The 258,943-nt window shown below is 37.8% G+C and overlaps 18 protein-coding genes and 1 long non-coding RNA gene across 39 annotated transcripts; 8 read left to right on the forward strand and 11 right to left on the reverse strand.

Moving 5' to 3' along the window:
- Positions 1–3,834: 3,834 nt before the first annotated feature.
- slc43a1b (solute carrier family 43 member 1b) lies at positions 3,835–20,714 on the forward strand. 2 transcript variants are annotated; one of them, XM_079616607.1, is made up of 15 exons: positions 3,835–4,180; positions 11,172–11,329; positions 11,424–11,610; positions 11,831–11,886; positions 12,140–12,216; positions 14,904–14,996; positions 15,119–15,252; positions 16,341–16,471; positions 16,556–16,702; positions 16,941–16,976; positions 17,672–17,804; positions 17,896–18,025; positions 18,208–18,281; positions 19,076–19,199; positions 19,287–20,685. In XM_079616607.1, the coding sequence occupies exons 2-15, from the start codon at positions 11,176–11,178 to the stop codon at positions 19,467–19,469; spliced, it is 1,659 nt and encodes a 552-aa protein (XP_079472733.1). In that variant the 5' UTR covers positions 3,835–4,180; positions 11,172–11,175; the 3' UTR covers positions 19,470–20,685. The 2 variants fall into 2 exon arrangements, with proteins under 2 accessions (XP_079472733.1, XP_079472732.1); XM_079616606.1 differs by having other exon boundaries at positions 3,844–4,180; positions 16,553–16,702; positions 19,287–20,714.
- Positions 20,655–26,231, reverse strand: med19b (mediator complex subunit 19b). Its single transcript, XM_079616632.1, has 6 exons — positions 25,658–26,231; positions 22,888–23,010; positions 22,574–22,707; positions 22,282–22,378; positions 22,104–22,198; positions 20,655–21,479 (listed from the first exon to the last, which is right to left on the reverse strand). Exons 1-6 carry the CDS (start codon positions 25,863–25,865, stop codon positions 21,414–21,416), a joined length of 723 nt encoding a protein of 240 aa, XP_079472758.1. The 5' UTR covers positions 25,866–26,231; the 3' UTR covers positions 20,655–21,413.
- Positions 26,232–26,243: 12 nt separating this feature from the next.
- On the forward strand, positions 26,244–33,392 carry tmx2b (thioredoxin-related transmembrane protein 2b). The gene is made up of 8 exons (XM_079616627.1): positions 26,244–26,665; positions 27,367–27,427; positions 27,800–27,913; positions 28,057–28,133; positions 30,223–30,329; positions 31,702–31,767; positions 31,857–31,986; positions 32,125–33,392. The coding sequence occupies exons 1-8, from the start codon at positions 26,477–26,479 to the stop codon at positions 32,305–32,307; spliced, it is 927 nt and encodes a 308-aa protein (XP_079472753.1). The 5' UTR covers positions 26,244–26,476; the 3' UTR covers positions 32,308–33,392.
- zdhhc5a (zDHHC palmitoyltransferase 5a) lies at positions 33,290–60,661 on the reverse strand. 2 transcript variants are annotated; one of them, XM_079616597.1, is made up of 13 exons: positions 60,270–60,661; positions 53,224–53,878; positions 52,075–52,316; positions 48,701–48,822; positions 47,125–47,282; positions 46,075–46,247; positions 45,833–45,935; positions 45,358–45,449; positions 45,154–45,280; positions 42,069–42,186; positions 41,594–41,706; positions 38,870–39,792; positions 33,290–35,504 (listed from the first exon to the last, which is right to left on the reverse strand). In XM_079616597.1, exons 3-13 carry the CDS (start codon positions 52,227–52,229, stop codon positions 35,291–35,293), a joined length of 2,298 nt encoding a protein of 765 aa, XP_079472723.1. In that variant the 5' UTR covers positions 52,230–52,316; positions 53,224–53,878; positions 60,270–60,661; the 3' UTR covers positions 33,290–35,290. The 2 variants fall into 2 exon arrangements, 1 of the variants encoding a protein (XP_079472723.1); XR_013798080.1 differs by lacking the exons at positions 53,224–53,878; positions 60,270–60,661 and having other exon boundaries at positions 33,917–35,504; positions 38,784–39,792; positions 52,075–52,365.
- Positions 60,662–60,706: 45 nt separating this feature from the next.
- On the forward strand, positions 60,707–98,832 carry LOC307000795. The gene is made up of 4 exons (XR_013798090.1): positions 60,707–60,829; positions 65,392–65,425; positions 81,240–81,276; positions 98,285–98,832. It is a non-coding gene; the product is annotated as an uncharacterized lncRNA (long non-coding RNA).
- Positions 74,728–79,350, reverse strand: rtn4rl2a (reticulon 4 receptor-like 2 a). Its single transcript, XM_079616617.1, has 3 exons — positions 79,101–79,350; positions 78,143–78,369; positions 74,728–77,942 (listed from the first exon to the last, which is right to left on the reverse strand). Exons 1-3 carry the CDS (start codon positions 79,153–79,155, stop codon positions 76,842–76,844), a joined length of 1,383 nt encoding a protein of 460 aa, XP_079472743.1. The 5' UTR covers positions 79,156–79,350; the 3' UTR covers positions 74,728–76,841.
- Positions 98,706–102,131, reverse strand: crybb1l2 (crystallin, beta B1, like 2). The gene is made up of 6 exons (XM_079616636.1): positions 102,057–102,131; positions 101,092–101,195; positions 100,754–100,872; positions 100,522–100,654; positions 99,750–99,892; positions 98,706–99,052 (listed from the first exon to the last, which is right to left on the reverse strand). The coding sequence occupies exons 2-6, from the start codon at positions 101,188–101,190 to the stop codon at positions 98,881–98,883; spliced, it is 666 nt and encodes a 221-aa protein (XP_079472762.1). The 5' UTR covers positions 101,191–101,195; positions 102,057–102,131; the 3' UTR covers positions 98,706–98,880.
- A 1,969-nt stretch (positions 102,132–104,100) lies between these two features.
- Positions 104,101–109,088, forward strand: cryba1l2 (crystallin, beta A1, like 2). The gene is made up of 6 exons (XM_079616639.1): positions 104,101–104,296; positions 105,092–105,171; positions 105,516–105,634; positions 106,224–106,365; positions 106,760–106,902; positions 108,545–109,088. Exons 2-6 carry the CDS (start codon positions 105,100–105,102, stop codon positions 108,690–108,692), a joined length of 624 nt encoding a protein of 207 aa, XP_079472765.1. The 5' UTR covers positions 104,101–104,296; positions 105,092–105,099; the 3' UTR covers positions 108,693–109,088.
- A 477-nt stretch (positions 109,089–109,565) lies between these two features.
- On the reverse strand, positions 109,566–123,550 carry unc93b1 (unc-93 homolog B1, TLR signaling regulator). Its single transcript, XM_079616599.1, has 13 exons — positions 123,115–123,550; positions 122,630–122,768; positions 121,321–121,462; positions 120,754–120,907; positions 120,300–120,461; positions 117,711–117,840; positions 117,360–117,453; positions 115,767–115,891; positions 114,145–114,327; positions 112,985–113,258; positions 112,741–112,859; positions 111,662–111,784; positions 109,566–110,964 (listed from the first exon to the last, which is right to left on the reverse strand). The coding sequence occupies exons 2-13, from the start codon at positions 122,747–122,749 to the stop codon at positions 110,716–110,718; spliced, it is 1,875 nt and encodes a 624-aa protein (XP_079472725.1). The 5' UTR covers positions 122,750–122,768; positions 123,115–123,550; the 3' UTR covers positions 109,566–110,715.
- A 2,373-nt stretch (positions 123,551–125,923) lies between these two features.
- Positions 125,924–129,243, reverse strand: timm10 (translocase of inner mitochondrial membrane 10 homolog (yeast)). Its single transcript, XM_079616643.1, has 2 exons — positions 128,960–129,243; positions 125,924–126,802 (listed from the first exon to the last, which is right to left on the reverse strand). The coding sequence occupies exons 1-2, from the start codon at positions 129,028–129,030 to the stop codon at positions 126,607–126,609; spliced, it is 267 nt and encodes an 88-aa protein (XP_079472769.1). The 5' UTR covers positions 129,031–129,243; the 3' UTR covers positions 125,924–126,606.
- Positions 129,244–130,305: 1,062 nt separating this feature from the next.
- LOC307000758 (uncharacterized protein) lies at positions 130,306–136,664 on the reverse strand. The gene is made up of 6 exons (XM_079616579.1): positions 136,639–136,664; positions 136,053–136,173; positions 134,403–135,310; positions 133,184–133,634; positions 130,929–133,097; positions 130,306–130,853 (listed from the first exon to the last, which is right to left on the reverse strand). Exons 2-6 carry the CDS (start codon positions 136,153–136,155, stop codon positions 130,534–130,536), a joined length of 3,951 nt encoding a protein of 1,316 aa, XP_079472705.1. The 5' UTR covers positions 136,156–136,173; positions 136,639–136,664; the 3' UTR covers positions 130,306–130,533.
- Positions 136,665–140,144: 3,480 nt separating this feature from the next.
- Positions 140,145–170,953, reverse strand: ctnnd1 (catenin (cadherin-associated protein), delta 1). 13 transcript variants are annotated; one of them, XM_079616585.1, is made up of 21 exons: positions 170,659–170,711; positions 170,374–170,591; positions 155,466–155,617; positions 153,398–153,469; positions 152,184–152,306; positions 151,793–152,076; positions 151,071–151,346; positions 150,711–150,966; positions 150,323–150,545; positions 149,691–149,883; positions 148,295–148,412; positions 147,689–147,842; positions 147,294–147,311; positions 146,286–146,351; positions 145,978–146,105; positions 144,708–144,858; positions 144,364–144,559; positions 144,012–144,205; positions 143,855–143,902; positions 143,453–143,535; positions 143,077–143,175 (listed from the first exon to the last, which is right to left on the reverse strand). In XM_079616585.1, exons 3-21 carry the CDS (start codon positions 155,610–155,612, stop codon positions 143,116–143,118), a joined length of 2,790 nt encoding a protein of 929 aa, XP_079472711.1. In that variant the 5' UTR covers positions 155,613–155,617; positions 170,374–170,591; positions 170,659–170,711; the 3' UTR covers positions 143,077–143,115. The 13 variants fall into 13 exon arrangements, with proteins under 13 accessions (XP_079472707.1, XP_079472714.1, XP_079472708.1 ...); XM_079616581.1 differs by lacking the exons at positions 143,077–143,175; positions 155,466–155,617 and adding an exon at positions 140,145–142,173 and having other exon boundaries at positions 170,659–170,953; XM_079616588.1 differs by lacking the exon at positions 143,077–143,175 and adding an exon at positions 140,145–142,173 and having other exon boundaries at positions 170,374–170,747.
- A 3,625-nt stretch (positions 170,954–174,578) lies between these two features.
- On the forward strand, positions 174,579–183,722 carry slc43a3a (solute carrier family 43 member 3a; the record flags this gene model as incomplete). Of its 2 annotated transcripts, XM_079616613.1 has the most annotated exons (14): positions 174,596–174,687; positions 176,878–176,911; positions 177,274–177,469; positions 177,574–177,703; positions 178,775–178,821; positions 178,912–178,988; positions 179,069–179,161; positions 179,271–179,410; positions 180,335–180,474; positions 180,563–180,703; positions 181,454–181,561; positions 181,649–181,835; positions 181,912–182,032; positions 183,579–183,722. In XM_079616613.1, the coding sequence occupies exons 3-14, from the start codon at positions 177,277–177,279 to the stop codon at positions 183,720–183,722; spliced, it is 1,521 nt and encodes a 506-aa protein (XP_079472739.1). In that variant the 5' UTR covers positions 174,596–174,687; positions 176,878–176,911; positions 177,274–177,276. The 2 variants fall into 2 exon arrangements, with proteins under 2 accessions (XP_079472740.1, XP_079472739.1); XM_079616614.1 differs by lacking the exon at positions 181,912–182,032 and having other exon boundaries at positions 174,579–174,687; positions 183,579–183,707.
- A 732-nt stretch (positions 183,723–184,454) lies between these two features.
- cabp2a (calcium binding protein 2a) lies at positions 184,455–205,237 on the reverse strand. 2 transcript variants are annotated; one of them, XM_079616634.1, is made up of 7 exons: positions 204,936–205,237; positions 204,030–204,218; positions 188,783–188,813; positions 187,958–188,092; positions 187,743–187,852; positions 185,190–185,337; positions 184,455–184,713 (listed from the first exon to the last, which is right to left on the reverse strand). In XM_079616634.1, exons 1-7 carry the CDS (start codon positions 204,996–204,998, stop codon positions 184,688–184,690), a joined length of 702 nt encoding a protein of 233 aa, XP_079472760.1. In that variant the 5' UTR covers positions 204,999–205,237; the 3' UTR covers positions 184,455–184,687. The 2 variants fall into 2 exon arrangements, with proteins under 2 accessions (XP_079472760.1, XP_079472759.1); XM_079616633.1 differs by lacking the exons at positions 204,030–204,218; positions 204,936–205,237 and adding exons at positions 191,542–191,760; positions 193,137–193,613.
- Positions 205,238–213,385: 8,148 nt separating this feature from the next.
- Positions 213,386–228,305, reverse strand: LOC307000777 (prostaglandin D2 receptor 2). Of its 4 annotated transcripts, none has more exons than XM_079616621.1 (5): positions 228,235–228,305; positions 227,944–228,026; positions 226,701–226,963; positions 218,063–218,199; positions 213,386–215,984 (listed from the first exon to the last, which is right to left on the reverse strand). In XM_079616621.1, exon 5 carries the CDS (start codon positions 215,980–215,982, stop codon positions 214,708–214,710), a length of 1,275 nt encoding a protein of 424 aa, XP_079472747.1. In that variant the 5' UTR covers positions 215,983–215,984; positions 218,063–218,199; positions 226,701–226,963; positions 227,944–228,026; positions 228,235–228,305; the 3' UTR covers positions 213,386–214,707. The 4 variants fall into 4 exon arrangements, with proteins under 4 accessions (XP_079472747.1, XP_079472749.1, XP_079472748.1 ...); XM_079616623.1 differs by having other exon boundaries at positions 227,944–228,070; XM_079616622.1 differs by lacking the exon at positions 226,701–226,963.
- On the forward strand, positions 225,233–238,312 carry vwa11 (von Willebrand factor A domain containing 11). Its single transcript, XM_079616594.1, has 17 exons — positions 225,233–225,288; positions 225,568–225,753; positions 226,691–226,969; positions 227,490–227,583; positions 227,904–228,032; positions 229,089–229,275; positions 229,730–229,899; positions 232,406–232,518; positions 232,789–232,905; positions 233,008–233,181; positions 233,285–233,417; positions 234,116–234,265; positions 234,425–234,517; positions 234,607–234,875; positions 235,621–235,754; positions 235,871–236,030; positions 236,769–238,312. The coding sequence occupies exons 2-17, from the start codon at positions 225,568–225,570 to the stop codon at positions 237,144–237,146; spliced, it is 2,766 nt and encodes a 921-aa protein (XP_079472720.1). The 5' UTR covers positions 225,233–225,288; the 3' UTR covers positions 237,147–238,312.
- Positions 238,313–238,344: 32 nt separating this feature from the next.
- Positions 238,345–244,049, reverse strand: LOC307000762 (uncharacterized protein). 2 transcript variants are annotated; one of them, XM_079616595.1, is made up of 4 exons: positions 243,585–244,049; positions 243,111–243,262; positions 242,711–242,822; positions 238,345–241,263 (listed from the first exon to the last, which is right to left on the reverse strand). In XM_079616595.1, the coding sequence occupies exons 1-4, from the start codon at positions 243,853–243,855 to the stop codon at positions 239,129–239,131; spliced, it is 2,670 nt and encodes an 889-aa protein (XP_079472721.1). In that variant the 5' UTR covers positions 243,856–244,049; the 3' UTR covers positions 238,345–239,128. The 2 variants fall into 2 exon arrangements, with proteins under 2 accessions (XP_079472721.1, XP_079472722.1); XM_079616596.1 differs by lacking the exons at positions 243,111–243,262; positions 243,585–244,049 and adding an exon at positions 242,950–243,085 and having other exon boundaries at positions 238,351–241,263.
- Positions 244,050–245,176: 1,127 nt separating this feature from the next.
- On the forward strand, positions 245,177–250,368 carry LOC307000771 (uncharacterized protein). Its single transcript, XM_079616612.1, has 4 exons — positions 245,177–245,828; positions 246,714–246,841; positions 247,276–247,387; positions 248,189–250,368. Exons 1-4 carry the CDS (start codon positions 245,555–245,557, stop codon positions 249,259–249,261), a joined length of 1,587 nt encoding a protein of 528 aa, XP_079472738.1. The 5' UTR covers positions 245,177–245,554; the 3' UTR covers positions 249,262–250,368.
- Positions 250,369–251,422: 1,054 nt separating this feature from the next.
- LOC307000773 (uncharacterized protein) lies at positions 251,423–257,134 on the forward strand. The gene is made up of 3 exons (XM_079616615.1): positions 251,423–252,215; positions 253,180–253,295; positions 254,237–257,134. The coding sequence occupies exons 1-3, from the start codon at positions 251,933–251,935 to the stop codon at positions 255,344–255,346; spliced, it is 1,509 nt and encodes a 502-aa protein (XP_079472741.1). The 5' UTR covers positions 251,423–251,932; the 3' UTR covers positions 255,347–257,134.
- Positions 257,135–258,943: the final 1,809 nt, after the last annotated feature.

Here is a 258,943-nt window from a genome sequence, read left to right on the forward strand (position 1 = left end):
CTCAATGTAACAAACACTTCTTCTCCATTCATCATAATGACTTAGGCCTTTTTTTGTTCAGTGTTACACTTATACAGACAGTACATACATACGTGTGTTGTCAAATATTTGAGAATATTGTTTCTATACTCAGAACACCCAATACACGGTAACAAATATATTTAATTTTTCCCACAAAAACAATGTCCACAGTGTACATCCCAACCAACACAAAGTTGCACATACAGTGGTTCTACATACAATACAACAGAAGAATTTACTGTATACAGTTAGAGTAAAAAAAAAAAAATCCAATGTTGGCATCCATTGCTCCTGTCACAGTCTTCGTCTGCACCTGTCTGTCTTAGTCTGCACTACACTTCCCAGAATCCCTTGTGTCTTCACACCTGAACTCACTTCCTCATTACCCACCTGTTTATTGTCCTGTTCATCCAGTATGCGTCATGCCCAGGGCAAAGCCCTCGTCACCGCTGGTCCTGCCCAGCTCAGAGCCCTCTTCACCGCTGGTCCCGTCCAGCCCAGAGCCTCCTTCGCCACTCGTCCCGTCCAGCCCAGAGCTTCCTTCGCCGCTGGTCCCGTCCAGCCCAGAGCCTCCTTCGCTACTGGTCCCGTCCAGCCCAGAGCCTCCTTCGCCGCTGGTCCCGTCCAGCCCAGAGCTTCCTTCGCCGCTGGTCCCGTCCAGCCCAGAGCTTCCTTCGCCGCTGGTCCCGTCCAGCCCAGAGCCTCCTTCGCTACTGGTCCCGTCCAGCCCAGAGCCTCCTTCGCCGCTGGTCCCGTCCAGCCCAGAGCCTCCTTCGCCGCTGGTCCCGTCCAGCCCAGAGCTTTCTTCGCCGCTGGTCCCGTCCAGCCCAGAGCTTCCTTCGCCGCTGGTCCCGTCCAGCCCAAAGCTTCCTTCGCCGCTGGTCCCGTCCAGCCCAGAGCTTCCTTCGCCGCTGGTCCCGTCCAGCCCAGAGCTTCCTTCGCCGCTGGTCCCGTCCAGCCCAGAGCTTCCTTCGCCGCTGGTCCCGTCCAGCCCAGAGCTTCCTTCGCCGCTGGTCCCGTCCAGCACAGAGACTGTTCATGCCATGTATGCGCCGCCTGAGCCCTCAGTGACCGTGACACTGGCCATTATGGCCACAGCCATGTGGTGTGTGTGGGCTGCGCAAACACTGGAGCTGGTGTGGGTTCCTGAGCCGGTGTCTGTTCCTGAGCCGGTTCCGAATCCTGTCACTCTCCCCAAGTATTTTTTTGGGTGGGGCTATAGGCTTCCGCCTGGACCACCCGAAGGAAGGTCTTCGCCGTGGCCGCCCGAAGGGTCCTCACCGCCGTGGCCGCCCGAAGGGTCCACACCGCCATGGCCGCCTGCCCGTCCTGCTCCGCCCTGGCCACCTGCACGTCCTGCTCCGCCCTGGCCACCTGCACGTCCTGCTCCGCCCTGGCCACCTGGACGTCCTGCTCCGCCCTGGCCACCAGCACGTCCTGCTCCGCCCTGGCCGCCTGCACGTCCTGCTCCGCCCTGGCCACCTGCACGTCTTGCTCCGCCCTGGCCGCCTGCACGTCCTGCTCCGCCCTGGCCACCAGCATGGTTCTGATTCCCAGAATCCCTTGTGTCTTCACACCTGAACTCACTTCCTCATTACCCACCTGTTTATCGTCTTGTTCATCCGTGTCACCTGTGCTCACCTCATTCTCTGTGATTTGTGTCTGTATTTAGTTTGCTCTGTTCAGTCTGTCCTTGTCAGCTGTTAATTGTATTTAGTTGTATGTGGAGGTTATATCTGCCTGTTTATACCTTTTTGGATTATCGTTTGGAATTAAACTCTTGCATTGAAGCCCTCTGCTGTCCTCCTCTTCTTCCGCCGGCATACACCCCTTACAGCTCCATTCAGCAGCTCACCTGTTGCCCTTTTATGCTAAAGCTCTGATTGGTAAATGTAAAACTGTGTGACGTGTGTTTGCCCATGTGATGAGTCAGTGTGCATATTTGAATGGCAGTGTGTTCCTTGTGAAAACAAGAGATTTTCTGCATGAAAATTGTGCCAAATGCAGAGAATTGTGAGTAGTGTTTTGAAAAGGTGTGTTTTAGAACTGCAAATTGAGCGTAAAGCAGGAATTGTGCTTGTATTTTAGCAGAATTGGTTCAGGGGGTTGGTGCATGAGTTACATGTTGTGGTCATTGTGTCTCAAGTACCACTATTTGTGTGTAAACAATTGAGAACAATTGAGTAATATTACTGTAAAATACCGTTAAATTTATAGTTTTTGAAAGTGAAAAAGAACAGCTCGTATAATTTACAGTGAAAAAACGTAAATTGACATTCCCACAAATCCTTGCGTGACACTTCACATTTGATGTATTTTTGTTGAAATAACTATGCTACATAGGAAGTACGTAGAAGGGCGGAGCCAGGCTATATTACAATGGTACAAAACAGATATTTCAATAGGTCGGTAAATGAACACTATATCAGATAATGAAATACGGTTTATTACTGTACATTTTAGGTAAAGTCTGTAAAACCTAAAATGTTGCTACCGTATTTTATAGGGTACATTTCTGGCAACCACAGCTGCCAGTATTTTACCGTAAATTTAACCGAATTTTTTTTTTTTTTTTTACAGTGGACAACTGGACTCAGCATGAAGACATGATGTTGAAGCAGAATAAAATCTCACTGACTTTGATTTTGCAGTTGCACAACTCATCTGACAGTACTTTACTGTCACATGCTTTTCATTTAGAGTTTTTTTTTTTACTGTAACCGTTTTGGCTTTTGCAGTTGGGTCACTGTATTTTCACAGTATGCAAGTGGTGAATATGACATTCGATAGGCCTACTATTCAATATTCAGTACAATACTATACTTTCAGTGCATACAGTAGGCTATACAATTAATTTATTTAGTCGTCATTAACCTACTATACTTTTTTTACGTAGCCTATTTGCTAAATTTGTTTACCGGTTCCGAATCCTGTCACTCTCCCCAAGTATTTTTTTGGGTGGGGCTATAGGCTTCCGCCTGGACCACCCGAAGGAAGGTCTTCGCCGTGGCCGCCCGAAGGGTCCTCACCGCCGTGGCCGCCCGAAGGGTCCACACTGCCATGGCCGCCCGAAGGGTCCACACCGCCATGGCCGCCTGCCCGTCCTGCTCCGCCCTGGCCACCTGCACGTCCTGCTCCGCCCTGGCCACCTGCACGTCCTGCTCCGCCCTGGCCGCCTGCACGTCCTGCTCCGCCCTGGCCACCTGCACGTCTTGCTCCGCCCTGGCCGCCTGCACGTCCTGCTCCGCCCTGGCCGCCTGCACGTCCTGCTCCGCCCTGGCCACCAGCATGGTTCTGATTCCCAGAATCCCTTGTGTCTTCACACCTGAACTCACTTCCTCATTACCCACCTGTTTATCTGACATTATATATGACATCGAATATGACATTCGATAGGCCTACTATTCAATATTCAGTACAATACTATACTTTCAGTGCATACAGTAGGCTATACAATTAATTTATTTAGTCGTCATTAACCTACTATACTTTTTTTACGTAGCCTATTTGCTAAATTTGTTTACTTTGCTACAATGTACTTTTTTCTGTCTGCATGCTCAGGATTCTGTGTTCTTCATTTTGTTATGTAGTGTCTGTCTAATGAATGATCTGTAGTGTTTATAATTGAATCGCTGTGCTGTGTGTAGGCCTATGATCTGAGAGCATTTGATTTTGAGCACGGATAAAATGGTTTTGAGGCAATTGTTTTGGCAGAAGAGTCAGATGTTGTGTGAATGTGGTTTAAAAATTTGGTTTTGTGTTTAAGGTTTTGAGAAAGTGAGTGATGGTTTCAAGAAATGTGCAAGGCCACACGAGGGCGCCGCTGACACTGCGAATGATCAGGCTTCTACACGAACACTAACAATCAGTCTTGTGTGCTCTCTCGGAAACATCCATAAATTGAGTTTTCGTTTGGAAAGGTTGGGAGGAGGGTCAATGCCGGGAGCCATTTATAGACAAAAAGAGCAGGGAGAGAGAAACGGCATAAGAAACTTGACATAGACCTATCCTTTTTAGTTTGTACAAACTTGCAAGTCTACAACCTGGAGTGCACGAACAGAAAAACGCAAAATTATAGCACCACGGTTTGGAAAGGATACCAACACTGAGGAAAACCAGACACGTGCCATTGCTATAAATAACAGTACATAACACAGTGGTAAGTTCACTCTCTCCATGCTTCCAAGATTTTGGAAACTTGTTTTAAGAGTCAAGTTGATAAATCAATGCTCAGTTTTTGCAAAACATAAAAAACAGAGATTTGTTGGCTAAATAGCCTGCATGACTGACAACAGTTTATTTTCTCGTTATCAGTTCATTTTATAAGGTGCGTTTTTTGGCATACGAAAAGTTTGCATAAAAAACTAAATTGACTGCTTTATAGCTCATTGTTTTTTTATTATCTTGAATTGTAGGCTACATTTTAAATTATATATTTTAGTAATCAGATTGTGTTGAGGGTCGTGCGTATTCTCATTTCATGACATTTATTTAAAATAGCATATCAAATTACACAGTCCAATGCAATAATGAACATTACAATAGGCTATAGTTTATTAATTATGACCTTTTACAACTGAGGCAATCTGAAGTGCGCGCAGTGTTTTTTCCTTTAGGAAACTGAAGTGCGCACGCGGCACTTCTTCCAGTGAGCACGCGGTAGAAACTGCAGCCAGTGTGAAGGAAACAGCTGTTTGCTTGTGTGTGTGTGTGTGTGTGTGTGTGTGTGTGTGTGGTCCTGTCTTGGTAAGCCCCCTACGTTATGGACAAAATGTCCCCACAAGGATGGTAATACCAGAAATCTTTGATCTTGTGTTTGTGTGTGTGTGTGTGTGTGTGTGTGTGTGTGTGTGTGTGTGTGTGTAAGAGAAAAAGAGTGAGCGTCATTACTTTGGAAGGCTGCTTTTGACCTTTTGAGACTCAGTTCATCTTGTCTTCTTGAGTGGAAGCATTTCTTCATAAATCGCTCCAGCTAACAAAAGTAATGTTTTTCTGTGTTCGTGTATTAAACTATGAAAACAATATTTCTGAACGTTCTTTGAAAGAGAACCTTGACACAACGTTAAGTTCGATCCCTGTTAACTGGGGTTGCACATGTTAAACTTTTTAATTGTTAATTAGGAAAAAACGTTTGTAAGGAGCCCCTAAAGGTAGCCTTGCTCCGCCCTCCTACGTACTTCCGCTCAATTTTCATTTTCCTTCAGTACTACGTCTAGGATTGTGGTAAATTCTTGGGTTTTCTCCGAGGGGGTAATCCATCCGCCGGAAACTAAGCCTCCCCGGGGGCCGCCATTGTAGCAGAACATCACCTGCTGTCAGTGTTGTGTTTAACGCTTTACAAAGTAACGCGTTACAGTAACGTAACTACTTTTTTGGGTAAAAAGTAGTGTAACGCGCTACTACTGAAAATTTGGTCACGAAACATAGTTACTTTTTCAATTCGCCACAACGTTACTTTTCCAAGGGACATATTTGACAGCGACACTATCTTCTCGGCTGCGCGCTTGCTATAGTCACAAGCTCTGCACGGTACGTGAGAGAGGCTGGTAGGCGTAGCAGAGCAGTCAATTCTAATTCTAACCCGGCGCAAACCAAAAGTAATACTACCCACCGGATGAAAAAGGGTTGGCATTTAAAACACCAAATATTAAGCAAAATCAAGAAATTTCATTTTGCATGTCAAGCTAAATAATATTCGATGATTGTTCGAAAATCGTACCTCTCCCCCCACATGCTCACCGGTAAGACGGCGTTCACTCAAATCCCGCTCCGACATAAAATTTATCCGTACTGTAGGCCTTGTTGTTACCTAGTCATTAAAGAAAACGATTAATTAAATAATTTTTTTTTAATTTCATCTATGTTGATTATATGAAAAGTAAGATAAGATGCGCAATCGGGAGACAAATGGAGTGGGCAGACATGATTTTGACCACTTCATTAAGTTTGTTTTTGTAGAAAGCCTTTCTTTAAAGTGAATTTCGTTTTGTATTAATTGTATCTTAATTTTAATCAATGTTTCATCAACCAATTGCCTGGATTTAATAAATAAGAAGTAAATATAGCAGGCAATATAATTAGGACTTCTCGTGAACTTGAGCTCGCCTCATAAATAAACCCAAACTCAGCGTAAAAGCTACTTGCCTCAAATACCTGAGAAATATATAGAAAGCTTGAAATGTGTACTTTTAAACAAAACTATTCAAAACGAAAGAAAACAGACTCTCTGCTCATGTAATCCGTATGAAATGTGCATTTCTCTCTGGCGCGTTCACTACTACGAAGATCGAGAGTCAGCATCGTCAACTTCATCTTCGCAGCCGACACTGACAGAAAACACTTGTTTATTAATAAACAATCAAAAATGTTTTTTCTATTTAAAATTTTTTTCTAGTTTTTTCTTCTTCTAGTTTTTCAATAGGTAGAGTTCATAGTATAACTTTATGTAGGCCTACGCATTTAGGAACAGATATTGGGTTCTGCCAATAAAAGTAACGTAAAAGTAACGAGTAATGTAAAATGTTACTTTCCAAAAGGGGTAACTTAGTAAAGTAACGGATGACTTTTTTAAGAAGTAACGAGTAACGAGCAAACACAACATTTTTTAAAAGGTAACTTCCCCAACACTGCCTGCTGTTAGCATTCCATTGACTCCCATTCATTTTGGCGTCACTTTGACAGCGAATAGCTTTACATCTGAGGCGTCTAAAGACTCCGTTTGTCCATTATTTATTTCTAAAGAAACATAGCAATGTATAAAAGGCTCCATTACTTTGTATCTTACGTTATGGCCCTGTAGAAGCGTTTTTGTAAAAATAGGCTAACGATTGTGCTATAACAACGCGACTCTCTGTCGCACTGTAGAGAAATTACCGTATAGACTGGCGGAGAAGCTCGCAAACAATCGGGGGGACGTGGAGGCATAAAGTCCAATAAAGTCAAGGGAGAAGCCCATAGAGAGTGATAAAGTTGCTCCTGCTGCTAGCTCATGGACAGCTAATACTCACGCTCTCTGCGAGATTCGAAAGGGAATGATTCAGATTTTTCTCGGCACAGCTACTAGAAGACTACAACTGTCAGACAGATTGCTCACGTCACATCTACGTCATCAAGCTCAGTTTGAGCCTGCGCAGTACGCCTGGCGATCAGGAAGTGAGTGCATCAAATGGGCTTCACTTTTCTCCGTTGAAATCTATGGGGTCGCTGTGTCCATCTTATATACTGTCTATGGTTTTCTCCGATCAATTTTTTACCGGTCCAATCAGCGAACATAGGGAGTGGCTGAGAACGATGACGTTAAGGTTGTGCACTTGTCGTCATACGTCACAACCAAACGTTAGCGGTTGGTTATGGCAGATCAGATTGGCTCTGGGCAGATCCAATAGTTTTAAACTTCAACAGAGTACCTGCCTTCAAGGAAGTTAACGCTTGTCAATGGAGAGAGGCCAGACTCTCTGTACAAATGAAATGTACGAGAGTCTGGTAGAACCAGGCTACCCTAAAGGGACATTGTGATGGAAAAAATATGAGATGGAAAAAAAAAGAAAAATGAATTCAATTCAATTTAGTAATCCCAGAGCAAGCATGGAAAATCTGAGAAACCCTTTTACAGTGTGCCCCAGGGAAATAAAATATTTGTATTCAAGGTCAAGACTATAAATTACAACAAGAATACAAGTTGTGCTTCTCATCAACAGTAAGCGAGTCATATTTTGATTCAGTTGATAGATTCGGTGTGTTCATTCAGCAAAGGATTCGTCAGACTGATTCAACCCGGTAACTCCTGAGTTTGTACACTTGCAATGCGGTTCCAAATTCAGCAACTGACTTATCCTAATGGTTTGAATCAGACTAAACAGGTCTCACTTTATGTAAAGCGGAGCTGGAATCACTGCATGGTTCTGCAACATATTTGTGGTGTTTCATGTCAAAAATATATGTAAATAAATACAAGTTACGGCATCAATGAACTTGTTCAGAATTTACTTGACTCATCATTTCTTTTTACTAAAACAATTGAAAATGCAACTTTTTGTCTGTAGATGTGCTGTATATCAGTAAAATGTGCATCCTTAAGTTATTTTAAAAGGCATTAACTCTTAACAGGGAACACATGCTTTTTCTGTTTGAATGGAGCAATGGAGGATATATTTTAGTACGCTGAATATACATGTATACAGAAACAGTTCATCATTTAATAATTCTTCTTCTTTTCTTCAATAAATATATTTTTGTTGTTGTTTACATTTAGACTTGGAGATTATCACAAAAAAAAAGTTATAAGATTTTTTTTTTTCTGACAAAATACTGCTCATGCTAATGGTAATGATCTGGTTTGGATATTCTGTACAACAGGATCCAAGTTCATATGAGTGTTATAGTAATGATTATTCTATGTGTTGGTGAAATCAGATAAGATGCTCATGGTGTGCCATGAAGGTCTGTGACTATTTCTGGTGTCAACAGGTCAGGGGGGTGTGTTGACATGTGCTCGATGGATAATAAAAATACTTCAGCCTCTTGTATCCATGATGAGGACAAGTATAAAAAGCTGAGTTCAGATTCAGTACATAAACAGAAATAAATCACATGTAAACTCGCAGTTTGCAATGATTTGGGAGACAGACACTTGAACTTCGTCCTAAATCGCAGTCTCCCATTTCATTTAGCAAGATAGGCGTGTGCTGTTCAAGAATGTGCTGAACAAAGAGGACAAGTACTGACATAAACTTGTAACAGTTCTGTTTCTCATGCCCCCCCTGAATTCTTCTAATTTCTGCTGTTCACATACAAGTAATAGTGAATGAAATGGTCTTGTGACCAGTTTTCTCATTTAGTCAATGAGTGCTGGTTCTTGGTGCGAAAGGTGTCTATTCATACTTGCTTAAATTCACATTTGTGGTCTTCTGTTCACATTCTGGCATGAATGAGTCTAAGATACAGGCTGTTTATTTTAATGAATGTTTTGTGTAAAACTTTAGGCAAATAGGGTATAAAAGGGTAGATCACTAAAGACTTGGAGAAAGTGTAAAATTGGGTGTAACTCATACAGGTACACTCAATCCTTTTTTGTTGTCGTTTAAATAAACTTGTTCTCATCTTGTACAGTATGTTTGGTCTAATTAATTTTGTTATGCCTACTCAATACTAAAAAAATAAAAGGATTAATATGGATTTGAACTGTTGTTGGCCTTTTACTAAACATTTGCTTATTGATTTTTCTGGAATAAAATATAAAAAAGGAATTACGTTTACTTTAATTAAGCATTAAGCAGAGTAGTAAATAAACTACACGTGGATGATGTTATATTAAAACATCTCTTTGTCTGATTGGATCTAGATTTATTCATCCACTTACAGAACAGGAAATGAAAATGATTCATGTACTTAAGCAGATGCAAATTAAGTAAATTTTACAAATTTAAACTTATGGTATATGCAGCCCCTTTTTCCAGAAAAGTTGGGAGATTTAGTAAAATCCTGTAAAATCAAGAATCTGTGATTTGTTCATTCTCTTGAACCTTTTATTTTACTGACAAAAGTACAAAGAAAAGATCTCCAAAGTTCTCACAGACCAACTTTGTAATAAACAAATTTTGATTTTGATGGCTGCAACACACTCCAAAAATGTTGGGACAGAGGCAAGTGAAAAAATGAATCCATCCAAGTTAAACTGTTTTGAAACGGTCCACAAGTAGCAGGTGAATAATAGGTGAAGGTATCGTGATTGGCTATAAAATAATCTTCTCTGTCTTTGCAAGCGAGGTTCATGGCTCATCACTTTGTTCCAAATATGAGAGAGAATTGTCAAACAATCGAAAAAATGTTTCACCTTCTACCAGACTTAATATTGTGAAAAGATTCTGGGAATCCAGAGAAATCTCAGTACATGTAGGGCAAGTCAGTAAACCTTTGTTGAATGTGTTTGAGCCCTCAGATGGCACTGCATGAGAAACCGTCATGCTACTGTGTTAAATACAGCCACATGTGCCATTGTCCATTGTCACTTAACAGTCTGCATCAAGGAATGCCACTTGAATCCCTGTTACGCACGGAGATAGCTATACATCAGTTCTTTGCAGAGATGCTGCCGAGTTCTCTGATGGTCTAAAACACAGTGGAAATGTGTTCTGTGGTCAGATGAGTCTATGCTTCAGCTTGTTTTGGGGAAAAAACGATATTGAGTTCTCAGTCCCAAAGATAAAAGGGACCATCCAGACTTTCATCAGCAACAGGTACAAAAGAAAACATCTGACATGGTATGGAAGTGCATCAGTGCAAATGTCATGGGTGACTTGCATGTGTGTGAAGGTACAACTGTTGTGGAGGCATAGGATTGTACAGAGACATAAACTGCCTTCAGGGTGACATCTATCCTGGGAAGCAAGACAATGCCAGGCCTCATTCTGCACATGCTAAAATAGAGTGATTTCTAGACACTCTGTACACTGTAGAGTGGATGTGATTGGCTGCCCGTCTGCAGTCCAGATTTCTTATTGAAAATCTATGGCCCATCATAAAAAGGAGAATCAGACAACACGAACACAGACTGTTGAGCAGCTGACTTGTATCAGGCGATATTGGGCAAAAAAAAAAAAGATTTAAAAGTGTAATTAAAATGAAAGGTGATGTGACACATGGTAAACATGCCTCTGTCCCAACATTTTTGGAGTGTGTTTGTTTATACACTGTAAAAGCAAAAGTTGCTGCCTTCAATTTTTAAGTACAATCAACTTTTGTCATTTCAACTTAAATTACATTAAACACTTTAAAAAACTAATTGAATCTTGTATAACTTATAAAAAAGCTTAACTTATTTTGATGAGTTAAAGCAATGTAAAAACATATTTTGTCATAACTTATTGATCATATAATTTTGTACAATGCATTTGCAAAATACAGTTAAGCTGTCCAGTGAAAACATTGAAATCTTTTCTTTGTATTATCAGTTAAACAAAGGTTAAAGAGAATGAGAGAATGATTTTATTGCATTTTACAAAATGAAACTTTTCTGGAAATGGGGTTGTAGTGAAAGTGTTCAAATGTCGAACACTTAAGGACAGTCCTGTTCTCAATGTGCAGTATTGAATTGTCGTATTAAAATGAATCATGTGAACTTGTGGGATCATGTGGTTTGTTTGATTCTCCAGTGCAATGGCTCCGTCACTCTCGCAGGCCTACAGGAGGCGCTGGTGGATGGCCGTCACGTCAATCATTGAAAACCTGCTCTTCTCTGCCGTATTGTTGGGTTGGGGTTCCCTTCTTATCATGCTGAAGAACGAGGGCTTCTACTCACACCTGTGTTCAGGTACATAATTAGACTATACTAGCAGGTATAGGAGACAGCAACATGCAGAGCTTTAAAGTGTTTGACTGTCTATGTCTTCCTCTGATACTATTAGAGAATGTCACAGAGAGTCACGCTAACGCGAGTTTGACGGAGCGGCCGGTCTGGCTGAGCTGTATTGAACAGGAGGAGATTCTGAATCTGGGCTTTACGATTGGCTCGTTCATCATCAGCGCAGCCACTCTGCCACTAGGTATCCTGATGGACAAGTTTGGGCCACGTCCTATCAGATTGTTTGGGAGGTGAGAGACACACAGATATCAGTGTAAAACTTGAAAAGTTCCTCAAAACTAATGCTGAATGTTGGCTTGACTTTAAGTTTAAAGGCGTTCATCTGCAGCGCGTCTGCATCATGTGAACATGAAATTATATATATGAATATCCATCACTATTTATCACTATTGCCCTGTAACCCACATCATGGTCACTTCCTCCAATTCTCTGTTTTTATGACTCTTGTAGTTCATGTTTTGCATTGTCCATGGCTTTGATTGCAGTCGCATCGTATGATCCAAAAGGTCAGTATGTAGTAATGTTTATTTATGCTTATTTTATTGTTAAATGAACATTCAGAACCAACGTATAATGCACATAAAACATATACCATAGAAATAATAATAATAATGTATATATATATATATATATATATATACATATATATGTCTTATGTCTAATGTCTTTATTGCTAAATAATTTCACAGGTCTATAATGGTGATTCTGTATTTTTTTTATGTTTTAAGTAATATAGCATTGTCTCTGTTTTCCCCTCAGTGTTATCAGCTCTCATATTTCTTGCTGTCTCCATGAATGGGTTTGGAGGAATCTGTCTAACCTTCACTTCACTAACAGTAAGACACATTCACACATGTTCATAGATATAGACATAGATTACACACAATCTATTCTGTGGAGAAAAAAATACACAATTGACTGACTAAATAGATACAATTTAGACTGACTTATAGCAATCTTACATCAATTCAGTTCTTACACTGTATAAACCCAAGATAACTATCGTAATGATAACTATGCAAAGTTGCCATTCGAGCTGTTCTATATTCTGAGGCCGAGTTTGAATGTGTTTGTGTACATGATTATATCATGAACTCTGTTAGTGGGTGGAGATCATGTTGACACTTGATGCTGTATTGGTGTTTAAATGTGTATATGTGTGTACACAACTGGTCAAAAGTTTAGAATAATTAAGACTTTTTAATGATCTTGAAAGAGGTATGGTATGCTCACCATGGCTGCATTTAAAAACAAAACAAAACAAAAAACAGGAATATTGTGAAATACTGTATTATTACAAGTTAAAATAACTTTTTCTATTTCAATATATTAATGTATTCAGCAAATCTCAATTTTCAGCATCATTACTCCAGTCTTCAGTGTCCCACGATCCTTCAGATCTAATATTCTGATCTGGTCTTTAAACACATATGAAAACTGCTCCTCATAACACACTATCAAACCACGTGTTTGTTGTATTTTTTGATGTGCATGTCACTTCAGTGCTGCACATGTTTTCCATCCCCTCACTCTACATTTCATCATGCTGATCAGCCAATCACAGCACAGATCCGACTTCACGCCCTCAACTCCGCCAAGCCCACCTTCTCCCAACACAGCACACATTAACAACCACTGCCCTTGCTTTCTCTCACGCGCTTGTGTCCCCCTTGTTTGAACCATACCAAGAATAACTGTGTAAAACAAACCTTCCGGAACCTACCATATATAAATGGACCATACAGGAGAAATAATCTTATATTTCGTAATTCACTTCATGCATGTGGGTATTTTTTCTCATTTTACTTCCATAATACAAAGTAGTTCTGAGTACAACAGCATATTCAACAAGCAAAAATGTATGACGGGAATTGATTTAATTCATCTGGGTTAGATTTGAGGGGGAAAAGAGTTTGTTTCTTGGTAGCTTTGTAAAACTGTGTGTGACTTGTATATGTGCCAGATTATTTGCCAATTAGATCATTTGGTCTTATAGACATGCAAACATTGCCACAATGTTCCCTTCTAGCTTATCAACGTCACTGAACTCTTCCACCCAGCTCTCTCTGTCCCATATCCTCTCTCTGTGATCTTTGTGAATTTACTGCTGGCATGTCCTGGCTGTGAAATTTCATAGTTTCATACTGGCACACGCACACGCGCACGCACACACACACACACACACACGCACACACACACACACACACACACACACACACACACACACACACACAAACACACACACACACACACACACACACACACACACACACACACACACACACACACACACACACACACACACACACACACACACACACAAACACAAACACACACACCAAACCCTATTTAAACTGAGACAAACACAAACAAGTGGCATGGCAAGAGGCTGTCAATGAGAAACAGTTCATTACCAGCTCTTAAAAATAACCCCACTATTTTAGCGTATAAATAGTCAGTAATTAAATACTTTCAGGAAGCTGACATGTCCTTCAGTGTGGCATGCTACTGTATACTCTATCTGAAACTTTTTAAGCAGCACTTTGCTACTTTTATATTATACATTCAGATTTTATGGCCCGTATTAATTGAACATGATTCAGGTCTTTATCTAAGTTCAATTCAGGACGTGTGTGTGTGTGTGTGTGTGTGTGTGTGTGTGTGTGTGTGTGTGTGTGTGTGTGTGTGTGTGTGTGTGTGTGTGTGTGTGTGTGTGTGTGTGTGTGTGTGTGTGTTTATCTGATTGTTAAACAATCAGTGTTAGAGCATTGTTGGCACAGTAGCACAGGAATAATACTTAGGTCAGCATTTTATTATGGCTGTTGATACCTGTGCTTCATAATACCCACAAACGTATTATGATATACTAAGTGAATCAAATAAATCAGGGAACTTTTGATTTAAAATTAGAAAGGAAAATGGACAGAATGGTTGATAAATAACAAATGACTGCAACACATTTGAAAACATTTATGCCATATATTTTATTAAATCACTCTTGTAATTGTGTACACATTTATTTATTTATTTTGTACATATTAAATAATTACAATAATAATAAATACATAAATACAATAATATGATAAAATACAATATAATTGGGTTTTATAATATATAATTATATGTACCAATTATATAGAACTATTAAATAAATAAAATGTATTTATTTATTTAATGTACCACACATAATTATATATTAAATATAATTATATATAATATTTATATAATTTAAATAATAATAAATAAATTGCATAGCTTATCATTTTTTATTTTTGTTATGTACAAATCATCATCAAACTTTTACTCTACTTGTATCTTGTGTCTACTTGTATAAGCAGTAGCAAACACCCACATAAACAGTGTAAATCTTGAGATGGTACAGAGAGCTGCTGTTAGTCTTCACATGTTGTGAGGCTATTTCAAATGTCTAGCTCATGATGCTCTCTAGTGGCAACAGACAAACACTACAGTTTGAATACATCACATTCATTCATGATTCTCTCTTCTTGATGGATTTTCTCAGTTGCCGAATATGTTTGGAAATGTGCGCTCTACGATTCTTTCTCTCATGATTGGCTCCTATGCCTCCTCTGCGGTCACCTTCCCAGGAGTCAAGGTAATGTACAAACAACGCTTGAACAACACAAAACACAAAGTATTTAGACATTATGCTCAAAGACTTTTCTCCCGCAACACAGCATTTAAACCAACATGTCCTCTCTCTGTCTTGGCCTTTAGCTGATCTATGATGTGGGCGTATCATTTTCTGTGATCTTCTGGATGTGGGCCGGGTTCGCCTGCTTCGTCTTCCTCAACTGCTTTATTAATTGGCCGGGAGAATCTTTTCCTGCCCCTGAGGACATCAGATACAAGTCAGTACTTGTCAAATAGATACACTATATGCCTAATGCCCCAAAATATTCAGACATCTAAACATCACACCTATGTATAACAGTTTACACTTTATTTTACAGTACTTATGTGTACTTACAGTGTAGTTACCCAATAAAGTACTTGTAATGTAAGGTAACTACATGGGTTAAGGTTAGTTTTAGGGGTAGGGTCAGTGTTAGTACCTAGTTATTACCCAGTTATTGTAATTGCTCTAAGTACATAGTATGTACATGGGGAACAGTAATGTAAATAAAATACCATTTCATTTCATTTCAAAATGTGTGTATATATTACCATTCAAAGTTTGGAGTCAGTTAGATTTGTTTTAAAGGAATTGATACTTTTATTCAGCAAGGATGTATTAAATTGATCAACAGTGACAGTAAAGACTTTTATAATGTTACAAAAGGTTTCTATTTCAAATAAATGCTGTTCTCTTAAACTTTCTGTTTATCAAAGAATCCTGAGAAGACCGAATCAGTGTATTAGAAGGAGAACAGAAGAATGTCAAACCAACATTTATTCAGACACCTTCAACATGTCTCACATTATCACAGTTTATTCACTATAGTTTAGAAAATGGTAATAAAATATGACAAGAACTGGTTGATATTTCACTGGTGTTGGCCATCATTCTGTTAGACTGTCTCACAAAATGAATTAGGTTGAATAGCTGTCAGTTGTCAGCTGTTAAATATAAGTACACAATTATATAATAGCAATTCAGCTCAACCAATTATCAAGCAATGCTTAATTTTGTTCAGTCTGTGGTGTAAAAAGTTTGCATTAGCAATTAAAGAATAAACACTTCAGCAAGCCATGGCCAGGTCAAAGTGTCTGAATAATTTTTGGCCCCAAATTTTTATAAATTTTACTGGTAGTCCACTGTATGAAGAATTTTTGGGAATAATATGTCAGCGTTTACTTTTGCTATCCTCACTTAAATAAATAAATGAACTATAGTGTCCTGCACCCACTATTTTTTTATTTGACTGTATATATTAGCTACACAAGATATACACAAATAATTGTGTCTATTAATGTCAAATTTATTTTTATTTCATAGTACAATGGTGAGAGGTAAGGTAGTGGACGATGAGATGACTGACACTGATGTGAGTCTTAAAGAGCAAGAGGTGACTAAAAAACAAGCTACTGATGAAGCACTCAGCGATGGAACAGTTGCAGAGAACCAGGGTACGTCTCACAAACACACTGTCTGCAAAAATGACAAAGAATTAGGACATCGATAATAAAATGATCTTGTTTGTGGGACAGCAGGAGCGCCTCCCTTCCGTCGCTCTGTGTGCTCACCGATCTTCCTGTGGAGTATCATCACGATGGCGATGACCCAGCTCCGTGTCATTTTTTTCATGGGTGCCATGAATAAGATGTTGGAGTTCCTGGTTACCCATGGTGACCCTAACCGTGAGCATCAGCTAAATGTTTGAGTCATTTGTTTTAATGAAATTGAAAAATGTGAAATTAAAAGATTTGCTCTTTTAATGTGTTTATGTAACTTTGCTCGAGAGCAGATGGGTAAATGTAATTATCAAATTATGCTATAGTTTTGCAGAAGCATGTGTTAGTGGGTGGGTGTTTGTAAGTGGGTAGTAAACAGTTTTATATTTCACTATTTTTCACCGCCTGTTTGTGTCTGTTTTAGCCTCAGAGGAGTTGGAGAAGGTGACAGAGGAACAAGGTAAGAAAAATCCTGTTATTTTCACCTAAACAAGATACGTTTCTTTTGGTTTAGGAACAAACAGTGGCCCTACAAAGAATTTGGACACTTACGACACGCTTAATGTATGAATGATATTGCACTAGTAGATTATAAAATATCAAACCAGATAGTCATTATTTTTGAAGGACACTTTTCAAGTGAGACATTTCACTCACAAAAAAAGTTTGTTGACCTTGATACCAGCTGATAAAAGTTTAAAAATGTCTCAGAAAAGTTAAATTATTTCCGAGAAAAGGTCTAGTATCATTTATTTGGTTTAATACATTGATGACTAATGCAATGTGTCAGTAAAAGTATCAGCGAGTATAATATCAGTATTTTATGGAGACCTTATTCTGAGATTCAAAGAGCTTATGTGTGTGTGTGTGTGTGTGTCTGTGTGTGTGTTGTTTGTGACAGAATGTCACAATGACATTCAATGACAGAATGACAGGACATTTTTTGGTCGACATGAAGAAAACAGCTTATAAATCATACTAAGTTTTAAAAGTTTTTTGGGAAAAAATGCAGACAGTTTTCTGTGATGGGTAGGTTTAGAGGTAGGTTTAGAGGTAGGGGATAGAGTATACAGTTTGTACAGTATAAAAATCATTACGTCTTTGGAAAGTCCCCACAAAACATGGAAACCAAACATGTGTGTGTGTGTGTTACAGTGAGTCTCTACTCGTCCATCTTTGGCACTCTTCAGCTGCTCTGCCTGATGTCCTGTCCTCTGATTGGCTACATCATGGACTGGAGAATGAAGGAGTGTGAGGACGTGGTGAATTCAGCTGAGGGAGAAAAAAGGTGAAGGTGGAGAAAAAGAAGGAGTGAAATGTTGAATTATTTGTATGTGTCAGTTATATGGTTAAATTTTCCCTGTCATTGTTTTCTTCAGTCCATCTGGGCCTCCAAAGAGGGACAGAAAGATCCAAAAACTCACTAACGCCATCAGAGCTTTCATCTTTACTAATACACTGCTAGTCATCTTCGGCATCATCTCCCTCATAGACAATCTACCCATACAGGTTAGACACAGATTTGTCACAAATGAGCTTATTTGTTTAGAAATATTATTGAATTTATATTAATTTTATTTATACTTTGTTTAATTATTTTATACATGCTATTTAATTATTTTATATAATTTATATAACCTGAAGAATGTTATTTAATTACAGATTTGATATATTGTTATATATTGTTACAGGTGGTGTCTTTTATTCTTCACACTGCAGTTCGAGGTTTTATTCACTCCTGCTGTGGTGGGCTTTATTCTGCTGTGTGAGTTTTATTTATCAAAATCCACTTGATTTTTGAGCCGCAAACAACAATATGCTCGCATGAAGATTAGGCTAAAAAGCAGGATATATATGGGACCACAAACTGGTTTTGTGGACTGGACCACAAAACCAGTCACATGAGTCAATTTTTTTGAACTTGAGATTTATACATAATCTGAAAGCTGAATATATAAGATTTCCATCTGTGTATATTTGACCGAGATACAACTATTTGAAAATCTGGAATCTGAGGGTGCAAAAAAAATTAACCATTGAGAAAATCGCCTTTAAAGTTGTCCATTTATGTTCACGATTGTGCTGCATTCACTCACAAAAATAAATGTATAAAGTATAGAGTTTAATATAAATAAATAAAAAATATATAAATTAAAAAATATATATATAAATTAAAAAAAGAAAAATAAATTAAGTTTTTTTAAATATAAAAAAAAAAAAAAAGTTTATAAATTTACAGTAGGAAATGCAGCAACATTAAATTGACTTAATATCCTAATGATTTTTGGCATAAAATAAAAATCGATAATTTTGACATACACTATATTGTTGGTTATTGCCACAAATATACCCGTGCGACTTATGACTGGTTTTGTGATCCAGGGTCACACACACACACACACACACACACACACACACACACACACACACACACACACACACACACACACATATATATAGTTTTTGTTAAGTTTTAGGTTGTATTTTTAAACTTACTGTCAAAATATGAACAATATTTGCTATTTGTTTTATCTTCAAGCTGTTTATTTGTGTATCTAGCTACCCAACCAATCACTTTGGCACTCTGACGGGCTTGCAGTCCATGGTTAGTGCTGTGTTTGCACTCCTGCAACAACCACTCTTCATGTGGATGGTGGGACCATTGAAGGGCGATCCTTACTGGGTGAGACACCATTCAAGTGTGTGACAAATATGTACAGTATATATATACATACCAAAGTACCAAACATGACACTTTTTGAATTAACAGATCAACTTGGGCCTGCTTCTGTTCTCATTGGTTGGATTCTTGCTGCCAGGATACCTCTTCTACCATCGGAGACAACTTATGAAGGAGAAGGCAGCGCGCGATAGTCTATCACTGGCGCAGGAGAGCGTCAGCCTCAACCAAACAACTGAGTCTTCAAAATACCAAACCAACGGGAACGTCTGAGCTGGAAAACATTTATTAGAGAGATGTATTTGAATTATAGACCTAAATTATGACAGTTATTGCTCCATTGCTTTTCAGAAACTGCATTATTAGGCTTCCTGTTCAGTCAATGTAGTGACCTGACAAATATCAAACTGAAAAAAATCAAGTGAAAGTGCAATTTAAAGTATCAGCCAAGGCTTTGACTGTGTGACTGTGCAGGATGCATTTTCAAGGCTTTTATTATCACCCGCTCTACGTTGTTGACTTGTAGTGGAAATTAACAGACAAAATGAAAGGATGAAACACTTAGCATTTTGTTGGTGAGACTTTTAAGTCTTTTAAGGTTAACTATCACAGTATTTTGTGGTTGCACCAAACATAAAAAAAAACATTATGCTAGCGCCTAAAATATGTCGTTTGGCTGCGTAAACACTGTTTTCTATCATTATTATTACATTGACACTTTAAAATGTCCAGGAAAATGGTAGTAAAACAACAAGGAGGGGTTGAATGTCGACATTATGAAATCAAAATCTACTTGTTCGCAGTGTTATTGTGCATAATTTATCAGTGAATGTTATACCAAAGACAATCATTTTGTGTTTAACAATCTTTTCAGAAAAACTTGATGCAACTTGCTGAGATACTTTCAGAAGGAAACTTGACCTTCATGTCTCAGTCAGACTGTAAACTCGTATTCCACCATGATATAATCATCAGTATGTATGTGCAGGTCACAGACATATTCAAATTCACTAGTATGAAGTCACAATTTTTTAAATAATGTTTGTCATTTAGTGGAATTTTGCTATACGGGTAAAACTAATCTCCCATCAAGACTCAGGGCAGTAAATGAGGCAGGGTTTCATGTAACGCTCACTTTACCTTGACATGGATCATTTTCATTTTAAACCTGTGGTCTTGAGAAGATCTTTTCATTGTAGGTTCTCAATAGCATTTTATCCCACCCTGCTCTCACTAAACTTGATGGACATTCAGCGTTATGTGACAACTGGTAAATACAAAGGAGTGTTTTTATTGCAGATGCCGGTATTGCACTATATTATTTGTTTCAAAAGTACTGTTCTGTATGTTACAGAGCTGTGATCATGTGCTCAAAAGTTTCAATGATTCTAGTGCTTGCATTGTGCTCGTGACTGTAAATATGCCTGAAGGACGGGAAAAATATAATAAATACAAAGATTTTGTCACAAAAATCAGCCCATTCTCGGCTGATCGTGTTTTATTAGTAAAAAAGGTTTTAAAAAAATTGAAAGAAAAATGTTCCATTATTCATCAATCTCATAAATAGATACAGAGGCACTTAGACACTTACAAATGCAACAGATATGATGCTTTATCAGGTAAATTATGTAACAATATACTCTGACACATATATAAACACAAATCTGACTCTCACTGGAACTGGCCCATTAAAGGTTGTGTAGGTAAGAATTGTCTAAAGAACTTTTTTTCAAATTGGCTTAAACTGTTATATACCAATACATAATTAAAATGTAAGTACTTTGAAAAAGAGAGTATAAAAATTGAGTGACTATAGTGTATTTAATCTTCAAAAAACACAGCTCATTAATTCCATTCGGGACGAAACGAGTGATTGGCTTGCGCGACTGTCACTCTCCGTCGCCATGACTACCGCCGCTATTACTGGCTCTGCCCACGTGCGCGCAGTCGCGCACCCGTTTTTAGGTGGGACTGAATGGAATTAATGAGCTGTGTTTATTGAAGATTAAATACACTAGAGTCACTCAGTTTTTTATACTCTCTATTTCAGAGTACTTGCATTTTAATTATGTATTGGTATATAAAGACAGTTTAAACAAATTTGAATAAAAGTTTTTTAGACAATTCTGACCTACCCTATCTTTAAGGCACAATTTTCCAGCTTGTGCATGACTTTAAGTCCTTTAGTTCCTGGTTTTTCTGCCATCAAGGAAGTTCTTATCTCAAACTGCTGCCGCTGGGCTGAGCTCCAGTCATGCCTGGGTGATCAGGACTATGGCGATTCTGAAAACAGGCAAATAATACAATAATAATAGAAATAAAATTGTGTTTTTTTATATTTATTGGAAGATATCTGTATTGTTAATCACAATTTAATTATTAATGTATGAACAAATCAAAAACTTACACTACAGTTCAAAAGTTGAGGCTTAGTAAGTTTTTTATAAAGACTTGTTAAATTGTTCAAAAGTGACAGTAAAGACATTTATGTTACTAAAAATGCCATTCTGGTGAACTTTGTATTCATTAAAGAATCCTAAACAAAATGTATCGCGCTTTCCACAAATAAAAACTGTTTTCAACATTGATAATAATGTTTCTTGAGCAGCAAATCAGCATATTAGACTGATTTCTGTAGGATCATGTGACACTGAAGACTGGAGTAATGATGCTGAAAATTCAGCTTTACCATCACAGGAATAAATTACATTCTAATATATATTTAAGTATAGAAAATTATTTAAAATGGTTATAATATTTCACTATATTACCTTTTTTACTGTATTTTTGATCAAATAAATGTAACCTTGACTCTTTTTTAACTCAACTTTTGAATGTAGAAAACTATAAAATAAGTCCATTTGTAACATGTATTTTCATGCAAAGTGTGTAACAACTCCAATTAACCTTCTTTTTCTTTTTATCTTTCTTCTTTTTCTTTCTGTCCGGATCATCGTCCTTCTTTTTCTTCTTCTTCTTATGGTCTGAATCTGATGGAGTTTCTGTGGTAAAGAAGTACGGCTAACAGTCAATACGTAAGAAAGCACATGGTCATCTCTTTGTGTGTTTTGTGTGTGACGGTGACCTGGTGGTAAAGGATCCTGAGGCCGATGATGTTTATGTTTGTGTTTGTTCTTCTTCTTCGGCGGTTGAATGTGCATCAGTCTGTATTGCTCTGGCAACTTTGGCAGGAGAAAGAGACACATAAAACATGCATGTAAAAAACAGCAATATATGATTGACCCACGGGTATGATTGACCATTCGCAACCAACAATCCTCAGAGTAACATCAGTTACACAAGCCTCCCTAAATTCAAAGTCCTTCTTTTGTCTCTCTCACACACACACACACGCACACACACACACAGACACTTACAGGGCCAGTGTGTAGCCTGAAGCCGGTGAGCATGACCCCAGTGAGAGGACTGAAAGAGTTGTTGCACACTGGCGGCTTCTCAATGAGAGAGCGCAGAGAGCTGTTGTCCTGAATGCCTGGGCTGTCAATCATACCTGGAGTCCAGAAGGATGCAAAAACAATGTAGTTTCAACACAGGCACTAGCTTAACCCAGGCCGGGTGTGGTTATATGTGAAGTCAAGTGTATACTACTGTGTTCCTTTTTTCCCTACTGGAATATTTTTCGAGAACTGCTCTAGAATCGTGAAAGTATGGTGAAAATATGCACACGCACCAGGAAGCTCTGGAAGAAAATTGCTGAGTTTCTCCTTCACCTTCTTTCCGCAGAACTTGTTATAAGCGTGCTCCAGGTTGTAGTGTGTGATGAGATTAGTGTGTCCCGTCAGCTCATTCTCCACTGTCAAGAAGATATAACAGGTTCACAGAGCACTGACAAATAATTTCCCTCCCATCTCATGTTTGTTTTCCTTCACCATGTCCCTTTAGGAGCTTTGTAGGGATCTAACTCTTTTTAACCAATGAATTTACATGACTTTTCCAGTCGTTTGAGATTTACCGGATAAGGAAAAGGATTTAAAACTTCTTTTTTTTTTACCTACAATTTCTACCCGATAAAATATTTTAGACTTTGTAACTAGAGAAATGATACATAGTGTATATTCATTATAAAAATTACATTATAGATTATATTAATTTACATGACTTTAACAGGTCTAGAAATCAAACCTTTAAAATAAGGCTTCCTCATATATCAAGGTTTCTCACGACCGTGATAATCCTGATTCTTCATAGAAAGAAAAAAAAACAGTTGTTGAAGGCTTAATTATAATTATAAATATATTGATTACTTGTTGTTTTAGCTTATTTTAACGTTTTCTGTCTTATTTTAAGTCATCTTGAGACCCCCTTGGTTAGCTGAGGCCCTCTAGTGGACCTTGGACCCCTGGATTAGAACAATTGATCTATATACAGTGCCTATTGTTACTACAACAAAACCATAACAAAATTATATGCAATAGGCTTTAATTTAATTATCTCAGCTGCTAACTATTGTTACCAGGCTCGTTTATATTAAGGGTCTTATATGAAATTACATATATTTCATACACAAGTACTCATACCATCATTGTGCATGTGTGTTGATGATGGTATTAATAAAGGTATTATTAGCAGAACCACGGCATAGCTCACTATGCTATAATAATTAACGTTACCATGGAACAGTAAGTACAGTAGCCTACCTAAACGTACCAATGTAAGCCAATGCTATGTGGACTTGGTACCCCGGTATTCTTACCATACAATCATTGTACAACGGCATTGACACTAGCCGCGTTTCCATTACCCTTCAAATTGCGCAAATTGAAATTGCGAATTGAAAATACGCTCAATGGAAACACGTCAATTTCGCAAAAACTCTCGTTTATCGCAAAAAAGTTTTTACGCTCGCATGAGGAGGTTTTTCAGCCAATTCGAAAAAGGAATATTTCGCAAAACTGCAATGGAAACAGTTTTTGCGCATTTACAGTCACCTGACTTAGAAGACGCGGTGTGTTTGGGGTCCATGTACGCAAATAATAATAATTATCATCATTATTATAACATTTACTAGGCTACATATTTAGATGACGCTTTTATCCAAAAAAGGAACAAAGCAATTCGTCAAATGTCATTCATAATACGGGTTAGACAATAATAATACAGAGCTGAGATTATCACAAATAAACACAATATTTTGACGCATATCTAAGGGTATGTGTGGAGTGTGGAGCGCGCACTACATGGCACGGAGGCGCGGGCGTGAACATTTTCCTATTAACAGTGAAACAACTTAATATAGCCTACTCTATAATTTCTGGTCATACAGAAAATAATAATACATTATTTGTAACTACTTTTATTTGTGTAAACAATAACAAGAAAATGTTGTGCTTTTGTAAAATAAAATAAAACAATCAGGCGCGTTTTCATGATCTCCGTGAACTGGAGCGCGAGAACTGAAACAAAATATAGCCTATGTAGGCTAAAGCTTGAAATGTCCACTTTAAAACGAACAAATTCGAATCGAAAGCTAATACATTTTGTTCTGATTAAGTAATCCGTATGAAAGGTGCATTTCTCTCTAAAAGAGCATCTGCTTAACAGCGGAGATGGAGATGTTTTTAGCCGAGTTAGAAAACAATAGTTTAATAATATTAATGGCTCTTCAGCACTGCGGGAAAATGTCAATTCCAGGTTCTAATTTGGCCTTAGAAAACCAGTAAAATCGACAAGTTTTCCATATTAATTTGTGAATATTTTACATGTTTAATAAAGTGGAAAAAAGTCATTAAACAAACATCTGAAAATTCGTCGATATTTACTTTTTTGCGCAGCAGTTGGTGTAGCCAGTTCAAATTAAAATTGTGGTGTTCAACTTTGCGTTTTAAAAAGACAACCGTTTATTTTTCGTTTTCAAATTACGGGTTTAAAAAGGAAAAAACGAATGGACACAAAAGTAGCCTACATGGATCGTTTGGAATAGGAGACAGAGTTCTTTATTAAATTCATAAAAGAAACAATAATTAGCCTATAGGAATACTGGATTCTAAACTTCAAAGAAATGCCACAATCAAAACCTCAGCGCAGAAATGAGGGTGAAACACCCAGAAACTCCTTATATTTCGTTTGGAATATAAGGGTCTTTCCCTGCCATTAATGCTTGGATAACACGTACGTCTCCCTCCATTAATAATAATAATGTCTAATGCGGTGGCTGTGAGATTATATAAACCAACGTCCGCTGCCGTGATTTTTAGAATGACATTATCGCGAGAGAAAAAAGGACGTTTTAGTCGCATAACATCGGTTAATGGAAACGCCGTCATTTCGCAATAGTTTTGTATCGATATTTAGATAAAAGCGCAAAACATTTGCGCAAATCTGTAATGGAAACGCGGCTACTGACACTGACACTGCTTTATTACATATACGTTTAATTACTACGAAATCAATAACTTACTAACAGTTATACCGAAAATTAAAAACACAAAAGAGGTGCTCACTGGGCAGTTCTCGCAGCAGGTAGAAGGGCTCGTTCATCGCGGAGGGTTTTCTGATCGGACCCCCTTCATCCACCATCTGATGCGGGAAACACATCGGGCCCATGTTTTGGGGTACCTGAGGTTTCCCAGATCCAAAGCCCAGCGCAGATGGTCCTGATGGACCCTGGGAATCAGGCTGACCATACAGAGAGGAGAAGATCTCTGTCATGTTGACAAAACTACACTACGATGTTGTTATGATTGTGTGGACGTTAGTATGGGGTTTACTACGAGTGAACGTCCCTCCCTAACGTTCTGTTGACAATTGCTTCCGGTTGTTCTTTGTACATCGGGGAAATTTACCGTAATTTATCAAGTACATACATGATCGTATTGTGTCCAGTTCCTACGTCTGACTAAAATATACTCTCATAATGCGTCCTAAAATGCATTATATAGTTTATTACTGCAGTTTAATTGCATAAATAATTGTAAACGAGGAGATAAACAATTAATGTTTGTGTCAGTGACGCATGTTAAAATCGTCGCTCGTTGTTTATGTATTACGGTAAACGCGACATACTTCCGCTTGTCCTTCCCTTTATGTGACATCATGACCAATAAGCGACGTCGTTTCAGTAAAGTGACCAATCAACAGGGCTGCTTTAAAGAGGCGGGGCGATTTTTTCCCTTCGTCCGCAGTGACCTCTGTCCCTTTAAATCGTTTAATTCATTTGCCGACGAATATTGTCTCCCATTGATAGCGGTATTGATGCGGACTCTGTCGTCTCGGATCTCCGCAGCAATCGTTTTCTGAAAAAAAAGAAAAGAAAAAGAAAAATGGCATTGTTAACACCTCTGTTAGCATTTCTGTATCATTTGCCGCAGGTTTACAAATGGCTACTAAAACCATACTACATAGCCTCGTTATTTATGTCTGGCGCATTCCTGCTTATCCGCAAAACGCCTGGGATCTGTGAACATCTTTCGACGCAGCGCGAGGATGGCAATTCATGCGATTTTGATTGGGTATGTATGAAGCAGACCTTTGGGGTTTCATGCTGAATGATAACGCATATAACCTGCTTCGTAACAAGGAGACTGGGCAGTGGCCATCAGACGATGGTCTTTAGAATTTGGGGGGTCGCTATTCAGCTGGCACGGGAACAAGTCTAAATGCATGGTAAAAGAGTTTGGAATACCATGCACATATAAATGATGCATGTGGAAAAAACTTGGCAACCACTCCCACGTGTGGTGCATGTGTATCACAGAATGATAAGACTGTTGTGTTGCTTCGACTTAATTTTATTATTATATTATACTTATTATAGGGAACCTGGAAACACACACACACACACACACACACACACACACACACACACACACACATATATATATATATATATATATATATATATATATATATATATATATATATATATATATATATAAAGCACTATTTTAAGATGACCTTTTTGACATTGACCACCTTTGTACGAAGTGTCAAATTTTCTTGCTTCCGTTAACACTCACAGTCACAAGATGCTCTTTGGGGATCTGTTATCATTCGGCATAGGCTATCACTCAAACTGTTACGCTAATAGTATAATTTATAATTATGTATTTTAGCTTTATTATATATTATATTGGACCCATTAATATTAAGTGTACTATGCATGTACATTTAAAATAATTTCAGCCATTTTTCTGTTCATTTTGTCTTTCAGAGAGAGGTGGAGATACTGATGTTCCTGAGTGCTATAGTCATGATGAAAAACAGAAGAGCAAGTAAGAGTTTCTCCCCCTTAAAATGCTCTTTTTTTCTTTTCTTTTTTTTACTTTGTGGAAAAAAAGTATTTTCTATACAGCTTTGTTTATTGACATTCAAATTTCAGAAAATAATCTCTAACCACACCGAATCTGATGTCAATAGCCTGAGGTTGAATGTTATAAGGTTTTGTTTATACACTAAACGCTCAGACACCTGTGTTCTCAGTGACGGTTGTCCTTGTGTTTGTTGTTAAATCAAATGTCCTTTGTCATTCAATGTTTCTGTTATTCTCTTCCCCTCCTCCGCTGTTCAACTCGCCCCCTTTCACTATTCATTTTTGTATGACGAAACAGTGCAATATAACAATATGTTTTCGTTTAATCTTTCAGTTACCGTTGAGCAGCATGTGGGCAACATCATCCTCTTTAGTAAAGTAGCCAATGTGATCCTGTTCTTCAGATTGGACATACGTTTGGGGCTTCTCTACTTGACCTTGTGTATTGGTCAGTATCTAAAAAAAAGATATATTTTACTGTCAGTCAGTGGAAACGTTCCAATGTTTAAAGACTAAACCAAATATTAGATAAATGTAGTATGGCTGTCAACCATTTCTATGCATACTGATGTTCTTTTATCACTGATGCAGTTTTCCTGATGATCTGCAAACCTCCTCTGTACATGGGCCCTGAATACATCAAGTATTTCAATGATAAAACCATTGATGTGAGTATGATTCCACACCATACTATGTTTTCAGTCACTCTTCATGGGCTTCTGGTTCTCAAAACAAATTTGCACAGAATGGGAAAAAGAAGAACAAAATATTCAAAGCCGGGGGACTTTAAGTTATAAGATATTTCTGGGGTTTCTGCTGTAGTTATGACAAAGCAGCTTGTTCTCAAGGTGTATTAACAGAAACTAGTAACCTGGTTGACATGACACCAGACCCTTCTCAGTTGTAACTGAGGCTACGTTTACACGTGGCCGGTTATTTTCATAAACGGACATTTCAGCCCTCTCCGTTTTCAGAAAAGTGTTCGTTTACAGAAACCCGTACAAGCTGTCAAGAGCATGCCAAACCTATAGGTGGCAGTGTAACGAGAAGCTCAAGCCCACGTTAGCCAATCAGAATCCCGAAAATATAGGTCGCACTCTGACGCAGTGCAAGTTCTGTCGCATACTGTGACGTCGACTGCCTAAAACTCTGTTTTTCTCAGTTTACATGCAAACGTGAAAACAGAGTTTTCCAAAATCTCCACTCTGGCCGGAGTTTTTAGAAAGAATCGTTTTTAAGAGGAGAATTCTCCGTTTGCGTGTAAACGAGGGGCACAACCAAAGGGAAATGTCTCCGTTTTTCAAAATAACCATGTACGTGTAAACGGGGCCTGAGAGTGGGTCTGGGGAAGGTTCATTCACAGCTCATTTCCAAAGGGGCGTCACCAACGGGCGTCGCTCAAATGCCTCTGGGCGAAATTGGATGGACCTAAAACCAATCAGAGCGATCGTCATCGTGTAAAGCCCGCCTCAACGTTTGTGATTGGTGCCTCGATTTGAAAATTGGAAATGGGCTTGAATGGGCTCTTGGCCAGGCTCTTGGCATTAACTCTTTCCCTGCCATTGGAGGAATTTTCCACTTTCCGCGTTTTCACCGTTACACTGCATCTTCTGAAAGAGTCCTGAATCTCCAGATCAAACATAGGGGAAAAAGCAGCAGAAACAACAAGCGATCTCATATGTATCAGATGCACATGAAAAATAATGCGATCATCAACATTAAACGGCATATAAATCAAAACTGCCGAATGTTAAGGAATGAAATATTGACCTAGGGCTACAGGACTTTGCAAGCATTAGGTGTGTTGATGGACTTGACTTGCTCCATCTATGTTTTGATCATCGTTCTGAATCCGATTCCAGACATAGTCTTTGACAAAAATGTGATTTTCTTAGCCTTTTGCTCAAAATGCTGCTTTTTTTTAATGAAACACCTACGTTCAGGTGGTGATAAAAAAAAAAAAATGCATGAAGCTAGAATAAGATATTCATACAACTTAATATTCTGAGGGCCATGAAAATTTTGTGAAAATGATCAAAAATGCTGGCGGTGGATGGCAGCTTAAAAAAAAAAAAAAAAATCTGTGGCGGGGAAAGAGTTAAACAAATTAACCACGATTCGTTTTGTGCTTCAAGAAGTTCAAGAACTGCACATTCTTTAATAAAAACAGTAGTTATTGAGGGGTAAAAGGCATTAAGTTTGCGTCTTACGTTTATGTTTAGCATTTTTGTATTAAGAGTATTTAGAGATTATTTTAATAATCAATAATAATGTATTCATTTAAATACTTTTAAATCTTCCTGCAAACCCCTTGGAAATTTGCTGATGCCCCCCTGTGGGCCCTGGCTCCTGGTTGAGAACCACTCATTCATTTGTATGATATTTATTCTTTATGTATTTTATTGTTTCTTCATCTTTAGTTTGCGCTTCCCAATGCTTTGGTCATAGTGTCTCTCACAAGTGTCCACACTGTACACTGCGACTTCTCATTACATACTAGTTGCCCACTTAAAACATTAAAGGGAACAAGAGGAATTCAAAGCCCATAAACGTTACCACTGCAGCCCAATAGCCTTTGCAAATAAGCCATTGAGTGTTTAAAAACAAAAAAGTTTTTACCCAATGTTAATGATCTATACTCTCAAGTTTCAGCCACATTCATAGTTGAACTTTAACTTCAGTGGCCTGAGGGATATAATGTGCAAACACAGGTTGTTTGAAACTGAGTATAGATGTTCACCTTTCTTTCGTGTTTAGGAGGAGTTGGAGAAGGACCACCGAGTGACCTGGATCGTGGAGTTTTTTGCTAACTGGTCACCGGAATGTCAGTCTTTCGCCTCCGTCTATGCTGATCTGTCCTTGAAGTAAGAACATTGCTCTTGATACACTGCTATTCAAAAGTATGAGGTTTGTACTTTAAACAAAAGAAAGAAATTATTATCAAGGATGCAATAAAGGGCTGGTATAATGCACTTTTCACAAGATGTAAAATCAGTCTTTGATGTCCCCAGAGTGTGTATGTGAAGTTTTAGCACAAATACCCCACAGATATTTTTTATAAAGCATGTTAAAGTTGTCACTTCTTGAGGGTGAGCAAAAACGCAACGTTTTTGTGTCTGTCCCTTTAAATGCAAATGAGCTGCTGCTCCCAGCACAGGGGGCGGAGCTTCAACAACTCACAATCATGCACTGAAAATTTCAAAAGCTTTTAGCCTTTTATGTTTAAACTGGAATCAGACAATGATGGAGAGACTCAAGAAGAAGTGACGACATGTATACAACATTTCTGAATGGTTAGTTTATGATTTTAGATATCTTATGTGTAGTTATCTTCTAGTCACTGATTAGCATATTCTGTCTTGATAATCTATAAACCATGTTCCGGGGGCGGGGTTTATGTAAATCTTAGGGTTGGTGATGTCACTAACCCGGGAGGAATGTCGTGTAGTCCCTACCAGCCGTTTGTTGTAGTCCTTAAAAAGCAATTTCTTTAAAAGAACATATTTCTCTTTGCTCTGAACTTTGAGCTTTGTAACTTTGCAGATGTTGTTTATGCTCAAACAGCAACATTACACACTAACTAAAGTTAGAAAAGTGAAATCATAATCAAACAACCCTTTAAATTTATCAAAAGTGACAGTAAAGACATTTATAATGCAACAAAAGATTTCCATTTCAAATAAATGCTGTTCTTTTGAACTTCCTATTCATCAAATAATCCTGAAAAAAAATGGATCATGGTTTCCACAAAAATATTAAGAAGCACATTTTCAACACCATAATAATAATGTTTCTTGAGCAGCAAATCCGCATATTAGACAGATTTTTAAAGAATTGTGACACTGAAGACTTGAGTAATGATGCTGAAAAATCAGCTTTGCATCACAGGAATAAATTACATTTTACTTCATATTCACTCAAAACAAACATTCACATAGAAAAGTTACGGTACTTTAAATTGTAATAATGTTTCAAAATTGTTCTGTTGTACTGTATATATATATATATATATATATATATATATAAAAAAAAAATCTAATTCAGTTATATTATGCTAAAATTATACTAATAATTTTATAAAATTCAGTCTTTATGGGCATGAGACTTTTCAAAAATATTTATAAAAAAAATCGTACCCCAAACTTTTGAAGCGTAGTGTACGTCCTGCTGCTCATCAGTTACTGTGAATTTAAATATTATGAATGGAGACGATTAACCTCTCTCTGTCTCTCTCAGGTACAACTGTGCAGGGCTGAAATTTGGCAAAGTGGACATTGGTCGTTACAGTGAAGTATCCAAGAAGTAAGTTGCCCTGTTGTGTCTCACTGTTTCTCGTCATACTCTGATACACAGACTGTGACAATATCCTGTGTTTCTCCCCCCCTCCCCAGGTACAGGGTCAGCACCTCTCCTCTGTCAAAGCAGCTGCCCTCTCTAGTGCTCTTCCAGGGGGGAAAGGAAGTTATGAGGCGCCCCCAGGTGGACAAGAAGGGACGCGCAGTGTCTTGGACGTTCACAGAGGTGAGGCTTTAAGTCCGCATGAAACGAAACCTGCGATTGTCTTTCCTGGCGTATATCTGAGTGAAACCGCTTCAGAAATCTCAAAAGCCTGTATGTTTTCTATACAACACAGTTTTGTTTTGTTTGTTTTTCCCCTAGGAAAATATCATCCGAGAGTTTAACCTCAACGAGTTGTATCAGAAGTTTAAGAAGCTCGGTAAGACCAAAGGAGAGAAATCCGAGAGGCCAAATGAATCTGTATTTTCCCCCGTGCCTGAAGAGGAGGAACCGGAGACCGAGACCATCAGTGCGATGGACACAGAGAGCAAGAAGGACAAATAGAAAGTGCACATTGCTGAAGAGCACTGTCAATCACTATGGGACTGGACCAGATTGTGCTAATGTTCAGTATGCAGAGAGAGAGAGAGTTTGTATGTAGTTCTAAGCAGAATGATTGTTTATTTCTTTTTGTATAACGTATTAGTTAATTGCAAAATCAGTCCAATAATATAGTAAATCCTAATTCCTAATACATTATTAAACTTCATAATCATCGATATACTGGATACAGTATATACAGGTGTCCAAACGTCATTTGGGACATGATATTCAATCGTGGTCAGCTGTTATTTTAATCGAGTTAAACGTAATTAAACATTGGACTTCTACCTCTAATATGGTTGATAATTGTGAAGTGATCATTAGTAAGGGGTTATTTTGTGTTGCATATGCATCACATATTGGGGAACAAACTTTATCAGTTTTTTTTTACTGTATTGGTAATCCTTCCATACCTTTGACACTCCTAGTATTCTTATTTTCTGTTTTTTTTTTACTACTTTTCTGAGACGTAGCTTGTTTGTATTGTACTGACTACTAGACTGCATCTAAAAAGGGAGGGTCTTTTATGAAAACAGTTCATGTCATTTTACAAATTAAAAAAACTAGGAGATATCAAGATAATATTCTGCTAAATGTGGTTACCTTTGACATTGAGACCCAGTTACACATTTATTTTCAGACTGAATTCCGATGTTAATGTCTTAAGTTATTTAAGTTTATATTAATTTTCTTTGTGCAGAATGATTGAAACTTTTAACATTTTTATTATTACTTTAAACACTGAAGAAAGCTGCAGGCAGACTTCATGTTTTAACCCTTTCCAGTCATTACTGTTATTTTCAGTGTATGTAGAATTTTGCCATCAATATCCTCACAAAAAGGAGGAATATTGTTTTAGTGCACTATTGAATAAACAATTGTTGATTTTAACTAATCTTTAATGATTTGATGATTGAAAGATGACCAAGTGCTTTGAGTGGTTGTGGATGGAAAGTTTTTTTTTTGCCATTCCAATAAAACATTTTGTTCTTCATGCCCTGTTTTGTGTAGCTTGTATATTTTATCCAGTTGCTTAAAATTTAGACTCAACAGAACAACCAGGGAGATTTCGGACCATTTGCCCAAAAGCTGAACCAAGCACATCTAAATCACTGAATTTGAGATGGAATTTAAACATTGCAAGGCATCCTCCTCCATGGCGACTTCCACAATGTGCAGTGGCTACCAAAAATATACATTCAAGTTGCATCTGCAAACAAATAACGCTAGACAATCTTTCAGAACTCATTTCTTAGAGTAACCACAGGTGACAGAGTAACCCAACTTGAAAGTGTCCAAATACCTCATCCTAATTTTGAACAGTTAATGTATTTTTGAGGCCTCTGTATATATTTAGTATGGAATATATTTTTCATTACACAAATAAGAGCACATCCACTAACACTTTCAGTTTTTCTTTGTAGACCATTTTTCTAATGTCTACATTGACAACAACAGGCTTTCACAGATTTGAGACTGGACAGAAAAAAAACATTCATGGACATAAATGGTGTATACATTTCCAAAGTTTATGCATTACAAAAAGAAGCAATGCACAAAAGGCACAACTGATTTATAAAGAGTTTATTACCAATGCTCACACACACGCACGCACGCACGCACACCCATACACATATTCACAACCATGCTCACTCACACTGAACTATACAGTACACGTTCTTTTCTTTCCCTCAGTCCATCTTTTTGATCCAAAATATTCCTACAAGTGTATTCATTGGCTTTTGTATCAGCTAGCAAATGACTTCTGTCCCCTGATTGGTCAGCCCTGATCTAAATGTTGATCAATTCACCCGACAAGACAGACGATGATTGAAATGAGTCCTGCAAAATGTCACAATCTTTTCGAATGTACTAGGTAATAATTAAATAATTAAAAATAAAAGGCTTTCACTGATTCATAATGACAGCTAACTTCCTCTGACTGGCTCAACTGCCGTCCAATCAGAGGGCACGGATATGGTTACCCAGTGTTCAGTGGCACTGTGAGAAGAAAGCTTTAAATCCTACATGGCTGGCTAGTTAAGGCCACCAGTGAGATTTGCCTCTCATGTATTAATAAAACAATAAAAAAATCATACCTAAGAGGCAGACAATCAATGTTTACAGGATAAAATTTGACAAATGTCCCACAGATCACAATGTCAAATGCATTTTTATGCTACGAGCAACCCTCTGACTGATCTTGAGTGCCACCAGCTCTTCATCCCTCTATAAGATTAAAGTTCAAAGAGAACAAATATCAGTCTTTGTAGAAACAAAAAAACATTTTGATCTTATCAATAACCATTTATAAAGTCATATAAAATAACACTTTGAAAATTAAATAAAAACATATTTCTTCCTTAAATTTCCAAGGCCATTACTCTGAAAACACTAATTTGAAAAGGCTGCTGTCATTTAAATAATGCATTAGTCCATTTCTTTATATTTTCTACCGTTTTGCTTCCCTGGTGCTGATTGGATACATTATCGCATGCCAATCACAGTGGTCTGAAATGGCTACTGAATGCCACAGGTCCCCTTTCATAAAAAAAAATCTAATTCCACTCTGTGAGAAAAAAAAGAAAAAAAAAAGTGACCATTTTTTCTCTATACAGAACAATTTACACATTTATGTCAGATAAAAATCTTTTTTTTTCTTCTGAAACATTTTAAAGGCAATCTGGTCCTTTGCCATCACACTAGTTATTACAGCTCCTTACTGATGAGGAGTCTTGAAGTCCTATTATGTCATGGCTTGAAAGACCCCCCATGATCCTCCTCCTCCTCCTACATGTCATATCCAACCAAAACCTGCTGGTCAGCATTGATTTCCATTGTAAAAAAAGAAAAAATCCATATCCAGTCTGCCACACGTGATTTTCTCCGCTATGTTGGTGAAGAAAAAAAAAAAAGTCCAACACCAGTAAACACAGCCGCTCTCTCACACCGATATCTCGTAAGTGGTCCCTCCGACGCCCGTCACCTTCTTCACCCCACCTCCAGGCTTGTGAGCGGGGCTCTGAGAAGAGCCAGCACTGGAATATGCCTGACCTGGGCGAGTCGACACGCTGACAGGATGAGAGGGGGACGAGGGGGTGAAAGGTGGTTTCGGCTGCCCGTTTGTCCGGCTATATGACTTCATCTGAATCTCGTCCCTAAAACAAAGAAACCGAGAGAAACTGGGAAATTAGACAAGGATTTACTTAGTATAGTAAATACACTACTGTTCAAAAGTTTGGGATCATAAAGTAAAAAAAAAAATTATTTTATTAAGCAAGGATGCATTACATTGATCAAAAGTGGCAGTAAAGATGCATAATAATACAAAAGATATCCATTTCAAATCAATACCTTGATCAAAGAAGCCCAAAATGAATCACAGTTTCACAAAAAACATTAATAAATCATAATAAATGTTCAAATAAAGAATCTTGATGTGAAATGTGATGTCATTTGCAAGTGTCACTGCCACATAAAAAAAAAAAAACAGATTAAAGCATTACAATACAATTACAATCAAGAGTAACTCACAAAACATAAGAAAGAACTGCAATGATAAATCGACAAAGAAATGCATCACAGAATGCCTGATGCCAGTTATTTCATATTCCTGTGGCTATGACAAGAAAATTATAATACAGACGTCAGTTAAAAAGCCTCCCAGAATAGGTATGAGTTCAGGAAACAGAAAAAAGTGCAAAACGGCGGTAAAAATAGTTTAGCTGAAATGGCAAATGCCTGCCAGTGAATTTACATTTCTCTGCCGCACAATTCGGAAAGGAAAGCGTTCCCTCAGGCACTGAAGCACTGCAGGTTTATTATAACCATCAGCTCTGCTGTCAGGACGCCACTGAAATGTCTGTTAATGATGAGGGCTCATTGTCTGGCCCTTGGTTTGTTTCCAAATAACAATGCATACATGTCAACTTGGAATATGGTTAATTTGGTTCTCTCCTTCATTCTGAGAAACAATGTTTTACCGTAAAGAAGATTCATTCTCTACTTCTTAATGGAGACCAGGTCAATTTTGTTGCCTTTAAAATGGTGACTAATGACTAAGCAAAGCAGGCTTTCCAGACGTCTGTAATGAGCAGAGTGATGAAGCTTTCCGTCTGGCTTGGATCTATCCATTTAGTCGTTTTGCCAGTGAAGAAATTGGGTCTGATTATTCTAGTGTAGACAATATCCAGTTTATCTTCATAAGCAGCAGCATAATGTCAGGAGACTTCTAGTTTTCTATCTGCTCGTTCCACACAGATGTGCTTTATTTGTTTCTGCTCATGTTTACAATGACATCTAGCCAAGGCACTGAACCTAAGGTATACGAGACAACCGAGGCATTACTGTATTTTATACATTCATACATTAGTCTGAACCGGCTCAATCATTCATGACGTTAGTCACATTCTGACAGTCCAAATCCGATTATTTGTGTATCCGATTGGAATCTGATCTAAATTGTTGACATTCCACACTGACTACGCTTACATGCTACCAAATAATCGTCCCAATCGGACTGAAAAGCCTTCATTTATACACCTTAATTGATCCGATTGAGTTCGATCCGAATGAAATTTCGATTGGATTGGAAGGGGTGGTGTAGACTTTTTATAATCTGATCAAAAGGACATGTAAACACTTGATCAGATTGAAAACCGAATCTAGAAATTACTGCGCATGTGTAATGACGTAGAAATGGCGTAAATGACGTATGGAACGAGCTGTTGTTGTTTTGAATGAAATGTCATAAATGATCGTCGTGTCATTCTAAAAACTCTCCTACCACTCATTGTCTGTGAAGTGCTGCAGGACAGTGTTGTCCCATCAGTCCTCACTTCACACTCTCATCCACAGATGGTTTGTTTTGGGCGCGGGAAGAGGCGTTTTTACTGCTTGATAAATATAACAGCACGTGTGTTCGTTGTCTCCTAATCAGGACCCGAAACAGACGAATATTAAATCAGCTCTTTAAAACAAAAGAAAAGAAGCAATGTAGGAGAATAGAATAGTATGCGCAAACCGATGGAAACTTTAGTGAGCGCATGACAAAAAAATCTATTCTGATTTGAAGCTTGTGACATAAACGTGGATATCAATCCAATCACTTTATTTAGCGTTCATGTAAACGCTACGTTTAGATTGATAATTTCCCGGAATATCTGCATTAGTTTCTATGGCAATGAAGTTGCGTTAATAGGCATAAGCCAAAAAACAGCAGCAGCAGCAACATGGAGGTGTTTGCAATACAGATGTTGTCTTATTTACAACATGACAACGTATAGTGGCGCTCTGAACTACCTTGCTTCTGCATTAACTTTCAACAGGTTTCCTATAACAACGTCTGACACGTTTACGGTTTACGTGGCGTGAGAGAGTCACAAACCACGCAAAATCAAACCGGTCAGACTGAAACAGATTTCCAAAAATTGGATTTGGACTGAAATTCTGACCAAGGCTATAATGTCCTGAATGGCAAAAAAACCCCACTGAAATTCGACCTGATTGTTTTCAATGTTAGTTTAATTACATTCTTTTTACCATTCAAACTACAAGCTATTTTGCGTCATAAACGTACGCCTTTGTTATTGTAAGAAGTTAGCGACCCCTAGCGGTGAAAAAATTACATATTGTAGCATTAAGGTTTTGCCAATGTTATAAATAAAAAATAAAAAGTACAATACAATAATTTTATAATACATTTAAAAAGTCCCTTAACCATTTAAAGGAGAACTCCAGCGCAAAATGAACCTTTGGTCTAATTACACATTGTTACCTAGTCAACTGTTATCTGAGATTTGTTTTCATGATTATCGAATGTAAATAGTTTTATCTCTAAAAACAGTTTAGCCTATAACGCTAGTATAACGCTAGTATATGGGGCATGGAGTAATGACAAATAAAAATCGCTTGTTAATACCACTAACAAGGCTCAAAATAGCCCCACACTAACACGGTAGCATAATGAGGGTCCCAACATGCAAACCGAAGCATTGAGAACTTTGACAGTGTCCAGACAGTTTAATAAGAAGATATTTTATACATACAGTCAACTTCACGTATATAAGCAGAATCCATCTTTGAAAAACAGACTCTATCAATCGATCTACGAACCACCGATCCAAATGCGCTGGACCATATGAGATTCTACACAGTTCAGCGCATTTGGATCGGTGGTTCGATCCAAATTAGACCAATTAGACCAAAGGTTCATTTTGCACCGGAGTTCTCCTTTAATTACCAATTAACTATTAATTAAAGACAATAGATTTTTATGCTGTTTTAATGGTATTACCATTTTGATTAACTTTCATTCAACACAAAGAAACCATAATGCAGAAAGCAACAGATGATCACTGAAGGGCTTCCTAGACAGAACGAGTTTAGACTAGTGGGAAAAAGACGAAGGAAGAAAGAAGTGAAAGAGATACACTCACAGGAGTCTGGGAGGAGGAGGAGGAAGAGTAGGAGGAAGGAGGCAGTGCTGCGCAGAGCGTCGTAAGGTTGTGGGGGAGTTACTCACTTTGGCGCCTGTATGCCCCCTCCCCCGACCGAGGCCGAGGCTTTGCGGACCAGGCGGTACTGCATCTCTGCAGCGGCAGCGCTAGAGTAAGACAGGGACTTCCCCAGTGGCGGGGGGTGTGGCGAGCGTGGAGGGTGGGTGTTGGGCGGCAGGGGCGTGTCAGTGGAGCGAGTGCGGTATGGATACGAGGGCTGAGTGGGGCCCGAGTCAGATAGCAGAGGAGGTCGAGAGAAGCGAGGCGGCCGATGGTGATGGTGGTGGTGGTGGTGGTGATGGTGGTGCGGTTGCGAGTCGTGCAGCAGGCGTTCTCGCTCGCGTTCAGGTGGAGCAGGAGGGGACGCAATGGAGCCACGTAGATAGACGGCATGCTGCGGGGAGGCGAGGAGGACGGCGCTGGAGGCAGATGGCTGGTGGAGTTCAGCCTCCCGTTGCTGGGCGATCTGTGCTGACAGGTAGGGCGAACTGTATCCGACACCTGGCGCGCGTGGTCGCCCTGGCGGCATCTCTGGTGCCGCTGATTCAAATTCTGGGCTTTCGGAAGGCGTGAGCAGACTATCGTACGAAAGACTGCCGTTCCGAGGACCCGGTGGTGGCGTCTGATTGGCTAAGCTTTTGTAGCTGGTGGAGGTGGTAGCCTCAGATGGTGGGGCATTGTGGGAAGAGCGAACACTGGAGGACCGAGAGGCCCCTCCGGTGAGCACCGTAGGATCAGAGAAGGAGGGGTACGAGCGCCCTCCTAGGGAGTATCCTGGGATCCCTGAGGCTGGAGGTCCTCCAGGGCCCCCACCTGTTCGCTCGGCCCCACTTCGCTCCGCTCCGCCCACCTCACACCCATCCAGACTGGGCTCGGAGCGATAGCCTGGCTGCTGACTGGACTGGAGGAGAGAGGAAGAGGACTCTTTAAGACTGTCCCCACGACTCATCTACAGAGAGAGCGAGAGAGAGACAGGAAGCAGAAGAGTTTATAAAGTTACAAGAGAGATCTGAAAGCCAAATTCAATGGGAGGTAAAGGACAAACTCCATGGTAAGGATCATGTGGTCCACTGGGGACAGATGATTTGGTAAAGTGTTTTCTATAGCTATAATAAAGAGCCAGCATTACAGGATATGACAGACAGAGAGGCTAAGCTTGGAAAGGCAGGGAACACTGAAGTATTGGCAACAAACTTGGAAGCACTAAGGGCAGAGCACTGTGCATGTCATTTTTGCCTTTTGTTTCAACAAGGCACACCACATGAGCAACCATAAAAAGTCAAAAGACCACAACATCTACCGGCAGGGGAATAAGTCCTGAGGCCTCATGTATAAAAGGTAAGACACAGGCAAGTTTGACATTTACAGTTGTTGTTTTTTTATTGTAGACCTGAGTGACTGGATATTTTTTATCCATTTAACTCGCAGGTATATAATATTTCACTGAACAAAATGTAGTTCTGCACATGAATATCTAGTTTGTTTTGCTACTAAATGCTCAACCAAAATGGAACCTTGGAATTGTGATATTTCTTCCCAGCAGAATGATAAAAGTCTAAGTGGTCAATTAATTGCACTCGATATTCAAATGTAAGGAGGCAGAGAGTTTGTAAACATACAAAAGCGTACAAAATTATTTACTGTTAATCGGCAGTTTCTGTGTCCATCATCCTGTCTTTTTTTACATAATTTAAAAAATCCCAACATTTTCCTTAATTGCGGGTGTCTCGCTGCTATATCGGAGAGTCTACCAGTTACTGGCACTGGATTATTTACGATAATATCATACGTGTAGTCTTAACACAATATACATAATCAATTTTTATATGCATCACTGTTATCATTAGTTCCGGTATACCGCTACTCACCGAATTACAGCTCATGAATTGAAAGGAAGCCAACAGCATAAATACTATTTGAATCAAACTTTTAGAACGGAAGCACACAGTTACTTTTTTTATCCATGAGGCCTCTGGTCTTTCAAAATCAATTAAATTCACATCACATAGTGTGTTTCTTATCTAATCTATCTTAATCCAGCACCACAGAGCCAAACCTGACACACCCTCAGAGCTAAAACCAGCAAAAACATTTTGCACAGCCACTCTGTGAGGACAGATGGTTTGTTTGTGTTGGCTTTATTAACACTACTTGAGTTTAATCACACAAATGGGACAGATTACATTTATACTTTTGTTTCAGAAAGGCAATATTTGTCCATGCCAAATGTTTTGTATATGCTGTGGGCTTTTGAGAAAGTAGTATGGTCTTTTTGTAAAGACAACATCTTTATATAATATAACCCTAGAGATATGAAATCCCTACTATGATGATAAACTGAACAGTTGGAGAATCAAAATACAATAATTAAATAGAAAATTAGCAACATTAACAAGATTAATTGATATGTACAAAAAGACAAGTATTAGAGAAAGAAGAGGAACATTAACAATAACACACACAAGGACACACAAACAATGAAGTACAGTGTAAACTTACTGATACTGTTCAACTGAAAGCCACTGAGTCAACCAAATTGAAGGGGAAAAAACAATATAATGGATTGAATAAAATGTTAGAGGAAAAAGAAAGGCAAAAAAATATGCGGTATAATGGAAATAATAACGGTCATGCAAAAGAATGTGAATGACGTCGCATCAACAAATTAAATGCAGTGAATCACCACCACCACAGACTGTGAATAAATACACTTTGGATAAACAATACATACATCAACACGGAAAAGTTACCTGGTTGGCATATGCATGTGTAAGAGCAGTGTGGTTCTTGCCCGGGCTGCTGTAGGTGGGTCTGTACTTGAACATGGTGGGGGTGGGCGGAGCTTTATTCAACAGACTGCTCTCTGCAAACAAAAAAAGTAAAAAAAAAAAGTCCATGAGAAAACAGATTCAGAGTTTTAAACACATTTTAGGAACACATTAAGTGGATTAAACCAGCAAGGTAATTGCAATCTTGTTATTATCCAAATATGAATTCTTTATTCCTAAATGGCTAAATATAAATCACAATTCAGCATGAAAATACAATTATGACATCATTGCTGTTACATTTTGAAACCTTGAATAAACACTATTGAATAGAATAGTAATCTGAAGTTTAAAATATTAGCTAAAAGAATTGAACAAATAAGGCAGAAAAGATCAATGTTTGAAGGTTAAATCAATCAGAATGATATTATAGTTTGTCATGCTGGTTGGCTCTAACCCTCAGGGTGTCCGGCAGGTCCTCGTGACATCCCAGGGTATCTGAGCTCTGGTTTAGGTGGAGGCGGAGGCTCGGCGTCAGCAGATTGACTCTCCATCATCTCCAAACTGCTCTTAGACTGAAATATCGCAAGAGAAAGAACAAAGCACCGGTGGTTAATTAAATAAAAGAAACAGACACAACAGCAGACAACACACTAAATGTAGAAGCAATGACTCAGATTCAGGATCCCAACATTTATTAGAAGCACAACTCCTTCCTTAATTCCATTTAGGAATAGGATATTGAGGTTATATCTAAATCTACGGTAATATAAAACAAATGGAAATGTAGCCAATGTAGTCTGCAATGCTTTTCATCATGCTGAAGAAAAAGGTTCAAGATTAGGGGGGTTTTAGAGTACGAAGTCTTCTATGAACCACGTCACTTTTAAGGTTGAGGCCATTGATTTGGCACTAGGGTCAGATTGATACAGAATTTTTGGGACGATATCACCTTAGAGTACTTCACTACTGCTAATAACAATTTTTAAAAAATCAAATCATGTTCTAATTATTGTTTGCGTAATGCAATTATTCATCATACTAGTTTTTCTAACATATTCAGTGAATCCCAAACATGTATGCTTCAAAGTTGCATTGCCTGAACTGCCAAACTGTGCACTGTACTGGTAGGTAACGAAATTTGATAAATGATATATTGTAAAAATTTTGGTACTAAGGTTCTTGCTTTGCATTGGTATACCATGCAACCCTACTTGGTATAGTTCATCGTGTTCTTGGGTGTGAAAACATGAACACACTTTAGTCTCTGGATCATTTGTCGTGCCAACTTTCCATGAGTTACTAGTTGCAGCAGACACACCTCCAAAATATTCAGCAACCTTATCAGAGATATAAGACCAGGACTTCTGAAAAGAGAATGCAAATCTCTTTTAATTGGTTCCTTCCGTTTCTGCACAGTGGAGCAAATTTATCAAGCAGCTCTCTCTGCCACACTGTACCCTTGTCCTCCCACTTGCTATCAGTGCTTACAACTCAACAAGCTACAAGTTGAGCCTCTCATTTCAGAAATCATTAATGCAGAAATCCACGTATTGCCAAAAAGCGAACACATTTTCCTCATGACTCCAGGTTACAAGGTAAAAAAAAAAATGTCAAAACCCAGTAATAAAGTGCTCCAAACAGATAGAAAGTGCCTGTAGTTCTTCAAGAACATAAATCAAGTGACATTTCAGAACACAACCTTTCATTATGGAACAAGAAAGTATTTTTGACAGTTTAAAAGCCGGTCTACATTTCAGCCATATTAATGCAAGCCTGTCTGTGTCAGCCGTCCTCAATCACATGGTAAATGGCACAAACAGATATTTTTTAGCTTCATCTGCCAGAGAGCGGGAAATGGAGCCAGTTGCTTGCAAAATAGTCTAGTGCACTCTCTGACCTAGGGATTTGGGAGGCGACAGGAACATCTGCATCTAAAAGGCAGAGGTAACGCTTATGGCCTCAGCTCGCACAAGGTTTTAAAAACATTTCCATGGCCTATCCAGTTACTGGATAAGGATTTAAAAAAAGTAAAAAATGTATTCAAATATTCCTAATGAGTCATTTAGAACAATATGTGATTCTGTTTGACCAATTTAATAAAAAGAACAACTTTGGACAAAATTGGCCATCATTATAGCTTGCGAGCAGCTTTTTGCCCTATACAAGAGTATGATTTCATTAGTTTCCATGGCTTTTTCAGACCTGAAAACTAAAACCCCAAAAAACCTGATGCCAAGGCAGCTCTGGCTTAATGTCAATAACACTTCTGTAAATGACTTACAGGTTCTTTACAGTTATTGAGATAAACATGCCTAAAGTACCGGAAAAAAAGTTACCGTTGGGTACCGGCACTGAATTTCATGTAGCGGTACTGGTACCGGTTAAAATGTAAATGGTACCCAACCCTAGAGTATGGGTTGCGATCTCCATGAAATGCCATGAAGCGTAAGCTCTTGTTTTGGTTCAGGAGGAACTGTAAATGGTGCCTGCTGTTTGTTAGCTGTGCTCTGTGATGGTTTGTCTACAGCTCTGCATATCCTCATGGAATGCGCTGATGTTGTGTGATGTCTGCACAAGCAGGGCGTGTGGAGATATGGAAATTAAGGATGCACTGAAATTTCGGCTACCGAAAATTATCGGACGAAAATGGCATTTTCATTTTTTAGCCAGAAGAGGAAAAATATATGCAGAAATGGTTCGCATTAGCCCTATTGTTTTGTAATATGGTGTGTATAGCCATACTGGTAAAATGACGCTATCCTCGTTCACTGGTCCTCTCCCTGCCATCTGCTCACATGCTGACAAACGCTGATCATTTGTCAATGGGAAGCCCCGTTTCGACTGACCGGCACGCGATTGGTCCAGCCATCCTCCTGTCAGACTCGCAGCGCTATTTCTTAGGCTAGCATTATTTGTTCTCGGTTTCCTTGTCTCTCTGCCTCTCTCTCTCTCTCTCTCTCTCTCTCTCTCTCTCTCTCACACACACACACACACACACACACACACACTCTCTAGCAAAAATGTAGCACCTCTGTTCAATCTTTTTTAGTATAGTTTTTAGTATAGAATAGATTTTAGTACATTTTTGTAAAAAGTGCCTTTTAAATTATTTATTCAAATAAAAACTTTAAAATAATTTGAGCTTCAGCCTGGTTTAATAGCATTTATATATATTAATATCTTTGGTCAAATTAAGCTGTAAAATAAATAGTTTATCTCTTTAAATGCAATGGATTTTAAAAGATATCAACAAAAAACGATATTCTCAGGTTTTCAATTGGAAAAAGAGGGCAGACGACCACAATTCAAATGTGTATATCTTTACAACCATTCAAGGTATGACTTAGACAATGATATCAAGCTTATGGTCTCCTCTTTCCATTAATACCAAAATCTCAATTTTGAAATTTGGGTCACTGTGGCTCATTTTGCTGGATCAGGTCACATGTTGACAGGCAGGAAGGACAACCTTTCATTGGACGAAAAAAACGCCTTGAGGCTTTTTGAGGATTCAAAAAAATATATATTTATTTCCTCACCCGGTGTAGGTCTCCATGGATTCCATTGTCGAGCACCTTGGCTGCCAGTTGAGCCTCTGTAAGTTGCGGCCGGAGGAAAGGAGGCTGAACAGACACTGTCTGAGCCTTCTTCTTTCTACCCAGATACCTGAATACAACACTGAGTTAGAACCTCGATCAGAAAAAACAGCACAGCTCAAAGTTAAGAAAGTAGTTGAAGAATACCTGGGTGCCTGTGAGCTGCACAGAACGTGCGAGACGTTCCTGAAGCAGCCGTTTGTGAAGGGGTTCACCCCTCCCCTGAACTTCCCCGTCACCTACAAACAAGGATTTGACCATTAAACAATAACCTTAAAACGTTACTTTATCAGTTATTTGTCAGTTGAAATTTGGCTTTAGTTTTAAAAATAAAAAGGGATTAAAAAGAGAAAAACAGTGAGACAATAAGATACAAAAGCGTGCACATGTGGTCCACACAAAGAGGAGGAGAGGTGGGCAGAAAGAAAGCAGCAAAATGATTTGGGAAGAGGATTATGATGAGATTACAATCTAAAAGGAGGGCTGGGAGAAGGTCCTATTTTGTAGGATTATAAAACTGCTTAATATGGATTTTAATCCCAGTTCACCACCACCAACATGATTATTGACAGGAAAACAAAAACAAACACGGCAGCATAAGATTATGATTGCACGTCACAACCTGCTCATTGGTGGTCCTGCCTCTTGCCACCAGAACGACATGGAAACCAGTAAGGCCTGCTACTGGGATGAAGAAAAGTCCGGCGACACACATGACAGCCATACTGATATAAAGTCAAGGAGGGAAAAGTAAGGCACAATATAAATTGTATTAAGTAAAGCTCTCAATCTAAAGACACTGCACAGAGTGAGCACATAAAAAAAAAACAAAAAAAAAATATTTTAGTGGGTTTACAAGGATACGTGACAGCCGAATGCACTCTGTCCAGCTGCTGGGTGTGGTAGAGAATGAAGAGCAGGCCGAAGCCAAACACGCCCATTATGTGAGCCGTCAAAGAGATCAGGAACAGGAAAAAGTAACGGTAGTTCCTCCGGCCGATACAGTTGTTAACCCACGGACAGTGATGATCAAAATCCTGTAGGGAGAGAGGGGGGGCAAATTGTATTATAATGAAGAAAGAAAGAAAGAAAGAAAGAAAGAAAGAAAGAAAGAAAGAAAGAAAGAAAGAAAGAAAGAAAGAAAGAGAAAGAAAGAAAAAAGAGAGAAAGAAAAAGAAAGAAAGAAAAAAGAGAGAAAGAAAAAAGAGAGAAAGAAAGAAAGAAAAAGAAAGAAAGAAAGAAAAAAGAGAGAAAGAAAAAAGAGAGAAAGAAAGAAAAGAGAAAGAAAGAAAAAAGAGAAAGAAAGAAAAGAGAGAAAGAAAGAAAGAAAAAAGAGAGAAAGAAAGAAAGAAAGAGAGAAAGAAAGAAAGAAAGAAAGAAGAGAGAAAGAAGAGAAAAAAAAGAAGAGAGAAAGAAAGAAAGAAAGATAGAAAAAAAGAAAGAAAGAAAGAAAGAAAGAAAGAAAGAAAGAAAGAAAGAGAAAAAAAGAAATAAAGAAAGAGCGAGAGAGAGAGAAAGAAAGAAAGAAAGAAAGAAAGAGAAAAAGAAAGAAAGAAAGAAAGAAAGAAAGAAAGAAAGAAAGAAAGAAAGAAAGAAAGAGAGAAAAAGAAAGAGAGAAAAAGAAAGAGAGTAAAGCTTAAGGCTGTCCAAAGCACACACACACACACACTTCTCTACTTAATTAACACAAATCGATAGATTTAGTCTGCAAAGCATTAATCAGATCAAGAGTGGATAGACAGATTAATGACAAAGATTGACCCTTAGAGACAGTCAAAATAAATGCAAAGATGTCACATTTATATGTAAATGGAATTGCTATGTATTGTAATGTCATGTTTATTCAATGCACATATTGGGGTCACAGCTGAACAGTCACTAGAATAAGGTGTGTGTGTGTGTGTGTGTGTGTACCTCGACACAGTTGTCACACACGGAGCAGTGTGAGCAACGTGGGGGTCTGTAGAAACGGCAGGTGGAGCACCACTTCATCCGCACTTGAATGCCTCGAATCTCCACAGTCTTATAGAGAGGAGCCCGGAAATCATCCTCTTTATCTTCATCCTCCTCAGCTACAACACACAGACAGACACACACACACAGAGTTTAACATCCCTTCCTCAGTGGATAAAATTAAAGCAGGAACTTTATGACATTACTGTTTTCCTTACACGTTGTGTACTGTGCACTGTTTTTCAGTGCATGTTACTTCAAAGGATTTTTTTTATTTTATAAAACGTAATGAAATGGAACAACTTTTTTTCAGAGAGACATCACATAGGCAAAGAAAATAACCAATAGCCAAATTAACTGCAGGTTTACTTTTTTTCCATTGTTTCACGAAGGCCCTGTTTACACCCGGAATTAAGATGCGTTTTGGTCAATGAGATCACAAGAAGATGTGGTAGACGCGTCGCACACCCGTTTACACATGGTGTTTTAATCCATCTCTTTTGTCTACTTTCTACCACTTCTGTCCTGATTTCTTCAAGGGAAAGGTCTATGGACGGGTAAATGTATGTTTTGTTTTTTATAGATCTAGCGCAATTTACATATGAACACGATTGGAGACGACGGAAAAACATACGGAGAGCAGCAGCTTTTGTTTATGCTCTGACCGCTGCAAGACCACGCCAAACGCTGTGAGTGTGTTCAAAATCAGGAATGGTGAGAGAATATTGTGCTTGGTACATTTTTGTCTTCAAACCAAACTTTTCCTCCCTTTCTATCCCGTCTGGCTAGCGAACTTCCCATAATGTTTACGTGTTAGTTCAGTAGGGCGGTCTTTTGCAGCTACTCGAATGCATTCGAGCACATGAGCATTTACACTACGAAAGCAAACCGCTCGAATGAGTTTTCGACTACCTCTGGAAGTGATCGAAAGTGGACAAGCTCAAAGCGTTTTAGACCCCGTTTACACCGGTTTATAACATCATCCACTTGTGATCCGATCTGAATATCTAGTGTAAACAGGGCCTAAGAAACATTAGGATAGTAAAATGGACTGGGTATGTTTTAACATCAACTTTATGGCAGTTTTATTTTAATGTCCTTATATACTATATCAGTATTCATTAATATTTAAAATTAGCTTTTAGTTTTGTGTTTATTTAGAATTAATTTATTTTTATTGCAGTTTTAGTGTTTTACTTCAAATCATTTTATTTCAGTTAGTTTCCAAGGCAACATAATTTTTCATCTAATGTTTAAATTTCATTTTAAGTTAAACTATAGTTTTAGTAACTAACACTGCTTTAAGGTTGCTTTAGCTGAAGTTAAGTACACCAAAGTCAGTTAATAAAAAATAAAAAAAAGAATAAAAAAGAGCGGGGGGGGGGGGGGGATACTCCCAATTCAGCTAAATTCATGAATTTTCTGCTCTCATACAGTCTGGTTTGTTTTTCCAATAAGGCAGACACTAAGCCCACATTGTACTACAGCTGTAATACTTAAACACACAGACACATCATATCAAAGCTTGTTTAACTACCTCTGGGGAAGATGCCAGGATCCATAAAGGTGGCCATACAGAAGTTGGCCAGAACAAACAGAAACATAATGCCATTGTATATAGGCACAGCAACAGAAAACTGCTCTGAAAGCCAAGGGCACCTAAAAGAAAGAAAGAAAGAAAGAAAGGTATTAATGGGACACAGGATGAGACAAATCACACACATCATGTTTGCTTCTATGAAGGCACGTACGAATCAAGGATCAACTACGATCCCTATTATGCTTGACATCGCACGTCCTGCAATGTGACTCTCATAGATGCGCCCATCGCATTATTAATGCTTATATGATAATATCGTACAGGCCTATTGTCAACCTCATAATTCTGCTCATTCTCAGGCTATAGAAAATCGTTACAGTGACAATGACAGGATTTTCGCGAGAAGTCTGTAAACAGTGTTTCATGAGCTAGTGTAAATTACAAAAAAGGCATTACCGGTACCTACATTAAAGAACAGCTTTTTAGAGCTCGTTTAGCTCTTTACTATTAACCTTTTCCCTGACATTAAAGTGAAATATAGGAGCCTGATACAAATGCTAATTTAAAATAAAAAATGTCAGACAGACTTAGGTTTTTGCATCTGAAGTCTTCATATTGTAAATTCTCTTAATTTAAGGACTTTAAGTAGCATGTTTTACTACTATACAAACAATATAGACAAATGCAGATAACACAATTTCACAAGGTTACCACCACAAAACCTGCAATCTAGGAAGACAAAAAATGGAGAAGAGAGAAATGAAAGAAAAAAAATAGAGGAAGGTGGTACTTCATGACAGATCTTGGCCTATTTTGATTGCCTTTCAATGTTTAATCTGAGGGGTTGGTGAGAAAAGAGGGATCAGAAAGGGCAAATGACAAGAATGAACAGAAGTGACAGCATCTGACTTAAGCCCCCCATATTTACTCTTGTGTGCCAACTGGAAGGACTGTTTTTTGGCATGATGACTGACTATGTCTCTGTTGTATTCACAGGTCACGACTTACAAAATCCAGTGCACAAGAAGTCAAAAGGAAGTTAATGTGATTTCTCAACTTCAACAATAGAAAACAGCTCTGACTGTGCTTTAAACATACGGACCTTATTCGTTTGTGCGCACAAGCAATTCTGTGCAACATTAAGGAGCTTATCATGCGAGATTTACATAAACATCAAACTCATGTCCATTTCAGTGTCATAGGTCAATCTATTAACTCCTAGCAGAAGACTTTGGAGAGGGTTTTGCTGTAAATAAAAACTACATAGGTCTTATGCATGCCTGCTCTGGTATTTTCTTGTAACTTTGTATACTAAATTGTAAGTCACGTTGGTAGAAACGTGACCCCTAAAACCAGAAATGCTGTATTAGATTTGTTAACTTAGATTTGTAGAAAAAATCTTTGATGTTGCCTCATCTAAGACCTAGGAAGTTAAAACTCCTAAAATATAGCTAGATAATATGGATTATTAAGCAAAAAAGCCTTTTAACATAGTACAGCCGAGGTAAAATGTGATATTCTAGGCTGTATGAAAAATCCTTCTGACATTCAAGACAGCTCGCTGTATTAAACATTAACATACTCTGAGAACTAAGGATATTATTAGAAGCGCATTCCTTAGAATCAAGCCGTCAACAATAAAAAAAGACTAAATGAGCCACATCTGAGAATGAAATCAGTATTAAAATAACTGGAGTAATGCTAAAAAGTGACAGCAGTGACATTCACTATACTGCTACTACACTTCCACCTTGCAACTCCATTGTCATCATCAGACAAGATTTTGCCATTTTCTAAATGTAAATTTATTGAACTTGTTTTTTTTTTTTTTAACAGAAACTAACCCGTATAGCTTATTTTGCTGTTGGTTATAGCAGTGATAAAAGACACCCATAAAGGAATATACATTGTATTTAGTATGGTATCAAAAGAAACATAACTCTAACATCACAATATCTTTTATAAAACAATTTATTCTCTCAGTTCGTCCGTTGTTCCTCATTTGACCACTTCTGGGACAGGCGTAATAGTTAGTATAGAACCATCTTTGCGATGACGAATGCAATTCCATTCATCAACATAGCGCCATTTGCACTCGGTTCTTATCAAAAGGATATTAAATACTTTAAACAACATTGTCAATATTGATGTTTTCCCTCTATTTCGCCAATGAAAATAGTTCTGAAAAAAAGCAGAACTGTTGCACTTCTCTGAGCATGCAAATTTGGTTCATTTCGTACTAGATTTGAGTTATGAATTAATACAATACTGCTTGGCATCATGATACTACTTTGTATCATGATAAATCAGCTGGTAGTACCTTAAGATGCGTTTATGGTATCATGTCGAGCCTAGTTCCCACAAAACACTTGTGAACTAGAAAAGATTACTTCCACTGCGCTATTTTTCCATTGTGTTTTTGTAAAGATGTGCTAGACAGACGTATTTAACCGCTGCGTTAGCATCTTTTTCGGCTCAAAGAACACCTACATTTGTTCAAGCTTAATGTTACCTCATTTAAGTTTTGATTCGGGTCACGTCAGACATACTCATATAGTAACGCATAGGCCTATGCAAACTCACAATACCAAGCATTTACAAAACATACAAGAATTTGCAGATTGCACATAGCCTATTATTTATTTCACTCTCAAAAGGTTGTACGACCCCTGAAATGAATAATGTAAAAAACATTCGACTATTTCTACCACAATATGGTTACAGTTAGCATTACTACATTAAATTCATGGTGAATGTTGGTGATTTGAGGACTGGAAAGCCTTCTATAACTCCTGGTTTTGTTTATGTTAATGTTCAATCAGCGCTGCTTGATCTGATCTGGTTTAACAGTTCAGTGAAGAACTCACAGCGATGTTATTATTTCGGTAGCTAATTTAAATGCTTTCTCACTGGATCTCCCAGCGTTGTGTAGTAACTTTGTCCGGTGATCAAAGATCGACTATTATTGCTCCCAGCTGATAAATGGTCCGTGCTGCGCAGCTCAAACGAGAGAGCGCAGTTTTGATTCTGCTTTTGTTTTCTTTCCCGATTAAGGTTTCTCATATGCAACAGAAATAGCAGCTCTTATCAGTTATGCAAAATTTAGCTACACCGACTGGAAAAAAGGTCACAAAATGCAACCATTTGGTCACAGTCAGGAGCCCTGAGAATGTAAGAATATCTTAGTTAACTGCTCCAGTGAAAATCAGTCAAGGTAAAAAAAAAATTGGTACTTCTCAGCGGGTTCTAGGCAAACACATGTCATTATTCACTCCATTGTGCAGCAACACACTGTTATTCACCAGTACGCGTTGACTCATCCATCATAAATGATTACAGCAATCAATGTTAGTAAATGTGTGTGTACTCACGTGAAGCAGAAGAAGAGTGAGGTTGATCCAACCAAGAAGGCCGTTGCCGCAGAGACCGGCACGTAGCGACTAGGCCGGAGAGGCCTGGAAGGAACGGTGGGCTGGGGTGGGGAAGTGGGTCCAGACACGCCCCCACTCATGCTGCCGCTCGGCATCACCCAGGGGGCAGGATGGCAGCACGCCCCGGAAAGTTATCCGTTTGGGAGTGTGTTTGTGTTGTTGAGCACAAATGCAAAGAAAGACTAAGGGAGAAGTTGTTGTCCTTTTAGCATTATAAAAAAAGGCCACAAGATGAGCATTGTTTTAACAGTACAAAAAAAAAATCCTTGAAAGAGAGAATTTGGAAAAAGTTTAAAATAATAAAAATATATATATTTTAAAAAGTTGTAAACTGAAGAAATTTTGGGTTTCAGCTAATTCTTGAATTCAAGTTTCTGATGTTTGGACGCTTATAAATTATTAAATGTATAAAGCCAATTACTGAACAAATTTTGCTCAAAACTTCTATATTTTGTCAAGTCTAAATATTACTATTTTGGTCATGTAAAATAATTATTGAAAAAGCAAACTTAAAAGGCTTAGGAAAAAAATCTATAAAATGGCAAGAAAAATGACGAATATGGAAATTGCTCTTTTTTTTTTTAACTCCTCAAATGTCTAACCACTTCCACAGTCTAAATCTTCAGTGATGCTTAAAAATGTAACCAACAATTTGAAAATGGTTTACCTTATGAGAAAGATTTGGTGGTACAGTATGAAATAAGAGGTAGAGGAGAGTAATGTTTATGAACTTTTCTTTTTTTGATGCTAACAAATATTTTAAATATATATTATTTGAGTTTGATGTTTTGATAAGCAGCCCTGTGGTCAGTTTAAGGATTTCAAAAGTTGCCAAATTGTTTTCTTCTGCTGTGAATGGGAGTTGAATAGATCACCAAAATATACATAAAAAAGTGAAAAGACGAGAGACAAAGAAAGGTCCAGGAGGATTTCTCTCAGTTTTGGGGTAGTTCAGTTTTGAAGGGAGCAACGACAATGAAGGAATCAGACGGCAGTCACGACCGTTAACAGTTTCCCCCCACCGTCCACACTATCAGAAAATATAAAAATGTCTCTCCTTCATTTCAACCAACGTGTGCTACACTGCACCTTAAGAAATGGAGCCTCGTGTGTGTCTCTCCTGAGTCGAAGCATTGCTGATCCACCGGGTAGTAATAAAGAACAGGCCAGTATCTTCACAAGTAAACAGGCTCACACCTGCATGGCTGATTAGATCAAATTCTCGCTCTTTGAAGAATGATCCGGCAAAAACACCTCTCTTGATGGAGCTTGCACAGAGACAGGTGAGAAGAGCAGCACTTTGCTCGCACACACCTCAAATCTCCAGGGAATTGATCCAGGTCAGTAGAGCAACTCTGAAATGAAAACGTTGGAGCGCGGAGGAATCCCAGGATGTACAGGAGCTTATATGGGAATTGAGGGAGGAGGGGTTCAAAGAGAAAACAATGGACAAGAGTTCAACTTCTCTCTTGGGACAGTTCAGGGACTTCCTTGTGTGTGTTTGTGTGTGTATCAGGCCCAGCTGATGTCTATTAGCAGATGAGGAGGCATTACATAAGAATCTCAGGGGGGCGCGGCCTCAAGGGAGTGCCTTGAGCCATGCCGACACTTCCTTTTCTGACTCTGTGGAGTTATCTCCTCTTTCAGCGGACCATATGCACACTCACAAACAGAGTTAGCACGCACTCATTAAATGATGAACTTCCAGAGGGTGTGTGCTGGAGAGAATGGAAATAAACTCCACCTGAAAAGAACAAAAGAGAATTTTTTATTTATTTATTCTGAGCCAAAAAAAGACTTGAGCAGCAAATTATAAATAGGGTTGACATGAACAACAAATTTGGAAAATAATGCGTCTTAAGATTTATTTACACAATGAGAACATTTCAGTTTATATAATTTGTTCTATAAGTTGTGTGTGAAAATTACATGATAGATAGGTCACAAATAAAGTGGAAATTAAATAAGACTTAGAGAAAGCAGAAAACGTTTAAATTAACTTGGATCATAATTATGAATATAAATAATTAGAGATGCTCCGATCAGCATTTTTGGGGCCGATCACCGATCACCAAAATCATGATCTGCCGATTGCCGATCACAGAGGAATGGGAATCTTTTATCTATAATCTAGCAGAGTTTGCACCATTTGTAGAAATGAAACTACCGGTAACTATGAGGTGGCAAGAACATTTTTTTTTCTGGAACAACCAATTATGCAAAACACCCCAAAACCAGTAGGTTGTTTATCAGACAAAAATTCATGAAAGATCTTTTGTAAGTAAAATTTAAGACCGTTTTAAGACATTTTAAGATAATAAAGATTGAAATTTAAGACCTACACGACGCATTAACCAGCAAATAACAAATAAAATTAGCATCAATATGCACTTTTTGTTTACATAAGCATTAAATAAATAACAAATTATGGCTAGATTTTAAAAGAGTGTCTTGCAACATGTTATCAATAAAGTGCAAATAAAGTTGACAAAAAAGGTTTTATAAAAAGATAAACCTCATATTTCAGCCTTTAAATATTTTTTTTTTATAAAAAGGAGTCAAAAAAAGTTAAATTACTGACATTTACAATGCACATTAGCTTATCTTTAATTATTAATAGTAAAATTCGGTCTGATTTTCCCGTGGCGTCTGTCGTTGGAAACGCCCCTGATCTGTGAGGTAATCCTCAACCAGTTTCTGTTTGTTAACCAAACAGAAATTTGTTGTTGAGATGACATCACATACGCTTTCACTATCAAATGTTATGTTAACAAAGGTGATGTCTGGATGTTTTGCAAAGCCTCAAGGTTTTCTGTCTTTGTGTGTTCAGTCTGTGCACACACTAGAGCTGGGTATTGCAAACTACATCATGAAACAACAAAACAAACAAGCATGTACAGTGATACTATCATAACTGAACTGTGAACATTATAATGTCAAGTAAATCCTTTGATTTCATGGGGTCTCGATTATCCGTGAAACATAACTTAGTCGGTCTGACAATGACATTGTTCATTTTTAACTACACAATCACAATAGAGATGTGACACTGCAAATGAAGACGGGTGAAAAAAAGGAGGAGAATGTTAAAAGTAACAGCAGTTAGGTGGTGGTTGACAGATGTCCTCATTAATTAATGAATATAGGGGTGAAGGTGCAATTCAGCAATTCAATACAGTAAGTAACTAACTCTTCCAGGAAGAGACTCATGTTACTGTGTCTTATCTTAAAAGGGCAGCTTTAAAAATATATATAGGATATATCATGTGATGATTTTTATTTTTAGTGTGAACTATTCTTTTAAAATGCCATATTAATCATAATCATATTATTTGTTCTCACAACACAATTTAAGAAACCAAACCTGATTTACAGTTCTCTCAGGTCTTAAAGCAGTGGTTCTCAAACTTTTTTCGTCGCGCCCTACAATCTGCCGCTATGGTCTAGGCTTACAGCGCGCGCGTGTTGGAAATTAACGGCCTATTACCATATCTGAATTTCAGCTCCAGAGGTTTCCTTAGCACTTAATACAGAAGAGTTAATTTCGTTAACGAAATCTATGACGAAAAATGTTCGTTGACGAAATTTTTTCCCATGACTAAGACGATAAGATGGACACACCAACGTCATTAAACGATAACTGTGACTATATCAACGTGTTATTGTAGACGAAAAAGACGAGACAATTTTTGTTAAAAAATAAAAACGACCTAAATCACTATTTGTTTTTGTCAAATAAAAGGAGAGACAAAATATTACAATGTTTTTAACAAGCCACTACGAGCTTTCATGCTTACAGTTGCCAGAGTTCAAGAATTTAAATCCCCCAATCAGAGCTTTTCTGTTAAAAGAGTGATGACCTGAAAACCGACAAACAAGTAGCCTTAGCTGCAGTTTAACAATCTCGATTTGAGTTCTGCCACGAATCACTTGCGCTATATTTGAGATTGTAGTTGCTGAATAAATGCACTTAGGCCTACTTATGCACACCTGTGTGACAATACAAATACTTTTTTTGCTGTTGGTTTAATAGAAAAACATGAATGTAATTTGCAATTATTGGATTTCTAGGAATTTCACTGTTTTCATTTTTGAGAGTTTCTTGTATAGGAAGTAAGTCCAATTCCTAAAAAAAAAAATGAGGTCGCGGCATAATGACCATGGGAAACTGTGGCCAAACCAGTTGAGAACCACTGATGTAGACGTCGTTTACAGACAGGCAATGAAGACCAAAGGCTGATATTATGCAATTTTTTATTTATTTTTTTACAACTGCACAAGTCTAGTGCGGTCTATGGACAGTTTTGGGACACCTTTTCTTCAAGATCTGCAGAAGTAAACCTGCTCAGCCAAGCAATTCAAACCAATTTCAGACAGCCTTGTTATCAGTTTAGCTATGCCTGACATTTGGTAACCTGACCCGGGGTTTGGTCTAAAATTGCCATAGCTGTGTAACCCTGCATAAGGTCTCAGGGACAACACTCCAAAGTATTTCAGTGTGGAGCTGCATATCTGAACAGCTTTGGTTTGAAGACACTGAGACACAACATAAGATCACAGGCTTGGAAAAGTCAGATCCTAGATCGGCATCGAATGAAGCAGTGCATCCTACAGCAATTACCTTTGTGAGAGCCTGTATGAACTACTGGATGAGGTAGTTGAGTCGGCAACAGACAGGAAACAGTCTGGCTGATATTTTGACCAGTATTTAGGAAAGGCTTGGGTATGGACTCAGTGTGTATATTAAGAGAAAGAGAAAAACAAGGAATCCACAAGACAAGAACACCATGGATGAATCATTAACCAGTCTATTGGTTTTACTTTCATTATTGTGCTGTCATATTGATGTAACTTATAAAATGTAATGCACCCATTAATGGACAGGGAAACATTTTCACAGCCAAATTGCCTAATACTAGTCTATTTGGAAATAAGAAAAATATATATATTGCCGATTCGAAATGCGCACAACTGCACGCACATTCAATTATCGGCATGGAGCAGAGCGAGCGATTTCAATTTATTCCTTTGGAAGTTGAGAAATAGGCATCGTCTTGTCAGTCAGCGCCTCACTTTCGTGCTACTCAGTAATGCGACTCTCGTTCGGCTCACGCGGCATTGAGCAGACACATTCTGTATTTAATTTAAGTGTCTTTTCTCTAACTTAACTAAATTATTTGTATTACTATTAAAGAAAATATAAACGATGGTGAGCGAAGTAGGCAAGTGATGTAAACCGTTGTTGTGGCTGAACACGCGTAACAGCGACTATCGCAGCAAGCCTAATACATATGTGCCTTATTTCAATGCTATGGCCTTTGGGTTAATGTTTAAAGACGGACATCTGTGAGCAACACTGAATAGATTTATATGAAATTGTAACACTTTACAATAAGTTTCCACTTGTAACATTAACTAAGGTTAATAAAAGTATGGTTCATTGTTAGTTTACTAATCGATTTTTACATTTTAAAGTTGCATCTCTTAACAATTGTTAATGCACACTATGAACTAACATAAATAATGATCAAAGTAGAATTTATATATATTTTATATTCAAAAAGTAGGCTACAGTACATTTTCATGGCTCAGTACTGTTTTGAATTTTTTTAAATAAAGTTCAGCACTATATTATGTGTTATGTTTGTTTTCAATTAGTAGGCCTATCCATTTTAAAGACTACGGCCCGTGTGTTCCAACCTAGTTATTGTTATCAGTAAAATCCATTATCAGTCAACGTAGCATGTTTATATTATATAAATCATTATCACTGAGTGAACTGACATCCACAAACTTACATTGATTATGCTTAAGTTTAACCCAAGTCACGTATAAGGCCTTAAACCTGAAAAGCACCGTTTATTTTATTGCCATCTTTTCTCTACTGTATTTATTTGTGCTATCGTTATAGTGTGATTATTTGACAAAAGTACTTTTTTCCCCCCTGAACAGCACATACCGAAACAGTGAACCTAAAACCAAACCAAACAGTGAGTAATTTGAACCATTACACCCCTTTAAACTTATTAAAGCAATAAGCCCCGTGAAGCCGTGTTTTACAGTGGATTTAGAACAGCTAAAGGGTGGATTTAGATCCGCTTCGCGTCGGGGTCCCGATCAGCCTGTCGGGGTTGTATTCGCTATAACAACCGCCTCGTTATACATTATCCCTTACTTAACATGTATTCCTCCGCCAAGCAATGTAGTTCCAAAGAGGTTGCTAAGCAACACATGCAGCAACAAAAAATCACAAACAGCGGTTGCGCAGTAATACTAATGTAATGTGGTCACAGGTGTATGTTTGTTGAGTAAATTACAACGGCTTTGAACGCGGCTCAACCAATCAGAATCAAGGACTGGAACTATCCGTTTTCTAAAAAATATTTGATGACAGCTCAGTGACAATTTGACATTTTATAACAAGTCAAACAAGTCTTTCACTAGGCTATACCTTTACATGTATACAATATGTATTTTTTTGTAATGGGTTGCATGCATCAATTCAGCATATTGTTGTTAGTCATTTGATTAATGTACCAATCTATTTTAATTTATTGTTACAAATGTGTCGCATTTGGTTAGGACAGTGTTACAGACAATCTGCCAGTTATTCAATGTATGCATATCTGACAACATTTGTGACATCAAAATTACAATAATTATGATATAATTATTTCATATAAATGTGGTTTTGTTGCAGTGCCATTTTTAGAATGAGAATGAGCTGATTTTTGTAAACATGTTTATGAATGAGAATGAATTTAGATTAGCTCCAAATAGATTATAGTTTTCTGAAGGATTAGAACATCCCAATGTCAGTGACACTCATGAAACTTTTTATTTTTTACAAAACCTAAGGATTAGGTTAAATACGGCATTGCAGTCTGACACGTTTCGAAATGCAACAGCACAAAATCATGCTTGCATAGGTATAGGAATGTGCAATTATGTATTTGTGTAGAGTATGTTTCAGGTAAGTCACACACACAGTGTACGGATTCCTCCACTTCATTAATCTCTTTTTATGTGAAGTCCCTCTCTTCTACTCCTCACTGTCCACTAACACAACAGAATGACTGAAACCTAAAGCCATGTGGCATTACACTTCCTGCCAACTGAGGCAACCTGCATTTCTCACAATCCAATAAATGCCTGCCAATTTCACATGGTGAGAGTGAAGCAAAGCCTCTCTTTGATTCAATAAGGAGAGAGAGAGAGGGAGAGGGAGAGGGAGAGGGAGAGGGAGAGAGAGACATCTGTCACCCTTTTGAACTTTTTCATTTTCCAGTCTTCCCTGTCACACCCCTCTGCAATCCAAATGGAAATAAAGATAAACACCAGACCTAAGCTGGTACACCTAGTTATGCGTAATACAAAAAAAAAAAAAAAAAAACACTGGACTACAGCCAGAAAGCATTTGATTTTCACGTGCACAACTCAAATTCAGCACGTTTTCATTCATACGTGAGTCACTGATTGTATGTAACCTGGTTTGTGCACGGTTTTGTTAACTGAAATTACAAAAGGTGATCTGATGGAAAATCTATGACTCCCGTATGACTAAAATACAAAACGTGCAGAACTGATAAACATGATCTCATTATGCTAAGGTGGCACAATGAAATAGCTAAAAGGAATCCAAAAGCAGTGAGGAGGTGAGTGTATCTTTTGGGTGTGTTTCGCTGCAGCTGCACTGTTTAGGCCCTGACATGCATCCGCGCGACGCCGATACCGAGCGCGCGGTCTAGGCTTTGGCGTCGCGCGAAGCACAACGGGGCCTCGATCGATTACCTCAGTAAAACCGAATCGAAAATGCCATTTAAAACACACATTCCGGGCTTTTACCTGAACTCTGCAGCGAGTACATGTCAATGTAAAGTCAGTCTGTAGTCACACCCTTGACAACACGACTTATTCTGCTACACGAGGAATGACAGCAAATACATGCACATAATAAATCACTCGCGTTTAAGGAAATCAATAAATTGTTAACATGGAAGCGTCAGATTGACATAATTATCATAACTAGTTGTAGCACAGCTGGGCAGGACTATTAGCATGACAGCTAGCAATATATAGCCTCTTTTTCAAAACAGTGTTTACGTTGATATAATATAACACCACTGGCGACCTACCTGTCAGTTCATTGGCGTCGCTGCTTTAGAGGATTGGTGTGTGTGACATTGGTTATCCTCTTTAATAGATTAGATGATGACTTTAATCTCCGTTTCAATCTTTGGGTGGTGGGGTCTTGCCGACGGCTCACTTAAGTTAGCCAGTTAGCCTGCGTCCAAACTATGAATCTTTTGCCTTTTTTTTTTACACACTCGAGTTTATCAAATCTGGGCGCTCTCGATAAGCGTTTAAATCTATATTCTGTCGCGTATGACTTGATAAAGCTCGCGTAGCTTAAAGCTAACGACAGGTTTTACGTATTTTCACCCAGCTCAGCTCAGCGCAGCGGCACGAGCTCCAGTCCACATCCACGAGCCTCCCAGAACAGTCTGACGTCCCCGCCCTCCTGTGAGCTGATTGGCCGAGAGCTTCTGTCGATCCATCTGGAGCAACCAATGAGAAGACGCAAGGAAGCGTTTGACGGGACTTGTCAAACTCACTCTCAGGTGTTTGTGAAAGAGAGCGTAATGGACACCTGAACGAACGCTGGTGTACAGGAACGTGAGAAGAACGAGCAGTGGTAGGACTTCCATACGGTGTATATGTTAATAATTTTTAGCCTGTAATGAACTGACAGACATAAACAGCTTAATGAAGGATAAAAAGTGACACAGTGACATATTAAATACGCGTGTCTGAGAGGGAGGCAGACAGACAAGACGCTTGTGTTGCTCTGAGGATTAAAGGGACAGCAGGAGTTTTACAGATAAGCGTCTCCCCCACCCTCTCTAATATCCCCACAAATCTGACCAACATCTGTCACACCACCTCTTTTAGACCAAATAACACAAATCTAATGCTCAGTGTACAAAACACATAAAACAAGAGCACCCTGACAGATGCCCGGGTTAGTCTGTAATTTACTGGGAAATATACAGGAAAACATAAACTCTCTGACATGCCTAGATATGGCCAAAATGACAAAAAAAGTGTAAAAATAAAGTAGCCAACTAATACAATATCATGGCAATGGGGTATGCACACTATATCCTATATGATGTGTGATCTTTCAAACAAGTTCATCATAACAAATGCTAATCTTTCAGTAGACGCTCATGTATTCAAATCTGAATTTGGGCGTTCACTCAATTTTATTTCATGATTCCTAAGTTGAACAACAGGGAACCTCGAATCAGAAATGTTGACTCATTCTGGACTCAAAGATAAAAAACATTTAAATTCATTATTACTTTCAAAACCAACAAGGGAATTGAATTCCATTGTCATGCGATGAGATATTTACATGCATATGGTAAGCCTGAGCTATTGTAATGCTAAGGTGAGCACAAGGGACTAGAGATGAATACTAAAGACAGACTGAATGTAGAATTCAAGTATGATATATTTTAATAATTGCAAATCCAGGATAATCAAAATGTTATGACAGATCGAAATGCAGATGACTAATGTTGATCACAGAATATAAAAAAATAGCAAATAAAGGGACACAATTTCACATTGACAAAGAACCACATGAGTTTTAAACAAGACACGAGACACAAACAAATAGGAAACAGATTAAAGTAAAGTAACAACAAATTGGGGTGCAAATCATCTAGTGCAGCATTAAATGTCTATGTTCATAGTGCTCAGTATAACTCTTTTGTGTCTCTCATTATATGTATAAATATGTACAAAAAATCATGGTGCTTATTAATGTGAGATGCACATGTTTCAATAGCACAATCTTCACTTAAAATGGGATAAAATATTATGTTACTCTGTTGGTTCATTTTATATTTAAAAGGGGGGTTTTCTTCTCTGCTCCTCTGTTTCTGTGTAGGCTTTTTGTGTCCATGTATACATTATAAATGTCATATGAATGCTTAAATTGAAAATCTTCCCAAAAATGTTTGATATGTTTAAATGAAGGCTCCGAAAAGTACAAAATCACCACAAAAGTGATCACTAGTGCGCCCATATTCCAAGTGTCATTTTGCATTTTATTTAACCCCCATTGCAAATCAGGTTTATTGGCAACATAAACCAGACTTTCAGCTGTTTACAATGAACAAATCAAACTAAAGTAGCCTAATTGAAATAGCTTAATACAACAAATGTTTCAAGTGGTTTCCCCAAATTCAACTGAAAATGCAACTTTTAATGACTTCTGCAGTCTCAAAGTCATTCAACCCCCTGAACAGAATCCCTCACATTAGCACAAATCTGCAAAACAGTTTTTGTCTCAAGAACACTTGATGCAACTAATCAAGGGCATCATTAGTTGCATCAGGTGTGCTTGAGCTACAACACATGCCATATCTGAACTGCTAGATTTGATGAGTGTCACGTTTGACTGCATGTTAGAACTACGGCTCATAAATATGGCTCAAGTCAAAAGAATGGGCCAAAAAGTTAAGATAAAATATCACCGCCCTTCACAAACAAGGAACAGGATACAAAAAGATATTTGGGGTGTTTATTTTTTTATTTATATATATATATATATATATGGGCTGCGCAAGTTAACACGTTATTATCGCATTAACACATTGATTAATTAACGCAGACAATTATTTTATCTCGCATTAACGCAGTTTTTATTATTATTATTATTGAAAGTCCGTTGCTAACTGGCTCTGAATACACATACAGAGAAACCATGGGTCACAGGAGGGGTAGGATGTTGATCACTACACTAATGTGACCCCACCTCTTTAACGGAACTTAAAATACATGTGCATGTTCAATTATTTATGATAAATCTGAATATTATAATGAAATGGACACTTAATACAATACATTATTAACAGAAACATGAAACATTGTACACACATCTAAAAAATTTTTTTTGCTGTGGAACTACTTGGATTATTTGGGCACCTCGCAATACCTGTCTCTCGTTGACTGACTGGCTTGTGTTGTTCCTTGTGTGTCCTGTCCTGTCCAACTATGCGTTATGATGGGTCGTTCGCAATTCATGAACGTTAGTGATGATGGGTCGTTCGCGAATGAGCGTAGTAGATGGGCATTCGGCTCTTTTGACTCAGCTCACTGAAAAGAGCCGGCTCTTTTGGCTCACAAACGGCTCTTTAAATGACTTTGACTATAATATTTCAATTTTTATTACATAATTATTTAATTTCTATAGGCTAAATTTGTAAAAATAGAGTTGGCTCTTCAGATATGCGAGCCAGCTCCCTAAAAGAGCCGGCTCTTAGAGTCGGCTCATTCGCGAATCGCGAACGACCCATCAAAAGCTCATTCGCGAACGAGTCGATCCATCATCACTATATGCGTGCTTTCGAACACCCGCCCAACTCTACCTCTGATTGGCTTACAATGAAATTTTACTCTACCTCAGCCAATCGTCAGCATTTATGCGCTTGTCTCGTGCTCTGCCCACTAACCAAGGAAGAACAGTAAAAAAAAGTATTTGCCTCTCGCTCAGAGATCTAGTTGGTCTGATGAAAAAAATAACAGCTTCATCAGTTATAGTAATGCGCCGCATTTTTTGGCAGTAACGGTAACGGCGTTATTAAGATGAGAAGAGTAATAGATTACTCGTTACTGGAAAAAGTAATGCCGTTAGTAACGGCGTTATTTATAACTCCGTTATTCCCATCACTGCTCATAATAGGTCAAATCTGCAAAACAGGCATTATCTCAAGCACACCCGATGCAGCGAATCAAGGGATTCATTAGTTGCACCAGGTGTGCTTGAGCTAGAACACATGAAATATTTGAACTGGCCAGGTTTGTTGAGTCATGTTTGACTGCATGTTAGAAATATGGCTAAGTCAAACGAATGGTTAAGAGAAGATATCATTGCCCTTCACAAACAAAGAACAGGTTACAAAAATTGAGCTAAGGCACTAAATGTTCCTAGAGACACCATTGGAAGCATAGTTTGCATGTTCAAAGTTAAAGGAACAGTGGTTACACTACCTGGAAGGGGCAGAAAATGGACGCTATCAACGGCCATATTTCTGACAAGGCAGGTTCAGAAAATCCATTGAGTGACTGCAAAAAACTTGCAGCAAGACTTGACAACAGGCACTGAGGTTTCAGCTTGCACAGTAAGGCGTGTACTAAATGCAGAACTCCAAGATATACACCACTACTGATCCAGAAGCACAAGAAAAGTCAGCTCCAATTTGCTCAACATCATACAAATAAGCCACAGAAGTTTTGGGATTCGGTTCTGTAGAGCGATGAGACAAAACTTTTCGGATCAGCGGTTTGTCTGGAGGAAGAAGAATGAAGCATATGCTGAAAAGAACACTCTGCCTAGTTAAGCATGGCGGTGCTCGGTGATGCTCTGGGGCTGCTTTGCATCCTCTGTCACTGGCAACCTCCAGCATGTGGAAGGCAAGAGGGATTCATTTTTGCATATCAAGAAATCCTAGGAGAAAACGTCATGCCATCTGTGATGAAGCTGAGGCTTGGGTGTCATTGGACCTTCCAACAGGAATAGGATCCCAAGCATACCTCAAATTCCTCCAAGGCTTGGTTGCAGAAGGAGTCCTGGAAGATTTTACAGTGGACATCACAGTCACCTGACTTGAACCCCATTGAAAATCTCTGGTGGGATTTGAAGAAGGTGGTTGCAGCACAAACCCAATAATATTACTGAACTGGAGGCCAAGCTGGTGCCATCTCGTTTGCAGCAGGTCAAAACAGCAAAAGGGTGTTCAATAAAGTCTTAAATATGCTTGCCATGAAGGGGTTGAATAATTTTGAGACCGCAGAAGTAATAAAAAGTTGCATTAGCTGTATTTGGGGAAACCACTTGAAACATTTGTTGTGCTGCTGAACTATTGATTTGTTCATTGCAAACGGCTGAAAGTCTGTACATAAACCTAATTTGCAATGGGGTTTGAATAATTTTGATCACAACTGTATATGAAGTTATATTATACTTGATAATACACTTAAAATCTCACTCTTTGTTGCCAGTATTTGCAGAATGAAGAATAAAATTATAGAGCTGTGGAGGAGATATAAATGATTTGAAGTGAACTTTTGGTCTGTTTTTCATGCAAAGCTATTTGACATCAGATGACTTTAAATATGATTTACCACATTTATGGTGTTTTTGTTCCTTTTTGAAGCAAAAATTTATCCCTTTGTGTTCCACAGACAAAATCACTTACTGGGAAGGAACCACACAAGGGTGAGTAATGATAACATTTGAATTAAACTATTAGTATATATATATAAAAAAAAGTAGTATGTCAGAACACTCATATTTTGTTTCCCGCAAAAAAATAGGCTGTTGTAGAATCATACAGCACTTTGAATTTGCATTAGTGTATTTATCCAAAACAACTTACAGCTTACACTACATTTAGGGCACACAGTTGATCAGTTCATGGATTCCCTGGTACACAAAGCCATGACTTTGTCACAATATTACAGAAGTGAAATTTAAGCAGTTACATCTGAATAATACTTTTTAATTTTTTATTTGTGTGCATTGCTTCTTGCATAACAAGCCATGTATCCGTGCTCAATGCATTAATCAATGCAGCTAAAACCATGCAGTTACACAGTTTTAAAAATGATAAATTCTGTTATTTATGTTTAACCTACAAGATCAGCTGATTAATTCAGACATATATTTCTTACCATATGCTTTGTTTAAATATAATTATTTCGTATTCACTTAAAAAAAATGGTTTACTTTACACTGTGTTCAAATGCAGTATAAATACGTTGATGATATTTGAACAATGCTGCCCTCTGGTGTCCAGAATTTGTATCACATTTTGTGGGAAGGTGTATCACAGATTTGTGGGCAGAAGAAAGCAGACCAGTATTTCAAGATGTCCTCGCTGTAGCCTGTATTGCGTACACTGTTTGTTTCTTGTACCTTTACGGGTACAACAGCTTGTCACTGGGGCAGTACCCTTAAAAGGGCATATTTGTTTTTACCTTATTTAGCCCTAAACGGTATATTGCTACTCAGGTACTAATATTTAGGGATAAAAAGGTACAAAGCCCCCTTAAGGTACAATTATTACACATCTTTTCTGAGATACTGCATTAATTCCAATATGGATTAGATGTGTTTTTTCCCCCAAACCAGTCTTAAGTTAGGGTAGGGTATTAGGGCTTAGTGTCTCTTGTAGCATTATGTAAGCAATCAGCACTGTGATTGAATGGAGTAATGACATTTTAGAATAGACTGTTTGGGGAATAAAAAAACATGCGTCCACTACGTATTGGATTTAATGCAGTACGTCATCACAGTACCAGTAATAAAAAAAAGCAATTTATTAATCCGAAACATAAAAAAAATATGCTTTTATTGATAAAACCATCACTGACACTGATGATCTGTACAAATAGGAGTTTATACACATCAGCTAAAACTTTTAAATGGCATCAACATTTGAGTATTTTTATTTAGTTATTATTGTTGTTTTAAATCACTTTAGTGATTTTATAACTTCTCAGTTATTAAATGAAACAGGCTGCTTATAAACAGACAAAGCATTCCCATACACCTAATCAACAGATTAGTTATTATTAATAAAAAAAAAAAACATACTGAGCAGCAGAGGCAAATCTGGGTCATTGGATAACTCTGTTGCAAACTTTTACCTCTTGAGGGCATCAGAAGCCCACGAAAACTACAAATGGTCAGGATCAGATGCTGAAGCAAAAGGATTTAAAGTCCTTAAAGTAAAATGCAGTGGTGTCTCCATCTCCTGCCTCAAACAATTGGGTGTTAATATAATATTTTCTGGTTAAATGTATATGCTACAAAAACCATCACATGATGGCCCCACCGACATTATCTATCTTATCTTATCTTATCTTATCTTATCTTATCTTATCTATCCTATCTATCCTATCTATCTATCTATCTATCTATCTATCTATCTATCTATCTATCTATCTATCTATCTATCTATCTATCTATCTATCTATCTATCTATCTATCTATCTGTCTGTCTGTCTGTCTGTCTGTCTGTCTGTCTGTCTGTCTGTCTATCTGTCTATCTATCTATCTATCTATCTATCTATCTATCTATCTATCTATCTATCTATCTATCTATCTATCTATCTATCTATCTATCTATCTATCTATCTATCTATCTATCTTGTCCGTCTGTGCAGGAAGAAGATAGTTTTTCTTTATGATTGCAAAAAGTCTGGCAGGCAGATGATTAGAGAGGCAGCGGATGACTCATTATCGTCGGCCATCTTGAGAGGGATGATAGGGGATCCGCAAGTGTCCCAGGGCACAACTCTACATCTGTCCTGGTTTATTTTTGACTCACTGAGATCCTTCTACGCACTGCCGAGACAAGCAGGAGCAAAAATAGGCTGAGGCGGGAATTGGAACAAAGAGCGAAGGAGTTTGAAGGGGAGACATGAGAAAGGGTGTAGAAGGAGAAGAGGCAGGAATTTAAACAAAAGAGAATAGAATGACGAAAACAGCAGCAGGGAGGACGTAGACAAGATGATGCAGAGAGCGACAGTGTGCGTGCAGTGAAAGATGAGGGACGGGAAATTTAAAAGACTTGATAATGAATGCAGGAAGGAAGACATAAATATGGGCATATGATTATTAAAAAGCTCTTTTAATACAAATTTGATTAATTATGTAAATCCTGACATATTCTTTTTTTTTTTTAAATGGAAAACTTTATTTTATTTATTGAACCTTTAATCAAAATCTTTAAAAAAAAAAAGTTTTGTGTGTTTAGTATCATATTTGACACAAGCATTTTTATGGTGTATATGCTATATGATATATAGGAGAACATGGAGGTCATAAGCTAAAAATATGCAATTAAGGGCAGTTGCTAATATTTATATGGCCAAAATTAAGAAGAAATTCTGATAACTTATGTAATATAAAACAATAAGACCTTTATTACAGCAGACTACTTGCATAAAATCAGTTGTCACTCTATCTCCCAATAATATGTAGTAAGATGATATTTACATTTTTAGTTTCATGAAAAAAGCTCTGTAGTTTTTATTGTGGGGGTGGGGGTGGGGTTGGGGGGGGGGGGGGGGGGGGGCAAAATATATAATGCAATACAATACAGTGATGGTTGGGAGATGTACAAATAAACATTCCTCAAAAGTATGATGTATCATATTTCATGCTCACATTTTAACATGACTTTTCTAAAAAATGATGTATGGATAATCAACTTAGCCTAATTATTCTAATAGCCTAATAGATTTTTTTCTAAAAATAGAACAAATCTTGAAATATTACTAACAATATAAAGATGTAAAGATTTCACAGCAAAAACTACTATAGCACAACCTGTAAATTATAATTAATGGCCTTTTACTCAGTAAAAAAGTATAAACGATCAACCAGATGACAGAAGGCAGATATAGAAGATTGTGTACAACAGCTTTTTCATCAATATGGTGATCATGTTGATAATTTAGAGGCCCTAAATATTTTCTGTATAAAATATGATACAGCAGTGTTTATAGGGTTATGGGCAGTGGTAGGTTACACAACAGTGCTAGCTTTAATAAAGAACACTGCGCAAATTCGATACAGATTTTTGGACACTTGCAACAACTGATTCATGTTAGCAAATCTATTGGATTGTCACATAAAACGTAGACATAATGCGAAACATTACAAAGCAGTACAAATCACTTTCATTTAAAACTACCTTAAATATTCTAATAATTGTAAGGATGCGAGCAGTATTATTACAGAAATTCAAATAAAGAGGGATAGTGATATTTTTATTATGTCAAGTGCAGCAGACAAACATCTAGCTTCTGTCTTTATTGACTGTGACGTGAGTCATTGATGTTAGTTACTGCAGATGACATTGAACATTGAAATGTCTCAAACTTTGGATATCACACAAAATGAGTGAGTGTGTGACTATATTCATCACAAAAAGCTCTGCGTATTCAAAGCACAATAAGAAAGAAAATAATCTGGGCGGATGTTCATGTTGTTCATATGAGTGTATAAGTGGGGGCCGGGGTCTGACTGATTATGACTCTGGATGCGGAATCAAAGGATTGCCAGGGAAAAAAATGGATGACGCTTAATTTGTTCATATGTTTCGTCATCAACTGTCTGGCGAAAATGTATTAATAGTGTAGTGTGGGTCGATGGGAAGCAAAACTAAAACTCTCCTCACACTACTTTTCTTCTCACCTGATAGTGCGAAAGAAATATGCCGCTATTAAGAAGAACAACACTGTTGAAGAATAAATAGGAATTTGAGAAGTAACATGGGCATTCACCTCTTTTTCTTTTTTTCCCCATTAAGATTTTAGGTGGTTTACAATTTATATGTATAACAGAATACGTTTTTTAGGTGCTGTCAGTGAGTAGTCAGGATCTCAGGATATTTACCTTTTTTTAGTGTCTTCTGCCATGTCATAAGATGTCATGTCAAGTGAAAAATAGTTCAGCTTTTAAAAATGTCTGGAGACTGTCTCTGTGTTCTGCTGTTTTGAATGCAAGAGCACATCCTGCATGAACGGCCCCTTATGAAGTGTGCATCTCATCTTCACTGTTCCATCTTGAATCCTGATTTGGTAGTTAATACAAACAAGTGTGCTTGATCTAGCTTTGCAGAAATACGTGTGTATTCACCTTTTGTGGCAGCTGGCTAAATGCATCACCTTTGCGTTCATTTTAGCCTGTATTTCACATCATATTTCAAGCATGATAAGACCTCCCTACTTGACACGTCATGTCAACTACCCAAAAACTGCATAAAACCAAATGAGTCAAACATTCCAGATGATGGAGTTGTGTAATGGAGGCCAGCTAGTAAGAGCTGTGCGAGTAAACCTCACTCCCCTGCGCACTAGCGACTGATGCTAGAGGTTGCGGTCTTTAGTGCCCTTGTTAGTGTGCCCGCCTCCCATGCTGGTTCGAATCCCGCTTGGAGCGAAGCGCGTAGGTTGTCAATGCCATTGCAACCGCTTTTCTCACTCTTAATCTATCTTCAGTGCACGCACAAAAAAGACACACACTCACATACACACCTTGTGTCCAAATATGCATATCCCTGATAAATAATGTGCAAAAAGAAGTGTACTTTTTTATGGAGAGGTCACACTGGAACAATGGCAAAGAACTGTAAATTCTGAGTGGGCGTTTCTTCAACTTTGGTTTCTATAATTTTGCTACCAATAAAGTTTTTTTTTTTTTAGTTAGTGTACCTGGTTGCCAAGGAGACAACAGTGTCAGTGTAGAGAGCATGCTTGGGGGAAAAAAATGTCAAGGTAAATAGAGAATATTTTATTGTAGGTCATTTTCAATTTAGCTGTAATGTGTAATCTGTAATGCAATTAAGTGTTATGTAAATATTCTGTATTTAGGATACATAAGATGTTTGTTAGGAAATTAGCCCAGGCAAAACAAAGTAATCTGGCATTTTATTCCAAAAATGTTAAAAGTGTAATTTCCACTATTGTCATTTCCACAACAGAAATCAATTAAACACAATACATCATTTGGGATGTGGTGGAAACTACATCATTTATTTTGATGGATTCATTTTCAATGTTGGATGTTGTTATTTTGACTAATTAAACGAACTATTACTAGTGTGAAAAGTGTTAAGTTTATGTTTTAAATGTCCTCAGAGCCAAAAGTTATAGTTGAAGAATCACCCAAGTCCTAAGTATACCAAGAAAGTTGTTCATCGTGGTTAAATTGTACTTCAGTGGAGTAAATAATTTTTGCATGTCGAGCCATATGTCAAAAAACACATTATCACAATGGCGGATGTAGTTTGAGGAATTTTTTTTTGAAAATAACAAATTTCTTGGTCCCAAAAGTCCTAAAGTCCCCTCTTACATGTACCCTAACCTTAACCATATTGATTGCTGATTGGCTTGCTTTTGCACCGACCAATAAGGCAGAGTTTTTGTAGTACATATTAACATGCCCAGTGTTGTAACTTGAGTTATTTAATCAGATTATTTTTTTCAATTAACTAGTAAAGTAATACATTACTTTTAAATTTACAACAAAATATCTGAGTTACTTTTTCAAATAATCTTTTTCAAATACTTTCAAATACAATACTTGACTGGCAGCTCTCCTGTCCCCATGTTGGGATAAATCGTAAGTAAGTGCAGAGGTGTTGTGTGTGCTGTGTGTAAACATGATGGTTATTGTAGTTCTAGACTAAATGTGAACAGGCATTTACTCATCTCACTTGCGGAAAAAACCAGATTGAGTATTACTCAAAATTAATAAAAACAGTGAAATGCAAACTCAGAATATTACAGAAACCTGCAATAATGAAATATATTAAATTACACAAATATACTTTATTTATTCATCTTTTTTTTTTTTTTTTTGCTGCTGACCTTCGATGATCCACTTCAACCTTACTAATAAGCAAACATGACTTTAGGTTTTTATGACTAAAATTGCGGGTTTTTTTAACTGCACCCTCTACTGTACAGGTGTGAATTTGCATTTCTTTCAGCCTGAGGCTTATTCATTTCAATTTTGGTGTGAAAGGGCCTTTACATTTGCCAAAAATAGAACTTTTTTTTGTTGTTAGTAAAATAACGAACAAGCCCAGCCCAGGTGAGAAAAAGTAACGCAAAAGTAATGTAACACATTACTTTCCATAAAAAAGTAACTAAGTTACGCAATTAGTTACTTTTTAGGGAGTAATGCATTACTTTTAAAAGTAATTTTTCTCCAACACTGAACATTCCTCCCTATACCATCCTACATTTCATGTCCGTGAATTTATTTATATTACACAACTACACTTCTGTATGATGCACTTCAGTGGAGAAGCAAGTTCTATATTGAATACTATATGAAAAGTATGCATAGCAATATGCTAACACCCAAGTCGTCTCATGTGTTGAACACTTTTTGTGTATTATGGATAGTTGCTGCCTATGCAAAGCATTCTAAGTAGGTCACTAATGAATCGTAACTATTTTATGCTTTGGTGAATTGATGGCTAATTTGTATGAATTAATACAATCTCATTTGTACGATCTACTTATGCCCAAGAGACAGTTATGTTTAGGGATGGTTGCCAAGTACACATAAAGGCCTTTCTTAAGTGAAAGCTTTAATCAGATTTAAATGGATGCAGTGAATGTGAGTGTTTACGTTTAAGGTCAAGTTTCACATGAAAGTAGTATCGTCAGACAGTTAAGTTGCAGGTATGTGTGTGAGATTGATATGCAGGCAGTGTATGCACGTGAACCTCCACGGTCCAGCGATGAGAGCGATGACGCACTCCATTTGAAAACCGTCTGCCTCACTGCAGGGAGAGTGCAGCGCTCTGCGAAAGTGTGATTAGAGCTAAATGATTGTGTATGTGTGCACCCGCGCAAGTCTGCGACTTTGCATACGCAATTCATAAACTCTCCAAATGTCTGTGGCGCCGGAATCTGCCAAGAATGTGACTCAAATATCTCACATCTCCTCTCACTCCTCCCTGCATTTTATTCACCGCTTCACACACTATTTCAGCCCTGCTGATGTCTTTCTCTCTCTTTCTCTCTCCTTTTGGTACCCTTTCAAGTTTTATCGTCATCCACTGTCTCTTTCGACCATTTACGCAGAGGAATATGAGTTAAACGGTGCTCATACTTTGAAGGCACATGGAAACATACAAGATGAAAACCTGTCAATGTGTTTAAGGGATAAATGGGAGTTGACGCACCCTCTCCACTCTTTATTTTCATCATTTAACAGATCTCACTGGTAATGAGAACATCATTAAATGCTAGGCATCAATTACAAATCCATACGAGTAAATTATTTAACAAAGCACCTATCTCTGGACACCTGTCATTAAACCTAAAAGACGGAGAAAAAAGGGGAGTGTCAAGGGAGATGGGTGATGTGAAGATAAAGGTGACATGCTCTTGTCAAGGAGGAAGCAGAGGGAGTGAATTGGAAAATGTTGGCGAGGGATGGGTGAGAGAGGAGCTGATGATGACATACAGAGCGGAAAGACCGAAAGAAGAAAGAGTGTGAAAAAACAGAATGTGTAATAAAGAAAGAGAGCTTTGAGCTGTGCTGAACTTCATGCTAGACAGAGATGTGGGAATGTATTAAAATTATTGGTAATTTATACTGAATGAAATCCCAGCAGCAGCTAGAAATGAGAAATGTGTGAGAAGCTCTGCAAGCACCTCTCTGCATAAATGAACTGAACAACACACTAAAGGTTTGTCTGTTTTTGTAAATGTCGATATGTACCAGGAACTTTATTTATTTGACATTTCTTTCTCGTGGGGGCGATTATCAACACTTCCAAACACTCACTGTGATTAGCAATTTCCGGTAAACTCACTTGCGCACAAACACGTACAAACACAAAGTAAGTCGTTGCCCCTCCCATTTCTGTCTTCCTCACACATATCCCCCATCCATGCGATGCGATGACTCATTCTTGAACTAATATTCAGTGATATGACGTGGTCGCCACCCCTCCATTGCTAGCCAACTCATTGTGTCTCATTGTTAAGTAGCGTGGCCGACAGCCAATGTGAATGCAGATGGTGGGTGGGAGGGTGAAGGGACAATTTGCGCAACTGTACTCCGTCCAATGGGGCATCGAGATTCAGATGTCTTGCATTCAAAGGCCAGATTCAAAAAATAGCCTCATGCATCATAATTGGCCATAAACAGTTTACTCAATTGATGGCTGATTGACTAGTTGAATATAGTAATCGTAGTCTGGCGGAGTCTACAAAAGCATAATTCATATGACACTGGCATATTTAATCTGCAATCGGTGCTAGATGTAACGCAAACAGCCTGAAGATTAAGCATTGGATGGAAAATGAACAGCCTGCTGGCAGTAGTTTTCATGGACATTTATGTGGAATTGAGAGAAAAAGCACTTGAGCCTCTCACCGGGATTGTGTGTGTGTGTGTGTGTGTGTGTGTGTGTGTGTTCACGTTTGTGTTAAGCACAGCCTGCCTTTGCACATGGTGGGAGACTGAAGCAAGCTTTCTGCATCTTGCTGCTCTTTCAGCAAGACCCATCTGCTAAATACAGTAAAGCTTTAGAAAGAAAGAAAAAGAAAGGCTTTCTGAATTTTAATTGACAAAAAAAACAATTCAATAGCACAGCTGGAGTGCTTTGTGAATACCTTTTCCAATAACATCATTCTTTTGCATCTTTTTGTCTGCCTAAGGAGTGCGTTTACTTGCATAGGCCAGTGTGCACTCGTCTTGCATACTCTGCAACTCTGAAATGAATTGAAGCTCTGAATGGTGTCCAGTGCGTTGCATGGTAACTGCATGTTATAGTGAATGATGTTGCCTTCAAAGAACTTTACAAGCAGCGAGGAGTAGATGTGTGTGCTCCAGTGTGTCTGTCTATTTGTCTGTCTGTCTGTATGTGTCAAGGGAGGTCAGACTGAAAGATGCGAGGGAGAGAAGGCGGCACATGTGAGATAGTCGTAGCCGTTGGCCGAAGATGTAAAGAAAGTACGCCCACACCAAAGATGTTTCGTATCCACAGATAAGCATTTATTCATTTGTCATGCTTTCTGTCCGTCAATTTGTGTTCTAGTGAAAAGATTCAGCAGCTCATTTTTTTCCACATTCTTACATTCAAATGCATACATTCTGGGTAAAAAGGTATAACTAATGCTTTGGTCATCTATGAGCGACCTCACAAACATGGTCGCTCGAGAGCACCTCAAGGCAGTTTGACCTTACCCGTCCAGATGAGATATACATTCACACGTCATAAAAACAATTATAAGACATACATTTGTCATGGAAACATGAGTGGGACAAGAAGAGCAGTATTATCTGCTTCTCTACTGTCTCAGGGTAAACACAAAACAGGATATTGCTAGAATTAACAGTTGATCAAAAAATAAATAAAAAAATCTTTCCAATCTTGACCTATTTATTAACTTTAGATTGCATCTATCCTTCTTTATCAGCATGTCCATCCTTTTTTCATCCATCTCTTCGCCTCTACCGCCCACATCCACCCCTGCTCTCTATGCTTTTTCTTTTTCTCTCCTTTTCCTTTTCCTTTTCTCTCTCCTCTTGTCCTTGCTCCCTCTGTTTGTTTTCCCTTAAGCCTTTCGATTATTTATTGCAGTTCGCAAGAGGAAGAAAAGGGAATAGGCAAGGACCAGCAAAGAAAGCCACGGTCTTCAGCATGCCCACAAAGAGCAGCCCAAACAGTCTGTATTTGCACCTGCTCTCATCACAACAGTGACCAATGGTAGACATAATTCTGGATGTCGACCAATCTGTCAGTAAGCTCATTTGACTGATATTCCAATTGGCTTTGCGCAAGTAGTCAATTCCCATCAAGAAACACGTCTTTCCACAGTGTTATTCTAAATATATTGCATTGCCTTGGATTCAGTCTTAGTTTTAGCATTTTGCCTATTCTTTTTTGACTAGCTGCAAGCTGTTGATTGACTGGTTTGATTTTAAATCAATACTTTAAATGAGAAAGGATGGAATTTGCTGTTATCCAGATAAAATCAGTTAAACTTGAATTTGAACAGAAGAATAAAAGAACAAAAGTCTTGGAACAATTTAGGTTGTGTATTTTACAGTAGTAACATAACATGTTAACAGTATTTTGACAAAAATAAAAAACAAAAAACAACATTCGCACACTCTTGTGCCATTGATCTTTCCATGCACTGACCATTGCAATAATATCACAGACATTACTCACAGTGGCATTCTTGGCCATTCAGAACAGTGACAAACATAAGGCCTTTCATAGCGCTATTTACAGCTCCCTCTGCCAAGATGGCATATTTACACAAGTGATAATTGCTGTCATAGCTAGTTGGTGATGTAATGAAATCTTTCGCCTTCTCTTGTGCGTACTCTCTGTCTCTCTTTCTCCTGCGCGTGCTTTCTCTCTCTCTCATTGTGTGTCTTATCTTGGTTTAGCTGTATTGTAACACTTTCAAACTCCTCACTCCAGTATGCTTTGTCTATCTTGCTTCGTGGCTGCACGCCGTTCCTTTGTGCTTTTCGAGCCCTGAATGGGTTTGAGACCCTTCTGTTATAATAGAGGAAATATTAGATTCGATCACTCCCAAGGGGAATACAAATATTTGCTCATTATGCTATTGTTACCAGTAACTACTGAATTTTTTTTAGCTATAGCATTGTTGGAAAGAGGGTGTCATAGTGACATCACAAGCTATAATTACAACTATCATAGAAGCACTTAGAGTGGCTGAAAAGTCTAAAAGCATACAAATATTGTACGTAAACATAAGATGGAAATTTCTATCCTCTGTCTGCACTGACTGTGACAGAAATGGCTTAGAATACACTTGTCCTCAAAAAAGAAGGACCGAGTATCTGCTTAACTAGCCAAGCCCTGTGAACAGCTTTCATTACTTTCCATATTCATGTACTGCCCAACGTTCCCTGCTTACCCACTGTATCCTAAATCAGTGTAGTGCCCTCTAGATACCAGGAACTAGAGGCTCAAACTGAACAGAACAAAGATACAGGTCTTTTACATGGTAAACAGGAATCAAGGCATTGAAGTTAAATCGAGCAAACAGGGTTTTCCCTCCTCCAGAGAGGAGAAAAAATTAAGGGGAAGAGGGTCCTTCTGACATATTCAGCCAAACAGAAGATGGATGCAGACAGTCAAGACAGACATGGAGAGTAGCAAGAGAACAGAAGATGAGGAGCGAGAAGAAGATGAAGATGGTGGCAGAGAGTCAAATTCGGGAGGGCACTCAAGCTCGAAACAGCGCAGGGAGGTGATACCCGCATCTTCATTACCGTAGTTGGCCCAATACTCTTCTGGGTCAAGCTTGGGAAGCAGAGCCTCTTCCTCCCCAAGCTCATACTTTGTGGATGTAGATGTGATAGAGGGATGTTGGGATTTTCCTCCATTTAAGGGGTACGCCCTGGTCTCTGAGCTTTTCTCATAGATACCCTTGGAAGTGCTGACGGGCTTGTTCTTGGAGAACCACCAGCGAGTCTTGGTGCTGAAGGTAGTGGTGGTGGAGCCAGCGAGGGAGCCGGGGTCGGGGAGTGGGCACAGAGCGAAGTCCATCTCCCTCAGGAAGCGCAGGTCCTGTCCACGACGAGGAGCTGGGGAAGCGCACAGAACCTCTGAGCTGGACAGACGGGCACTTCTGAAGAACTCCCACAGGGGACGAGCCTCGCAGCCGCATGCCCAGGGGTTGTTGTTCAGCCGCAAGAACTCAATTGAGGAGATGTCACGCATGGCCTGACCGGGCAGCTCTGCCAGGGAGTTGTTGAAGAGAAAGAGCATGGTCAGCCGGCCCAGGTCGCGGAAAGCGCGGCGATTGACCTGACGGACTCTGTTGTCATGCAGCAGCAGGCGATCGAGGTTGACCAGGCCATGGAACACATTCTCGGACAGAGTGCGGATGCGGTTGCCGTGCAGGAAGAGCTGGCTGAGGTTGATCAAGTCGGCGAAGAGATCGTCCTGGATGAAGTGGAGCTGGTTTTCCTGCAGGTAGAGGAACTGCAGGCTGTAGAGCTTGTGGAAGATGTCATGGGGAAGGGCGGCTAGCCGGCAGCGGTGCATGTGGAGGCTCTGAAGCTTCTCCAGGCCACGGAAAGCTCCACCCTCAAGGCGGTGCAGGTGAGGGTTGTCGCCCAGATCGAGCTCCTCCAGATCGCGCAGCTCGCTGAATGCACCAGCCTCAATCCATGTGATGTTGTTGGAGAAGAGCCACAAAACCTGTGATGTGATGAATTGATGGACAGAAAGGAAAGGAAAAGGGTAGAGGGAGGAAAAGGTAATGAGGTGAAGATGTTGAGAAGGAATACAAAATTAGTAAATTACACAACCAAAAGGACTGATACCTTTCAAATGTATATTTACAAATGTAAATATTAAATGTTCTGTTATGTCCCATATATCTATATACACTTCCTTACCTGTGTGCCAAAAGCAAAAGACCCCACTCTCAGTTCAGTGATGCGGTTGTTCTGCAGAAAAACGCGCTGGGATTCGAAGGGCATGCCGTGGGGCACAATGGTGAAGTTCTGCGCCTGGCAGCTCACAGTCATGGGGGTCGGGTAACACACACACCGGTGAGGGCAGTTCTGAGCAGACACGGGTTTTACCACGACCAGCCAGACAACCAGCCACAGCGAGAGCGCGCCTGATGGAAAGAGAGGAGCGTGTCACATCACAAAGTCTTATTAGCGCATTGCATGTTTCCTGCTTAAGCTCTCCTGGTCCGTAAGTCTCATTTTATATACATGAAAATAAAATACAAAAGATAACAATGACTACTGATTTTTGAAAAATGTTCAAAATTTATGAATCTCAAAACGAATTTTCTACAGATAAACTGAAACGTTTTCTTCATTATAACAACGTATTTGTTTCAATCCATGTAAGTTGTGAATATAATTTCTCTCATTACTACACGATATTATAAGTTTAAACTCCTATACATTTAAAGTTAATTTTCACGTTTTCATTTTAAATTAGAATTCATCACTGCAGATTGTCATTTACAAATTTAACGCAACAATTTTTTTTTTTTTTTTACATCCAATCACTCCGAACATTATTCTCTCCATCTAAATGTGTTTCCAAGTTCCGAAAACATTAAACTTTTAAATACACGCGTACACTTAGTACAAATAAAATATTAATATAAAGCACTAAAACATTAATGCAAACATCGTAGCACTAAAGAAAAAGTATATTCCAACACAACTGTCCCTGCGTAAAACCTAGCACATTTTCAACAGCCAATTTGGTAATATTCTAAATTCTTGAATTGTTTTAAATGCATTCATTTCCGTTAGAACAGATAAGAAAGTTAAGCATCTAAAAAGCATATTCAGACTAAAGATGAAAATTGAAGAAGCAGAAACTCACTCTTAAAGTTGTGCGCAAAGGAGCGTTGGCTCCGCGTAAAAGTTGATGTTTCCATTCCGAACCAAAGCCGAGAGCGAGTTAGCCTGAGGAGTTTAGCCACTGATTCCCTGCTATCTCCGCTGATGCTCTGGTTCCCGAGTCGGAGCGACTGAGAGAGTGTCGAATGATGGGTCCTGGGCCCGTTTTATACCCGAGCACAGCGCGCGCCTACGGCTGTGGGCACCACGGAATCTCTCCTACGTCACTAGTCGGGTCAAGCCCAAGCGAGGGTGGCAAACGGAAAAGGCGGGACGGAGAGAGGAGGGGAGGGCTCTCGCGCACCAGTTTGGACCGAGGGAAGTTCGACGTCTTAGCTCAGAGTTACGATTGTGGAGACGTAGTTTGGAAAGGGCGGGGGAGCGCAGGCACGGCGCCCGGTAATGACTGAACGAAGAGCATGCGAGGAGGAGCGCACGAGGCACATGAAAGAGGCACACATCTCGTTTCTTGGCTTTGCATCTCTCTTTGGATTATGTTGTCCTCCGCATTATTAATGAAACAAATGCATTGTTTATGCTCTAGAGACATAAGAGTCATGACTTCAAATATAGAAAATGAAGCTTTAACACTGAGATAATCGTTAAGGGATTTAATAATGGGAGACAAAGTAATTACTGGCATTTACTGCTGAAAGGAAAGAAAAAACGATACCAAATTTGGTCAAAATATGGCCAGCTTCCTGGAGTCTTAAGCCTATGGAACGTCATTTACTCCAAAGCTTTTTGCAATGTATGATTAGGCCTGTGCTATAGCACTGTCTGGCCCATATCCAATATATATTAGATTCATTAAAACTATATACAGTATGTGAAAAGTGCTTCTTATGCTCTTGCATTCATATTCCTGTCCTGATGATAATCTAAGGCCAGATGTTCATTACTCCAAAATAAACCCAGACAAGGTAGGACCCTGGCGCAAAATAAACAAATAGATGGACAAGAAATATTGATTTGAGTTGAAATTATTATATGTGAAAATTAAGTGTGTCCAGGAAAACTGAACTCAAATCAGTATTGATCAACCTGTCCGTTTTTAAGTCATATTGCTTCTTAGGTTTCTTGTGGAGAACATGAAGAGAGCAAACACGAGCACATCTAGGCCATGTAGTAGGTAACAGGAGTGGTCAGGTATACAGTACTGCCCTGGACATTAACCATTATTCAGAGGTAATTCAGAATACCATGACTGACCAATCAGAATCAGAGAGCCTGTTAATAAACAGACAGACAAACCGAAAGACGGCAGACCCGAGGATGTCCATGTTGTTGTTTAGCGCCTCCTCCATTAGCTCATGTTCTGGACACATCTTTCTTTTCCTCCCTCCCCCTCCACCTCCACAAAAACTCAAGATGACTGGACGAACAGGCTTTCCCCGCTCCACCTACACCTACCAGCTGGACGTGTGAGTGTGCGTGAAGGTTTTCATGTCTCATGTATATTACCCTATCGCCAACAGTAAGCCAAGTGAATGCCATGACTGACAGCATCTGGGTCGTGGGACAGTCGTCTAAGAAAATGAATGAAAAAGCAACAACAAAAAGACAGTGGCGGGGGAAGAATAGGATAAGGAGGAAGTACAGAGTGTGGTTGGAAAGGAGGAGTTTATGGAATTAAAAACATGGGAGAAAAGCGACACATGACTCATAGTGGAACAAGAGTGAAATGGGACAGCACTTAGAGGGATGTTGCGCATAAGGCTTGATTAGTGTGCGGGCCAGCAGCCTAATGCATGAAAGCTGTATCCCCTGTAGTGTTCCAAGAGTGGCTTTGTAGTGCCCTAAGGGAGTGCTCTACAGTGGCAGCCCACATACAATGACAGATTTTGCTTTGCCCTGTTGCACAGATATAGCAGAATAAAACCAGCACTGATAACTTTAGAGACCTGCGTCATGACCCTCGTTGGTTTTCTGCGTGTCATTGAAGCAAATTTGGGGCGAAGGGGTGGTTTGGAGGAGTCTGATCCCCAAATTAAGGGGACATTTTCCCCTAAAATAAAAATTCTGCAATTATTTAGTAACTTTCATTTTCTCCATACAATAAATGGGGTTGAATGTTGTTTGGGTTCTCTAAAAAATATTTTTTTGTGTTTGTGTTCTGCAGAAGATGTAAAGTCGTACAGGTTTGGAACAACAGAAGGGTGAGTAAACATTTGTGCGTTAACATACTCTTTTAAGAATAATTGGAATCAATAGAGGTTTACATTTACTAGACAATGTAAGTGAATTTAATTTTATATCTAATCTAAATATTTTGGTCACACTCAGGGTCCAATTATCACTATTACCTATGACTTTGGAGGGCGGGTGGGGCGGGGCGGGGGTGGGGGTGATTATCTATAAAAAAATCATTTTTAAAACATATTTTTTGCGCACTGGAAAATGGAAATATATAGGAATGAGGACAAAGTAAAAGAATTTTAATTTCAGCCAATTAAAGATATGAAAGTTCCTGTTGTCTATCTAGTAAATGGAGGCGCAGTGAGGGATGTTGCATGTACGTACGTACTATATTATCGGCATGATTTAATATACTGAGGCCATCACTGTTCTGTTCCAGTGTACAGTAACTCCCTCAGTATGGGTATAAGAATAGCCACAACAAAGCCAATAGCACTGTAATCTGACTTCAGGAGAATCTAATGATGCACAACCACAATCAAATGTTAAACCTGGGGTACCTTTACTCTCTCTCTTTCTCTTGATCTCTTTTCCCTCGCTTGCTCATTATTTCCTCCTTCCTGAACTCTTTAAGTCTTGCTGCTTCTAGTTCTCACCAGTGCCAGTGTGTTTCAATCTTCATCCTCCTGTGCGCATACTTTGTGGTTATATCTTTATTATCAATGTTTAACCATTGTTTATTTTTTATTTTTTTTGTGTTTAAAATTCTGATGCGGTAGTATCAAGAGCCTTACATGCTAATGTAAACTGTCATCACACCTACACTCATCAATTAATTCCATGAATATGTATGCACATATGCAGTCTATAGGTGTAAATAACTTCTAAATGTGTTATCTGTGTGTTTTAGAATGTCTATGGCAGATAAAAATGTGGATTATGATATGACTTTATTAGATTGGCTTATATGAGTATAGGCCCTCTGAAAATGTTCTTTGATTGCTCTGATTAGATGAAATCCATTTTAGACACTTTTGCTGGGCAATTCAAAACAAAGTGTCCACTAGAGATTCGGCAGAAAATTGATGCTGCTCTTGTCTAAAGCTTTGAGGTTTGCTCAAGTGGATCATCTTGAAGTCTGTAAAATAAATGAAAATGCTGCCAAGAAACAAGAAGTTATTGGGCTTTACAACAATCCCAGTTAGATCATGAGCCAAAATAATGTGAGACACTTGTTCAGTAGAGTCACAGAAAGACCCGAACCTTAAATTCAAGCGATTGGGCACCTTTGGCCTAAAATGAAACACATTTACAACACTTTTAAAACACACTAGTTTGTTTTTTCTACTATCAATGTCCAGTGATCCAGTGAACCACATGTACATTTTCTCGTATTTGAGGCGTGGTTTACGAATGCCAGGCGCCGTTTATTGGGTGCTAAGAATGTCTATTAAATGCGCCTGTACGTAGCTCATAGCCAATCGTTTCCATTATACCAGATGACGTATGTAGAGCGACAGAAATTAGACAAGGAAGAAGATATTTTTGTGTAAACAATGACGTTCAGCGACTATTGCCGTTTGTGCAAGATAAACATGAGGGTCGAAGGTATATATGGACACTCCACAGACATGTTTTTATAAAAAAAAAACACAGAATTAGAACCAACATAGATGTCGTCATCGTCTTGCTGCTCCCTCCCCGTTCTGTGATTGGTTCCCTAAATGAGGCGAAAATCTGGTCCATGGTATCCAGACTACCTTTCAGCGTGAATAAAATCGCGCTGCGCAAAGGCAGTATGGGGAAACCCAGGCTACATTAAATGCACAATTAAATACTATATTTTTAATACCTTTTTTTTATTTAACAAGGCTACAGCTTTATTTGATATGACTCACAGTGAAAATATTCTGTTCGCAAGTGATATTTCCCTTGAGTTGTCCACTTCTTCACAGATCACATATTTTTCTTCAAGTCTCATATTTAATCATATTCTTGCTCTTTACCAGCACTGTTGTGTCCTTGGTAAACAAGGTCACTTGAAACCTTTATTAGTAGCAAAAATTATGGTTATGGTAACTGAGAGACAGGCATAATCTGTGTAATGATAAAAAATTAATTTCACACAATAAATGCTATAATGATTTTACGTATATTATAATGATTCTACATATGCAATCATTAATATTTTTAGGAAGATCACATTGAAACAAGATTTTTTATTTATTATTAAAACAAGACTGTTTAATGTGAACTAACAAGTTTTTTAAAAGTTGGATTTAGTAGGCCCATAGTCAAAGAAACACCCATTTGCATCTGGAATGTTTTTCAGCCTTTTACATCACTGCCTGCTATGACAACACAAGATTATAATTAGTTATAGACGTCAAGTCACGCTTCAGACAAAAAGAGAACGACAAGCTGTCAGACTTTTCCTGTCTGTCTTGACAGAAGCATTGTATTTAGTTAATCGTCGTCTTTCTTTCTCCTCTGCCTACTTACAGAGCCACTTCCTCTCCGTGTTTCTCATATTTGTTCACACTCTCTCGTTAAAACAGCTGTCATGCACTCTGCACTGGCCATGATTTACTGATTTCATCAATTTCTGTTACAATACAGAAATCGATCAAACTAAAGCTAGTGTTAAGTATTTGGACACTTATGTGACACTTAGAAATGTATGGATTTAAAACAACATCAACATAAGGAAAGAAAGACACTTTTTTTAAACAAACAAAAAAATCATAAAAAGAAGTGTAGGTTTAGTTACGATTTATCCACACGTAATGGAACATGTACATAGTAATTATGAAGAACCACATCTGAAGTGTAAAAAAATAATCATAATTTTAACGGTAAACGACTGTTCAAATGAGACCGTAAAAACTTGTTAATTGGTTAATGGTGAATTTCTGTAAAAATACTGTTAAAGGGTAACTAAACACTAAACCAACTTTTTTTAGTTAATGATCTGTAAGAATGGAGCTTCATAAATGCTGTTCATTGATTCGAGTACTTTTTTTAACATTTGAGTATAAAGTGTTTTAATTTTCAAATATATGGTGTAAAAACGTCTGAGTGCTGCCCTCTTCAGGTTAAACGGAATCTCCTGAAGTAGGGGTACTCTCTGACGTAGGGTACTCTGTGACGCTACTCTGCCACGCCCCTGGCAGCCGCTGGTATAAAAGCATCTGCTTCCGTCAACACCACTGTAGCGAGTCAGGAGTTGGAAATTGAGTTCGAGTATTGAAAACGATCAAGAAGATAGCGTATTTTAGCATCTAGTTAGCATAGCATTTATATAGTTATTTAGATTATTTCGTGTAGCCTAGGTAGTTATTTAGCATAGTTGTTAGTGTTGTTAGAAGCATAGTTTAGTTAGTAGCATAGTATTGCATCAGTTAGTATAGTGTAGATTTTTAGCATCAGCTTTATCTGTGCTTAGTACAGTGGTTAGGATGGTAACGTTACGTAGGTGTAGCGTTGCCGGTTGCAACAGCACTGCTGGACTGTATAACTTTCCACCAGACTTGGAAATTAGCGCCAGTGTTTACATGCACTTGTGTGCCAAACGCTGCTCTTCCTGCACGGACTCCTCAACCGCCGGCGCCATTTGCTGGATATTTCTTTTCACATAGCGGCAAAATATGCTTAACGTAGGTCAATAGTAATAATAATCCACTCAGATACTGGACCCATTCTCTCTTGCGCGGCTGCTTCGCTAGCATCGTCGGATGCCGATCGCGATGCGGGAGTTAATGCGATGCGACACCGCAGTTTGAGCTCGAGCTCGCGGCTCGAATTGATATGGTTTTAGCTCTGTGTCCACAGACAATTCCTCCACTTCAGGGGAAGGTGGGGGAGAAAAGTCCTCGACTTTAAATGACCGCTCTGTTGCAAAGCTACTTGCGTCACTCTCCATTTTAGCGAGTCTGACAGCAGCTGTCAATCACTGCGTCACTGCGGGTCTGTCAATCACCCGCTCAGCCCCGCCCTCGGTTCGTCCGTTGGGCTCTGCCCACTTTTCCAGCATTTTTCAAATATTGCCAGTGGCTGGAGTCAGGCTCTGACCAGGGGTTTAGTTACCCTTTAAATACAGATTTTAAAGTGATAATGAGCAAGTCATCTTATAATTTACTAAAATTAATTTACTGTAAACTAAATGGGTTAATTTAAGGTTTAGGGGTTGGATCAGGGTTAGTGCCTAGCCTTAGACATACATCATCGTATGTTCATGCGAAACAGGACTGTAAAATAAAGTGCTACCGAATTCTTTGGCTTTCTTTTTAGCGCCTGATGTGTTGTATAAAGGGGCGAAACAGATTTAAGTACTTTAGTAGGTTGGTATTTTAACATAATATTGCTAACATTCTTTTCCAGGTTAAGTTCTTGCAAACACTGTTGCTTTTTTTTTTACCATAAAAAACAAAACAATTTTAATTAATAGTATGTGGTTATTCTGCTCTGACATCCTCTTGGAAACAAAAAATATTTTTTGTTACCTAATGCACTTCTATTCAAATGTTTTTAAGTATACTTATGTGTTTTGGCGGCCAGAGTAAAACAAACGGTAAAATACAAGATTAAATACAGTAAGCTGACTGTACACATAATACACTGAATGTGTCACAATACTAAAATCAACACTAGACTCCTTTCTTTCAGTGTATGTGATGACATCAACCAAGCAAAAAAAAAAAACATAAAGCAGCCTAGTTGCGCATTCAGACGCTTTGTTTTCAAATGCCTGATGCCTGTGACTTTGAATTCACTTGAAAAGCTTTTTTCCCCACGTATAGCGTACTGTGGTTTGTCTCACCGTCGTACAGCATGCTGAGAATACTACAAGCATAAAAAGACCTCCATGCGATTCAGTGTGAATAAAAGGCTATAAAATGTTCATCTGACACTCTCAGATCTTTGTACAGGGTGAGTCGGTTTTTTAATTATGTATTGCAAAGTGCAAAATGCTACTCTATTACACTAAGGAGCTGAATGTCACTGATATTTTTTATGAAGTATATCTCGTTAAAGGCTGTCACTGCGCGGTGGTTTTCATCTTCAGTATCTCATCATGGTATAACACAATTATTTATATACTCTAGCTGTTCTATCTAAAATGCTAAACTGCAGCTTTAAAGGTCCCATGACATGGGTTTATTATATTATTTTATAATGTGTCCTGGGTTGCCCTTATAATGTTAGTATGTTTTTTAGATAGAAAATAGTCATAATTTAGAAACAAAAGGCATTTTTCCTAGCCCAGTTTTAGCCTCTGATTTGAACGCTCTGTTTGAAGGGGCGTGTCTGTGTGAGACTTCAGTGTAACCGGCCACTGCTGTGATTGGCTGACATGCTTGCATATGAAATAGCTACTTATTACATGTGAAACTCTCTCGAATACTTTTACTACAGTTATTATACGTTTTTACTATTACAGCTATCGAGATTAACAAATCGTCAGAAGTTTTTTAAGTATTTAGATCTATTCCCATCACATAAAATGTTGCCGTGATGAGCATTGCGCAAGCAGATGACAGTCTGTTGTTGATCGCGAGAATGAAGATCTTATCATTGCAACGCAGTTTCTGCACTCTCTCTGCTTTCACCAATGCAAACACGATGATGTAAATACAGTAAGAGCTTCATATGCAGTGTAACACCGTCATTGATTTCATAACGAGTTTGGCAAGTGTCAGATAAACTCGATCGCGCTGTGTCCATGAGAAAATGAGCTAGGAAGTAGGAACGCGTGGGCGCGATTCCTACAAAGATTGTTCTTTGATAGCTTTCTGTATATAATTTATTCACAATTTAAATACGATTATTTTCATCCTACTAAAAGAAACGATGTGAAGTTGATATTTTAGTCACTGGCTTGACTTACTGAGGCATAAACAGCAGTATTGAACGATTTGAGAGAAAGATTACCTGTCTGAACTTGAACAATTAATTACACATCAGAAATTGTTGCTCGGCTCGATCGATTTATTTTCAGACGTTCGTCGAGGCCAGCTCTGTAGTGATCCAAGTTGAGGAAACAGTCATCGGTGAAATGTGTGCCGCAAAAAACTTTGGGGAGTTGTGTTGGCGCATTTCCAGAGGAAATGAAATGAATCCACTGGTTCTTCTGGGGCTTGGATGAAGGAACTAAAAAAAGGCCTCGGTGTTCATTTGTACATCCAATTATTGAGCAATTATTATGCTTCGCTCGCTCAAAAGCCATGATATCTCCGTGGACAAACTAAAGTCGCGCGCACGCGTTCCTACTTCCTAGCTAATTTTCTCATGGACGGGAAATATTCTCTGGGCGGGCAAAGCAGAGAAAGGGGAGGTAACATTTCCTCCGTATGACGTCATACGGAGGAGAATCAAGATCAGCCCGATTGAGCTTCCACTTTTTCAAAGGCAGAGAAAGATAGCAAAAGCTCGATTTACACCGATTGAAATTTCTAGAAACTCGGGGACCATATACAGGCTAGGGGTACTCATATTAATGTTAAAAAACCTCAAAAAGTGAAAATTTCATGTCATGGGACCTTTAAGTCATTACTACTGTTGTCTTTATATATTTTTACTGCAGTTTAATGATATACTCAATTATCATATGTGACAACTGATGATATGATGCTTTAGATATGCTCAGATGCGTCAACAGATGCATACATATATCTACATTTCATTAGTTGTATGGATCTATCTATATTAACATCTAGGCATCTGTCTAAGCACATATCTACAGTAAATTTATATCTACAATTAACTCAAAAACAAAGGAGAGCTGGATCCATATGCAAAAAAGAGATTAATAACAAAACCACAACAGAGACCAGGGGAACAGAATGAGCAGCACAAAATATATATCTGTTTCGGACAGGACTTGACAAAGAACACAAGAAACACTGGGGTTTAAATACACAAAGGGTAATAAGCAAACAAGACACACCTGGGAATAATCTCCGAACTAATCAACTAGAAAAACTACAAAGGACTACAAAAATGTTAGCCTGACAAGCCAGACCCACATCAAGATGTTGGGTCTGGGAACACACCATTGGCAGGGCTCAATCCGAGGGGCGGGATAAACGGTTCTCTTCCAAATTCTCTCTGCACGCAATAGTATAGTGCTAAAACCAACCAGAGCAACGAAGAAGGTGACTCAGTCAGAGCGACGGGACACATCTTCCTTTTTTAAGAAGGATTTCAGTGCCGTTCTTTGTTCTTTTCTCAAAGAAAAGCTTAACTCCAAGTCTTCCAGAGTCGCGGCCAAAGCCGATTCGAAAGGCCGCTATTCGCCAGCAGCAGCAATCGTCTTCTTTATTTTCAAGTAAATTCACGTGGAACCGTCGCAACTCTGCCGTCATTATGTTAAGCCCGCCCACCGACTCTATACACAATGTGATTGTTTGTTTTTTCCAGCTCGCAAGCCAACGGAGAGTTGCTAGACGACACTGGCTGCAAAATAAAATTTGCTGCCGCCAGGGTCCGTCTAGATATAGGCTACAAAAATGGCACACAGGACAGGAAACAGGAACAGGGTAAAATACTAACTAAAAGTCCAATAAACAAAACACTCAAAGCCAGAGAATACGTAACGTTATCTTTCAGTATCTATATATTTATCTTCACTCTTAAAAATAAACGTTCTTTGTCATCTGTGGTTCCACGAAGAACCTTTAACATCCATGGAACCATTGCATTCCACAAAAGGTTCTTTACTGTAGAAAATGGTTCTTTAGATTTTCAAAATGTCCTTGTAAATCTATAGGCTTCTCTCTTTATCCATAGGCTCTCACAGTATCTATATCTTTATATCAGTAGTTACCAATGGAGTACCCTGAACATGGCACATTTTTGATGCCTTCCCTATCCAAGGGATAACCCTTGAGGTCTAATGAGGAGTCTAATGAGTTGAATCAGGTTTGTTTAGGGAGACATCTATAATGGGCAGTGTTGTCTATAGGCACATATCTGTAGTTGCATATATATCTACACCTACATCTATGCGTAACAAACTCTTCCCTTCCTTAGTTCTTTTTGCAGTTGTTGCATAACCCTGACCCACATCCTTCAGTCCATTTCTGTTATGTTCTCACTCATCTGTTTCCTCTGCCATTGATGGTCCGCAGTCACTGCTGAGTGTCTGCCTTCATTTTCTCCCGAATAAAACCCTCAATGCACAGTAGTCTCCAAAAGCAGGCTCTCTCACTCTCTCTCTCTGCAATTCCCTCTTTCAGCTTTTCTTTCAGGCACATTTCTTCTCTTTAGCTCTTTCTGACACATCCCTTTTGTGATTCTTCCTAACTCTCTTCCATGCCTCATTCTTTCTCACTTTTTTTCTGTTTTGCTTTTTCGTCTTCTGGTGACATCTTCGCTGTCCTCCTCTACCGTGCTGTTTTCCTCTCTCACTCTTTCTTTTCTTCTTCACCTTCTTTTCTGCACTGACTCTTTGTCAGATTCAAAGAGAGGGATGCAAGTGTTAGTTTGCTCACTGCCTTCTGTGTGTGATCTGTGTGTGGGCAAAGTGTGTGATGTCTTTGTGTACAGACACAGCTAGAACTATACGACCCTGTATGTGTGTGAGAACAGCTAGCATTGCACTAGCACTCAGCTTGAACCACTACATTGTGTTTATGTGTCTCTGTGAATGTGACAATGTGATCATAGCTTTGTCATTTCCTGTTTTTTTATACAACAATCAGTCTCAGCCCTCTAATTTGATTGGTCGAGTCACGAGTGGTATCAGAGACCTGAGGTGGAGACAGACCACACATAGAAAAATGATTGGAGGAATCTTAACGCTCAATACCCTTTTTCAGAGTGTCCTTTCAAATCCGATTTTTGTGCCTATCTATTTGGAAACACGTTAGACGTCGTTGCAGGACTTGCATGTCCTGATGGGCAAGAAAAGGTTGATGTGTGGATCAGGGTGAGTAGCAGTGACTGGTGTACTTGGTTGGTACACCCAACTTAGATGAAGGGATGTGGCTGTCAAACTTCAGAATGGACACATTCACAATGATTTGTAAAAAGAAAAGAAAAATAGTTGAATGCTACACATAATGATGTAAGACAACATCTGTTTTGCAAACCCCATGTTGCTGTTGTTGTTTTTTGGCATATGGCTACCTGTCATGATTCCTGTCCTGTGTTCCCCTTGTCTTGTGTGGACTTTTGTTTGTTATTTTATATTGTTAGTTCTGTGCCATGTTTTGTAGTCCTTTGTAGTTTTTCTTGTTGATTAGTTAGTTCCTTTTTTTGGAAGATTGTTCTTGTTTGCCAATCTGCCCTTGAGTGTATATACACCTCAGTGTTTCTCATGGTCTTTGTCCTTAGTGGATGTATAGTGTGAGTTGGTGCAGTTTCTGGATTTTCCTGTGTTTGGATTATTTTGTTCTTTGCCTGGTTTCTTGTTATGCTCCGCCTGGATTTACTTTCTGATTGTTTTGTTAATAATAAATGTCAAACTGCACCTGGATCCAATGCACTGTCTTTACTGGGACAGCCTACGTTACAGCTATAATGCAACATCATTGCCATCAGGCACGTGTACAGATAGACCCTAAGTGCTGCTCAAGCACCTGAGCTTTTGGCCTCTGACTAACTTTTTTACTAAGACTTTTTGTATCTTAAAGTTTTTTGTTTAAAATTGGCCCGTTGCATCAATTCTCAATTAAGCATGTGTCCGACAACTTATTCTTAATAATTCTGCGAGACTGTACAAGTCCCTCTCACTCTCAGACGTCCTTTGCCACAGTCACCACAGTGCAGCTTCCACATCTTATTGGCCAGGTTACGATTGTGTTTTCCCAAAACTTCTGCACTGTTTGTCACCGCTGTGAAATGAAACAACTATTAAAACATCTCAATACAGCCAGCCTAACTTAAGCAATAGTCCTCTATTAGGCTTAACAACAATCAAGGTAGTTTCGCATTGACATAAAATAGCGTCATGCAAGGTAATGCCACCGAAATGAATGAAGATGCCCCCAAAATTCAAGATATGAATTACTCTGTATGTGGCTGTCATACTCTGTATGAGTTATTTTATTTTGTGTTTATAACATAATATAGTTGAGCAATATTACACAAGCAAGTAATAATCATTCAAACAATTTTCTTGAATATCAGCTTGATTACAAATATGATATTCATTTTATACAACAGTTCAATAAACACGTTGATTTATATGAATTGACAATTTTTAGACACAACGTTGTCAATTTTGGCTGTTTTTGCTCTATAGAAACCAATGCAGATATTTTGGAAAATGAAATAGCGCCACAAGACACACAAATCGAATTTAAACAGTTGTGATGCACAGTGTGGACAGTCAATGATTTAGATCAGATTCCAATCAGATAAACAAATATTCGGATTTGGACTGGGAATGTAGCCACTACGGAGGCTATAGGAATGGAAGTCCCACATTTTAGTTCATAACTATGGGACTTCTGTCACACTTTATTAATAATGATAATAAATAGTTAGTAAGGTGTAAAGTATAGGTATTGGTTAGGATATAGATTATGGTCATGCAGAATAAGGCAGTAATATGTGCTTAATACATAAAAACAGCCAATATCCTAGTAATATTCATACTAATAAGCAACTAGATTATAGTTAGAGTTGGACCATAAACTAAAGTGTTACCGGGACTTCTATTGTTACTCTAGAACAGGGTTTCATAAAGGGAATGTGCTCTCATAATCTTTAATCTTTAATGAGATTCCCCTCCCATTAAAATCAAGTCCCACTCTACATTTGATCTTGTTCAAGAAGCCGCTTCACTCGCATGTACATCACAATAGGAAGGAAGAAAAGACTATCGCAACTTCTGTTTCATGCCGACTTTACATGATTGAATTATTAACTCAAAATCTCACAGGGTACTTTAAGTAAATGTTTTAGGGGTTTGGTTGACAAATAATTTTGTTATTCCAACATAAACTTAGCCTATAGCTTTTCCCTGTCCATTCAAGTAACGGAGCTGTCCAGAGGTGCTACCAAAATAGCCATGAAACTAACTTGTTGTAAAGGGACTTTTATGACATTCAGTTAAAGGACAAGTTCGGTATTTTACACTTAAAGCCCTGTTTACAGATCGTATCTGATGAAATAGAACGGTTAAGATAAAAATTTGGACACATGCTCCTGTCCTGAGAATTTTAGGTTTATTTCGCTTTTGTGGACCTATTTTGCCAAACGCGTCACACCCGTGATTCTTCCATTGAGAGCTTGAATAATAGACACTCCAGCCCAGTTGGTGGCGATAATGCACCTTTGCCAATTGCAAGCAAACCTCTGGCATATATACAGAAGAAGCAGAAGATCGCTGTCTTCATTGAAAGCATTAGAAACAGACAGCTAATAATGGGGCGAATTTGTGCAATTCCGAATTGCGGGAAGATTCTTGGCAAAGCAAGTTGTCACAGACACTTTCGACAGGAACACCACCAAGTGCCTGTAAGCCTTGAGACAGCAGCAGCTTCGGCAACAGGCGTAACACTGGACTCCGTTGTCAACTGCCGTTCAAACTCTGTCTTTCTTTGCAGAAATTCCTTCTCTGAATATTCAGGTTCAAACCTGTAACCCTGTCCATCAAAATCGATCTCAAAACCGTCATCCTCCCATAAAAAATGTCTCGGAATCCATTTCTAAGTTGACACCGATAGCTTCGATCTTGTAAAATTTTTTAGATAGCTTAGCCTATACGATACCGCGACTGCATAAGACTACAAAAAGCATACAAACAACCCCATTTCTGTTTCCCGCGGCGGAGTAATAGGCCTACCGTACCTCACACAGCGAATCCAATAAGCGAAATAAACCTAAAATTCTCGGGACAGGAGCATGTGTCCAAATTTTTATCTTAACCGTTCTATTTCACCAGATACGATCTGTAAACAGGGCTTTAAGTATAAAATACCGAACTTACCCTTTAAACAACTCATATCACTGTTTGTAACCTATCACTGTCGTCATTTTGCTTGAAGATTTTTTTGCTTGAAGATTTTTTCCGACCCGAGGTTCGGAAAACCCAGAGTGGAGTTACTCTGTATATCGCTTGAAAACATGGAAAGCTTGCCACTTTGGCTTATTTTGGAAGTATGTTGGCGGAGAAAAACAACAACATATTATTGGCCAACAAAATGTACTCAATGTAACTTTTATTGAAACGTTATATTGAAAAGTGAAGTTCCCAAACTTAATAGTAGTCCCAATAGGGGGTATATCTAGCTACGCTTAACCTTAATATCTTAAATATTATATAAGCAAACAAACGCGTGAATTAAACTGTTGTAGCCTATAAGGCTGTCTCTGAAAGATGAGAAATTGTCACATCCAAATCCAATGAACATATCACATCCTGTCTTAGATACCTTGTCTGGTCGATTTCTGAAGGGAGCATGTATATCCTTCACTGTTTATGATGTCCATTATCCTGTGCATGTGATTCCGTGACTTCAGCGTAAGGAAAACAACAATGGCGTCTGGAAGATGTGGCTGGAATTTTGTGCATTATGTAGTTTTTTGTCACATTGTTCATTCTCCAGTCCCTCCTGGGTGTCTGTGAGGTCTACTGTCTGGTGGTAGTTGGCCCCGATCCAAAACAATGATTTCAGGGTCTCTTCGTCAAAAGGCGCGATGACAGAACTGTTCAATGTAACTAAAAAAAATCAAGTCCCTTCTGGGAAATCACAGCAAATTTCGCTGCATAATCCATTACTTTGGTCAGTCATTCTGTCACAAAGATGAAGAAGATGAAGATGAAAGTCCACAGTTTCCAATATGAAATGTCTTTAATAATAAAGTCAACTCAGGTAAATACATCAGGTGGTGTGTGCGTAAAACAAACATCAAACACAAAAAACGACTGACAACTGACTGAACAGGGAGAAACTTAAATGCATCGAGGAATTAAACTAAATGACAAGCAGCTGTGAGAATAATCAGTGTCCATAGAAACTGAGTTGCTCGAAACAAATTAAGGCAAAGAAACACATGTGACTAATGAATACAAACTAAAAGTCCATGAAAATGAAACTAAGAACAAACACAACTGAATATGTGAAACAATATATATCAATTAGAAAGATCAATTGATATAATCAAGATTCAACAATTTTTTTTAAACTCAGTTTAATGTAATTTGAGGTGAAATTAATTAAACAATTTTTAAGTTGATTGCACTTAAAAATTCAAGGCAGCAACTTTTTTTCACACTGGAGCCATATAGACACATTAAAAAGTAATAAAAACAAAAACACACAAAAAAAATCTACATCTACCAGTCATCCTCTTGGCAAAGTTTTTATTCCCAACAGATTAAAACTTCACATAGATTTTTTTTTCCAAATAGAGGTTATGAATATCATATATCTTCCTGTTTGCACTGTTATACTCTTATCTAACACTAACTCATTTTCTCCTGCTAAAAATACCCTCTATTCACATATGGCTCTTCCCCCAGATTCCTCAGACTTGCCCCAGCATCCCAACGCAGTTTCTGGCCTCTCAGCCTCATGCACTCACTCACACACACACACACTCTCACCCCTCTCTGCTCTTTATTTTTAACCCAGTCAATCAGACACTGCTCACGGATGACGCAGATCCACATGCAGCTCTGACACCATCAGCCAGAGAGAGAGAAAGAGAGAAGGAGGCTGGCAAAACGGGGACAAGCTGTGGCAAAGAGAGGAGACGGAGGGAGAACAAAGTGCTTGATAATGATCAAAGATAAAAATCATCAAAAATGCATCAGATACGTGACAAGTTGTCAAAGAGTGTACTGTTAAAATATTTAACATCCAAACTTACTAGTTTTATTCAAAATATGACCTAATTACCTAATATATTCGGAAGACACCATTACAAGTCTTTCTTTAAGAGTCAGATCAGGTAGAAACAGATCTTTCAGGTAAACATTTTTCACCTTTTTTTTATTACATTTTTTACAGTGTATCAATGATAAATAGGCAGCTTTGTAGGTGTCCTCACTCTTTGCCTATTCTCCACTATCTCTCTGTCACTTTCTCTCTAACTCTCTCTATCTCACTGATAGGTCCACACCCACTCGTTTGTTAAACATTGAGACAAATAGCTTACATCACTCTCGGCGGAAAGACTTTTTAGGAAGTTCCATAAAAAGAACCGCTTCTCCCCCGGCTAACTCACAACACAGCCGTGACGCAAGAAAGAGACCTGCCGTGGCGCACACACACACACAAACACACATACACACATACAGCTCTTGCAGGCTCTCCGTATGCATGTGGTTCAGAAGGAGAGAGATGAAACGACAAAGGACATGTCTGTAGATTTTCTCTGTGTGTGTGTGTGTTTAAATGGAATACAGAAAACCCATTAGTCAAAGAGGATATTGCACTATAAAAGGGTTTTGTTAGGAAAACTAATGTGCTAATCTCATTTAACTGATGATAAATATGATTTTAAATTACTGAAGAATTTGTAAAAGTCAGATCAGGTAGAAATTGTCTCTTAAGGTAACATGCACATCTGCACTGTGTGTGTGTGTGTGTGTGTGTGTGTGTAGATGTGAAGCCATGGTGGTGTTGACGTCATCTTGACGTATTTCCCCACTGTTGCCAGTAGCAAGCTACTACAATTATGTTTGCGTGGAAAAGTACAGAAAAATGTGTGAAACAAGCAAAAGTGGACTGACAAAGCTTAAGCTTCTTTGATGATCTAATTGTTAGTACCTTCTTGTGGTGTCCGTGTAGTACTACAAGAGTGAGATTCAATTAACTTAGCATCCCACTGAGCCGTGTGATAACTAGCTTCCCTCCGTCTACATCATTCCAGCCTCTGTTCCCAAATCATCCTCTATCTGCTCTTCATTACCTCTCAGAGTGTGAGGAGGGAAAATGTGTGAGAGACAGACTGATCACACACTTAGGATATGGAGTTATTTCCCATGGTGCCTGGTGTGTGTGTGTGTGTGTGTGTGTGTGTGTGTGTGTGTGTGTGTGTGTGTGTGTGCGTGTGCGTGTGTGTGTTTGTAGATGTTTACGTAAGTAAGACTTTGGGGCGACTGACGTCAATGAAAGGGCTGGATTTTGTGTGGAGCTGAGGTGAATCTTAATTTGTGTATTTGTTTCGGCCTTGTGGGAAAGATGATGTCAATTTCAAATCAATTATTAATTCATTCAGGAAGGTTTAGAATTACATACTCATGTATGTGCATAGAGAAATCGGTCAGATGTTGTATAAACCCACAATCATTCTGTTCATGATGACAGAAGCCTATATTGGTCTTATTTTTGTCTGATTTTTAGATGCTATTAAATTTCATTCCAATCCAAAGAACAAACAGACAAAACAAAACAAAAATATCCCAGTGCACACACAGCACATGCTCCAAAAATGTTGATAATAATCAGCTTGTGTAATTATCTTAGATTAATTGACTTGACAGCTGACTCAGAATCTTCATTTTAAACGAGCAATCTATTGCTGCATTTGAACCATTTAAAGGGTCATATCATATATGTTCTTTTAATATTTGTATGTTTTCATTCCATTTATGGTATAATGTGCACAATGTTTTGTATTAAAAGTGCCATAATGCAGTTTTTATGACCATATTCTCGAATTTAAATTAAATGTATTTTTGCTGTAACTCTCTTTGTAACCTTTCTCTTGAAAAAAAGATTAATCTGAAAGGTAAGAGCCCTGACATATAGGTTACATTCGAATATGCACTTCACTATTTTACAGCAGATGGAAAAGAGTATGTGAAATCAATAAAAGAATGTCTGAATTCACAGTACTCATAAAAACAGTAGATGAAAAGTTTTTTCTAGTATTTTCCATGAGATTTTGAAGTGCACATTCAATGGACACTTTACTATCCCGTGAATTCATGGAAGAGGATCTGTGGATGGCGACGCAATTGACACTGAAGGTCACATGACAACATGAAAAATGTAGTATGTCCAGATTGCATTCATACTACATATATTTCATACTATGTGAAATGTACTTTTTTAACAGTCCACATATAGTAGGACTATGGGAATTCCCATTCCTTGATGGGAATTCTTAGATTCCCATCTTGGAATCTAAGTACTTCAAAGAAAGATGCAACTTCGTATGGAGTCGGAGTTTCCTGTACTGGTAGCGCTCCATCATCATGAATCTACAGCATTACTGTGGTCTGTTTCCCCTTATGAATCTGTTCTTTTTAATAAGCCAAACACATGCAGCTTTCTGGTTACTGGTTGTTCATGTGGCAACATTAGATATTCATTATGCGGTTTGTCAGTAGCCTATATACATTTTTGTTTGTTTGGTTAATGGATTGCATACATACTGTAAAAAGTAGGGATGCACGATATATCAGCCACCATATATTATTGTTATCGACCGATAACTGTTCATTTTCAATGTTATCGTTATCGGTCCGATTCGAAAATTTGGCCAAAATATATTAAAGCCGATACATAATAGATAATTTCCTTCAGCTGAGACACTTCAGATGCACACTGTTCGCCATGATGCTTTTGAACGACTTGAAATGTGATTGAAATCACTTCAAAAAGGAAAATACAGTTGTGCAACATGTGCAGCTCAAGTCTGTCATATAGGCTACATTAAATTATGAGAACATTATAATGTGTGTGTGGGACTTGGCTTTTAATGGTGAGAACTTTTGTTTTTGTAATCAGGCTCTTAAAAATTATATAAAAATCTGGATTTAGATTTATCGGCGAATATATCGGTTATCGGCTTTCAAATATGAAGAATTATCGGTTATTGGTATCAGATACAAGTAAAAATGTATTAATTTATAAAATTATTCAAAATTGCAATCCTACCCCACTGCGAGGAACAACATTTTGGCGAAATTTCAGACCATTTACTATTATCTTTAGATCCACGCCAACTTGAATAATAGTAGAAACTGAACACTAAATCATTGTTAAATCGGTGTTATTATAATGTGCTCCGTTCTGTTAATGTGTTCTGACTTGAGACATATTTTTTGTTTTGTTATTTTAGGCAGAGGGGAAATGTGATCTGATGTATCGATGGTAAAGGGTGAATGCCTGCATGGACAGAGACAATCAGCAGTGATATCAGGGAACAACAGTCACAGGTGTCACTTTTATTACCGTTCCAAAAAGGATGTGGAGGTTTTTACATGGCCTATAGGCCAAAACATCCCCCCCCCCCCCCCCTAACACCCACCGCCCCGCCCCGCCCCCAACCCACCCATGTCAATCATCATCCCTGACCCACACGAGTCAGGCATCAGTTAAGGCTCGTTGTGATGGACTGATTTCCTCCGGGGAAAAGTGAATGGAGGATGAGGAAGAGGAGGAAGAGGGGAGAACGAAGAAGATAGGAGAAGAGGTGAAGAGTGGAGAGAGAATAAAGAGGGCTCGGAAAGATCATCTGATATCAGTTCCACAGTTCCTAGTCACTTTTTTTTTCTTGCAGAAGCCCTCTCTCCTTCTTTCCCTTCCCAGGATGACTCATACGGGTGGTGCGCTCCTCCTCTCCTTCCTGGCCCTCCCCCCTCCACCTCCTTCATCTTCTCCTCCTCCTCTCTTTCTCTCTCCCCTGTTCCCTCTCTTTCTCGTCCTCCCTAGCCCTCACTTGGTGGCCATAGTGTAGCAGCCGTCTGGGTGCCACTGCATGTCACGGATGCGCCTGACGGACTGCATTTGGGGATGACGAGCGCCAAACTCATTAAAGTGACGGTATTCGGCCTTCTCCAGCAGGTACTGGCTGCCACGGTAACCAGGATACTGGTAACCCACCCAACTGAAACAAGAGGTGAGAGGAAAGACAAACAGACACCACAAACATAAAAGTGAAGAACAGAATTCAGAATAGAGAAGAGCCTCTTATCAATTACTTATATATTGTAAAAACGATCACACTGGAAATGATTTTATTCATATTTTTATGTTTGAAATATTAGAAGTATTAATACTGTTAGTTTATCTAGGTGGCGTAACTATAAAGCTGATTTGTGTAATGCAAGGCCAAAGTAATGACTGTTTTCAAACAGGTTTCCGGAAAGCATGCGACAGATATTCCCGCCAAAACAATCTTATGGCAGTTCTTAAGTATATATATTTTTTTGGGGTAAACTTATGGTTAATACGTATGATCTGCTTACGCCAGTGTAAATGTTTAGTGGTGGGCTTTTAAAATCACACGGTTTCATACGAAATCGCCACCTCGTAAAATAGTTTTCCTGTGATGTTGGGTTGGTCCCGCCAAAAAAATGTTTTGATAGCGCCACATTTTAACACTTTTTAAGGGCTAGGAGAAAGTGTTTTTAACATAAATAGCCTAAATAAAAAACTACAAACTTCTGCTTTAAACTCAAGGGATTTGGGAAGTGAGTGTATGAAGATCACAGACTTCAAATTTCTCTTATCAGATCTATTTTTTATGTTCAGATATCACAGTCTACACAGCACTCAGATTTCTTTAATGCGAGACCACTTACGTGCCACAGCTGACCATGATGCTGCCAACGCGGTCGGTAAAGCCGAAGGTGTACATACTGGGCACATCGTCATCGATAATCTCCATTTTACGGCCCTTGAACTCACCAACTTCAAACAGACAGATCTTATGCTTTTCTGGGTCCTGTGAGGAGCACAAACAAGGAGATCAAGGTATAATATTTATTAATAAATTAATTCGGATTCAAAAATTATACATTTTTAGTTAAATTTGTATGAATATAGTGAGTGATATAGGACATGAAGAGTGGGAAGAGATTAGGAAATGTTGGGAGCCTGATTCAAACTTGCGTTCCCTGCAAAAGCATGCGCCATTGCTCAGTGTGTCAGTGAATACATCAATGAATATGGATTTAAATATTTTTGCCAGTTTTGCCACTTTTATGGATTCAGTGTGTGTGAGATAGGACAGGAAATGATAGGAGAAGAGTGTGATGGAATTAGGAAATGTTGGGAGCCAGATTCGAGATTCAAATTTGCATTGCCTGCAAAAGCACCATGACTCAGTGTGGCAGCGAATACATCCATGAATATGGATTTAAAAAATCTTTTTTTGTTGTTTTTCAGTTTACCTTTAGCCTTTTTGCAACTTTTTTGAACAGGAACAGAATAGGAATGGGATTCAAATTTGCATTGCCCAAATTAGCACAATGGCTCAATGAAACGAACTGAATAATGTTTTGACGATTTTGCAAACAATGAACCAAATGAAAACATTCATACACATGTATAATGAATATAAGGGATGAATACCATTTTGACAGGTCTGAAGGACAGCAGGTAGTCATTCCTGTGGCAGTTGCTCCAGCAGTCCCAACGGGGGTACTCACCCTTCTCCAAGATGTACATCTCTCCGCAGAAGTTCATCTGTTCCCAACCCACCCAACTAAAGAAGAGAAAGAAGGACAGAGAGAATGGAGGGAGTGTTGAAATACAGAACAATCGGTAAGTCACTCTCACTCATATGTATCACAAAAAGACTCACGGGCCACACTCCACGCGGAGGGAACGCACTCTATCCATGCCCATTTCACACACGTTCATGCACTCGTTGGAGATCTCGATCATGCGGCCCTGGAAGTTCTCCTGATCAAACACGTACATCTGAACGAGAAGAAAGAGAGGAGACAACCAGGTCATTTTTGCTTGTTATGCAACTATAAATTAAAGTTGATAGTTTTAGTTTAGCTTAGCTTAAAATACTACATACATACAACACCCACATCTATTTCTATGGAAACTGAATTTTGCTCAGCTGTTTGCCATCATTCGCATTAGCAATTTCATCAGTCTTCATGCAACCTTTATGGTACCGGTACATACCTTGTAGTTTCCCACACCCATCTCGGTTCTCTTTGGAATCGGAGCAGCCTTCCCATCAGGCTGGGAGGCGGGCTTGGACTTCTCTCCACCAGTGGACATGATGACTACGATAAGAGAGCATATGTACGAGGGGAGAAATGTGAATAATTTGCAGCCTCCTTGCTGGAAATATCTATTGTTGGACATATAGTGATGTCAAGTGCTAAATATTGCTCAAAGCAATTAACGAATCCCATTGGAGTACATTTATAGCCCCTGGATCAATTCTTCACCCACTCACTTTGAAACACTTTCACAAAAGTGTCATAGATGTGCAATGCCATTAATATGAATGAGATTACAAATTTAGAAATATATAACAAAATAATGCAGATTATTAAAACTGAAACATGGAATAAGACTTCTAAAGTATCTGATGAAATACTGATGAAATATTGACTGATATAATTCTTGCCTTTCCTACTAAATATTTGAGTAAGATATTAAATTAGCATGGCCCCAGATTTTCACAAGGCTTTACATAAACCTGTTTAATTCAACCAACAGCCACAAGTAATTAACGGCAATTTAAAATGAGTATTCAGTGTTAAAAATTATAAATTATAAATATATAAAACTCATCACTTGGTACTGCTTTTAAAAAAATATATAAACTACTTTTTAATTTAATTTCTCCTGATCTATCTCTCTCTCACTCTCTTCATATTCACAACATAGACACAGCTTTTTTTCTTTTCTATATCAATTATTCTGTTATGACTAAAAGGTTACAGTTAACCCTAACAATGTATAAAGTTCAATGCTCAAAAAACGATTACATTTTAATTGCTTTCTACCTGTGATTAATGTGTCAAAGCTGTTCGAGATATTCAAGCTGGAGTTTCTTTGCTGTAGACTTCAACCAAATGAAATGTGGGACTGCCTTTCTCTAAGTTTGTTTTTGCTCACAGACCCCAGTCTCTTACCTGTGTGTAAGTCAGTAGCCGCTGTCTGTCTCAATCAGTGTGTCAGTGTGTGTATTGAAAGCAAACATGTGTCCCTTTTATAGGCTGGCGCCTAGCATGGGGGGATTAGGCCCACAAAAACAAACTCGCTGAGCTCACCAACCCACACACAGAAAAGAATCACCCCATCATCAAACAGAGAGAGACAGAGAGAGACAGAGAGAGAGACAGAGAGAGAGACAGAGAGAGAGACAGAGAGAGAGACAGAGACAGACAGAAAGAGGAGAGAGGAGTATACTTCTTTCTCAAACTCAAGGTGAGCTTCGACAGTTATAAAAAAAAAATACTTCTTGTGTCGGTGTGTGTCCAGTTCTGAAACTTTACAAGGTGACTACAACATTAAGCTGGACACCTTCACATGACAAATTCCAGACTGTAAAATGACGTACATAAAACCTGATGAAAGTAAACCAAAGAGAAAAAAATCATATTTGATTGTGATGAAGACCATAGCCAAACTCTCACATACCAAATTGAAGGCTTAGATTGGCATATATTCCACTCTTTTACGTTGGATAATGCTATAAAAAAATTAATAAAAGACTAATTTAATTGGTGGCAGAAGTTCATTATGGTTTTGTCTCATTTGCAAACTGCATTAGCCTTCAGCCACAGTACACTTACAGTATCCTGTGTTAAAACTGACAGAACAAAATTGCATTTGTCAATGTAATGGAACACCAGAGCCAAACCTTCAGGCACCAAATTGAAGACTTGGCGAATTTCCAAACATACACTGAATTTATTTTTCATATCTTCAGATATTTTTGATGCCAATTAAAGTTTTTGTCTCAAGTACATTAACCTGCTTATGCAGTCCATATATTGTGTTAAAGCTCCGGCAACCGTGCTGCAAACTGTGATTTTTTTGTTGTTGAGTAATATGCAGCAAAACTGCACCAATTAAAATAGAAGTTTCATGGTTGAGTGATACTGTTACCCTAATAATTGCAGCTTAAAAGCATGTCACAAAAATCCAATGTGGAATACATACTTTTATACACAGCCACAAAATGTCAATATCTGCCTTTCCAAGATGATAACTTGCTGAATTATGCAACACTGTGTGAGGTCCATAATGCCTGCTGTTTCACTTACTATGTTTTTTTTTTAAGTAACTAACTTTGCATTATATAAACTGCATATATTCAGTAAATAAGCTAATATTTACTGAACCACATATCACCTTAACACTTCTGTGGGTCATAAGGTGTGGACAGTCTTGAGCAGGCATAATGTGACACTTGTTACCGACACTAGGCTACATCCATCCTACAGTCTGTATAAATACATTCTGACGAATTTAGACTAGTAAACTTGATTATAAAGAGAAAAGAACTGTCTGAATTACAGAAACTTAATTTTTACTTAAGATTTGGAAAAAGGTCAATTTCCTAAGTGAAATTACTACTAAATTAGACTACTTAGGCTACTATTATTAGTAAATACATTGAATAGGATGATGTCTTATACAGTCAGATTATATAGAAAAATAAAGAAAAACAATTCCAAAACTTAATAAAAAACTTGCATGAATCAGTATTTTGGGTATGACTATTCCCAAATATAGTTACATCTGTTAAATTAAGAATTTGTCAATTCTTCAAAAACTGAGCTTTCGGAAGATTAAGTTGTCGTGACTTTAAGACAGAAGCCAAACAGATATGTTTCTGGGCGGTTTGAAAGAGAGGACATTCTCCCATGCAGTTGATGAAATCCCTGTATTCTCCACCTATAGGCCGCTCATTGTGTACCATACGATGCACAGTGCTGACCGATAGGAATACAGCCGCTTGAGCTCCATTGTGCGGTTCAATGTGTCTGCATTCACACGCACCACGCGCGCGCGCTCACTCCCTCGCGGCTTCATCAAATCCAATGCGCTGACGGCGCGAAATGCTCCACTACTCTGGACTCACAATAAAGAGAATGATCTCATAAACACACACACACACACACACACACACACACACACACACACACACACACACACACACACACACACACACACACACACACACACACACACACACACACACACACACACTTACTGGTCCTTCCATCAGTTTCAGAGTCGCGACGTGCACCCAGCTGTGATGGTCGCTATAAAATAGTAGAAAAGAAAAGAAAGAAAATCATAAAACTCCTCGCCAAACGGGACTGACGAGCATCACTGTAAAGTAGGACAGGTGGAGATTCAGGTAAGATAAAGCTAGATTAATAGATTGAATCGCCTAAATTAAAAGGAAAAATTAGCTATTAAACTAATAGCTAGAGCTATTTTTGTCAAGTCAAACTTGGTTAGCTTGAATGTTGTGTTTGGGATATTGCCTAAAATTAAATAGCCTATATTGCCAACATCAAATTAATTATCATTTTAAGTTCTACACATTTAGGCCTAAAGTTCCGCTAAGAAAAATAGTGCACAATGCAGAAAACTATCATCCAAGCAAATAATGCTGGAACATACTGTAGCAATATTAAATAAATGCAATATTATTTAAGTGACAGGCTTAATTACTCTGCAATCCATGTAATGTTTTCGATGGACAGGTTCACTAACATATCGTGCTATTATGTAACATGTCTTCTCTCTCACAGAACTCAAATTTGTGTTTCTCAGTGGTTATTCTTCTGAATGATTACCTTCCCTTTTCTTTCCTGGGAACTGCTGAGCATATATCAATATATTACCAAATGTTCACTGCAAAAAGTTTGCACAAAAGTGATACAAAAGAGATGAAATCCTTATCAGAATCAAGTAGTCTGGAGAGATGTGTAATAGAAATTCATCAATGTAAAATTCAACATAAATATTATACAAATTATAAATACTTGGAATCAATAGTGATCCATTAGCAGTCCTTATATGAATTATCTAAAATGCCCAAATACATGTCATTCAAACAGTATGTCAGTAACAACTGTGCATGTCCCAAAGTTTGTTTTATAGTAAAATACATTTGAAGACACTTTCAGTCTTCCCTCTTGTACAGGAAAGAAGATGAACAAAGTATCTATCCAAAAAATCCCATCAACCACATTTGGGATAGACATCACGGCTCCTTGCTTTAAGGTAAAAACCTTTCCACATTTTCTCTAATGTAAGAAGCACAATGAAAGAAGGAGTAAGAAACTATTGATTCTTTGTCTGAGAGTGAGAAACAAGGCGCCAAACCATCAATGATTCAACAAAGGCGGCTTCTGCTTAGGTATTGATTTTGAGACTGCATAGATGAATGCTTTGTGAATGGTTGCTACTACCACTTCTTCTTGTCCAAGATGTGCAGAATTCTGTATTGTTCAACAGAGAGAGGATTTTAATGAAAGGAGTGGAGGCCTGTGGTTTTGTGTATAGGACTAGGAGAGAGAGTTTTTCCAAATGAGATAATGGAACTGTGGCATGTGTGTGTTTGTCAGGTGACCGTGTTCGAGCAGGAGCATTTCCAAGGCAAGTGTCAGGAACTCACCTCAGAGTGCCGAAACATCCAGGAGCGTGGGTTTGACAACATCCGCTCTATCCGTGTGGAGAGCGGCGCGTGAGTCGCCCACTCTGTGTTAATGATTGCAAAATCTTGCCAGTTAGTAAGGAAATTACGCTTTTAGATGTGTTTGAAAGCTTTTAAGTGTTTCACCCGGAGATGATTTGTGAAATGTGAAGATGATTTGGGAAATAATAAATTACGAGAATGACCGAGCTGCCGTAACTCAAGATTACTTGTGTAGTTTCAGGCTTGTCTTTGTCATGCTTCCTTTAGGAGAAGAATTTACTTAACTTAATACAAGTTAGTTATTCAAAAACTATTTTCAACATTGTCAATAATAGTAATGTTTCTTGAGCAGCAAATCACCATATTAGAATGATTTCTGAAGGATCATGTGACACTGAAGACTGGGGTAATGATTAATGAAAAAATCACAGGAATAAATGACATTTTAAAATACATAAAAATACTAAACACTTCTTTTAAATAGTAATAATATTTTACTATATTACAGTTTTACTGTGTTTTTAATCAAATAAAAGCAGCCTTGGTGAGCAGAAGAGGCAACATTAAAACATATCTTAATTATTCCAAACTTTTGACCAGTGATGTAAATGTTTTAATTCTCTTTAATTCTGTGCAGCTGGGTGGGATACGAGCACCACGACTTCCAGGGGCAGCAGTTTGTCCTGGAAAAAGGAGAATATCCTCATTGGGATGCCTACAGCGGCAGTCTGGGCTACCATGTGGAAAGGATGATGTCCCTGCGCCCCATCTGCAGCGCTGTGAGTGTGTGTGAGCGCATACTGATGCCTTCAACTTTTATTCTCAAACTTTCTAAGCAATTTGAATGAATTTTGCCTGACTGACAATACAACGAAAAGAGAAAATCTCACAGGCTCACAATGAAAGACAGAGCTGAGCCATATCCAGGGACTATTAGGACTTTCTTGGATAACCACGTAGCAACAGGCAAAAACACCTTAGCAACTGCAAATCAAAATCAGAACACGTTAGAAACCGTATATGAACTCTGCAGGACTGAGCTTTGTTGGACACCCCGGTTTTAGATGGTTTTGAAGTGCTCGATTTCATTCAAACTAACATGTCTTTCATCAAAACCATCTCTTTAAAGCTCCCCCTCCCCCATTTCCTTCCAATCTCTCTCTCCATTTGTAGGCCCACCAGAGCAGTCGCATGGTCATCTATGAGAAGGACAACTTCCTGGGCCGCAGTGTAGAGCTGTGTGACGATTACCCGTCTCTGCAGGCCATGGGCTGGTGCGAGAAGCAAGTGGGCTCCATGCATGTGCAGTGTGGCGCGTGAGTAACGCTCAACAAAACACCATTAGTGCCAAACTACTGTTCTCCTGAACATTTCTCATGCTCAACAGATGCGCTGACAATACACATGACACAACACAGATGAGACCAGCGTCATTAGCTCACATTCCATACTATCCAGTGCTTGTACTTGTGAAGTGTTAATGATTTTGCTTTCACAAAACAGTCCAGTGCAACATACCGTCAGATAAGAGATCACAGAGATCATGCATCACAACATTACCTGTGACCACCTCATCTGTTGTGTAATGACGTTACGTCAACCTTTCAGGGCACATCATCACAGAAACTGATCATTTAACACAGTGATCATTTTCGATTCATTTTTACATGGCAAATTTCCAAGAAAAAATCTAATTCTGATTATTTTGAATCATTATAGGGCTGGGTGAAGAATATTGATTTCTCAAATTGAATCTATTCTCATTTTGAAGAACCGATATCGATTCTTAAATCCTTTTCAGTCTAAGCTGCTTTCAGTTGATGAATGAACCAAACTTTGTAGCGCGCCTCCCATCTAATAAATCACAATAAGCTTTAAGCTTTGTTACTTCTGATATGAAACATCTCAGCTTTCAGGTTCTGTCAATTTTCTTACATAATTCAAACAAGAAATACTTTTTTCTCCGTCTTTCATGTGGCGCGACAGATCGTATAGCGCCTTCAGTTCAAGCGAAGCTGCATATGAACCGATCATCTCTTCGGCTTTACTATTAGTTACAGCATGAAATAAACATGAATGAACATCAGAAGAAATGTTGAAAGATACAGTCCAAATAAATCTGTATTTTGTCTAATGTTTTCGCTCAATCAGCATTTCAACCGCGGAGAGACGTCAATAAAACAGCTTGTAAACAATGTCACGTAATGCTACATTTACCTCAGAAAAGCCATTCAATGACCTAAAACTTGTTCTAGTCTGCTAGAAAAAAAGGAACTTTTTTGATAAATATATGCACTATGTTGCATATTCATTGTAATTCAACTTAAAGGGATAGTTCACCCAAAAAGTATCCCATGATTTACATACCCTCAAGCCATCAGGTGTACATGAGTTTTTTCTTTCAGTTAAACACAATCAGAGTTATATTTAAAAATATCCTGGCTCTTCCAAGCTTTATAATGGGAGTCAATAGTAACTGAGATTTTGAAGCCCAAAAAAGCGCATACATCCATCATAAAAGTAATCCATACGGCTAGGGGGTTAATAAAGGCCTTCTGAAGCGTAAGAAAACTTTTTGTAAGAAAAATATCAATATGTATAAACTTTATCAACTGTAATCAATGGCTGCCGGTAACGGCCGTATACAAGTCTAGTTCCGAGGGAAGAGTGACCTCTGACCCGATGCAGGACGTATTGACGAACGTGGAAGTGCAGAGGGTAGAGCAAACCAAAACACAGATCACGAATTAGAAGTTTAAAATAAGAATGTCGGAGGAGCTTGAGTTTGTTGCCCAGCGAGAGATGTTGAATTGCGAGAGGTGTCTATTCTCACCTAAGCTTACGCTTACACTGGAAACTAGACTCTCTCGCGCGGTCGGACGTAACCGGAAGCCAGTGATAATAGCTTCATTTTTTTTTGACCTCTCCATCTGTCTCACATCCTCTGTTTCCCTGCAGCTTTGTGTGTTGCGAGTACCCTGGCTATCGAGGACAGCAGTACGTTATGGAGTGTGACAAGAACAGCGGAGACTACCCGCACTGGAAGGACTGGGGCTCCCACTGCCAGACCTCTCAGATCCAGTCCATCCGCAGAATCCAACATTAATACCCGATGGGAAAAACGGAAGGAAATGGAAAGTGTGCAGAGTGAGGAAGTAGAGGAGTCGCGTCAATAATTCTAGCAGCAGTCACTTTATGAGGTGCAGTGTGGCAAATTGTAAAACCTACACTGGTTGCATGTAGTTTCCACTTGCGGTGCTCTAGTACTACACAACAATAACAAAAAAAATTCTCATGACACCCATATACAGACACACATCAATGCTCTTTTATGAACTCATATTGGTAAGTGCACAAAGCACAGTGGTGGAGACCGGCGAGTCAAGATCAGTAAATCAGGGCAAAATGTACATCTTTATATGCCAACATGTCAGATGGGAGTGTGTGTTAGACCGTTCGGGGGATGACGGTTGACTAATAAATACATACTCACCTCAAACTAGCATATTTGTCTTTTTGTCTGTTTGCGTGTAAACTGATGGCATGTAAGTGGCCACTAACCAACTGTACATTATTGTAACTGTCCTCAGTACAATAAAAAAATCTGTATCTGTAAAAATCTGTTTATATTCTATTATATAGGCATATTATAAAATGGATACAATGAATGCTAACAATATCGTAACAACTGACACGAAACACCTGCAATGATGTTGTTTCAATATTTTCAATTATTTTATAATATTCCATAAGAAGGATATTATTCCATGTATAATATATAGTAAATGCTTTAGAAACATAACAAAGCTTATGCTGGGGCGAATATTACATGCAAATATAAATGCAGATTCAGCTTTACTGGAATCATGTGGAAATTTCTTTTTTTTATGATTTATATATATTTAATAACTGTTTCGAAAAGAAAGAAGATATGTACTTTTGTAACATTTTAAATTCTAATTTAGTCTTGACAAACTAATGAATTCATAAAAAGAGAAATAAAAATAAAACAATCCTCCAGTCCAGATCTGCAGGTTTAATATTATTGATGAATATATGATGAAATGATGAAATATAATTTTCAGTTTGTATGTCAGCACGCATCAATAAAACATTCATATGCGTGGTTTAATATACGAAAACATTCATGTTCAGTCATGCAATCTGTTGTGTGCTTTAAAAACAATGCCCACTAGTACAAAGTTAGCACATTTAGAGAATTATTGGTGTATTTTGTTTATGTTTACTTAAGCTTTCTTAGGTAAACTATATTTGCTTTAGTTTCATTAGTAAATCACCCGTTTGGGAAAATCATTTCAGCTGTGTGTTAGTTTTCCCCCAAAATGTTTAATTTGGTCATCATGTATCACCCTCATGTTGTTCCAAACCAGTATGATTTATCTCCTGCTGAACACAAAATAAGATTTATATAGAGTATGGGGGAAAAAACATGATTTCTTTGAACAGCCCCTAAGAATATAACTGCAAAAGCACCTACATCCAATGCAAATGAAAGAGAAACATACTGAAATACTGTACACTAAATTTAATTACCGTATTATATCATTTTGAATCATATTCATATTATAGCACATAATAGCCTGCTTAAAAACATTCTAAAAGCAGCATTTTAAATCTTAAAGAATATCTCTGTCATCTTTATTACAATATTTCAAATTGGTTTTATAACATCAGATGTGAAAATGAAATGTAACACTTTTTAATGGAGAGCTATTTGTTACAATGAGGAAAACAGCCATGAAGTGGATGAAGAATTACTGCACACAAATAAAAAGGAATTAGAATGAAATGCATAACTCGAGCGCATCACCTTGACCAAGTTCAAAATTGAGAATATCCATTTCTATGGCAACAAACCACCTAACCTTACAAGGTATCAGCTGTTTCCTCTTTTCACTTCCCATTTCAATGAAACGCTTGTATCACTTCTACTTTTTACTTTATGACCTTCATTTTTTCATCGGTGGCCCACACTTTTTTCTTTCCAAAGAAAAAAAAAAATCGGATTTAATAAAAAAAGTCAGTAAACGTTTCCAATACCATTGCTTCTCTTTCAATCTGGCTATTCAGTATTTAACAAGTTCCTCTCATCTTTCACCTCTGCTTTTCTAGTCCCTCGTGTGTTGGACATAGTTCTCTCTCTCTCCGGCCTGCTCGTAGGCAGCGTTGTCTTGTCTCCTGCGGTCCCTAACCCCGCTCCTCTCTGGTCCCGGTGAACCCTGGGAATCGCCGTCTGTATTGTTGTCCTCCCTAACCAACATTCTCTCATCCTCTTCTTTCTCATCATCGTCAGCGTCACTCAGGTCCGTGTCTGATTCATCAGAATTTTCTTCCTCGATGTATCGGTAACCTTTGACCTTTGAGGAACGGGATAGTAATGCAAGACATTAGCAATGAGAGCGATATGGAAGTATAATAATGATAAAAGCAGAAGACACTTACAATTTCTAATAAACATTTGTGCTTCATCAAAAATACAACATAGTAAGTGAAATTTTTTTTTTGGCTTACAAATTGAGGATAGAGTTTACAGAACAAATTAATTCAACTTCTAACAATAATGTGTACAATATATATTTTTCTTTTAATACGTAAACTCCATAAATCTCCCACAGACTCATTAAGGTCACCATGAAATCAAAACGGGCAATTCTTATTGTTTACAGAATGTTGCAGTGTTTATTATAAATGATTTATCCATGCACATCATTATTTATTTATTTTAATGAATGTGCACCTGTAATCTTTAATCAAAAACTTTACCCTCCCCTTCCCCTCGAAACAGCATCTGTTCTCTTCATTTTGTGCGTGACTAATATCCTCCACATCTGACTGTAAACTTGCATTCTGATCTGACTCGCATTTAGTTAGCAACACCCAACTTCATATGAAGCAATCAATTTCCAAGGTTCCCGCATATTTAAAAATGTATGCTTATTATAAAAAAGCTTTTTTTTTTCATTCCAGAAGCCATTTCACTCGAATATATGTCATAATCGGAAAGACAATACTATCATAACTTCCGTTTCGTCCCGCCTTCAATAGCTGAATTACCTTGTGTCGTGGGCGTGGAATCCGTGGCAACCTAAACGGGATTTTCTTCGCCAGGCGACGCTCCATCTGCACGTAGCATAAAGATGCCACTATGAGAGCAAACAACAGGAGTCCGAGCTTGGCCTTGGAAAGGGACCAGAGAAAACGAGCAGCTGAATTAATTTATCTTTATCCTAAACATTGATTTTGAATTCTGTCTTAATATCTAAACAAAAAATCTTCACATATTAAGGTGCAGTAACATAAATTTTGTGGAATTCCCCACGCAGATTTCGCTCATGTTCAAGTTGGTCATGTGAATGTTGGTTTGAAAGTAGCATTATTTTTGAGCTGTGCTTCATACATCTTTAATATACTTTTTTTTTGCCCATTAAATTTAGCTAAAATATCGCAAATGTGACCGCACAGATAGGACTCCAGACTGCGACTAAAATGACCACCAAAATGCAACAAAAAGTGTGACAATAGTTTAATGCGGTTTCATCAAATATCATCTTAGTGCAGTGCATGCCAGTCGTGTGTATGCAATAACACAGCAATAATTCACAAACTAAAAATCTATTATCTATTGTCAATGGTGTTGAGATGTATGAAGCACAACACAGAAATCACTTTCAAACAAAGCAGCTTTCTGTTGTTCGGCGTTGTGAATTCGCATGACTGACTGAACCTGAGTTTACAACATCACTTAACCACTAAGTTACTTTCATCAATCTCATTCGAAATGAACGGGGAACTGTAATGCACACTATGTACATACTGGCTCGTTCTCATGTGACAATGTGTAATTAAGGGTAAGTGATCAACTTATAATTTATTTTTATTTTTTTGGCACAAAAAATGTATATGGCACAAAAACAACCAGGATCTCAAAAGTAACAACATTAATTTGGAACTAATGTATATCAAATACACTGAAATACAACTAAATCAGTTCTGGACAGCCACCTTTATCAGGCGATTCTGTCATTTGTGAATTAAACAAGTCACTTTTGCACCCTATTTTTTTTGTTTGACTGGCATCCTGTAACAGTAAATGCAAAGTATGCAATCAAAACCTAAATAAATAAAGGCCTTACTCGCATGGGCAATGCAGACCAAAGGTAGACGATGAAGATGGCAATGGCCTGCCACCAGTGGTAGATGGTGTACACAAAGTCTAGTCGCTCCTTGTCTTCATACAGCATACCCAGCAAAACTACACACAACAATGTTATGTTAAATGTCACATCATTGATGTGATTGCAATCTAACCTCTCCCAGAATCAGTCTAGATAGCTATTTCCTGTATGTTTTGAATGTATAAATGCCATTAGTACTCACTGCTCAGTCCTGTCTTGTTGAAAGCAGTGCCCAGACCCCAGAGGGCAGCGATCACCAACAGATACGGAAGATAGCTAGGTGTTCTGGGTTGGGGCGACCAGCACATAAGGGTTATGATTAGCACAAAGTGCACGAAAGCTCCCGACAGAAGAATAACCGGCCTGGGAAAGCGCAGCAGCATCAGGGCCAGGCCCGAACAGATTGAGGATGACAAACCATACACCATAACCAACAACCACAGCTTCTCCATCCCGACCGAACACACTCCATATGACTGAGACAGAGAGGAAAGAGGAGAAAATCTGGTTTAGGTTATGAGTGATTGTGCGCTGTTACTTTAATAGCTAAATACCAGGCAAATTGGTTTACTCGCTTTTCATAGTTGCTTAAATGGATAGTTCACCGAAAAAAGTAAATTCTTTCAATATTTACTCACCCTCGTGTTGTCACAAATTAAGATATTTTTTTAATGAAACCTGAGAGATTTCTGTCCATCCATTGATAACCAAAACTTAAAAGATTCAAAAAGGTCATCGTGGCGTCATAAAACAAATCCATATGAATCAAGTAGTTTAATTCAAGTCTTGTGAAGAGATACGATCACTTTATATGACAAACAGATTTAATTTAGGCTTTTATTTACATCTAAACAGTTAGATCGACAGTTACATATGGTAAACGTGGAAGTTGAACCAATGAGGTTTGTTCTAGCATGCGACGCATCACACAAACTTCCACGTTTACCGTATGTGATTTGCTCTTTGTGTGTAGAAAGCCTAAATTAAATCTGTTCATTCTATAAAGCGATCGTATCTCTTCAAGACTTTGATTAAGTAGCGCTATTCATTAGGGTTCATGTTATGATGCTTTTATGACCTTTTTGAATATTTTACCTGGACTTTCAATGGAGGGAAAGAAACCTCCCAGGGTTTTTTAACAAAATTATCTTGATTTGTGTTTTTAAGATTAAACAAAGTCTTATGGGTTTGGAACAACACGAGTGTGAGTTTTTTGTGTGAAATAAATAACCCTTTAATATTGTAGAATGGCAGTGCTGAGAAAATATTCAGTGCTGAGAGCTGACACTGTGTGACTTTTGGTATTCAGATTTGAACTGTGTATTTGATTAACGTCCAGACACACAGTCTATTTTCTCTCACCAGTATGAGTCCCTGCACGGCGAACAGCACTTCAAAGCCAGAGTAGATGAAGAACGGACAGAGCAGACGGATACGGTAGTCACGTAAGTGCTTGAAGGGCAGCTGGAAGATGTTCCCCCAGCCGATGCTGCGAAGGTCAATTTCCTCTGTGGGCCGATATGCAGCTCCACACAACACCAGGAACTATTTGGGGAACATTGGAAGCACACTGTTAAAAGCGTTCACTCAAAAAATGAAAAATCTTTAACGTGGAACACTCATGCAAGTTTTCTGAAACCATATGATAACTGTGTGAGGAACATAGCAAAATATATTTTGCGGGCAAGATTTTTAGTTTAAACTAAAACCATTAACCGAACAACATTTTTGTTGCTTAAAATAAAATAAACTTCAGCTGAAATAAAATAAGTTTTTTATATTTTATGTTATTTCAGCTAGTTCCCAAAGCAAATTTTCCTAATTAAAATTCTTAAAACCTATAAGAAAAAAAAAGAATAAAAATTACAAAAACACACAAAAAAAAGAAAAAGAAAAAAAAAGTAACATATACAAATAAAAACTAATTTAATACATTAATAAAAAAAATACAATAAGCTTCCAATGATTCTAAGATTAAAACAGACTTAATTTCAATTATGTCAAAAGTTATGAATTCAAAACCAAACATAATTGATGTCAAGCCTGATTTGATGCATCTAGTGCTGCTACAGTGTAGTTGATTTGAAAGCTACAGCTTTTAAAAGGTACACTATGTAACTTTGGGCCCTCTAGCGGTTAAGAAGCAAAACAGCATGTATTTTGCTGAAGAACATTGTTTTGGTTGTGTTTCGGCTCTGTGTGACTGTGCGGATGAATATGGTTATCCTACTGCTCATAAAACATTTAATACTAAAATATATCCAGTTTAGATGGAAAGCATCTCAAGCTGGCTTACCGTAGCTTTACCCATCAATAGACACGGCACTTATTTGACAATAAATTCCAAGCACAGCGCTACAACAACTATAATGAAACGACCCTTCACAATATATAATACTTAACAATAAACTCAGTTCAGTAAAATACCTTACTCGCCTGTTGAGTAATAAAAGCTCCATTTCTGCGTCGCTTTTACAACATATCAAATCCCTCGGTTCTCGCCATCACCAAAAAGCCAAACTAATGTTGATTCTGGTTTTATCACAAGCTCTGTCACGTTCTCTTTGTGCCAGCAGACTCGCCTCTGTACTGCGTTTAAAAAAAAAATTTAAACTGGTGATTCTCCGGAGGTTGGAGATTTAGCTGCTCCATGTCAACCTTTTTCTCGCTCATTGTGACAACTAACCTATGAAGCCGAAGCAACTTTTCTCCATTTACGGGTGTGACGAGACGTACACGAACGAGTGATGCAAGTACACAATTCCGCATGAAAAACATCCCGCTTGGTCTAAAATATAAATACTTATAATAGCACTTCAATAGTGAATCAGGGTGATGGTGTATTGAATCATTATTTAAATTGTGTAAAAAAAAGAAAAAAATCTAGTGTTTTACTGATTTAATCCTAATTTTGTGGGGTATTTAAGATGATGCAGAGGATAGAGACATCAAAATGGTGATAATAATGAAAATGATAGTCTTACAATAAGCATGGCAAGGAACGCTGCTCCCATGAGCACACTCTCCACCTCGATGAGCAGCAGAGAGCGAGGCAAACTGCGCAAAACTGTCTTGTTGAAATTCTCTATCACGCCTTTCCCACTAGCTCCTGAGAGAGAGAGAGAGAGAGAGAGAGAGAGAGAGAGAGAGAGAGAGGATAAGATTTAGCTAACAAGACTGCAAATGTTTTAAACTAAAGTTTGGTCTGGATGCATAAAGTTTAATAGACTTCAGGCTGCTTCTTTCAGGTCTTTCACTATACAATATGGCAAGTGGGTGACTTTCCACATTTAGCAGTGCTGCTGGTGATTTAGCGTGATTGGCTATTTTGCCATTTCAAATACTGGTTTAAAAAAAAGCCTTATCGTCATCTCTGCTGAGAGCCAGACACTGCAGAACATTGAAGAGCAGATGTGCTGACGCCCTTGGTTTGCAGCAAGTCAGAAGTGTGAAGTTTATAATTGCCAAATGACTGATTTTTTCCCATCAGATCCAACTGACTGTAAATATTCTTGACACATTCGATTTTATTCTGCGAGATATGTTCTCATTATCAACACATGGACCTAACACATATTCAAGATGGTTTTAATAAGATTTAAAAACATTTTTTCTTTGGTGTTAATTGGACTTGACTGAAGTGAATTTCAGGAATGTAAATAATGGGCAGTTCACTCACTTTATATATAGTATTTGGACACTTTTAGGCCATATTTAACATAATATATTTATTTAATTGATGAACAATGCTGAATTTTTTTTACCATTTTTCCACAAAAATATTAAGAAGCACCATATCAGCATAATAAAATGATTTCTGAAGGATCATGTAACACTGAATACTGTATAAATAAAGTAATAATGCTGAACATTCAGCTTTCCCATAACAGGAATAAATTCCATTTTAAAACTGATTCAAATAAAAAATATTTCACAATATTACAGTTTTTTGATCAAATAAATGCAGCCTTGGTGAGCATAAAAGGTTCTGTAAAAACCATTCCATAATCGTGCTGACAAACTTTTGAATGGCAGTGTATAAATAATAGCATTTGGTATGATAATTTGTTATGTAATTCATACATTTATAAGAATTGCTTATGTGTCAATTCTTTTTGGGGCCACCGCACATGGAGATGGATCTTTTTCTGTCACTGAGTTACTCGTTTTCAAGTCTTGTCGAGCTGGTGTTTAAACAACAGCTGTTGAGGTGAGATATTGTTTTTCCACAGTGTCAAAGTTTTTCTTGTTATTAAGTTTTGTTGCTTCCTTATAAATATATCTATACCTTATGCTTGGTGTAGTTTCATCGATTTTTTTTTTTATAGTTATAACTTCCAGAATTATCCAACAAAAGAACACCTTTTTAAAATTCTCAAAGTTTTGAAAATCTTGAGCATTTTATAAAGTTATTTTCTGGCTGTTCTAGTTCTACATTACATATTCTACATGAATCAAGCATGTCAAAAATCCACAAAAGGACATGAGAACTAATGCTATGCAGATGTCATAGCGAGCACCAAAAATGTCAGCGTGTAAAGGTAAAAAGAGGACATCATTGAGAGAGAGGATTTTACCACACTTTGTGACTTTGAAGAGAGTGTGATTGTAATCATTCAGATAGTTATTGAGGAACAGCACCATGGGGAACTCGGCAAACACGAAACTCAGCTGCAGGGAGAGAAGAGAGACAGAGAGTGAACTCTATAAATAACTGCATGTTAATGCACAAACCCACATATGCAGCCGGCATCTGACACATACACACATACACACACACACACACACACGCGCGCAGCTGTGAATACACACAAATACTTTAGTTATGATGGCAAAGGGGAGAACACAACTAATCACAGGCTAACTATTACTGCTTACAGCCTTTCACACATTTTAAGAGTGCTTTGAAACTGCTTTTCTTAACTCACATGGAAAAAAATGTAGAAGACGGACTGGAAAATGATGATGTAAGGATGGAAGGCTCCTTTGGGGGGCTTCTTCTGCTCCTGGACATGTTCGTCCTTATAGTTCACATACTCATAGTACTGCTGGGCCATTCTGATAAGCACACACGTGGGAAGTTAGATACATACATGTATAAATGAGTAGCTTTTGCTTATACAATGTGAGGCGCTGAGAACTGCTAGCTAAATAATCAGAAAAATAATGACCAATCAGGTTTCCTAAATACTTCCAGCCTACCAACTCACGGATTTGATGGGCTGAGTTGATGTTGCACTATATTAGAAATTAACCTACAAATGGCTTACAGTAACTGCTAAAACTAGGATCATTTTTTGTTTTGAAAATATTACACACAGCTAAGGATTCACCAGTTTTATAATTCTGCCCGATACCAATAAAAAAATACCAGTAATTATTTTAATGTTTTGGCCAGTTACTGCAAAATATATATACACACAATATCAACTTGAAGAGATACATTTAAAACATTTCTAATATTTGCCAATAATCCATTATGGTAACATCACAGCTGCACCTTTAGTTTTTGCTTTATTTTGCAATATTATGCTAAATGAATGAGTGCAAAAATAAGTAGTAAAATAAAGTACTATGCCTAAAAACATACTCAAAATGATTGTCACGTACAATACCGTTAAAAATTTTGAGTTTGCTAAGGTTGTTTTATGTTTTCTCTTTTGCTCACTACATTTGTTAGATCAAAAATACAATAAAAATGGTAATATTGAGAAATATTATTACAATTTAAAACAACTGTTTTCTATTTTAAAATGTAATTTATTCCTGTGATGGCAAAGCTGAATTTTCAGCATCATTATTCCAGTCTTCAGTGTCACATGATCCTTCATGAATCATTCTAATATGCTGATTTGGAGCTTACGAAACATTCCTTAATATTATTATCAATGTTGACATTGTTCTGTTTAATATAGAATTTTCTTTCAGGATTCTTTGATTAATAAAAAGTTCAAAAGAACAGCATTTATTTGAAATAGAAATCTTTTTTTTTTTTTACTGTCACTTTTGATCAATTTAAAGCATCCTTGCTGAATAAAAGTATTAAAGGGCCCCTATTATGAGATTTAAAAGTTTCCTAATGTTGTTTTTGAGTTTTCTACAACAGGTTTACATGCATCAAAGATAAAAAAAACTGTTTAATTTTCTCATAATATACATTTCCACATCACCACATTTTCAATGATTCTCAAACGACTCGCTAAATGAATCAATCTCTCTAAATCCCTCCTTTCCGCGAGCTACTCTGCTCTGATTGGCCAGAAAGCTCAGTCTGCTGTCATTGGTTTACCGCGTAAAGCACGCATCGAAAACAATAACTCCCATTGCCATAACAACGTCAGCTCTGCGTGCATGAGGCGTCCTACACCGTAAACTAAACACAGTAACAAACAATGACGATTTGACCATATCAATACGAGCGCGAGTCCGATGATGAAACACTAGAAGAACTAGTTATTCAACCCAAACCTCCATCGCAAGGACGACTCGAGCAGGACGTTTCAGTGATACGCTACTCAGTTTGAGGTGCATTATGAGATGTTGCAATTCCTCACCATCAGCATTAACAAGTGCATGTCCATCAACCGATTATTTTACATGTACTAATTTATTTACAGAGTAACTTATGTTTCTAATATATTGCGGTGAACACATGGAAACTGTATTGAATAACAGTGCATGTATGCAATATATACATTAGCCGAGCTCTAGCGTGAATGACTGGTGTAACTTTGGTAAAACAAATCTTGCTCCATGCTTAATCTTTCCTCAAAGTAGTGAGAACGACAGACAATCTGCATTAATAGACCGAGATTTATGTAATAGTGGCCCACAGCTGATCAGCTGAAGTATTTCAGTAAGACAGTGATAACACGAGTTAGCCAGTTAGCAGGAGACCTACACAATATAAAACTCAAAACTAGTATTTTGAACACCGTCTTTCAAGAGCAAGCGGTTTGCGAATCCTGCATTGAACTCCGATATTTGAGAAGCAGTCGTCAGTAAAATAAAGTTAAAAGGAAAATATTATACTGGGGATAATACTGCTGTAGTATCATGGTAAAGATTAATTTTAACCACGGGTTCTTCACATGCTCGTCCTTGGGCAGTGAAAAAAAAAAGTCTTTACCGTCACATTGTAGAGCACAGCGTCTCCTCGACATGACGCTGTCCAGTATCACAGGAATCAGCTGCCGGTTTGAGGTTTAAGTTTCCCTGGTGTCTGCGTGCGCAATACTAATGTTACATCTTGACGTCACGACGAAACGGCTTATGTTTGAAAAACAATTCATTTCATTGACTCAGAGTCGACTCTTACTTTTGAAAGACAGTAACTTTATATAAGGTGCACTTTCAGATTTAAAACTTTGCAGGATGTTTTCATTCACTTAGAGCTGTTACACACTACATGAAAGGTCATTTTCAAATATCCATAATAGGGGCACTTTAATTTCTTCCAAAAAATATAATCTTTTGAACGCTGGTGTGATCTACGCTCTGCTTTTGAACACCCTCACCTGGTAATGTAGTTTCCCAAGGATGCCCACAGCGGAACAATGACAACACCAATGGCCACAGCTGATGGTACAAGAGTGTAGTATCGCTCCCAGTAATTGGTTGAAACAAAAAGAGCATAGATGCCTGAAGCTAGGAACATCATCCATTTAGTCCCCAGAAATCTGAGGAAAAAATTGAGAAATAAACCTCAATTAAAAGTGAAAGAGTGGCCGTACTGGACTGCAATTATCAAAAGTCATTTTTAGTTTACACCATGGGTGTGAGAAGACCTTTGGTGGCAAAACTGCTCAAGCATTAAGTGAACAGTAGATGAAGAAGTGCTGCTAATAACAGTGACAAACAAACGTCCAAAGAACCAAACTAAATGAGAAAAGCGGAATAATGTAGTTTGCATGAGCATTACGAACAAAACAGAAATGCAAGGAAATACACTAACAACAGTCAGTGTGCTACCTAATGAGCACCGGTGTGTAGAGCAAGCCGACGATAGGCGTAACGTTGATGCCCATCAGCATTTTGTTGTCGATATCCTCCAGCCCTAAGGTGCCATACTTGACCTCTCTGTACGTCTCATCGTAGTGCAGAATTAACTGCATCTGTAACAGACCTACAGAGAAACCATTTGTGAAAAAACAAGCACCACACTCCCAAATCGTTCTTTTACTTATCGCACGTGACGAGATGTGTCAGCTGTTCCTCGATTTCACAGTCTCAGACCAAATGAGACATCTTTGAGCGTGTTTATGCCAACAAACTTGCTAAAAAAGACCAGATGAGTGAAGAGTCACTCAAGTATGCCATCCACAAAGCATGTCATATTCATTGGCACTGCATGGAAGCAGACAGTGCATAATAAAATCCCACTGAGACAACAGTGTGACACAAGTAGAGTCCTACTCAATGTCGTATTTACAGTAAAATCTTTTTATAAAACCGCGCACGCAGACTTTGAAGAGTATGAGGTCATCGTTGGACTGAATCATACTGTGTGCCTGTGGTGTGTGATGCGCAATGGCTGACCCATGTAAACGCTGTAGATGATCATTCCTCCGCAACTGGCCCCCACCACGTTCTTCACTACACCCAGCCTCTTTCGTCTGTAGTACTTGCGCTCCTCCTCCTCCTCATCGTAGTCAGGATGTGGGCCGAGAAACTCCTCCACCTGTTAGTGGAGGAAAGGGCCAAAAGTCAGAGGCCGCAGTGAAAATTCTTCTTTTCATTTAGACTTAGAAATGAACAAAGTGTCAGGGTTTTGTAAAAGTTAAACAAAGAAAAGTTGTGATGTAAAGATGGAATATTGGAGATTCTGCAGTTTTTAGCACATTTATGACATTGACCATTTTTTTATTCAACTTTTCACTCAAGCTGTTTTTGATAATATATAGTAGGCCTACCGTTCAAATGTTTGGGCTCAGTAAGATTTTTTTAAAGAAATTAAAACGTAAGGATGCATTAAATTGATCAAAAGTAATTTATAATGTAACAATATATTACATTGCAATATATTATACAATGTATATTATATATTTCCAATAACTGCTGTTCTTTTAAACTTTTTGTTCATTAAAGAATCCTGAAAGAAATGTATGATGGTTTACACAAAAATAATTAAATCAGCACAACTGTTTTCAACATTGACAATAATAATAATAAATGTTTATTGGGCAGCAATTATAATGATTTCTGAAGCAACATGTGACACTGAAAACTGGAGTAATGATGCTGAAAATTCAGCTTTGCCATCACAGGAATAAATTACATTTTAAAATAGATTAGAAAATGTATTTTAAATTGTAATGATATTTCACAGTATCACTGTTTTTACCGCATTTAAAATAATATGTATTCCAAACTTTTGACCAGTAGTGTAAATGTTTTAATTATGTTTGATTCAATCATTTGTAAATAAAAACACTGTAATAAATATATAAGAATCGTTGTTTAGTATTTAAAACTTTTGAACTTTCGGTATATCAGTATATTTGATTCCTATTTGAGGCCTATTTAAAGAAAAGAAAATGAGGCTGTAAGAAGACTTAAAATGATATTAAAATAAACTAATTCAATTAAAAGACGTACAGCGTGTAAAATAACATTATATTTCATATCATATTACCTCTAAAAAAACTGTTGCTTTGATTGAAGAACACAGTTCTAGAAACTTCTAGAATCATTAAATTACAAGAAGTTACTTATCTAACCTGTTGATTCTATTCTGCTAACAAAAAGTTTCAAGCCGTCTTGTCGTCATTACAGCAAAAGTACCAGAAGAAATATCATGCTACATGATGCCGTGTAAAAGCAGTGTCTTTGACAGAGCTCAAGCTACCTGTCCCTGTATGTTTCCTTCAGGACCGGGCAGCTGCACGTGATCATCTCCACCAGCAGGGGGCGCGTCGTTGACTTCAGCCTCGCTGTACACGTTATCTTCAGCGATTACTGCTGCCATCTGGCGGCCGCACTGCTTTCTAACCACAAGAGAGATGCAGGACAGGTAGATCAATATTGACGATTTCAAAAATACACAAAATGTAAATAAATGTAAGTGAAGCAAAGAAGAGAGAGGAAAATATGACAATGTTGCGATTGTATGGCTGTAATGTTATATAAAGTATTGCATACATTTATTCTTGGAGTTAATAAAAAAACCACGGTGGGGTCGGAAAATATAAAACAAGTTTACAAAACCAGTTAATTTGATGTCAACACCGCTACATTTTAAAACATTTATAGGTAACGTTAATGTTGTAAATGCAATGAAGCTTGACGATGCAGTAGGGCGAAGCAAACATTAACTAAGAGCAAATAACTCACCACACTGATGAACTTCGCTACAACGACAAACTCTGCAAAGTCTTTTAAGTGATTAAAGCTCAACGTTAAGAAACTTATATCGAGCCTCTAATAAAACGTTCCCCTTTGAAACAGTTGCGTGCGGGTTTTATTAAGAAAACAGAGAAGGAAATGAAAGTCGTTTGCCTAGTTCCCCATTTTCTTAAAGGGATAGTGCTTCGATATTTTTTTTTTTTTTTTTTTTTTTTGATTAAACAAAAAAGCACAGGGGATACAAGTATTAAGCACAAAAAGTAAAAATAAGAATGAGTCATAAAACTCAAAGTAAAGCAAGGCAGTAGATAAGGGATAGTTATACATAAAAAAAAAAAAAAGATATAGCCTATATCTAAGATAGTGCTTCGATATGTCGGCTATGCTCACGGTAATCGCACATACAAATTGGCGATTGACAGCCTGCTTGTATTCTCTTGCACAATGTTTGTGAAAGGAAATTAATGAGGAAAAGCTAACATTTCTATCAACATACCAAACTCATTTACATATGCAGTCTCATTTTTAATATACAATGAGAAAGCTTGAATTAAAAGTGCCCTTGGAAGTAGGACCATAACTTAAAAAACTATCTCACCAGAAGTAGTTGGTCATCTGGGTACGTTTTGACTATTTTATGAGTACTGTGAATTCGGAAATACTTATTTTAACACGTTTTTGCCTACTACAGTCATGTAAAAAAGAAAGTATAGGCCTATACCCTTTTGAATTGGTTTTACGTATCAGGACATAATAAAAAGTCATCTGGTCCTTGGCATGCCCTAAAATTAGGTAATACAACCTCAGATGAACAACACATGACATATTACACCATGACATTTATTTAACAAAAACTAGACCAAAATGGAGAAGCCATGCGTGACAAACTAAGTAGGCTGCACCTTACAGCTTCAATAAAAAAATATAGCTCTACTACAAGCAGCCATTATCGGGACCAAGCGCCAAGGAGGAAAGACATCAGCAATGATCTTAGAGAAGCAGTTGTTGCTGCTATCAATCTGAGAGCGGTTATAAAGCCTTTTCCCAAACAATTTGAAGTCCATCCTTCTACAGTAAGGAAGATTGTTCACAAGTTACCAATCTTCTAGGCTAGGGAGTGGACATTCCAGCAAATTCGCTTCCAAATTCAGACCGTGCAATGCTCAGAGTACGCTATAAAAATATAAAAAATAAAACAATCAGACTTTCCAGGCCTCAGTTAGCATGTTACATGTTAAAGTTCATGACAGTACAAGTAGAAAAAGACGGGTTAAGTATGGCATGTTTGGAAGGGTTGCCAGGAGAAAGCCTCTTCTCTCTGAAAAAAAAAAACATGGCAGCACGGCTTAGGTTTACAAAGTTGCATCTGAACAAACCACAAGACTTCTGGAACAATGTCATTTGGACAAACAAGACCAAAGTGGAGATGTTTGGCGAAAACTGAACACAGCAAATCAACACCTCATACCAACTGTCAAGCACGGTGGTGGAGGGGTACGGATTTTTGGCTTGTTTTGCAGCCACAGGACCTGTCCGACAGCTTGGCTGAAATTGGGTCATGCAACAGGACAATGAACACCAGGAAATCTACACCAGAATGGCTGAAAACGAAAATAATCAAGGTGTTGTACTGGCCTAGTCAAAGTCCAGACCTGTACCCGACTGAAATTTTGTGCCGGTACCTTAGGCCATGTTTTGATCCTCCAACTGAGAGCTGTGCATAAACAAATGCCCGCAAACTGTGAACTGAAGTAATGTTTTAAAGAATAGCGGGCCAAAATTCCTCTAGAATGACGTGAGAGACTGATAAATTCATTCAGAAAATTATTACTTCAAGTTATTGCTGGTGTTCTACAAGCTATTGCATCATAGGGTGTATTAGACTATCACACATGGCTTTCCCATTTGGGGCTTTATCTTTGTTAAATAAATTACACAGGAGGGTAATATGTCATGTGTTGTTTTTCTTCTGAGGTTGTATTTACTTACATTTAAGACCTGCTAAAGACCAGATGATTTTTTATTATGTCCTGATATGTAAAACCACAGAATTCAAAAGTGTATTCACATGACTGTATACAGTGGAAGTATGTGTTTTCGGATGCAGCCCATGTCTGCTAAGCTCCAAAAATGAACAGGAAATGTCCCATTGAATACTGAAGATTTGTTAGACTATTAGTGAAAGAAGATTGATTCAGTGACATCTCTTCAAAAAAACTTTTTTTGTTTTTGTTTCATCTGTCCATAGAACGTTTGAAAAGTAACTGACATTACTGGAACTTCTATGGTCGGGACGGGTTCTATGGTCAGATGAAACAAATTTGTTTGCTTTTTTGGCAGCAAAAACTTGGGTTTGGTGCACACATGAATAAAAAAGTACCCCAAGTGTAAAATTAAATATTCTTCTGTATCTTTAATGCTGTGGGCCTAATTTTCTGCCAGAAGTCCTGGATATCTTGTTTGGATACATGGCATCATGGATTCGACAGGCCATGTTTTGATCCTCCAACAGGACAGTGATCCAAAAACAAACATCAAAATCAAAACAAAAATGGGTCACTGAGCACAAAACCAAGCATCTGCAATGGCCATACCACCCTATAGAAAATGAGTGGGCTGAACTGAAGAGAAGCACCAACATGGATCTGGGGAGATTCTGTATGGAGGAATGGTCTCTGATCACATCAGGTGTTCTCCAAACTCATCAGGCATTCTAGGAGAAGATTCAGAGCTGTTATCTTGGAAAAGGAGGTTGCAAAAAGTATTTAATAAAAGGGGGCAAATAATTATTCCCAATGCGTTTTGGAGAAAAACATTTATTTCATAATGTGATTTCCCCCCCACTTTCAAATATTTTACTTCAATACAATGTTAGCTTTTAAAAAAAAACAAAAAAATTTTTTTTAATCAAATATCAAAAGGATTAACATTGCAGATTTCTTTTTTACAGTCATCTTAGTTCATATTTATTACCAAGGCGGCAAATGTGTAATATATATATATATATATATGTATATAAAATATATACATACATAGTATATTTTTCTTTTGCTAATTTTAAATAACTGGTCAGAAGCTAAACAGATTGGTAAACATTTTAATTTTGTTATGCAATAAAGGTACATTTTGTAAAATGACTCAGAATGTAAGAAATTACAATGACCAGCGTCAACATAAAAAAAAAGTCACCTACAATTTCACAAGGACACAATTTCACAACACTCAAAAAAATCTCCCCAACCACATAAGGTTTCATGCTAACAAACTAACAACTCCTGGGGCAAGCTGTATCCCAACTCCTTCCAAAAGTCTGAATCTTTTGGCATATCTAACATTGAATCAATATTTGTCTCAATATTGTTCACGTTATAATATTTATAGTGATGTCCACGCTGCCTGATTTCCCCGTAATGGATGTCCAAAGTGCCCACAAACCCCATCCAAGGCCTTCAGCCCAACCCTTGAAGTCCATGTCGGGTCTTATCCAGTGCCCGCAGCGGCCTTCCTCATCACCTCTTCATCCTGAACGGAAAGCTCAGTGAGTTTACGGCCGAGTCTCTCATGCAAGTCCAAGTACTTGGCAACACAGCGGTCCAGACACACAGCTTCCCCCTTTGAAAGTTCTGCTTCCTTGTAATGAGGCGGAACACACTTCTTGTGACACGCACTGGTCATTCTGCATGAGGAAAAAAGACAGGAGAGATGAGATGACAGACCATGGCCCAGTTGTTCAAAAATGATCTGATTGTATTGGTCAAATATTGAAAATGGGTTGCTCAAAAGAAGAATTTTGGTTTTTGAAATTGGATTATATCACACAATCCAATCCTGGTTTTGATCTGGATCAAATCGTCAGTTTGTGTTGTTTAAAACTTTAGTAAGATTAGGATACCTTGATTTAAAAAAATCTGGATTATCCACTGTATATAAACTTCATTAGACGAACCATTTCGCGAGAGAACGCAAACAAATATATATATATTTTCCCCATCACCATGTCCCTTTAGTTCCTCACAAGGAGTCTGTTTAAAGGAAACTGAAAATGGAAGGGGTTTGTTTATATTTTTTTCTTTAAAAAAACACATTGATTCTACATTGTACATTTGTTTGAAATCTGGAAGCCATTTATTTATTAAAATCTTTATATTTTGTTTACCTTCATTCATTAAAAAGCATACACTGTAGACATAAATCATTACAAATAAATTCATTTGTTGACACCTGGAAGCCATCGAGAGAACACATTTTCATTAAACTACAACATAATGCAATATTTATAATTACATTTTTCTCTTTTTCATTAATATTTCAACATCATAGTGATTTAAGTCATGGTCATTTAAGACTATTTAATTATAATTGGTAAAACCTGAAAGCAAAAGAAAGAAAACATAATATTGTTTATTTTCTTTAAACAATATACAATGTCACTCAATATTACACAAGGCCTATTATTAAATACTACACATTTGCTGATGGTAATGCCGTAAAGGAGTCCAACCCATCGCGACATATCTACTCTGCCTTTTCTTAAAAATTTACTTTTTTTTTCAAGGTAAAATCTACATATAGTTCCCAACAAAAGTATTGTTCAGAGTAAAACATGTTGAAGATTAGCGAACAGGCTGTCGATTCATTAAATGATAAGCTATTTCCTCACAAAAGCGGTTTATTCAGCGTGCGACACCCCTGTGATGATCTTGACCAAAAATTGATGCGCCTCTTGATGGAAATAAATGTTGTGATGTTATTTCCATCAAGAGGCGCATATATTTTTGGTCAATATCTTGTACAATGCAAGAGTCCTGCGCGCACTCTATAAAGTCTCCTCCAGCACAACCCAAAGACTTTCAATGAATTGAAGGACTGGACTCAGAGGTGCCAATTAATGTGTGAAAATTATCTTTCAAGCTCCGTCCCAACCATTCTTTCACAATTTGAGCCTGATGAATCTTGACATTGTCATACTGGAATATGGCCATGATGTGTTTTCCTACATGGTTGTTTCAGAAATGAAAAGCTACACACTCCATCATTTAGGGTTAGAAGAACTGTTGCCAAACATATAATATGCTAGAAATACTATCATCACTGCAATAATAATTCAATCATTGACTCTTAAGCATTTCCCTATTTAAATCCAAACAGCGACTTTTTTTGGCCGGGCAGTGTACAGTATGTGTGCATATCAATAAATAATTGACAGAATAAACGATTATCAAAATAGCCGTTAGTTGCAGTCCTACTACATACATTACATAACAGGAATAAATGGCATGCATTATTGATCTAACTGCTAAAATATATTGATCTCTAACTGCGGCCAGAAAAGATCATTCAAGTTGTGTGCACTGTATAGGGTAAATATAATTATTTGTAAATGTAATGTGAACAAAGTACATACTGCTGGTATTGTAACTTCACTTATATATGAGATTATGCAAACATAAGAAAAAAAAAACGTAGAAAGATGTTAGAAACCTGCTTAATGTAAAACTGTGACTGCAAAAACGACAAGAATTCTGACGACGGCATGTTACATTATGGGTTATCGCATCAAGATTGATCGTGCTTTAAACGATTCAAGTATGCGTTCTTAAACAAGGCCTGGTGTCTAAATATCTAATAATGAAATGATCAAACGCACAGCATGCCTAAAGCCATTAGGCTAATTGTACAACAACATCTACAAAATAATAACGTTATTCAATAGTTACGTAGTCAAACGTTACAACTACACAAGTCAATATTTTTTCCTGATGTCAAATATCGAAACCGTCCGTAATCTGACAGAAAGCATGCCGTTACACATTAAAGCATGAGAGCTTCATACCGGTTATACATGTCAGCCATCATTTCGACCTCCAGCTCCGCGGCGAGCTGCTGCGCTTTCATGGGGTCCATCTCGGCAAATAACCTTTCGGTTCACCCTCGCTCAAAACCCAACAAACAGCGCGTGGGTCCCGTTCAACAAAGAGCCCAGACAGCTTGCTTAACCTTCAGTGTGTGTCTACTTGACCGGACCGGAGGAAGTACCCACGTGGATCCTTTCCACCCAGCGTTGTAATTGGCACTTCCGCTGACAATAAAGTTTTCCATTCAAAGCCACTGTTACATTTGCTACGTTGCTGATGTTGTAAATGAATTTATGTTCTGCTTGTAGTATTTTTGTGCAATGAAAAATACTACATTGTTTTTATTGCTTTGTTTTTTTGTTTTCCTTTGACTTCCAGACAGTTGTGATTACACAGATATTAAACATTTATTTTATAGAAATCACTCACAATAAACAATTTCTAACTGATAAAATGTTTTATAGCTAAGCAGCAGCACAACTAAATATATATATATATATATATATATATATATATATATATATATATATATATTAGGGCTGTCAAAAGATTAATCACGATTAACCACATCCAAAATAAAAGTTTGTGTTTGCATAATATATGTGTGTGTACTGTGTATAATTATTATGTATAAATACACACACATTCATGTATATATTTAAGAAGTATTTGCATTTATATACTGTATATAATTTATATTATATATAAATATAACCGATTTTTCTTAAATATATACATGATTGTGTGTGTGTTTTTATATATATATATATATATATATAAATAAGTATACACAGTACACACACATATATTATGTAAACACAAACTTTTATGTTGGATGTGATTAATCTTTTGACAGCCCTAATATATATATATATATATATATATATATATATATACATATATATATATATATATACTGTCACAGTTTTTTCAAATTACCTGATATTTTGAGGTTCCTTTACCTTGAGGAAAACTCTACCGAGTGAAACTCGAAAAATTAGAATATTGTGCAAAAGTTCATTTATTTCAGTAATTCAACTTAAAAAGTGAAACTATAGACTCATTACATACAAATGAGTCTATATAATATATTAGTTTCAACTTTTAAGTTGAATTACTGAAATAAATTAACTTTTGCACGATATTCAAATTTTTCGAGTTTCACCTGTATTGTTATATTTTATTCTGTGTTATACTTTACGCTTTCTTATTTCTTCTCAAAAATGTCAGATAACAACAGAGGGTAAGTAACACAAAGTCAGACCAAAATAATTATACCAAATAATTATGGTAACATACAAAAATTAAGCACACATCAAAAAGTGTGATATGAACTTATATAATATAGACATTTATTTTAATTTACATAATTTTATATGTAACTTTATACATGTATGAGACAGTCAAAAATAAATTAAGTTGCCAATTCACTTTAGTAACATCAAACTGACAAAAAAGAGAGAAATGTTAAACTTTAGGTTTTGCGAACTTTCAAACATCTGCTATTGACTTCAAAATGCGAAAGATGTATGCTTAACATAAACATAAAATTTCATTCTGTCTCTTCTCCAGTGACATCTACCTCCTCCTCTTCAGTGGTCTCCAACTCATCCTCTTGGTCCAGAAGACCCTCAATAGGCAGAGTGACAATCTGTCCAGCTGCCAAAAGCCCTAATGGAAACTCTTCTACAGACTCCCCTAAAACATCTACTTCAATATCTTCTTCATCGGAGTGGCAGTCATCTTTTGATTCGGAATCGACACCAACGGACAGCCCCATTGAGACATCTTCACTGCTCACATTGGGGCTGTGAAAGTTTGAACCTTCAGTTTGGACAGAAGGAGCATTTGTGCTTATTTCTTGAGGAAAAGCTATGAGGATAAAACAGCAAGATCAGGAATATTGATTATTATTATTATTAAACAATGTAAATTTCACAATTTTACCTGCTTTTGATGGATCATCTGCAGTCTTAGCACTTGCGATGTGTCCTTGACTCAATTCCTCTTCCTCCAAAAGGGTCTGACCATCGAACATCTCAGCACTGTATTGGACCCCCTCCACATCAATATCATCATCTGACCCATTGCTGGTTTCCCAACGTCCCTCATGTTCCTCTACAAATGTATGTACTCTCAGAACTTCAGTTTCTTCGATCATCTGATCGTCTTTGTTCCAACCTAAATCCTCTTTTTCATTGTTCTCCAAACAATCGGTCACCCAGTCAATATCCTGAGTGTCAACACCATGTGGTGCCTGAGCTTTCTTTTCACTATCTGATGTCGTCTCAAATGAACGCTCATTAGAAACTGTAGTTTCCAAGACATTTTTGACATGTTCTGCTTGTGTAATATCAGGATTCAAACAGAAATTCATTTCTATTCCCTCCATCACTGTCAGATCATTGGTAGTAACAACACAGTCCGTCTTTGTGGGTGAAAAATCATGATCAGCATCATCAACATCCTCATCAGGTGTCATGACGTCCTTCATTATGTCCTCCTCAGATGTTAACAGGACAGAAATCTCAGTTGTATGGTCCTGAATGTCTTTTCCCATCTCATTTTGGAAATCACTGTTCTGTAAAACAGTGGCTGTTCTACTCGAGTTCTCCTCCATGGAAATATCTCCGTCTTTACCTGAATATTTCACATTATCTGGCATGTCTCCACATGACAACGGTGACCTTGCATGACTGTCAGATACCTCCACGTCTTTCTTTTCGTTTATCAGCATAGACATCTCTGCTTTTTTCTCCCCACAAATGCCCTTTTTGATCTGTTCACTGCTATTCATCACTTTACTATTAACGTCATCACTTTTCCCTCCTTGGAATTTCTGAAGGCTAAAAGACGAGTCTCGCAGGTTTGATGTTAGCTGCTGATCAAAATTCAGAGAGCTATTACATGCGGGACTTGCAACACTTGAAAGAGCCTGGTGGAAAATTTGATCAAGGATACTTGGTCCCTTCGCCTGACCAGCATATTTTAAGTGAGAATTCGGCGTTGCTTGTGCAAAATTGCAGTTAACATCTGGTTCTTCCATTTCTGTTGAGTCTTTCTCCTGCTGTGTATTTGGTTCTTGCTTACTACCCTGTGCGATCTTATTGTCTGTCTTAGTTTTTTCCACTTCACAATCCTCTTGGCCTGAAGTGGGCATTTTCTTTGCATTGTTACACAAGTGACCTACAGGAGTTTGTTTGGATTTAGGTGGTCTGCCACGACCACGTTTTACAACACCAGTGAGATGTTGTTTACAGGTGGCATCTAACAGAGGCATTTTCTTACTGAGAGGTGAAGAAATTTCTCGTCTTCTCTTCACAGCTGCAGCTACTCTTGTGCTTGCACTGGTCATTCGGGTACTGATTCCATATGTGTCAGAATTTGACGGCTTAATGTCTCCACGGTGGGGCTTATCACGTTTGGATATCCTCGGCTGAACCTGATCCCCATTTTCTAGGTTTTGGCACTCTGTGTCCCCTTTCACTTTTGACTTTTGAGTTGCAATCCGCCGTTTTCTCGTCTTTCTCTGTTTAGGACGCTCACTAGCATCGCTCACACCAGGCTGAATGATGTTTGAGCTACTCCCACTGACTAAATTATTGTGTGAAAAGGAAGTCTTTAATTCTTGACATTCTGCGAGGTCAGGGCATGATCGATTTTGGCAGGCGTTGAGGTCATGCTGCGGACGTGGGCAGGAAATATCAATCATTGAGCTTAGAGGGAAGTCCAATATCAGTGGTGATTCAGAAAGCCACAAGGGAAAGTTTTGCGTTTCAGAGTCTTGCCTGTGTGATGGTTTTGATGGTTCTTGTTTTGATGGAACATCACTGTCTCCTTTTTCTGATTCAAGAGGGGAAAGGCATTGTAGTAGTTTGAAATCAGGCCTATCATCAGGTGTGCTGGTCATAACAAGGCTAGGCATTTCCCCTGTTGCAACAGAGTTTGGCACAGCTGTGGCTTTTGGGAATAAACTCAAGCCTTCTATAAGTGAGGGGGTAGAGTTTCTTGACGCAGTTGCCAGATTCTGAACTTGGTTCAAGTGGTCCTGTTCAGGTGACTGAGTCAGGAGCACGACTGTATTGGATCTTGACTGATTGTGAAAGCCTGAGTGGTCTGAAAAAACAATTAGTAAAGTAAACAATTAGTAAACAAAAATGCACACATGCGTAGTCTAAAATAACATGAACCAAAGACTTTACCTTCATCTCTTTGTCCCGAAGACCCAACTGGTGTTGCTGTCTTGCTAACATCAGATTCCCTCATCTCTGGCTCACAACTTTGCACAAAAAGACAAGGACCTTGAGTAGAGGCCTCAGCGCCCTTTTGCCCACCTTTTTGTTCCTGAAGAGGACCTATCTGATCTTGCTCATTAAGATTTCTGTCTAATGGCACCAACGGAAGGATGTTTAAACCCATCATGAACATATCCTCCAAGAGCATTGCAATATGTTCATCCGATTCGTCTGCTTGGGGAGGGCTGGAAGATAATGTTGGTATATCCAAAGGGGAAGAGACAGAAATGTGATGTGGAGTATGAAGACCTTTATCTGAAGAGGCATGCGTGGAGGAATTGGAGGGTGAAATAGGCAGGTCCGTCCGTGGGGTGAGAGTTCCAAGACTTTGACCAGGAATCACACTAGATGGGCAGCTCTTTAGTCAGATATAAAGTAAAAATAAGATTATGAAAGGAACAGTTAAAAATGGAAGTGCAGTAGAGAAGTGGGTCTCTATAATTTTATACATATACTGTAATATATAACATGATAAACAAATAAAGCATAGTTGGGCTCACTAAGGCTGCATTTTTACTTAGCAAAAATAAGAGTAAAAATATTGTGAAATATAATTTTTTTATACAATTTAAAATAATTGTTGTCTATTTTAATATATTTTTAAAAAATCCCTGAAATTTCAGCAATAATACTCCAATCTTCATTGTCACATGATCCTTCAGAAATAATTCTAATATGCAAATGTGGTGCTCAATGAACATTTCTTATTATTATGATCAAAATTTAAAACAGGTGTGGTGCTTAATATTTTTGTGGCAATTGTATTGTCGTGGTGAATAGTAATGTAAGAGTCCCTAATGTCACTTTTGATCAATTTTCTTTCTTTCTTTCAAAAATATATACAGTATATTAGTTTGTATGATGAAATTTATATTTTTTTTCAGCAAGGATGGATTTAAATTGATCAAAAGTGAGAGTAAAGATTTATATTTCAAATGCTGATCTTTAGAACTTTCTATTTATCAAAGAATTATGATTTTTTTAAAATCCTGGTTTCTCCACAACTGTTTTAACAATTGTGTGTGTCTGTGTGTGTGTGTGTGTGTGTGTGTGTGTGTGTGTGTGTGTGTGTGTGTGTGTGTGTAGCAACAAATATAGCACACATATTTTGAATATAAATCCTTACCTGAGTTCGAGGTCCACACTCTTTCGCTTCTTCTGGCTTCTTCTCGCTCTCACCCTGGACGGAGACGAGGAGGTTACTCTCCCAGCAAGCTCCACTCCTTCTGCTCAGTTTTATCTTTACTTTAAGCTGGTCCAGTTTGGCCTCTTTCTGTTCAGTAGTAGTGTTTTTTTGTCCGTTATCTGCCTCTAAAAGCTTTTGGAAGTCTTTGCCTGAAACATTCCTACTTTTTTCCACCACTCCAATTTGATTTGATTTGGTCCCCTCAACATTAAGAAGCTTTATCTGGTTTTGTTGATGAGTTAATTTTTTTAATTGGCTTTCTCTCTTTGCCATTTTCCACCTTTTTTTAGCCTTTGATTTATGATGGTCTGATATCGATGCCTCTGTCATTTCAGCGAGGGAAGGAACAGTGGCATTACTGATCAAATTTAAACCTCTAGTTGGACTAACTTCTTCCAAAAACTGCGATGGTGGCAAATCAGGCACCAGCAAGCCACAAGGTTGCACTGAAGTCACTGAAGCAGTACTGCTCTGTATCTTCAAAGGTTCAGACATGATTTCACTTTCCTTCCTCTTCACGCTGTCTTCTGTCCGTACACCAGTCTCTTTCCAACAACTCCCAACATCCACAACTCCTCTGTCTACCCACACTCTCTTTTTTTCAAAAAGGTTTCTAAGTCCAAGTCTGTGGGCAGCAGCCATTACTTCGTCATGTTCGCTCCGACTCTCGATCTCCATTTCCCCCGAGTACAGAAACCCAACTAGCTTCAGCAAGGCATGAGATCCTACAGCCTCAAGGCTCAGAAGCCTGTTCTGCCCCGCATGTGGAGCAGGGGAAGTGGAAAGGATCCTTGAGAAGATGGGGCTTAGAGCAGCTAACACACAGCTGTGAGCAGGAACACAGACACCTGAAGAATTGAAAAGTATTTTTAGATAATAGAAAAAGCATTGTTTTCGTTCCACTGTTTCTTGCTTGTTGAATAATCTTCCCAATCCTATCCGGACAGCTCAATTTTCAAAAAACGAGCTGAAAAATCATCTCTTCACTGAGCCCTTAACTGCATCCTGCTGAAAAAAAATCTAGACAGTCATCTCACAATTTGTTAGCTTGTACCAGCTTATCGAATTCATTGCCTCTAAGACGAATCGCTTGTTGTATTCCTCAATAAGTCGCTTTGGATAAAAGTGTCTGCTAAATGTATAAATCTAAAAGCTTAGTACAATTATTTTTTTCAATGACCACAATATAACAGAAGTCTATAACTAACAATAACATCTTACATTTTAAAATTTGAAGATTACAAAAAAAAAAAAAAAATGGCCCAGCAAGCAAATCAAATGCCAAAAAAGAAAAACACAAATCAAATCAAGTTAAATATTATTGGAGCTAATATTATCATTGTTGCGTTTGAATCAAAGTCAATGGTGTGCTGATTAAACTGCTTTTGTGTAAAAAATGAGTAGGTCAAGATTCATTAGGATTCATTTATGACAGTAGATATTAATTTCTAAGGTCTCTGTCAACAATTACTGACTGTGGAAATCATAGCGTCAGGTCTTCTTCATATGATTTGTTTACAATATATGCAAGTAATAAAGTTGACAGCTTTTCCCAGTGACACAGACCCCGTTTGTGATCTCTGCTCTTACCATCTGTCTGTAGAAGAGTGTCACAGAAGATGCTTCCCTGCTGCTGCTTCTGAAGTTCACCGAGTAGGAATAATGCAAAGTCAGGATGCTGATACTTCCACATGCTGGCATCAACTTCAGTCTAAAATACATTTAGAAACTCAAAAACAAAAGGTAAGGCTGTTTGTGATGATGTGATCCAGAAAAAAAATCCACTTTCTTCAATTTAGCGAGACATACATTTACTTACTTTGTGTTAACAATTCAGATCCAACAGCTGTAGACTAAAATAACCAACATTTGGACAAGTATAGACTTTTACAATGCTTTGATAGGCCTATAAACATAGAGAGAAGGCAAAGAGGTGTTTGAAAGTCTGAGGACTGATCGGGCAATTTTATACTAAATTCAAAACATTGTATTAAATTGCAAATACATGTATCAGTTCAGCCATACTCTCGATCTCGAAGGTCAAAAAAATTAAACTGATCCTGATATCGCTAACTAGTATTTCCGCCGCGTTTTCATGCGCTAAGTGCGCGTGCTTCACCAATACTTGCTAATATACCGATATTATAATCCAAAATAAACAAATAATTTTACATACGCAAACACAGGTGATATGTAGGCCACGTGATCCGCTGCATAACAATCTCGTGTCAACCGACTCTCTAGCTCTACTAACGTTACTCAGTAGCTTCAGATGTGAGATTTTGATTTCAGTGACTCGAATATTTTGAATCGATTCACCAAAAAGATCCACTCACTGAATTGTGAACCTACGCCAGCGGCCAGCGCAATGTGAGATCATCTTAAACGAGTATGTTAAGTCATTTAACTAAGATTTTATTGTTGAATCATTAACTACTTAATTGTGTATAGAAGTTTATACACAATACACATTCATAATAATTATTCCGCATCTGTTCTCTCCTTGGTGCGTGACTCGCTGATGTTTTTGTGTGTCACTGCAGTGCTTCCCAACCCCCACTAGGGCTCGCTAAAGAGGGGTCATCAAGCTCACTCTAGTAGCCTAACGTTACTTTGAGGGTTGGTTATAACTTAACGTTACTTAAGTTACAAGTATGAAATGGTACCGGTCTGGCGAAAAACTACTATACAATCATCTACTATTCGTATCACGGTTTAATATTTTAATCATAATTAAAACCATATTTGTTTACCAAAATCTCACGGTAAACTGTCGTGTTAGCAAGGCATCGTTGTTTCCTTTTTGTGTGAAAACATGTCGTTAAGTGAGATTTATTTTACTACCGAGTGCTGAGGGAAATTCGATAAATATATGAATGAAATATATGATGTATCTCTGAAGGGAACGGACTGCCTTGAGGGGTGAGGACATTTTAACAACTTACCCCATTAGATCCTGTGCAGAAACTGTTGCATACAATTTGACCACACTACACAATATTGTTATTTTATTACATTTGTTTTGAAAAATCCTTTGAAGGCACGGAAATAATATAAACAGTGCCGGTAAATGTAGGCACATAATAACGTAAATTATGCAGGGAATCTCTTGAGAAAGTGTAATGTTTACACTGTAAAAAGTATTTGGCGCTTTCAATTCAGCGGCTCTTTAAAAGCTGCAGTCATGTTGCGGAAGAACATTGTAGCTGGAGCTACTTCTCTCCGTTTACGTCAATGACGAGTCACGCAGATACTGTGATCTAAAATAGTCCGAATATAAACACTTATTTTTGTATTTATTTGTTCTGCACGAATATCACATGGATACAGTACAAGGAGGGGAACGAAACCCAGTTGGGTTTATACAGAGTTCCACTCCACTTACATGAATAAACAACAACAAAAAAGGCAACGCAGACCAATAAGTTGAATAATAAAAAGAGGGGAAAAACATATTTTCAGAAGCATGATTATCCTAATGGAAGTAACTTAAAGTTACAAATGTTGAAGGGTAATGGTAAAGGAGGATCAAAAGTAAAGAGCAGCATATGAAGTATACTGGGTATACAGGGAACTATATAAAAAAAAAAACTGTAATTGTAAAATCAAAAGGTCTTTCAACTGTTTTTTAAAGACAAGCAAAGAAGACATGGATCTTAGGGACAAACTTAATTTACTCCATAATTGAGGACCCCTAAAGCTGAAGTTCTAGAGAAACAATTTATTTCTCTATGCCTTGTTTGATCTAAAATAAAAGTAAAAAAGTGTTGAAATGTTGGTGTAAAATCTTTTCTCTTAGAAATAAACTTATGAGTAAATATGCATGATAAATAAACATTGACTTTCTCAATTGATAAAATCTTGAATCTGAGAAATAGTGGTGCAGAAGGAGCATATTTAGAAGAGTAGGAAATCATACGCAAGAACTTCTTCTGAATTTTAGGTTTTTTTTGCGAGATAAGTGGGAAAAGTAGCACCCCAGACAATATTGCAATAATTCATAAAGGGAAATAAAAAGCTGTAGTAAAGCGTTAAATGAGCAGATGAGTGAGTGAATTGAAGGTAAAACAATTCTTAGAATATTTAACATTTTAGATGATCTTGTAGAGACTAGATCAACATGTTTGGACCAAGTTAAACCTTCGTCAATCAGGACACCGAGACATTTTGTTGAAGCCACTTGAATAACTGGAGCTCCATCAATTTCTATACAAGGTTTGGCCGTGGCGAGGAAACAAATTTATGATTAAAAAAGGATGCATAAAGTGTGTTATAACTTAGTTATAGTTTTACCTACAGTTACAAAACTCAGCGTGTATATTGATCTTATCAAGCCGAACAACTTTCTAATTTACAGTCATTAGCTCCGACCAACAGAAAGTCAGATATTGTGGTTTGAATGTGGATTGTGTCTCTCTCTGTCTCTCTGCCATTCTGTGTGTGTGTGTGTGTGTGTGTGTGATATTTTGGTTGGGTGACAGTTGTAGGTTACAGTTTGACAAGAGTTTATAGTTTAACAAAAGCACAATGTTGTGCTTTATTGCGAGTGTACACAAATATAGAGAAACACTTTGAATGATGTCCTGTGTGAACAAAATGACGGAGTATGTTTTTATGTCTCCATTCGATCGAGCCACACACACACACACACACACACACACAGCATTCCAATCTTGACATCGCAGCATGTTCATTATAGCCTTAATAAAATTTAATAATAAAATAGTCAACCTAACATAAAAAAATTACACTGCTCTGTTTAAATAGTCAGTTGTACAGTTCGTACCGTTCACAGTAAGCACCGCTCCACTGTGATGTTTACAAGCATATATATATATATATATATATATATATATATATATATATATAATTAAAGCTGCAAGCAGCGATGGAGGGCCCAAGCCGGTAGCACCGCCACCCGGTGCCTTTAGTGCAACTAAAGGCACCAGGGTGGCGGTGCCACCGGCTTGGGCCCGCAATCGCTGCTTGCAGCTTTAATTATATTTTGTGTTTGATTTCTAGACTTGGAAGTCACAAATTAAAATCTTAAGACTCCATGGGCTTTCTTATGTGTAGGCTATATATATATAGTTATGCCAAGCTCTAAAATATTTTTCCAGGTGAGTGTTAGTAAAAAAAAAAAAAGGTTATATATATAAAAAAATACTAATATATAAAATCTAATAAATCATGAACGACTGGTAGCTTATGTAAATTCATCGGTTAAAAAGGGTGGGAACCTTAAAAAAACATTTCGCTCTTAAAAATTCTGTAATCCTGAAATTTATTTTACAGAAAATAGAAGTGTCAGGGGTTCAAATTTTGTTGTTGACAAAGGAGGGCCTTGAGTCAAAAAAAGGACAAGAACCACTGGTTTAGCCTAGTAACTAGCAGTTTATGATTTTTTTCCCCCATCCAATTTAAAATGAAGTTTTCTGTCTCCACTAATTTGTAATTTGACTTCCCAGCAAATACTTCTCAAAAAGAAGAAAAAAGTTGAATCAATTCCATAATATCCTGTCTCAACCATATTTCCCAGTAAGCAGCAACTCTATAAGGTGCTAAACTGGATTTATCAAATTAATCTCATACACTACATTCTCAAGTGAATAATTTTAAATGAATGTATTAAATATGTTAAAGTACAAAAATGCTGTGAATCACACAAATTCACTGTCAGAACCTTGAAAAAAAATCATTCTTTTATTAAAAAAAACAGTATTGCTAAGTTACATGTTCAATCCACGAAAGAAAGGTGCAATGTTTAAGACCAAAGGTAGTGTTGAAATATAGGAATTATCATCATCAAGATCCACATGTTAGTGTTGCAGAGAAATGGCATGTTAACTGACAGAACATGACACAAAGAATGTTTTCCTTTCGTCTTTAATTAAAAGATATAAACTGTAAATGCATTTATTTTAAAAATAAAAATGATTGCATATGCATTCACCCACAACACCCCCAGAAAAACAAAATCAGCCCCAATCATAAAATACAGAAAAGAAAAGAGCAATAGGACAAAAACCAAAGGAGGAAAAAAATAATTAAAATTAACAAATATTCTCTGGTATATATAGTTAAATGTGCTTTTATTTTATCTTATTTTCTCATCAAGCTAGAATCAAAATTTGAGCTCTTGCTAAATCCTGCCTGAAAGAGATGCAATTTTTGTGATTAAAAAGCTCATTTATCTGCCTCCCTCAACACTGAACAATCGATTAATTCCTCATTCTTGTGAACAGCCTCCTCTATCAGGACTCAGACTTCTGGTCTTCGGACTCCAACCTTTCCTTTACTGACTGTAGTGTCTTGAAATTTTTTTATTACAATTGGCAAACAGGAGATTAAAAAGGCATTGGGGAAAAAAAAAAATCTTTAAAAAAACTAAACAAAAATCCACTGACCCCTAGTGCTATTCAGTTTCTATTCAGTAAATATCTACAACAGACTTACTGAGCATTTGAATATGCAGTCTAAGTAACGAGCACTGCATTTATGGATTGCAGAGAGAGAGAAAAAACAATGGATATACATCCTCAAATGTACACTCGTTTCCTCTCTACACAGACAGGCACTGAAAACCAAGAGGCAGACGGGTGGCCGAACGTCCCTGTTCACCGCTTATCACAAACACACGACGACATAAGCAAGCGAGGCACTCCAAGTATGCAGAGTGGATTTGTGAGATGCAGTCATTTACACATTCATTTATATTCAGACAAAAGTGAAAAACCACAAACTGGGTCCACCAGCAGGGGAGATTCACAACATAATGAAAAGTGGGAGCACCAATCTAAGACCAGGACTACAATGCGTCTCCGAGAGTTCTTCTGTTGCTTTTTAATTGAGTTGAGGAACTCTTTAGTTTCCACACAGAAACTAATTGTTGTCAGTGACGATTTCAAAGACCAAACCAAAGTCAGCACAACTGTCCTCATCTACCACTAGAGATCGTTCTTGAATGCTACTGGTTTAAAAAAAAAAAAAAAAAAAAAAAAAATTCTCCCAAATCAAAAATCCCTCTGCCTCTTTTGTAATGCCTCAACACTTTCACAACAACCTCTTCCTAGAGACTGAACACTCAACGAGACCATCCACACAAAAAACACAGATGGATAACTTAAGGGTAACTGGTGGTCATCTAATGCTTTTAGAAAACTGACCAAAAAAAAAAAAAAAGCCTGATGTCGTGTCGAGGCATACAACTTAGAGATATTTTATATACATTATTTTCTGCAGGCCACATATGACTGATGGAATTTGGCATTACCTTTTTATCAATGTGAACCACAAAAGCAGGATGAAGCAAAATAATCAAAATACCATTGCCATACTATACTAGTGTTCCAATAGATGCATTAGCAATAAAAAAAGAAATTGTTTATAAAGTTTGATAAGCTGGGCATGTGACTAAATAGACATTTTAGTGTTTCCATTATTTGAAAAAAAAAAAAAAGAAAAAAAAAAGTGGTATGGACCAAAATCAAGAGAGGAATTCATTGTGTACTTTAGTGTCCATTTTAAGTAGTGGCTGTTCTCATTCACATTGATCTCAAGAGGAGGAGTGACAACTAGAGAATGTGGAAAACTACAGAAGGGTCTTTGCAATTAGTGGCAATGGTCCCGTAAGTGATGAGATCAGAGGCTCAGCAGGGACAGTAGGCAGGAGGAGGAAACTCACGGCGGGTGATGCACACTATCAGTTTTTCTGTGGAGAGAAACAGACGAGACGTGAAGGTCAGGCGTGGTGCTCTATCATCGAGTTCACTAATAACAAGGGGAAATGATTCAGTAATGCGTCATCAAAGAGCTGCGATGAGAATTTGTGCATGTTACACAAATCACATCGCCCATTTTGTGACAGATAAAACCACTGAAACATCAGTCATGTGATCAAAGTGGACACATGAGGGGAAGAGATCAGTGTTGGGGAGTAACTAACTGATAGTAACGACGCTACTAATGAAACATGACACTGGCTGAGCGGTTTTCTGAATTGCTTTTTTATTAATGTAAATCAGTGCAGTATATGAAATATTTGCCTTAGTCATTTGTTTTGGACTCTAGCTGACTGGAAATTTGATCTATTTGAGATCCTCGTTTAATGCACCAGATAAATAAGTATAATTTAATATGCGTGTACATATGGATATAAGAATGCATAAATGAATTAAAATATCATTTATATCCATTTCACACTGTCTTCTTGCAGTGCAATATTGACTTGTGTTTGAGTGTTATTGTAAATGTGTTTAAATTTAAATGTCATCCTATTTGAGATCCTTGTTTTTGCACCTGATAAATCTAGCTCTAAATGTAAAAAATTAAATCGTTGTAAAAATGAAAGGTTTCTCAGCAGCTTGAATACTTTCAGTACCAGTAGCTTGACTAATTCAACTGTGGTACTGTAAATTTGGAGTAGCTTGCAGTTGGAAAGCTAGTAAAAAAAAAAAAAAAAGCTTCCCCAACACTGGAAATTAGTAAACCTATTTCCACTGAAGTACAGAATAACAAAATACTGTTAATGAGGGTTAGAGAACCACAAATACACTGAACGGCGCACATACACTTAAATGTACACGAAGCCCATGCAGAAGGTGGACACACATACCATGCGTGCTCATGCACTGAGTGGGGGGAGGGGAGTAGCCTAACCATCATAAGAGTCCAACAGAGGCAAAGAGCCCCGTCTCTCCCCATACATTCCTCCCTGAGAGTCAAAGAGAAAGAGATTGAACCAGGATAAGAGAAAGGCATCGAAGAAGAGGTGAGTGATAAAAGGAGGGAGAGGGGAGTGTGAGAGAGTTAGTTGAGGTGAGAACCCCTCCGAGTACTATTAGTGAAATTACAGTAGGTTAACAAGTTTCAGCTTGAGTAGTGTGTGGGTTTTATGATGTCTGGTGTGCAAGGAAGTTAATGAGAACACAAGTTGTTTGTTGTGTGTAACTGCACAAGAGTGGACGTTTCCCTTTGAAGGCTTGCGTTACCTGAGGTGCGTCTCTGTCAGAGCGATCCAGAGTGTCGTCTAAAGTGTTTCTCCGTCCTCTCTGGTCTATCGTAGAATAAGCGTCTGGGGCCACAGACAAAATTGATCATTTGTAACTGATCTCTCACACAGTGAATCACAGCATTGCGATTGCATAGATATTGTAGTAAATTCTAAATTTTCCACTGCAAATGCATGCATACATTTCATATACATGCATATATATATATATATATATACACACACACTCACCATGTTTTAATATAATAATGCATTTAATTTTGAAGTGCAAATTAAAGCAGATACATCACGAAAACTCAACTGGCAAATGTGGCCAAAAGCTCATTTTAGACCTTGACCATTTATATGCATAAATTATGAGAATAAAGTATGTGCATTTTACCTGGTCCCATGTCATTAAGTGGAATCATGTCTCTGTCCTGTTTGCCCCCTAACAAAGAGACCCAAACACAGTCAGATCAGAGACAAAGTTGTATCCTGCATGTCCATTCGACTGATAAACGCATCAAAAGCCATTCAGCAGGAACATGTGTTCTTACCCCTGTCTATTAGCGGCAGGGTGCTGTCCTCGTATCCCCCGTTGCTACGGGTGTTGTTGTTAGGAGGGTTGAGGGTGACCATGAAGTCTGTTTTCTTCCAGCCGTCCTTCTCCAGCGTGCGGCGGAGCTCTTTGAAGCCCCACACGATCTGCAGGACCTGCCCAGCGCCACGTACCTCTCGATCTGAACGGTTGCTATATGGGGAAAATACAGATTGTTAAACAACATAACTACAGCTCTTAAAAAAGCATTTGTTGTTTAAAAAGTTCCTCTTACAGGTTCCTCCAATGTGACCAGCCAATTAACACAAATACGGACACACACACACAAATACGGATACACACACACATACTTGTCTTTGTTGATGAGCACCAGTCTCTCGATACCCTGGGAGCTGCGCAGGGATTTGGCCGCATCCACGCTGGAGCCGATCACTTCCGTCATCGTGCTGAGAACAGACACCACCGTCTCCTCCGAGAGCCCGCGCACAGGCTGACTCTGACCACTGCCTGGCAGATTGGCCACCAAGTTAGGCACTGAATGCTTCCCTACACAGAGAGAGGAAGAGAGATTGTGTCAAATTCACTGGGATTCATTTATTGAGACTGTACAAATATGGATAATTTGACGGTAATAACACTGAATGGACAAATATAAAGGCTAGCACAAACAAACGGGTATTATTGGCTCACACACCTAGCAGCTCACGGTTGCGAGCGTCAATGGCCAGATTCCTCAGTGCTCCGGACATGGCTCTGACCACACGGTCGTTCCCATGAGACAACAGCTCCGTCATCATCGGCAGGCCATGTTCCTGTCTCATCGTTGCTCTAATGTATCGACCATACTGACGAAAATAAGGGCAGAGATCAAATTATGAAACAGATTTCCGCTCTTCATGGAGCCAATCAAACAAATATTAAGGAATAAATGGTGATTGACTAGGGCTGCTATATTATGGAAAAAATAATTGTTGATTCTTCTGATTAATATTAAGGTTAGATTTCAAAAAGTTGATTAGTAACGAACATGAAGCAGGGCAACATCTCACTGTGTGATGGAGCCTAGAGAATGCAGTTAGAATTCCCCTAAAATTCAAGATATCAGGGCAAATGATGAGTAATGAACGCAATATCACACATGCTGTTTTTCTCCCGAATAAATGTGAAAATGCAAATGTGATATTGATTTTATACAAGTTCAATAAATAAGAAGATAACATTGTGTTATATTCTAGAAACAATATTCTTTTACTCAATTTTGCCAAGTAAAATATTACCTAAAAAGCCAGAGCAGAACTGGTGTGCGTCTCCGAGCAACACACAGCGCTGTTTAATTTCTAAACGAATCCGCATTTTGAGCAAATTAATCGGGTGAACCAATGATTCAATGGCCCATTTATAAAGAGAGCATTTACTTCATTCCTGAATGAATCAGCTGTTTGAATGAATCAAATGAATTAATGACTCATTACTTACTCATTTTGACATTTACTGCCACCTACTGGCAGTTTTAGTTTCTTAAGAATATAATTTTATTTTATTTAATACAAATTCCATATTCCAAATTAGGTATAGTTCACATAAAAATGAAAATTCCATATCCACATGGTCATTGAAGCCTAAAAGTGAGTGTAATACATTCTATGTTGATTCCAAATATATTTAATTTTTCTAAACCTACTTTTTGTAATGTCTATTTGATGCTTTTCTCATTTAACACTATAATGACTTCAAATTTGGCTGAGAAATTACCCCCAAAATATAAATGAATGTGTGATTAGATTAATTACATGTGGCGATTCATTCGATAAAAATGTAATCACTTGACAGCTCTAATATAAAGCTTTGTTTCATAACGGCTTTTTGGAAGGAAAAAGTTAATTTTAAGCCCTGAAAGTTGCAGTATGTTCTATACCGTTGCAGAATGCAAGTTCTGAAATGTCAGCATTATTGTGTGTACTCACAGTCCAACGGCCTGCACACAGGTTCTGCACGGCTCCCGCGGCGGCTTCCAGAACCGATGGGTTCTTACTCTCTTTCAGAAGAGAAGTGTACACGCGCACCACCTCTGGCTGGAACAGTAATTCATAACCTACAAAACACCACAATTATTACATTATACATCTATTATCTAACTAGATTTACATTTATGCATTTGGCAGATTATGCTTTTATCCAAAGCGACTAAATGCATTTCAAGGTACACATTTACATTCTTATCAGTTCTAACTACAAACTATTCAGAGACAACAAGACTCCACTGTCGTTGTACCTTTGGCTGGTGAGCTTCTCTTTGGAATGTCAATCATATCTGAAGTTCCATCATCCTCTTTTTTTCCTGAACAAAGCAGACGGCATGAGCAACAAGCGAAATAGAGATAAAGTGACAAATCTTATCTGTCATTTAATCACAGTGATGTAATTCATGACAATTTAGAAGCAAAAGTCTGAAGAAAAAGTCGTCTTCAAAGATTTAAAAAGGGGATTTTTTTTAGACAAAGAGTTTATTAGAGACAGTTCTGACAAAGGTTACATTTATTCCCTGAGGGAAAACCCCAAGTTGTGTAATGATTAAATGACTAAGGTCTTGATGCAGACGGCTCAGTTTTCACAGTAGTATATGCCAAAGTGACAAAGTGCAAGTTTACCAGACAATTGGCTTTTCAAATGTCTACAAGATTAAACATTAAAGGTGAAGGTGTGTAAGGAGTGGACTTATTAGAAATGCTGAGCTCTGGCATCCTCTGGTGGTTACTAATGAAATGTTTTAAAATGCAGCAAGCATTTTAAAGGGCCAGTCACACAAGGGGAGGGGCTGGGGGGGGGGGGGGGGTCCTTCATCCCTCCTTTCCCAGTTTTCTAGAATAGCCAGCTATTTTGTATATTTGTGGTGAAAACTGTTCCGTGAATGGTTTGGATGATAACTTAGAAGGCAGTAGTGTATCTCACTAGGCTTTAAAACAGAGTGATGGTGTCCAATGTCATGACACATCCATTTCCTTCCGATCAATAAAAACCTTGTTTGTGTGACTGGTCCCCTTAATAGGCCTTCTTACTTTACTAAAGTGGTGCAGCTCATAAAACGAATGTGAAACAGGATGAGAAATAAATTATTTTCTCTTAAAACATTTCCCATTTCAGATCCAATTTCTGAACTTTGACTTATAACAAGGTTAATAATGGGTTAAAATGAGGTGAAATGCAAGTGATTCCCATAATAGCAAAGCAAAGCCTTAAAAAAATAAAGAAAAGAAAAAAGTAAAAAGAGAGAAAAGCTTACCTTTGGAAAACCACTCGTCTGTTACAGGATAAAAGGATGTACGGAATGAGAGCAGAGGAGACAGATACAGAAGAAAATGAGGAAAGTTTTGGCATAAAAAAATTGCAGTAGTGCCCCAGCCACCATACAATTATTTAGCAACAAACCCACCACACAATTCATGCATGCTTCATCTCCTTTGTGTGCAAACAAACATCTATATGATCCGACACATATCAAACAGACTTAAGTGTGTACTACGATCTAAAACACTAGGAATAGGCACGGCCTCTTGGCTTTGTTTACACGACACAGAGATGGTGTACTGCAATGCAAAGATAGCGAGTTAACTTATTTTAATTGGTTACGGCCTACGCTGGTGCCTGTGTTTTTCTTTAAATGAATCAGACGCGCACCTTTGCCCTTTCGGGAGCTGAAGCAGCCGCCCTTTTGGGAAGAGGCGGGGCCATGATTGACAGGAGTCATCTCCTGATAGCGCTCAGAGCCTGGTATCTCCCGATGCACTTGATAGGACAGATTCCTCAGCAGACACACGCTGTTCTCAATCAACTGCACAGACATAACAAACATGATCAAAAAATAGATCATTTGTTAGAGATTGAAGCATGACAACTAGAAATACTTTTATAAAACTGTTGAAAACCAAAGAAAAGGCGGATCCTACCCAACCATATAGTAAGATTCATAATTTGCAGATTCTTATTCCACTCAATGATCCACTAACCCCTGGTTTCACAGGCAAGGCTTAAGCTAGTCCCAGACTAAAATACATGTTTGTGTGGGCTCATTTAACTAGTCCTGTATAAATATGTAGGTTAACTTTAATAAATTTACTGTTTAAATTGTCTAACAGCTAAAAATTGCAAGCGTGTAATAATAAAAACGACCAGCAATGCTTTCTTCCCTCTTTGCTCTTCCTGGAAACATGCTTCCGTCATAAAAGGGCAGTGCGCATGAAAGTGCAATTCTCAAAACTTAAATAGTCTCAGTTCAGCTGTTACCTTGTTGTCCACATCTTTACAGTTGATCTGTGACTGGACGATGTACATGAGAGAGTCGACCAGTCCAGAGCACTCCCTCAGCTTCCTCCTGGCCTCGCTCCGCTCCGAGCTCACATTCCTGAGAGCGAAACGACATGCAACTAATTAGGACACTGTCTGTTTAATGTTTAGCCATGTTTGGCACGCACAGAAACTTTTAGCTTCAGGTCATCACCTAAAACATATTAACCAAGAGTATACAGATGGCATCAGGAAAGTTGAGCAACGAATGAGAAAGCGAGGGTTAAAGGCAAGACACTGTTAGCTCTACTTAAATGTAATCGCGGTGTAAAACCACTCCTCTGACTGAACGGAGCTCTTTCTAAAAGCCTAATAGGCGAGTGGGAGAAGCGAGGGACCCTTTCAAAGAGAGGCACTCAAGGGAAATAAGTGGATTCAAAGATCACATTTCTCTCTTTTGTCCAAACTTTGTCCTGGTTCTTTCACAGCCTCAGAGGTTCTTGCTCTCACACACAATTCAAGAGCATTTCCTTTGCACTTCCTGTCTTTCTTCCACATCAAAATGCAGCTTCCTCACACACACACAACTTTTCTTGACAGGAATTATTTAGCAGTACTGAGGCACACCCCTCCTCCCTATAAAGTCTTTCATTAATCTGAATCATGAAACTGTCCCTTCCCAACACATCCTAATCCTTTCCTCCGCCCATCTCTCTGTGTTCCCGTGGCTTAACTGCATCACTAAAGTCACGCGTTTGATTCCCAGGCTGATTAACGCCATTTTCACACCTGGCTCGTTTGGAGCGTTTGTTTTAGAATTTAGTGATTTCTCCATTAGTACGGTTCTTTTAAGCATATATATGAACAGCAATCACGCTTGGATTCACAACCATAAAAAAAAAAAAAAAAAAGTACGAGATAACCTGGACAAGGTGGTCACTGCCCACTTGAACTCTGAAGCGGTTCAGTTGTGGCGAGAAAGCAATCCGACCCAACGGACCAATGAACCAGGCTGTATCACAACGTATAATGAGCAATGCATGAAAAGCGGCAGTGTTTGCTTTGCGAATGCCTCTCAAAATGAATCATGCGTTAACCTGGAGCAAAGATGAAGTGAAATGCCTGACTAAAATTAGGTCAGACAAACATATTTCAGAGCGGTCCAAAACAAAAATACAGGCGAAGTTTTGATTCTAGCACAACACGATAAAGTAAATTAACGACAATTCCAAAAAAAGCCTCAATAAGCCCATGGAACTGCTGTCATCCTGACATATGACCTCTATCCCGGAACATGAACAGGTGCACTCTGACCAATGTGAAGACAGTCGACTCGCACATGAAATTTTGGTCCTTGTTGCTTTGTGAAAACTAAGCATGCATTAACGTCGTGTACCTTAAGCAGCCGGTGGTGTTGGTGAGCGCAGTCTCCCACTCCAGGTGTCTGGGTTTGCAGCTCTCCTCTCCACCTTCGTTCCCCCTCTCCCAGCCCGAGTGCGGAACCATCACCTCATCGGACAAGGCGTGCAGCGCGTGGTCCACGATCTCCATCTTTACTGAGTCATGAGACGACAGGTTCCACAGCGTGCCTGTCAGAGGACGAGCCATCAGTTACTACCAGATGTAAACGACAATCCATCTTGTATGACCACTTGTGTTTGAATCACAAAAAGTTTAAGGTTGGCATGAAAAGGAAATTTCTAAATGACATGACTTTTTATGTTGTTGAAAGAAGTCTCTTTATGTGCATTTATTTGATAAAAAAAAAAACATTGTTAAATATATGATTCCAATTTAAAATAACTGTTTTGCTAAAGCTGTGATGGTATAGCTGAATTTTCAACAACTATTAGTCTTCAGTGATCTTTCTGAATTGCTTTCTGAATTCTAATATGCTGATTTGGATTATAAACTGATACTTTTTTCAGGACTCTTTGATGAATAGAAAACTCCAAAGAACCACATTTATTGGAAATATAAATCAGTAATATTATAAAACCTTGATTTCCAGCGCTAAGGAGTGTGTACCTGTTATAGTGTCGCAAAGGTCCTGATCTCTTGTCTTCCTCAGTAGCCGCACCAGTGCGGGAATTCCATCGCAGTTCTTGATGGCTATCTTGTTATCTGGATCTCGTCCGTATGAGATGTTCTTGAGAGCTCCGCATGCTGCGTAATGGACATCTTTATTTGGGTTATCCAGCATGGACACAAGGGCAGGGATCCCCTTCATTCGTCGCACATCTGACTTCACCTACAAAGATAAGCAGAGAAGACTAAGCGCATGGAAATTGTGTGCTGCACCATGAGTGACTTCGCCATCCGTGCCAAAACCCAGCACTAGGTGATGAAATCACTGCTATGTAGGCGGGGCTACCCAACATATTGTGACTAGCATCCTGTGCAAGTGTGTACTAACCTTATCATTCTTAAAAGTGAGATGTTGCAAGTAAGCAGCAGCATTGCTTTTGACAGGGTCCAGGCGGTAGTTGAGCATAGCGATGACTTCAGGAAGTTCAGGTTGCCTCCATGCTGTGGGGGCGGGGCCTTTACGAAGAGTGCTGTCCAATGATGCCATGCTGCCTCTCTCTCCCTGAGCCAGAGGAGCTCCTCTTTCCCAATAATACATATCACCAGCTCCACTCATATCACCATCCAGTGTGCCCTCATATGACCTACGCAAAACAAGCAGTAGCACATATGAAGTGATTTTTTCGACCACCTTAATAAATTATCCAAATTTAAACTATTTGCTTAACGTTTAATAGAACACACTAACCCTGTACGGCGTGGAGGTGGTGGATGGTGTGGATGTGCCAGACGGGGCATTGTGCTGTAATGCATGGCCGGGCCCATGCCGTAATCGGGATCATCATATCCCAGGCTCCTCTGATCATCCTCTAGGCCGTAGGGTTCTGCGATAAAGCGCTGCATGCCAGAGATCTCCAAAGCACTGCCCATACGTCCTACCTGGGGCTGGGCCGCATACGGGTCCAACTGCGGCCGGCTGTGTGTGCGGTAGGCGGAGTCCAGCGTCCGGTAGCCATCTACAGGCCTAAAGAAAAAGAAAGAATTAAGTAAGAATTAAAGGGGTAGGAGTACATAAGTTTTACTTCATCCTACTCCTTTTCGCACATGAGATAGAAGTATGTTCACACAGGGAAGTAATGATACTTTGTTTGCTGCTTTATATATTTTTTCTTTTCTTTTTTTCTTTTCTTAATGTTTTGGACATTATTGTATCTTTTTTTTTTTTTTTTTTTTCTCATGTTCGAAATAAAGATTTCAATCAATCAATCAATCAAAGAGGGAGCTCATTTGTACATCTTCACTACGGGTCAAAAGTGAGAAATTAAGATTTTTTGTGTGTGTATTTGAAAGAGGTCTCTTATGTTTAGCAAGATAGCATTGATTTGATCAAAAATACAGTAAAAACTTTAATATAGTGCAATAAGTGTTACTATTTTTATATCTTTTAAAAAGTATTTGAAAGGCACAGACCTGTAGCGGTCATCCATCCGTGTCCCTCGGCTGAGGCTGGTGTAGGCTTCAGAAGGAGGGCCGCTGCGATAATCATCATAGCCACCTGGAGGTCCATAGTGGTAGTTACGGGGGACAGTAGAGGTGGGGTAGTCCATGGGGCCAGCCGGTGGCCTGTACACACGGTCCATTGGGCTATTATAACCGGGCATCCCAGTGACTGAACCAGTGCCATCCAGGGAAAGTGTGTCGGAGACTGAGGGAATGACTGTTCGTGTGGTGGTTGTCTTTGTGACCTTCTTTACCTGGTAAGGGAAAGTGAAAAATTATCTTTCCAACTTGAAAAACATGGAGGCCATAATAGACAAAATGTCACCAGTTAAATTATATTGTATGGCTGCAGCAAACTTACTGTGGTTTCAGTGCGACGTGTGGTTCCATCATCATTAGTTTCAACTGAAATAATAGGCATAGCTTCATGGGGGTCCTCAACTGTGACCGACTCGACAATATGACCAGGGTCCAACATCCTGTACTGTAGAACAGGCGCACAAACAAAGAACAATAGTGAGCATAAGCTAAGAATAGGAAGTGTCACACAAACACCATCTGGCACAATCACAGGTGTATGTCAATGACGACGATAGCAAGTTAGTACAGAAGCAAAATAATTAAGTGTAAAAATATGCGCAAGAGCATTTCAAGTATACGGACACCCAGGATTCCACAATAAGGATGGCCTGGGACCAGTGCTGTGTTGACACTACATCCTGTTCAGTGTACATCTGTTTTATTAGGAATGCTGCTCTCGTGTACTCGTACTCCTTAAAATGCTCCGATACCAAAAAAAAAAACACGCAGCATGTGTAGTGTTCTGTCAACAGAACAAACAGAAATATGGAGATATGTGCGTGTTGAGCGCACATCCCTTTTTCGCAAACATTGCAAGTTGTAGTTCGGTTGGATGCCTCAAAATAGAAAGTAAAAAGATGCAACTATTACTAACATTACTTGACGGTAAAGAGGGAGTGAGTGAGTGAGTGAGTGAGTGAGTGAGTGAGTGAGTGAGTGAGTGAGTGAGTGAGTGAGTGAGTGAGTGAGTGAGTGAGTGAGTGAGTGAGTGAGTGAGTGAGTGAGTGAGTGAGTGAGTGAGTGAGGGAGGGGTGAGAGGGTTCAAAAACATGAACTTATGTATAATGTGATTTTCTATATTATTACAGGAAACTGGAATTATTACAGGAATTATTTCCCGGGGTTTGCTGGCTATCGGTACATTCATTGTTTTTATGCTATGTAACGATGACACTCATATCACTATTCTATACAAAACGTTAACAAAAGTGTTAAATGCGTTTATTTTCCTGACACATACAAAAACATGTTTGCAAAAAAATACCCATTTTATCAAATTTGTGGCAGGGTAAGAAAGAAAGAAAAAGAACCACAACAATAATAATATTTTAAATTATTAAAATATTAATCATAATAAATATATTTCATTATTAAGTTTTAAAAATTACATGCAATTTATAATTAATATTAGTTCAATTTTGATTTTAAAATATAATCATCTTGCAGAACTGAAATATACAGAAAAAGAGTTCATTGTGGCCACCCCATACTAACCTGAGTCCCGTTTATGTATCCCTCGTTTAATTTGAGACGTTCTAACTCTGCATCACCAGTGACACGGCCGTTCTAGAGAAACAGAGAGAAAAATGATGACAGACACAAAAACATGCATGTAAAACAGATGAGGAAGGCGTGAAAGTGGCCAATGATCATGGCGGTGAACAATGCTAAACATTCAGAATGACCACAGATTATGGCAGGACCTCGAGTAAATACAACAGCATATGAAAAAAAAACATGAGACCGTTGCACAAGAGAAACATGACAGTGTTTTGCGGAAATGAATGATGAATACATGGATGAACGAACGCCAGGAATGAGAAGGGGGTTGACCGCTACCGGATAATATTACTCATGCTTTTACACAACAATGGCATGCAACACCATTCACACTTAAAGCACAAATTCTCTACGCGAAAACCAGGGGAAGTGGGATACTGTCCTATTCCCGCTCCAGAGGGAGCCGTGAAAGAAGACGGTAATCCTAGCTGACAGTCGGGCTTGTGGGAACCTGTCAGCAGGTAGGAACTGAGCCTGCTCAGCATGTTAATATCTATACAACTATGTCAACAGAAAGGAGATATACAGAAGATGGTGGCATTCCAAACACAGATGAACAGCTTCTTATCTTTACACACGAGAGAGAGAACGAGAGAGAACGAGAGAGAACGAGAGAGAACGATATCATTCGCATTTGTGGGGAGCATGTTGAATTCAAATTATTGAATTCAAGATTGACGTCAATGTCAAATGGCACTGGTTCTTATGCTCCGCATTCAAAATGTACACAAATGCAAGTGACACCTGAGAGCTATGACAGAACGAAAGCTTTTCAATTAACTTAAATTTAGTGTAGAAAGACTAGGAATGTAGCAGCCAGAAAGTTTGGACTGCAGCTTTATACGAGTTTTTGACCCATTTATTATTTAATAAATAAAGCACAGCCAAGACATTCTGCAAAGTATTACCATGTTCCCCGTTAGACCGTAATAGATTTGAAACTAGTGTCGTTACTGCTAGCTAGAACTGAGTTTCTGTAGCGTAAAATGAAACAGTAAAAATATAAATGACATTAAAAACATTATCTAATATATTACGTTGGCAATTAACTGAAATAAGTTCAAGAACCAACATTACTTAAACTGACATAATTGACGCTAAAAATGACAAATAAAGCTTGAATTAAAATATAATTAAATCAATAGTATATAAATAAAACAAAAATGGTGCATAAATGAAATTTTTCATTTTTAGGTTAAGTACTCATTCCTAATTCTAACTATCAACTATCAACTATCTAGCTGTGAATTCAACTTTCAGAGTTTCAACTCACTTGCACACAGTCGACGCCCTTAAAGGAGGGGGGTGTGTCTAAGATCATGCACCCAATCCAAGAAGTTCTGTCTACACGGTGAAGTAAACTAAGAAAGCTGAGATTAAGACGATACTTGATGTGTTCACCGAAAGATGGAGCTTTCTGAAATCCTCTACACACAAGGGAGACTCATCTTACTAAACCGGTTTGTTATCTCTCCGCTATCAGCGGAAGGGGGTTTGGGTGTTGAGAAAGATTCTGTGATAAGGGAGACATTCATCATGAGGACCGTGAGCAAATGGGAGAGAAATTCCTCTTCGTTGAAGAACATTCATTCCGCTAAGTCAAACAGATGTGTTAATGACACATGTACGATGTACAGACATGCGTTTTGTGAGAACCAACAGGGTTGACATTCATTGATGTGGTGAGAGACACATTGGGGACATGAAGAAACAACATGCAAGAGAAACATGGCTTTTTTAAGTATGGCTTCAGAGCGTTCTGTGATGCCACACACGCCATTAACTGCAGAATGATGCAGAGGGCAAAGGATGACAAGAGGAAAGGATGCAAATGGTGGGTTCTGGTGACACTGAACGCAACAGTGAAGGATGGGTTAATCGCCATGCTCCTTGAGGTGCCAACTAGGACGCATTGGTGCAGAGTGATGCGGCATGGGTGAGATATTGCAGGGTGATGATGCGGGGAACCCTGCTGCTGCGTGATTGGCTGGGAGGGCTTTACCTGCAGGGTGGGGAGGGGGCGGGGTAGGGTACCGGAGGGCCCCACGCTCCTCCTCTCCTCCTCCAGAGCTCGAGTCAGACGCTCAAACTGCATCTCCTGCTCTCGCACGGAGGCCAGGAGAGATGCTGCATTCTCACACTGCTCCATACACACTGAGAGAAAGAGGACAGGGGTTACACACTCGCATCATGAGATCGAGCGCCTTGCACACTCCATAAGTGCCCTAAAAAAGAAAAGAAACATGCGCTCCACGCAGTCAAACAGACACAAACACGTAGCTTAAGGTTGTGTGCATCATGTGACCCATGCGCCAAGCTAAATCAAGAAACAAGGAGAGATAAAAAAGAAATGTGAGATCGAGAGAACATGACAGACAGAAAGTAAAAACTGTGAAAAGAGCGCGAGCAAGACAGGTGCTAACAAAGCGCTTCAGACGCAGGCGTGATCACGCTGCCACCTCTGAGTGACAACACTGAGGAAACCAGACCGGTTTCAAGCTCGCATGTACGAGAGTGATTCAGATGCTGTGTGAGAAGAGATCGTGTAGAGGCAAATAGACGAGTGCAGACACAACAAGGAATGAGCCAAGGTCTATTCAAATCCAAAAGTGGCTCCACGCAAACGTACTGCAGATAAATAAAAGCCGTAAATGTCCTTTCTACTGTGCTGTCTTTTCTGGAGGACATTTCACTGTCTGACAACTGAAAACAAACTCAGTGTTTTTATGCTTGAGGAAAACCGACAACTCGAACTAGCACAGCAACAGTACCATGTTACAGTCAGTGATGGGATCATGTATTGATATAGTACTTAAAGTATACAAGTTGATTAGGCTAAAATAAAATTTATATAGTCCAAATAAATAATAGTAATATTATGGTACTTTCAGATATACCAGGATACTGAAATCATAACAATTAAAGTACCATGATCCCCCATAGACACTAGACCATGGAGCTTCAAGATACTTAAAATGCTATGGTACAGGTAAAAAATTTAAAACGATATTGAATCAAATAAACACCGCCACGGTATTACCATGATTATTAACATAAGAATAAGAATAATAAATCATTAATAAAGAACACCATTGTACCATGATTCACAATTTTATATTCAATATTGAATAATTTAAATAAAGTACACCACCAAGTATTATCATGATACATAATAATAATAAGATATAATATAATAAAACCAATAAAATATTATTGTTATTCATTATTAATAAATGGCAAAACAAAACATGGCGCAGTTGTGGTCTTATATTACTTTGTAGTGGTCGACCGATATTGACTTTTTGATGGTTGATGCAGTTATCTTGGACACACAAACACTCCCCTCACTCACTCGTTTCATTTGCTCCAGATGAACATTGTTCATGTACATCAATTTACTCCAAATTTGAATGCGAAAATGCTTGGTGAGTATTCACTTAAACACAGTCATGTTTTAAGTGGACAAACAGTTGAGAAAGAAAACACTCGTGTAACAGTATAACGGATTCGTGCGTCAAGTCTTAAAGTGACAGGAGCCTCATATACCGGCTGCAAAATTTCGAGATTATCATCTAAATGGCAGTTTTTCCCCATGGTATCGGTGTCAAAATTGTGGCCAGTGAAAATGTTAAGTGGCTAGTAACTTTGGAAAACACACATGCATATATATAAATATATGGCAACTTCTTAGTTCTGTAATCTGGCAAGTTTGTGCGCTCTGGGAATCATTTTTTTTTTCAAATAAAGACATGAAGAATTTTACATTCGGCACACAGTGAAAATGACAAGAATATGACAGTGGGCAACATAGAGCAGCATAGTTTGAAATCAAGGATTTAAAGTTTGTCGATCGTGCATCTCCAGTGACAGCTGTCCACATTCAATTTGCATGGACCGACGCAGAATACACAGTAGATGCTGGCTACAAATGCACACTTCAGAAAGATCTCACAGCTAGGCCTGTCACTTTTTATTCGATATTCGAATAGCCTATGCATTTGAACATGATGTGAAATATCCGTAATCGAACTACAAATAAACTATACGTTTTTAAAGTGCCATGTCTAGCGCATTTTTTACAGTCTATGATTAGACCGTTTGTTTTTTATTTTAAAAAAGCGTGTTATTTTGAAAGCGTGTCACAGGCTGTATGTTATAGTCCGATATGACGGCCCTACTCACAGCTGGATTCAACCAAGTCTGCAAGGTTTGTGAAAATAAATGTCTATTAGATATTCTATATAATATAAATGTGATTTTGCTGAACGCCGATAGTAAATTTGAAAGTACTATAGCATCTGTTAGTGATAGAAAGGCAAACACATACTTTTTCATATGCAGTTTAATTTCTTTAACAGTTCTATGATGACAGAACTGTTAAACAGAGACCGTAAACAAATAAAGAGAATGGGAGTGCTGGGTGCTCAGACATTCTCAGCACTGCCAAAATAACAGTCCCACTTTAAACACATCGGCCGATGCTGATATTTAAAACAAAATATCGGTCAACCACTAGTTCTTTGTAAGTATTATCTTCAATGCATCTCACTTCACCCTTGACTTGCTTTAAAATAAGACCATTCATGCCTTAGAACTGCAGTAAGCTTTGTAAAACAGCTGGAGATGGTCAGACTAGGACATATTTTATTATTTGTTGTTAAACAGAAGCTCTCTCGTAAGATCCTCTCAGTGGAACTTATTGTGATATCAGTAGCATAGTGTATAAATAACTACTTATGCGACTTCACGGCGCTGCATTTGCTCATTAGCACCAGTTATATCTGGGTGGGGTGCAAATGCTGCGTGTGAACAGCAGGTGAAAAAAAAACCTGAGAGCTGATCTGAGCACTGATTTCAGCACAGCGTCATATACGGGTAGAGGAGACAATCTGAGCTACAGGTTGATAGGTTTAAAAGGATCGTTGGGAGAACTACCAAGAAAAAGGCATGCCGGCTTTGCACAATGTATATTAGCTTATTACAGTAATGACAATAAAGGGAAGAAAGTGACAAATTATGCTAGGGAACCTGACTATTTCCCACCATTTACAATTGAACTTCCCAAATTCTAAAGTTTATTAAGGTTAAGCCAAAGTGAAAGAGAAACGAGCCCATAGCTGCACCTGCTCTTGTCCATGAATCATTACTATGCACCATTACAAAAGTGAATCAAAACATAAAACGACATGCTAAAACATGAGTTTAAATAAATAAACAAGCAAGCATGATAACCAAACTCCCCCAAAACTCACCTGCATGAAAGTACAACCACGTAAATGTTTACAGGAGTAGTTCACGCAAAAAATTTAATTCAGTCAACATATATTCATCCTCATGCCATTACTACTGCACCATGAATAATCTATAAGTCATATCTGGTAGTTGTTGACCAATATGGATTTTTTTTTGATGGCGATGAGCAGGGTGGCCAAAATTATCAAATTTTACTCTATATACTAGGTGACGGTGTACCGATACATTCATATCACGATTCGATACACATTGCAATACTGAACTCACTATTGTGATATTTTAAGCCAAAATAAAGGAGAGTTTAAAGATTTTTTTTTTATTATTATTAAAATATTGGGGATAAATTATATTTATTACACATTATTAAAAGAGTTTAATAACGCTTGTATTATTAATTATCCTTGAAGGCTCTTACAGAATCCCGAGTGCCCAGACTCTCCCAGTGCTTGCGCCTTTCCCGCTATTATTGCACTATACATTTAAGAATAACCCATCTAAAATGCTTTGACTACTAAAACAACATGTGATATGATGTTTGCGGTTTCACTTTGAGGAGTGCCAATCTGGCAGCGCTTAGATGATCAATGCAATCAATTCTAGTCGCAAGAAAGCATGTCAAAATGACTATTACGATAAACTGTAAATGTTAGTTCATCCAGAAATTAATTCTGCATTCATTGTAAATCTGTTCATCACATAGGCTAAAGCTATTGTGTCTCTTCAAAAGGCTTGATTTGGGATTAGACCACTCAATTGATTATTTTTATGATGCCTTTATAATTTGGGGATCTTTTCAATTTAAGAGTAATGAAGGAACAAATCACTCATTTGTGTTTGGAAGTTGAGTGAAAATCTTATAGGTTTGAAACGACATAAGGGCGAGTACATGACAGAATTTACAATTTTGGATGAATCATTGCCATTGCGATTCTCGATATAACAATGTATCATTACACCCCTAATACTTATAAATGTCATTGCATTAATTATACATGTGTATTTGAATATACATTTAAAAATGTGAACTGTAAAATAAACAGATTTATACTTTAGAAAGGAACTTCTTGATTCACTTAACCCAAGTATTCTTAAAGTAGTGATGCAACGATACCTTTGTCATAACATATCCAATTCGAATACCCAAATTCTGAATATCAGCCAATACAGAACCGATACCAGTGCTTTTTTTCTTCTTGAATTTCTATACCTCTCTGTGTGTGGAACTGATCAATCTTTTGTTTTAAACAATCCACTAAATACCAGGGAGAGCCCCAGGCCCATTTTAGGGAGACTTAGCCCTATAACAATTTGAAATCAAAGACTTAAGTTGACATGCTCATGCGTGTCCAGTGATAGCCAAACTCTCCTGTCTCCAAGTCACACAACTTGCAACATTCGGATTTTCACATGCCTCTTAAAGAATAGTGAACTAAGCCCAAGTAATCAAAAATGAGGGACAGTAGTTTTAAGTGATGGAAAGATTAGGCTATCAGTGAATGCTGAATACAGTGGAACAACATGAGGTTGAGTAAATATTGACAGTTTTAATGTCTTCATAAAACTGACTTATGAAGCATGAGCCATATGGACCACTTTAGGGTACTTAAGTTGTTTTTCTTGATGCGTTGTTGTATAGAAAAGAACAGAACGAACATTCTTCAGAACATCTTCGGTCGTGTTCCACACAACGGCGTCACACTGGTGAGTGAATGACAGAATTTTTTAAGCGGACAATTTAAAATAGAGATCTTGATCTAAAATAAAGATCACAAGTTTCTTAACACCAAGTCAAAGCACTCCAAAAAAAGTTGGATCTTTATGGGAATACTAGGGGTGTGACGAGACCGTTAGCTCACGAGAACGAGACTTTACAAATATTTTTTTTTAAATCCTCAATTACGAAATACATTACTAGAAAAATCTGCAGGTGCATTTGAAATGTTTTAACTAATCATCTTGTAATAAATGTCATTAGAGTTCTACTTTATGAGTATGAATTATATGCAGTAAAAGACAATACTCAAGTGCTGTAAAAGGTTTTGCCACAAACTCATCTGACTGGCTTCTCTCCCGTATGATGTAATGAGTCTCTTCAGACCTTAGAACTGTACATGATTTATGAGCCTCTACAACTTTTGACCTTATAACTGAACTCCTTTCCACAAATTGATCATCAAAATAAAAACAGTATAAATAAAAACAACGTTTTTTTTCTTAGTCTTATTAAGTGCGATCAATAAGTCCAACCATAATTAAAATACTCTCTCAATATTTAAAGTACAAATAGAGATCAAAATTTTCTTCAAGCTAAGAGGTGGTTATAACCACACAGCCCAGCCTAAGACAGCTTTCCTATCGGGAGATATTTGCCTGCATCAGGAAGCCGCTTTCAAAAGGTATTGAAATCGCGTTTGTTGTGAATTCGTTGTACGTAAGACTCAGCAGCTCGTGTTGGATGAGCTGGATGGGATTGAAGCGACCGTCACTGCGTACTGTAAACATAGCGGTGGCATTTTCAATACTAACTTCACCCTCACACGTCATGGCAATATCACAAGACAACTTTTCACCTCGATGAGAAATCTCGTCACACCTCTAGGGAATACTGAATCAAAGACCTTGTATAAAGACCTTGATGTTGTCCATTGGAAATTGACTGGATGCTGTATTGCTGTGATGTCATGTGAGTGACAGGTTGACCCGCCCTTGCACCAGAGAAGACCAGTAGGTCCAGTCATCAGGGAAGAGATGTCCCGCAAGAGGGAGGGGAAGTTATTTTGATTAAAGATTACGAGGGCACTTGATAAATCATTTATAATAAATACTGCACCATAAATTAAAAATGTAATTGTCAGTTTTGATTTCATGGGGACTAATCTGGGCTTTGAACCTTTATCTACGGATCTGCAGCGATTCAACCTTCCCCACATCCAACAAAGCCACTGCAAAAATAAAGCACAAAGTCAACTGAGAATTTCTAAGCATCCACTAAAGAACAAACAGAAAAACTACTGTGCATGTCAGAAACTATTTTAAGAAGACCACAAAAGCACAACAATGCAAGAGCGAAAGAGAACCCCCAAAACACGCAGTGGCTATCATGAGAGCGGGATTGGAATGGAAGCAAGCAGGAGTCAAGGCCAAAATGTACAAAACAGCAGCAAAGGAAAAGCTCCGCCCCACAGAGTGCTGTAGCCACTGCCGATTCAGCCAGCTAACTCAACCCAGCACACGACAGAGAGAGATAGAGGAAATATTTGCAGCTGTCTGCTTAGTGGTTAACAGAACAATAGCAAATGTGTGTCCACTACAGAGAATTGGTTGAGAGAGGGACAGCAGCGGGGTGTGCATATGCCGTGGTGACTTTAGTTCGCTGAGGGGGGTGTGGGTGTGATCGCATTGTCCTTGAAAACACAGACGCAGCAGTCAGTTTCAACTAGGACTGAAACTGTTTTTCCACCTCTTCGACTTCCCTCCCCACAAAGCAAACAGACTCTCGTAGAAAGCGAGGAATGAGCGCGCACACACACACATTCCAGCTTGTATTGTGGCATGTCAGATCCTGTCTCAGCTCCTCTGGCAGCTCGAAAATAACTGGAAAACACTTCCCTTCCTTTTTCCTTATAAGTCGCTCTTTCGTTGCATTCTCTATGACATAGGCCTATGTCCTCATCCTTTCCCTAAGCATCCGATTGAAGTGTGTGTAACCGATGACTCATTCACATATCAGACCGTTTCGCTCGGATGCATGCATCATTTAGACGACAAAAGACTTCTGAATCTGATCACTCAGAGTTCAACACAGAAGGGAGTGTCTAATCTATATGTGATAGAGCTCTTAGGAATACTTGATTCCAATTAGATTTTTTCAATTATGCAGTGTTAGTATCATATCTTTTGCATCACTCTGTGGACTCACCCCATTATCATTTTAACTTAATCATTATTTATCGTCCATTTGTTCATATAGCCTAGAAAGTAGTTTGTAATGTGCGCTGATGTAGAGTAAGCTGGACATGATAACAAAATAAACCCTATTCAGGATGACTGAAGGTATTTTTTTTTCACGAATATGACCAGCTGAATGCATTAATAACGAAACTCCTTAATTGTAATCTTTGGGTACGAAATACGAATATCAATGTTTCCCATACATTGATTTATTTGTAGCGCCCCACCCAAAATATCAACATTGACCGCCACAAATACATTTCAGTGCTTCCCATTCATTAACTAGACTGTGGCAACCCGAAAATACATTTAAACTTCTCATAATAACATAAAAGGTCTTTAAATGTCATGTTTTGCGCAATTGCGGTCAAACAAACTAAAGTCGAAAGTGCGAAAAGTACGCACTTTGTTCACCCGATCAGCTCTGGGGGTACAATTGTCAATACCGGTTCACAGTGAATGAATGCAGTGAACTCCACCTGTGCATGTGCTGAGTTTAGCGTGCATTTAGGAATGTAGCAGGCACCAGTTACGCACTGTGATTACAGCATTTCACTTGATTTGCAATAAGATGCATTCGTTAACTTGTTTTCCACCAAAATAAAAGTTTGATTGCAGTTTCCGGCAAAATAAAAGCTCATGAGTTTGTCTTCCAACTCAAAGTGCACCAGATTAATTGAACCGGTCAACCGACCACAGTTTCACAAAATCCAGTGGGAAACACTGAATATTACAAACCTGCCCATGATTGGTTACATGTACGTGATTTCTAATAAAGGAACTTAACCAATAAATGTGGATGTGTCCAAAAACCATTCATTCAAATGAAAGCTGTCAGAAAAATAAATAAATGGACAATTAGAAATCTAACGGAAGTGGCGACAGACCACATCTTTCATATTGTGATGTACATCCGAGTAAAAATGATAATCGATTTGGATCAATGCATTGGTTGTTGACTGGATAGATACAGATCTGAACATGACCTTGTGGTCGACCGAAAGAAAGGGGCCTGTGTACATTATGTGTATGAAATGATTGAAACAGTCCGGTATACAATCACCAGAGTGGGATCTGTCATTTCTCCAGAAGACTGAGTCATGGTATTTTGATGAAATATTACAAGGTCAAATAAAGTATTTAAAAAAGGAAGAACGGTTAATCCATGCATTTTTCTTTTACAATAAGATCATTAAGGGACATCTAGAGAACAAAGTATTTTTATCAAGATGAATAGGCGATCTATTTCATGTCAATTTGGATTAGGGCTGCACGATTTTGAGAAAAAACCTAATTGCGTTTTTTCTGACAAATATTGCGATTGCGGTGCGATTTTCGATTTTTGCGTTCGATACTTTTAAGTGCATAAAACCTAAAATTATGAATAAAATGTGTTGTTACTTCGACACAGAGGGTTAAATAAACTACATACATAGTGATTGAGGTAATGAGATTGTTTGATGCTTCATGATTATTAAATACACCTAAATACCAAAGAATAAGACATAATGGAAATTAACTTAAACACTTGGTCATTTGTTTTTAAATTCTTTAACACTGAAAAATAGAAAATGAATTCTTATTAGATTTAGATTTACAATTAGAAAAACAAAATAATTCTGTAGTCCACTGCCATTTACTGAACATGAAACTGTTATATTGCACACATTTTAAAATAAGAGTAATAATAATATAATAAAATAATAAAATAAGTAATAAAATAATAGAATTACGGTGAAAAAACGAGACAACACAGACTCATATCAACAAAAATACTAGGCCATCTTGGTTAATGTTTCAGAAAAGTTAAAATGAGAAGGAAGAGTTACAGTGTTTCCTTTAGGATTTTTTTAGCAGTGGGGAAAGGTCTGTCCAAACAACAAACACCCCTGATGCTGAGCGTAGCCTATGCTTGCTAAATGGTACCCCTGGAGCCTGTTCCTTAAGTCGGTTTACACCTATAAAATAATTTTAAAAAATGAGTGATGTGAGGGATTATTGATTGTCAAACAATCTTTTGGGTGCCCGCAGCCCGCTCGCAGTGTGAAGCGCGTGTCTGCGATATCGATACTTCGGGAAATTAGTATTGGTACCGTTCAGATATTTCAGTATATTTTTGACAACACTAGTGTTAGCTGCTTTGCTGCTGACAGAAAGCCGGAGCACTGCATACAACCTTGTTTCCATTGCCATTTCTAATTGGCCAGCAAGCCAGGAACGCGAGATTCAACCATTTTGATTGGCTAATAGGTTTGTCACTCAAATGTCAGAGGCGGGGGAAAAAACCTCAGACTCCTGAGGTTAGGTTATCGCGGGAGTTAAAACCTCAATATCGATGCGATAAAGGTTAATCGTGCAGCCCTAATTTGGATGCAACTACTTAACTGTAGTGACACATTTCAAACTTAGACACAATAAAGTCCACAAAACAAGTAGTGTAGTGGTATAGTCATAACATCTCTAGTAGATTTAATGCATCATAATGCAACATCTAACAATCTACAATTAATTCAAAGCAAATCTTCAAAAAGCAAAAATTCAAAAGCATATTTTTCAATGAATGTCTTTAAAAATGTCTTCCTAGCAGACAGGATATTACACAAACATTGAAATTGAAAATGTAATTGATGCCTTCCAACCTACGGATGCTGCATTTTAAGTTTCGGACACAGCCTGTGTGCGTTTCAAATAGGCCTCAACAGGACGCTATACAAACTGCAAGAGTTCTCGTCTTCTAAGGAGAAAACTGCCATGGGACGACTCTCTAAATAGACCTGACCTAGAACACCCTGAAACTTTGGCGAAAAAGAAAAGAAAAAAAAAACACATAAAACATGATTTAACAGGTACAAGGTGTGCTGAACTATGCCAAAAAAAAAATACATCTGTCAAATGCCAGTCCATACTAAGAAAGTGTGATTCATCATGCACCAAAACTGCCCTGAGCGCTGGTGGGATTAAAGAGAAAATACCCTGTGTGACAATCAACGCATCATCAAAACTTGATTCTAGAACTCTGGCAGTATTAGACATAAGCCCGAGTAATTTAATTAGTCAGGTGCTTAATCATTTGCGTCCTCTAATGGGATATCAAAGGAATTAGACACCTAAGCCACTGACCATCCAAACTCTAAACACCATGGGCCGAGATAATACTTATGATAAGATACCGTATAACAGGACAAAGTTTAACAGTTTAAACACATTAAGGACAAGTAAATAGATCATGCTGTATAACAGATTGCAGCTGCAGCAGGCAGTCAAATATGATCATCATCATATCATATGCATGTGGGAGGCAATTCAGACAACAGCTGCTGACTTCTGCTCCAAATATGTGGATTATGGGAAGAAAAACAATAAGCTGACTATGTGCCTTTATATGGAGTGACTTTGAGACAAAGTCAATACAGGTGTCGAGTAGGAAAACACCATCTAAATTCACATACCAATGAGAGAATTCCAATGGTAGCATTTGTAGTATTTCACCAAACATCACGCACGCTTTTTGGTTCCTGCTGACTCAGGCAATGCTGAAATGTAAAGAGCAACACCATCAGCACTGGCCTGGCTCCAAACTAATGCTCAGTGAACTTTGGTACACACGCAGCCAACTGATCTACGATCAGCCATGTGCTTTAACCCACTATAACTAACCACTACCCGTGCTTAGTGTGTGTTCAAATCTCAAAGCGTTAGGGAAGCATACTGACCTTTTCAGCATGTACCTCAATCAGTCATTACACACATTATGACATTATAGCCTTTACTTCTCATTCAGACAGCTTGCAGTCACACCGCAAAGACCAGGAAATGGGAGTGCCGGTGACGTAACTCTTTTTAAACATCAACCTGAGAACGTTACTGCAGGTAAAAGGTAACAACCATGGGCGGAGCGTCTTTTCTTTTCCTGTCACTTCCTGGAATTTGAAAATCTAAAGTATAGTGCTGTAACCACGAAGGGAAAAGAAGAGGATGTGCTTTTTTTAAACCATGCACTCCTTGCTTGGAAGAACTATTAGCACCATTTCTCTCCACACAGCCATTTCTTTAGCAAGAAATGCAATACAACAAGCACCAATTCATTTTTATTTTGCCAAATTGGTTCAACAGCGATATAATTCATATATTGGAGTGCACCATTTTTGATAGAACTGGAAAATTATCATCATATGAACAATTTATGAGTATATAGGACTTCTCAATACATTTAGAAGAATATAAATGTTATTTAGTTAAGCCTTCACCTCCTATTCAACTTCTAAAAAAAACGTAATCCAAACATTAACAAACTCTTTAACAGTTATTACTTCTTACTCAAACTGGGTTTGGTGAGATCAACTTCAAAATAAAATCTATTTTTCAAACAGAAAATAAAACAACTTTTTGGACACTGCTGTAGCTAGTAAGTACAATACTGGCTAGTTGGTTCTCTTCAAACATGTATTAAAATAAGATAAGAGGTTCATGGTAAGATTTTACACACCATCTAACCTGTTCTTTAATTGCTAAACAAGCTGCCACTGATAATACCTAATGTTTAAATTGATAGTTCACACAAAATGAAAATGGTCATCTTTTAATCCCCCTCATTTCATTTAAAATCTAAATGACTTTCTTCTGTGGAATATAAAAGATGACTGAGAAACATCTCCGTGTTCTTTTGTCCATCCGATGGAAGTCTATGGTCACCAAATCTATTTTTTAACAACAATCTTTAAAAAAAAATTCTGCAGAAGAAAGAAAATCATACAGGGTGAGTAAATGATGACAGACAAAATTTTCATTGTGTGAACCATCCCTTGTAGCAAAAAGGTATAAGGCTGTAACATTGTGAATAGCCACTGTCCCGACATGAAGTAGAGCGTCTTACTTGTACAGTTACAATAGTGTATATAAAAATATTATGCATAATATGCATTTAAAAATTTAGCAATATAATAAGTTACAAAAGGTCTAAGATCTGTAATTTTAGCTAAACTTCATAGACAAATTTGCACACTTAATGGCCAAGGTCCTGAAAAGTTGTTTTAGTGTTTCAAAACTTCTCAACATTTAAAATAACAAAAACTCAAATATCCTAGTCAAAGTTACTACACTCATTTTTTGCATTGATGTATACGGCAATACAATGCTCTATTATTCTGTACTGGTATGAAACTCTTCAGATCCTGATAGCAATCAATCATAGAAGTGGTCTAAATATTTAGCTATAAATAAATAAAAAAGAAAGTTAAATCATTGCATTAGGTCCGAATGCAATTATATGATGTCCTACCTGCCAGCCTATGTTTTTCCATACTTCCATGCATCAACGCGTTCCATGAGGATATGCAGAGTTGTGGACAAAGTCACAGAGCGCCGCAAACAAACAGCAGCCACCTTTTACAGTTTCTCCTGAACCAAAACAATGAGCTTTTGCTGCGTTCACGCCATGTCATAACCGTATTTTAGAGATGGCAGTTCCTGTGACGCTCTGCTCAGAGCTGTTCATGTCCTCAGACTCGGATTATGCTCGGAGTATTCTGTACTGCTATGTCAACACTATCAATGTCGAAAACGAATCTGCAAAGTAGTCAGGTGATACAAGTCAGAGCTCTGCAAGTTGTTCACATTCACTATTATTGTAATACTATGTGCTTGGAGATGGAGACATAAGGTAATATAACACACTTGTGCTTTGCAGAGTCTGCTTTTGCAGTGCATGTTCATGTGTTTGAGGAGGCGTGGCTCTGAAGGAAGGGTGGGATCTGATGCTTTCAAAGCTAGCCTTTCCAAAATTGCCTACCCTACCTTTAATGTATAAAGTTCAGATTTGTTCTTTAGAGTTAGTTATTTTCTTAAATGAATAGAAATCTTCGAACGTCACTTTACTGATTTATTTTTGCATTGACACTACAAGTCAGGGCTCTTATGTACAGGTATGGAATGTTAACTGTATTTTGTAACTGTATTCATGTTTCTTAAGAAATGATTAAACAGTGTTTTTAATAACAGCGCTGTGTCCTTCCGCGCTTGAAAGACACACCCTGCATGGTGCTCACATTATAGCCGGTCATTACAGCGGTCAAACTATTTGGTTACCCGTCATTGAGGAGCCGTCTTCAAAGACACACCTCCCCTCACAGCTTTTGACCAATTCTTTAGTAACGGCCGGGAGAATTGAGCTCCCTCAAAGGGTGGGGGGCATCCCAAATCGGGCGTGTACACACATGTACCAGCCCTCTCAGGTCAAGGTAGACGAGTATGAAAAAAATCCCAAACATTCCTGCTTTGAGGCTTTTTTTTCTCGGGGATTGATAAGCATCATGAGCGCCACTGACTCACGCTGAGCTTCTCATTGGACTCTCAGACTGGACGTGAGGTAAAAATCACACACACGTTGTGTGCAAATGAGAGTCACTGTTAACACACACACACACACACACACAGAGATAGAGAACCGCGCCTTTCCCTTCCCCCACATTCACACCCTTTCAAAATACTAACTCAACAGGTTTCCATTCCCAAACTTTTTTCGTAATGATTATTATTGCATATAACCGATGAGTTAACTGACCGAATTTCGCCCTCTTCTGGGAAAAAACACACTAGTCGCAGTCAAAGTCACGTACACCGGAGAAATAACGTTAGTCTTGTTGCACCTGTGAGTCTACGATCAGTTCAGGTAAAGCAGAGCGAATGTGATACTACATATTTGAATCCAAAACATGTGAATAGAGCCAATATACTGCGCTAAAAATCACAATTAAACTGAAATATATTCATTCTCACTTGGAAGTAATAATAACATTTCCATTAAAGCCAGTAATTCATTACATTCAAGAATCACACGTATTTGTTAAATTTAAATGTAAAGTAAATAATTAAAATACATTGGCTAACGTTACTATACATTACAACTCGTGTTATCAAAAAAAAAATCATTTTTATAATGGTCAGGTGACTTCCGCAAACTCAGGTGTGTTAATGGGCCTTGACCCGTTTACTTCACTGCAGTGAACATTTCACACTCACTGCCATTTATTCACCCACAAATGCATTACTATCCACTTTCAATTCACATATAGAAATCACACTGACAACCCTATCAAAATACATTACGGTCCTGAAAGTGCAACATGGAAGAAAAGTCTCACTGAGGTGTAACGTTATAAACTATTGAAATCGTCACATCATAGATAAGAGGTAACGTTACTGAAGCTAACGTTAATCCCAATGCAAATCAGTTTCGGGATTCATTTGCAGATATTCTCGTTTTAACATGAGCACAATTAATACAGGGACATCATAATAATATTTACTAAAGCACATAAAACTAACTTAGAGTTCTCAAAACCAATAACTTTATCTGTTCCATTTATCCTGGATATCTGCAATAAGGTTGGGGGAAAATGCCGAAACAATACGCAACCAGGATCTCTTTCACGAAGCCAGCATTACAATAATAGGAAAAAAGACTATGCACTGGATTAAAAGATGAACTTTAGGGAATTTCAGGAAAACAAGCTTCCTCCGTCCCAATGATCCTCACGCTCGTGCCATTTCGATTAGCACAGCAGCTAACGCCACTAGCCTGCTAACATGGAGAGCTGGCTAACTTTGTTCTACTCCACTATTAAGAGGCCAAACAAGGAAAACCAGAGGATAACAAAGAAAGCCAACAGAGAGATCAGAACAAACAGAAGAGTTTCCATAGTGTCTACCTTTGTTTTTGGTTTCGTTAAAGTCCCGATGTGAGGTCGTGGCCTATCGAAACGGGCTTCTCTATGGCCAGTTTCAGATTTTCCAAGCGGTAGGAAGTGATTGTAATTCCAAACGTTTGCAGCTCTATATTTGGGCGTTTCAGCCCCACGCTACGCCAGATGCATCTGTCCTATTTTATGAGCTCGCTTTCTAACGCGTGACCAGTACCGCGTTTCCCCTGGATGAAGCAAAACAAAGAAGTAACGTGATATTAACAAATTTAAGCAGTCTTTTTAAAAACCCACCAATCTATCTCGCTCCCCTTGTTCACTCCTCTCTTTGCTCGTCGTCCCACTGTGAAGCGTCTGACCCCTCCCCTGTAAAACAGGCGTTCAGCTCACCGACACCGCTTGGGCGGGGACACGACTTTTTAATATGCAAACGAAAGAAAATTTTACACCCTAAAAATGTGGCCTACAAATGTAAACGGACTTAAGCGCAGTTATTCGTAGTCGTGTGAATTATCAGCCATTGTTAATATGACTCGAAAAACGACTTTTCGCGGCACATGTGATACTTCGTGTTGGATTGATTGGAATCGAGTTAGGAGAATTACTACACCAAAATTAGTAGTTTATGGGGGGGGGGGGGGAAATAAATAAAATATATAAAGAATTTAAATAAAATAAAATAAACAACAATAAATAAATAACCTTGTACGCTTTGATAAAATAAATAACAATAAATAAATAACCTACTATAAGTTTTTATCGCACAATTTAGTTCTTATTTATTAAATCACTCCTTTGTTAATAAATTAATCTGTCATATTTATTTATTTCATTTTACTTTTTGTTTATTTATTTGCATTTATTTCTGTTTTTTTTCTCGTATTTCCTCATTTTAGTTCTCTTATTTACCTGTATGATGGTATACAATCAAATAATACTTGAAGCATTATTTAGGGTTCATCTGACTGCCAGATTACAAGGGTTCAAGGAGTTTTCATTGTGCCTTGTGTGTCTTTTGATTTCTATGAATTATCATTATTATTTAGCCATCATGCATTTTCAAGTTGAATATGAGGTTTGGTAATTTACCATTTTGACTAGTGAAGTTAGCGGAGAGATTATTTCTGTTCCGTTTTAGATTTAGATTAGAATCTTGATGGGCCTTCACTTGTTACCACAGAACTGACATTGCATTCAAAAACATGTGAATTATTAATGTCTTGGTCCATCTCTGTCCATCTCATTTCTGTTTGTTGTTTAGAAGACTTCCTGAGGTCACTATAGATGGATGTGGAACTTGAAGGTTTGAGAAACAGACTATTTTAGAATTAAAGCATAATTGAAGAACAAAACAGTGATATTGGGTGTTTGTGAGCTGGTTCATGCTGTCAAATAGCTAAGCTTTTTAAAGGTCAATTAAATATTATCTGTTGATAAAAAAAAATTGTCTGTGTTTTGTATGTGTCTATTTTTAAACTTGCAATTGGCACGCTGAAGGCAAATGTTATAAATAATTAACTCATTTCCTATATTTCCTATATTTCTTAAACCAGGATGACTCATGATCAGACTGTGGGCCAGTGAAGCATGTGAAGCATCAGTCATCTGGCCATTGTCATCTGAACCTTTCATTTCAATGTGAGAGATTACAGGAACAGGAGTTCCCCACCCAGGAAATCAAGCTCAGCTGATTAAAACTCAGTTCAGATGTTGAGAACTGACCTCGACACAACCAGTCAGTATACGGGAGTTTGTGTATTAATTAAAGCATTCAGTTGAGTCAGAGTCGTCCAATAGCTCCTTATATGTTCATAGGTAACGCCCTTAGGACACACAAAAACGTTCAGCAGCTACAACATAGAGAATTCCACGGTTGTCCAAACTAGCCCAATATATATGGGAGCAATTTAATTGCAAATCAAATTAGGTTTAATATCACTGCAACAGCTAATATTCCATTTCTCAGGCTTTATCAAATATTTAATAATAATGAATATGATGCAAAGCTGCGTAATTGCTTTTTTTGTGTGGTAATTTTGGATTGTGCTTTTGGAAAGGATTAATCTATTATGCATTGTAAGGCATATAGGTATGTAACCCCAACCCCCCCTAAAACAAATAAACAAATATCTCATCTTTATTATGACACACTTCTACAAATACACACTGATGCACTGCATTATTTATACTCCAGTTTTAGGCCCCTACGTAGTCTGAGGCCATTAAATATATTACCGTTCAAAATTTTGGGGTCAGAGAATGATTTCTTTGAGTGATTTTTATTTTATTTTGAAAGAACTGAATACTTATTTTTAGCAAGGATGCATTAAATTGATTTAAAAAAGTGACAACGACATTTATATTGTAACAAAAGATTTCTATTTCAAATAAATGCTGTTCTTTTGAACTTTCTAATCATTAAAGAATCCTGAAAAACAGTACTTTTTGTGTACTGTATTTTTTTGATTAAATAAATGCAGCATTGTGAGCATGAAATATTCCCCACCCCCAAACGTGTGAATCCCCATTCGGGTCAATTGTTTATATGTCTGCTTTTTTTTTTTTTTTATCTATAGAATATTTCCTGATGTTCTCTCAGAATGCCACAATTAAGGTCAGAGTGGAATCCATGACCGTTTCAAGGACTGACAAAAAACAAATAAGCAAAAAGGCCTTGGTTTGGAGCTCAAGCAGATTATTTTAACATCGAGTGGAGAATCTTCAACTTATGGAACCAGTTCTGCTGTATAAATTCAAGATGTGGTGCATTTCACACATAATGCAGCCTTTCTTGAAAAGTCCCTGAGATACAACATCATCATAGATGGTCACCAATGAGAAGCTAGACTCTGGGAGACTCAGATCAAAAATATAAAGGGAAGCTTTATATATGCCTCACCTCTGGTCCAGCTGCTGAAGTAAGACAGGTTTACATTTACATCACAACCTGACAGAAACAAAGGCTGACAGACTATATAGGTGGCAAAACCAAGAAAGAGCTGATTACCAGTTTTTCATTGAGCTGACAAGATGATGCAGAGAGGTTAGGATCAGTCGAAGAATGTTTATTTCATCCAAATGTGGCAGTGCATTGTTTATACTTGATCAAACTCTGCATGGTGCACCACAAATGACTCGTGATGTTGATTGATTAGAGAGCTATCTTGGCTCCATCTAGTGTCCATCAGATGATTCTGCAGTAGTGCCATGTCATTTACATGGATGATCTGATGGGAAAATGTTACAAAGCAAAGATATTTTCGTACCAAACTCAGATTAGAGGTAAATTACATTGAGAACGCCTAACAATTTTACCACGATGTAAGATAAAAAATTATTTAATCAAGGCATTGGCTATATTCTAAATGAATTAATATATATATTTACTGACAGTTACATGTTTATAATTATCATTAGCTCATAGGTTAAAAATATTTGTCATCTTCCAGATTTTGATCAATATATGACTGTTCAGCATGCTTAGCCTTAACAGTGCATATTCTTATTGGAGGATTCTATAGTGCTGAATTTTTTTTTCAATTTCAGTATTACAGTAGCCTATGTTTTATCAGTATCTTTTCAGTATCAATTATTAGACTGCCCATATAAGGAACTTTTCCTTTTCGTTTAGTGTGTCATGTGTCTGTGCAACTATAGGATATTTTTCAGAAAACATTTTTATTTTAGTATCCAGTTTTTCTTTTGCACACAGGCACACATGCATTTTATTCAGAGTTTCACCTTATACACAAATAACAAATGTATTTTTACTAGAGTCTTTTAGCACCTGCCAGCCAAGCACGTTCAAACCAGGGTTCAAACACACAAAGGCGTAATGTCAATCCACAAGAGGGAGCCAGATGGCCACAAGATTTAATTATCTATTCAACTAGGCAGGGTTGATGTAGGTTAGGAACTGCAAGTCCATCATTTAACCTTTTCTGGTCATATTCTTGTTGCTTTCATGCTCTGCTTTACCTCACACATATGCACAATAAAGAGGTGGCACTTTGCATTGAAAAAGGGTAGGCTACAACATACTGTAAGTAAAGGCCTTTTTTATATAGTCATGCATTTAGTATTTAGGTATGTAATTATTTAAAATAATAACTGGTGTTGACTGTTGCTGATAAATCTGTAATATTAGTTTGTGCTAAACATATTCGTGTTCACTTGTGATTAGCTACCTTTACCTTTGAGTAATTGCCAGGCTCATGAACGCGCGTAGACGTGCACAGGTTTAGAACTGCTGTTCAGCTCGAAACGGCTATTTGCAGCGCTTCAGCAATTCCGTCTTTCACATCAATGTGACAGAAGAATGTTGTGAGTACTAGATGATGTCTACGCAAACATACTCACTTTGTATGGAGAAACGATTTAAAATTCAATTTCGATTATTTGATTGATGCCCATAAACTTTGTGGCTATTATTGCTCAAAACTGGAATTGAAACGGTGTCAACAGAATTCATTTAATTTGAGATGGGTTTAATTTGATTTGACGCTCTTTTATGATTATGTCGGATATCGCCTGCATCTGGGATATAGCCTATTTTACATTATCCGTAAAAACGGTGGACGAGGAAAACTGTTGTTCTTGTTAGAGAGATTAGAGCGCGCAGACATGTTAATCTGGATTAGTCAACTGTCCACATAGAGCGCGCGCATGTGTGCCATCAGTGATCAACTTCAGTTTTAACCTAATGTCACATTTCAAGAAAACTAGACACTGCAGCAGCATGTCTTAACTTCTAAATCACAATTATGTAAGGGATAGTGTAGAGCCAGCCGGTGATTATCATTGTGATAAAACCTCTTGCGTCAGGGTCATAGGCTAGCTAGCCTAACGTGGACATGAGACATTGATTTGAGTTAAAGCCATGAAATCAAAACCGACAATTCTTTTTTTAAATGGAATATTGCAGTATTTATTAAATTATTTATCCGAGCACATCTTTAAATTTTTTTTTATATATATATATATATAAAAAGTCCATCTAGGCAATACCCGCGTAATCTTTAACGTATACCCTCCCTAAAGACCTTATTCAGAGCCATGACAGGTATGAAAGCGAGGCTATGAGGGCTCACTTTCCATAGCATCACTGTAAAAAAACTCCTAGATCATTTATAATTTTTCACAGCTCATGTTTTTTTTCTTCTGATTTTTTCTTGTCAAATGAAGAGTATGTCTATCCCCCAGAATCTTTCTTTCATTCCCGTTAAGGTGGCATTGCTGTGAATAAGGAAATACTTCCCTACTATAAAAAACAGTAGGCTACGCGAACAGAGTGGTATGTCCGAATTTAGTATTCGAAAAACAGTAGGCGAAAAGTACCCGGATGACCTTACTTCCGGCGTAATTCTGAAGTGTGCATACAATTGACACTTTACTATGGCTGAATCCGAAATCGCCCCCCTAAACCCTCAATCACTATTCCCTTCGTTAGTCCACTAATACAGTTCGCTTGAAGTGGTGAATTAAAACGATTGAGCAAATTCTAACAGCCGTTGAGTTTACATCGGCTGCACACTCGTTTTTTGCAGTGCATTGTGGGATTGAGTGAGTGCACTCAATAACAACCACTATGGTTTCAGACACCACTATAAAATTTCTGTCCCCTAAAATAATGCCCTATTTGAGGGTATTTCGGATTCAGCCTATGACATCACTTCTCTACTATGATGTTTACTAGTGCGAGGGTGGGAAAACCTGTCACTCACATGAGGTCACAGCAATAGCGAACCGCAACCCAATGAGTTCACAATAGACAAAATCAAGTCCTGCGGCCGCCCTAAATATTTTTTGTTTGTTTGTTGGAGAAGCCGTTTCACTCAGATACATCACAACATGGAAGAAAAGACTATCACAACTACTGTTCCATTCCGAATTTAAAATTACATATAGTATTTCTTGTAGGCCTATCTTAAAACATAAAATGTAAAAATGACATCAAAACAATTGTCCTAACACTTTTAATTCATTATTATTATTATTATTGAATTATTCTGCAATTCAAGTTAATCTAAACTTTTCATCCATTCAAATTTTTCGTAGTATTGTTTTGATTGGGAATTCCCGAGCCTTTATTGATCTATCAATATTTTATTCGCCATATAATTAAATGACCTCCAAGCTATTTTTGTCTCATGACCCCAAGATGGTGCTAGTTAAAGATTGTAATTTGCAATGCAAATAATACAAAAGTGATAGCACAGGTAAATATCCAGTTTAGGGGTCATTATACAAAAACACTTGAATCAAGTATTTTAGGGAGCCGTGTGGTATTGGTAGATAATATGACAGATATGTGTTTTGGCAGAATTCTTTACATTGATTACACACTAAAAAATATGGACAAACCCAACTACTGGGTTACATTTTTACATTCATTTTTTTAACCCAACCGTTGGGTTTGGCCAAATTTGACCCTGCATTTTTTAGAGTGTACATGGAATAGCACAGGTGAAATTTGACTTAAAACATTGCTTTGTCTGTCTTTTCTTTTTGCAGTTTTACATGAACTTCAGACACATGCATAAAGAGGGTGAGAATTGCATTCAAAGATGCTGAGAACAAACATGCATAAATGCATCGCACAAATATTAATAGTAATCAATCCCTCCCTGTAGTGAATCTTTATGCATGCACCTTAAATGTTGTCAAGTTGTTTTCAACAGCAGATCTGTAGCTCCCTTCCTTGAGAAGAGCATGCACAACTTAAATTTAGTTCAAACACGTGGCAAGCTTTATCTCTACCACCATATATTGGCTTGCATGGTGTGTTTCTGGTCAAATAAGAGCAAGCTGTAACACACAAACAAGAGAAATGGATCAGCTAATTTAAACACATAAGCATATACAGAGTGCTTTACAAGTGGATAGTTCTAAAAGTGTTCCTGGACGCAGAGGATGCTGGGATGCAAGGGATCATCTGGGACGGGGATGAGGTACAAGTTGACTCTGGCTACAGGACTGCTGGAGTGCTTGTGTTTCGCTGGAGTCGTGTTTGGCTGGGCGTCTCTTGTGTTTGTCCTCAAGACAGATGGCTACTTCAGCGATCTATGCATCAATGTGACAGATGCTAGTGGACAACTTGGCTCAGGTGAGGTCATTTACAATGGTGGCTTTTAATGTATTAGATGGTTCACTTCCTTTTATGCTTTTTCATTTTGGTCCGTTTACCTGCTTATCTGTTTTTGGCTTTAGATTGCAGTCTGCAAGATGAGAATTTCTCATTGGTCTTCACCGTGGCCTCGTTCATGAACAACTTTCTCACTCTGCCCAACGGATTTGTCTACGACCACTTTGGCACGATGGCAACGCGGCTTTTGGCTATGTGAGTTAGTCCCTCGTTGGATGTAAAACAGAGATCGGGCAAGAATGAACAGAAGTGCTGTGTCTCTCTGCAGTGGAGGCAAGAAGTTTATCTGGTTGTGAGTGGGGTGTGCTTTAAGCAGATAGTAGAACTCACCGTGGGCGTTTGACTGGACTCCAAAAACAGAGCTTTGTGCATCGCAGCCATTAAAAAAACTGGCCCTAAGTAAAATTGGTTGGAACTGCCAGAAATATTTGCAATTGTAAGCTGTTGTGTAATGTTAGTTGCCACTTGTTCTCAAAACTAAATCACCACAATAATATTTGAGCATTTAACCTGTTAGCTGTCACCCCCTTTTTTTTTTTGGCATAGATCCGGTTTTAGTTCATCATGAATGCTTTGGAATACAGGCCTAAGGTTGGTCTCTTTAAACTCAGAAGATTATCGCAAAAGTGACAGCACTTCAAAAAGTAAAAAAGTAAGAGAATTTTAAGTTTACTGTAAAGCAAATATACTGAACAAAACTTTTTTTTTTAATACAAAATATATATTGTGCAGAATTTGGACTGTAAAATTGCTTTACCAAGTTGTGATCCAAATTTTAAGATATCACGAAAATCGAGCGCTCTAAAAAGTTTTTAAGTGCCATTTCCAGCATGGGAATGTTTTCGGATGGATTTTTTAATATGATGATTACTAAAATACAAAACACAAAAATGGTGCTAAATAGCACTAAAAGTGGTTCATTGGCTTGTAATCGAACCACTTTAAGTGCCATATAGCACCTCACCTTTGTCAAATGGTGCTATGTAGAACCATAAGAGCATCTTAACCACCCCAAAGAACTGCTGAAGAACCGATGAAGAACTGCTGAAGAACTGCTGAAGAACTGCTGAAGAACCACTGAAGAACCAAACTGGGCTTAACAGGTTCTTAAAATGGCAGTGGTGCTATATAGCACCATAAGCACTGCAAAGAACCCCTGAAGAACCACTTTTTTTATGTGTGTATGTATGAGTGTATGTGATAGGGAAAATGATAAAGTGTACCCTTTTTAATACTAATGCTAATGATATAATCATTGTTTTGTAGATTTCTTTATACCACCGGCACTTTTATTGTGGCATTCTCCAATAAAGGTAAAGACTGACTGAAAAAAGTGAACTAATAATCACACATGTGATGGGCCTATTCGGTATGACTAATTTCCTCTCTTTTTCCTCAAACAGTTCTCTCTTTTTTGCTTTTTCCTGCTCTGTCCTTCATAGCTGTTGGGGGGATTTTATTTCTAATGACAAATATGCAGGTATGTTCATGAATGATAGTTCATACATGCAATATATTAAGGATATGCTAAATTGCTTATATTAATGATCCTCATTACAGGTGGGGAACCTTTTTGTCACTCATAGATCAACCATTATTACAGTCTATAATGGGGCCTTCGACTCTTCATCAGTTATTTTTCTGATCATTAAGGTACGAAGTACACACACACACACACACACACACACACACACGCATACGCAACATTTTTATCATCTGTTCATACTTCAACCCATGAAACCCTGTTTAACTATTTCTGAAGGTGCTTTATGAGAAAGGGGTCTCTCTTCGCTCTTCATTCCTCTTCCTCTCGACCTGTAATCTTATTCATCTCCTCCGGACTCTCTTCCTTATGCCAACATCACACATTCCCTATCCCATCCCGGAGGACTACAAATATGGGTGAGTGGAACGATAAGCTGAGTTTATATTACCGTTCGAAAGTTTGGGGTCAGTAATTTTGACAAAATTAGTTTTTTTAAACAGTTTTTTTTTAGCAAAGGTACATAATATCAAAAGTGACTTTATCATTGTTACAGAAGATTTCTATTTTAAATATATGCTCTGATAATAAAAAAAATGTTTCTTGAGCATCAAATCAGCTTATTAGAATGATTTCTGAAGGATCATGTGACACTGAAGACTGGAGTAATGATGCAGAAAATTCAGCCTTGCCAACACAGTAGTAAATTCGATTTTAAAATATATTAAAATAGAAATTACATATTGTAATACTATTTCACAATATTCATGTTTTTACTGTTTTTGGCGAGAATAAGAATCTTCCACAATAATAAAAATCTTACTGACCCCAAACTGTAAGTAATAAGCAAAATTCTGGTTTATTTGAAACTTTTATATTATTTACAACAACAACAATTTTTTAAAATATTTTACTTAGCTATAATAAAAATAGACTTAATACACTCCTAAATAGAAGTAAAGGTTCCAAAAGAAGGTTTTCACAGCGATGACATAGAAGAGGCATTTTTGCTCTGTACTTAAAATGACCGTTTTTAATCTTTGTTAATGTTATTTAATAAAAAACAGCTGTTCATTGTTTGTTCATGTTAGTTCACAGTGCATTAACTAATGTTAACAAATACAACCTTTGATTTTAATAACGTATTAGTAAATGTTAAAATTAATATTTACAAAGATTAATAAATGCTGAAGAAGTATTGTTCATTCTTAGTTCGTGTTAACTAAAGTAGTTAACTAATGAACCTTATTGTAAAGTGTTACCCATTTATTTTTAAGAGTTTATAGTACATAATTTATATACTCTTAATCCATAGTAACTCAAATGCAAATCCTTATATGCAGGATGAGCTGTGCTGAATCAAATAGCTACAACGTTGAGCAGTACGAGGCAAAGCGGGACCCGAGTTCAGACAGAGGAAGAGGTGCAGATGACGAGCCACTGAAAACCGACTCACTACAGCAAACACACAACTCTGAGAAAGGTGCTGCTTGGCCATCGTTGATCTTACTTTGGTAGAAAATAAGAGGAACGCGATTGCTGACTTAAATAAAGTTATTTTTTTTCTGTAGACAGTTTTAGGAGCTGTGTTCTGTCCTGGTTCTTCCTGTGGCACCTCGTATGGCTGTCAGTCATGCAGCTCCGGCATTATTTCTTCATCGGAACTCTGAATCCAATGCTGAACAGACTGGCCAACCAAGACCCAGTCATTGGTAAACAAATTGTTTTCTCACTACGATGATGCTTTTCAGTGAATTCTGTAAATCTTTGTTAATGGTAGGACTTTCTGGAACTGGAATTTGAATTGGAGTGACAGGAGGAGGAATTCAACACAATCACACATCAGACTTTGGGGTGAATTTAAGCATTTGGCTAATTAAGTGATTTTGCACCATGCCCCATAAACTTTTATATTTTAATATATTAAATATTTAATCAATTTGAAATATGTGTGTAGTGTACATACACTTCCCGTTAAAAGTTTTAATTAATTTAAATTTTAATGTTTTTGAAAGAAGTCTCTTATTCTCACAAAGGCTATTACGTGTTCAAAAATACGGTAATACGGTATTATGAAATATTGTTACAATTTAAAATAACTCTTATTAATATAATCTTATATTTCTGGAAATATCCCATATGCTGTGTGTATAACCATTTTTATGGGTATTTTTGACCAAAAAAAAATGCATTATTAGAAAATATTCTTATAACAGTTTTAATGAATTTAATTTACAATTACTTTTAATTACAAAATCGAATTACAATTCTGCATCCTCTTTGCTACACCAGTTCAAATTCAAGAATTTAATTTAATTTTGTTATTTACAAATTTAATTACAATTCTGAATGCTATTGGTACAGTAACTCGCCTGGTTGGAACATTTTCAAAAGCCTTACTGTGATAGGTGCAGAATTTGTAGGTTATGACTGTAATTTCTTGATCTCTTTTTCATTCTCAGTGAGCGAGTACACCAATGCGTTTGCTTTCACCCAGCTCTGTGGAGTTCTCTGTGCTCCCTGGAATGGCCTGCTTATGGACAGACACAAAAGAAAACCCCTAGGTCCAGGTCAGCTGACAGAGAAATCTGAAGATCTGACTTCTAACAACACACGTTTACACGAGATCCATTTTTCTTTCTCACATCTTTTTGCAGGCGTGTCCGAACGAGAAGCAGACCTGCGCTCGTCCGTTCTCTCCCTCCTCCTCACCTCTCTGCAGTGCCTCTTGTTCTCCATCAGTGCAAGCATTCCGTTCCTCCCTCTCCAGTACGCCACATTCATCCTTCAGGTCCTTAACCGCTCTTTTCTCTATGGAGGGAATGCTGCATTCATCAGCATAGCGTAAGTAAATGTGATATAAATACCTCGATTGTCGCTAGACTGGCAGACTGAGTGCAGTGAATCCAAATTCCTACAGGTTTCCGGCCCGCCATTTTGGAAAGCTGTATGGGCTAGTGATGTCCCTATCAGCTGTGGTGTCATTGCTGCAGTATCCCTGCTTCGCCCTCAACAAAGTTCTTGGAGGAGACCCCTTTTATGTAAATCTCTCATCTCCACTACACAATGTCTGCTAGAAAAGAGCTCATATACATACAGTGGCCCCAAAAGTATCTAGACTCTTGTACACAACAAAACCAAGTGTCATTATGTTTAAAGGGGTGGTTGATTATGTTTCACTTCTCACTTTAGCGTGTAATGTTGCTGTTTGAGCATAAACAACATCTGCAAAGTGACGACGCTTAAAGTTAACAAGCAAAGGGAGATATTTGCTTTTAAAGAAATTGCTTTTTAAGGACTACAAAAAACGGCTGGTAGGGACTACACGACATTCCTCCCGGGTTAGTGACATCACGAACCCATAAAATTTACATAAATCCCATGATTTATAGTCAGATTATCAAGACAGAATATGCTAATCAATGACTAGAAGAGAACTACACATAAGCTATAAATTCATCAACTAACCATTGTTGTCACTGCTTCTTGAGTCTCTCCATCTTTGTCTGATTCCAGTTTGAACATAAAAGTCTAAAAGGTTTAGAAATTTTCAGTGCATGTTTGTGTGAGGTAAAAGGACCCAAGCTGTTGTAGCTCCGCCCCCTGTGCTGGGAGAGGTAGCTCATTTGCATTTAAAGGGACAGAGACAAAAACGGTGCGTTTTTGCTGACTCTCAAAAAGTTTTAAGTTTAAAAACTTTAGCATGCTATATAAACATATCTGTGGGGTTTCTTGAGTTAAAACTTCACATACACACTCTGGGGACATCAGAGATTTATTTTAGATCTTGTAAAAAGGGCATTATACCACCCCTTTAAATAAATATATATCACAAGCTAAACATTTCACACAAAAAAAAAAGGTTTTAAATGACAAAACAATATACTGAGATACTGTTGTGTACAAAAAGTATTGTCACGCTTTCTGGTTCACAAATGTTAGTGGAACATGTCTGTTGATGTGAACTTAGTTCTGAGAAAAGGTTTAGAATCATTTTTAATATTTTGTTATAATATATTGATACATTGTAAGTGTCCATTTAAGGTTTGAAATACTTTTTTGAGACCACTAGATGTTGATGTTTATGGAAGCCGATTTCTGCAAGAAAAAAATCCTTCGGTGAATCATAATTATAACATAAAAAGTAAAAAATTATGACATACATTCATAATTATGACAAAATATTTAATTTTAAGTCAGAATTATAACTTTTATCTCAATTTCCACATTTTATGTCATAATTATGACTTTTACCTCAGAATTTCAACCTTTTATTTAATAATTATGACTTGGTACGCTGTCAAACTATTTTTCTCTGTGTATTAACTTGCACGGATTAATTGTTCACCACAAGACTAGTAATATCCGCTAACAAAGTAAATAGGGTCAATTTTGATTTCATGCCGACTTTAAATAAAAGCCTATAAAAAGTGAGTTCTTCACATCAAATTTGAAATCCATACAAAAGATCCTCATAACAGTTTCCAGCATTCGCCTAAATATTAAAATAGTATTAATTCTTTACTCTCATTATATCATAATCATTAACTTTTATTGTAATCAGTAAATGATATTGTATTTCTGTAGGTGAACATCATCTTGACTGTCCTGACTCTACTGGCCTTCATTCATCCGGTCTATGTGTTTCTTCACTGCAGAGAACTGGCAAAACACAGAGAGAATTCACAGAGCATTTTAGAAGTCTCGATACATGAAATATCAATGTATTAATTTAAATCACTTCATCTATAGAAATACTTGATTATGCAGATCTGTCTTGGCCTTAGCTTTTGTAAATGACAAAGGGAATAGTAATTACACATTGTGATTACCGGTATTGTGTATTCACAACTTTTTACCACCAAGATTCAAATGCTCAGAAATAAGAGTTAACAGTCAGACATTTAAACGAATTCCATTTAATTGAATTAGTAATTGAATATTTACAATCTTCATGTATACAGAAATAACAATAAAAATATTTAAATCTTTTTTTATAGTTCAGTGCTGTTGGCAAGAACAGATAGTTAGAAAAAAAACAACAACATTGGTTTAAACACAAACGTATGCAAAGGGAGATCACATGGGTGTCAGAAACAGGTTCTTACAAGGGATCTCCATGGCAATTGTGCTCAATAATTCCAGACTCTTCCGGAGTTGTATGATATCCAGTTTTGAATGCTAATATCCTGTTGTTCCCACAGGGAAAGCATAACAAAGCCCTAAAAGCCTCATACAGGAACTCTAGACCCATTAGCCAGTGGTCTACTTTCCAAAACACACATGATACTGATTTATATCTGCCTTTGCATTGTCAGTCCACAATGACCATGTACATCTTGCATACAAATGTCAGTAGTTATAATATTTTTTTTATAGCATGCTTTAATAGATAATGTGACTGTGGTCCCCTTACAATTCTGAACAGAGGAAACCTCTTTAATAAATTAGTTAAGTTGTTGTGTGTGTAATTTGACTTAATCTTTTTAGGTCAGGGTCAGTTGGTCGGAACATAGTTTTCCTCGTCATAAAAGCAAGCCAATGTGTGAAATAAAGTTCTCTGTATGGAGAAAGAGTATGGTTTAATTACATAAGGTAGTTAATTAAAGGAGACACATATTATTTCACTCTTCAGAGTCTTCACATTAGGAGTTGGCAAACTGATGGTTTTCTCCCTTTGTCATGTGTCCTCTAAGTTAGCGAGACATCATTCGGACAAACTCTGTGGAGGGTAAGGTGAAAAACTGTTAGTTTGTCCATGCAAAAAAAAAAAAAAAAAAATACAGAGTGAACTTTATTTTATACATTATGTGTAAGTCACCTCAGTTTAAATAAATGGTCTTTTTGGCCTAGGAAGTAAGTTTTAAGTTATGAAAAAATGCTTTTTTATTTCATAAGGGAAATTTTATTTCTCATTTAAAATGAATGCATGCAGTGTCATCCATTAAACATAATGTACTAAACAGAAATAATGAGATACGAAAAGTTCAATTAATCAGCTGAATTATCAATGCATCCCCTTCAATCTACATTAGTGCAAGAACAACTTTGGTATATATTTATCTATCTATCAACATGCCATATAAATAAAATGTATTCACACCATAAGCATATTTTTATCTATATTAATATAAATATAGGCTAAAGATTTACCTCAGTTCAAAATTCAAGAGTCTAGAGGATAATTCTCCTTCTAACCTTCAAAGTCAACCAGGCCGTCTCCATTGAGGTCAACATCCCTGAGGATCTCATCAATCTCTCTGTGGTTGAGCTGCTCTCCCATCAGCTTCTTCATGGCTTCCCTCAGTTCAGCCAGACTGATCTGACCATCACCATTGGAATCAAACTGAGAGAAAGAGATCAATTAAAAGATTAGTTTAGAGAGCAAAAGTGTGACTTCAGAAGACTTGGGAATAGGCCTACAGTATACGCCAAACAATTCATTGACTACTATGGTGCTTTTTAGTGATTTTCTGCTATACATTTTAAAGCCTATCATGTCTTGATGTCTAAACCCGGGTGTGAACAGCATTAGGATGCATTTAAAGAAATGTACAAAAAAATCCTCATTCGACCGCTCCAGACACGTCAGTGCGTCCGCCATCTTGGAACGGTCAGTGTGTCGTCATTCACAGTAGAATCAATGATATGTCACAACATTGTGCAGCTTCTCGTTGTTAAACCGCCGATAATTACATTTACAAAGAAATTGGATAACCTTTCACGTGTGAGAATGTGTTTAAAAAATGAAAAAGAAAAATATTAACTCAATATCAGGCTACATGTTTTTACTACGGTAGCCTACTTGAGAACCGGGGCGAAAGTAACGCAGGACGAAAGTAACAAAGCGATTTTCTCAGAGCCCTGACAGCTGTGACCTATGGCTATGCACGTTCAGTACGCAACCCTTGATGGAGCTGCCAAATATCACGTGATTTCGTCATCGTTTCTCGCGGTTAGATCCGGAAAGCTGTTTTCAAGTAGCCTACGATAAGTAAATACTGAAGCGGTAGGCCTACATTTTTTCTAATTACACATTGTGTTTTTCGTTTAATGTGTCACACAGTAATGATCAATCTACAGGTTATTTAATGCTGTAACATCCTGAAGTTTGCCATGACAGAGTTTTTCAGTTTAAAAGTAAATCGGGTTTATGTCAGGAGTTCCTGTCGGGACGAAAGTAACACTTGTTACTTTTGCCCTGCTACAGTGAAAACAAGCGTTTCTTTTGTCCTTCTGCTAATGTGGTGACTTTCTGTGTTGAAGCATTCATTAAAACATGTTTATGTCATATTATAAGAATGGAATATGGCAAGAGTGATTGTCAGAAAGACAGACAGAGATCTGATTCAGCCAGATGTTTACGAGAGGGCGTTTAAGGCTTAAGTCACGTTTAAATAAGCTGATTTCTGTGTCACCATTTTTTCACTCAATCTGTTTCCATTTACCTTAGCCACATTTAGGTTTTAGACATACCTTATAACTTTTCCACCTCTACCTATGAATTTGCAGGGTTTCCATCCAGATGTTTTTATGCACATTTTAAATTTCTGCATAAAAACAGCTGGATGGAAACATGACTATTGTTACATAATTTATATAATGCTAATTTAATTCAATTTTCATATTTTTCCTGTTGAAACAAAACATTTTATAAAATGAATTGACATTGCCAATTACAAAATCAATTACAATTCAAGTTTGTACTGTTGGGTTACTTTTGAAACATTTTATGAAACTGAAATTTAAAATGAAAATGTAAATTAACAATTTTTTGCTAAGATAAAGGCCAAAATATGTTTGCAGTTACATGTTAACAAGGTCATACTCAGGTATATTTAGGTACAGTACATGCGTCTAACTACCGTTGCAGTCTGCAAACGCTCAGTCAACTTGCTCTTGAATGTTAACGGACTGGCTTTGACTTCTCCAATATGGCGGACGACTTACCTTATAGCGGGCCATTGAAACGGCCGCTAATGAGGCATCTACAGGGTGAAAATCGAAAAATGTGAACATCGTGCAAAAGTTCATTTATTTCAGTAATTCAACTTAAAAGGTGAAACTAATATATTATATAGACTCATTACATGCAAAGTCAAAGTGAGATATGTCAAGCCTTTATTTGTTATAATTTTGATGATTATGTCTTACAGCTTATGAAAACCCCAAATTCAAAATTAGAATATTGTGAAAAGGTTTTCATAGCTGTAAGCTATAATCATCCAAATTATAACAAATAAAGGCTTGAAATATCTCACTTTGCATGTAATGAGTCTATAATATATTATAGTGCACCTTTAAGTTGAATTACTGAAATACATGAAAGGTATTATTTATGCATATTATTGAAACATGAAAGGTATTATTTATGCATATTATTGAAACATGAAAGGTATTATTTATGCATATTATTGCACGATATTACATTTTTTCGAGTTTCATATATATATATATATATATATATATATATATATATATATATATATATATATATATATATATATATATATGGGAGTAATGATGGTGAAAATCAAGCTTTTCCACGACAAGAATACATTTTAAAATTACATTTTAAAATATAAAAACAGTTATTGTAACAGTCAAAAAATGTAATAATATTCACAGTATTACAGTTTTTCTGTATGTTTGATCAAAAAAACGCAACCTATGTAAGCATAAGCGACAAAAACATTTCAGTTAATTATAAAGGGGTTGATACTTTATCTATTCAGTTATTTGATCACCAACCTCTCTAAAAGCTTCTCTCAGTTCTTTCACTCCGATCATGTCTGCAGTCTCAGCCAACATCTTTGGGCCCATCAGGTCTACAAAGTCCTCGAAGTCCACTCTACCGCCACCTAGTGAACAAGCACACGATCATGTAAGAAGTTCTATTGTTGGTTCTTGAATAGAACTGAGATAATGAGCCTAAGTATAATGATAATGATAAGGTTGCCACTCACAGATCTGCTGACTGAGTTCAATCAGCTCCATCTCTGTGGGCATGTAGCCCATCGTCCTCATGCACTCGCCCAGATCCTTACAGCTAATGTAGCCGTCCTTATCTTTGTCAAACTCGCGAAAGGCTTCTTTCAGCTCTGAAGGCAGAGAAAGAAAGAGAGCATCTTACTGACTTTGTTGACATTAATATGTAATCCGGCAGTCCAAGTAAGAGGATTCTGAAGGATAAAGGTACGGCACTCATATAATTTGTAGAAGGAATAGTTCATCCAAAAATTACTCGCACTGATGCAATTGCAAAGCCTAAGCCAAAGCATTTTTTTCCATATAAGAAGACAATGAAATCATATAGTAAGCAGAGTCTGTCAAGCTCAGCCGTCCTTATGTATTTTAAGGTGTGAGAGCGGACTGAAATTTAATCAGTTCAGTCAAAAAGTTTTAGAGACAGGAAAGAACCAATTCCATTTGTAGGTTTTTTTTTTTAATATGGGGAAATGTGAATGAGAGTTATGGAACATTCTTTGAATTTCTCATATTCTGTTCCACAGAACAAAGAAAAAGGCTTGGAAAGACATGAGTGTGAGTAAATGATTTTCATTATTTGAGTGAATTATTCCTTTAAATGTATCTTACCAAGGGATTTAGAGGAGACTGAAGGTAATTTTTTTATATATAAACAGAGAGAGGTAGGCTAATGGCAAGGATCCACGTGGAGAGAGGGAGAGAAGTCAATAAGAGTAGGAACCACATTATTTTGGTTGGTGGGAGGGAGGGTTTATCGCTCTTAATGAAATAAAGCATATCAGTGATGTTGGATATTTCTGTACCTTCAATTTCCTCTGGCCGTAGATCTCTGTCCTGTAGTGAGTACAGATATCAAAGAGACATACAGAGACAAACTATTAGGACAAACACATTGCACATTGATCACGTAGACAGGCACACACACACACACACACACACACACACACACACACACACACACACACACACACACACACACACACACACACACACACACACACACACACACACACACACACACACACACACACACACACACACACACACACACCCTGTATTATAATCTTTCCTGTAATCTGCTTTGCATTTGTACTGCTTGTTGAACTGTCACTCAAAGTGTACCAGGTAGCCTCACGCACACCTGTCATTGTCACTGAGGGCAACCGTCTGCACACCGTTGCATGAACGAATGAATGAATGGAACACACGAGGCTCTGATTACTGGTCATCACAGGTATGGGAGTGCCCACATTTAAAATGAGCTTCACACATAAAGTTATAGCATTTTCTCTTCTCCTTTCCAGGAAATTTTTTCATCCTATCCCGAATGACCTTTATGGCATGTTTTTCTAAAAAGAATCCACAAAAGTATGTATTTAGCTTAGGATATAATTATGGATTTACTGTAATATAATGTTTGTCTATGATTTTAACAACATATTTCCTAATATTAGAATAATCAATATTTTTTCTTAGAATAAACAAGGTTCATTTTGTGCAGTTTTGGTAATCACCCCTTGATAATATTGGCAAAACCGACCAAGAATCACAGTGTTATGATATTATGGATTACATCTGAAGTGATCCAAGGACAGAAAATCACACACACATTGCGTGTCGTCAGATATTCATATTCGTGGAAATGGAGAAACTCAGTCATTAAAACATTATCAGCAGAACTCCAAATAAAAAAAAAGAACAAGCAGAGCAATTGAAATCTCATCTGAAACAACATTTACACATTACATAAGTGAGATAATAACAAATGGTTGAGTGATTTAGATTTTGATCTGATTGACTGAGCCTGTGTTTTGGCAGTGGCCAGCCAGAACATATTCACACAGCTGGGGAGTATTTAGGCTGATTACTACCATGAATTGGCAAGCATGATGAAAGCAGCAGTAGGAAAAGGTCACTATGGTGAACAGATTACAAGGGTCCGGGTTGCCAGGCAACAAATGGAGTACACATTGTATTTTCTTTGCGAAAATCAGGTAGCCTATGTATTCACTCATTGGAACAAACATATAGTTTTTACATGGTCTGTTAAACAGCCTCACTGAGCATTGCATATCCTCAGCCTACTATAATCAGATAAGACTTTAGAATATATTACTTAGTGATATTATTTGGGGAAAAAGGCTTAAGCTAAATAAATAAAATATGTCACAAACAATTTCGGGGAAATTTTCCATCGGTTTTGACTTTACAGTATTTTCTGCAGCTTACTCCCTTCCCTGAGTTTCTATACACACAAAAGGGATTCTGGGATTATCAGACAGATGTAGACATTGATATGAAACATTAAGCTAGTATGAAACTACACACTACTTTTTATCTTTATCTTTGTGGTTTTTGTATTTTTATCCACATCCACCCACCAGACTAACATAAGGATCTGATAGAACAGCCATTGGTAGTTGGGAGAAGAAAAAAAAAACGAAATTTCACCTCTCTTCGCAAAGATATGCATAATGATTGTCTTTTTCTGGTCCAGCAAAGACATAAGAGGTTTAACCGAGATTGTCCCATGAGTAAAAAAGAACATTATGCTAATGAAATATGCCTATGTACAGTATATTGACAGCAGAAGGATATTACACAGTCTCAGTCCCATTAATCAATACTTTCGGGTACATGATCTAAATTACAATCTTCATAACTACTCATTTCTTCATTCACCCAAAAGTAATTCACTGGTTTTCACATTCAGACAGAGGTGTAAAGAGTAGGCTACCTGAAAACCATGCTTGAGTAAAAGTACAGATACGTTGCAGTGAAAATTACTTCATTACAAGTTCATTTTACAAGTAAAATTAACATTACAAGTTAAAAGTCACCAATTCCAATACGACTTGAGTAAAAGTCTTAGACTGTCTGATTTTAACAGTAAGTATTTTCCTCATACTGAATGTAGGCTCAATGATGGACTAGTCCTCCTCAACACCTGAGAGACATGGCGTGAAAAACAAGAAAAAGTTGATTTTCGGAGGAGAGCAATTCTTTGTTAGTTTTCTAAAATCAAAATAAAACTGAACACCTAAATATTGCAATATATAAAGGTCGACACACCAGCCTCTTGAATGTCTACAAACACTCAAGTCTCAGTTAAGTTCAAGTGCTCAAAAAGGGCAAAAGTAAATATCCTTCAAAATGTCTCTTCTATATATTAAAGACATTGCGATCTAAAAAATGACTGGTTCACACTTGAGAGTAATGTTGTATAACAGATTGCATTTATGTCTATTATGGCCACTTTAATGTGAAGTTTTAAGTGCATTAAAAATGCTGCATTAAGGACTTGGCAACATAACCTGACTTTGACTCTCTTTTGGACAAGTAGCTATTCCACTGACAACGGTGAATCCCATTGCACAGCATCCTCTAAAATGTGAGAAGATGGGGTCATTATGGAAGTAATGGGAAGGAATGGGGTATTTGACTGAAAATGGAAAAGACAGACAATACTAATGAGATTCCCTGATGGAATTCTGACACTGATTTTCTGTGTCCTCCTCATGCATTGTCTAAGAAAGGTGCGTTTGTAAGTGTGTGTACATACGATTTGAGACTGAGCGAAGCTCTGTCTGAGGAAGACGCAGGCAGGGCCCACGATGTTGTGTAGCATTGTACAGTTCTGAACCAGGGCATTTATCGGCTCCTCAAACTGCTGCCCGTCCCCCAAATCTTCATCATCATCATCCTCCGCTGCCGCATCACCGCTGCTTCGTAACATGGCGGTTGCCAATGGCAGCCCACTGCCTTCCAGAGGCGAGCCCCCCTTTGCAAGGTACCATTTCATTACGCACCAGAGAAAAAAAATCGCAGTCTGACAAGTTCTAATGTGGTGAATACTGTACTATAAATAACTTAAAGGGATAGTTCTCCGGAAAATGTCAGTCTTTCTCCCGTGGAACACAAAAGGAGAAGTTTAATGAAAGTGGATGGATATCAGGAGCAGACAAGCTTCAAAACAGCACCATCAAATGTGTGTGCTCTATATTACAAATCTTCTGAAGTCATGCGATTGCTTTGTGTGAGAAATCTTAAAAATCTTGCTTGACAGCCATGGTCACCATTCACTTTCATTAATAGTGCAGCTTGGACATTCATGCTATAATATGCATGGATGAAAGAAAGTCATGTTTGAAACAACATGAAGGTGAGTAAATAATGACTGAACATCTTCAATTTATAATTTCATAGACATGACTGGTCAAAAGTTTGGGTCAGTAAGCTTTTCTTTTCTCTTTTTTTTTTTAAAGAAATGAATCATTTTATTCAGCTGAAGGATGCATTAAATGGATCACAATGATGAAAATAAAGACATTTAGAATGACATATTACAAATATTTCTATTTTTAAATAAGAATAGTTATTTTTAAGTTTTTGTTCATTAAAGAATCCTGAAAAAAACTGTCAAGGTTTCCAAAAAAAAGATTAGGCTCCACAACGTTTTTCAACATTGATAATAATAATGTTTATTGAGCACTAAATTGTGTGCATGTGACGCTGACGACGGGAGTAATGGTTGCTGAAAATTAAGCTTTTCCATCACATGAATATGTTTTAAAATGAATTAAAATAGAGACAATCAGTTGTCTTAAATTGAATAATATTTCTCATACAGTTTTTGGTTACACTTTATTTTAAGGTGTCATAGTACTTAAATATACAATTAAACTGTAACAGAGTATTAATCAACAACACGTACTATAGGGTTAGGGTATTAGGTTTTGGTTGAGGGTTAATTGCATGTAATTACACATAATGTACTGTTATTACTATATATGGTAAGTACATGTAACATATGTAACAAGGACACTGCAAAATAAAGTGTTTCCCAGTTTTTTACTGTATTTTTATGAAATAAATGCAGCCTTGATGACTATAAGACAAATCAAAAACATTAAAAAAATCTTACTAACCAAAAACTTTTAAAGTTCGGTGACCTGTCCCTTTAAGTTAGTACACAATAAGTATTTTTACTGAATTCACACTGTTGATTTAAAAACCTACATACTTTCTGCCAAAGACCAAATATGCATGAATATAGTTTTCTAAATCAGTCTTACAAAACTACATCTTCCAAAAAATAGTATCTACAGACTACATCTACACCCTTTTCAAAAGCTCATTTAAAAACAGATATCTTACCTTCTTCATACTGCTTCTTTTAGATGGTTTTGCTCCCATCATTTGTATTTCTCTAATTCTCACTGCTCCAACTCTTTCTTGCCATCTCTGTCTCTCCCCCTCCCTCTTTATCACTCACTCTTGGTTCCCGTCCTCAGATTATTACATAAACTTTCTGACATACGATCCCCGTCATCAGAATATCCCAAGTGGGGGCGGAGTTGCTTAAACAAGAGGTGATGGGTGGTGGTGATGTTAAAAACGACTAAAAACTGTCACACCATGCTTTGGGATCAGTGAGACCTGCTCCCTCAGCCAGAAACGGCATTTCCAGGGTTTTCTGAGTGCTCTAATCCCGATGCTCTCGAATCATGCATCTGTTGTCTATTTTCTCTCTCTCTGCATGTTCTTTCCTTCCCTTTGTTTCTCTTGCCATGTTATTTCACATCCTCATTTTGCCTTGTGACAGACTCTAATCGCACTGCAAGTGAATGTTCTGGCATGGTACAAAATAGAAAGGGATGAGAGAGAGAGAGAGAGAGAGAGAGAGAGAGAGAGATAGAGAGAGATAGATAGATAGAGATAAACCAATGGTGGGCGAGGCAGGGGTGGGAAAGGTCTTCATAATCCGCTGCATTCCAGATTACATGGTGAGTGCAATGCAGCTGGCAATGCTGATAAGGGAATGTAGGGTTGTAGAAAGATTGTAGAGAGCAGGTATCACATGGGTTTAAGAAAGACGATGAGCCACAGCGTCAGGGGTGAATATCAGGGGTGATAGGTCAGAAGAGAGGATAAATGGATGGGTACAGATGAAGTCAAATCAGTACTTATTGTACATTTGTAAAAATGAAAGAAAAATGACAAGGATATAATAGCAAACAGCAATAGAGATGGAGTTTAGTTGTCACCAGGGCCGTGCACAGACATTTTGGGGGCACTCCCTCATAAATATTTATAAAAAATAAAGTTACATATTGTTGATCTTCTTTTGATTAATTACACTTTTTAAAATTCGAATGCCGATTGCGTCCCTGCAGCGCAACGAAGGCTGTCCCAATTCAAAGGCTTAAAATGCGTCCTTCGTTTCCTGTGCAATGAAGGATACAACAGATGGATCCTTCGAGTCCTTGCCTATACTCCCAGAATTCATTGCGCCAGTGACGACAGGATTTTTTTTGTTTGAGAGAGAGAAATTGAAGAATTACACTTTTAAAGCTGCAGTCCGTCGTTTTTCCTCTTTGTCGCCATCTCTGTTCGAAATCTGCAATTGCAGTTATTCGCGGAATTATTAACTGTGCGTGGGTAGTAAATCGGCATGAAACAGCGCGGATGAACACAATGTATTGAGGAGAACCTGTCGCTGCCGCGTCGCTGTGGATACTGTACTGTCATCAGCAATCTCAATCTCATCTTTTTGAAAGTGTCAACATTAGAATTTTCATCGGAAAATGTCATCTGAACAAGTAAGTAACATTCACTTTTGTTCTGACCAAATATGGGGGGTGGGGGGAAGCATTGCAGTAGCAATATCATGCTGATTAATTCTAACGATTGCTTATATCACGTCAAAACGTGAAAAATATATTTTTTCTGTAGGCACTGTGAAGTCCGAAGTCTTTGTGTTTTACAACTGGTGAATCTCCAGTTGTCACTGGTGATTGTCGCTTTAAACTTTCGGGATCCGCCATACCAAGTGCTAAGCTAAACCTCCACCTCCATCATCCACACACGCTAGCCGGGGACTCCTTCTCTATGTGTACAGAAGTGACGTAATGACGCAAAGACATGCTCGAAATTCCCGCGGAAATCCACCAGTACCACTGGAATTAAAATCATTATTACAAGCTTACCGTTTTGAATCGAGGTAAGGCAAGCAGATCGTTTTGAACACTGGCTGGTTACGTTTTTTTTCAAAAATGTCTTTTTTTATATTTTTAAACCCAAAAAAGTGCCGGACTGCAGCTTTAAATTAAAGTATTGGGTTTCAACTTACTCAAACATCTATGTAAAAAAAAAAAAAAAAAAACCTTTAAAAAGTGTTGGTCAAACGTTACTGCCACTCATCAACGGCAGCTGTTACAGTTGCTCGGTGACAACAACAGTATTCCTTAGATTAGACCGTCCCATTTAACAACTTTTGGTCTGACCTTCACAGCCTCCGAAGGATGCAGCCTCTGAATTGGGACACCGCTTGTGAATGGATAATTGAACCCGATATGTTAAAAAATGGAGAATCATTCAAAGCGAAACACCACTATGCAACTTTTCTGCTTTGTTTGGAACTATTTTTGTTGGAAAAATAGAGCTAAAACAGTCAAAATTGACAACGTTGTGTCTAAAAATGGTAATTTCATATCATCAGCGCATTGTTTATTGAACTGTTATAAAATCCTCACATTTGTAATCGTGCTGATATTCGAGAAAACAGCACTCTTGCTTGTGTGATATTGCTTAACTATATTATGTTATCGACAAAAAATACAAGAACTCATACAAGGGCAATTCATTTGGGAGCATTTTTATTATTTTTTGGTGGCATTTCCAACCTTACATGACGCCATTTTAATGTGAATGGGAATGGTTTTATATATTTTAATGTCAATGCGAAACTACCTTGCTTGTTGTTAAGCCTAATGGAGAGCTATTGCTTAAGTTAGGCTGGATGTATTGAGATGTTTTAATAGTTGTTTCATTTCACAGCAGTGACAAACAGTGCAGAAGTTTAGAGTAAACACAATCGTAACCTGGCCAATGAGACGTGGAGCACTGTGGTGACTGTGACAAAGGACGTCCATTGTAATACAACAGAATGGCATTTCAATAATAATACACTGTACCCAAGCACAAGAGGGCAGTGTTAATCCAGTGAATTGTGCAGCGTGGCCTTGTATGAATATATGAATGATTTAAATATGAATTACTTATGAATTATTTATAAAAGAGGAATCTTTAACATCCAGTAGAATAACAGAGCAATATATTTTGCTTTCTTCACAATTATTTGTATTTACCCTCAGCAGCTGCATTATGGAAAGATAACCACTGAGGGGCACCAAACACGCATTTTTGTGATAGAGAGAGACCCATGCGGAAATTGCATGGTGACTGTGGGGAGAAAGAAATGTACAGAATTTAGAATTAAATTAGTAAAAAAAACTAGATTTAAATAGGCCAAGAAAAACTACCAGACAAAAGTTTGGACTCACCTGACTTCCTGTGTGTTTGTTATTTTCTTTGTTGTTTTGTCCTAAATGCTTAGTGCGTAAATTCTTAAAATATGTTTTGTAGACATATGCAAATTGTGTGTATGTACAAAAATAAAACTATTTATATTAACATTTTTAAATAAAGTTGGAACAGCGAGTGAAGGATAAGCAGTATAGACTGTAAAATATATCAGTCAACAAGTGCACACATCAGAAACTGGCAAATCACAATAAATATTCAAATGACTCAACGTCACTTGCTTTCGTCCAGAAAGTATAGCGCATAAAATGTCTAAACGGAGAAGAATGCAATTGGCCTCTTTCCATATGGCTAAGTTATATAAAAAACTCATTATCAGAGGTAACTTTCCAAGTTAATAAGCTTTTAGCATACATACTGGGTCATAAAACTTGTGTTGAACGCCAGTTCAAGAAAGACTTTCAAATGAAATCCAAATTAGCCTACGAAAGATCTCAAAAAGGCGAAACAGGGCCACATTATAGGCTACATTTGCAGCAATGAGGCAGTGGGAGATAAAGTTTAATAATGCAGGTGAGTAGATGTTATGAAATTAAGCTCTCCAATTATCTTAAATGGCACACTGTTTTTGGCTTGACAAGTGTTTGATTGTGAAAACGTAGCGTCGTAGCCTACAGGTTTAAACATATGGTTATATGAGGATCACTTCGGAACTGAATTGGAAACTTAAAAAAAAAACATAGCCTACCTTTATTTTTTTTTATTTTTTTTTACTTTTTAAGAAACGTTTTACATAGCCTATATATTTTATTGTTTTGTCCTAGACCAAGATGTTTTAATACATAATTCTGACATTTAGTGTGTTACAGTAAAGTAATTTTGAGAAAAAAATTACACCTGTCCCCAAAAACAATTTAGCCCATAGTAAAACTTTTTTTTTTTCAAAAGTTACGTGTTTACGAATGAGAGAACAACAGTCAGCATGTTTGAAATCATATACAGTTTTACTCAAATGTTTACACCACAATGCTATAAAACACATCAAGATGTGGTAGAAATGACAATATGGTTGGAAATCTTTCCAAATACGTGGAAAGATGTGTTATATGATGAAAATGCTGCTTTTCAAATATTTTGCCTTTGGTTGACATCCTTTTTTCCTTCTGCTACTGTTTATCAGTGCTAATTTAAAGTTGATTATTTTAAGATATCAGGATCTCACTGGCTGACGCTTTGGGGAAACTCCTTACACCAAAAATAATGAAGCCTGATTGAATTGCGCTATTGCAACTGATTCACTTTTGATGTTTGCATACAAATGTGTCTTTGCAGTGTGTGGACACAACCACCATACAACGGAAAAAAATCCATGCACTCCATTTTTTTTGTCCTCAAAAAGCCTAAACACTCTCAGTAATCAAGCGATTTGGATTTTCTGAGCAATATGCTCCGTCCACGACCACTGACGGACTGTCTCGTATTAGCATATTTCCACCCTCAGCCATTTGTATAGTGTCCGCCAAGGCAGCACTTTACGTGTCTTGTGTCAACACCCGCCACAGATTGGTTGGTTGAGCAGTTGCTCATTATCATTTAAAGAGACATGCATCGAAACGGGTCGCTGTGAACAGAGCTGTTTTTGAGGAGGTAAAAAGGGTGTTGTTTTACACAACCATTGAGGAATTTTAACCAAAGTATGTTACAAAATTTACATGAAGACCCTAAAGAATCATACCAACTTGTGGAAAATGGGCATCCGATGACCCCTTTAAAAACGCTGCCTTCAGAGGATGCATTCCAAGGTAGTAAGGCATCAAGGCACGTCTAAATCCAATGTTGGCTTCACTTCCTGTCTCTTACGATACCTTCGTCTGATCGATTTTTGAAGGCAGCATAGATGTAATCCTTCCAACCTCTGATATCCCACAATCCTGCGCGTTCCAATCCGTGACAAACTAAAAAATAAAGATGGCGTCTGAAAGTTGCGGTTGGTCAGTTTGTGTGTAAATGTATGTTTTTGACCAACGTTTTCCACTTTTGATGTCATTTCTGTCGAGAAATTTCTATTGTAATAATTAAATGTTTGCTTAGTTTTTACCAAAGCTCTCTCATTAATCTGTTATGCTGATCTGAAATCAGTTTCGTGAAGTACCTTCGTGCGCAAACGCACAAAAAAAAACAAGTCAGCTGCCTACGTTCAAATTCCCTTTCAAGGGAAGTCTGTTCACTCAGTGGTCATATTTGGAACGCCTCCAGGCAGCTATTTTGGACATCCAAGACCAAGTCCTATTTAAATGGGGGGAATCCTGAAATCTCAAAAACTGCTTGCCGAACTCACAGCAAATCAGCAAAATCTGACATGAAATGTCCCATAAATGTTGTTTCTTATGCTCAAATAGCGTTCAAAAAGTGTATTTTTCTCAGGCTAGACCAGCCATTCATGTACAGTCTTAAGTACGAGTCTCAGGTTTCTATGGGAACTGGACTTTTAATGGCAAAACCACTAACACAATGACTTTACTGGCTCTTTAACTTGCCAGTACAGGTTTGAAAAGCACTGCTGTAAAGTACATTACATTTAATCACTCGAACCTGGGCAAAACGAATGCCAGTCACAGAGCCGGTCACAATTAACAAAGCTCATTGGGGATTTGAAACTAGTCATCATCCAATATAAATTGCAAATAGTCTTTCCAAATAATGTAAATCAATATTTTCATGTAATAGTAAGAAATTTGTCTCTCTCACATGTGTCCTGCAAAATCACATCTACGTCCTGCAACAGAGCAGTAACCAGGTAGTCACCCTATAGCCCACAGTCTCTGAGGAAAAAATCTGGTAAATGTTCCTGAATATAGCAGAGAAGACCAATTAATTGTGAATTATGATGATGTGACTGTTATATACCCATCCAATAGCAACAGAAGCATTTAGCTTTTCTATTGACGTTCATGAATTTATTTGCACAGCAGATTTACCAGTCAGTCTGCTATTCTCATTCCCTCCAACAGCATGGAAACAACAGCTGTTGTGGAGACATAACACACTTGTAGTTGTAAAAAACAGATGGTAAACATGTATGCATTTATGCGCATGCATGTAAACCGCATTGACGTCAAAGAGTCAGTCCATCTCGTTTTTAAACTGGTGCATCAAAGAATGTTCCTGACTCTAAACCTTCATTAGACTTTGATCATCAGTGGACTAATGCATCTCTACTTTTAGATGAATGGATCAGCTGGGGTTAATCTGCACAGCACACAATTTCTCACTCTGTGGTGTCTATGATTGTACATTAACACACTAACACCCACTTTCTGTACATCCCATTTACTCACACTTACACGCATACGCAGATTAGTCTCTTCTTAGTGGCACATGACCGTAAGATAGCAAAATGTCACATACATTACGTATTTCACAACACCGCTTTTGTTACTCTGTTCATGTTTAAATGTTCAAACGATAATATATTTCTCTGGAAAAAAGTTACTTTTGCATCAGTGTTCTGTTATTATATGATAATATTTGTATCCCTTTATTCTCTGAACTATTTTGGACATGCAGATACATACATTTTGTATCTACAATGTCAGTAAATAAAATACACCTGTTTTTCTTTTTTTACTAAAAAATGCTTAGAATAATAGCATGACTTACTATAATGGCTTAGGGAATGTTGTAAACAAAATTTCATTTGGAAGTTTAAAACATGTAATAAAGAACCAGCCGGCTACGCTGTACATGGCTCCTAATTGGGTTACCCATAGAGACTTGGCCTCTGATTGGTGGATTAAATGATAGACAGCCAGACAACTGACCTATGGTGAAATGTAGAGCGTCTCGTTTCTGTTGATTCATACAGCTTTTGTAATTTGTGTGTATATGTGTGTGGGCTATAGAGGAGATTTGGGTTGTCTGCTGTGTATTGGTGGGCTGTTGATGGATTAAGGCCAAAACATGAGAAGAGACAACGGAGACATAGAAGCAGAGAGGAAAAGGGATGTCAACTGAAAGCTAAATGCTTGTGTAGCTGTTAGCATGTGATGTGTCTTAAATTCACAGAAATATTTTTTAAATTTTTCATACTTTTCAGTTGACTAAATTATAGCTTGAGTGGAGATGACGCACAATAATAAACGGTTTTCTTATTTTATCACACACGACTTTAGCAGCGCACACCACATTTGCTATATATTGTAACGCAATATATATTGAAATATTTTATGATTATTTTACACTGTATTATGAATATTGTACGTTTATGTGATTAATATTTTATGTTGAATTTCATAGTTTAAGACTACAAGTCTGGGTCTGGGAAGAGGATAAAACTATAATACATTTCACCGGCTTTATACATCTTGCTAGTACTGGGTTGGACCCCCTTATGCCTTCAGAACTGCCTTAATTCTTCCTGGCATAGATGCTGAGGAAACATTGCTGGAAACATTCCTCAGAGATTTTGGTCCATATTGACATGATAGCATCACATAGTTGCTGCAAATTTGTCGGCTGCACGTCCATGATGTTAATCTCCCGTTCCAGTACATCCCAAAGCTGCTGTGGATGCCATTTGAGTTTAGTGAACTCAAAGTCATGTTCAAGAAACCAGTTTGATGTGATATGGTGCGTTATCCTGCTGGAGTATCCCTCAGAAGATGGTACACTGTGGTCATAAAGGGATGGACATGGTCAGCAACAATACTGTGGTGTTCAAATGATGCTCAATTCTGGTACTAAAGGGTCCAAAGTGTGCCAAGAATATATCCTCCACACCATTACACAAGCAGCAGCCTGAGCCGTTGATACAAGGCAGGATGGATTCATGCTTTCATGTTGTTTACACCAGAATCTGACCCAGATATTTGAATGTCGCAGCAGAAATCGAGACTCATTAGACCAGGCAATGTTTTTTCCAATTTTCTATTGTCCAATTTTGGTGAGCTTGTGTGAATTTTAGCCTCAGTTTCCTGTTGTTAGCTGACAAGAGTGGCTAACACTCTTTTGGTTAGGTCTTCTGCTGCTGTAATTTAAGGTTCGAGGTTGTGCGTTCATGAAAATCCCAGTAGAGCATCAGTTTCTGAAATATTCAGACCAGCCCGCCTGGCACCAACAACCATGCCACATTCAAAATCACTTAAATCACCTTTCTTCCCCATTCTGATGCTCAGTTTGAACTTCAGCAGATCTTCTTGACCATCTCAATCAATCAGCTCCCTAGTTCAGTAGAGCACTGATCAGGAAGTCAGACATTTTAAGAGCTGTCTCAATCACAGAATCCTTACAGGGCACAGAAACGTTTACTCCCTAAAGTCCCACAATGTACCGTGAAAACCATTCAGCATCGATGCTCAATATGTTTCCTTTACGGAAGTTCTGAAGCGCAAAACTTAATTTGAGCCAACTCACTACACATATGAGACGCAGCGTTTAAAAAAATACAAACCATTAGTTATATTTCAGCATAAACATACATCACTAGACACAGGTAATGAACATAACATTTATCATTTATTTACAGCTGAAATGTTGCAGGTATATTAAACAAGCAAATTATTTATTATAGTGTACTTTAACATTACAAGTATGTCAGAAAGATATCAGTTTTGCTATTGTTCATAAGCACCAGTAGTGATGGTGTACAATGAGGACGTTGTTACGTCGCTGGAAATAGAGTCATCAGTGTCCCAATCTTACTGTCCTTGCAGTGCCCGAATTTTGTGAAAACGATTTACTGAATCACGAGCTCAGGAGCTGATTGAGACGCACCCACATGCCTAAATGCATTGAGCTGCCATGTGATTGGCTGATTAGATATTCACATTAACGAGCAGTTGATCAGTACCTAATAAAGTATCAGGTAACTGTACATATAAAGCACTTCGGAAAAAAATGCAAAAATAACTAATGTGATTCTCATTTTCCAAATAAAAAGCGGAAAACTGTAGTTGTAATATCACCCCATGAGACAAAAATAGCTTGTACATAAATATGAATTTTGATGGAGCAAAATGGCAGAGACATTGTGATTTCAACATCTGGTATAATGTTGCTTAAATTCAATTTATTTTGAAATCCTGTAGCAAAAGGAACATGCTTTAGGTTTAGTGTGTGATATGTTGGACATTCTTATGTCACCACAACTCGTGTCTGATATGTTATTACGATGGCCAAAGCTGGAGTGTTCACAAGAGAGTTCTTGTGGGAATCAGTTTTCAGATTTGATCTCTTGAGTCGTTAATCTCACCCATATAATCCTGTCCTATTCTTTTTCTTTCATCCCTCTCTCTCTTCTCCCAGCCTTTCAGTCTTCCTCCTTTCCTCCATCCCATTGTTGCTGTTTGAGTTACCCTTGAGTTACCCTTGCTCAGACTTATGTTTTTCTTCATAAGATTATATATTATTATTAGCTTCTGAAACATTTAGTGTATTGTTGTTACTTTTAGTTTCATTATAATAATCTAACCTTTAGTATATCGTGGCCTTTAGTAATATTTGGTTTGTGTTTTTTTCTTCTACAATGTTATTTTTGCCAGGGTTAATGGCAATTTTGAAATTCTTAATTGATTAATGTTAGTATGTCAATTTAATTCAGTTAGAGAATCTGAAGGGTGAGAGAAATTCTGATTTCATGCCAAGTTTGATTAATCACACTCTAGCTTAGTGGATGAGTGAAAAGTGAAATAAAGGGATTTCATGGAAAGCTGTGCTAGTTTTGTATGCAATGCATTCATTATGTTTGGGAATACAAGCTTTAAAGAATGAAGTGTGATGAATAATAGATAATACCTAATACACTTTCACCTTTTCCTCCAGTGCACAGTCCCATAATCCCCTGAAAGCAGAGTTTGTATGAAAATGATTATTACGATTACTGTTGTGTGAAAGGTTTAAAATTTAATGAACTGACTGGAAAGAGTAAATGTGAGGGAATGAGGAAAGAAACCATTCTGTGTTTTCTTCCGATTTTCAGCATAAATTTGCAATGAACCTCAATAGTGACATGTTTATTCTGCTGCCTTCTCCTTCCTCCGGACCAAGTAAAATATTTTAGCTCCCAATAAGTAATATAATTATATACAAATGTCTGAGTACAATTTATTAGGCATCGGATTTGATCAGGGCAAAATTGTTTATAAGAAGATTTCTTTTCTTTGGCAAACTTTGAGGTCCAAACTGGAAGATCCATGCTGTCGTACAAGGTAATACGTGACATTTCTTTTGAAAATGAATATCAGACAGAAAGACATGCTTTTAACACCAAACATTAAAGAGAATGCACAACCCAACCACACAACTGCACATAATCCAGACTTTTGGACATACTTTGGACTGTGTTCACAGTATCCGCCAGCATAACAAACACTGTTAAAGTATGAATGAATATTCTTATAGATGCTGATAAACCGCCCTCCAGCATTGTCTCTGCTAATGCTGTTTCCACCATGCATTAACAATCACAGCGCCTGCCCTCTTTTGAGTAGTATACTGTATAACAGATATGAGTTTTCAGTTCAAGTGTCAGAACCACTTTTGCATGAACCCCTGCTTGTCCTTTGTACTGAAATAACTTAATACCATCCTTACCAATAACTGTGCCAGAGTTCAGCAGACCAAAACGTTTGTTTAAATCAAGAATATGACTGACAATACAACAGCTCAGTTCAGCTCAGCACAGCACATGAACATGAATAACTGCTCCTGTGACGCAGCAGTCCATACCTGACCAAAGACAGATGCCACAATGGGTCTGAGTTTCCTGCGCTCCGTCTCTACTCCGAAGGGCTCTACCTCGGGTTCAGAGGGCGAGTTCAGACTGAGGGTTTTGGTTTTGGGCGGGCGTTTGAAGCTGCCGCCACCCGAAGAGGTGCTCCATCTCCTCAGCTTCTCGATCTTCTTCCTAAAGGACCCCTACATGGAGCAAAAGAGCAGTTGATCAGAGAGAATGTGATCAAATTTGAGCTCCATTTATGATTTGTGGAGACGGGGACTAGTTATCATCACACAGGCTAAATCAATAACTGTGATGTTTTGAGGCAAGTACTTGTTTTCTCAAAAATTAGTTGCATATGTTGTGCTTTTTTGTGGATTTGCATATTAGAATGATTTCTGAAGGATCATGTGACACTGAAGACTGGAGTAATGATGCTGAAAATTCTAATTGGACATCACAGGGTATTATAACAGAATAGCGATGTCATTTTAAATGTGAATAATATTTCAATATTGTTTTACTGTATTTATAATCTAATAGCCTGGTGAGCATTAGGGACTTCTTTCAAAAACATAAAAAAAAATCTTACTCACCCCAACATTTTTATTGGTAGTATATTTAATAATTTGATCAATTTTTGATCAATAATTTTGATCAATAATTTGATCATAGCATGTATATTATCGATTTTTTTTATTTTCGATAAAAAAGTTTTATTTTGTTGTCAAAACTTTAATGTGTATGCCTGTACTTAGCCATATCCTAAGTGTAATATAGACCTATTTCCCCTATTTACTTCAAACCTGTCTTTTTAATGAATGTATGTTACACATACTGTAGTGTCATTCTGCCAGATTTACTACTTTTTCAATCAGTTGTGCTCCATATTAGCATAATTCTCAAAGGTCACGTACCTTTTTGACAATCTTGTCCTGAGGAACATCAATGGTTTCCGTGCTGCCTGCTTCCATAGACATTTTTCTCTGTGACGACTGATGAGCATTAATGCTTTTCTATGGCTCTGTGTTTCTGCCTCTCACTCTTGTCTGTTTAGATTCTGTTGCAGGAAATTACATTGAGTGTTTCCTCTGAACATCACTCGCCCCTCCTCTCTCTCTCTCTCTCTCTCTCTCTCTCTCTCTCTCTCTCTCTCTCTCTCTCTCTCTCTCTCTCTCTCTCTCTCCATCAGTCTGTTTCTTTTTAATACGGTCCCTCTATCTCTCGCTCTCTCTCACTCATTCATATCCAGGTTCTCTGTCTCCTCCCCCCTTTGCTGTATAGATGCGCTGTCAAATTATTATGGTGAATATTTTCCCATTGCCAGACGCAATAATACAAGAAAACATCACCACGAGACAACTCGATTCTAGTTTCAATTAGTTTTTTAGTTAAAAGAAAACTGATTCTCCAAACATTTACAGTAATCCATATTCAGTGTTATTTTGTATACCATAATCTCACCTTTTTTGTTGTGACACAATTTTGAAGGCAAATAAAAATGCATTTCTTTTTTATTCCCAAAACAACTATATTAATTTGGTCTCATCAGACAGTAGGTTTATGTACCGGCATTGTGTGATTAGACTGTAGATAAGGAGACATGTTTTATCTCTCATTCTTTTCCTGGTTTACATCTGATTTAATCCTTTATCCTGTTTCCTGCTCTGTCTCGCAAAATCCTCTTACACGTTCATGTTCGTGGTCTATAATTTTTCATCCTCTATTTCCAACCATTTATTTACATTTTCACATCTACATTGGTCATTCTAAATCTAAGTAATTTACCTTATAAAAATATTGTTGAGGATTTTTTTTTAAACAATAATAATTTGACAAGATATGTAAATTCATGATAATTTTTTGGGAATGATGACATTATCTTTAATTGTATTTATATGTATTGTTTATTTTAATATGTTTAATTTTTTTACCAGAAATTGCTTTCTAAAAAAAAAACCCACTTCACTTTGAATAGATAGGCTACATTTTTTTTTATGTTCTGTGCCAGTTGCTGCCCATGCAGCCAAATGCTGAAAATCTAATATAGAAAATATTAAACTTTTTTTTGATTGCAGTTCAATATTGTCAACAGGATGCATCTTCTGAAATCAGTCCTTGATCAAAGACCAGATGTCCTGACAAGCAGCAGTTTATGTAAGTAGGGGGTAAGACTCACATTCACAACAGTGCTTCTGTGGTGAAGGTTTTTGGCATGTACATGCATTGCCCACACATAAACAGTAATGTTATGTAAGATTAGAAGGGGAGAATGAAGAAAAAATCGTATTCCTATGATTTGCATGGTAGATTTTGTTCTGATCTCGAGGAACTTATCTCAAATAGATGCTTGAAATGCTTTCAGTCGGTGCTGTAAAGCCTGGTGCAACAACCAATAATTGTCATTCTGGGCTGCTTAATTTAATAAGAAGCATATTTAATACCCTTACAAAAAATAAATATACTTCACGTTCATTTTATTAAGTATACTTAAGTAAAGTTCAGTGTACTAGAAATATAAGTGCACTGTTTGACTAAATTGGCCCACTTTTAGAGTATAAAAGAATACTTTAAGTATAAGCTACTTAAGTATAACAGTAAACTTACACAAATAGTTTACAGCTAAGTTTTTCTTTTGTACTGCAACTATACAAGTGAACTTATATACTGATAGTTTACTAGTCCAATAGGCCTACATTTTTTAACAAATATAGAAAAGTATTTAATCTCAGTAAACTACTAGTAGTTTTATACTGCAAGTATACTTGCAAGTTTTCTTTAAGTGAACATAATATTATAGTTTACTATTTATGTATTATTTTTGCATTATGTTCCTATTTAGGTATTCATTTTTATACTTGAAATATACCTTTAACTGTACTTTAAAGGGGTCATATGGCGGTTCTAAAATAACATTATTTATATTTGGTTTAATGAAATGTGTTTACGTGCTTTTAGGTTTTAAAAAAAGTCATTATTTTACACATACCGTACATTATTGTTGCTCCAATATGCACTGCCTTTCTGAAACACGTCGATTTTTACAAAGCTTAGTGTCTGTGAGTCAGAAGCGCCAGACTGTACTTGCAAAGATGGAATTTTCCACTTTTTAGAATCAGCCTTTGTGCAGGTACAGGTTCTGGAAACAATCCTTCGAACAATGCGCAGCACACAGTCGAAAATTTTGGTTGTACTGTTCCGGAACAGTGTACGCCCACATAGCAAATTTTATCTGGCCCAGCTCCGTTCCACAGAACCCCATGTCCCTCAGCCCACATACCGCGAAGAATGATGGCCCTGTAGTGGCTCAGATTCAGACTGAAGACATGGACCACACATGGGCCAACACTAGGCCAAGTCTCAGCCATTTAATAACCATAACAGGGCATGAACATGGGCCAGAACTGGTTTTAATAGTGACGCCAATTCTCAGCCATAAATAAACCATATCAACACCAGCTTTTAACCAGACCCTCATCCATTTAATAACCCACAACTGGCCCTGAAAATAGACAGAATAGGTTTTATTCTTGGTACCAATTCTCAGCCTTAAAGGGGTGGTATAATGCCTTTTTCACAAGATGTAAAATAAGTCTTTGATGTCCCCATGTGAAGTTTTAGCTCAAAATGCACAGATAATTTTATATAGCATGTTAAAATTGTCACTTTTTGAGGGTGAGCAAAAACGCCTCGTTTTGTGTCTGTCCCTTTAAATGCAAATGAGCTTTACTGTCGTAAAACTTGCCATAAAGCTTCTTGAGGTTTTAATTGATGAAAATTCCTCCCCTCGAAGAAATCAGGACAGAAGTGGTTGAAAGTGAACAAAAGAGCAGGTGTAAACGGAAATGCATCTACTTGTGATCAGATCAACTTAAACGCACCTAAATGCCAGGTGGAAACAGTGCCTGAGAATTAAAGATCGATCGTTTGAGTTCAGCAGCAAGCAGTACAATCAAACGCTTCACAGGTGGACTCCGCGTGCTCAAACAACAGGTTCTTCTTTGCTGCTTTTTAAGATAAGTTGAACTGTATTAGACTTCCCCCTACAGGTCTTTATTATTCATATTCAACAGTTCACTTTTAAAGGGGTCATGACATGAGAAACCAAATTTGCCTTGATCTTTTGGTATATAAGAGATCTTTGTACCATTAAAACGTCCTGCAAGTTTCATAGCTTAAGACGTCCTCCCCATTATAAACGAATCATTTATTTAATCAAGCTCTAAATACAGCTCGTTCTGGATCCATGGTAAGAAGTGACGTCACGGTGCGAAGTGACGTACCAGCGTTTGCATATGACCGCCTCCAGCACAAGACAACTACGCTTTAAGCGCAAGACAACTACGCTCATTTCGTATCGTTGTCGCCCCGCGCCTCACAAGTGTTCAGTCGACGGACAGCGAGTGGATCTGTGTACAGGGAAATTACGATGCCACGCAGATGTGCTGTTCCTGGCTGTGGACAAACAACATCTTTAAATACGCTGCCGAATGATCCAGACGTCAGGGAAAAATGGATGCACTTTATTTTTTGCGGACGTCCCAGTCACGGCAGTGTTAGTTTAAGCGTTTGTTCTATACATTTGAAGCATGACTGTTTTGAGAAAAAATCCCAATATGATGCTGGCTTTGCCAGAAAACTGCTGCTCAAAGATAAATCCATGCCGACTATTCTGGGCTCAACAACGACGAAGCAAACTTACTTTTTATCACTGGCTAATATAAACACATTTGTATAAGAGAATCTTGAAAATATGTCGCCTTTCTAGTAGGCCTACATGTGATAGAAAATTAAAAATGTTGCCTTATCAATGCTGCATCTTCAAATATGGCCTGTGCATGCATTTTTGTCCGAGGTACACCTATAATTTCATTGAAATTAGTTAAATAATGTTAAACTGTTAGCAAATTAAGCTATAGGATAATTATGCAACAATAATCCGTTTTCAAGTGTCTCGGGTTAGAATTTTTTTATAAATTCAAAATAGTTTCACTTTCCATGTGGACACGGGCTAATCCAGTCTTCGTTGTTGTGGTGATGGTTAAAAAAAATCAGAGGATGAAAAACAGGGTGGGAAAAGGTCATAAAGCACTACATTTTAAAAGTTTTTTGTAAAAAAAAACTATAGTAATACTATAATTGCACCTAAGGGAACATAATAATAGCATTAAAAAACCCATGTCATGACCCCTTTAAATACCACATGGCCATTTTTTCTGGCCCAGTTCCAGTCCACACAACACCACATTTCCCTCGGCCCACATAGCACAAAGAATGATAATCAGAAAATAATCTGGATTAAAGACTAGGACCACACATGGGCCTTAACTGGCCCGTGTCTCAGCCATTGAATAACCCGTAACTGGCCCTGCACTGGGCCTGTTTTCGTATTGGTCCATAATAAAATTATATTATGGACCATAATATTATAATATAATAATATAACCTAATATAATTAGCATAATATAATTATATTAGGTTATATTAGACCATAATATAATATAATATAATTATATAACCATATATAATTATATTAATATAAATTATATTATATTACTGTTTTCGTATTGGTCCATAATAAAATTATGTACTTCATGGTGAACAAAATAAATAAAATACCTCACGTTAATGGTGAAATTATCATAGAGATTAAATCAGTTTAAAGTGTAATATTGTTAAAAATTATAAAAGTTATAACAGAATGAAAATAACTGTCTTTTTTGTGATCATTTTAAAATACACCACAAACACAATAAAATTATCATAAACGTATTAAATTATTGTGCTGTAATCTGTACCAATACTAAAACCTATATTCAGGCCCAGTGCAGGGGCCAGTTATGGGTCATTATTTGGCTGAGAATCGGGTCAGTTATAGCCCATGTGTGGTAGTCTTAAATCCAGATCTGGGCCACTATAGGGCCGTCATTCTTTGTGGGTCGAGGGAAAAGGGTTTTTGTGGAACAGAGCTGGGCCAGATAAAATTTCCTATGTGGGAAAGTGCATTTATATGGCTCATGGTCACAAGCCTGATTTGGGCCAGATAATCAATGGACTGATTTGGGCCACACTCACTCCTCTCACCAACATTCGGGCCTCGTGTGTTTTGACGTGATCATGCCGTGCCATCATTGCCACACATGGCCCAGCTCTGGCTGACAGGAGACATGCCATTGCAGACAGCAGTGCCAGGACACATTCGGGCCAATACTGCTTGCTATGTGGGGTTGTAAATACAGCTTAATCTCTGTTTTCAAATTTTGTTCCCTTTTGGAAGGCACAAAGTGGCTTTCGCAACGGCAAACACATATTCTCCATGACAGCGTCTCATGACACAAAACCGAGGTCCTGACTCTCTGTGGTCATTAAAGGGGTCATGGCATGAGAAACCAAATTTGCCTTGATCTTTTGGTATATAAGAGATCTTTGTACCATTAAAACGTCCTGCAAGTTTCATAGCTTAAGACGTCCTCCCCATTATAAACGAATCATTTATTTAATCAAGCTCTCAATACAGCTCGTTCTGGATCCATGGTAAGAAGTGACGTCACGGTGCGAAGTGATGTACCAGCGTTTGCATATGACCGCCTCTAGGACAAGACAACTACGCTTTAAGCGCAAGACAACTACGCTCATTTCGTATCGTTGTCGCCCCGCGCCTCACAAGTGTTCAGTCGACGAAAAAAGCGAGCCGAGTGGGTCTGTGTACAGGGAAATTACAATGCCACGCAGCTATAGGATAATTATGCAACAATAATCCGTTTTCAAGTGTCTCGGGTTACAATTTTTGTATTAATTCAAAATAGTTTCACTTTCCATGTGGACACGGGCTGATCCAGTCTTCGTTGTTGTGGTGATGGTTAATTTTCCTCTGATTCCGGCTCAAACATAATAAGGTTTTATCATTGCAAGAGCCATCACTTTGCATGCATCACCCGCTATTAAACAGTTGCGCCGAATCCACAAATGTTCTGGCTGGGGGCGTTAATAATTGATGCATAGGCACTGACGTTAGCCAATCATAACAGTGGGCGTTAACACTGAACTCTTAAAGGGGAAACACCCCCAAAACAGACTTTTTGAATCAGAGGATGAGAAACAGGGTGGGAAAAGGTCATAAATCACTACATTTTAAAAGTTTTTTTGTAAAAAAAACTGTAGTAATACTATAATTGCACCTAATTAGCACCCCATAGGTCCTAAGGGAACATAATAATAAAATAAAATAAACCATGTCATGACCCCTTTAAAAATTTAAGGATGTCCTTCAAAAAAAGAGTAGGAGTGTAACCCTGGCATCCTGGCCATTATCATGGCCACATATATATATATATATATATATATATATATATAGTGTTAGGCTTCATCACTCTGTCTCCTCTCCACAGTAAGCTGGTGTGTGGTGGGCGTTCTGGCGCAATATGGCTGCCGTCACATCCAGATGGATGCTGCACATTGGTGGTTGAGGAGATTCCCCCCTTCAATATGTAAAGCGTTTTGAGTGCAGAGAAAAGCGCTATATAAATGTAACAAATTATTATTATTATTTACACCGGTGGACTATAGCCTACAAAATATTCAGATACTCAGGATTAGGAACATATTTGTTTTTCTTTATAAATCAATATTTTAAAACAATGTAAGTTTATTAGACAAGACAGTATGTAAAATTATGTTAATAGTATTTATTAATAGGCTACTCAATCAAAAGAGTACACACAACTACAAGCCAAATATATGAATACTTAATTATACAAGTATATCTCGATCAAAGGATTGAGTAAGTAGGCCAAATATACTTAGACTTTTCTGTCAGTATAAGTCAAGTAAGTGACATTTTTAAGTATATTTTTGAGAAGTACATAAAAAGACTGAAAGTACTTATTTTTAGTTTAAAATAAGTATACTAATTGCACATTTAAATAAACTTAATTTTCACAAGAGTATCTATGCCTATGGGAAGAATGTGAAAATGTGCGTTTTTGCTAAGCATGACATTTTTTTTATGACAATGCGAGACAGTGAACACGTACACTCATAACAGCTTGTTCCTTCATTCCCTTTGTCCAAGAGTAGCTGCAAGCTGCTAGTGACGCATACATGGAGTTTTAATACCACTAAGAGCATCTGTTTCATACTGTTACAGCACAGACCTCACTCTTTTACAGCTTAAAACATGAACTGTTCCATCTGTCTACTCCATTCTCCATCCGTTCACTAATTTCACATGATCTAAACAACTGCTAATGAAATCTGCCTGCTGACATTTCTCAAAATGTTTTTGTGATGTTGCGTTATCCTGCTGAATTAGCCGTCAGAAGATGGTACATTGTGGTCATAAAGGGATGGACATGGTCAGCAACAATACTCAGGTATAGGCTGTGGTGTTTAAATGATGCTCAAAGTGTGCTAAGAAAATATCCTCCACACCATTAGACAAGCAGCAGCCTGAACCGCTGATACAAGGCAGGATGAATCCATGCTTTCATGTTGTTTACACCAGATTCTGTCCCTACCATCTCAATGTCGCAGCAGAAATCAAGACTCATGAAAACAAATCTTCTATTGTCCAATTTTGATGAGCCTGTGAAAATTGTTGCCTCAGTTTTCTGTTGTTATCTGACAGGACTGGAGTAGCACCAGTGTGTCTTCTGTTGCTGTAGTCTTGATCTGTTTCAAGGTTGTGCATTCAGAGATGCTTTTCTGCATACTTTGGTTGTAACGAGACGTTATTTGAGTTACTGTTGCATTTCTATCAGCTCGAACCAGTCTGGCCATTTTGACTTTCCCTCACTGGATATTTTCTCTTTTTCAGACCATTATCTAGATGGTCGTGCATTACATCCCGATATATCAGGAGTTTCTGACTCAGACCAGCCCGTCTCTCACCAACAACTAAGCCACATTCAAAATCACTTAAATCACCTTTCTTCCCCATTCTGATTCTCAGTTTGAACTTCAGCAGATCTTCTTGACCATGTCTACATGCCTAAATGCATTGAGTTGCTGCCATGTGATTGGCTGATTAGATATTTGTATTAATGAGCAGTTGAACAGGTATACCTAATAAAGTTGGCCAGTGATAGGCTACATATCCAAGTCTTTCTTTATTCTGTGGAATGCAATATGTATTATTTATAGCAGAAGGTCCATACTTTTAAATACAATGACCACAGCCGAGCCAAGCAGTCAAGCAAGATGTTCAGTGAATATCAACTTAAATTGCAATCTGTTCTTTGCTGTCATATGGGTTCCATAGACTATAAAAATGTGAAATATAAGTTGAATGTAATAATGCATTTATCACACCATTTGACAGCGTGTCAGCTATTTCACTGTATGGAAAAGAACAACATAATCATTCTTTAAAACATTTTATTTTGTGTTTTACAAAACATGACATACCAAAACTAAGAATTTCTGAAATTCATGTAATTTTAAACTTTGTTTTACTTGAATTGTTATGCTGATATAATGTAATGCTGATATAATGTAATGTTATAATGTTTTATTGTACAGTATATATTTTTTTCTAGTTAAAAGTTGGCTTAACATGAACCCCATCAATATCAAAGGACAGGTCCATCCTTTTGACTGAGGTAGCACGGCCAATCATCAATATTTCAGTTTGGTTTTTATTTAATTTAAATATATTCAGGGACATCCAAAGCTTGATATCTCTGATACATGCAGTCAGTAAGTCAGGCAAGGATGGCTATCAAAAGCTGGTGGTAAGGTAAATTTAAGTCCATGCATGCGTATGCTGTCACCAAGTGGATATATATAAATGATGAACAATAGTGGACCAAGAATTGAACCTTGAGGGACACCCTTATGAAAGAGGTGCAGCGGCAGATATATATCCTTGTATAGTGATAATACTTTCTTTTGCTGATGTCGGAAATGAGCCAGAAAAGCGCTGAACCAGTGATGCTGGTATCAGGTGAGAGATAAGTATTTCATGGCAGACTGTTTCAAATGCAGAACTTGGATCGAGAAGCATTAATATGTTTATTAACCCTGAATCCATGGACAGAAGAATGTCATTAACCACACAAAGAAGAGAAGTTTCAGTGCCATAAGATGGGTGAAATCCTGACTGAAAAGGTTCAAAATTAAAAGTTTTGTGTCTAGTCTGTCTTCTAGTTAAAAGTTGTTGTTTTCCTTGATAAAAAATACTAGCTCAGACAACACTAAATATTCTGATGATAAGCTTAAAGAAAAATATTAAAGTTTTCATGTAGTCTCTTTATGGCTAATATTAGTATATATTGAGGGAAACTGCAGTCCAGTTTTCCATACCTGTATAAATAAATGTTTTTAATAATGTATATGTGTGGCCTGATTTAAAATGAGCATAAATATTGTGTGTATATATGTATTTAGTCAGTAATCTGAGCAATTTGAGAGAACAGAGACAGGAATAAGGGCCATGTTTCTTCATCTGTGATTGAGGGATTTTTGTTTTACTCCAGTGCCAAGAACTCTTTAATATTCTCAGAATTACAACAACCTCAGAGGTAATCCAGCATGACTACGGCTTAAATCAAACCCAGTGGAGGAAAGAGACACAGAAAAATATAAAGGCTTATAAGGCCATCCCATGATTGTGACCTCTAGTTAGTAGACCGTAGTCCACTCAGAAACATCAGTCATCAGTACCAAGTAATGTTATTCCTAATGATAAAGTTACATTTTGTCGTCTCTCTCGATCTCATTCGTGGGACAGCTTTTAAAGCCGAAGAGGTTGATGGAGCCCTGGGAGTCACGCTGGATGCGGGGAACTCTGAGAGGGGTTGGAGAGCTGAGTAAAGTGGGAGACGATAGATCGCTTTTCTTCATCCTTCCAGTAACCAGCACTAATGGCCCAGTTTCCTCCACCAGCCCCTCAAAAAGCGCCCCTAGACTTTGGCGGATTCGAGTGCAGAAGTTTGGACAGCTAAATGTGTAGATAATTGGATTCAACACAGAGTTCAGGAAAGTGAACGTTGTTGCGACAGGTAAGGACACCTCCACCAGATCCACAATCTCTGTCTTGTACTGAGCCGTCACCTCCAGCAAGCAGAAAACATGGTAGGGCAGCCAGCAGAGAATAAAGGTTGCGATTACCGTGACGACCATTTTCGTGAAACCTTGCGAGAGTCGAGCGCCGTTTTGTCCACCTGGTGAAGACAGGCTGCGGAAGAATTTTAAAGATTTCTGTTTGCCATTGCTCGCACTCTTCCGTCTACTCTCGAGCCTCTTTCTGCGAGCCTGCAGCTCTAAAACGAAGAAAGTGTAACAGACTGCAATGACCACTAGTGGCACGACAAACGCCAGCATCACTTTGGACACTGCCGTCGCTTCCTGACGTGCCTTACAGTCTGTATGCAGCGTGCTCTGTGAGGAATAGAGTGCAAAATCATGATAGCAAAGATTCCGGCCGTCCTGCTTACGCACGACGGATCGGAACATGAAATACGGAATCGCGTTAACCGCCGCCCATGCCCATCCTAGGCCGCAGATCTTCCATGCTGCCGACACAGTGCGATGGTTCTGAGTCCACACCGGCTTAGTCACCAACAAACAACGGTCCAATGATATCACAGCTAGTAGGAAGGCAGAAAAAAACATGTTGAGGAAAAATATGGAGGCCTGGGCTACACACAATGGGCCGCCCAACTCCCAGCTGTGGCCCTTCAGTAGGTAATGAGTGAAAAATGGCAACGTTAGTGTGGTTAGGAAGTCCGACAATGCCAGATTGAGAACCCATACTGCCGCAACAGTCTTGCGTCGAAGACGGCAACCAAGCACCCAGAGCACCAGTCCGTTTTCCAGGATTCCCAGAGTGGACACCACACCATGCACACTCACCACCGCCAGGTTCACTTGAATGTCATTGTTCAGGGAGTGAGAGATCATTTTCTGCAGAAGGGGACAGTGGAGCTCCGAGAGGGACGAATTAGGAGGTAATGAGGAAGTCATTGCTGCCACAAAAAAAGTGAAAAAATTATGAATATATTTTATTACAGACAACTTAAATGAAGCACATAGATCAACAAATGAAACCTTTATTATGTGTTTGAAATTGGTTTCTTTCTTAAAGTTTAACATCTGTAGGATTCTAAGACGGGGGTCTTCAACCAGGGGTCTGCAACGGTATTATAGGGGATCTGACATTATTGTTTTAATTGTTTGATCTGAGATTATTTTGAAGGAAGTCTCTTAAGCTCACTAAGGCTGTTTTTTAATACAAAATGTAAAACATTAAAACTGTGACATGCGTTTGCAATTTTAAATAACTGCTCTATTTTAATATATTTTAAAATGTAATTATTTCCTGTGATGGCAAAGCTGAATTTTCAGCATCATTACCCAGTCTTAAGCATCACATGATCCTTGAGAAATAATTCAAGCTGATTTGATGCTCTAATTTTGTGTAAAAACCACACACTTGACAGTGACAATATTAAGTTAACTAAGTAGATCACAAACTTCAATGCAGATCACTAAAAGAGTTTACACGTTTCTTACAACAGAACATTTACCAACAAATTTAAAAGGAGGAAGGAAGAAGTATGAAATCAAGCAAATAGGAAGCTGTGGTGAATAATAATATGAGCAAACTGTCTACCGAACCGTCTTCTCTTGTTAGTCCTGAGGTTTCTGCTGTCGCTATTTTGACTTCACAACTCTTTCATCCAAGACCTCTCTAAAATAACATCATTGTGAGGTATGTAAACCTTGTATTATCAGTTTATCAGCATGAGCATGAATGATCATAAGCGTTTTGAGTTAAAGCATTTATCATTATTTTGTTTTTATCTTGTTATTATCTTGTTTATCTTGATAATTATCTTGTTTTTATCTTGTTAGTCCAAAAACCGCATGCAGACCAAGTCTAAACAAAATGTTTACCAACAAACTCACACATTCTCTTGCTTAGTATTTAAAACTACCATTCACTCATCCTGCATCGTCCATTAATATAAGGGTTGTCAGTTATTATCAGGAAAATCTTGGTGTTGATGTTCAGTTTCATTCATGACTGATAATGGATCTCATTTTTTCCAATTGGAAAAAGTAGCTTGCCATGCAGGGCACTTGAGCATGTCACTGCCTGCCCTCTCCAACAACAACATTTACTTAGAAAACCTGGCAAGGGTTGTGGGAAGAGCAAAGAATCAAAGAACTGAAAGAATTCAGTGATTATATAGACAAACAATAGGTCAAAATGGGTTTATGTTTATGACATTCAGGGTCCAAAAGTTTGAGATCACTGTAGTCTGCTTCCATTATGCTTCTATTTTGCTTCAGTTTTTTTTCATATTTTTTTTTCCATTATAATTTGTAATGTATACTAATTTAATTGAAAACTTTGAAAAAGGAGGCACTCAAACGCTCCACGAACTTCACAAGTTTGTGTAAAATATGATGTTCATGTTTTCTGATTAAAGAATGTTACAAATAGCATCTTATACTTCAATTGAAACGGAGATCTGCTTTGTACAAAGGCCACACATACATTTTTTATTAGAACTCCACTCTTCGGTATCACATGATCGGTCAAAAATCATTCTACTGATTTGGTGCTCAAGAAACATTTCTTATTTTCAATGTTGTTCAATGTTTTCAACCTTTTTTTCCAGATGTTTTGATAAAAAAGAACAGCATTTTTTTTAAATACACATTGTTTTAACAATGTAAAAATATTTACTGTCTTTTTGGTAAATTTAAAGCATCTTTGCAGAAAAAAGTTTTAATTTATTTATAAAAAAGACCCCAAACTTTTGAACTGTATTGTAAAACACCGGCGCAACACAGAGCATGAGCTAATCTTAAATCAGTTCTATTCAGTGTGTCTTTCGTAAATCTTTTTTATATTCGAAGACTCTTTTCAGGACTTCAAGATTCCCTGTTATTTTTACAATAAAATACAAGACAACGACATTATCTTAAAACAAGTTTTTCAGGTTGACTTTTCTGACTTTTATTCTGCCATATTGTCTAGAGATCCCTAAAGCAGCATCTTGAGTAAACCTGCATAGACTCAAATTAAACATACCTTTTGTGAAGTTTGTTTACTCAGACTCCACATAGTGTTTTCTCCAGATGATCTTTAGTTGTCCATCAGTTACTTTCTTCTGTAAATTTTTTTCACCTCTGCCTTTGTCATTCCTGTGTCTCGTACATCATTTTGTACTGAAGGTGTGTCAAAGCGGTAAAAAAAAAACAGTAGAAATGAGTAGGTGTTAGTGGGATCTTTCTGTCTTTCTTTCACATGACATTCTGCTGTTTATAATTATTGCTTTCCTTCAGACGACAGCTGTTCAGAATGTATGTGTGTGTGCTTTTTAAATGTATGAACAGTGCTAAACAATGCATATGGATTGTATTAAAAGACATTTTGAAGCTCAAGGCAGGGCTATTAAAAAATTAAAGGGGTGGTAAAATGCCCTTTTCACAAGATGTAAAATAAATCTCTGATGTCCCCAGAGTGTTTGTGTGTGAAGTTTTAGCACAAAATACCCCACAGATATTTTTATATAGCATGTTAAAGTTGTCACTTTGTGAGGGTTTGCTAAAACGCACCGTTTTGTGCCTGGCCCTTTAAATGCAAATGAGCTGCTGCAGAGAGCAGGGTTTCAAGAGCGTGTGTGTGTGTGTGTGTGTGTGTGTGTGTGTGTGTGTGTGTGTGTGTGTGTGTGTGTGTGTGTGTGTGTGTGTGTGTGTGTGTGTGTGTGTGTGTGTGTGTGTGTGTGTGTGTGTGGTGTGCGTGTGTGTGTGTGTGTGTGTGTGTGTGTGTGTGTTAGCAGCTGCGATTACCTCACGCAGACACGCTAAAATGACAGAAACTGTTCTGCCTTTAATGTTAAAACAGAGTCAGACAAAGATGGAGAGACTCAAGAAGTGACAACATGTAGAATGCAACAGGACGTCTCTGAATGGTTAGTTAATGAATTTATGTTGCTGATGTGGAGTTAACTATCTTCAATTAGGATATTCTGTCATGGTAATCTTTAAATCGCTCGTAAAGGAACTGTTGTGAGATGCACACAGAGTGACTTTCTATTGCATGTGAAAAGATGGATACTAAAGTTTGAGCTGACTCACAAATGTACTCTTATTAGGGCTGTCAAACAATTAAAATATTTAATCGCGATTAATCGCACTAATGTCATAGTTAACTCGCGATTAATCGCACATTTTTATCTATTCTAAATGTCTCTTGATTTCTTTTTGTTCCATTATTTTTTCTCATTTTAATGCTCTTATCAACATGGAAAAGTGGATCAGCTTGCTTTGTGCAAATGTTTTTTATTGAAAACTGCATTGGCATATACTGTGTTCAATTCCACACTAACATTCTCACTTGGAGCAAATAATCTCTCACACGATGTAACACTGTCCATCAATAAAAGGGTGAAAGAAATACTGACGAAGTAACGTTAGGCTACTGATATTGACGAGTGGGCGTGGAAACGCATCAGCGGTGTGTGTGCTTGACCATCAAGTGGTATTTAGACTGGACGTGCTGCGATGATTGCTCAGTTCACAACGACACAACACACAGATCACTTTGGTCTTGTCAACTAAACCATTTGGCATCTTTTTAAAAGTAAACTTTCCATTCAGAATCTTATTGGCATCCATTTCGGCGTCTCGCGCTCATCATTCATCCACTGAAAACGTAACGTTAAAGGGGGTCGCACACCGGACGAGAGGCGCAGCGCCGCGTATTTAAAATTTGAACCAGTATTCTCTATGAGTGCACACACACCGGCGCCGCCATTCGGCGTTTTTATTGCTGGCCATAAACTGAGAAAGTGCGCGTCCGATGTGCGATACGAGTTGTCCTAGACGCGGCTCGGCCCTGCGCTTCTTGTCCTTTCTTTGGCCGGTTCGCACATCTATGGGTTCGCAAGCCCAAGCAAGTGTGTGCGGCGTGCCTGTTGTTTTGTTTCTGGTCTAGCTAGATCCGGTGTGGTGTTGTAGTTTTATTAACGTTACTAGTTGTTGCAAAAGCATGTGGAAAAAATGACAAAGTTTGCTAGCCGTTAATCTCGCGATAAATTTTTTTACGCCGTTAACATGGGTTTGCGTTAACGCCGTTAATAACGCGTTTAACGGACAGCCCTAACTCTTATACAACAACTTTTCCTCTTCTCAACATGGACTGCGTGTTCCCGGGGGCGGGGTTTATGTACATTTTAGGGTTGGTGATGTCACTAACCCAGGAGGAATGTCGTGTAGTCCCTACCAGCCGTTTGTTGTAGTCCTTAAAAATGATTTCTTTAAAAGCAAATATCTTCCTTTGCTTTGAACTTTGAGCGTTGTAACTTTGCAGATGTTGTTTATGCTCAAACAGCAACATGTCACACTACCTAAAGTTAGAAAAGTGAAATCATACTCAACCACCCCTTTAAATAATTAAGAAGACACATGGAAATGTTTAACTAAATACAGACAAAAACTGAGCAGCATGGTCATTGTAACATGTTCATTGTGTTTTGGTTCTGTTTTCCCTGTTTGCCTGTGTTCCATAGGGTGTGTCTCAATCAGCTCCCGAGCTTGGGAATCAGTATATATTGTGTTCACAAATTCGGGCACTAGAAAGGACAGTATGATCCTGGCTCACTACACTTGGGACACTGATGACTCTATTTCCGGCGATGTGACATTGTACAACATCATAACTACTGAGAGCTAATATCTTTCTGACATTACTTGTAATGTTATTTAAAGTACATTATGATAAATAGTTTGTTTTTTATATATACCCGCAACATTTCAGCTGTAAACAAATTATAAATGTTAGCTAGATTATGTTTATTGCATGTCTAGCGATGTATGTATGCTGAAATATAATAAAATTATTGTTTGTATATTTAAAAACATCTATTATGTGTTATGGCTTACGTGATTTAAGTTTTGTGATTTAATTGAGACAGCCCTTAAGTTGTCGACTCCCTGCAGTGCCCTTACTACTGAAGTAGGGAGCTGATTGAGATTCATCCCAAGTTTCCTAGTGTGTGCCCGTTTGTTCCAGTAGTTACTGATTACATTCCCCTGATGTTTATTACCTCATTACTTCTTCTTGTCTATTTAAGCCCTTAAGCCGGGTGCACACTATACTATTTATAATAGTCCTTTACGATTGCTGCTTGTCAGACTGTATGAACATGATCCTCGCTGTAAGCCATGTCACATTGTAAGATCTCAGTTGTCATTATAGTCAGACTGTACAACAGTCAAGACACTTCAAAAACTCATCCGGAGTTTTAAATCATCAATCAATTACATGTTCAGTGACAGTGACCTGCATTACAAATGGTGATGGTGACAAACCACTGAAATGGTGGCTACAATACTCTAACAATAATTTATGTCATGGCTTGTCTTGTAAAAAAGGAAACAATTTGACGGTTGTTGTAGAAGAAGTCACACTGCAGGACTGTGAGTCAAAACTTCTGACACTGACAGAATTACATCAATGCTAAAATTTGATCGCAACAGTCATTAATAGGCAATTTGTCTCAGACGGCCAAATCGTGGCCAAAATCGTACAGTGTGAACCCAGCTTTAGTTCTCCTCAGTGGTCTTTTTGTAACTTCGCTTGTTCCACTATGGGAATCGCTTTGGGCGTGACCAGCTACGGAAGCTCCTTTGACACCACGTCTGTCTTTGACAGACAGGTCAACCTGTGATCAGGCTCCGCCCCCACCTCTATCACTCCAGTCGACCCCCATCGAAGTAATTTGAGATTTCTTCCCTCGAGGGACTACAAGCTCTCTCAGCACATCTGACTTTGTTTCTGATTTCGCTAAAATGTTCAACAGGCGGACCGCCATTGGATTACACCACCGAACATGACATCAGTGGATTGGATTGTGTTGAGTGACATCGCAAAATTCTAAATGGTGGCAAGCTATTCTGTTTGGACTATCTCGTATTAAATAACAACGGTAGGATTTTCAGTGGCGTCAAGTCAACTTCAAGCTTCACGAGTTAATGCGAGCCGTTAAAATGGGTAACTACCCTACGAGAACCATTAGACCAACTTGTTGTGACGAGTCATGGGATTTCTCTTTCTCTCTGAGTCAAAGAGCAGGGAGGCTGTATCCCACCCGTGTCCATTGTCATGTGGAGCAACCATCTAAGGCACGGACCATCACACTATGTGCATCATGTGTATGGGTCCAAAACATGCTCAAATGTCGCTTGCGGAACCACAAACATGTCCACTGATGTTTCCGTTCCTCAATGCTGAGGAAAATCTTGGAGAGAAGGCTGAGAGTGGCGGTGGCTTACCAACAAGACCCATGTCTGTATGGAGCTGCCACAAAATCTATGGCTACTGACCATCCATGGCTACTGACGCCAGCTACCATTAGCTGGGCGGACATGATGGAAGCCGACTCCCTGGATATGCCTCCTTTTTTTGATGGCCTTCTCGCACAGGAGGAGGAAGGACCAGGTGACGAGGACTCAGAGGGTGATGCTAACTCTGATCTCCTCGACTTAGACATGAATGACGAGTAAGAGGAAGACACCACACCCTTCCCTGTCCAACAGTCTGGACGCCCTAGCAAGATGGACTCGGCCTCTCGGGCAGACAGTTACCTGCACAAGGTGCGTAAACGAGCCGCTGCAAATTGGCAAATCTCGCCATTGGTGTAGCCCCTTTAAGAGCAAGCTCCTGGCCAATGCGGCGCAGTCAGTGCGTTCGCTGAACGCAATGGCTTTACTGTCAATGTACAAAGCAGTGATTTTGGAGGAGATGGGGCGAAAGTTAGACACAGGAGTGCAGAACCAAGCACTCTAAGACAAAATATGTGTAATGAACGATCTAATTCTCTGTTCTTCCCGTGGAGCGGTTCAGGGCTTTGGGCGTGTTATGGGACTCGCCATGTCAGGTGAGAGAGCGTTATGGCTATACCTGTCAGGATTGGGCGATAGACGTAGCGTACAACCTAACTAAAGGCCTGTTCGGACCAGCTCTCGAAGAAAATAAGAGAAACCAGCACCCGCAGGAAACAAGAGGATGCAGCGTTTAACCTCTGTTTACCAAGCAAGCAAACATCGCGACCACCCTCTCACACCCTTGTACCTCTGGTGACAGCTAAGCATGTGAGTGACTTACAGGCCCTGTCAATCAGCCTGTCTTGCTTACAGTTTTCTCCAGTGCTCACAAAGGTTTATTTTTGTCCTAACCCTGCTTTCGTACTTAAAGTGGTGAACTCGGCATATAGATGTCCAACTACAAATCTTTCCACTCTCCTCCGTTCTCTTCTCAGGAGGATAAGAGATTGAATTAATTATGTCCAGTAAGGGTGCTTCATGTGCACGTGGAAAGAACAGCAAGCTTCAGAAAGAATGACCAGCTGTTTGTATCTAAGGCTACTCATCACAAAGGGAAGTCACTGTCCCACTGGATAGATGCTATATCATAACATATAAATGCAGAGGACTTCTCCAAAAGGGCATGGCTACATCATGTGCCTTACTCAGGGGAGTTTTGCTTCAGGATTTCAAGTTGGAATATGCTGCATACTTTTGTGCTGTTTTATAGACTAAATGTGTCTGAGCCATTCTTATCACATGCCATATATTTGTTATAGTATAGTATACGTTGTGCAATCCGGGAGGGGTTTATATCTCCCATTGTGAAAGTCAGAGCAAAGTTAGAAAAAGAACAATGGGTTACTTTACGTAATCCTGGGTTCTTTGATTACAGAGTGAGTTGTTTCACCAACACTCCCCTCCTCGCATAGGAATTAAGATTAAAAAAATTAAAATTCCTAAAAGTCAATATTCAGTTAAGGAACTTCAAGTAGGAAGTGCATCCACAAAATATTGAAGGATATTAGTGTGAAAAAAATAATATAAGTTGCTATTATACTGACACCTAAAAAAAAAAAGTAACTGATGCCACTTTATAAATAAGTTAGTCATGATTAATTTGTTCCATACAATTATTTTCAATATTTTCCAAAAGTACAGTTTGTTTATGTGTAAAACATTTTTTGAATGAGGGAAAATTTAGTTGGTAAAACTTTAAATAAAAGTAAGTGAATAATACAAGAATAAATATTGATGAGATTATTAAGTTAGTCACAATAATTTTATAATTTAGTACATAATTAATGCATAAGGAACATTCATTGAACCTGTAATGCCATATTTATTGGTCAGTTTAAGTGTAAGTATAAACAGAGTATATTCAGCCAGTATTAATAGGGTGAGGCTTATGTTGCTTTTGGATCTGTTTGGTCTGGTTTTGTGTTGTTTTTTCTATATATATTGGGTCAAATAATATCGGTTAGTATAAGCAGAGATATAAACAGAGTAAATTCGGTTAGTATTAATATGGGAGATCCATGCTGTTGTTTTGTCTTTTTTTTTTGTCTTTTTTTATTTTTTTATATATGTATTGGATTGCTTGCTGTTTTGCTGTCTGGGCATTGCCTGATTTATTATACTGCATGAATGCTGTTATTTAAACCAACAATGTTTTTTGTCAGTGTAATGTTGGCTGTAAGCTGCTTAAGAAAGGTTATTTTGTTTATTAGAATAGGGGACAGATATTATAAGATTTTATCTTCTTTCTGCTCCCTTTTGCACATGGGAATTTAAATTATCTAAAGAAGAAAATGAAATGTTTTGTGTTTTACCATGGAGCAATAAAATAATAAATTAAATAAATAAATGAAATATGGTCATTCATTTTATTTACTGAAGAACTTCCTGAAGTTTCTGGGACCTCAATGTGCGTGAGCAGGTGTGGTCCTATTGTGGAATTTGAATATTGTTTCCAAAGATGGTGATACACTAGAAAACTCTTTACTGGTAAAAGTCATAAAGCAAATAAAAAATGAAGCAATGTAGAAGTTTTTATGTGAATGGTCAAAGGTGGTTTTATGGATTGGATCCTCACTCAACAGTATGCATCAGGTTAGTTTTATTACTGCTGTAGATGTTAAAAAAAGAAAAATAATTGTATTTTATTTTATACCACATTTAATGTATGATTTATACTTTTTGTGTGTGTGATATGATACAATATTTTAAAGGCAGCCATTCCTTAATAATATAATTCAATGATTAATCATTTGCTGAGGTCTGATTGCATGACAATCTACACTGTGAGATAAGACATTATGTATATGAATAGTCTTTATTGTCCCATATGGATAATCATTTCCATATGCGTCATCAGAGCTACTGATCCATTACTAAGAGACAGACAGGCTGAACCGAGACAGATTGAAGGTACCTTGAATGTAGAAGGTAAGTAATAAGGTCTATTATATACATTCTATTCAATTCTATTCTATTTTCTATTGTATTATTTATGATGATGGATAAATTGCCTTAGCATAATATATATAATATGGACCTATATATAAACATTTTGTAATATTTGTAACTTAATTCCGAGTTAAAATTAAGTTAAAACATTTATTTTTTTTACTTAATAAAAAAAAGCTTTTTTTTCTTCTTCTTTTTTTTTTTTTTGTTGCACAGCAAGCATTACTAAATTGCTAAATTTTATTCTTCTTTACTCAGATGATCATGAAGTCATTAGTACCCATTGTGGCCCTGATTACACTAGTGTCCAGGGTGCAGGCTTTTGTGTCAGTCGGGGGTACCGGAAACACCCATGTGACCATTACTGGTTCTGCCGTGATGGCAAAAATCCACGAGGTGTGTAAAGCAGTGGCTGAATCAGAAGGAAGAGAATTCAAGCCAACGGTGAGTTTGTGTAATGTGTAGCCTACAAGTATAGGCATAAAAAGGGCTGGTAGAGTGGGGGAAAACGCCCCCCACCTGTTTTTCCCATAGACAGTATATAAACGGTTTTTCCCAAAATAATCATTAGAGAAAGTCAAGATACATTTTTACTGTTCCTATGCACTACGTTGACAACGGGGATATACAAATCTCTATGGAGAAGTTGACACCAGCGACGTATTTGAAGAGAAGAGGATTACATGATAAGTGCTATAATTTTTAGATATTAGCCTAGTAAACAAGTGTTTACAAGAATATTGTTCTGCAGGATACCTTAGTGATGTATGATAGATAAATAGTGAAGTCTGTAGTTTGAGAGCATATGTTATAAAATTATATATAATATAATTATATTTAAAAAAATATATATATATTTTTTAAAGTCATAGCTTGTGGGGTAAAACCAATGTAAAACATTCCTGAAAATAAATATCAATATATATGCATGTTGATACATTACTTGCCTTTTACTTTTAGAGATTAAAAACTACAGTCTGTTCTTTTTGCTATTGATCTATGAAGCAAACTGGTTAGTAAGAAAGGGGGCATTTTACCCCACCTTAGTTAGCGTTTTACCCCACTGCTGGGGCAAAACGCCCCCTTTGTACAAAAATATTTTCAGTCAAAATACTAATTAATTATGAAGGCTGAGCAATTTTAATATTTGGTGAATAACTCCTGCCATATAGTCACTCAAAACTGGGATGGCAATTCTAGTCACATTTATGTTGTTTCATAGTGTAATATCACATTTTCCCACACTTGCGTTTTCCCCCACTCTGCCCTAAACATACCACAGAAATTGTGCGATTCTTCTGAAGACAAACAATAGCTTTGTTTTGAGAAATGTTTGTCATAATTTTACCATAATTTTTAAAACATTTCCACTTTAACACAGGGCTCATCACCTGAAGAGCTGCTGCGTGCATGTCTGGGCACGGCCACAGGTGAGGTTTCGGGTGCCAAGTTCCGTACGGCACTGAATCAGATCTACATGCAGAATGGATTTGTGGACCGTGATTTCATGGACAGTGCACCACACCACTTCAATAATGAAGCCTTCGCTGAGGGGCGCAACCTCATCATTCAGGGAACTGCAGCCATAAAAGCGAATGTCGGCACTGACAACCTTCAATCTGCCAGAGAAACACTAGGGCGAGTTTGTCACACACTGCAGGTGGGTGAGAGGGAGATACAGCCAGTGACTATGACAAGCATTATTGCTACAAAATTGCTCAAGAACATGGTTTCACTCATTAACAATTTGTTAACACATTTATATAGTTATTATGAGAAATGCTTTTGTTTATGGTTATAAACATAAACAAAATAAACATTTAAATGTCTGTTTCTTTAAAAGAAATGTTCTCTAGCAAATCAAAAAACTTAAGCTTTCAATGTTAAACATCCAGTTAATAATATTTGTCAACATTTACTTTACAAATACAGGAACGCACACACATAAACAGAGACATTTCATAAAGAACCATAAACAAAATAAACCATAAACTTTTCTTAATTACCAAGAAAAAGGTTTCATTATTACAATTTATTATAAGAAATGCTTTTGTTTATGGTTGTGACATGTTTCTCTAAAATGTGTGTTTTCAAGCTAAATTATATAAAAAAAAACATATAACGTTAGCTTTAATAGCATTAATATTATGTTCCGCATTAATCTTAATTTTTTTCTTCAGGATTTTTACAGCCACAGTAATTGGGTTGAATTAGGCAACAAAAGTCCATATTCCAATCTCATCAGACCGGATCTCAACATTGAGAACATTGCAGGTAAATAAAGCCAGTGGGTGTGATTTATGAGAGAGACTCATATGTGCAAATTAAATGTGATTACACCATTCTTTCAGTGTTGACATGTCCAATGTTCATGTTTAACAGCTCTTAAAAATCCATTTTTAAAATGAAAACTAGAGATAAGTGAACAGATGACCAGGTGCATAACTGATAATAACAGGTTACACCAGAGAGTACATATCATATTGTATGAGATGAATCTATGTTGACTGTTCCTAAACAGCAAATAAGTAAGTGCATGTTTGTGATTTATGTGTGTTGTATACTGCTGTAGATATGTATTTTTTCACGTGCAGACGTTGCAATGCCAACATGCAGTGACTGTGCCAGTGGTACCTGTCCAAACCAGCTGCTGCCTGCTATTCTGAATGGGAAGTACCTCACTTCAGGATACATGGGCTTGTTCTCCTCTGACAAACCTCAAGGTGAGGAAACATACCAGAAACACGCATGGGCATATATACTGTAAAAATGTAAGGTGAAGTCAAAATGTATTAGTTACTACTTCCACTGCTTTTTTAAGCTAACAGATTAACTTACAACAAACGTTGGTGTTTTATCTGTCACGGAACACACACAGGAGAGAGAGATCCAAATGCAATATTTATTAGGGGAATCCATACTCACGATCAGTCCAGGCAGGGGTCAAATACCATGTAATCAATCCAAAGACACAAGACATTAAACAAGGACTCTGTGACAAACACTGAAACAGACAGGGTATATATACACAAGTGCTAACAAGGTGACGAGAAACAGCTGAAGGAAATGAACAATCAGTGACAGACAGGATTATGGGAAATGTAGTGAAAATGCCTAGACACCGTGAAAACTGAGACCTCTAGTGTTAAACCCAGGGAACCACCAGACACTGTGACATTATCAGCTTCTTAGAATGAGTGGTTTTAGGTTGTTATGTGTGAACAACTGAAAAATATTGCTGTGCAGGTAAACCTCACTCCCCTGATCTCAAGAGGTGCACTAGCAACTGATACTAGAGCCTTTTGTTAGTGTGCCCACCTCCAATGCCGGAGACACTGGTTCGAGTCCCACTCAAAGCAGGGAGAGTAGGACTGGAGGGGTTATATCGGTGCTGTGACCTGGATGGGAGTGAGGTTTAGGGGGGTGAGGGTAACGGAGCTCAGACAGAGAGAGAGCTGTGCAGGTAAACCTCACTCCCCTGATCTCAAGAGGCGCACTGGCAACTGACACTAGAGACTGCAGTCTTTAATGTCCTTGTTAGTGTACTAGTTAGTGTAATGTTACATAAGCAGAGGCTGTATTAACCAAAACATTTCTAACTTTTACCAAATTTCAAAAAACATCAACTGATAATTCAAAATGTCTTTGACAGATAAAATATAAGATTTCATCTGCGTTTCCCCACTTAAGAAACATTTAAAAAAGGGAGAGAAAAATAAGTTTAAAAATATTCTTATGAGTCACAATTTCATTGTTTGACTTTTATGCGTGTGTGAAAGGTAAATGTAGCCATGGTGGGGAGACTGATCTCAGCAGTACCCAGAATCCTCGAGGTGGGATCAGTAAAGATGAACGCCATTCCCATAATGCTGATCTACACAATAATGCTGTGAACCTTGCATCTGAAGCCACCCTGGAGCTGCTGGAGGACATACGTGGAGCTGTAGGAAACAAGGACTTCCTTCGGTATGGGGATAAATTCCTTATATATCCTTAGACAAACTTTCTTAAACATTTAAGAGATATTATTACTTGCAAAGCTGGGAACAAAATGTCATGTTCAACAACCTGTTTTCTACACTACAATACTTTTACAATTACAATGATGATTTCTGATGGATCATGTGACACTAAAGACTGGACTAATCGCTGCTGAAAAATCAGCATTGCCATTACAGCAATAAATTACATTTTAAAATATATTCAAACAGAAAACAGTCATTTAAAATGTTATAATATTTCAAAAGAGTGCTGTATTTACTGTATTTTTGATCAAATAAATGTAACCTTGGTGAGCATATGGATAAGATCACCCCCAAACTTTTGAATGGTTGTGTATATCACTATTAATGTAATGTGAATGCATTAATGTTCACATTTAAAATCCATTAACCAGAATTATACATTTTTCCTCCATCAGGCTGATGGGTATTGCACGATCTGCAGTGCTGGCTTTTGTGATTGACACCACAGGCAGTATGGCGGACGACATTGCAGTAGCCAAGAATGTCGTCTACAAAATCATTGACAGTAAGAAAGGAACTCAAGATGAACCATCTGAATATATTCTGGTGCCGTTTAATGATCCAGGTGAGTGCAAAAAGGGTTTCCATTAAGCATTGGAATACATATCACATAGAAATACTTAGTAAAAAATAAACCTTTTTAATTACAAACTGTTTTATTGTAACTTTTCATTATTGCATGCAATTTTTAGCTGCAGTCCGTAACTTTTTTTTGTGTTCAAAATTGACAAAATTTATATATTAAGCGAGTAGGCCTACATCATGAATCCATTTTCAAACCGTGTTTTTGTCTTATTCTGAATCACTACGGAACACTTATTATAGGTGTTTATATTTGGACTATTTTAGACCGTTCGGGGCCTAGTAGCCGAGTAGCCCAGTACCTGCGTGATTCGTCATAGATATAAATAGAGAGAAGTATCTCCGGCAGAGTCCTGCACGGGTTCAAGTACCCGCGGGTATTTTTGCTCAAACGGGTGAAAAATATCCAACTGTGTCGGGTGCGGTGCGGGTCGGACACGGGGGAAACGCGGGTCTAAACACGGGTTCAAAACAGTCACGTGCAAATGTAAAAATAAATGCATATTTTTAGGAACACATCTACAAAACTATGCCTGTATTTCAAGTTTGAAATTCATCGTTTACACAGACTTGCAATGTTCCTGCATCCTGAAACTGAAACTGAAAAGTAGGCCTATACTTGCTACTGACAGTGAAGGGGCAAGGGTGCACGCACAGTGAGATGCGCCGCCTTGTGAAAAGTCAGTATTAATGCAAACACAGCCACAGGGAAAAATAATAATATTTGTATTAAATAACATTTGAAAACCTGTATAAACTGAACACCAAATAACAATATTAACTATTGATAGGTGATGACTCGTTCATAAAAAATGTCACAAAGAAACGGCAAAAGTAGCCTAATGATTATTGAATAGGCTATGTCAAATATAGCCAGGAGACAGAGCAGTCTTTTCTTTCGTTTTGAATTGTTTTGTTTAAAAGTACACATTTCAAGCTTTCTATATATTTCTCAGGTCTGTGAGGCATGTAGCTTATACGCTGAGTTTCGTTAATTTCCAGTTCATGCGCCGTTGCCTCCGCTCTGTGATGCCTGCTATTACTTCTTATTTATTTAATTCAGACAATTGGTTATAAAACATTGATTACAATTAAGATAAAATGAATACAAAACGAAATTCACTTTAAAGAAAGACGTTATACAATAAGAAACTTAATGAAGTGGTCAACAATGTCTGCACACTCTGTCTCCCGAAATATTGCGCAACTTATGATCTATAGGCTACTATGCTTTTCACTTCTCATATAATCAACATTGATGAAATAATATATAAATATATATATAAAATTGTGAAACTAAATGTTTTCTTTAATGCCTAGCCTACCACACGTAGGCCTAATAGCCTATATAGAATTTATGTCGGAGTGGGATTTGAACGAAAGAAAAATGATTTGCCACCTAAAAGTTACAGATTTTTTTGTGTCACACGGCATTGTGTATTTCCCTCATATTAAATATAAAACGTAAGGGAGTATGGATGGATATATAAACAGACATTTCCATATATTGGTATTAAATGCATTTTCATTTTCATTCATAAAATGCAGTTTTGACTACAAATGTCACATCCATAAATTTTTTTGCACTACAATATTTGTTTACATTCGTACATAGGCTATACATTACATATCGGCTTTTTGACAGCTTCGGCTGTTGTCCTTGTGTTAAGGCAAGCCGCCAAAGGCAATACAAATTTGAAAAAAGTGTGTCTATAATGTGATTGGCTAAACTGATTTTATTTCGGGTGTGGGTCGGGTCTCGGTTCTATTTTAAACGGGTCGGGTCGGGTTGCGGATTTTAATTAGTGCTGCTGTCGGAAAACGGGTCGGATGCGGTTTTAAGCACTGCGGGTACGGGCGGGTGCGGATTTACAAAATCGGACCCGTGCAGCTCTCGGCTACAATGTTTTTCCGCAAGACGCATGCAGTTCTGTTTATCAACCGCTAGAGCATCAAAAGTTACAGACTACAGCTTTAAAATAGGTTTATTTTTATAGCATCATTTGTTCGTCATCTTCAGTTTTTCCCCACAAAGTTTGTTGTTCTCTGTGAAGAAAACGTGCAATTCTGCCTTAGAATTTGACCAAAATTAGGTACTTTGTTCACACTTTAGATTAGGGTCCAATTCTCACTATTATCTACGTCATTTGCCTCAATAAACTCCTAATTACTGCTTATTAATAGTTAGTAAGGTACTTGCTAAGAATAGGTATTGGGTAGGATTAAGCGATGTAGAATATGGTCATGCAGAAAAATGCACGCTAAGCAACTAGTCAAAAGTGAGAATTGGACACTAAAGTGTAACCAGTACTTTTTGGAACAGCCTTAATTTTGATAATGTGCCTATATAGTGCCTTAAATTGTTGCCTCTGTAGGCAGTTCGCTATGATTCTGGAAAAGATATGTACTTTTTTTGCTCTTATTGTGGCAAAAGTTATCTATTTTATTTTTACAGATACTATTTGTATGAATTTTGTGTGTATTTTCAGATTTTGGACCACTAATAAGAACCACGGACCCAGATATAATGAAGTCAGAGATATCCAAGCTCAAAGTTGATGGAGGAGGAGACCTCCCAGAAATGTGCCTGTCAGGACTTCAGGTACTGTGTTGCCTTTTAGCCAATCAGCTCAATCGTCATATCTGATTAGCAACCACAATAGTCTCTAGTTAAAACTGATAAATATTAGAATATTAAATATTCTAAAGAATATTATAGAGAATCTGTGAACCTTCATCCACAGCTTAATTGACTGTTTTAAGATACATTCGTAGTTTGGTCAAAACACTAGCAGGAACATTACAAGGAATCAGTTTCAATTGACCACTCTTCCTGGTTCTTCTCCTTTCTAACCTTCTGTCTCTCCCACAGTTGGCTCTGACAGGCGCTCCCTCCTCCTCGTATATATATGTGTTCACCGACGCTCCACCAAAGGATACATACCTGGAGAAAACCATCACAGCCCTCATCCGCAGCACCAAGTCTTCGGTAATCTCTCTAACGTTGTTTTAGTTTCAGTCTTTGCCATCAACATTTTCACCAGGCCTCCATTAGTTTCCCACTTTACCATCTCTCCCCCTCTCTTTTCAGGTGTCGTTCTTCATGACACCAACAAGTAGGAGGAGAAGGGCATTGAAGGCACCGTCACAGTTTCAGGTGTATTATGACGTGGCCTTGGCCTCTGGAGGTCAAGCCATTGAGGTCTCCAAATCCAGCCTCTCTCAAGCCACTGATATCATTGTTGATACCTCTACTTCAGCCCTGGTATGATCAGCATTTTATAGCAATTTTGAAATTGTAAACATCTCACAAACAAAACGTGCTATTTTTTTTGCAAATGTTTGCACACTCTTTCTTCTCCTGTCAGGTGACAATTCTTCAGCGCTCCAGGAATCCAGGACGTGTGGAGAGTTTCTCCTTCCTACTGGATGAGTCTGTGTCCAACGCTACTATCTACATCACAGGAACTAGCCTCACATTCAACCTACGCAGCCCAACAGGTAAATTCAGAGGCACTTTAGAATGCAAATTTAACAATTAACTGATTGGCAATACATGTATTTTACAATTTACAGGCCCCATTAGCTGTTAGATTAAGACAAGCTGTCAAACATTTTGAATATCAGCTATCCCAACAAATTGATTATCTTCATTTCATCTTAGTCCAGGATAAGTCCTAGTGTCCTGCAAGTTTTACAAACAACTCTAAGGGCCTTATTTTAACATCTGAAACGCAAGTATCAAACGTGAAACGCAAGTAACTTTGTGGGGCGGAATGTATCTTAAAACGGAACTAAGAATGTATCTTAAAACAGTCAATTAAGCTGTGGATGAAGGTTCACAGATTTGTACCATTAGCTGTTAAATACTTGAACCAGCTCTAAACATCGCAATTTGTAATTTTTCCAGGATGACATCATGGGTTAATTGTTAAGGACGGCAATAGCTAGTAAAATCTAGAAAACAATGAAAACTAAATTAAAACTAACAATGTTAGAGTGAAATGTTAGAAGCTATTGAAAAATAAAATAGAAATAAAAACTAAATAAAAATGTTCAACTAGAATAACTTGTGAATTGATTATATTATATTGTGCTGTACTCATTTGATTAATTGTCGATTGTTATTATGCACAGCTTCAATATAAGATTTAAAAGTAAGTTCCTCCACTTATCTATTGTAATGCACTTGCTTCCAGGTGTCTCTCAATCTAACAATGTTGTCAACGGACCTCTGGGAACAATTCAGAAAGTAGGAAACCTGCAACGGATCCAATTAAAGGAAACTGAGATGGGCCTGTGGCACATTGAGATGACGACAACTCAGTCCTACACCATAAAAGTGATTGGTGAGCCATCATGTACACATTTAATAAACCAATGCAAAACAAAAGACTGAAGTCTTTGCCAACCTGTCTTTAGGCCTTTGTAATGTAGACAGTAAAAAAAAGTATTTAATGGTTTTTAATATATCAGTATTTAAAATGAAAATATTCTGCATTCTTCAGGTCAGAGTGCGATTACATTCATCTACGACTTTGTGGAGGAATTCAAAGGACCTCATCCTGGATATGCTGTCATTGATGGGCGGCCGTCAGCAGGTTTGAACCACTGTTGCGTTTAACTAAGAATCGATTCTTATAAAATTATTTTAATGGAGGTGTTAAAAGAGTATTTGCTCTTTGTTCAGGCTCACCGGCTAAGCTGTTACTAACACTGACTGGAGAGAAAGGTCCAGAGGTTCTAGAGGTGCATGAGGTCGCTCTCATGGAGCTGTCTGGGGTCAAAGTGTCTAATGGAACCATAGAGAAAATGGGTGGTGGAGATTTCTTAATTACTGTGAAAGAAGTTCCAGAAGGAGAGTTTGTGGTATTGCTGAAAGGAAAAGACAAGACTGTCTCCAGCCTGTTCCAGAGGCAGACCACCACACAGATGTCTCAGTCCAAAGTCACTGTCAAGGTACAAACTGCATTCTTTTTTGGAACATGACACTTATTTTTTAAACTGTTTTGATCTATTACGACATTCCCTCTGTTCCAAAACTTAGTGAGCTTTACCAAAAGGTAGAGACAGTACCTTCAGATATGCTGCCTCCTAAGATAACTCTTTTCATATAGATTTGAAGGAATTATTGCATGTATTCTTCACAGAGAATGGCATGACATTCCAAGCTCAGTGAAAAAAATAAATCCAATAAATCCCAGTGGAAAACACTGGGTTGCATTCACTAATAATTGCGTGGATTTTTTTTTTTCACTTTTGTAATATTTTATCTAAATAACATCTCCTCTTCTCTGAAGATGTGTTTACTGGCGTGAGAGATCATAGCTATAGCAAACCACAAACATCCACAGATTCGATCAATTCCCGATGGACAAAATCAAGTCCCGGCCTACAATTGTTCTTGTTCGAAAAGCCATTTCACTCGGATATACATCACAATAGGGAAGAAAAGACTATTGCAACTTGTGTTTCATGCCAACTTTAAGAACTGTTTTGTTAGCTTAGCAACATGCTAACATAAAACAATCTATTGGGGTCGAGTCTCTTGTGCGGAAATTAGTCACTTCTAAGGTTCCATAAAAGTTGGAATACTTTCTTTAGAAGGCAGTAGCAGCACTCTAGTTGTTTGAACAAATCTATTATAATTATAATGCTATTTTCTGGAATTCAATATCTTCTTTTGTTTTACCTCTATCTATAGGCAATAGCGGACAGCTCCATGCTACCAGGACAAGTATTTCAACTAAATTTTACTGTTACAACCAATGGATCAAGCGGTACCTACACAATTCTGGCAAGGAATGACAAAACCATCCCTGTGACACATCCACCTACGTAATTTCTCCACTTACTTCTCAAATCACTCAGTGATGATTGACGTACAAGTTTTTATAGCTTTTCTTATTAAAAGCAAAACTCTGATCCACAGTTCTGTTTCTTTGTCATCGCAGGCTCAATCTAGTGAGTGGCAGCAGTGCTCAAGGGACAGTGTCTCTCACTCCTCCTGCTGATATGGTCTCAGGCACTGATGTTACACTAACCATCGAGGCAGAGGGACCGGGAGGAAGTGATTCTAACTATGCTGTCGTTCGCCTTTCTGTTCTCTCTAAGGTAACCTCACATGGTTTCAGAAAGACTATATATATTTATGAAATGTTGAGTCATTTCAGTCATGGATTCTCCACTGATTTTGCTGTAGAAAAAAAGCAAACAAACAATAATATCAAACAATTATATTTATCAGACCCACCAAAATGCTAAATTGTTAACATAACAGAATTAATAGGAAAATGTATCATTTAGATCTAAATGTCAATAGCGGCAAATCATTTCCCACACAAAACAAATTGTGATTAACCTATATTTAATATACCATTCAAAAGTGTGTGGTATGATTTCTTTTAAAATAAATTAATCATTGTATTCAGCAAGGAAGCATTAAATTGATCGAAAGTTACCTTTTTTTTTTTTTTTTACATTGTTACAAAATATTTCTATTTTAAACACTGTTCTTTGCTAAACTTTTCTTCAAAGAATCCTCAAAAATATTAAGCAGCACAACTGTTTTCACAACTGATAAGAAATGTTGCACCAAATCAGCATATTGCAATGATTCATGAAGGATCATGTGACACTGATAATGATGATAAAAATTCAGCTTTGCCATCACTGGAATAAATTAAATTGTATTTTAAATTTATATAATAGTTCCGAATTATAGTTTTTACTGTGTTTTTAATCAAATAAATGTAAATGTATATTATAAATATTATATAATATTATATATATCATGCTATGTTATTCTTCAGTAAGCTGTTGTTTTAACTCATCCTTTACTGTTCCGTCCAGGTGACTGACTTGACACCTCCAAAATGTGAAATTGTCGATGTACGGGGTACTTGCTACTCCTCCTCTTGCAGCTCATCAAACTGGGAACTGTCTGTCAACATCACAGACGGTAAAGGCACAGGCATCGAGAGCATTTCCATCCAGCAAGGCAGTGGAAATTTTACCCAGAAGGAAGTGGAAGACAGTGTGATAGGTCTATATGAGGCCTCCTGTTGTTCAACTTCCGTGACATTGTCCGCAGTTGACAGGGTTGGGAACGTGGGCAGGTGCAGTTACACCATGAAGTCTAGCGCAGGCTCTCGCCTCATTAGCATGTCCCTCCCTCTGTGGGCATCTCTGCTTTTATACGTTTTTCTACGTGACGCATTCCCTCTGTAATGATATGGAGTTCATCAACCAAATACACAATCATCCTATCATTCTCTTTCTCATCCCATCCTTCTATAAAATATTATTTATATAATATTTCTCAGAGCTTCACAGAGTTGTGTAAAGCAAAGCATTTCATCCCAATTAGGATTATTAATGAAGAACCATGCTGCTTATTCAGAACCTACAAACCTCAAACATAGATTAAAGTTTTATGTGACCTAATTTGACATGGAGAACTATAAATAAGAAATGAAGTCTTATTATCATGGATTTAATTTTGACAGTTTTAACGAGCAAGAAAGTGGCTGGCCGCACACTGAAACAGTTATGATTGTCATATGTATAGTTTAGTGAAATATCTGTATGACTAAAATACCAATGGATGAAAAAATTCGGTCTAAATATAGGAGGAAATTGTGTAACCATTATGTTACCAATACAATGCATATCAATTTAATTGTACAAATATCTGCAATGACTTCTAAATACACATTAAATGAAATAGTATTTTATGGCCCAGTAACCCTAATGAACAACTTTTCAAATTGTACCCTTAAGGACAATGACATTTATACTTTGTGAAGCATTATTGTTATGCACCATAAACATAAAGTCATATGTTAAATATCTTGTCTTGTTTTGTGTTTGCATTGAATGATGTAGTACATTTTGCAACATGAACATTTAATCTAGAAGATTTCAAGCAGCTATTCCTATGTTAAAATGCATACCAGAGTTGTTTACATAACTTTACATAAACCGGAACTCACATACGAGTTGTACTCGCATATGGCTTTGAGTCTTTTTTTAAGCAAACTACTCTGTTCAACATTGAATAATTGCCTAAAATGAAAAGATACATATTTTAAAGGGATGCTGATTTTTCTACATTTGTAGATGTCAGTTATTTGAACTTATTTCAATCTTGAGGTTTGTAAAAGGTGTTTTAGACAGTATGTGTATAACATAACATTACACCACCACCCAGTGGTTGATATGATTTGCAACATTTTTCTTTCTTGTCTGACTGCATCATACTACATTCATATAATTCAAATAGATCTGTTACAATTTCAAACCTGTGTTGCAAATAAACTTTGATCATTTTGATTAGATTATCAATTTTTAGGACACATATGTGTCTTGCAAACAGTAATATGTGACCCTAATACAATAAAAAAAAAAAATCAAATTAACTCAATGTCTCAATTTGAGGTGTTTATTTTATTATATGTATATACAGTTTATTATTATTTAACTCCCATTGCAAATCAGGTTGGCTTGGTTGCAGAAGAAGTCCTGGAAGATTTTACAGAGGTCATCAGTCACCTGACTTGAACCCCATAGAAAATCTCTGGTGGGATTTGAAGGCATTTGCAGCACGCAAACCCAAGAATATTACTGAACTGGAGGCCATTAAGGAATGGGCTAAGATTTAATTTCCTCAGAAACGCTGACAGAATCTTGTTTGAAGCAGGTCATAACAGAAAAAGGGGTGTTCTCCTAATTACTAAAAATGCTTGCCGTGAAGGGGTTGAATAATTCTGAGACTGCAGAAGTCATTAAAAGTTGCATTTTCAGTTGAATTTGGGGAAACCACTTGAAACATTTGTTGTGCTGGGCAAACAGCCCATTGCAAACAGCTGAAAGTCTGTACATTTTGCCAATAAATCTGATTTGCAATAGGAGTTGAATAAGTTCAATTACAACTGTTACAATAGTTACAATTAACAACAGTTTCACATTGAGAAATTAATAGAAAAATAATCCCGTTTTATTTCACATTTAAAAAATTTTTTTAACAATTAAAGCACTGTACAAAATGTACGCAGTAATGCAGTTAAAATATAAAAATATAAACTTATTTACTTTTCTCTTTTAAAAATAGCATATCCATAAATGAATTTGCAATCAGGCCAAATACCATTATATTTTCTGTAACAGAGTATGTATCTACCGTATATCAACTGCTTTGTTAAACAATTACTTTATGTAACATGTTGTGTGTTAACATGTTTCTTGAGATGGGCTGACTGAGTGAAACGTTTCCCACATTCTTTGCACTCAAACGGCCTTTCCCCTGTATGGATGAGCTTGTGTCTTTTGAAGTTACCTAGATCCACAAATCCTTTTTCACAGTGGGGGCAAACGTAGCGTTTCTCTCCTCTATGACCCTGCATATGCATATTCAGAGCAACCCTATGTTTAAACTTCTTCCCACACAGCGTGCACGAGAACGGCTTCTCTCCGGTGTGCATGCGCATATGGGTAGACCGGTCTGCCTTGGCCAAAAACCTCTTTCCACAAACTTTACAAGGAAAAGGCCTTTCTCCTGAGTGAATGAGCTGATGTTTGGTAAGGGTAAAGTGGTACACAAAACTCTTCCCACATTGTTCACACTGATACCGTTTCTCCTCTGCATGGACCTTCATGTGCCGATTAAGGCCTCGTACACTAGGGAATGCCTTTCCACACTGGGAGCAGGTATAAGGTCTCTCTCCTGTATGAAGTCTCATGTGGTTCTCCAAGGCAGACGCGTTGCTGAGGACCCTTCCACACTCGGGACACTCAGTATTTTTCTGCAATGTTTTACTCGAAGGTTTCGATAAGACGTGACTTTCGCTATTGGAGCCAGAATGTGGTGTTTCACTAATCAAGTTGTTCTGCACCCAATCCACCCTCTGATCATTGACCATGACTGTGCCGTCCTCACCTTGTCTGGATTTAGAGAACATCTTTCTCTGTTTTCTCAGTCTAGACTGGAGTGTGGGAGTGTCTTCATCTTCTGAGAGGTCTTTATCATTTATATCTGTGGTTTCTGCACTGAAACATGGGGAAAGTGGTATGTCTCCTTCAAAGTTGTCAACTGGGGACACAGAGGTCTCTGAAGATATAACTGGCACTCTGCCTAAAACAACGCTAGCGGAAGCGACAGCTTGTTGCTCCTTAAGTGTCAACAGAGGCGCAAGCTGCCCAGATGGTGGAAAATGGTGCATGGGTGCCTGCTCCGGGGTCTCTTGTGGGGTCATCACAATGGACGAGTGCAAATGCAAAGTTTCAAGAGATTCAAGCAAACCTGGTGTATTATCGGGTGGAGGAAACATCTGTTCTGAAGAACATGAGAACTGATTGGATTGTGTTGGATATTGAGAATGTGTAACTGGAGGTTGAGGTGGGTTTAGGGAGACAGATCCCTGAATTGCATTAACTGGAAGGAGGGGAGAAGTAAATGGAATGTGTGTTGGAAGGTAAGAAGGTGGTGTCGGTTGAGTCGGATTATGTGGGAGCACCAAAGGGAACTGGAATGATGAAGTCGCAGAATGTGCTGGTATTACTTGTGGTGATGCAAAAACTTGGGTTTGAGGTGGAACAAGGCTGGTTGAGAGAATCCGATCCTGAACTGCTGAAGGTGTATTTGGTGAGACAGAAATATGGCCTGATGGCATGGCAGCATGTACTTGTGGAGGAAACTCCTGGTCTGGTGTTTTGATGGTTTGTGGTGGAAATGATTGTGATTGTATAAGCTGAGATTGGGTTAATGGCTCAGTGGCTTGGTTTAGCAAGGCAATGGTTGAAATACTTTTTTCTGTATTTGTAACCAATGCCTGAGGCCACTGTTTGGAGGAATGAGGCTCCATTGCAAAGACTTGGCTTGGAGGAACAGGGGAAAGAAAGGTGTTTTGAAGTGGATGACAGATATTTGACCCCACTTTCTGAGGGACTACTGTCTGGTTAGATGTTTGAGGATTTGGGTTTGGTCGTCGGTGAACTGATGATGCTGTTGACTTGGCTTGTGGAATTGATGGAGCACCAGACAGCTCGATCATTGGCACAGACAAGTTAACAGTAGGAGCAGGAGTCTGGGCTGAATTAGCAAGTACAGAAGTAGTGGATGTCGGTGCTTGTGCACTGACATTTTGTCTTTTGTTTTGGGAAGACAAGTCTTCATTGATTTCCAATGTTCTTTTAGATGTACCTTGGATGGATTGTATAGTCTGATTAGGTTTGTGACTACAGGAATCATCTCTGCGACTACAGGAGGAAGGAATCACTGATGGTGGAGACTTTTCTCTAATGTTGCTATGGTGCCTGGTTATTGTTTGAAATGATGGTGGGATCACAACTGTGAATACAGAGAGGTAAAGATGCAAGAAATTAACGTTAAGAAGAACAAAATGTATATACAAATTTGTGATGTGCAATTTGGCTATTTGGACTGCGTGAATTCTTGAATTCTCAGATACTTAGGGAAATATTTGAGTTGAGTGCTTGGGGTGGGATGGGATTATTTCATTCATATTTTTAAATATGTAGTCTACATTGGTATAGGCACCAAATGTTTTTCAACTTAAAAACAAAAAATGAATTAAAAACAAAATATTTATTCATATTTTTGTTATTTGAGAAGATTTGGCTATTTTGTGATATATACATATACATACACACACACACATATATATACACAGTATATACTGAATATATATATATATATATATATATATATATATATATATATATATATATATATATATATATATATATATATATATATATACATATATACAAAACCCCAAATCAAGAATCTGTGATTTGTTAATTCTCTTTAACCTTTATTTAACTGAAAAAAGTACAAAGAAAATATTTTCATTGTTGGGACAGGGGCATGTTTAGCAATGTGTCAACATCACCTTTCCTTTTAATTACACTTTTTAAATGTTTGGGATTTGAGGATACTAATTGTTGAAGTTTTGCAAGTGGAATTTTTGTACCTGCAATTTTTGTAACTGTTCTTTTGTACCTGTTGCTTGTGAAAGTTTGGATGGTCCCTTTTATCTTTGGGACTGAGAACTCGATAACTGTTTTTCCCCAAAACAAGCTGAAGCATAGACTCATCTGACCACAGAACACATTTCCACTGTGTTTTAGACCATCTGAGATGAGCTCGGGCCAAGAGAACTCTGCAGCATCTCTGCAAAGAACTGATCTATAGCTTTCTCCGTGCGTAACAGGGATTCAAGTGGCATTCTTTGATGCAGACTGTTAAGTGACAATGGACAATGGCACATGTGGCTGTATTTAACACAGTAGCATGACGGTTTCTCATGCAGTGCCATCTGAGGGCTCAAATGTCATGCACATTCAACAGAGGTTTACTGCCTTGCCCTACATGTACTGAGATTTCTCTGGATTCCCAGAATCTTTTCACAATCTTATGTATGGTAGAAGGTGAAATACATAAATCCTTTGCAATCTTGCATTTAAAAATGTGATTTTTGAATTGTTTGACAATTCTCCCATGATATGTGGAACAACGTGATTATATTTACAAAATATACTTAAAGGAGAACTCCGGTAAATTTTAACATTGAGCTCATTTTTTTTGTAAAATGATAATGCAAATACCTGTATTTACATCCTGTTTTTCCTGGTTTTGTATATATATACACAAATATAAAAAAGGGTATAATGCTGTGTATAATGTTTTTATTCTGTTCTATCAACTGCTGCTAAATGAGTAACATGAGAATATTTTCTCATTGTTAGGTCAAATTTATGAATGACTCTTATACCCCTTTCCACGGTGTCCTTATTTGGCTCTCTGCGCACCAGTATCGGCTCAGCACCTTCTTGCTTCAGTAGAAAGTATCCTGGTGCGTAGTTGTCGCATTCAGTATCATGAGGCTGAAGACACAGAACATAAAATCATAATGCATAAAAAGGCCAGCATTAAAATATTATCCACTTTCTAAATATCAAATATGAACATAAGATTTAGAAATGCAACAAGTGACAAAGAATGAAGTCTCACCTCACATAACATTTTGATATTCAATCAAACTCTTACAGAGGGGAAATATGACCTCAGTCTGTGTGAACTTGATTTGATAAGCAAAACAGAAAAGTGGGAGGAAGGAAGAAAGGGACAGAGAACAAGAATGAGTAAACATATACTAGTCTATCGTTTCTTACCTCTTGTTTGATGAGCAGCAATGCAAGCTGTCTGCTCCCATCCTCACTGGCACAAAGATCTGTGAGTTTATCACTCGTAATGTCTCCCACACTAAGATGTTGCCCTATAAACTGAGGAGGGCTGCATCCCTGGTCAACCAAAATGGGCTTTTCTAACAAATGAAAATGAGAAAAATATATATTTTTGGAAACTGTAGAACCCCTTTTAAGAAACCCCTATAGACAAGTGCACAACCCCCATAGTCAAACCATCTTAGTCTAGTTGTTTTTCTTTTAGATTTTATTTTTTATCAGGACATACATTACAAATGATTATATAAGATAATTCCATTGAGAGATATTCCAAAAAGTACGAAATTATGGCTTTTATGCATTTACCATCTGACTTCGTCAAAGCCGTTAAAAGTCGTTATAATTTTCCAGGAAGTGTATTGAACGCCATATGCCACACATCGTTACAAGAAAAAGACCTACCGCACTGCACGCCAATATCACGATGTTTAGGGACATTGGCTCTCCTCTGACTCCCATATTCAGTGCAGCTCTTTGTGTCTTGGCTGGATGAATCACCTGTCTTCGTTTTGACATTCTCTTGTCTCAGCTGCACCAATTCCGCTTTCAAGCGCTGCAAAGTGCCCTCATAAAGTTTTGTCGCTTCCCTGACAGCGGTCAGTAATATTGTTTCCATTATGTGTGTGAACTGGGTCTGAAACCCGTCATAATCTTCAGGGCTCGCCTCAGGCATGGCGCGATTCGGATTAGTTGAATTTTATGGAGCAGACGTGACTCGCTTTGACAGAATCAACGAGGATTAATTTACACGTCCTGGGGAGGGCGGTATACTTCCGCACTGAATGTTAAAAACTTTTATTTATAGACTGCAGAAAAGGTTTGCGGTCTCCTTTTAAAATGACACTGTGACACATTTTGAAGCACTGAACACTATGTAGATTTCGTCAAAAGAAAGAAAAACAAAACGTATTGATATGCATTATTTGTGATGCACCCCCCCCCCCCCCCCAAGTCCATCATCTTAAGTGGTCAAGTCTGAATCAATCAATAAAAATGCATTACCTATAATAAATATAATTAGGCATTGATATCTAATTCTTCTTACTAACCTATGCAAACTTGATGTAGCCTATGAGTGTCACCAGTGAATTTTAGGCTTTTTTTACATTGCATATTTAAAAACATGTCAGTTTAATTTTGTGCATCTTAATTTTTAGCATTATAGTTAAGATTATGTCAATATAACTACATTTAAATGATTTTAAAACTTATGTGGGCCCCCTTGAAGTTTGCTGAGACACCCAAAGAACCAATATTGCAGAGTGGTAGGCCTACTCCATATAATTCAGGTGGAATTATAAATGATCTGTATTTGATATATATACATTTATGTTTTTTTTTACATTAATAAAATATATTATTTTAAGAACTATTCACTTAAAATGTTTTTTTTTGGGGGGGAACCCAAAATTGTTATTCTATGGCAGGGATGGGCAATGTCAGTCCCTGAGTGCTGCTAACACTGTTGATAGTTCTTTAAAATATTTAAATTTCTCATTTCTTAACTAATAAAAATGGGGTGGCCTAAATTAAGTGATAGCAAGCATGGTAAAAAACATGGTAACATTCAAATATTTTGTGGATTTACTCAGTAATGAGAAGTTACTGATTAGATATAATATGGTTTTATTTTAAAAAGATTAAGTTATGACTGTTTTAAAAGCTTAAGTTCCAGCCGACCCTGGAATACAAAAGGTGTATAGTTTTTAATGCGACCTCTCTTTGCCTTGAGAACTGAGAGTCACTGTTCAATTTCATTATAGACAAATGTACTGAATGCGAATGGTGATTGGTGACTGACTGTAATTTTGAAAAAAAAAAAAATCTACTTTTCCGTCGCACAGAAGAATTCATGCAGGTTTGCAACAACATGAAGTTACATGATTTTGAGTAAAATTACGTAACGACGAGTAAACTTTTCAAACGTTTAACTTTTTTACATTTTGAATTGTACTGCCCCTTTAAAGCAGTACTACCCCTCCCCCCCCAACTTCCTCCCGTATGTTTTCTTTAGGAAGTACTTCCGGTAAGTCTGACGAGAGAATGCTCCTAGCTGGATCAGCATTGATTCTCAGCGTATCGGTTATTTTACAATGTTTACGTTAAATGTGAGACGAATAAGAGTGCAATAAACGATAGTTAGCGTAAACAGTAGCTAGCACAAGAACAGTCATCGCTAGCAATTTGGACTACAAATTGGACAAAACTAACGTACAAGACGGTTCAATAAAAACAGTCGAACGGTTGCACACCAACGATATTGAGAAGTCTAATGAAAAGCTGGAGGATAAATTGTTGGGTTGTTTATAATCACCGGAAGTAGATAGACTAGGTTTTTCCATTGGGTTTTTCCCATCCAAATACTCGTCATTATGTCCGAAGCCATACACTCGTTTCAGTCACAGCTATCCGGGGTCATGGAGACCGTTTTCAAAGCTGCCATGTTTGAGATCACCCGGCTCGTGGAGGACAGTTTCGTGAAGGAAGTGTCCCGCAGTCGAGAGCAGGTGGAGGCTCTCAAGAAGAGGCTGCAGTGGAGCGAGTGCAGAAGGAAAAACCAGGAGATGCGCCTCCTGAGGTGTGCAGAGTGTGGTGACAAAGCTCGTGTGTGTAACAATGAAAGAGAAGAATTGTTACCACAATCAGGTTTGTTCACTCAATTCACCTCAAACTCAGTGTTGTTACTATTTGTAATGTTCTACACACTTAAATATATATTTAATGTTCTACACACACACACACACACACACACACACACACACACACACACACACACACACACACACACACACTTAGTAATTAGAACAGAACAGGAATTGTTTGTGAAGTGTTTATGAATCATGCATGTTGACATACTAGACACTTAACCCAGGTTAAACAGAAATCTGGGTGCGATAGTTAAGGTGGTGGTCAAAGTGATCCTAATTGGATTCAGTCAAATTGACCAAAAATCACACGATGAAAAAAAAAAGAAGGAAAGGTAAAAACAGCAAACCTTTAACATCAATGTTTATTATCACACATTACGAAACAATAAACATGACTAGGTGATTTTTAAATCTGAAGGTAGCAAGTTTTTTTAAAATCCAAAAGCTCAATATTATAAACAGCATTGTAACTATTTATTTAATCATTCCAAAAATGTGTTTCAAAATTTTTAACAGAGGATAGATGAGAAACCGACATATCAAAATACATTAAAATTTTTTTTTTTATTTCAGGTCTGTGCAGCTTCCTTTAATTGAAAACATCATAATAGTAATATACATTTCCACATTCCAAAACTAAGGCATGTTCCTGAGACTAAATCTGAATGACATCTTTCAAGAAAAATTGTTTAACCTTTGGTTTTCTCCAACTCAAAGATCCAAATTGTCAAATTGACCTGCAGCATAATATAAAAGAGTAGTTTAAAGACCTTCATGTCATTCCAGACCATTTTACATTTTTCTTCCGTCCCTTTAAAGACCATTAAAGGACTGTGTAATCAATGCCCTCACAGTTGCTTTCACCCTTGATGACCACATGTAGAAAACGAACGCAGTCTCAAACAGGAGAGAGTTCCAGTTGGGAATTGGGGAAGCTGTGAGTTGGAGACTGACACACAATTGGGAAAAGAGAGATTGGAAGATCAAACCAGACCCAGTAACACAACAGAGGTGAGTAGCCGAATGGATAAACCACTTTACTGATGCCCTCTAACCTTGATAAGTTGCTCGTACAGCAGTGTTTCACAATGGCTGTGTCTGAGACCTGAAAATTCACTCTATTTTGTAAGTGCATGTTATTGATTTTATTTTGAACGATAAACCTGTGCATGTAACATAAAAAAAAGACCTCGTAATTCTGAATTACTAACTTGATGACTTCTCTCTGGTGACGTATGCTGGACTTCTTCAATAATTTGGTCCCCTACAGTCGACTACAAGCTTTCATTCAGATCTGCCCCCAACCAATCATCAACTGATTATAGAATCGTTAATTTATTTCACTCCGGTGTGCATCACAGCATGGAAGAAAAGATCTGTCGCTACTTCTGTTTCACCACAACTTTAACATTCTGTGCATGTTCTGTCTTTGTGTTTCTCTGTAGTCTGCTGGTACAGAGGACAGGAAGCTGGACGGCGTGTTGAAAGAGGAGGCCCTCTATGTCACTGCTGATAATAATAAGGAGCTTCAGGATGGGTGGACACTAAATACTGAAGGTGTGATTTAAAGAGATAAATTCTGTCATCTCTCATGTCATTCCAAACCCGTAAGACTTTCGTTCATCTTCGGAACACAAATGAAGATATTTTTTTTATCAAGTGTGAGAGATTTCTGTCCCTCCATTGAAAGTCTATTCACTCAAAACTCTTGACGGTTCATAAAGAGATCATAAAACAAATGCATATGAATCGAGCAGTTTACCCAAGTATTCTGATGAAACATAAACACTTAATATGACGAACAGATTTAATTCAGGCTTTTATTCGCATATAAACTTTGATCAGCAACATAGAGCACTCAAATTTGGTAAATGGAAGCTTAAGTATGTTTGCTTGACGCGTAAGAACCAATGAGGTTCATTCTCGTGTGCTACACCAACACATTTGAGCTTTCACAAGAACAAGTGAGGTTTGTTGTACGCTTGAGCTTCTGTTTACTATATTTGAGTGCTCTGTGTACGCTTGTTGATCAATGTTTCTATGCGAATAAAAGCCTAAATAAATTTTTTTTTGTCTTGTTTCTTCAGAAGACTTGGATTAAACCACTCGATTCATTTGAATCTATATTATGATCTCTTTATGAACTGTTTTGGGTGAATAAACATTTAAAGGAGGGACAGAAATCTCTCAGATTACCTTAAAAATATCTTAATTTGTGTTACGAAAATGAACAAAAGTCTAATGGGTTTAGGAACGACATGAGAGTGAGTAATTGATGACAGAATAAACATTTTTGGGTGAACTATCACTTTAAAAATTGCAATATTACAAAAAAAATTTTTCTGTTTGGTTTTCCAGGAGCTGAGAGGATGGATTTCTCAGCTCACAGTTACAGTGAGCAAGAGCTGCAACAGATTCAGGAAGACTGGAGCTCCGGACTTGATCAGACCGCTGACAGTGAGACTTACGCAAATATCGTAGACGTTCAGGGCTTGCCATACCGAACACATTACAATGCAGAAGAGCTAGCGAGCTACAGTGTACATGAACTGGACATGGGAAACCTGGACAGTCTTGGAGGAAAAACTCAAGACACATTAGGTCATGCAGTATCGGTTGCAGTTGGGACTGATCAAAAGGACCTGGTTGAGGAAGGCGGGAGACGTTACAGCTCTTCCATTAGGAGTAAAAGAGGAAACAGAGCATCTTTACCTGCACAAGTCAACCCCGAGACAGAAGACGCGGATAGAGACTGTATACTTATTAATGCAGATGGCCACATACAAGACTCAAGTGCCCTCACGGAAGTTCACAGTGGGATTGCAGATGGTGCTGGACATAGAGGACACTCACTTTATGCTGGGGACACAGCTAGTGGTGCACTTTATAAGGGACATGCATTGAATCACTCTGTGAAGTCTAATGTTGGACAAGCATTAGTTGACAGCAGGGCTTCTGTGAAAGGCTACCCAGTCTCCAATCGAGTCGTTTCAAATACTGGATATACTTGTAACCAGTGCGGTAAGAAGTTCACTCAGGCCTGCAACCTAAAAGTCCACCAGCGTGTCCACCAGCGGGACGGCCTCCATTTGTGCAGCCACTGTGGGAAAGGCTACTCGTCCTTCAGTGATCTGCGTAGACACCGATGCAGCCAGAGCGGAGACAAACCCTACACCTGCACGCTTTGTGGGAACAAATTCAGCCGACTATGGAATCTCAAGCTGCATCAACGCATTCACACGCAGGAGAAACCACACAAGTGCACTCTGTGCAGTAAGAGCTTTACCCGGGCAGACATCTTGAAAGTCCATCAACGTACCCATACAGGAGAAAGACCGTACTGCTGTGGTATCTGTGGACTGAGCTTCAAACGAATGGACCATCTCAGGTCACATCATCGCAAACATAGTGCTGACCCGAATAATCAATGACGAAAGAATTCTCCTCACAACCTTACAGAGTTGGCTTGACTTTACAATTGTTGGAAGGGCATAAATCCTGACTGGACTTGTTTCCCATAAAATGTTAAACTATTACTGTAGAACCTCCCGTTGTAGTCATTATGTTTTCTGTTCAATTTAATTTTGTTTTTGTAAAGGCGGGCTGACACGGCACGACTGTACTGCACACCGAGCCGGTGGCATCACATGAGCTTTCGCGCTAAACACGGAGACGGGCTTTCAATGTTGCTGCTGTAGCTTCGGATTGAAAAAAGAAATAAAATAAAAAGACGAGCGTGGAAATGATTGGGTGAAAAGCTGAGAACAACACAGCCATTCTTCTCAATAAAAACAACTAGAGAGTATTCATGTGTGTCAGTGTATGCACACATTGAAGGGTTGCAGCCACCGGGCTATAATAATAATCATAGATCTAGCCTATCTGACGTGGTTGTGTATGATTTGGCAATAGGGGCCACTGGTCAAAATTGGGCCAACTCTCCAATTTTTTTTAACATGTTTGAAAATGATTGGGAGTTCGGGAGGTGCTTGTACACGCCTCGTAATTCCTCTCGCACAATGCGACCATACAAGCATCAACGATTTCCACACGATTTCTCCTGCGAGAAAAAAAATCGCTGGTAAGCTCGTACGACAGCAAAAAACGCAGCGAGCACGCCCATCTTTAAAGGGATGGTTCGCCCAAAAATGTATATTCTGTCATCATTTACTCACCCTTATGTGATTTAAAACCTGTAAGACTTTTTCTGTGGAACATAAAAATATTTATTTTGAGAATTTTCTGTGTGCGTATAATCTGTTTTTGTGTTTAGCAGAAGAAATAAAGTCATGCAGTTTTGAGGGTGAGTAAACTCAAATATATAAATTTTTGATCAGACTATACCTTTAAGTAACATTGTGGTTAATGTGGCCATCTTTGGATCTGATGTAAATTGTATTTTCAATGCCGAGTGATAAGACGTTGTCACTTTCATGCTCTTTAGAATCTTAGTAGACACATCACTAATTTTGAAAATGTAGGTGGAGTGATTTCAGTTTATTTTAATAAACTTTCCTGATATAATTTTAAATACACAATGTATGTCACATGCAATATCAGTCTTTCTTCAGCATTACACAGTCTAATGTCATTTTAAACATTCATTTGGTTGTCAGTTTATTCAGCTGTTTATTCCAAACAGTATTTAATTTATGAAAAATATTCTTGGCTGTGAGGAATAATTGACAGGCTATTAAAACAATGGGGTAAAATAGAAAAGTAATGCACATATAATAATGATTAATTACATTTATATAGCACTTTTCTCAGCACTCAAAGTGCTTTACATAGAAGGGGGAATCTCCTCAACCACCACCAATGTGCAGCGTCCACCTGGATGATGCGACGGCAGCCATATTGCACCAGAACGCCACCATTCACCAGCTTATTGGTGGAGAGAGGAGACAGAGTGATGAAGCCTATCAATATATATATATATATGGCCACTGGACAAATTTGGTCAGGATACCAGGGTTACACCACAACTCTTTCGAAAGACATCCTGGGATTTTTTGTGACCACAGAGAGTCAGGACCTCGTGAGCACATGGTGAGCACCCCCTGCTGGCCTCACTAACACCTCTTCCAGCAACAACCTGGTTTTCCCAGGAGGTCAAGATGTCTCCCATCCAGGTACTGACCAGGCTCAACCCTGCTTAGCTTTAGTGGGCAACCAGTCTTGGGCTACAGGGTCAGGGTCATATGGCTGCATTAGGTGTTATGAGGCCACAATGTGAAGAGGAACTGTAATGACCTGGAATTACTTAATAGCTGTGCATTTACTGAAAAATAATTGCACACCTTGTTTATAATGTCTGTCAACAAATATGAATCAATAATTGAATGGCCCTCTGGTATAAAACATTAAAACAGTTGAACATTTCTGCATAATGAAATGTTACTTATTGTTATGATACTAAGGATCTAACAAACATATATTTTATATATATATTATAATTTAAAGGTTTAGTAATTCTAGTAAATAATATATTTTAATATACCTATATTGTTTTTTATATTATTATTTTGTTTGTTTTGGTTTTAGTACATGAAGTTTTTTTTTTCATTTCAATTTTAGCCCAACAAGGCCACCGTACAATCTGTGACGTCACTAACAACAACATTATTGTCCGTTTTCTCTATGGTTTTCTCAGCTGCGCTTCCTTCCTCCTGACATGTTGAATGAAGCATTAGTCAAACATATTGTAGTTCATACATTAACAGAATAAAATATGTAAAATGTGCTACAGTCAGCTGGACATGATGCGACGCATTCCGTCTTTCGCCTAAAGGATATTTATATCGGTTCGCGGTTCATAGTCTGTCAAACAGATGTAATGAGCTCGATGCTAACAGTGCGTGGTTTTTATATTCGGGATTTTTATGATGATTGACTGGCCGTGAAAGTGCGAAGTGCCAACATTTACTGTGAATTTTTAAACGGAGTTTCCTAAAATGCTGATGTGTGGACTTAAAAATAAAACATATGAGATAGAAATCAGCATGGGTGGTCATTAATGTCATGATCACTGTTGTGTCTATGCATTTAGCACTCAATTCTTCTCTAAGTTATAAGAACGAGCTCGAGTAGATCAGATACAGGATGACGGGCACGCTGGTCATCTCCTTCCAGACTCGACTGTCTGCGGTCATGGAAACTATTCTCAAGACCACCATGTACGAGATCACCAGGTTGGTGGAGGAGAGCTTCTTGGAGCAGATGGATCGAGGCAAACGAGAGGCGGAGGTGTTAAAACGGAGGCTGATAGTGTCGGAGGCCAAGCTGAGAGAACGGGAGAGGTTTAAGAGGGTGAGATGTGTGGACTGTGGGCGGACAGCAGTGTCCAGGAGGAGGGTGCTACACAGAGGCCCCGAAACACAGAGCAGTGAGTAGAAACATATGACTTTCCAAATAACTTTCACCAGTTATGCAGTGTTTACGTGAGTCAATGACAAATAAGAATGGCCGGTATGATGGTTTTGTTAGTTTCAACCGTTTACACGAAATGAAAATTAACTTTCAAATTATTTTAAAGTAGCAAAGTAATTTCCTCATTATTTTCCACAAAGATTTCCAGACATATTTCATATTTCTTTTATTATATATTTCCTTACTTTTAGTTTTAAGGCGTCTTGTGGCCCCCTGATTGAGAGCCAGTGATCAAGGGGTCTTTCATGGTTTTCCTGTCACATGATTACAAAATGGCTTCCTTAGTTAGATCAAACCAAAATGTCAAATTGTTTAAAAATGACAAAAGTAATTTCCTTGTGATCATTTTCCACAAAAGTTTCTACATTTCAAAATACTTGTGTATATGTATATATATATATATATAGGCCTACATCATTTTCATGGTTTTCTTGTCACATGACGACAAAGTGGTTTCCTGAGTGTTGTTATGCTACACTTTCGTTTAGTGGACTTGTTTTTCAAATATAAAAAGAATATGACAAAACGGTATTAAAAGAGACTGTCAGCATCTATTTTTTTTGCCATGTATTTAACATGAATTATGATAAATGATCAATACTTCTACAGCATTTATTCATCTTAATGTAATTTCAACATTTACTAACACATTATTGAAACCACTTTATATATAAAAAAAGTATATTTCAAGAAGCCGTTTCACTCGGATGTCTGTCACAATAGGCAAGAAAAGACTGTTGCAACTTCCGCTTCATGCTGAGTTTGATAGAGGCGGACTAAAATATGAATGTCACGTCATTGACCCATGTACCACATTCCATCACTATGCAATGTTTATGTTTAGTCAAATTAATAAACTTGGTTTAAGTCCAAAGATGAATTGGAATCTGCTGACTCTGAATCTCTGTGTGTTTTTTAAGGTTTGGAACATCCACTTGTTAAACAAGAAAATGCTTCTGACAGTAGCTGGAGGTGCAGTCCCAAGGGAATCACAAATCAGGAGAAGCCTTCAGCAACTCTGGAAACTAAACATAATGTGTGTATGCCATTGGTTTAATGGTAATATGTAGAGGCAGAGAAGACAAAAAGTATTTGGACAGTTTTTGGTTGCCAAAGGGCATCTGAGTGAACTTGATGGGAACTGATATTTTACACTGACAGTGAAAAGTTTGCAAAAATTAAGATAAAAAAAAAAGAAGTTTTTGAAAGAAGTTTCTTCTGCTCACCAAGGCTGAATTTGTTTAATAATAAAAAAAAATCAGTAAAACAGTAATATTGTGACATATTATTACAGTTTAAAATAACTGTTTTCTATTTGAATACATTTTAAATGTAATTTATTTCTGATGACAAAGCTGAATTCTCAGCATCAGTACTCTATTTATAAAGTCACAAAAGCTTTAAATGCTTTGATAAATTGAATAAATGCAAATAAATGGTGTTCATTGAACTTTTTATTCAACAAAGAATTCTCAAAAAAGTATCATCATTTCCACAAATATGTTATTCAGTACAACTGTTTTCAACGTTGATAATAATAATAAGAAAAGAAGAAAGACCAAATCGGCATGGATTTATGGATTTATAGGATCATGTGACACTGAAGACTGGAGTAATGATGCTGAAAAGTCAGCTTTTACATCGCAGGAATAAACAAACGTTTTATTAAAATAGAAAAAAAAGGTATTTTAAATTGTAATAATATTTCACAATATTACTGTTTTTGCTGTAATTTTCATCATATAAATGCAGCCTTGTTGAGCATAATTAATTCAATAAAATCGTAAAAATTCCAAATTTTTGACCACCATTGTACGTCCTGTTAAAATGTAATGAACTCTGAGAAAGGCATTTGATTTTGTAATGCAATTAAATGAATAGATTTTTTTTAAAAAGTGTCCAAATACTGCAGTTTTCTAAGATGGTTACTATCGTTTTTGAGCGGTTTCTAATTCATGCGCACTTTGTCCATGACAGGCTGTTCAAGTGGGTGAGCATAATCCTGGAGGAGAAGTGAAAGAGGAAACAACAGAGGCTAGAGACACGCAAGCTTATCTAGTAATACACTCTCAAATACACAAACAAAAAGATCCTCAGAGCCGTGTGGAAGAGACCAATGGACTCCGCAATACAGATTCTGACCACAAACCAGGTGGACCGTCCTGCACTGAAAGACCCGGGGATGAGGATGAGGTCAGACACAGAACTCCCCCAAAATGGTTTGACTCTAAAACAGACCCTTCAGCGCGGTCATCTGCTGCACAGCCAGAGCCAGTCAGGACCTCAGTATCTTCAGAGTCTCCGGGCTTGAGACCCCAGGTAAGCAGCATAGACTCGGGGTCCGTTAAACAGGAAGTTATAGTGATGCTTCCACCAGACTGGGAGGAAATGGAGAGAATCAGGCCTCAGATGGTTTCTGCTCACAACAGTGCTAAGAAGACGCCGTTGGACCTTCAGCCTGGAGATCCTCTCACCGTCAGACCTCAAGCGCAGGAGCGAGTCTCCTATCCCGCGCCTCCCGTCAAGGTTCAGAGCCTCGCACCACAAGCCATGCAGCATCTCAGATCACCCGTTAGGAAGAACGCGAAAACTGTTTTACATCCCAACGCGGTTGTGTCAGATCACAGCGCCAGTGATGTAAACCGAGCACAATCCATCAGCAAAGGCCTTCCCACTCCAAAACCCTCTCATGTCCGTCAGTATCCTGAAGGAGCCGCCACAGGGGAAAGAAGTTTTAGTACCGCGCATCCAGGAAGAAGTCTGCCGCCGATGGTCAGTGTGAGGGTTCAAGGGGACACGCGCCACCATTCGGCGAGGACAACGCACAATTGCAACCAGTGTGGGAAAGGCTTCTCTCATCTGTGTCACCTCAGAGCTCACCAACAGATTCACACAGGAGAGAGGCAGTTCTGCTGTACCATCTGTGGACGGAGTTTCACCAAACTGAGCAACCTGAAAGCACACCGCAGGGTTCACACTGGCGAGAGACCTTACATCTGCTCAGACTGCGGGAAAAGGTTTACCCAGAAATGCAACTTGAAGAGACATCAGAGAATTCACTCTGAACTCTCACAGTCCAGTGTATGACGAGCCGTGGAGCTGTAATAGTGGTAGAATCTGTTACATTACACATATTAGTAGTTGATGCTGTGTCGCTGACTGGCTTAAATTATTTTTAATATCATGCATCATATTGGAAGCTGTAGTACACCTAACTTTTCAAACATTGTTCTGAAAACTTTCTTTTGCAGTGACGTGACTGGATCACTCAGGGGAAAAAGCAGATTGTATCTTATTATATAAAAAGCAGAGGACTTTTCCACTCCCTCTTGATGTTACAGGCTATTGAAGTAGGTGAGTTTGTCTCACAAATAAATGTCCAAATAATGTTTTGTTTCACCCCAAGATCAAAAGAACGTTTATGCAATTATATTTTCCTTAAAGGTCCTGTTCTTCGTGATCCCATTTTTTAAACTTTAGCTAGTGTGTAATGTTGCTGTTAGAGCATAAATAATACCTGTAAAATTATAAAGCTCAAAGTGCAATGCCAAGCGAGATATTTTATTTAACAGAAGTCCCCTTTCAAAGCCTACAGCGAACGGCCGGTTTGAACTACATCCCTCTACTTCCTGCTTTAATGACGTCACTAGAACAGTTTTTTGACTAACCTCCGCACACAGGAATACACAAAAAAGGGGGCGTGGTCTTGTTGCGCTCCTACAGAGAAGAGGAAGAGTTGCGTTTGTAGAGTGTGTTTGTCGCCATGTCGTCGAGACGCTGTTATTTTTATTTTTTTCACCTTACAATAACACTGAGCGCATGCATCCCCACTATGGTAAGAGGCGTGACCTTTCCGGGCAACGTGCGCTAAACTGCTGTCGAATCACAACACAGGAACCGCTGGCACAATCAGAACTCACGTATTTCTGAAGGAGGGACTTCATAGAACAAGGAAGTCATCAGCTCGTTTTTAGGACATTGAAAACAGCGGTATACAGATAAGTACATTTTGTGAAAAATACTGTTTTTTTTTTACACGCGAAACATGAACATATGTTATATTGCACACTGTAAACACAATCAAAGCTTCAAAAACACAGGGAAAACGGGACCTTTAAAGACCTGAAAAACCTTTAAGATTGTTATTCATTATTTTTATTTCAGTATAAATGAAATTCAACAAAATACAACCATGGAATATACTTAGAATGGTACTCATGTACATACAATTAGGTTTGTATATACATAAGATTGGGTATTTTTAAAGAAATGAATACTTTTTTTCAGCATAAATTGATCAAAAGTGACAGTAAAGACATTTATTATGTTAGAAAATATCTGTTTCATATTCAAAGAAGAAGAAAAAAATGGTTTCCACAAAAATATTAAGCAGCACAACTATATTCAACATTGACAATAATAATAATGTTTCTTGAGCTGAAAATCAGCATATTAGAATGCTTTCTGAAGAATCATGTGACACTGGAGTAATGATGCTGAAAAATCATCTGTGTCGTCACAGGAATAAATCACATTTTAATATATATTAATAGAGCATAAGAGACTTAAAAAACATATTTGTATTTTAAATCTTGCCGACCCAAAATTTTGAATGGTAGCCTTGGGTGATATGTACTTAACTCTTTAAATGCCAATGCAAATCAGTCAATAAATAAGTAAAGTATTTTTTTTTTTATTTTTTTTATAGACTTCAGTTTCTACATACAAAAAGAAAGATTTTTCTTTATTCTTTTGATTTTGGGGTGAAATATGACCCGGACCGTTTCATCCATGCTTTGGAAATTTGATCTGTTTGTTTAAAGTTGAATTCATTTCAAATAGGAGTTTTACAAGCCTTGAATAAGATGAATAAAACACGATGTTATTCTGTTAAATCAAATCCCTTCGATTTGTTTGTATATTCAGATGTGTAGCATTAGCTCTTTCAAATGGTGCATATACTCACTATTGCAACAGCATTACTGTGTTTTTTACAAGATAGCCAGTAAACTTTGCTGAACAGTTTGATGTGCATATGCTGCTGTGGGTTACATGTTCACATTTAGATGTTTTAGGTTCAAACCTATGCAGGGGTTTTCAGAGGACTATTTTAAAATGTAGTGACGTGGTATGGCTCCAGTATTCTTTAAAGTGTAAACAAAGAGTGACATTATAGCTGGAAGATTCACACTATACCATCCCATCTGTTTATAGTTGAATATCTTTAGCTGATTAAATGCCACACACTGTGTTGAAATACACTCTGGTTAAACTCTTCCAGTAATGCATGCAAACAGACTATTGGTGATTCAGGTACACCACAGTAAGCCATGTACGTTACAGCTCAATGACTGTAATTCAAATAACTTTCTTCTTCTTTTTCTGTGAAAATGACAAATCTGGATAATGATGTTACATTTGAAATGGACCAAATGGCAAAAGTGCAGGAAGTTCATGTCTCTATTTTAGTCATATATATGTTGTTTTGTAATGTTTATGTCAACAAAATTAAATAGTTCTCCAGCTCTTTGGTAGAGTACTAACATACAGGTGTTTTGTGTTGTTCTCATTTAGTTTTTTATTATAACGGACACATTTTCCTTAATCCTATTGCACTTATGAAACAAAACTTTAGGCCTGTGTAGGGCAAGATGTGGCACTTTTTACTGTTTCTAGACAAAATAAACAAGTAAAACTGATACACTACATTAGTTATATTTAAAAAAAAATTCCTAACAGCTATTTGTGTCAGGATGACTTTAAAAAAAAAAACATTGGTCCAGTGAAACAACTTGTCCTACGTCACAGTAGGACACAGTTAACCCTTTAGTGGTCTTCAGTCATTTTTGACGGAATTGTTTTACTTTTAACTTTTTGTTTTTACTTCATCTGAATGGTACAAAACCTGTTGACTTTTGTGGCATTTGCTATATGAAAAGGAAAATCATGGAGATAATTAGAAAAGTCTAAACGGTCTTTACAAAAATTGTCACACTTGTGATAAAACAATGACCACCATAGGAAATGAATGGGAAATACAAAAACAAACAAAAAAAGCAAAAAAAAAAAAGTATTGTGGTACAATCTACAAATTATCCATGACTAAATAGTATTTTATCGTCTCTATATATTCAAGGTTGTGTCCTAATATAATTTATATTAATGAAAAAAAAAAACTTTATATATCTGTATCACAGTATCTGTGATTGGCATCTATGATTTTCTTTATTTCTTCCACCAGGTGGCATCAATCCGCCGCCTTAGCTTTGGATTTTAAATAACTTTGCTCTAGTTGAACTTAAACACGGTATTAATTGAAAATAATATGAAATATTTGTTCTATTATTTTATATGGAAATGGTGCAAAATCTAGAGGTAAATGTCTAGTACCATGATACAAAATACTAAATAATAAATGGTTACACTTTATTTTAAGGTGTCATTGTTACAGTGTAATTATATCTTTTAGTACTGAGTAACTACATGTACTTACTATAGGGTTATTAATTAATTAATTGGTTACATTTATAAATCGCTTTTTCTGGGACCTCAAAGCGCTTCACATATGGAAGGGGAAATGGTTAGTGTAGGATTTGGTTTAGTGTTAGTTGCATGTAATTATGCATAATTGACTGCTATTACTATGGTAAGTACATGTAACATAACAAGGACACTGTAAAATAA

Source organism: Phoxinus phoxinus (genome assembly GCF_949152265.1).
Source record: "Phoxinus phoxinus genome assembly, chromosome: 6".
Taxonomy (NCBI): domain Eukaryota; kingdom Metazoa; phylum Chordata; class Actinopteri; order Cypriniformes; family Leuciscidae; genus Phoxinus; species Phoxinus phoxinus.

Excerpts from the sequence above, each read along its gene's own strand:
- slc43a1b (XM_079616606.1), top strand. The coding sequence starts at position 11,176 with ATGGCTCCGTCACTCTCGCAGGCCTACAGGAGGCGCTGGTGGATGGCC. Across the intron at positions 14,997-15,118 it reads TCACCTTCCCAGGAGTCAAG|CTGATCTATGATGTGGGCGT; the intron begins GTAATGTACAAA and ends CTTGGCCTTTAG. Across the intron at positions 17,805-17,895 it reads TCAGCTGAGGGAGAAAAAAG|TCCATCTGGGCCTCCAAAGA; the intron begins GTGAAGGTGGAG and ends TGTTTTCTTCAG.
- med19b (XM_079616632.1), bottom strand. The coding sequence starts at position 25,865 with ATGACAGAGATCTTCTCCTCTCTGTATGGTCAGCCTGATTCCCAGGGT. Across the intron at positions 22,379-22,573 it reads TCAGGCTACACACTGGCCCT|TTGCCAGAGCAATACAGACT; the intron begins GTAAGTGTCTGT and ends CTCCTGCCAAAG. Across the intron at positions 21,480-22,103 it reads AAGATAAAAAGAAAAAGAAG|AATCGCCATAGTCCTGATCA; the intron begins GTTAATTGGAGT and ends GCCTGTTTTCAG.
- tmx2b (XM_079616627.1), top strand. The coding sequence starts at position 26,477 with ATGGCATTGTTAACACCTCTGTTAGCATTTCTGTATCATTTGCCGCAG. Across the intron at positions 27,428-27,799 it reads GATGAAAAACAGAAGAGCAA|TTACCGTTGAGCAGCATGTG; the intron begins GTAAGAGTTTCT and ends TTAATCTTTCAG. Across the intron at positions 27,914-28,056 it reads CTACTTGACCTTGTGTATTG|TTTTCCTGATGATCTGCAAA; the intron begins GTCAGTATCTAA and ends TCACTGATGCAG.
- zdhhc5a (XM_079616597.1), bottom strand. The coding sequence starts at position 52,229 with ATGCCGAGCGGCAGCATGAGTGGGGGCGTGTCTGGACCCACTTCCCCA. Across the intron at positions 42,187-45,153 it reads TCCATGGAGACCTACACCGG|TCTAAGAGCAGTTTGGAGAT; the intron begins GTGAGGAAATAA and ends GCGATATTTCAG. Across the intron at positions 41,707-42,068 it reads ACCTGCCGGACACCCTGAGG|AGAGCAGTCTGTTGAATAAA; the intron begins GTTAGAGCCAAC and ends TTTTGTTTGCAG.
- rtn4rl2a (XM_079616617.1), bottom strand. The coding sequence starts at position 79,155 with ATGGAAACATCAACTTTTACGCGGAGCCAACGCTCCTTTGCGCACAAC. Across the intron at positions 78,370-79,100 it reads CTTTGCGCACAACTTTAAGA|GCGCGCTCTCGCTGTGGCTG; the intron begins GTGAGTTTCTGC and ends TCTTTCCATCAG. Across the intron at positions 77,943-78,142 it reads CTTTTGCTTTTGGCACACAG|GTTTTGTGGCTCTTCTCCAA; the intron begins GTAAGGAAGTGT and ends ATCACATCACAG.
- crybb1l2 (XM_079616636.1), bottom strand. The coding sequence starts at position 101,190 with ATGTCCACTGGTGGAGAGAAGTCCAAGCCCGCCTCCCAGCCTGATGGG. Across the intron at positions 100,655-100,753 it reads CTCCGCGTGGAGTGTGGCCC|TTGGGTGGGTTGGGAACAGA; the intron begins GTGAGTCTTTTT and ends TCTCTTCTTTAG. Across the intron at positions 99,893-100,521 it reads CCTTCAGACCTGTCAAAATG|GACCCAGAAAAGCATAAGAT; the intron begins GTATTCATCCCT and ends TGCTCCTCACAG.
- cryba1l2 (XM_079616639.1), top strand. The coding sequence starts at position 105,100 with ATGAACAAAGTATCTATCCAAAAAATCCCATCAACCACATTTGGGATA. Across the intron at positions 105,172-105,515 it reads TCACGGCTCCTTGCTTTAAG|GTGACCGTGTTCGAGCAGGA; the intron begins GTAAAAACCTTT and ends TGTGTTTGTCAG. Across the intron at positions 106,903-108,544 it reads ATGCATGTGCAGTGTGGCGC|CTTTGTGTGTTGCGAGTACC; the intron begins GTGAGTAACGCT and ends GTTTCCCTGCAG.
- unc93b1 (XM_079616599.1), bottom strand. The coding sequence starts at position 122,749 with ATGGCAGCAGTAATCGCTGAAGATAACGTGTACAGCGAGGCTGAAGTC. Across the intron at positions 121,463-122,629 it reads AAGGAAACATACAGGGACAG|GTGGAGGAGTTTCTCGGCCC; the intron begins GTAGCTTGAGCT and ends CTCCACTAACAG. Across the intron at positions 112,860-112,984 it reads CAACAAGACAGGACTGAGCA|TTTTGCTGGGTATGCTGTAT; the intron begins GTGAGTACTAAT and ends TGTTGTGTGTAG.
- timm10 (XM_079616643.1), bottom strand. The coding sequence starts at position 129,030 with ATGGACCCCATGAAAGCGCAGCAGCTCGCCGCGGAGCTGGAGGTCGAA. Across the intron at positions 126,803-128,959 it reads ATGGCTGACATGTATAACCG|AATGACCAGTGCGTGTCACA; the intron begins GTATGAAGCTCT and ends TTCCTCATGCAG.
- LOC307000758 (XM_079616579.1), bottom strand. The coding sequence starts at position 136,155 with ATGTGGAAGTATCAGCATCCTGACTTTGCATTATTCCTACTCGGTGAA. Across the intron at positions 133,635-134,402 it reads AGTGTGGACCTCGAACTCAG|AGCTGCCCATCTAGTGTGAT; the intron begins GTAAGGATTTAT and ends ATCTGACTAAAG. Across the intron at positions 133,098-133,183 it reads TTCGGGACAAAGAGATGAAG|ACCACTCAGGCTTTCACAAT; the intron begins GTAAAGTCTTTG and ends TTGTTTTTTCAG.
- ctnnd1 (XM_079616580.1), bottom strand. The coding sequence starts at position 155,612 with ATGGAGCAGTGTGAGAATGCAGCATCTCTCCTGGCCTCCGTGCGAGAG. Across the intron at positions 150,967-151,070 it reads CCACCTCCACGCCGTACAGG|GTCATATGAGGGCACACTGG; the intron begins GTTAGTGTGTTC and ends TGTTTTGCGTAG. Across the intron at positions 144,206-144,363 it reads GTGCTCATCAACAAAGACAA|CAACCGTTCAGATCGAGAGG; the intron begins GTATGTGTGTGT and ends TTCCCCATATAG.
- cabp2a (XM_079616633.1), bottom strand. The coding sequence starts at position 193,178 with ATGATGGGAGCAAAACCATCTAAAAGAAGCAGTATGAAGAAG. Across the intron at positions 187,853-187,957 it reads TGAACTCAGTCAGCAGATCT|GTGGCGGTAGAGTGGACTTC; the intron begins GTGAGTGGCAAC and ends CTTGTTCACTAG. Across the intron at positions 184,714-185,189 it reads CGGCCTGGTTGACTTTGAAG|AGTTTGTCCGAATGATGTCT; the intron begins GTTAGAAGGAGA and ends TACCCTCCACAG.
- LOC307000777 (XM_079616622.1), bottom strand. The coding sequence starts at position 215,982 with ATGACTTCCTCATTACCTCCTAATTCGTCCCTCTCGGAGCTCCACTGT.
- vwa11 (XM_079616594.1), top strand. The coding sequence starts at position 225,568 with ATGATCATGAAGTCATTAGTACCCATTGTGGCCCTGATTACACTAGTG. Across the intron at positions 225,754-226,690 it reads GAAGAGAATTCAAGCCAACG|GGCTCATCACCTGAAGAGCT; the intron begins GTGAGTTTGTGT and ends ACTTTAACACAG. Across the intron at positions 236,031-236,768 it reads GCCTTTCTGTTCTCTCTAAG|GTGACTGACTTGACACCTCC; the intron begins GTAACCTCACAT and ends TGTTCCGTCCAG.
- LOC307000762 (XM_079616595.1), bottom strand. The coding sequence starts at position 243,855 with ATGCCTGAGGCGAGCCCTGAAGATTATGACGGGTTTCAGACCCAGTTC. Across the intron at positions 243,263-243,584 it reads TGATATTGGCGTGCAGTGCG|AAAAGCCCATTTTGGTTGAC; the intron begins GTAGGTCTTTTT and ends TTCATTTGTTAG. Across the intron at positions 242,823-243,110 it reads TGCTGCTCATCAAACAAGAG|CCTCATGATACTGAATGCGA; the intron begins GTAAGAAACGAT and ends CTGTGTCTTCAG.
- LOC307000771 (XM_079616612.1), top strand. The coding sequence starts at position 245,555 with ATGTCCGAAGCCATACACTCGTTTCAGTCACAGCTATCCGGGGTCATG. Across the intron at positions 246,842-247,275 it reads GACCCAGTAACACAACAGAG|TCTGCTGGTACAGAGGACAG; the intron begins GTGAGTAGCCGA and ends GTTTCTCTGTAG. Across the intron at positions 247,388-248,188 it reads GTGGACACTAAATACTGAAG|GAGCTGAGAGGATGGATTTC; the intron begins GTGTGATTTAAA and ends TTGGTTTTCCAG.
- LOC307000773 (XM_079616615.1), top strand. The coding sequence starts at position 251,933 with ATGACGGGCACGCTGGTCATCTCCTTCCAGACTCGACTGTCTGCGGTC. Across the intron at positions 252,216-253,179 it reads AGGCCCCGAAACACAGAGCA|GTTTGGAACATCCACTTGTT; the intron begins GTGAGTAGAAAC and ends GTGTTTTTTAAG. Across the intron at positions 253,296-254,236 it reads CTCTGGAAACTAAACATAAT|GCTGTTCAAGTGGGTGAGCA; the intron begins GTGTGTATGCCA and ends TGTCCATGACAG.